Source organism: Anas platyrhynchos, chromosome Z (genome assembly GCF_047663525.1).
Source record: "Anas platyrhynchos isolate ZD024472 breed Pekin duck chromosome Z, IASCAAS_PekinDuck_T2T, whole genome shotgun sequence".
In the NCBI taxonomy this organism is placed as follows: domain Eukaryota; kingdom Metazoa; phylum Chordata; class Aves; order Anseriformes; family Anatidae; genus Anas; species Anas platyrhynchos.
Genome location: NC_092621.1, coordinates 40,834,418 through 41,060,829, shown reverse-complemented (window position 1 = coordinate 41,060,829; position 226,412 = coordinate 40,834,418). Strand labels below are relative to the sequence as shown.

Sequence of the window (226,412 nt, the reverse complement as noted above, 5' to 3'; positions counted from 1 at the left end):
TCAGCAGTTCAGTAATAGTTAAAATTGCAGAATATTCTAAGTGACCCCTTGAAAGTGCAACAGAGGGGAGTAGTTCAATGCTGAGAGGCATAGAAGGCTGATCTTGCATCACAAATCAAGCAAGTGGAACTGGTTTCCCTAGATGATCTGCAAAATAAGTATTACTCAATTACTTTCTGTCTTAGCATTAGAAAGCTGTGGTTGGAGTGTAGTAGAATATCTTCTTAATTCTTTGTTCAGTCATTCTAATGAAAATAGAGTGAGAGAGTTTGTTTTACTCTAGGCTGTAAAAATGGAATGCGAATTCCTTTCCCCAGCTTTCTAGCACATAATGTTTTGATTTGCTGTCATAGAGAGCCACAAGTATATCCTCTGTTTATTCTTCTATTGCACAGCAAGTAAAAATTTCTGGTCTCTGCCACCAGAAATTTAATACAATGGCTTACAAGGTTAGATGCTGCAGACTTCATTTTCTGCAATCTATTCATATTCAATTAGCTTTTGCTTTCAATAATTCTGTGCTCAACCCATTGCAATAATGAAAATGGATTCATTTATCTCCCTGACAATCTTGAGTAAAAATTTCACTTTACAGAGGTGATGAAAAGCAAAGCTACTTCTCAGAGGTTTTTGTTAGAGCAGATCACCTGAAAGTTCCCAGTATTTACTTGCTGGTTCTTTAAGTCAGAAAGGCTGAAGGATTGAATGGCCTGGCTCAAGACTATAAAGGCATTATTAAAAATGCTAGTAATTACTTGAAAATGTCTATGTGGTACAGTGCTATCCTTGTGACTTTTTGTGCCACCTGGGAACCCAGGGTCCCAAAGGCTGGAAATTTTAGCAGGAAGTCTTTGCTTGGGATGTTTCTTCATTCAGAGCCAGAGTAGCTCTGCTACTCTTCTGGTGGAGATACTTTCTTCCTCTTTTTTTTTTTTTCTTTTCTTTTTTTCTGTCTCTACCTCTCATTCTCATTTTCATTTAAAAATAAAAATAATAAAAAAATCCAGGGCAACCAAGAAGGCTACACATGCTACACTCACATTCCAAGCAATAGTTTTTGTTACTCTTGTCTGAGTCAACAGGAGACCAATAGGATTATGGATATATAATATATATATATCCATAATAATATATATATAATATATATATTATTATATTATATATAATATTATATATTATATATATAATATTATTATATTACATATATTATTATATATTATTATATATATATTATATATTATATATATTATAATATTATTAAATAATATATATTATATAATATAATAATATATATATAATCCTATTGGTCCAGTTGCTATCGATTTTGAGCCTGTGCTTACGACATCAAACCTGTACCATCTGGTGGAACAACATATGTAGGTACCCTTGCTTGGATGATGCCTTTACTAGTACTGTATGAACCCATTTGGACTTTAGGATATCTCAAGGGGCCAGAGAAGTAACTCATGATACAGTGCTATCAAAAGTGTATGTGCTGAGATCTATAGTAAGAATAACCAGGACTGTGAAGCATCTGTACACTGAACTAATACAGCAGGAAAATATTTTATTCTGTGGGGACATTCACTCAGTGACTCTTTATTTTTAGACCAAAAGTACACTGAGAAGAAAAAAAAAAAAAAAAAAAAAAAAAAATGGAAATCATCATACCACTTCATGAAAAGTCTGTTGAAAAATACAGAAAGATAAAATCCAAGGTAAAATCTGAGATGCTGAGGCTATCAGTAAAAGAAAAAAATTAAAGAAAACACAAGTTCAAATTGTATCTGTACAACAATACTCTACCTAGCCACAAAGGCAGGAGCTGTGGCGCGTAGGAAGTGGCACATAAAATAACAAACAATTTAAAGCTAGGCAACACTTTTTAACAAGATGTTAAACAAGATGTTTTCACATCTTTCACTTCAGAAAGGCACAACCACTTCCAAACATATTTGTATATATGTACATACACAGCATTTAAGCCATTTTATTATGTCACACAGACAATGCTTACCTATTTAAAGAATTTCTAGAAAGATTGTAATGTCATTCATTTTAATGAAAGCTAGAAGAACGTAATTCGCCAGTAGCTACAGATATTCAGGTATTCAGGATATGAAGAACATGCACGCATGTTCATCCCTTCCTGAGCCTGTGATGTGTGCCATCCTTTGTATAAACCAGATGGCAAACAAGGTGGGTGGGATACGTGCATGGCCTGTAGGTATTGCTTCAATCAACACTTCCCTAACCATGTATTAATGAGTATTTGGACAACACATCACAAACAATCAGTTCTTTGCCTCTTGAGGCTTTGGCCACTGAACTTGTTTTTTGCTTTTTACATAACTTAACGTAATAAAACTGCATATATTTCTGGTTTATGCAGTATCCAATTCTATTTGGATTCAGAGCCTTTAAATTAAAGTTTGGAAGCAGAAGGCATAACAAAAAGTAGGGTCAAAAGTTTTGTTCAAACATCACTATTTGTGTGAAATGTAAATGAATTGTGCTGATTAAATGGAGAAATTTTTCTCATCCATAATAGATCATTGAACCTGATTCTTTTTTCAGTGAAGCACCTGATGTGACAAATATGATTAGTTTATCTGCAGTACTTCAAGAAAAGTCACGCTCGCAAGGAAATGTGTCAGAAAATGGTAAGAGAAAGAAGTATGAGAATAAATGAGTTCCACAGGAAAGTTCATTATGTAAAATGCAGGTAGAATTCCAGTATTCTCATGGTTCTAGCACTGATATGCCAAACTGGCTTATATCCCAACCCTTTGCAGCTGTAATAAATACTGTGTTAAGATGCTTTACCACTTCAGATTTTTCACACACCTGTGTCTCATTCTGACCTCTCCCTTCACCACTGAGTCCTCTGTCAGAACTGGATGTGTCTTCTGATTTTCTATTTGTCCCACATTCTTCCAACCTCTTGAACAAATCTCAAGTTTCTGAATGCCACTTTGTCAACTAATTTGACTACTGAGACTAGGGAAAAACAGAGGTAGATTTACTATGAGTCAAGAGCACAGGCACAGACCCTGGGAGAATGCCATCAACTGCATTCACAATGGTGTGGTTTCTTGACTTCACAGATTTTAAGATTTCTGATGGACAGTGAGTTCTTAAGAGGTTTACTGGGATGAACAATGTACAGAAACAGAAGGCCTACAATCCTGTGCAGAAAAAGTGACAGACTTATAGTCCTACTTTCCAATGAACAGAAAATAATACTAATACTAATACTAATACTAATAATAAAAGGTTACAACTATTCTCTTTAGTTTACAGGACAAATAATTGAACAGTAGGAATAGTTATTGCTCTACAGCTGTAGAGCAATATTGCTTGTCAACACAAGAAGAGAGACCAGTAGCAGTAATTCTGACTGGGATTGTTCAAATATATTGCATATACTAGAAAGACAACTTTCCTCCATGCTGAAAGGAAAAATTTTATTTCTACATTAAAATTAGTCTTTGCTTTTCAATCCCTTTTAGTCAAACCCAGGACAGGACCAGAACTGCATTATTGATATTCATGAGAGCAGACCTGGACCTGCAAACTGGATTGTGGAGTTCATTAGCAGGAACTTGATAATGGAGTCAGTGAGCTTGAGCGCTTGGGTGGGGACACATGGCTACAGACTGTCTTTGATAAGTATGAATGTTGTGTTTTCTGTAATGAACAACCTTTATGTAATATTGAAAATATTTAATTTCTCTCTGGATGTGTAGTCTTGTTGATTGGCTCTAAGACATCAAGGGGACACTAACATGTTTTCCTACTTTTATTTTGACTACACGTCTTTTAAATGTTATTTTCCACAACACGTATACATATCTCATGATCAAAAATATCTGTCTATATTTGGCCTGAGATCCTCAGAGGAGTACTGTGGTAATTGCCAGATCTTCCTTAAGTATCTTCCCAGATAAGCTTGCAATTTATAACATGGGTTTTTTGTGTCAATCTATAGGCCAGTTACTTTGACCTCAGTGCCAGGGAAGCTCATGGAGCAGATTATCTTGAGTGTCATCACACGGCACTTGCAGGGCAAGCAGGCGATCAGGCCCAGTTAGCAAGTGTTTTTGAAAGGCAGGTCCTGCTTGACGAACCTGATTTCCTTCTATGACAAAGTGACACGCTTGGTGGATGACACCCACAGCATTCTCCTTGAGAAACTGTCTGCTCATGGCTTGGACTGGTGTACACTTCATTGGGTTAGAAACTGCCTGGGTAGCTGGGCCCAAAGAGTTGTGGTGGAGTTAAATCCAGCTGGAGGGCGGTCACTAGTGGATTCCCCTAGGGCTCAGTACTGGGGCCCGTTCTCTTTAGTGTCTTTATCAATGATCTGGATGAGGGTATCGAGTGCACCCTCAGTAAGTTTGCAGATGACACCAAGTTAGGTGCGTGTGTCGATCTGCTCGAGGGTAGGAAGGCTCTGCAGGAGGATCTGGATAGGCTGCACCGATGGGCTGAGGTCAACTGCATGAAGTTCAACAAGGCCAAGTGCCATGTCCTGCACCTGGGGCGCAATAACCCCAAGCAGAGCTACAGGCTGGGAGATGAGTGGTTGGAAAGCTGCCTGGAAAGGTTGGAAAGCTGGAGGACAAAGACCTGGGAGTGATGGTTGATAGTCGGCTGAATATGAGCCAGAAGTGTGCTCAGGTGGCCAAGAAGGCCAACAGCATCCTGGCTTGTATCAGAAACAGCGTGATCAGCAGGTCTAGGGAGGTGATTGTCCCCCTGTACTTGGCTCTGGTGAGGCTGCACCTCGAGTACTGTGTTCAGTTTTGGGCCCCTCACTACAAGAAGGACATCGAGGTGCTCGAGAGAGTCCAGAGAAGGGCAACAAAGTTGGTGAGAGGTCTGGAGAACAAGTCCTATGAGGAGCGGCTGAGGGAGCTGGGCTTGTTCAGCCTGGAGAAACGGAGGCTCAGGGGCAACCTTATCACTCTTTATAAGTACCTTAAAGGAGGCTGTAGCGAGGTGGGGGTTGGTCTATTCTCCCATGTGCCTGATGACAGGATGAGGGGGAAAGGGTTAAAGTTGCACCAGTGGAGGTTTAAGTTGGATACTAGGAAGAACTTTACTGAAAGGGTTGTTAGGCATTGGAATGGGCTGCCCAGGGAAGTGGTGGAGTCACCATCCCTGGAGGTCTTTAAAAGACGTTTAGATGTAGAGCTTAGGGATATGGTTTAGTGGAGGACTTGTAAGTGTTAGGTCAGAGGTTGGACTAGGTGATCTTGGAGGTCTCTTCCAACCTAAGTGATTCTGTGATTCTGTGAAATTAACATTGACAGGACATGGCATTGTTGCTGGGGCATTATATCAGCAACCCTAATGTTGTACAAAATAATGTGAACATTAATCACTTTTGTTGATGTAATACACTTACTAGTCAAACTTTCTTTTACATTACATGTCTAATGCTTTTTGAAACTTTACTTCAAATATTTTCAGAAATGTTGCTACTAATTTCCTATCTTACTTCTCTACTTGACTTCTTTCAACTGATTTAATCTAAAATTAATGTTTCTCAGTCTCATGATTGAGTTGGATAGGCAATCATCTGTTTTACTGCCAGTGGCTTGTTTGCAAAACTTCATGTATTGGAATTATAAAATGCTTGGTCTTCTATGTGCTTTCAGAAGCCAGTCTGTATCTTCATAAAAAGCAGCATTTGCTTTTGACACAAACTTAACAGTTGTTGTAATATATTGTATGTTCTAGGCCTTCTTCTTATGTTTTTGTACTTTCAACCACGTTAACTCATTCTTACTGCTTTCTGTATAACTCATTTACTAAAAATAGGATTTTTTCCCCAACATTTTATGTTGTTTTCATTCAATGGATAAATATAACTTTGTTTTATTCCTAACCTGCTCGTTCTGAGTGTGTGAAGATACTATTGGGATATAGTATTTAAAACTCATTTTGGTATAAAATGTCAGTATTTCATTTGAATCTTGTTACAACTTAGATTTTGCTTAAAATTCATTGATTCAACAATTCAGACCCTACTTCAGTTATCCCTATATGATTCATTTAAGTGTTCTCCTTTACCCTGATCCATAAGCATAGTATTATGCTTTAACAGTATTAAACTGTTAAAACTCTTCATTCAATGTCTCACACCATATCAATGCAAATTTTACATTAACATATCTGACCAATGCACTAAGAAGAGTGCGTAAAACTACCGGCTGGGCATTCTTAGCTAAACATGCCTTTTCTCAGTATTTAGTTCCTGGTAACTCAAAGCTTTGAGGGCATTGAATACATGTGAACCAATGCATTGATTAAAAACTAAAGCTGACAAGGTTAAAAAGGAAGAGGGGAAGAATACTATAAACCATGAATTCTTGAAACAAGAACACAACTCATTACTCCTAAAGCCCCTGCCTATACTGTGTTACAAGCTTGTGTTTTGGGAAACATGAACCTAGCCAGTAAAAAAAAAAAAAAAAAAAAAAAAAAAATCATCAACAACAACAAAAATAATTTATTTTTCTAATAATTATACACAAACTTTTTAAAGTTTTTTTTTTTTTTTTTTTTTTTTTTTTTTTAATAAATTTAAGTGGAAAAGATTAGTCATCTAACCAGAAGTCAGTTACTGCAAGGAAGCAGTAATAAAAATTCGATTACATTTATTGAGGGTTAAAAGAAGAAAGTTTCTGAAAGTAATCTATGTGCCAGATACTTCAAAAAGTGCCAATTTACCAAAGCTAGGGCAAATTATGAGTGAATTCTGGAAGAAAAATAGGCACGGTGTACTCTAGAGAAGAAAATAGAATTTTTAAGAAATTTATTAGGTCAAAAAAAAAAAAAAAAGATTCAGTACCAAAGCAATTTGGCTAAGAGTTCATCTTGATACAGTTGCTAGGAGAAGGGAAAAAAATGCGTCATACACACACAAAAAAAAAAAAAAAAAGACTAATCATAAGTCATAGGAATTTGAAGGTAGGGAGCATATACAATGGTAAAGGGAAGATTAAGTACAAGCTGCTCTTAGGAATAAGGTGACACTAGAAAGGCAGATATTTTAAAGTATTTTAAAGTATGTTAGGAACAAAAGTACATTAGCAATGTTGTAGGCCCAGCATGGTTTTACAGACACGGTAAAACATGAGGACAAAGAAATAAGGAAATAGGCATGCCAGACCTGCAGGGAAGGATAATTAAATACTTTCAAATCCATTAGTAACTGGGGACAACTCTGAATAATACTCAGTAGGAACTAAAACAGGCCCAGATATCTTGCAGCCAAAAGTTTGAAGGAGATCTCTTGTTCTGTTTGATGTGATATTTTAATGTATCATGAACTCCAAGAGAAATACCAGACAATTGGAACAGTGTGGCTGTTGTGCCACTATCAGCTATAGTTTAATTAATTAAACATTGCCATTGGTCAGCAAAAGTAAACAGCACGATAATTTTTAAAAAATATTTGCCTGAATGTTACTGAATGCTTTACGATAAACTGAAGAGCAGCACTAGAAGTGATATAATCAGGCTTCCTGTTCCAGCTCTGCCGTGGTCACTGTATGATCTAGCGCAAATGGATTCATTGCTCCTTTCCCTATCAGATAGGGGTGCTGGAGCAGGGAGACTAAAAACAGGCCGTTCAAGCAGGCTTTGGTGAGAGGTAATGCATCAATGCTAGTGAAGTTTAGACTACGTGATAGAAGATAAAATAAAAATGCAAACCTTTATTGTATTTGCCAGCAACAGAAACATGCAATTTTCCAAAACATCTTTTAAGCTGGTATGTTTCTATGTCCCACTTTTAACCTGGAGTTATTTGATGTGTTATTTATCACTACCTTAAAGTAAGTATGTGAACCTGACAGAATCTAAAGACTGCCATTTGGACCCATCACTAACAGGAGACTGTGGTTTTATTTCCTACATAGATACAGTTAAATAGTGGCTTTAATAGTAAAAATATGGGGTTTCTTTCATCAAAAAAACAGGATTGCCCTGACCACCATAAGCCATTACCATACAAGACATTAGTAACTCCAGTAAGGGCATGTAAAAGTGGAGTTACTTAGAAAAATATCCCTATGTAGTAAACCCTTAGGGTTTAAGAGAGGATTCTTTCTTTTATCCTTCCACTTATGAGAATGATTGTCTGACAATTGCTTTGCTTCCTCATTTGCTCATCTCCCTTTTTTATTCCTCTCATGACTTTAGCTACATGAGCAGTTTTATTTTGCTCTTACAATTTTTCCCTTGTTTGCAATTTTAAAATAACTTCATGTTGCAAAGATGAGATTAGTCTACCATGCAATTAACAAAGTTTGTCTATGATAATTCTCAGACACCAGTTAGAAGGAAACCTGAGCTGCTGCTGGTTGTTTTCAAAGTATTCCTACTGCAAGGTCCAGTTCTCCCTTTTGAGACTTACTTACATTGTTTTGTGATTTTATCCAATTAGTTGTTCACTTTTTAAGTGCTACTTTAATTGGTATCCTTTAATCCAGGCGTTTATATTGTAGAGTAAGAGTATATTAAACAGTGTGCCCTGGGAAGATGTTTGAACCTGGGATATTTTTCATTGCACCAGTATTTGGGGTCATTAAACCTGTCAAACTTGTTTGGACCAGCAAGAAGTTTTCTTTGAGTCTACTCCTTTTAAGGAGCGTAGCTACTGTGAGTTACTGAGCAATGAAATGCACAAAGTACACAGAGTGCCAAAGAAAATAAAGAAGTCAGCTGGACTGAAACTTTATCACTGTGTAAAATAACAAAACAAACAGAAATGAAACCACCCACCTAAAGAAAAAGCCACACATGATTGTTAGTGCAAAATTTAGTTTATTTTAATCTCCCAGTTTTGATATATGTATAACATTTGGAGTCTGTTTCTCGTTGGATCTCTGTATCTAACATAGTTGTTTACTCCCAAGAAAAGTAGATATAAAACACTACCAAATAAAAATCGCTTATCCATTTTTCACAGGTTAAAATGACCATGCTCTGTGAAGGTCCAGAACCACAGATTTCCCATTTCTCAGTATTTCTTGAATGAATGACAGCAGGATTTCCAAAGCCCTTTTAATTCTGTCCTCATTCTTAGTAGGTAGGAACACATTCTTAGCAGTAATAGTTAAGAAGAAATGTACACATAAAAAGGAGTAAAACTGAAATGTTGTTGGTATTCAGCCTTGAAGTTCTCTCTTGATATTATTACCCAAAATGCCACTTTCAGTCATGGAAAAAAACAATCTTTTAAAAATAGCATAACTGAAGTTGCCTCCCTCATCAAATCAATATCAGTACATTTCTGCTCATGGTTTTTCTAAAGCAAAATCTGCCTCCACTTCTATACTCATTACCGTTTTTTATTCAGCCAACTATTTTTACGTAGAGCACATAATAAAGCACAATGTTATGAAACATCTAGAAGTTCACTCTACAGCAGCTGCTCTCCAGGTTCATACCTCCACCCAAAACCACAATATCCAGTGTTCTCCTGGTTGTTTCAGAGCACTGTTTCTTGGTCTTTTTAGTTGGTACCCTCTTGATTTGAAACTGATTTTCACTCTAAGGAAGCATAACAAAAGTGAAAACTTTATCAGCAGAAATGAGCAGTATATAATTTTGTATGCCTTTGAAGAATACCAATGTGGAAGCAAAAGGAAGAGGGAAATGAAGATCCTTGAATTGTTTTATGATGTTTTTTACAAGATACTTGAAATAACTTATAACTGTCTTTCGTGAGATCAAACATAACTACAACCCTGCTTTAAGAAAAAGGAGTAATTTAAAGTACCTTTTCTCTGCACCCAACCTATCTTTTTCTGTAAAACATGCAAGCTGATAAGATGTTGGAGCTGATGTAGTTTTACATCATATGAGATTTTTTAAAAAAATCTCAGTTTACCGTTAGCAAAACATGCACTTTATTTAACTGAGGTCATAGTTTTCACCATTGATGGTTACTGTAACCAACTCAGAACTGAAGCCTGGTTCTGAAGGCTTGCCTGCTCACTTGAGCCTTTTCACAATTCTTAGGAGGTAAGATTGACACTCCTAGTCAACAGCAGATCCAAGAGCTAATGGGCAGTGTTGTTGGGTACTACTACCAGGTCTACAAAATATCACTGTTGTAACGTTCTGCACACCCTCTTTGAGTATAGCTCGTAATAAGGCCTTGTGGCTGCCATGGACATGACATATTTTTTGGGTGCTTGCATTTCTCTTCAACTGCATTGAGAGATGTAGCATCCTTTTGGGTAAACAAAGCCCTCAGGAGCTCAGCAGAAATGCTAGTTCTAGGAATAAATTGCCTAAAGGATTTCCTATAATATACTAATCTGTTCTTAGACAAAGCAAGTGAAATACAGTATAATATGTTGGAAAGAGTTCTTCAGCCTCTTAAAATAATTCACAAGGAAGTCGACCATCACTGAGAAATTGTCTAGAACTTGATGGTGATATGGCATAAAAAAAAAACAACAGCTAGGAGCCAAACCCTACTACCCATAAGCAACAGGAATCTGTGTAGCTTCCTTTTTCTTCCCTCCTCCTTTGGCTGTTGCATCTCTGTGCTTTTTTGTTGGTGTTAAAGAACCGCTGATGAGGGAATTGGGACCCTTGTTTTTTGAAAAAGGGATTTTTATTGGCGCTTCTTAAGAAGGGAGCTGAGTGTTCTTCAGTGGAACCAAGTAGAAAAACTCATCTGGTACAACCCTGAAAGCTCTTCTGTAGAACCTTATTTTTGTTTCAGAAATGGCAATAAGGGTAAGAGATAGATTAGGGCTAAATTTGGATTACACACACTTTGAACTTTTTCCTTGGTGAGCCAGCCGTAATGTGGGAACAGAGATATGATCTGAATTATCAAAGTTGTTAGGTAGGGCAGTGGGAATTGTACTGCTGTGTACACTTTTCTGTAGTTCACCAGAAAAACCCTAATTCTGACACTTATCTCAAACTGCATGTACTGGTCATCAAATACTATTAGACTAGGCAAATATTTACCTGCATTAGTAATGAATTTATTCAGAGAATGGCCATATTTGTATGAAACTCCACTATCAGCCGACTCAGAGGATCCTGACTCCCTCAAAACCTGCCCACATTCTCTCTTATGTCAGGAGGGTACCCTAAGGAGTTACTAGCAATAAAAAGCCATTAAAAATACATAACTTTCAAATTCTGAAGCAACTCCCTTATAATTGCTTGATCCCACATATCTAACTGGTGAAGGTGGAGACGAGTGTCTTCAGTGGACCTAGACATACTAAGCTTTGTTTTAAAAAGTATTTTACGTTCACAATATGCATATGCACAGCTGCCTATGATGAAGAAATCAACAAATCAGCCAGTTATGCTTATTTAAATAAATATTTGCTTATCTTTACATTTTTTTCCTAGTGGTTTCACCTATCGCTGTTGCATAAACTTTGAGTTAATAACAAGCCTTGTTGCTTGTTACAAGATGCATTTAAAACTCTGCAAGTTCAAAAGTTCAAGTATCTTTGCAGGGGTTGTGCTTGGAGTGAAACAGAAGAGAAGTGACAGGAGGACAAGAGAGTATCGAATGGGAATCTAAGGAAACTTTGAAGAAATACGTTGACTAAAAGTGGAGAAACTGGTATTTCCATCGTTTTATTTTTTAATGCATACACAATGTAGTTACGAACCGTAGTGTCCGTCTCTTGTGCAGTACTGTTTCTCGCCCACCAGCCCCTTCCCCCTGCAGCCACCACCACACCCGCCAAACAAACCAAAGCCCATTTCGACCCGCAAGACCCCCGAAAACAGATGTGACAGCTGCGAGCAGCTTCAGGCCGCCCTTCAGGGCAGCTGAAGGCTGCCAGCACCGCTCTCACGGCTCCTCGCCAACTCCAAGCCTTCAGCCCCCGGGGCGCCGACCCCTGACGAAGCCGCCCGCTGGCCGGGAGCAGGCCCCGTGCCCGGGGCAGGGCTGGGACAGGACACGGGATCCCTGCCCCCAGCCCCCGGTCCCCAGCCGCGGGTCTCCAGCCCCCGGGGCCGCCCCTGCCCGCGTCCCCCCGCCCCGTGGGCAGGAGGCGGCCCCCACCTGCCGGCCGGCGGGAGGCGAGGCCGGGCCGGGCCGGGCCGTGCCGGGCCGGGAGGGGACGCCCCCGGTGCAGGCCATGGCCGGCTGCTGCCTGTCGGCCGAGGAGAAGGAGTCGCAGCGCATCAGCGCCGAGATCGAGCGGCAGCTGCGGCGGGACAAGCGGGACGCCCGCCGGGAGCTGAAGCTGCTGCTGCTGGGTGAGTGCCGGGGGGCGCCGGGCTCCGGGCACGGAGCTGCTGGTGCTGCTGGTGGTACTGCTGGTGCTGCCGGTACTGCTGGTGCTGCTGGTGCTGCTGGTGGTACTGCTGGTGGTGCTGGTGATGCTGGTGGTGCTACTGGTGCTGCACGTCTGCCTTGGACTAGGTGCAAGGCTCTGAGTGAGGCGCTTGGGGCACGCGGGTGGATACTTTGGGTTTTGCGGCGGGTATTTATACGGAACGAGGGCTGCCCGTCCAGGCGTTGCGGCGGCGGAGTCAGCTCACCTGCCTGCAGGTGCCTCCGAGGTTCGCGCAGTGCCTTTTGTCCCGACGAACTTTTGAAAAACGTCGGGCTAACAAAAAATACCCCAACAAACAAACAAACAAAAAATTTGCATCAGCACTCTATTTGTATTTTTTTGCTGTTCAAATCATTGAAAACCACACTTTCTCCAGCTACATGCAGCAGTGCACAGCTATGAGTGTTACGTGTTGCACACAGCAATTTGAAAACATGTTTTATTGGTCAGGTTGTCCACTTGAAAGTAAAGCAAAATATACAGATAATACTTACTCGTGGTTTGGAGCCAACCATAATTTCTTAGGTCTTTGAACAAGAAATGTCAGATTCTTAGTGTGATTTTTGAAGTTAAGGGAAAGTATATAGAAAGACCAAACCTGGTAGGTGATGGAAAGACAGAATCTAGTAGGCAAATCACGAGGAGCCTGATGATGAAATTCCTGCTGCATCTAGGAATTGTGCGTGTATACCTTCACAGCAGAGATGGGATGGCATTTTTAACTGGGGGTGATGTCCTCGGGTATCTTCATGGTGGGGAGAGCCCATGGATGGACAGCCGTGAGGGGGCTTCATTCTGGAGCCTGGGCTTTTATACTGTCCCATGCCAATCTGCTTGTTCTTGTTGCACTGTAGTTATCTTCTCCTTCTTTTAGAAAGGCCTTGTTTGCGTGTTGTAATGCAAAGACATTGAGGAAAACCTTAGGTGGAGTTGTGCAGAAGAAATCTTTAAAAAAGGCTTTAAAATGCTGAAGAAGCAAGGTGCTTTCAGAGAACAAGCTTTTTGAAAGCACTCCTCTGTGACCGTATTCAGGGCTCTGGGGCCTTTTTTGAAATACCAAGCCTTTTTTGAAACTACCTGTTGCAATAAACAAACTAAAACTTCCTTCTGACATTACCAACATGTAACATTGGGACAAGGCTGATTTGTTTACGGTAGCATTTAAGGTATTTTCTAGAACATGGATGTAACCTTGCACGCCCAGTTATGTTAAATATATATTAGAAAGTATAATTTAAAGCATGTAGTTCCATTCAATAAGAAGAATATACATATATATATATATATATATATATATATATATATATATATATATATATCATCTGGTACATTAAAAAAATGTACTAAAAAAGTACCTTTTTTCTTTTACATGATGAGAAAAAAATGGGTTATTCTGGATTATTGTTCATCCAGCAATGTTTTGTCTTCTGAAAGCAGGTCTTCAAGTAATGATATGAGCGTGGCATAAACACAACTCCTCTCCTTCCAGTAGCCAGTACTCTTAGCTCCCAACCATTTCAGTCACAGAAGCTTCCTGAGACACATGGAGTTCCTGAGTTTTTAGCAGCTCTCCATGTTTTTTCCATCAATTTACCTAGCATCTTTCAGCCAGCCACAGCACTTTGTGGCAGGGCATGTTCAGCCTACCTGTATTTTGCATGAAAGAACTCTTTTAAAAAATATATATATATTTGTTTGTTTGTTTGTTTGGCCTCTTCCTTTTATTTAAAAACTCCTAGCAGTTTCAAAAAGAAGCAGAAGTCTGTCAGTACCTATTTACTCTTCCCCTATGTCTCTTCCAGTCCTGTTATATCCCTCCTCAGTCATCTGTTTTCCAAGCTGAAGCAAATAAGTGATTTCTTTTTTTCTTCTGTGTGCCCATGTACGTGCACGGCAGTTGTGTGCTAATAAAGAGGGATGTAAGACATTTTCAAATCTTGATTACTCTTGAGAAATATACTGGGGAATGGATTTTTTATTTTTAATTTTGTTTTGTGTAAAACACTGTTTTTCACTATTACCCTTGAATACCTGTTTCTGACTTCCTCCCACTCCTCTCCGCAGTCAAATACACCAAGATTCCCATTCTGAGTGACAGAGCAGACTTTGGAAGCAGCTCATGTTGTTCCATAGTGCTGAGACCTCTTAGACAACAGACACCCTTACAGGTGACATTTCAGGTTTCTAAAATAAGCCTTAATACCACAGTTATATGACAAAGCTTTGCTGGCTGTGTCAGGTCAGGGTGTGAAAAATTCATGCTCCCTTACATGACAGTAATAGGTGCACTTCTGTTAATAAAGAGGCCCCATTAAACACTACTGATTAAGAGGATTCGGTGCTGGAGGAAGTAGGCATGTCTTTTTTAAGAAAACAGCTTTAATGTCTGAGAGGACAAGTGTTGTATTCTTGACCAGGATTATTGTTAAAGTACGTAAAGGTTTATAAAAGAAACACTTGATCGTGCATTAAACTTCAGTGTAAAACCTCTAAGCATGGGGAGGATAATGCTGCTTGTGACTGTACGTAAGCATAATTACGACTTAAAACCAGTGGAGATTAGCACAGGTGGTCCTTCTGAAGGCTCAGTGGGGCCGCCTCAAGAGGATTTTCTTCCAGTGTGCATCATTATAATGGCCGGATGTGGAGAGGGTCATACTTGGCAGGCTGAGTCACTGCTCCTTGATACTTCAGTACTTGTTGAGCAGAGAGAGATGCTTTGGGAGCTGTAATCCACAGCAGTTTTAACAATTTGTGTACAGACAGTAGACTGGCAGTACTGACTTCTGACTGGAAGTAGGAAAACCTCAAAACAGACAACGCTGTGCCAGATCTCACTGGAAGAACACTGCACATTTGAGAGATGTGCTGTTGTGGACCTTCATGTTCTTTTAAGCATCTGGAAAGGTTTACGTTGATCCTATCACATGGGTGAACCACTTTTTAGTTTTTTGTTTGTTTGTTTTGTTTTGTTTTGTCTTATGTAAGGCATTCTTTGGCATATATAAGGTTTTTTTGTCCTATATAAGGCATTCTTTGGCAATGAGAGAGAATAGAAAATCAGGCTTTAATGAAAGCTCTAGCGGGATCTATCATTGCTATTGTGCGTGAGAAACTCTAGTCACTTAAGAATTTTCCCATTTAAAACATAAGGGTTAACAGAAGAAATCAGTAACCTGGAAGACAGAACCATTCATTTTGGAGCTTCAGAGGTAGTAAAGGACCAGCACTGATTTTTACATTTCTCAAAGTGTCCAAGACACGTACAGAGAGAACTGGTGTTGACTGGTTTCTAATTACTTTGTCACATTCACTGCAGTAGCAAGAAGTACCCTGTGGCCTTTTGTTTTCCTAAAAGAAGTCATTATATTTCTATGGGAAGCATAGTTTTATCCTTCTGAGAACAGGAAAATTCTAGATGTCAATGCAGTTAATTTTTTTCTTGACACTGGACAGGCTGACACTCATAGATGTGTTAAAATATAATTATTTTTGAACGGCAGTGTAGGAATAAGAAGCATCTCCATGATGAAACTGATTTGATTTTGTGTGAGACAGAAAGATATGCAGGGAGGAAGTATATACATATCAGTATACTGGAGGTAAAGGCCATCTTACCAAGTCCTTAGCAGATCTGTCCATGTTCTTGTTAATAAAAGTCATTAGATTGCATAGATTACTCTAATTTAAACAAATTCTCCTTTGGATAATATAAGAGGCAAGACTGAGCTTCTGGAATGAATAGGATTTTTTTGCAATGAACTAATGGCTTTGCCTGCTAGCTTATCAGTTTTCTACTATATCTCTCTCTGGTTGCAACTACCAGAAACTCTTTACTTTTCTGTTTGGAATATGTTTTTTATGCATTATTTTTATTTCTGTTGGTAGCCAGGCCTGTCTGTGGTGAATGAAAGGCCAGTGAAAACCTTAAGGGTTGAGACAGAATCTGAATAAATCAGCAGGAACATCTGTACCAGACCCTATGTGGGTGTTGAAGGGTGCAGTCAAGGCATCTTTGTGCAATTCAGTATTTCATTGCAAACATATGCATGAGAAAAACTGCTGCTGTGTCTCAGCTCCTCACTGACAATAATGGCGCTTGTTTTTCCTTCCTGGGATAAGTACGCTGGAGTACACGTACCCTGTGTCATGAGAGCATACCTAATAATGATTGCTTGCGCCTCTGCAACCCTCCTCCTCCAAGTTGTCTGTGCTTGCCCTTTTCAGACATATTTGCGGTACCTGTGACAGCTTTGGTGAACAGATACCTGGTTAATTTGTTCTTTTTATTCCCCAGTTCTTGAAAACTAATAATGAGAAAAAGTAGTGTGAAACTAGTCTATGTTATAAAGGTGTAATAGGAGGATGCTGTCTCAGTTTGAAGAACTATGATTTTACATGAATGTAGTCAATTCTTGTTCATTTTATTTTAGTGGTTTGCTAATAGGATTCTCACAACTTACTCTCTAGAGAAAACTGATGCCTTGCCTGTTATGCCTTGAAATTCTGATCATGTACTACAGTTTCTGAGAATCAACAAGACAATCCGTTTCTTCAGAAGCTAATCTATACAAATACTGAAAAATTCAATTTCAGTTCAATTAGTCTCATGCTTTGTCATTACGGGCAGTTGTAGAATATTTACAGACTGTTTGGATTGTGTATGGCTGATTTGCATTGTGAAGCATGAAGTCTGGTGAACATGTGAGGGTATCTAAGAACAGCTCTATCAATATACAAATGCATCTTCCTTCTTACCTATTGCTGAATTTCACTGGGTATTAGATGAGAATGTCTGTTTTTTTCCAACTCTAATATAGTCTATGCTTCATTTGGGAGGCATGTAATTGTCATTTCTAGTTGATACTAATACTATCAAAACATTTATTTATTTATTTATTTTAATGCTGAAAGGCACAACTGTTACTAGATAAATAGAAATGGTTGTTGCTTTAAGATAAAACAAGCATAGTATTTTTAGGGGGAAAAGGATCCTGGGATTTTGTTTCCCTTAAATTAATTAATCAATTTATTTCTTTATTTTTGAATTACCTGGTTTACAAAACCCTTCCAGTATTTTGGAAGGAGGTAGATGAGGAATGATGAGAAGACATGATCTGTTGAGAATGTTTGTTACTTGTATGATCCCACAGTGGTAATGAACACTGAAAGGAGTAAAGTGGCATGCCTGCAATTTTTCCATAAAGTAATGTCTTACTGTTAATCATTTTGGATTTTTGGTGCTCCATTGTTTTCTGAGGTATCTAATATTCATTCTTAATGTTGCTTGAAGAAAGCAACAAAAGAGAGTACAGGAGAAAATGCAATTTTTTTTTCTGTGTCTGCTATCAGAGAGGAAAATAATAAAAATTTTTTCTCACTTTGACCCACCTGGTCTTGTTTCTGAAGGATGCAGTAGTAATAGGCAAGGGAAAATTAGAATTTTCTAAACCTATATGGTTTTATTTAACAGGGAGTTTAGTAAGTAGTATAATGTGATCATACTTTTGTGAAAGAAAAAATGATGAAATGAATAACTAATTTTTATGACAATGCTAAGAATTCTCCTAACTGCTAAGTGCTTTTTGGTAGGATTGCCTTCTGATGCCTTTTTTTTTTTTTTTTTTTTTTTTTACAGTATTTGGTTATTTGTTCTTTGTATAATTTACTTTGTTTGCCTCATGTTAGTAATAGTAGAAACAGGTAAATAAAATAGTATATCTCTCTGCTTTGAAACTGAAATACAGTGGCTAGCTTAAAATAAATTCTCAAGAATCCACAGCTCCTCTCTTTTATAGGGGCATGGTGAGTGAAGGACTAGGTGCTGAGCGAAGGGAAATGAACATGTGAGCTGATATATTGCAGCAGTACCAAGGAATTTCAACCTCAAAAGGAAGCATGACACTTGGTTGAATTACTGTCTGAGCAGCAATGGCTGTGTAAACTAAGCAATAATAGTTTTGTCTGCACAAAGCAAACCCAATGCATGCTTCCATTTTATTACGTTCACTGTGATGCGTACAACTTTGCCATATTTTTAGCACCATTAATGCACAAAACCTTTCCAAGTGAATGGAAGATTCGTTCCATCATGATATCCTGTGATATCACAGTCCCATTTTTACCCATATAGTTTAACTAGGTCTGATAGATTGATGATCTGCTTTTTTTTTTTTTTTTTTTTTTAACGATTTTTCTTTGGTAACAATCTATGTAATATTTATAAATGTATCTAGCTGGCTAGTTAAGTTGACTAGTTAAGTTAGTGCTAATGAAAGCACCCAATGAAGGCAAGGACTGTTGTCCTTTACCTTATTTTCATGGTGTAAGAGTGGCTATACTACATCTTTATTCATCTATTGCTACTATTGAACACAGTTTTCTGTCAAAAAGTATTTAACAAAGTCAGCTGCATATCACCATGTCACTTTTTTTTTTCACTACACAAAGAGAAAAATCTCTCCAAGTATTTGATGTTGATTTTATGTTTAGGTAGTGCTGGTTTAGGTTAGCTTCCACTTGAGTATGAGAATCATACAAAGCCATTAATAATTTCATTCCTTTTTGATTTTTAAGAGCATACGATCAAACTGAACAAATAAATGCTTCATAAAGAGCATTCCAGTTTGAAAGAATATACATAAAAATGAAAATAGGGGAATAGTTTTGCTCTAGGTTATGCAATGAAGTATTAAATATAAACTTTGGTTATATTTTCCCTTTTACTCTTCAAGAGGGTGTTGTTGTTTTTTTCCTTGCTTTTTTTTTTTTCTTTTCTGTAGATCACTTCCAGGTCCAATGATTTCCTCTGCCAAGGAAAGCAAGTTTTCTGTTTGTTTGTTTGTTTGTTTGTTTTATGAGTAGCATTATACAAGTTGTTGGCTCACTAACTGCTTGTTTAAAATGCATCTTTAAAGTGCTTAAGATTGAATTTCCTAGTGTTGCAAATGTTTAAGCATTTAGTCTCTTTAATTTGGATAGTCATCTAAGCATATAGCTTCATTTGCAAACTTCAAAAGGGGATCAGAACTCATTGTGTTGTTTGTTTTATTTTGTTTTGTTTTGTTTTCTGAAGGATGATAAAACTTCTCTGAATGCAAGATAATCAGTTGTTTTTTTCCAGAATGTTGGAAGTTTACCTTGACTGTCTTACTTTTCTCTGGCTTCTATTTGCTTTATTTTTATTTAGCTACTGTGTTTTAGTTGTTGGTTTTAATCTGTTTCACTACTTTAGATAGTTTTAGAGCTGTTTCAGGTAACTGCCTTTGTAAAGTACCTTTTTGGGTCACTATCATTTCAGTGGAAAATCCTGATTTTGTTGTTGTTTTGTTATTGTTTTGGGTCAGTTACCAAATATTTCCAATTATTGTAACTTACAAAGTACTAGACCACCTCAGTGGGTACTAAGAGTTACTTACAGGTCTGTTTTGGAATTAATCAATTAAAAAAGATTAACTTGCTGATGAGTACTTAAGAATCCTGTTAGCACAATTGTTTATAAACACGAACACTGAAAAAGCGTACTTGAAACATGGTATTAGGTGGCTGCTTGGAATGGTTCATTTTTAGCTGATAAAATGTAATGTAAAGGTTGCTATTTTCAATCTGCTAAAAATAAAGTTAAAATTTGATTCAGGTAAATAAAATCTGATTATAAAATTAAAATCTGATTAAAATAAAATTCATAGGAAAACTGATGAAATAAATTACTGGTAAGTCACAAATACCTACAAATCTGTTCCACCCAAGTACTTTCCTATTTTTAGTCAGCTAATTGATATAGCCTGTGGTTTAAATGGCTGTGAAAAAAAAAAAAAAAAAAAAAAAAAGATTTTGATTTCCTTGCTTTGCAGATGGAAAGAAAAAAATCTTACCAATAACTTTTATCATTGAAATTTCCATTCACAACTTCTTAAGGTTGTTTATTTTAAATTTTGTGTTATGCGGCCTGTCTTGTATCCTAATGTATCCTTTCTTTACTACTGTGCTTGGCCTCAACTCTGTTGTATGTATAAAATGCTGTGTAAATGCAGGTGAAAATTTTGCAGACACAACTTCATTTGCAATATTTGTTGAATGAATAAGGTAACTTTTCAGTATGCCTAACTGAGTGTTGTTTTTTACCCTTGCCCTTTTCTGCTTCTCAGGTACATTGCTTGACTGTTGAGTAGATCTCTTTATCTTTCTTTTTAAAACTGGGATAGTAATTTTTTGTCTGATATACTATGTATTTTGAAGCTTTCCACTTCCACTGTAAAGCTGCCTGAAATGTCAGCGCTAACAGTACTGTAAGATATAGTTGAAAAATGAAAGTGATGACATATAGCAGCCTGTTACGAAAAAGCTGTGAAATTTGAGTTAATTTAGATTAGAATCATAGAAAGATATTACAATTTATTTGGTATCCAAATTTTCACAGTGGTGTAGTTAATCCAGAATGAAAATTACAGCCTACAAAATTTTGAAATAATTTCTTCATCACTTCTATTTGAAAATTTTTCACTGATTTATGGATTGAAAACATGACACAGATGGCAAGCATTTTCCACTGGAAACTTACAAACTTGAAGTAAGTATTACGGAAAGCAGTGTGAAAAACTATTAAATGGTAAAAAGATAATTTATGCAGTTTCATTTCAGTTTGTGTTTAGCAAAGCAATGTTCACATTTCAGATATGTTAAAGCTACATTATTTATTTATTTATTTACTTTGTCTAATAGAGGAAAAAGGAACAGGATTTGATACCATGTTTAGCATCTAGTTTCTCCAAAGTTTTGTTTTAGGAAAAGTAAATTTGAGGCCTCTCAAACTCAAGTACATATTAGGCATGTGTGCTCTTAAAAATCAAAACATAAAAAACAACTTCAGCAGCTGTAATTTTGCTGGTGTTTTTGCCAATGTGCTTTTAAAAAGGTGACCTTTTCCAATTGACTCAGTAGTCACTACTTTATATGTCTTCAAATGTTAATATTCTTCTAGTATACTTATCACATTAAGTAATTCTAGAATGACTTTCTCTGCATTTTGTACTGTAAATAGGAAAACAATTTATGCCTGGAAATAATTTGCAACATTTTTTTTCTTGGTGACTGGAGAGAATGGGCTTTACAGTCTGAATGTATTATCTTCTTCAGGTAGTAGTGGTGAGTGCAATCTATCTATCTACCTATCTATCTATCTACCTATCTATTGAGTTTAATGTGTATTACATTAAACTCAAAATGATGTTTAAAATATACTTACATTGTCACCATTTACCTTTGAATTTTATTGGCCCAAGCCTCTAGTTATAAAAAAAAAATGTGAAAGGAATGAAGTTCTGCAGCTTTAGTGGGAATGAGTTTCTATTACGTGGGAACACATTCTGTGTTTTTCATTTAATTAGAGACAAAAATTGTGTGAATGATGATGGGGACGATTATATGTCCATCATATTGCATATTCACTCACTTCCAGGCTTTCCAGCTCTTCCTGTGGACAGTGTATTCAGCATGCAATGCTGGGTTCTCCTGAAGTGTATCCTTACCATATAGTTAGGTTTACAAGATGTTTTCTATAAGGATAGATAAGTGTTCAGATAAGGATATCTTTCCAAAACCTCTGTGCTCAGTAACACTGCTGTTCTTTATGAATATCTCCTCTCTCCATTGTGGAATTTTAATGTGATGTTGTTAGGAAGTTGAACTGGGCTTAGAAAAGTCTTTTTCAAGACAGTATTCCAACTTTCTAAGAGAAAATTGAGTCTGTTTGTAATGACTATTAAATAGGAGTTAATTAAGCTAAATTAAACTTCAGGAATAGAATAATGTATTCAATCATTGAAGTTCTTTTGTATTCTTCAGTAATACTATTCCTCAATACTGAAACAGTCATTTCTGCTATGGAAGTATTAGGTTACTGGTGAGACCTTTTATAATTTCCGTGTTGAGCTAGAGCTGAACTAGCTTGTTGGATGTAAAGGTTACCTTCGTTTATTTCTACAAGCTGAAGGTAGTCCACAGAGGAAGCAACTCTTGGAAAATAAGATTTAAATAAAATGGACGAATGGCTTTCCGGTTGTATTACATACCTGTAATGTGTTGTGGTTCCACTATTAGTCAAATGTGAGTGTTTTCCCTACTGCTTGTGTTTATGCCCATCTTTTGCTGAAAAGCATTAGAACTTCGCACAGAGTATTTTGGAAATATCTGTCTTTAGCCACTGTTTTGGAATTGCACAAAATATTAACTGAAAAAATAAATACTTAAAGTAAGTGAAAATCTGTGACACAAAATAATGTGTTTTTTTTGTTGTTTTTGTTTTGTTTTGTTTTTCTAAGTTACAAGTAAATACTTTTTGGACTCAGATATTTCCAAGGTAATTGTGCCAAATATTTATCTACAATCATAAATACATTTTAAAAAGCAAATAAGTTCCCAGCCTGATGTGTTTTCTTTGACAGGAAAGGCCAAACAATTCATTTTAGCCCTTAGGACACATCCGTTTCACAATTCCTAGCTTTGTGTTTGAAATGAAAATGTGTTTCATATAAACATTTGGCGTTCATTACCCAAGCAGGAAGCTTTTATGCTTAACTGCTTGTTTTATTGTTGCTTCACAATCTTAAAGCCACGTGTCAGCCTGTGTTTTTTCCTTAGGTAGCACCTTTTGTGACACCAAGGCCTCTGCAGCAGGAGCTGTCTTTCCTTACTTGGCAGACACATACAGGTCCCAGCTGTGTAAGTGTTAAATGGTGACAATACAAACCTCAAAATAAGGAGCTTGCAAACCTGCATTTGGGAAGAGTTCCTGGCATTCCTGTAGTGCGGAGTTGCCAGACCTTAAGTCTGCATATGTGTTTGCGTACTGCAGTTTTGCCTTTTTTCAGTCACAGCTCAGAGTGAAACGTGTGTAGATGAATCCAAAGTTTATTTTGCTGGAAGTTTTCACTGGTTATTAAACTCAAAAGACCTGAGGCCCTGTAAAATATTTGGGCGGCAGTACATTTAGGGTAGAGACAGATACCATCCTGTCACAATAGGAGGCAGATGGATTTCAAGCCTCTGTGCTTGTTTTGAAGTCATTTGCTTGCCAGAAGTCCAAATAGAAGAGGTAAGCAGTTCTAACAGATACAGAAATATGTCTTCTAAATAAAGCCATCAGGCCCAGTGAAACTCAGGGGAATTTGAATATTCAAGTTATGAGAGCTTTTTGAAAATGCTATCTAAGCTCATCAGGTGCCCCCACGGGAACAATTTTTTTTTTTTTTTAAGAGGGAAAGAACAAAACCCAACAAAGTTATGAATCATTAAATGGATCTGTTTTTAAAGGCAGCAGTTTCTTACATATTTTTTTTTTCATTTTATTATAGAATATTGTTATTGGTGGAAAGTATGCTATTTAATTTCTTAAACTCCATGTGGCAGAACTTTCATTTTGTGAGACATACTTATCTCTGAAAAAATAGAAACTCTTATTTTTAAATTTAAAGGTTTTTTTTTTTAATGCATTATCATGTCTTGTTTTCTTCTTCTTTTCTTCTTCTTCTTTTTAATAATTACAGTCTTCAACAATGTTTAATTTAGTAATGCCTCACACTTTAAATTCTGAAGTCCTCATCAACTAATTGTTTTTAATACTAAAATATATGAAAATTTCAGTTGAAGCACTGGGAAAATAAACAATGTATCTTTTGGGGATTGCATGTTACTTGTTTTTTATTTGGCTATGTGGAGAAACAGCTGGTCCTCTGTGGGATGTAGCTTAAACAGAGGAACCTGTTTAGTATTTGCAGTCTTGTTATTGCAAATCCTATATGTAAAGTACCTCGGTTTGAGCTTGTATTTTAAATAGAGTTACACACATTAAATACAAAACAGTATTTCTGGTGTATTGAGGATTGATAGAAGTATGATAACAACGGGGAGGGAATGATAGCACTGTGTTACAATGGCATGTTTCAATTCTTAGTTCAAATGTTACTGAATTGTCAACTATGAAACCAGATGAGGTACAGAGATTGTATAGTGTTACAGTTTGCATTCAACATAAAGAATATATTATCTACTGTGGAACAAATTAGGATGCTGTTTATCTATTCCAACATTTTGGGGAAAATATTGTTCCATCCAGCTGTGCTCAGTTTAATACAACAGCCACAGGAAAGCAAATATTAACTGTTTGATGTAAGTTTATATTATCTGTGGGACAGGTCATAGAAGATAGTTCTTACTATAAGCACTTCTGGTCTTTTGGGGGTGAGAAGTGTTGGAACAGCTAATCCTGGAAAACATTTCCAGGCATGTGAAGGAGAAGAAAATCATGAGGAGTAGTCAGCATGGATTCACCAAGGGAAGTCATTCCCTTCTTTACCATGTGGGTGGCAGAGTATTGGTACAGGTTGCTCAGAGAGGTTGTGGAATCTCCCAGCTTGGAGATCATCAAAAGCCTGGTCTTCAAAAACATGGTCCTGGACAGCCTGCTCTAAGCGACCCTGCTTAAGCAGGAGGCTCGGACCAGGTGACCTCCAGAGGTCCCGTCCAACCTCAACCATTCTGTAATTCTTTGTAGTGGAATACATCTATTGCTTTGCCCTTTGAGTTCATGTTAATTAATAATAACTATTTTGTTTTCATTTTACAATAGTGTTTGTTTGTTTGCTTGACTTTTGATTAAGCTCATGACCACAAATCCTGTTCAGTTTTTCTCCAGTTTACATTGGTATATATTACTGTATTTCAAATGGAGGTATATTATAGTATTTGTGTGATACTGGTTACAGTAACCTTTTAAAGTTCTTTAAGAAATTCACCATAGTCTCTTTTTATATTTAAAATCTTTTGAGAAGTTCCTCTGACTCCTGAGTGCCCCTGAAAAACAGTTCCCTTTTATAATATAGCTGTATTTCTTGCCTAAGGTGTAAGTTTGCACACCACCATCTATCTCACTATCAATCTCACTATTCATATGATAAATACAGGTGTTCTACAAAAGCTTTCAGCTGTTGAAATTGAGTTTAAGTACCTCTTTTTTCACTCCTATGTTGATTCCTAGCACTGAAGAGTTTTACTGTTGCTTAGCTATGCCCTACTAGATCCTGATTTTTTTTTTTTTAAGACTTGCCAATTCTTATAGGTCAGTACTTGCAGTTACTTTTGACCTGTAGTAATTAAATAATAATAATAATAATCAAAAAATCTGACAACAACTGAAAGCTTTAATCCTTGTTTCAAAGCTCCACACTATGTTTAGGTGGTGTGCAGAACTGGATGTGCAAGCAGCTATGCTTTAGTCCCACCCAGCCTCATAAGAGGCCCTTTCCATGTAGTCACTGCTTTTTCCCTAGGTAGAATGCTATTCCTACCTCCTGGCTCCCAGAGCTATGCAGGACTCCTGGTGTTCAGGTTCTTCTCTTGTCCTCCTGGAGACAGAAATAGCCTTTTAAAATGTGTTATTTTGGCTCAACAGAGGTCTCATATGAGGTGCCCCTACTTCTAGGGAACGGATTTTAGTCACCTTGAAGGTTCTCCTTATTCTCTTTACCTCACTGTTACGTTATTTTGGGCTATGTTTTTATCCACCTGGTCACGAATCATAGAAGGACAGGCGGGACCTCTGGAGACTGTGTTGCCTGAGCTCCTGCCCAAATCAGGATTGCATAGACCTCAGAACAGTGTCCAGTTGGGTGTTGCATATCCTTCAAAGACAGAGACACCCACCATGGACAGCCTGTTTCAATCACCTTCGCTGTTAAAGTTTTTTCTTATGTTTAAGCAGAATTTCTTATATACCCATCTATGTCCTATGCATCTTGCATCCCTAGAAGTGTCTAGTTCCATCTCTGCTCTCACCATCAGGTATTTCTGCACATGGATAAGATCTTCATTAGCTTTCTCTTCTCCAGCCTGAAAAGTCTCAGCTCCCTCAGCCTTCCCTTGTATGAGAAATACCTCTGTCCCTTAATCATCTTCATGGCCCTGTGTTGGCCTCTCTCTCCAGTATTTCCACATCTATCGTACTGGAGAGCACAGAATGACACCCAGCACATCAGGTGCAATCTCAGCAGCGCTGACTAGAGGGGAAGCATTGCCTATCTTGACCTGTTGGCAATGCTCTTCCTAATGCAACTCAGGAGGCTGTTGGCTCACATTAAACTTGATGCTCACCAGGACCCCCAAGAGTCTTTTCTGTCGATCAGCTTTCCAGCCAGGCAGCCCACAGCATGTACTGGTGCATGTACTGGTTATTCCTCCCCTAGTGCAGAACTGTGCATCTCCCACTGTTGAGCTGCGTCAGGTCTTCTGTCAGCCAATTTCTCCAGCCTGCTGAGGTACCTCTGAATGTACATCCATCTTGTGTATCAGTTTTTCCACTATTTCTATAGATCCTTACTAGTCATGTTTAATAAACTAGTCATGTTTAGCAGGGAGAGCCTGTTTCAGGTGAATTGCAACAGGAATGAGATCTGTGTCATCCCATTCAATACTGGTGAAAGTAGCAACCTGGAGATGTTTTTTTCCTTTTCTTGTAGTTCTGCCCTTTCTTGCAGTCACCAGTGCCAAACATATTCACGAAAAGTAACCTCTAGTAATGCTATAGAAAACAATTTTTTAACAAATACATGGCAACATAGTGTTATTAAAAGATTACAAATGCCTTCATGGAGAAGAACAAGGAAGTTTGCCAATTGTTTAGTTTTAAAATAATGTAAGTGCCAAAAGAAGTGTCTCATACATAATAAAAACATGTTTTGTCCACTTTAGAAAACTGTTTGTCTGGTAGAAACGCATCCGCAGTTGTCATACTCACATGAGCCAGAATTAGCAGCTACCCCCCATATACAATGAGCTATGATTTTAAAATCTTTAAACATTTAAGTTTTTAACTAGGATACTGTGTCAAAGTTTTATGGTAATAAGCAAAGTGAATCCCTCACCTGGATGAAAACTCTGTGGGCTCAGGACAACTACCCAGGCTAAAATTTGGGCTGTAAACCCAAACATCATAGTGTAAGGAATGTCACTGTCCCATAGCATAAAAGTGACGAAGGAGCGAGAAACATGCACATGCTCTACTTAGGAAGTTTTTAAAGATCAAGTCAATTGACTGCTTCTTTAAGTTTATGTCCTGTTGGTACAAACAATGAATGGTAGCTTTCTGAATACTGGCTCTTCTTCCTTGAACTAGAGGGACAGAGAAAAATCAGCCACTGAAAATCTCCCTTGGTTAACTGTGTAGAAATACCAGCCAGCTTCCAAGAAGTTACCAGCAGGGCAGCACAGAGTTTACAGGATGTTTCTTCATTGATATACACCTTGCATTAAGTATATATAAAAATACAAATATATATTGACAATTTCTTACACAAATGGAAAATTTTCCATGAACACTAAAATGAAAGCTTCCAGTGGAGATGTGGGAAAAAAAATATAATCAAACAAAACCAAAAACAAGCAACCAAAAAAAACCCCACGCTGTTTGGCAGGTTTTAGTCCAAGGTACAACAAATTGTTTCCAATTGCATCATTCTAAGGAACCTTCAGAACAATTCTACATTTTGATGTTTTCAGTTTAAATAAATAACAAAAATGTTACTGTTTTGTCACTGACTATTGAAGTAAGGATATTATGCAGTACCATTTTTTATAGTTAGGCTACTCTTTACTAATCTGATTTCCTGTTCTGCTTGGATATTAAAATTCAAAACTTTGCAGGACCAGGAAACATTTTAGTTTATGTCACAGCTGCCTTTTTCATATCAAGCCACTCCTCTGAATTTAAGATGTTGCTGTAGTTCTTTATGTATTTCTTATGTCCTGAAACATGGAAGGTGGTCAGGTACATTTAACCTTTGATTATATGAGTGGAGTTACAGCATTTCTTATGGGATACTGTGATGTCTTGGATACTGTGGAGCATAGAACTTGAAAAACAGAGTAAAAATACCACATACAGGTCCACAAAATTAAAGCTCCCTCACTAGATGGATTTCTTAGCTCAGGATAACTTATTATGTTCTTCAATGACAGGAGGAAAACTGAACTGTCAAAAATTTTCTGTTTCAGCTGATTGTATTCTGGCACAGCATAGGCAAAAAAATGTATGTATTTCTATGAAATGTTAGTTTATAAAACATTCCATTTAAAATTCTAAAGCCTTTAGAAAAATCTCATTAGATAATCACCATCACATATGATTAATGATTTACTTAGCATGTCTGGTTATTGCAGATGAAATGTGAGTATAATTATCTTCTGTAAACTTTCCACGGTCTTTTGCAAAATTACAAAGTAAGGAATTTCCTACTTCTGTTAGTTTACTCTCTTGTAAGACATATGCTCGTGTCATATGTGTTTCACTTTACATGAAATACTGAATGCTAAGCTAGTTTATATATTAATCTAGTTTTTAATACGTTCTTTTTATGATTATAGGATTATCTTGCATAAGTGGACAAGCTGTTTCATATGAGATTTATATTTACATAAAATCATACTATGAGTTTGCCCCACCTAATCAAATACCCACCAGAAATGAAGTATTTTCAGCTGTTTACCACCTGCTCTTAGATTTCTCTTCTGTCAGCACACTTGCTTTGCATTTGTGGAGAATCTAAATTATTTGAATGATTTTTTATTTTAAAAAGTACTTTTAGTGTTAGTTGACGTATGAGATAATATTAGAAAATTAAGGCATATGCACAATTTTGGACTAAATAATTGACTAAGTGATTTTATAATCCTTTCTATTCATTAGTTTGTAATTCACCCTGCACAATTTCTCTCTATCAATCACAGCCCAGAAATATTTTTTCCTTAAGTGTTTGTACAATTAAACATTATCATAACACAAATGAAGAACAAAAAGTTATTTGGTACATATACTGTACATGCTCCAAAATACAAAATGTGTACGAGGGAGTGTAAATAATGTAGATATCATTATGATTTCCAGATTTTTCTGGCAAAGAGCTCTTTGACCTGTTTACTATTTAAACACCAACATATTTTAGAAATGATGCTAATATTTATGTTAGTGACTTTTCCCTCTTTCTCAGTGACATACCAAAAAAGTTCATAATAAGTTAGTGTGCTTCATGAAACTTGTAACTTCTAATGGGTTTAAGCATACAAATCTTGTTGCTTTTTGCAGCTAGTAGCTCTTTTACTTGCAAATGTCAAGCTATGTGCTTTTCTGTGGGCATATTATACTTCAACGTGGCTAAGAGTTGCTCGATGCTTTCTACTTCCTCAACAGCAGAGAGACCCCAAAGAATATGGAGGTGTTTTGAACTGAGGATGTGAAGGGAGGTTGGGATTTCGCTGTTGGTAATGCATAGAAAACAAAACTGGAAGTGAACACTAAAAGACTGAAATCAAACAGTTTCATTTGTAGTTTAAAGGTAGTTTTGTGTCAGATTAGCATTTGAGATGACAAATCTGGGTTTTACCAACAATTTGATAAGGAATCTTAGCAAGTTCTTTGGCTTTTGTAAATACTTCAGTGCTGACCTCCTGAAATGGGAACTTGTATCTTTTCTCAAGGTTCTATATACTACCCATAACAAATTCCTGTGTTCCTTGCATGGGGCCATGATGGGAGATGGATTCGCTCTTTTTCCTCTTCGGAAAAAAAGAAAAAAGAAAAGAGAACTATGGCAACAGCAAATTTATCTGCTTGTGTTCCGCAGCACAAAGTGGTAATATGACATCTGACTACTTAAGGATAATATCAGAAAATATTAAAAGAAAAGAAAAACAAACAAACAACAACAACAAAAAACACAACTATTGCTATTTATGTGTTTGAACAATATCACAAAATAAGATCATACTGGGTGCAGAGTACTTGTGACTTAGAGGTAGGTCACGGATAATTCATGGTACATTTTTTGGAAAGTGTCTTTGGGAAATTGCTTTATATGAGGTCAAGAGAACTCAGGGTTCTAAAATACTTAGATCTTTTCAAAGCTCTTTGCCTCTATCCTCTGGGATCCTGGTAGTTACAGATGTTATGCTTTAGTAGAAAACTTCTTTTATTTTAGTCAACTGCATATTCTGTCATCCTATATATAAGATGACCTGACAAAACATTTGTATAATTATAAGGAAGTGTTTATAAATAGTATTTAGAATATGCCTCAAACTTATCTTTGATTACTTTTAAAGTTCATGATTGCTGAGTGCTGATGATCTGCCACCTCTGCTTTCTGTCTCATGTTCACCTTGGGTTTCTGCTTTTCTCCTGTGCATCATGGGGTGCATGCAGATACTCCCATACCTTCTCTTGGTCTTGTGCCATGCATGTGTGCCAAAGGCTGATGTTCAGTTATATGGGCATCATTCTCAGGTTGCTGAAGTAGTTTGTGTTTCACTGGTGGTGTGTGCACCAGCCCTGAGATCCCCTGATGAAATGCTTTTAAAGTTGCAGCAGATCTAATTATTGTTCTAAGAGAACAAATGTGCCTGCGGGGCATGAATTTTCCCTTTCCTTTCTTGCCGACTTCACCACAGCTTCTGATTTCAGATCTCATTTCTAATTTCTCTCCTGTCTTCAGAGTTTTTTTAATAATTTAATAAATGCAGAGAACCTAAGCAGTGAACATGACATGTTAGCACTTGTGGCACTTCACCTTTTTTGGAAGACCCGCACTCAGCAGTGTTGTAAGGACACAGAGGAGCTCTTTTGACAGATCTATTCCTCCTTACGGATACAAAGTGCTTAGCTGTTGCCTACAAAAAGTTTATTTCAGATTCTAGACTTCATGAAGGCTTTTGTTTTGGTTTTATTTATTTATTTATTTATTTTTATTTTTTACAATAGCATAATTATCATCAGCTGTTGAAATTAAAAATGATTGTTATACATTGCCAGTCCTATTCTGCCTCTATACCAATGGTATCCATAGCCTTAGCTATATAAAGGACAACTTTCTCTTAAAATTATTGATGTATTCTTGCCATTTTTTTTCTTGTAACAAACGAGGACACATTATCTGTGCTCTTACAATTTTTCAGTGCTAGTTTGTGTTTCTTGATAATACTGGATTCCTTCTAGATTCTCTCTCTCTCTCTCTTTTTTTTTTTTTTTTTTTTTTTTAATTTAGGATGGCCTGGCAGAATAGAGAAAGCAAGAAACAAGGCTGTTCAAAATGGCTTTTCTGTGAGTGGAGGAGGAAGGGGATGCATGTTATACTTCAGTGGTGCTTCATCATAAGTATTGCCTGTCATTAATGAGTGTGAGCATATGTATTAGCATCACTGGGGCAGACCTCTCTATTCTTGTCCTTCCAGAGTCTGTGGCAGAGAGCCCTTAGGCACCAACACATTGTTTTGACATAGTCTGTTGTGACAATACAAGGAAATAAGAAAGGAGTTTGGTTTCCCTGAACAAAGCCATTCAAAAATTGTATTTTATTTTTTTTTTTTGGGGGGGGGGGGGGGGTAGTTTGAGATTTATTTACTTATTTATGTGTTTTGGCAGGGAGGTTCTACTTTTAGAAGTCTACTTCTAGAAGTTCATTTCTTGGCTGATTTCAGGAACTATACTAACAACTTTTTTTTTTTACCTTTCTTTTTTTTTTTCCCCTACTGTTACTGAGAGTGAAGGTATTCAGGATTACAGGAATTTTCTGACTAATTTACAATTATTTTGAAAGTGTTGGTTAGAGTGTGTATGAAGAAAAGGTTTGTCCTACCGTTGCATGAAAGTAATAGTTGCCTTCATAAGAGTTATCAAGCTTAATTCTGTACACAGTGTAGGAGATGTGAAATTCATAGGATGACTTTTGTTGGCGTTTACTTGTTTATGGTAACGGAGGGACCTCGCTGGTTTATTCTGGCAGTTGCACTTGCACTGGACCCATTCCTTCTGCTAATAACTAACAGAGAATAGTCTAGCAAAACACAAATACATATTTAGAGTTCTTGATGTCTGATGGATTTTGTCAGTTTTAAACAAGCTTTTTCTTGTGTTTAATATACTGCTCGTTACAATACTTCCTATTACACACACAACACCAGTAATATAAACCATTATTGGCATCATTTGGGACGTCCCGCAGCAGCAAAAGATTTTCCATTAGGAACTGCTTCATTGTTTTCTTTTATTTAGTATATTTTTTTCATTTTGTTTTGTTTTTAATCAATTAAAAACAAAATGAGGTTTAAATGAAAAGAATGCATCTGCACTGAATACTAGTGATTACCTAATGTGAGGATTGAGATATCCATGGTACAAGGTGGAGGAACATTGCTCTGCTTCTCTGTGCATTGCTTTGCTGAGACCTGCCTATTCTCTGCATATATGTGACACTCTTCCTGTGCAAAACTTTTTATTATTAACTATTGCAGTTAAAAAAAAAAAAAAAGTGAACATGCAAATTAAGATAAAACTGCAAAGAAATAAAAAACACTGATTAGTGTTCTTAATCTCCTTAGATTACTACTGTTTTAATCATGGCTATTTTTTCACTTTTTGACTAGCTTTTATGTACTGTGTAGGAAATTGTTCTACTGAAATGTAACTGCCAACTTTACAGGCAATATAGAGAGTTTTTTTTTTTTTTTCTTTCCCTTGTGATTCAAGCTAGCTGTAGGACATCCAAAAAAACAGTCAGAGAGTTTTTCCAGTTCTGTTCTGGGGCAAGGCAAAGGGTGTTTCCCTAGCCCCAACATACTTTTTGCCTCTAAGAAGTGTTTTTTGGTTGGGTACTTTTCTTGCTTCCACTTTCTCATTCAGAATGCAGATGGGGAGAAGCAAAAACATACAGAAAATAGAAATGCCCACTCATTTCCCTAGCCTATAATTGTGAACCTGCTGTTCACAAATGCGTTAGGGTTTTCAGCACAGAAATCAATTGGTGCCAAAAAAATAAAATAAATAAATAAATAAAGTGTTGTCTTGAGCTAGATGCATGTGCTTTTGTTTTGGTCCTCCATGATAAGTAAAGAAGAAACTATAGAGGCTTAATGACATTTGAAGTGAGTAGGAGACACCAAAAGCAGGATGTGTTGGCTATAGGTTGCTAAAAGGGAACATAAACATTTTCTGTGTGCTGGGGTTTGCTATGAAACAACACCTCATGCCTAAGAATGTTTTATGATTCATCATAGCTTAAAATGAGTATGTGTACTAGCTTCCAGTACAGTGTTTACCAGAAATCTTAATGCAATTCTAAATCTGATCACAGAACAGGTACGTCTTATGGACATAATAGCAATTTTTCTATCTTTCTTAATGAACAAAGACTCTTGAACACACCTTTTTTGTGTTTTTTTTTTTTTTTTTTGTTTGTTTGTTTGTTTTGTTTTGTTTTGTTGTTTTTTTTTTTTTTGGTTTTTTTTTTTTTTCAGGTATGTTGTTGTGGTGGTTTTACCATGCTAGGCAGCTGAACTCCACCACAACTGCTCTCTCACTCCCCCTCCTTAGAAGAGGAGGGGAAGAAATAAAGAAAACAACAACTCATGGTTGAGATAAGGATGAGTTAATTAAAGGGAAAAAATACTTATTAAGGAAAGATTATTATTAATTAAACAATTGAACTAAAGTGAAAAAAAATAAAAATGAAAGAGGAAAAGGGAGGGGGAAAGGAAACAAACAAACAAACAAAACAGAACAAGTGAAGGCTGTGTGGAAGTGCAGAGGAAAGTTACTCTCTACGTCCCACAAATGAGTGATGCTTGACCACATCCTTGAAGCAGGACCTCAATGCACTTAGCTGGTGTTCGGGAGGACAGATGTTTTGCAACGAGAGCCCACCCCTCCCCTCTTCTTTCTGTTTCTACCTTTTATTGCTGAGTGTGACATCATATGGTATGGAATACCCCTTTGGTTGGGTTAGGTTAGCTGCCCTGGTGATGTTCCTTTCTCACTTTTTTGCCCAGTCGCTAGAAGGTTTAGAGAGAGTCCTGATGCTGTGCCAGCACTGCTCGGCAGCAGACACAACACTGGTGTGATAACACTGCTGTTCCAGCTACAAGTGCAGAGCACAGCACTGTATGGGCTGCTGCAGGGAAAGTTAACATTCCAGCCAGATCCAATACAGTGATACCTGACATGACAAGGCTGGGTTACTGACAGTATTTAAGCTTTTTTATTTTTGTTTTCTACAACTCCTGTAATTAAGTAATTCATTTTCAGATACATCAGCCTTTCAGATACTTCAGCCTTTATACTTAGTAGCAGAAAAAAACAACATTAAAATAATGTTACATAGGTGTCAAATACATGATGCCAGTGCAGAAGCAAACATTCAATTATATGCATAGCACTGGTGCATATGGATGTAGAGATCTTTCAGAAAGTTTCCTCTAGAAAGGTTTTGAAGGTTATTATTGAATATGTTTTGAGCCTCTGCCTCTCTTACTTTTACTTTGGAAATTACAAAGCTCGTATTGTAAGTTTCCTATCGTCAGCAGGGGAAAAGTCACCAAAATGTGCTTTTAGTATTTAGGATTGCAGAATGAATTATATCCTTTCCCCTGGGAACAGATTTGGAAGGTGGTTTTGAATCCTAAAGAAAATGAATGACATATCTGAAATAGTTACTGCTTATTACTGTTACAATAATTTGCCAAGATTTATTTCTTTATACTTATATGAGGCATCTTTTGTATTGTTGGGTATTAAAAAGCAATAGAAAATACTTCAAAATAATGTCTGACATATGTACCAGGAATGTTGATAGGTAAATGAACAAGAAAAGTGAAAATACACTTCATTTTTGGGATACATTTCAATGGAAAGACAAAACCAAACCAAAACAATCAAAACAAAAACAAAACACAACTAACTGTGTATGAGTTGTAGAGTTGAAATCTGCTTTTGCTTTTTCCCAGGTCATTAAAAGCCCTGCCTTGTTGTAATAGAAATGATTGTGGCATTTCTTCCCTTCCCTTCCCTTCCCTTCCCTTCCCTTCCCTTCCCTTCCCTTCCCTTCCCTTCCCTTCCCTTCCCTTCCCTTCCCTTCCCTTCCCTTCCCTTCCCTTCCCTTCCCTTCCCTTCCCTTCCCTTCCCTTCCCTTCCCTTCCCTTCCCTTCCCTTCCCTTCCCTTCCCTTCCCTTCCCTTCCCTTCCCTTCCCTTCCCTTCCCTTCCCTTCCCTTCCCTTCCCTTCCCTTCCCTTCCCTTCCCTTCCCTTCCCTTCCCTTCCCATAACTGTGTGCTTTATATTGGGAAGCTAATTTCAACTGTTAATATGGTACCACTGTGAAAGAAGTTAACAGAATACGCAGAGTAATCCAAAAGATTGCTGAATGACTTTGAAGACTTTTTTTTCTCACAAATCTGGAAAAGGTTGTTTTTCCTGCTTTAGGTCTCCTTGAAATAAGCAGAATTTTGTTCTGTGTAATTCTTCTGCATCTGTTTTAAAATATAAACTTATGTTGCTCTGACCTTTAAATTTTCAGTGAGTCATGATTATGTGCTTGAAAGTCATTTTTTTTATGTCCAGTTTTGTGCACTAGTACCATTTAGTTCTGTATATGAAACTGTTAATCCTACAGTTGTAGAGAGTTGTTTCCGTTGGCTGAAAAGCCCTAATAACAGCCTCACAAAATATTACAGATCCTGCTTATATGTAATTTAGTTCTTAATGCAGGCAGCAAATCTCCTAATTGAATTATCAAGTGCTGATATCTTTATTCTTGTAATTATTTCTGCCCATGAAATAGCTGTTTTTGTTAGCATTGCTTATTCTTCTGCAGAAGGAGTCAGAAATGAGACACAGCAAGTAAGTAAGTGCTCCTAGAGGCTTTAAAGCTAGAGTGTTTTGCAGTGCTGATAATCAACTATATTTCAAAAAACTATTCTGTCTGGGACCCTCATCCATTGAAAATGCTTGTGACTAGTAATGTAACCATTCATATGGCTCCAGTATCTCAACCTATTTCACTAAATTATGTAAAAGGAAGGGTAGGATGAGGTCATGAGACTGTCCTTAAGATGTATACTAGCTATGCCTACATTTCCTTCCTTCCTTCCTTCCTTCCTTCCTTCCTTCCTTCCTTCCTTCCTTCCTTCCTTCCTTCCTTCCTTCCTTCCTTCCTTCCTTCCTTCCTTCCTTCCTTCCTTCCTTCCTTCCTTCCTTCCTTCCTTCCTTCCTTCCTTCCTTCCTTCCTTCCTCCTGTTTCTCTTCCTGTAGTATATTCAAATCTCTTTGGTCAAATGGACAGCTTATTGTTTTACTTGTGTCATTTTGACTTTGTCATGTTTATCATGCTTGACAGTGGGGACGAATAGGATGGTAATGTGGACTTCTCTTGCTTCTGCTGTGACCAATGGCATTGCTCATATTGGTATCCAGTGACATGGCCCTTACCAGCACTACAGCTGCCAGAACAAAAGTGAAACCTGTTTTTGTGCATCAACAGACACAACATACTGTCTGCCTGTGATAATTCATGTATGGCAAGTGGAAGTGAGTGCATAGTCAGGTCTATTCTGTAGATGAAATTATCATTGGAGTTTGAGATCTACTAGTGAAAAGAGAACAGCTCTTGTGTTGGTTTTGTTAGCAAAACTAGTTAGTCAGCTTTGCTCTGTCCTTAGCAGTTAAAACTTTCTTGTTTTGGCTGTATTGACTGTCCAGTCAGTGATGTTATTAAGTTGTAGAGATCAAGTCCTTAGGAGAATAAGAGGAATAAGAGGGCATAGAGTTTTTTTTTTTTTTTTTTTTGTTTGTTTGTTTGTTTTTTGTTTATTTTTCATAACTTCTTTTTTCCCCAATAAAAAATTGACACATTAGATTTGGAAAATTAAACTGGTAGGCCAAGGAAGAGCTAAGAATAAAAGAGAGAAAACCCAAAGTTGTAATGCTTTATTCCATGAATTAACCTACAAAATTCTAGTATTTCTTTTAAATGAGAAAGTAGATTTGAGTAGGTAACACATTTGCGGCAGTAAGTATCTGAAAGAATAAAAAAGGAGTGCTTGAAGTGAATGGAAGGAAGATAAATATATCACATTAACACACACATATATATATGTTAATATATATACATATACATATTAACATATACATATATGTTAATATATGTATATATATTAACATAATATATATAATTAATATATATATTATATAAAATATATATAATATAATGTATATATATTAACATATATATATATGTATATATATATATGTTAATGTGATATAGCACCTTTGGAGAAGATTCTGTCTCTTGAACTTGTCAATATGTATTCCATATTTTGGCAATAATGATTCAACAAATCATCTCTGATGATAAATACATTAAATGGATTGTGTACAGGTGCTAACCACAAATGTTACTGAGGAGTAAAATGCACTTTGCCTGTATTATTAACACATTTGAATAAGTATATAAGTGCCTTTTTTAACATGCCTGTAATAACAGAATTTTTGTACCTTTGGGGTATATAGTCAAGTTTTAAAGTTCTCCATTATCTAATGCTTCTTTAATGGATGGCATTAAAATGTGACTTTATACATCCAAAGTATATAATCACATCAATTTTTATTGTTCTATTACGTATACTTTCCAGACAACCTGCATTTTATCACCCTATTACCATTTTTATTATTCCTAACATAAAAAGTGTACTCCATTATCTTGACTTGCACCACCTGAAGTCTTAAAAACCAAGTTCCAATTTGTGGGTTTCCATTTGTTTTCCAACTAATTTAATTAGAAAGATACTCAATCCAAATCTGGTTGTTTATGCAGTTCCATCCTGAAATGCAATTACCTTTAGCTTAATATCTCACAAGTGTGTATATTGGCATGACTACTCCACATTCAAACTCTTTTTGAAAGCCCTGCCACTTTTTCACTGGCTTTAAAATGATGCTTTGTCAAGATGTGCTTGAAAAGCCTTGTTTCATTTTAAGCTAATGAACCCTGAAGATTTTTTTAGATAGCTTATGAGAAAAGAGAAACAAAAAGCATGTATTGTTGGATTTGCATAGAGACCCTGTATTCTAGATTTATGACAAGAGGCAGAGCTAGGCACAAAAGGAGATACTGGAAGGAAGAATAAAGGAAGACTGCTATCTACTTAAGTTTGGTGTTTGGAGCACAAAGCTTTAAATCAACTTGTGTTCCCAATTATGAAAGGTCAAAAGGTAAAATAGAATGGCTCTGTTTAATTCCCATGTACTTATGTCACTTTAATGGGCCATTTTCCATTTATGTAGGTTCATACACATTAGATCTAATAGGACAATAATAAAACATTAACCTTAGATTTCTTAAAAATAAAAAAATAAAAAAATAGATAATTGCAGGGAAGAACTCTAGCTTGAATTGCATATAATCCCTTCAAAACCAGCTGCAGCTGTACCAGGCTGATTTTGGTGTTGGTGGTGCTTAGAAAAAAAGCATTTTTGCTTAGAATCAGAAACTAGTAGATAGTGTTATAAATTCAATTTTTTTAAACTTAACTTCACTGCATAGATACATGTCCCTGATGGTGAAGTTAACAGTTTCACAATTGTTTTTCTTTAACTGAAACATTAGGAGAAGGCATTGCTATAATGTGACAGGACTGTTTATTCTGACATACAAAATTCAGGTCAGCTGCTCAACCTGGGTTTATCATTGCATTCTACCCCTCCCCCCCCTTCCCCCCTTTTCCCCCTTGGCCCAATAGGAGAAAAAAAAAAAAAGAAAAAAAAAAAAAAGAAAAAAAAAAACAGTAAAAAAAACAGTTTCTGCTGGCAGTGGAAAAGGCTATGTGTTTTGGTGGGTTTGTTTGTTTTTAACTGAGTTGCGTTTGAATTTTCAAATGCATATGGTGGCATGGCAGGACCACCTTTCTGAAGGCTGTAGTATGTAATGTAACATCGGCATTTTACTAAAACAAATTCCCTCAGGAATTTGTGTTTCACATTTATTCCAACATACCTCTATGTTCCATCTCTCTCAAGTAAGCCAATACTATGGCAAAATTTTAAAAATCCCAAACGTTACTTGAAAGAACAGCAATGTTAATCTTAGAATCACAGAATCACTTATGTTGGAAAAGCCCTCTAACATCATCTGGGCCAACCTTAAACCTAGCACTGCCAAGTCCACTATTAAACCACGTCCATAAGTATCACATCTACATGTGTTTTGAAGACTTCCAGAGATGGTGACCCAACCACCTCCCAGGGCAGCCCATTCCAATGCCTAACAGCCCTTTCAGTGCAGAACTCTTCCTAATATCCAACCTAAACTTCCCTGGTGCAACTTGAGGCCCATTCCTCTATGAAGGAATTCAGCAAGTGATAACTTGTTGCCTGGGAGACAAGACTGACCCCCACCCTGCTACAACCTCCTTTAAGGTAGTTGTAGAGACAAATAAGGTCTCCCCGACCTTCTTCTTTCAGACAGAAGTATTATACACTTCTTATTTATCAACTAAAAAGAGTAGAGCTATGTTTCATTCTTCTGATGAGCACTGTAGGTCCTGTTTCCTGTTGAGTAGAGCTGTTCTAGCACTGTCATGGAGAAGGACAGTTGAATAATGCTGGCTTGAATACAGGACAACTACAGCTTTGAAGGGATGTCCAGAACGGATGGTGCAAAATCAAAAAAAAAAAAAAAAAAAAAAAAAAAAAAAAGAACTGATGTGGCAAATGTTTCAGAAAAACGGCTATACAAGTAATAGATGATGACAGTTTACACTCTTTCAGGTTATCTGGGTTTTGCTTATTACTGTTAATGTTTGGAGCTCTATAAATGCGTACTATTTCACTAAAAAGATACCACTATCTGCTATGGTACTGAGATACTATATCTTAAGACATAATTTTCACAGAGAGACTCCTTTCTATTTGTCCTGCTGATGTATTTTCGACACCTAGTGGTATTAAGTGTAAATTACTGAAAACTTGTTATTGGGTGTGCTGTCTTACCATCAGTAGTCTGAGGGAAGGAGTGAAGCCAATCCTATGGCTCAGCCAGAATGCATTTATTGCTAAACTTCTGAAAATTTAGAAGAAAGTATAATGAGTATTTTTTGGCCCTGTATGATCTTCCAGCTGGGGAAGGACAGAAAGGGCTGCCCTTAGCACTCATAAGAGCTCTGAGATAGAAATGAATTTGTTGTTCAGGATTCAGGATTAGTGCAGGCTCAATTATTAAGGTACATGTATAAACAGTATATAAGCTTTGTATAGTTTTTCAATGTTGAGGATTTTCATCCAAACTTCTTTCTCATCTAGTCACTCATCGTGCTTCTTTTGTAATATGATGTCTACCTACAAGATACTTGTGTTAAACATTGTAAGATGTATCACAAAAATATACTTTGATGTGTCTAACCAACAGGCTCCCAAACACAGAAATACAAATTCTTATTAAAACTATAAAAGTTATGGAAAATGGAAAATTGAAAAATTGTTACTACAATTAATGGTGATCATTATGCTTACTTAGATAATGTGCACATGCTTGCACTTGTATTTACAAGTATTTTCAACTGCCAGGATTTTCAATTACTACAGTGTTTTTTTTCCTTTCTCTCCTCCCTACCTCTATCATAGGCACTGGAGAAAGTGGAAAGAGTACTTTCATTAAACAAATGAGGATTATTCATGGATCAGGCTACACAGAAGAAGACAGGAAAGGCTTCACAAAACTGGTTTACCAAAATATATTTACTGCCATGCAAGCTATGATCAGAGCCATGGACACGCTCAAAATACAATACACATCTGAAGAGAATGAGGTAAGCCTGTGCAAAGAAAATTCAAATTTTAAATTTATATGTGAATAAACTGAGTCTTAACTTACACCCAGAACCTTAAAAGTCTGTATACCTGGCAGTGAGTTCAGTGCCTCACAGTCTGATTCTGTGGAAACATGGGGAGTTTCTAGTAAAAATAGAGGCAGGGCAGGGTGGATATGGGATTGGAGGTGGGTAGAAAGAGAGAACTTTCAATGTTGAAAGTTGGTAGTAGGTACAAAAAAAATACTTTTTTTCGGGGGGGGGGGAAGAATCTAAAGTTCGATAAAGTTGGAAGAAAATGAAGTTGGATTGGACAGTAATATACACTTTTTTTGTCAGCAGAGCTCAAGAATGAGGAACTTTGGGTCTGTTTTGTAGGAAAACACCACATCTATTAAACTTTGGTATGCTTTGAAACATACCCCCTTCTATGGATTTGATGCACCCTTATGCACTAAAATATAGAATGTCTTCTCCAACCTTTCTTAGTTTCAATGTATGTTATACAGTTAATTTTGTTGTTATTTCGGTATTTCGGTGCTTGGGACTGTAGAACTATGCAAAAATAATGTTTCAGTTAAATCAGTTGCTTTTTTTTTGGGGGGTGGGGGGTGGGGGTGGGATGAGGATCATAGCTAGATTATTAAGAGTTGCCAGGTTCTAAAACATGGGGTTTTGTTTATTCACTTTGCTCAAGTATTATGAAGAATATATAAGCAAATTATTGGGTGATATTTTTTAAAATTAATACTGATTTCCAGTTAGCTAAGTTTTGGTTTTAAGATGGGGAAGACTGTGTATAAAGAGTATCAAGAATAAATAAGTTATAGATTTTATGTTTTTTTTTTTTTTTTTTTTATTATTATTATTATTTTAATTAAAATACTGTGAAGAAAACATAGCTGATAACTTACTTTTCCTTCATAAATATGATCATATATATGAAGAATACAAAGAAGAAAATTATGATTTTTTGTTTGTTTGTTTGTTTTAGTTGTTTTTTATTGTGTATTTGCTTTGGGTAATAGCAAAGAAGAATGGAAAATGTTTAAAGTAAACGTCTAGGACATTACTTTTTTTTAATTTTTTTTAATCACAAAAAAAAAACAGATGGTGTCAAGAAAGACAAATTTTGGAGTTGAGAGAACTGAGGTGTTAGGGTAATTCTTTCTTACAAAAAAAAAAAAAAAAAAAAAAAAAAAAAGCCTGAGAGGTAATCAGTTGTTTGTAAAATGCCTTTAGATTCTAAGGAAAAAAATAGTTACAGAAGCAGAAAATGTGTTTGTGTTTGTGAGTATACTTCATCCTAATTCAGATGTGTATATTTTCCTGAAATTATGATAACTGGAATCTCTTTGAAGAAATATATTTGTGCTGCCTCTTCCTGAATTTTTGGTTTTGTTTTTCTTTTCTTCTCTTCAAGAAAAAAGTATGAACGTTTAATAAACAGCAAACCTTTTCTCATTCTGGGCTCTGAGTGCTGAGCTGGACACCTTCCCATAACACAGTATTCAGGCTAAACTGTGTTGCTGCTGGTTGCTGTGCTGCCAGTGTCTCCAGATGCAAAAGATTTTAACTCTATTGCATATTTTTTAGAGAGAGGCAGAAGTTGATGTGGTGTTTTTTTATTAAAGGTTAAAAAAGTGCTAACAGCACAGTATGACAAGCTCAGCTTTGGTGGCATTTAGAAAGAAAAATCACTTTTGCTTACACGTGGAGAGACTTGAGAGGTGATAGGAAAATTGCAATGCTGTGTCTTGCCAGTTGCAAGACACGGCTACAGATTAGTCTTTCAGTTAGGTGGTGAATATACAATGCAATGCACTGTAAATCTTATTAAACTTCATTAAATGGTCTTAAGCCTGTTATGGACTACAGTTGACAACTGTGATTAAACAGAGAAGTTGTAGTTCTGGTGTCAGAGTTGTATTACAACAGTGTGCCCAGTGGCCATACCAAAACTGTCCAGTGTGCTCCTTGTTTCAATAAGTCCATCTTTTCCCTGAAAAAATAGTTTTCCTCTGGCCATTTTATTTATTTGATTATTTGATCGATTGATTGCTTTTCTTATATCCCTGTTGTTCTTTGACAGGACAGATTTCCTCCTGTGTGGGCCCTGGGATTCTCTCTCTGTTGAATATCTCCTCGTTTAATGGTTTTGTAGTGGAGTACAGATTGTTCTATGCCGAGTGTCTCTTCCCTCTAAATGTAATGTGTACAAATCTGTAACTTATAGATGGACAGAATGTCCAAATAGGCTTCTTAGTGTTTGCAAATAAAAGCAAGTTTTATAGAAGGCGTTAAAGAGATTCTTTACTGCTGTTGTCAACTACAAGTATTTAAATAAATGGTCTGACTTTCTACAGATGCTGAACAGATGCTAACTGAAATTGTCCTGCATCTAGACATGAAATGTTTTTTTGGTGTTGCTTTTTAAGTTGCTTAGACCTTTAATTTTAATTAAGCAAGCTTTTTTTTTTTTTTTTTTTTTTTTTAATCCTAATTTCAGGTGGTATGTACTTTGTCTCATCTTCAGTTTCCAGTTAGAGGTGTCATAGCATATTTTGGGTTCATGTTAAACATAAAACTTGTAAATGCTTAGGAACCTAATTCTTCAAGTCATAATTATAGTACTAATTGAAACACATAGAAGATATGAGTTGCTACTGTAGTGGAAATATCCAGGATTGGAAAGGTTTTCAGGGAATGATTTGCAAGGTTTTTTTTTGTTTTTGTTTTTTTTTTTTCATATAATTGATTAAGGTTTGGGGTCCTAATGACTTTTCAGGGTTTTCTATTATCAATAATAAATTTTGCTTTGAGTTTTATCTACATTGCAGCATAGAATGCAACTTTCAGTTATGAAAATTGAAATAGGTAGATTCCTCACATCTGTTAATAAATTAAAAAATCAAACATGCACAGTAATTGCCTATGTGAAACTACTGTAGTCTCACGCACTCTCCTGGGGCTGCATTTACAAATGTAGCTGCAGCTGCTTTTTGTCTCTCCCAAATTTGCCACAGAATAACTAACAGGAAAACGGCACTTCAACAGATAGAGCTTGAAAAGAATATTTATTGAGTTTGCAATTAAATTCTCTTCTGTTAATTTTATAGAAAAAAAAAAAGCCGGAATATTGTTTTTGTAACAATAATGCTGTAACAACTGAAGATTACTGAAATATCTCTTTTTGTCTTCATTCTCTTTAATAAATATTTTGCATGCTGTTTGCTGTACAACATGAAGAATTTGTTGCTTACTCATCTGAGTACACTATATCATGTTGCCAGGAAAAATGTACTATTAAGTGTATTTTTTGAATGTATTGCTTGGTATCTGATCAGTTAGCTAGTTCCTGTTTATGACCTGTTTATAAAACTTACTGCTGGAGGTGAACTGTCTGGGGGGTGAGGGGTAGGGAGAAATATTTATTATTTATAAGTCATTTTTTCAGAGTCATAGAATAGAAAATAATAAATTAAGTGTTGATTTGGTATCTGGTTGCAGTGTAACATTATTTACAATCTCTGAGGATAGTCTTTTAATGTGAGGGTTTGAGTCAGTTACTTTTAAAAACTTTTCTTCTTACCATATGATAATAGAGACTGTCAAACAAAACAAAAACAAACAAACAAACAAAAAGACAGAAGTTAATGGCAGACTGTCTCCTGGCTTATTTGGGAAATTGTGATTGAGTTGATGTGAACATTAAGATTTAAGTTAATGAAAGAATGAATGCTCATGTGAGGCAAAGGGAAATAAAAAATCAGCTGATAGCTGAGAGACAGTAAACATTTTTAGCATTTAATTTTATTTATTTTTTTATTAATCAATATAAGTTCAGGTGTAGGGAAAGAAAACACAACTTCAAACAAAAGGAGGATGAAATCAGGTGGTGTTGGAAGACGGGAAGACACAACATTTCACTTGTGAGTAGTACATCAGTCTTCAAAGGCCGCTTTTAAAATAGTTCTGGGTTGCTTCAATGCGCCAATGAGTCACTTTTTGCTGGATTATGTTAGTCTTTTCTGAATGACAAAATATGTGTCAGAAATAAATCGTTCAAGCCTATTTGCACTGGAAATTCACCGGAGATTTTAAACAATTAGTTCACCAAACCTTCTCCCTCATTTTTCAATCTAACATGTATCCTGTATCCCAGGAAAATCACTCTTTCCCTTCCACAATTAAGGCACAGTTAGAAGTTTCAATTTACTCGTATGAAGAAAAAAAAATAAAATAATAAAAAAAAAAAGGCACTTAACCCACTGTGAAGACTTTTTTTATATAGCTGCTCAGGATGAGGATCATAGAATAGGAATCCAGTCCTGTTGTTGTGGGTTGGTTTGTTTTTTAAAATACCCTGGTAAGATGACAGTGCATATGCTTGCAATTAGCAACAGATCTTTGTAGCTGTATGTACAGTTATTTTTTCCTAAGCATAAAAACAGAATACTGCATAAAAATGTATTTCAGAAAGAGACCATCTTGTTGCATATCCAAAACGCATCTTTTGTCTTTAAGAACTAGTATTCTAATGTCTTACTGTCTTACAAAGTTGCTCTGGCATGAGTGTGTGTTGGCAAAATTAACGTTAGTCTGAACAAGGGAAGTATAGGGAAGTATGACCCTGTCAAATAAGTTTTATGTGAAAAATAATGGACTTACCTTAAAAAAGGGAAATGCAAAAACACAAGTGGACTAAATCGAGATGAGGGAATTACTGAAGCAAGTCATGTAACTGTAACAAATGGAAAACATAGTAAAGAGTGATTTCTGGTTGATGTATCTAAATGATTGTATTTGAAAATGTGGAACATGACTCACCATAGTTCATTCTTCTTTGCATTTTTTAAAACTTTTGAAACTGTTTCTCATGGCAGGTGCTTTATAGACAGTCTGGATGTATTTTTTTAGTAGTTTATTTTATAGAGTTGCTGATGCAAAACATTCCAAAATATATTGCGTCCTTGTTCATAACAAACATGTTTAATCATGGGCCAATGCACAAAGTCTGGGTCTAGGCACTCCTACACAGAGGGTTCAATTTGATTTTCCAAGGAAATGAGACTAATTTTATCTGGTTTTGGACCTTCTGTATGACTTCAGTTGAATTCAGCAAAAATGTCAAAGTTAAAAACATAAAATTCCTGGCTTCAGAACATTTAGCTCTGCTAGATGGTTAAAAGTAAGAAACGGGAAAGGAGAAAAGGAAAGCTGCTCTAAAGTAACTTTAAGTAAAAAAAAGTAAAATTAAGTAAAATCAATCAATGGATGAAGGGTTCCTGTCAGAGTATCTATGAGAGGAACTGGGGTTCAGTCAGTCACAAAAATTAACTGTGGGAAACCAGGCAGTTATTTGCACATGGGGATGTAGCATCGTATGCTTAGACACTGAATACACAACATCGGACTTTTTGCTTCCTCCTTGGAAGGACACAGCTTTTTGTTAGATTTTATGTCTCATCTGCCAGCTTGTATCTGCCAGTATACAATCTAAAACTCTATGACATGGGCAGCAACATGAGATCACAGAATCACAGAATCACAGAATTTCTAGGTTGGAAGAGACCTCAAGATCATTGAGTCCAACCTCTGACCTAACACTAACAGTCCCCACTAAACCATATATAAAACACATTAATATTTAATTTACTGCTCTCCACATGTAAGTCAGGAAGGAACTTTTCAAGTTCTTCTTCCCTGCCCCACACATAGGATATGCACATTTTCAGTTGCGGTTGTGTGTGTGCTTGTTGACATAAAAATATATGGGAATGTTGAGGGTGTGGATTGTTTTTTGTTTTTTCTTTTTCAGTCATGTTAATCAGCATGCCTTACTGTGTTTAAAAATTGCCATAATCATAATGGATCTGTTTCCAAGTGATACCACTACCTTGAATGGTGCAAATCTCATTCTGGTATAAGTTATAGTACAAGTGTGTGTGTTTATAAATGATAATTGACTGTTCTTAAGAGACCTATAGGAATGCTTCACATGCCTGTAAATATTGGTACTATGGCTTCCTTCCTTCACTTTAAAATCTGAGTTTCTCTATCATGGCATCTTGTTGGTACATACTGGTGTTGACTTCTTTTGCTTCTCCCTGTCCAGAGAGGTTACTTGCATAATTTTTTGCATTGCTCTGTTGAATTTAAATACATGTGACTGACTAGGTTTAGTGTGGTTTTCTGTCTTCCTCTTCTTCTTCTAAATTCAGAATCATGGACTGCTGGCTTGATTTCCTTCCTAAATAATTTCTATAATTTCTAGATACACCCAGATGCAAAAGCAATAATGACATACTTTTGCTATTATTTTAACATCTAAGTTCCAAACACCCACTTCACTATTTTCTAGTGAAATTGCTATATTCATTTGTCCTTCAAAATAATTGTTGATTAGAAATCTTAGGACATTTCTTTACCTGTTAAAATCTCTGAGCAACCAGAAACCTGACAGAGTTTTGCTTTTAATTTATTTCACAAACTCATTCTAAGTTTTGTGTCTTCTTCTTGTTATTTAGCCATAGGGTTTGTTTGTTTATTTTGCTTTGTTTTGTGGTATTTGCATGTTTCTGTATTTTTATTTTTTTACTTTCTGTCAGTGAAATCTTTTGTTTAAGTTGTTTTTTGTTTGTTTGTTTGTTTGTTTTTGATGTTGCTTTTGGTTTTTGCACCATGGAAGATGGTTTATCCTACCAGAAATATAGGGCTAACCTTTCAAATTTTTTTCATCTACTTAAAAGTGTCTTTTGGATGTTTTAGGAAAAAAACATGTAAACATCTTTAACTGCAGCAATATCACATGTGGCATAGCAGAAAAAAAAGAGATGCGTATCTTAGAAAACATATCTTAGAAAACATATACACTTAAAGTTTGGGGCATAGAAATAAAGGATGGGAGAAAGTTTTTGCTTGTGTATTGCATTTTCAATGAAGTTTAGGCTGTTTGGATTTCCTTAGAGAGTGATTTTGAATTTCATAGAGGACTCCTGGGCTGTAGGGTAGTTGCATAATTCTTTCTTTATAAGGAACCTATTTTCTCTTAAAGTACTAGTAAGTGCATCTGTGCTCTGAATTCTACTGGCTTGAAGAGAAGTAAAGCTGGTGGATACTGACATCATCTTGAATTTAGAATTTAGAATAGTTCAGTTGGAAGGGCCCTTCAGCGATCATCAATTCCAACTACCTGATTGCTAACCAAAAGCTAAAGCATCTTATTGATGGTATTATCCAAGTACTTCTTGAACGCTGACAGGCGTGCGGTGTCAACTACCTCTCCAGGAAGCCTGTTTCAGTGTTTGACCATCTTCACAGAGAAGAATTTTGTCCTAACATCCAGTCTGAACCTGCCCTGGTGCAGCTTGGTGCTGTTGTGCTGGTGAGAAATAAGTGCTTACAAATGTTAAAAGTCTTCTGACCAATAATTGCGCCTATATTTTCATAAATTAGGAATAATAGGAAATAGGAAAATAGGAAATTTGGACAGAGATGTAACAGTAAGGCTGATGAACATTTCAAAATGTGCATGAATTCTTACAAAATATTGATCTAACACATAAAACTTAGCTGAGTCTGAACTGTAGAGTTCCAGAGACTATTACCAAAATCAGGTACTTCTCAGTGTTGATAGTTTGCTACATGTTTAACAAAAATTGCTATATCCATCTGTAGCTTCTGGAATTTGTTGCGGCTTTTTCTCTTGACATGAGCTTTCGTCTAAATTGCTGTAATTTATTAGGTATTGTTTCTATGCAGCATTTAGCACAACATAAAGAAGTATACAAGCACATTAACAATACATAAGTAACCCAGTGTTGCAGGAAGAACGGCCGAAAGCACGACAGACACCAGTATGGTCAGATCATGCTCCATTTTATTACCCGAATAGCCTGACTTTTCTAGTGAACTTAACAGGGGCAGATAGTGTCTCACACAAGATTATTGGTCAAAAGCACTCAGACAAGCAACTAGAAGAAAACAACCCCACCTGCAAGAAAACAACCCCCTTGTGATTAGCAGTCATGTAGACCTTGTCCTTGAAGCCAACTACTGGCAACAATATTTTTCTAAATTCCTCAATTGGGTGATGTGGGAACACTGTCATGGGAACTTCTCACAGTTGTCCTGGTAGCTTGGTTTGCTCAGCTGCAGCAAGCCATGAGATCTTTGCTGTTTCAAAAATCCCTCAACAACCCAGCAGAATTTTACTGCATTATGAATGATTAGGCAGAAACCCTTCTTCTGCCAGTAGTTAATTCGTTGCACCTAGATCTCCTCTCATTTTACAATGCTATGAATTGTACTGGCTAAACAATAAATATAGATGAAAAGTGATCTGATAATGAAAAGGTATTATAGTAATGACAGAAAAAATAATTAGTGATGTATAGCTAATAAATGATGACTCCAGACTTGTATTTAGTTTTGTATTTTAAAGTGAAGGATTTCTTATCCAGAAGAATGTGTACAAGTAGTTAACATTTTTTTTTTTTTTCAGAATAGAATAGAATTTAATGTTCTGCAGGCCTAATGTCCTTCCTGTTCCCTTCCTTTGTAACAACTGAATTATTCTATTGCCTTCGTTGTGGCTGTGAAGGCATTATTTATTGGCAACTGAAACAAAGTAAAGCTTGGTAAACTAATCTGCTAATGGTACAGAAGACAGAATAGAATCCAGTTCACTTATTGTATGCGCTGTGGGCTAGAAAGTTAAAAAGCAGTAAAACTTTATTATAGAGGCTGAAACAAAGTCACTGAACAAAGGCTGCTGTGGCTCAATATGTTATCTCACCCAGCTCCTCTGCCAGAATTTCTTGCTTCAGTGTCAGAGTCAGCATGGGAAACATGCCTCTGGCTCTGTTGTCTGCGTTCAGTCTGGCAAATTCACATCTGTAATTGTCACAATAAAATTAGCCAGAGTTCATCTCTGAGAGCCCTTGGTCAGAAGAGTAAGGAAAAAATGTCTCTGGATCAGAAAGCGACTACAAATCATCTTTTTTATGACTAATTTGTCGAAAGTTCTAAGAAATTATTGGTTAAAACAACAGACAATTCTGCATTTTCTGATTTGGCACTAGGATCCGGAGGTTGAATCAGTCGTGAAAGGAAGATACTTGAACATGTGTATCACAGCTGGAGGCTTTTGATATCTGCACACAACTGGCTGTAGAAAAGGCGGGTTCTCTGCGTGAAAGCCCAAGTGTTTTTGCTGACAACTTTTTCCAGTCTATTCTTGTGCGGCTTTTCTTGCATACTTCACTTTTTATTGAGATAGAAATGAGTGTGCTTATGCAGTTATGCAGTTGAAAAATCCTAATTCCTAGAAAAAAAAGACAGAAATTTACTGTAATATGGAACTATATGGAACTAACTCCTTGCATTGGAAAATTTAACTTTTTTTTTTTTTTTTTTATGGAAAGTTTAATGGGTATTTTTCTAAGGGAAAACTGGCAAATTTCTGTGCTGCTGCAATTAAATCTTTTAATGAACAAGAAGACAAATAAATTAATGGCAGATGAAAAGACCAAAATCACTTAAATCAACATATGCTGTCATGTTAAGAATGTAAAAGCCACTTCAAAAAGAGAAGCAGCTAGAAAACTCCTCTAGGCCTTCTCTTTCCTTAGTGCTAAAGCCTGTGACACATTTTGTGAATATATGATCTGCTGACAAAATTATTCTTTGGAATAATTCTGCTCTGATGAAGAAGTGGTTTTAGTGTTAGTCTGTTTCTTAGCAAACACCATGATGCCATTTTTTACTCTTTTGGTTGTTATTCTTTGCATACATAGAAATATGATACGTATTGTTCTTTTAATAATTTTAATTTATATATTCTTGCTCTGTATAAAATGATTCTAGAGACCGTTATATTGATGATGGTCCGTAAGCTCAGTTATCTGACCTCCCTTCCTGATAGTAGAGTGCTACTTTTGGACAGAATATGATGCTCTTCAACTGAATGCCTCTTTGCATGCAGTCTGATGTTTTTTCTTGTATGCTTTTTCCATTGTCTCTGTGTTTGACTGGGGAATGAATTTAGAGACATGGAGAAATACCTGCTACTATCTGGAGGCAGCATTACCAAAGCACAAAAAGGAGGTCCTCCTGCTGTAGTAGGGCTGATGTCTCTTGTTGCTTTTTCTGGATGAGCAGATATTGATGGTGTTATCTATTTGTGAGGGCTGGACAAATCTTGAAGAGATGTTGTGCTTGGTAGCAGTCATTTAGAGTCTGCAAAGGTCCTGTTTGCTTGTGCAAAATACAGATCTCAATGGCTTTGACACTCAAACCAGTATTTATTTACTCATCCATAGAGCAACAAGAGTACAGTAAATGAAGTCCAGATGGATTTTTCTGCCCTTATTCACTCTGCTTTATAAAACTGTAATGGTAGGGGTTATTGTGAGATTAGCTTTCCCAAGAAGGTAGGTGTGGTAACAGCAGCAAAGAAAGCTGGGGTGCACAGGTCAGCAGCTCATCACAGGAAAGGGAAACCTGGCAGGAATATTTGCACCTTTCAAACAAAACATCTTTCTTTCTGTCACTTGACGCTTACCACCTTAGTTGCCTATTGAAAATGTGCAATGGTGTAGAATAAATTATATTAGGATGCAAGATACTGGGGAGAAAACTTGAACTTTTTTTCTTTTAATTCTTCCTTCGGTGAACTTCTGTGTGCACTTGAAAATTCCTATTTCTTAGAATAAATACATAGCAAATATGTCTGAAAATATACTAAGCTTGTGTAACTTCAAGGAGTGTATATCTCATGTTTTTGGGGTATTTATAGATTGCTACACTGAGATGAAAAGTTGTCTTACTTGCCCTTAGGCTACAGTGCATAAAATATTTCAAAACAGCAACAGAATAAATAAACTATTAAAAGTTTACATGAAAGAGGAAAAAGATGATGATGTAAAATGTTATAATTACACATGCAACTATTTATGAGCTTTAAGGAACTGACTGAAAGTCAGACTTCTGTCTAATATACTCCTTTTAACATGCTTGGTAAAATTAAGTTTTATACTAGAAATTCTGAAGAAAATTCAGAATTCTGGTTCAAGAATTAGATTATTTTTTTTTTCCACATGGTTATTTGGCTTCTCAAATCTACAGGTCTCTCTATCTGAATTGGGCTGTGAGTTTATTCTCCCTTTTAGCATACTTATTTGTCTAAATGGGCACATACCTTTCTAAATGAGGTCTGTATTGATTTACCCAGGGGTCTCTGTTTGAAGTTGAGACTGCACCATAGGCAATATGATAAAAAATAAATGAATAAATAAATAAATAAAGATCACCTGCATCTTCCCTTCTTTCTCTCATAGCTGCATACATAGCTAAGTGCTTACAATATTAGTTGCATGCTTTAGTTGGTGTGTTTCTTTTTTGCTTCTGGTGTGGTTTTGTGTGTGTTTGTGCTACAGGTATTCATTTTCCTTCTCTCACTCATTAACAAAAATGAATCTTAGTTTTCTAGGTATATACTATAATTTTAAAATTTCTAATACTTCTTTAAAGATTTTTTGTAATTTGCGTTGGTTTCTGAACATGTTGTCCGAAACATATTGTGAAAATTCTTGGCAATTGGCAAGCACTCTTTTAAAACAGAAATCTTACTGTAAGTGTCCAAGGAAACTGAAAAGACTGTGTAAGTAATAGTATGGATTGTTTGATTGAATAGAATGCAACAATATGATTATACGAATGGGTAAACTAATGGCCAGCACTTTCAAAAGAATGCCTAAAAGCAGAGGGCATTGTCAAAACTCTCCTGAGAGAGGAATTCCAGTAACAAACAAAACTGATGATATTATTAATGACAGTGCTATTAATAGTACAGACCTGATACTGACTGTTAGGCACCCAACAGTATTTCTTTGCCCACATATTTAGAGTGAATAGACTGACCACCTTGCAAACCTTCTGCCATGTGTTCTAGACAGCAACTACCCTGGCAGAGTTTCATGTAAGCGCTTGTTACTAGTGACTGGGATATTTTAGCACTTCAGTTGTGTTTTCAAACCATATGCACTACCATAAACTTAACATAAAGTGAGTCTTTGGGAAGAAGTTAGGTGGGATGGGCAGCTTGTTAGCTAATAGAATAAGAGACAAAATTCAAGAAAAAAAATAAATTGTTTTAAACTCAGATGACATCCAGACGTCTCTTCCAACCTCAGCCATTCTCTGATTCTGTGATCTCTACAAGTATGATGATGTATGGGCTGTGGGAGAGGGCAGGGCCCTCAAGAGCAGTGTGCAAAGAGGTGGTCTAGAAGATAGATAGTGAAAAAGAGGTGCAGAGGAGATTTACACCTTAATGAGTTTTGTCAGCAGATACCCAAAAGGTCCTTTGTGTATTTGCAGACCTGACTGCTGTCTCATTTTACTTGTGACCGCATGGTTAGACAGTTCTGGGGAGTGAAAATGATTCCTAAGCTGAGGCAATACCTGCCTGCAGGTTGAAATGTGATCTCAATGTCCCTCTGAGAGCTCAAATGCAAGGGCTCATTTGCAACATAATGAGGAAAAAAATATTCCCACATCAACAGCAAGCAAACAGACTAAATGTAACCCGGTATTTAATATTTCCAAAACTTAGCTTCCTGATTAATAAACACGACATGATGATTGTACACTACATTAGCTGAGCAAATCATGGTTTCACGGATGAAACAGAACTGGAAGTCATACAGATGCACAGAGCCATGAAATGGCGTGGCCTGTGTTAGGCATGTGGCAAAGCCAGGAGTATCTAGCACTGAATATTTTAGTCTTACAAGTACATGCCAAGAGACTTACAGAAATACTAGGTGATTCTCTCTGCTTTTTGATTTGTTCCTTTTTTTCTGCTTAATGATACAAATGTTGTCTGATGATCAGAACCAAGGAGATAGTAATTATTTAGGACTACAGACAATGTGGGCATCTCAGAAGGAATGCTGTGAAAGGGAAAACATATTTCTGCTTTAGTAGTGGAAAACCTTAAGTGTTAGTAGAAAAATAGTCTTACAACACTTACAGTGATATTTCCTCTTTTCAATATAAGTAGAAAAAAAAGAAAGAATTTATCAAGGATAATGCTAATCACCACAAGGAAAGCTAAAGTCTTCTTATGCAAAAAGAAGTGTCTGGAACTGGGGATTAGAATGCAGCCATGCAAGCTTAAGACAGAGGTGTAGGAAACCAAAAGAGAGCAGGAGCTGAGTGAACTAGAAAAAGGAATGGGAGTGATAAAAGTAAATAAAGCTCAATATTGTATACAATTAATACTTTATTCCTAGTTGTCCATTGTTAAGTTCCTGAGTATCCCCTTTTCATTTTGATGCTAGAGATGTGTTTGTAATTCCCCTGCTCTGCTGGCTTCTGCTGTGTGTCCCTGCAAAGAACAAATTGAATTAAATACATGGAACATAACACATGTTATGCTGAATTCCAAGAGATAACATTTCTTGAAAGTATCTGAGAAGCTGATTGCTATTTTTCTGTTATGCCATGCAAATCTGCCTAAAAGTGTTTGGCACTAAAATGTGTTATAGAATAACATAACATTTAGACTAGTGGACTAGAGAGATGGTACTGTGATTATCTAGTCTGATTTGCTGTACAGCACAGACCATAGAACTTTCTTGCCTTAGTGCTTGTTTGTGTTTCTAAAAGTTATGCTCCAATTCAAAGTACAATAAAAATCACTGTAGTTGTGAATTTCTTAGTAAAAAGTATTCCAGTAATAAGTTACTTGTGAGAATGGATGGGAAAGGCACATTGTTCTGTTCTGTGCTGAGTTTACAGTTTTGGCGTTTGGTTATTGTTACATATTTGCTGGTTATCTTGAAAAGTCATCTGTAACTTTCTGTTCCTCAGTTTGAGCGACTGAGTTACTTCTGCTTATTCTCTTTGATGCTTTAATAGTTCAAATTGTCTCATGAAGGCACATATAAGGTAAGGCTCTAGTTATTTAATCAGGATCAGTTTCAAGCTTCTTCATGGGGCAGACCAATTCAAGAGACAGGGAGGCTATCTAGCATAAAGCTTCTCCTCAAGTTTTGGTGGGAGATGATGCCTGTCTTGGGGAGACATAAAGCAGCTGGGAAACTTTGCTCTCTCTTTGATTGGAAGTTCTTCATGAAAATAAATACAGCCACAGTGGAGTGCAGGACAACATTTTTTCTGCTTCTGTCAGCCTAATGTCCTAGGCAGCAGTCTCCCTTGCCTAGATGCAAGTTGTCTGGAATATTGAAAGAAGGCCTTTCACTATTGTTACAGATTTTCTATGAGCACTTTTTGAGTTGTTTGGGTAGTAAAGAAGAGTGCTAACAATAAACTCTATGAGATAAATAATAAATGGGGAAAAAATGTGGGGGTGGGGGGTGGAGGGTGGGGTGAGAGGGTTGAAGTCCAGTGTAAAGAGAAGTTCCGGGGAGGAGATTGTCCCCCTCTACTCTGCTCTGGTGAGACCCCACCTGGAGGCCACCTGGAGACCACCCAGAGCATTCAGCTCTGGGACTCCCAGCGCAAGAAGGACATGAACGTATTAGAATAAGTCCAGTGAAGAGCCATGAGGCTGATGAGAGGCTCTGGAGCACGGGTACAATGAAGACAGGCTGAGGGAGTCAAGGTTGTTGATCCTGGAGAGGAGAAGGCTGCAGGGAGACCTTATAGAAGCCTTCCAGTACCTAAAGAAGGCCTACAGGGAAGATGAGGAGGGACTCTTTGTCAGGGCATGGAGTGATAGGACAAGGGGTGATAGCTTTAAATGAAAAGAGAGTAGATTTAGATTAGATCTAAGGAAGAAATTCTTCACTGAGGATGGTGAGGCACTGGAAGAGGTTGCCCAGAGAAGCTGTGGATGCCCCATCCCTTGAGGTGTTCAAGGCCAGGCTGGATGGGGCTTTGAGCAACTTAGTCTAGTGGGAGGTTTTCCTGACCATGAAAGGGGGGTTATAACAAGGTGATCTTTAAGGTCCCTTCCAACCCAAATCATTCTGATTCTATGATTCTAAGTAGTGCATATGCGGAAATGAAATCCAATTTGCATACAAAATGATGAATTCCTGTGCTACTCGTGAGAGATATTTTGGGTCTTAATACGTCACTTCATGAAAAGGTCAGTTTAGTAGTTGCTAGTAATCAAATCAAATCAAAACAGAACAAACAAAAATAAGTGGTGGTGGTGTAAAAAGGAAATGGAGATCTCTGTATCACTGTATAATTCTCCACTTACCTAAGTCTTGGTTATTGCGTGCAGTTCTGGTACTCTGTTGTTAAAACTATATAGTAGGCCTGGAAGAAAATGAATGGTTATGAAACTGTCACCATGCAGAGAAGTCACTAAAGCCTGGAAAGTTTTCAAGAAAATTGAGGGAGTGGCTGGAGAGGCCTACAAAAGCATGAGTAGCATAATGAGCATTAGAAGAGGTTGAACTTATCTTCATGTCTTCTGCATCAAGAACTGTAGAGCATTAAATGAAACTGTAAAGATGAAGACTGACAGCAAAGCAAGGTGTTTTTTTCACAGAAAATCAGTCAACCTTTGGAATTTTTTACTGTAACATTGCAGGCAGCATGAGAACCTACTCATGTAGGTTCAACAGGTTTAACAGAGCAGTCAGGGTCAAGTTCATGGAAGGGATCTCTCTTAAGTTTATAAATACAAAAATCACACATGGGTCACAATGTTCCTGAAGAGGAAGTGGTTAGAGGCTGGAAGATACACATGAAGGGGAAATACTGAATATGTTTATTTTCCTCCCTGTGCATCTCTTTTGGCCAGAAAACTAGGATAAAAGGACATATGGTCTGATCCAGTATTGTCCATTGCACTGGGACACCAGAATGTGTTCGGAATTCCTGTAGCAGTGACACACACATAAAAAAAAAAAAAAAATAATAAAAATGAGATAAAGCTCTCTGCCTCTGCTATCCTGGTGTTGTTGGTTTTACTCTGAAGAGTCAAATTAGCCTTCATAACCTCAGTGGAGGACTGGAAACTCATGCTCAGCTGTCTGTATGTTCTGATTTCCATGTCTGAATTGATTTTCTCTGGGATATAATTCTCTCTTCTTTTTTTGCCCCTGTTGTTGGATTTTCATTTGCTTTTGTTGAAGCATACCATGTTTGCTGGCATGCTATAGACAAATTATTTAAATTGCTGTTGGTGAAATACCATCTTTTAGTTTTGTTGCTTTCTTAGGTTTTGTACCATGTGCAAACTTAATTAATCATAACAGAAGTTTCACAGAAGCAAAAGAGCAGAAATGGTGAAAAATAAATCATCTGTTTAAATGTGGTCATTTTTTGTGACAAAGAAAATTTTAAAAAGTAGTTTCAAGTAGAGATTTTTTGTTGTTGTTTTTAAAAGTAAAGTACTGCTTTGGAAGTCTTTAACTTACTAGATTTACTACACTGTAGGAGTTTATTTTTTCTGTCAAAGTTTTGTGTAGTATGAAATTTTATGTCTACTGCTATTAAACTAAGGAATGTGTGATACTTATCTAGTACATCTGTGATTGAAATATCCATGCAAACTCTACATGCTTGGGTATCCTCGTATGAATTACAGTGAAATGAAACATTTCATTAAAGCAACACATATTTTCCCATAAGAATTCCTGTCACGTTCAAGCTGTACGACTTACTAGTTTTGGAGTTGTGCTTTTTTTCACATTGTAGTTACAGGAATTTCTCTTTATTAGCTAAGAAAATATGCTGGAAAAATTGTCTATATCACAGCATTTGAGTAAAGATCTCAGGACTTTCTTTGCACTGTAGTCTAAACAAACAGCTTGGAGTAGCTCTGCTGTGCTAGAGCAAGTTTAGGTTGATAGTTTAGTTAATATGCTTAAGATGTGTTTTGTTATTTTTTTGTTTGTTTTCTTTCATGTGCTAAGATACCAGTGTAATCCTCATAAAGACCAAAGATTGCTGAAAACCCTGGATTTTTTTTTTTTTTTCTCATAAAAAATAGTTTTACCACATTTGTTTCTTAGAGCTTTCATGGAATGCTTAAAGCATATATTTTACACTGGTGTTTTAATTTGGATGAAGAGTGGTTTTTTTCTATTTTTATTTTTATTTTATTTTATTTTTTATTTTTTCAAGGGAATCTCTTTATCAACCCCAATTATTGTTCTTTGGTTTACATGTTTGCTTACACAATGTATTTTAGAACATCAGAAGAAAAGAGTTGATAAGTATCAAAGCAAAGAATGCTTCTGTCAATTAAGAGGAAGTAAAAATAGGTTGTTGAATGTGTTTAGTCTCACACTGTAGTCTAGCAAACAGGAACATCTGTGGGCTCCTTTTGGTCCTCTGTGTCACAGTAGTATATTGACTGATCATGTTTACATGGACAAATTCAGGAGTACTCTTAGAAGCTTGCAAGAGAAAAAGAAAAATTTGTCAAAGAATAAATTTACAGTTGGTACTGGGCACTGTTGGTTCCCAATGACCATAAGGCTAGATGCTGGACAGTCTGGCTAAAGGAAAATTAATATATCTCTATTTTTGATTCCTGAGGTTGTTAAGACTACTTATTTTGTAGCAGAGTAATTAGGATCTCACACCAATCTCTCAACTGATACGTAGTATTGCTCAATAATAGATATTTCCTTTTTACCCATGTAAATTGATTAAGCAGAGGGTAACGTGACAGCTTACTTACATCCTCATTTTTAAAACAAATACGCTACTTGGGTTCTGAGATTTATATAGTACTTATTGCATCTGAAAGCTTGAAGTATCACAAAGAGATTTCCCTTCCTGTAATTGAGTAGGGGCATATTTAGTAATTTTTTTTTTTTTTTTTTAATGTATTGGACAGTTCAACTGCTGATGGTGGTTGTTAACAATAACATGAACTGTGAAAGGTGCTGGAATTCAGTATTGCTGTTCATGAAACAGCACCCTGTTATATTTAACTCTATGTAAAAGATAATTGAGAAGAATGGGTGAAGTCCAGGATGTTTAAAATCAATGAGACGTAGCTGTAATAGGCAGGTGTAATCAGCATGTGAAACAGTGGCTGTAAATCTATACTGACAGCTTTGTGAAGATTTCTTGGATGTATATCATGGTAGAGAAAGTCTTTCTCAAGAAATTCCAAAGAAAATGGCTTTTGGTGGTTTATAACCAGCTGTTTCTTAGTGCACAAGGTACTTAAGGGAGAAAAATTTGAGAGATTGGAACAGGATGGTGTGTGAACACAGAAGAGAGTAAGAGAGCATGGAACTGAGTCACTGATAAAACCAGAAAGATTAGATCAGTATCAGTGTCTGTGGCATAGAAGATAAAGATAACTGTAGGAAAGCAGTAGTTTCTTGTCTGGAGGCAAGTTCTAACATCAGATGTGCTGGCATGTAATATTAAGCTCTTGGTTTTTGTATTCTGGATTCTCTTGCTGAAGCACTTCAAATGTTTGCAGACCCTTCACAAAACAGTTTTCTTTTCTGTGGGCAGAAATGCTGAAGTCCTCAACGTAATCTTTGTCGAGCAAGTTCTGCAAGCATTCTAATTCCACCTACAAAAGACATTGCTGAATCAGAAACAAATGAAAATGTCCTCTTGTCTGCAGAATTAGAAAGAGATATTTAACATATTTTCATAAAGCAAAAGAAATTATTTTGAAAAAATATGAAGGATGACATTGTATTTAGAGATGTCAGACGATTGTTGCCAATATTTAAGGGACGTTTTCAGGGGATTAAAACAGAAGCCAATTAGTGAGGGTAAAGATCTTTTCTTTAATTCAGGTGAAATCCAGTGATGAGACTTGGTGGGATAGTTCATGTTCATTTTGGTTGGAAAGCTACCAGGCAGAGAACGACCTGGGAGTATTGGTTGATAGCTGAATATGAGCCAGCAGTGTGCTCAGGTGGCCAAGAAGGCCAACAACATCCTGGCTTGTATCAGAAGCAGTGTGGCCAGCAGGTCTAGGGAAGTGATCGTCCCCCTGTACTCAGCTCGGGTGAAGCCGCACCTTGAGTACTGTGTTCAGTTTTGGGCCCCTTGCTACAAGAAGGACATCGAGGTGCTCGAGAGAGTCCAGAGAAGGGTGACGAAGCTGGTGAGGGGTCTGGAGAACAAGTCCTACAAGGAGCGGCTGAGGGAGCTGGGCTTGTTCAGCCTGGAGAAAAGGAGGCTCAGGGGCGACCTTATCGCTCTTTATAAGTACATTAAAGGAGACTGTAGTGAGGTGGAGGTTGGTCTGTTTTCCCACTTGCCTGGTGACAGGATGAGGGGGAATGGGCTAAAGTTGTACCAGGGGTGTTTTAGGTTGGATGTTAGGAAGAGCTTCTTTACTGAGAGGGTTGTGAGGCATTGAAATGGGCTGCCCAGGGAAGTGGTGGAGTCACCATCCCTGGAGGTCTTTAAAAGACGTTTAGAAGTAGAGCTTAGTGATATGGTTTAGTGGAGGACTTGTTAGTGTTAGGTCAGAGGTTGGACTCGATGATCTTGAGGTCTCTTCCAACCAAGACAGTTCTGTGATTCCGTGATTCTATGTATATTCTCTGATGTGGTTTGGGGCATGTCTCCATATTCTTGGGACAGAAATGTGAAATTTGTGCCAAAATTCAACAAGTAAACACGAAAATGTGTTTGGTATTTTCTAAGTGTTTCAACAGAAAAGTGAAACTTGTCCAAATTTTATAAAACAACAGTTTAATAACAGTACAAGAAGGTACCTGATGCTTTGTACCTGTAGCAGTCATTTGCCTCAGGAACAAACAGTTTTAAGGAACAGAAATGGGAATTTGTGAGCTAGGCACAGCCCAGTTTGCCTCTGTTATTTACTGTGGGATTCCCACATCTGTATCATTAATTTTCACTTGTCTTCAGTCTGTATAAGTCATGTCACTGAAGTGAAGGGAGAAAATTTTCCTTGTTTGGGACAACTTGTTGAAGGAAGGAGGAGAATGAAAAAGTTGAGAAGTGGAGTTCATTGGTTAGATATTGTTCACATCACAGTAAGATAATGACGAGTTAGATTTTTGATGTCTTCAGGAAATAGCTACTCTGGACTGCCTTGGCAGTAGTCACTCCAGCTTCTGCTGGTATACAAAGTTTCTAGGGAAGCCAGGCACAAAACCCCAAATCCACTTTGTAGTAAAGATTTTGACATGGGGTACTTAACTCCAGGGTACACTGCCAGAATTATGAACCTGAACACTGACTAAAGCATAGCAGGGCAGATACTTTCTGTCAGTTTCCGTACTGAGTCCCTGGAAAGTCAAAGTACTATTTACTACAAAGGAATGGTAGGGTGATTAATGCAGCACCCTGGCTGAAGTGTCAAAAATTTCACTGGTTCTAACGTGGCTAGTTGTATTTGATGTTCATATCACAAGTCTGTTCCTAGGCTGATGAAATTCAGAGGTTCAGAATTTGGTTCAGAGAAGAAAGATGGAAGCTTAGTAACAGAATTTTCTTTTATTTCAAGAATTGTAGGCCTATTATTTCCTATGTAATTGTGCATAGGCCATGAATTTGTTATTCTTAAAGGTCAAGAAATACTCTGCTAGGAAAAAACGGGTCTGCCTGTCTGTCTGTTTCTCTCCAGTGACTATATTTACTCTTGCAACCACTTTTTCAGTGATGTAAGGAGAAAGGATTTCTGTTGGCATAGTAAGTTTGTAGACTTGTAATGTAGGTATGTAACTTGGTACATTTGGTTTTAGGCTTTCAAACTAATGCAGAAAAGTTTATAATATGAGACTTTTTACTCTGTAGTTGCATACTTTCGGAAGCCACAGTGACAACTGCAATATTGTGGAGTTGCTAATGCTTACATCATAACTTCTTAAAAATTTGCAAAATCATAAACCTTCCTCATCTCTTGCATCTGTTCCTCTTTATCTGAAGATTTACTCATTTAGGAAACAAAAAGATTTGTTACATCTACAACAAACAATATTTTACTGCCCATCTTTCTGTTTCATACCAGAAATGTTTTGAGGAGTAGTAACTCTGTGCTGAAGATTCTTCTATGTTCATAACTGTTTAGAAACAGGGAGGGGCACAAGCAGCTGATGAAATAAATGATGAAATAAAGAACTCAATTATGTTTTATGTATTTTTAAGTTGATTAACAATACAATATCTAAAATTGATTGCATATACGTAGAACTAGAATGTCAGTCCTAAAATAATAGGACCAAGCTATGTTTTCTTAATCTTGGTGTGCCTTTTGTGTTGGTGTATTGTGTGGTGGATATTCCTATATCTATCAATCTTTAAGCATTTTTTTTAATTTTGCAACCCTCCATCACGCAGTATGTGATGAGTATGCATATATACATGTGTTTTGTCCTTCAGATATAAATTGCTTTCAAAACTCTCAGTAATTCTGAAGAAATTTCTTAGGGGTGGGAGACTGCTCCTTGTTTGTGCTTTACTAAAATCCAGGTAGGCAACACTCACAGCTTTTCCCTCATCTGCTAAACAGGTAATCTTGTCTTGAAGATAGAGTTAGTCAGGCAGAACAAGCCTAACCCAATCTGGCTGCATCCGATCATTTAGTTCTCCCATATGTGCTGTGTGATGGCATCCAAGATGACCAGCTCCATAACCTTCCACAGTACTGAGGTACCTGTAGTTCAGGCATGTAGTTCCCTTGTTCCTCCTTCCTGCCCTTCTTGTGGATTGGAGTCATGTTTGCTAACCTGGGACCTCCTCAGTTAGCCAGGGCAATGAAGGGCAACTAAAATGGTCAGAGAGCTGAAGCAGCTGTCAGAGAGAGGGAAGTTGAGGAAGTAAAGTTGTTTGAAAGCTAATGGCTCAACTCTTCATGTCTCAAAAATGATATGGGTGGTTATAGAGGGCATGGAAGCAGGTTCTTAGAGAGGTTAAAGGACAAGAGGCAAAAGGTACAAGCTGCAGTGAGGGAAATGTTCTTTGGAAATGTGGGACTACCTTTGCAGCAAGAGTGGGTAAGCATAGGACAAGTATACCCAGAAAAACATTTGATTCTTCTGTCTTAGAAGAAAACCTCAAAACTTGCCTGGAGAAGGCACTGAGAAACCTCCTCTAAAGTAAGTCCTGTTTTGAACAGGGATCAGAGCTGATGATGCACAACGATCCCTTCCAACCTGCTTTTATTTGATAACTATATGCACTGGCATCTCTTTCAGGCTCCTTGCTGAAGTGGGACACATTGTGATAGAGAGCATTTGGCTTTTTGGTGTAGATATTTGGTTTTCTTCACTGCGCTTTGTTTGTGTTCCAGAAAGTACAACAGAAGTGCTGTCATTTGCTTTCCATTAGGAAATGCAAATTAATGTTAACCACATACAAACATAATCAAGAATAAATGAATTATTTGCTTGTCTTTTGTTTTGTTTTGTTTTGCTCTTTTGTTTGTTTTCTTGCTAATTTACCAGTGCATTGTCCTGTTCATGACGTTGACCAAATAGATAGGCATTAGATTGCTACCGTGCTTCATAGATGGCTCAGAGTTGAACTTTGGACTTTTCTCTTCACTAAGAAAAAAAAAAAGTAAATTCACATTAAATGAAACATTTTTTAACAGAGAACTTAAAATGGGATAACTTCAATTTTCTCTGCATTTTCTTATGTGAAAAGGTTCCTTATTTAGGGATAAAAAAGAATAAGAAATGTATAGAGTGCCAAAGTGCCTTTGCATTTGAAGCACATACTTGAGACAGAGAGAGAGAGAGATTTGGTTTTGAAACCTATTTTTGCAAGCTAGAGTTCTTAGCTGAGAAAGACTGTGCAATAATTTGCAGTAATGTGACACCACTATTCTGTTGTACTTCTCAATTGGAATACAAACAAGTGAAGGGTGATTTAAAATTTGCAGGAGAGTTATACTTTAAAAGTAATTTCTTTTGGAACTGTATGCATCTAAAATTTGTTTAAACTTATTAATTTGCAAGGATTTGTCCTGAAAGGTTTCTGGCATTCTTCCTTGTGGATAAAATTCTGGGTGGTCTTGGGAAACAGATCAAAACCTTAACAGTGTAGTTTTGACTGGGGAAAGCATGCTTGTATAATGAAAGTCTACTTTGAACAGTCATGAATAAGTGATTGGACATTAGAAAATAAAAGTCATTGCTTATATGAATGCTTAAAAATAATTTTGTTCAGACCAAAGGCTTCAAAGAACACTGAAGATAGCTTATAGTTTCAATTATAGCTTTGTAGCTTTGGAGAAGATAATTTTTCTTTTTCCACAGAAACTAAGTGACCAAGCAAATGCAGACAGCTGAACTCTACTAAAGATCATAAATCCTGTTCTGCCAAATAAAACTGAAAGTCCATCTAGTCCTACCAGTGAGCCTTAGGGCCTACTAGTGAGCTTTTAGGGAAAGACAGGGTGTGATTATACTGATTAATTATAATGAGTCTTTCCAGTGTGTGTATGTTGTATGAAACAGGCCAGAATCAAGACATTCCTAGTTTCACTAATGAGCAATGCTCTTTTTAACTTCAGTAACAGTGTAAACCTTTCTGCATTATTTGTGGAATGTAGTAACAAATACCTGATTATATCTGCTGCTGAACCTCCCCCAGTGAGGACTGGTCATTTAACTTCCTGTTTATTTTTTTCTCTTTTAACTGCTTCTTAAACCAAAAGATTACTTTCCTATCCTGCAAGTGTGATATCTCACCATCTCTAACAGCATTTGTTTAAGGGTTTTTCTCAAAGTACATCCAAGTGTTCTACTATAGAAGCTGTGTCATTCTTCTTAATGCAGTTAATGATTTTTTTAGAGGTTTGGTAGATTTGTGAGCTAGGACACTTCTTACAAAAGCCACTTTCTCTTTGCTTTACATACATACAACAGCATACAACAGGAAAAAACACCTGCTGAAAACTCTCGTGGAAGCAGGGATTAGTAAAGAAATAACACTAAGGAATGAATCTTCCAATTCTATTATATGCAATAGGCCCTTTGTGCAGGATGGGTTGTGTCCTTTTTTGTAATGTCAATAATTGTCATTTGAACTGAAACCAATAACGCAGACTTAGGCATTGCTATATCAAGCATTTCAGCACTCATCTTTTTTGATGTTTGTCAGGTTTGTTACAGGGACAACTTAAACACAACATATTGAGCCAGATATCCTAAACATATCAAGCCCTCTTGTTGGAAGTGCCGCACTTTGCATTGCATAATATAAAACAGCAAGATTCAAAAGTGCTGAATACACAGCAGAGACTAAACTTTAGGTCTCTGTTTTTCAAGTGAGTACTATAATCTCCAAATAAGGAAGTGGAGGGAATATCTCTTTTCCTCTTTTTTTTTGTCATTTCTGCTAAAGTGATTTTGAGTGTGAAAGACTATTCGTATGCTGTTTAGACTATCATCCAGAAAGGGGAAATTCCTAGTCCCCACTGAATCCTTACTGTTGAGACGTGATTTTGAAGTACTGGTCCAGTAGAAGTTTTATGATTTCAGCAAATAGTATGGGAACTATCCATCTCTCAAACATCCCATCATCTGACTGTCAGTGTTTCTGCTCTGCTGGAAAGGTGGGATGTGGTTTCACATCATGAAAAGAGTTGTCAACGTTTATTGTTGGATGAAACTGCAGGAAGTCTATTCTGTGGCCTTATTTATTAAGAGTCTTGTGGATTTTTGTATTTTACTACTGCCACTGCACCCAGTTGGAAAATATTATGATGAAGTTTTCTCATTCTTAAAGCATAATTGAGTTACCAGTAAATAACGTGATCAGTCATGAAACCCAGCTATTTGTTCAGCAAATTATTTTTTAACAGTTTGCAAGGCATTCACTTTTAACATTTTTTACATCTGATCTATTAGATGCAAACAGGATGAGGAAGGTCTGAATTATAGATGTTAAAGCTTTCAAGTAGAGAGTATTCTTACATTAAAATATATATAGACACTGAAAATATTGATTGTCATGGAGAAAGCATAGAATTATTCTTCAGTTCTCATAAATGTAAAACATTTCTTGACTTAAAATTTCATGGCATTTATTTTGCAGATTTCTTTAACAAATTGTTTAGAAAGGAAGAGGTTCTTTCTGTCCCGCATTTGTAAATATAATTTTCTAAGTAATGATTTGTAAATAATGACACTATTCTTGTTGTAAGGAATGTTTAATTCATGTTAAAAAGATTCATCCCTTTAGTTTTACACATTATATGAACTCTAGGACTCAGAGCAGAACACAGAAATTATGGGAACTGGTCAGACATGCTCTCTGTGAAATGCTGTTGCAATGTTTTGCCCAGACACCAGAGCACCAGAGCATAGGCTTTCTACTACTTCCACGGAGCTAAATCTTAATATAATTAGAGCCCACACCTAGGATTTGTGAGACCCATGTGAAGGCTGATTTGGGTGAGAAATAACCTCTCTCCCTCTTATCCCCACACATCCACCCTCCAATTCCAAAGGATATAGAGCATTTGGAACAAATAACCAACAATAAGATACCAGAACATACGAGCTCTTTGCAGTGACAATCATATGCATGTTAGAGGAAAAAAGGTTTTCCTTTTTTTTTTTTTTTCATAGTAAATCAGAAACAGAATGGGCAGACATTTAAAAATGCATCTTCTGTCCTGTCATCTTGTTCCTAACACCCCAGATTTTTCAAGCAATTCAACTTTGATGCTTATTTGACAGTGTTCTGTAATGTCCAGTATTTTCCTCAGGAGATATAAAAAGTGTTACAAAAAAAGGTGTTACAAAAGAAAGTGGGTTGATATCTGCTGTAGTCAATAAACTTGGATTATTTTTTTATAAAAATAGAATTATGATAGGAATTGAAATGTGGGAATGGGCCTTCATCATCCAGTGGCACAGCTGATGAAGACAGCTGAGAGTAATTGGTAGTGCAGTTTGGAGTTGTGCTATTGCCTGAAGTCTCTTCAGTTAGAGGGTCTCATGGCTTAACAGTGAAATAAGAATAATCATATTCCTTTCCTTTTCTTCTTCAGAAGTCAAAACCAAAGTGTAGATTTCTCTCCTTTCCTATATTTGGGCAGATAAGAGGAAAGAAAAGACAGGGTGGACATTCATGTCTATGGATTTTAAAAGGGCCAGAGGAGGATAAGGAATAGGAAATGGCTTTCACGAAAATGTGGAATTAATCACTTAAATTGTGTCCATTCAATACTAAAACCAAGTATTTAATGAATGAAATGGAAGCTGAGAACGCAAAATATTCAGAACTTGGCTAGAGAAAGACTAGTAGATAATTATACTAACAGAAGCCTAACAAAAGATGTATACTCAAACGGATAACAGTGATTGATAGTCATATTTTTGTGGCCTTTCCTTTTCTTGTTTTTCTTCTAGGTACTGGAATGAACCAGCACTGTCTGGTGCTGTACATGAGCTGGAGGGGTTAAGGAGGAAGCATTTCAGACTGGTATAAGGCACACCATGTTCACGTGGGCTATTAGGTGTCTAAAACGTCTTTAGAGTGTGATCTGTTTGGGCAGGGACATGTTACACAGCAGGTAACTGCTGCCAAACATAACATGGTGTACCCATGCAATACTACATAAGATAATATACAAGGAATTCACTTAGCAAGGAAATTAGAGAACTGAGCAGCTTGGTGTGGTGGGAAAGCATGTCCTTCCAAGGACATTGTCCTTAAAAACAATCTGTAGTAATGGGTGAAGATCAAAAGACTTGGAGTTCATTTTAGTTCAGATAGCAACAGTATCTAAATTAATTATGTCTACAAATATGGACTGGAAATGTGGTAAAGCAGATTGTTAGATATTGTTAGATATCTGGTACTTCCTGTGTTTAATTTTTTTTAGAAATTACACTTCTGCATTACTTCACAATGAAGGAAACATTTGGAAGAACCAACCTAGTATGTACTGCAGTATAACTAAAATGTTAATGCTAACAAGTGAAATGTTACAGTTAGTCTCATAAAGTAAAATATGTTTTTATGAATCATCTTGCATATTGAGACCACTGTCATTATCAAGGACTGAGTGATTATGAGAATGCAGCATTGTGTCCTGAAAGGCTTCGGTGGAACTGTGCTATTTGCTTCCTTTGTTCTTTTAACATGTTGCAGAAAGTTCAGGTTGTCAGAAGTCCCATTTTCTCAAGATGCTCTTAACATGAAGTCTCCTAGGGCATGAGGTATTTCTTGTTAGTTTCAAGCTGGACATTCAGTACACATCTTAAGAATAAGACAATACGTGATTTCATGCAAGGAAGGTGCCTGCTGATGGCATGTGATTTCATGTACTTTCTTCATTCAGTTCAGAATTTATTGTGTCAGAAGTAATCCAGTGCTCACCAGGGATGGGAAACTGTATAGAGACCAAATGACACAATATCATTTCAGGAAATAATTTTTTTCCAATAATTTTTTTTATTAGTAGTTTTGTTATTTGACATACGCAGAGACCAAGCTGCTGCTACATGTATGTCTAGAGCTCTTGATGCACAGATAAGTAGTTCTTGTCTTTTCATGTATATGTCTTTTTATGAGACAGTCCTAGAAAGGAAATACTTTTTTTTTTTTTTTTTTTGAGATACTATTTATTCTGTCATAAACTTTAAATTATCTGTGTCTGTTTTCTGAGGTCAGAGAGGCAGAACCTCAACACAATGGAATATAAGAAGTTGCACACAGAGCGTAGAAACACGAAATTGTTAAATTTTGGCACACTGCAAATATCTATTTCATACTAACTCACTGCATAACTTCCTTTGCACAACATTCTAATTATCTACAATCACCCCCCAAAAGTTGATTATTTTCTGTTTGCAAGCAGATCAGATATTTTAGCAGACATACAAAATAACTGAGGTAATATTTGATCTTGAAATTCTTGTGTTTACTCCTGCAGAGCTTTAGTACATTAATAGGTGGAAAGGTGTATGTTTTCTAGGGGGAAAACCAGTGAACTTCAACCAAACTGTAGATATTAGACATCTACAACACCATATTTTTTCAGTCTTCAGTTGGTTGAAGAACCACTTTGTGACTTCAGTAGCTCTTATGTAAATATTAGTCATATCTTTAAATAACTATTTATGTCACTTTCCTCTCGTGCTTGCCAGATTACCCTGTAATAATTCCAGTGTTTTAAATCTACGCACCTCAGAAGTAAGAAACTTTATATAAAGAGCTGTTTTCTTGGACTGATAGTTGAATTTGTTGCTTTGCCAGAAGATAATTCTATTTCATCTTAATGCTTGAATTTTGATTTGTGTTGTTTCTCTGAATTCACTAATCAAGACTCCTTCCTCAGCCTAGGAAATCTCCAAGTAGTCTGTATCAACAGGAGTCCCAATTCTCTGACTGATTGAAAGGTTAGTGCTAAACACAGGGCTGTACAGAACAGAGATGAAGACCTTTTGATCTGAGAATCTCATTACTTCCAAGGAAGGAAATTAAAACATGGATCAATTTCCTAATCTTAGCCAGCTGCATTTTTGTGTTTTGTTTTGATTTAAGATTAACATTATCTAATCACAACTTTTTGCCCTGAATTTGCTTCCTTCCTCTCAGGAATCTACATATATTGTACCTCCAGAGAGCTTTATTCATGCTTTTCCTGACTTAGTGTTGCACTGACAGAACTCCATTGCAGTCAGTGGTGGAATACATGTACAAACCAACTTAATATCAGAATCCCCCACAACAACTTTCTCCCTAGTTTGAATACACATAGAACTGAATCATGGGATTTTGAAACATTTTTTTTCTCTTCCTTGGGAAATTTTTTTAAAACATATTGTGGCTAATTCATAAGGCTTTTCTATTGTTTTATTTTGCAGGAAGACATTTTTAAGTAATGAGTCCAGTCTCTTGAACAAGTGTTTTTTGATTGTACTGTGTGCTTGGCTACCTTTCTGCGTCCCTTGTAATGTTTAAACCCATTGATGTGTCAGCCAAATTTACAGATACAGATCTCAAAGGTAATTAGGTTCTGGCAGGTTTTGTGATAAAGGTGTTTGGATGAAGGAGAAAATTGTTACACGTATCTTGGTGTAGGAGAAGCTGGCAAGAAAATATTGGTCTGCAGAGGATGTGTAAGGATTTTGTTTTTGTGCCTCAGCGCTGAGGAAGCATTAGTGCTGTACTGCTGCAGAACCCAGGGATGGGTTTTGTTTGGTGTTGTGTGCTGGGAGGGAGTGCTCCTCCAATTTAACCTTTGAAGCAATGAGAGATATTCATTCACATCTTCACACAAAAATTAGCTGCCTTTTTCATAATATGCTGTAAGTAAATCAGAAGCTATGTGCAGGGTTTGCTGGATTAAATTCTGTAGCCCAAATTAGTCTGGGTTCCAGGGCTAGATAATCAGAATGATTTCTTCAGGAAAAGAAACACTTTCTGTTATGGATTCATTTATTATTTGAAGAGGATGAAAATTCAGTTTAGTTCATTTTATTAAGCACTGCTGGGAAACAGAAATGTAATCTCTTTAATTTATCATGCCAGTTGTCTTAACAGTGGTATGTTACTGCAATACTTACTATATATGGTTTTTCTAAGCTGTTCTCTTGTATTACTAATATTTGAAACAGCACGGATTGGAACTGGTGAATTTTAGTAGGTCCAGGGTAAGTTAAACAAATATAAAAATGAGAAACATCAGAATGTGTTTTTTTTGCTTGGTTTTTTTTTTTTTTTTTTTTTTTTTTTTTTCTGTTCTTGTAAAAGCTTCAGTGCTCTTGAAAAAGAATATGGCATTATCAAATGAATGAATTCTGTCTTTTGACTGCTTCTCAGTTTGATAATCTGGTAATTTATCACCAAGAGGGTGGTCAGGCACTGGGACAGGCTCCACAGATCAGTGGTCATGGTACCGAGTCTGATGGAGTTCAAGAAGCCTTTGGACAACGCCCTCAGACGTGAAGTCTGATTTTTGGGTGGTCCTGTGTGAAGCCGGATCATTGAACACAATGATCCTTCTGAGTCCTTTCCAACTGAGAATATTCTGTGATTCTATGGTTTTGTCTCTACTTGTGATCTTTTATTGGCAACCAGGGTACACCTATGTCAAAAATGAAATACTTTTGAAAGTTATTAGCAATTCACATAGGTTCAAATTGAATTAACCAAAGAGTAGTTAGATGTCAACTTGAAATTTTCACATTTCCACTATTTTAACAACATATGATCAGCAAGTTCACACACATCATCTCAAGGAGAATATATTGTAGGAATGCCAGTATTTTTCATTTCTGGATGAAAGAAAACAGTCTTTGTATGCAGCTTCAATCCTTGTGGGCTGTATCCCTGTAGGCAGCTTGTGGGGCTACCTAGACCTAGTAATGATGTAAAAACAACAGAACTGGAACTGAGGTTTATTCAAGTAAGCTCAGGAATTGCCTTGAGACAACTGTAATTTCAGAATCCTGTTAGCCACAAAGGAGTATGATAAGCAACCCCGTATGTCAATTTTGTTGGCATAGAATGACTAGCTGATTAAAAGAATAGAGAAATGGGGTGACAGTTAATCAGGTGTATCAAAATCTGAATGAATGGTGGTAGGCTGTAGAAACCTATTTCACCTCTTGATGCTCAGATTTCTGAGGTTATAGATGAGGAGGTACTGAATAATGATGTTTATACAATTTGATGAATAAAATTTAAGCAATTAAATAATTATGTTTTTACTTGGACAGTTAATGTAGGCTGTATTTAGGAACATGAATGTTGACCTGGCTGTATTTTAAAAATGAGTTGAGGCTAAGACTAGGTAACTGGTTGACCATGATTTTCTTATATATTGTTGTAACAGAGAGAGACACTTCATCTTTGGTTGTACAGTCAGGGGAAGCCTGAAGAGCAGAGAGAAGGTATTACCTTGCTAAACAGTCATCTGAAGATTCAGACTGCTGCTGACAACTTGGTTTTAGTTCTGCTGTTAACACAGAATTTCAAAAAAGATCTGAAAGATTTATCTGATGATATAAAACATATTAGTATACTGTATATTAGTATAGTGATTGAGGAAATGCAATCAGTTCATCCTCCTAGAATAAAAGAACAAAATTTAATTGCTTTGACCTCACTAATGGCTTCTCTGTCATTCTAGCTATTCACATTAAGAAAGAATAACTTACATGAAGAAGCTACATGATTATTACTGCTCATGAGCACGAGCAGTGAAATGATTACTGTTCTTATCTAGGAGAGGAAGTCAGGCTTATGTAAATAAGCATGCTTTCAGATGAAGAAACCTGAGATGTGAGCAAAGTGTGCTTTCAAGAAAAAAGCTGACCAAAACAAATTCCCCATCTATGTTTTTTTTTTGTTTTGTTTTGTTTTGTTTTGTTTTTTTGCCTGTGTGTGTGATTTTTTTATTTTTATTTTTTTATAATGAGTGATGATTTTTAGGTTGGCTACAATGTGCTGATATGTTACGAGCATAAACAGCCCATGAGTCTTATCTTACTTAATCTTTCTGAGAAATTCTCCCCCTACACACACACACACACCTCCCCCCCCAAAAAAAAAGGAATGAATTTTCTCAAGTGCATTTCTCACCCAATGTATCCCACACTGTGTAGGGATCTCCTAGGAACATCCTTCAACCATCTGCTTCAATATCATGTGGTCTAATCAGTTACTGGAGTTATTTTGTATATTTGCAACTTCAAAATACTACCAGGATTTTTATAAGAGATATTTGGTTTGAGAATGTTGTAGCTGAGCACTGATGCTGAACTTCTTTGAAAATATAGCTTCCAGTTACTCAGTGATGGTGCTAGTCCAGGCTCCTTTTCAAAGCAAATCTTTTATACCAACTTTGCTATTGCTAGCACATTGCCAATACTTATGCTAAATAAATATATGGGACAAAATATGAAAGACTTCAGAGTAGTTGGTCAGTCTTGTTCTTTGAAAGGCAAATGGAAAATTTACTTCCATGACTCTTTATGGCATCAGAAACATTACCCAAAATCATCAATATACGTGTGAGACAGTTCCATGCTAGGCAGCAGCTAAAAATACTGCGCGCAAAGTGACTAATCACACAAGTGATTATAAATCTGTCTGCATGAAAGTATTTCCTCCCTTCCTTCCCCAGATAATACTTCTAATTTTCATTCAGCTTGTGAGTCAACTCCAGATCATTACTAGCAAAATTTCTTTGTAATTTTAGAATTCAGAAGAAATTTCTGAGAAAACAGTTAACTTCAGGGAGACAGTAGCAGCAGCAGATGGTCCTTTTGGTCCTTTGGCACATGGAATCTAGGGCAAAGGGGGGTTAGAATGACAGAGGCTTCCAGAAGGCATTCACCAACCATCTTTGGTTCCTTCTTGGAGAGGTGGTTGTGAATCTCAAAATTTTCAGGCTATGTGGATGCTTTTTAGTGATCTTGAGGACTGTATTTCTATTTAAATGATACATATTGCAGAAAATTAGGGAAATTATTTTTTCAAAGGAACCTAGCAGCCCCTTCCCCCCCCCCCCCCCTTTTTTTTTTTAAGAAACAGAAACTTCAGAAACTTATCCCTCTATTTGTGAGGTGTAATCATGGAGAAAAATTACATGTGTGCTTAACATTGAACTTAGAACTTGATAGCACTGCTTTCATGTTGAAAGTGAAGCTTCTGCTCAATCTTTCAAACAAGGTTTCAGTGATCATTTACATTAGCAGGAAGCAATGTTCTACTTGCAAGTCTTCAGTCTTATTTTGTTTCTAGCAAGACCAAAGATTTTAACACTGCATACATTTTCTACGAAGATGAAAAAGAAATGTTAATGTGTATAAATCCCCACTTGCATAAATAGACCAGTAGAATTGGTTTATGGGAGGCATTATAGTTCGTAATTAGAGGGGTTCTGTGTCTCTTTCTGGTCTCTTCATCCTGCAAAAGAAATATTTATTTATTTATTATTTTTTTTTTAAAGTGTAGTACTTTTATTCCATTCCCATATAGGCCTGATATTGAATGCTTTAATAAAAGTGACAACTCTCTCTCCTCCCCTTATTTTTTTAAACCTACTCTGGGTATGTAAATGTGGGAAAGAATACAAATACACCTCACTCTTGCACTTGCACACAGTTCTCTAAAACTGTTACTGATGGCAATGGGTAGTAAAGAAAACAAACCAAAAAAAAGAAAAAAAAAAGAGGAAAACAAGAAACCATAAATGATAAAAAACACTATTTCAAATGGAGATCATTAATTCAAGCTGTAATCCAAACATTTTTGCAGTGTGCCAAATAATAGTTTCTGGTCAGAGTGCAAACCAACTAGGAGAGAAAGAAAGGCTGACAGTTGATTATATCTATGGATGTTACACTGACAGTTTTCACTTTTGTCTTCCCCCTGACAACTAGAAGTGCTGGAAATCTGAGTTTTGGAAGCTGCAAATATGTGTACTTGTATATTTATACAAGTATATGCTCACTTTCAGTTGGCTCCTGCAGGAATCAACCCTTTTGTGTTTGCCAAAGTTGTCTGATGTTTACATATAGATGGATGCTCAAACATAAAATTTAACAAAAGATAAGAAGATCAATCACAAATTGTTTCATTTTGTGAAGAAGAAAACAAAGCCCTTGTGATTCTCTTCTCTCTCTCTCTCTTTTTTTTTTTTTTAATTTATTATTATTTTTATTATTTTTTAAAATTATTTTTAAATTCGTAATCCATTAAGTTTTATAAAAGACCTGACTGTGAGGTCTTGTTTTCAATCAAACCTTTGCTAAAAGTTGTGTTGCCAATTACAGTCTGGATGGTGATTTTTCCTGATATTTTTACAGTTGTATTTCCCAGCCTTTCTTTGCTTACTGCTAGCTAGTATACTGTTTACTGTTGCTGCTATTATCATAGGTGAATTAATAATGATGGAAAAAAAATAAAAAGAAACAAAAAAACACCTTACTACAGACAACGGGTGCAGACCAAATAGGTTCAGGAAGCAATACTCAATAAAAGCTTATGGTAAGTGTTTTATGCACAACCAGGATGGTATTAATTCACTAGTTTAATGCTTTAATGTGCAAAAAATTATCTTCAACTCAATTTATTGTTCCTATCTAGATATCCAGACTATGACCAGGTACCCTTTCGTATCAATAGAACAATGCATTACTAAATCTGAATAATGAGAGACTGCAGAATAAGCAAAATTTGTTTATCTTTAGACTGCAGTGTCCAATTCTAAATATTTCAGTTATAAATTTTTCTTGCTCTTTTAATCTTTCTTAATTTTCTTCCAAAGTGTTCTTTCACTTGGAAATTGAAGCCAACCCAGCTTTAAAAATGCACTTAACTTTTGTCTCTTTCTTTGGTGGTTCTTACAATACTGCGACAACAGCAGTAGCGTATACATTTTATGTACCATTCAGCCAGTTGTTAGCTTCTCCTTAGTTTTAAGGGTAATTTGTTGATGTTCAGTTTCTCTTGTATCCAAATATGCAAACAAAGCTGTCATAGGTGATTGTGAGCTAATTTTAGAAACATCCCTGTGTTCATCAGTAATTATTTTTAATAATAGAGATATGAAATAACATACCTCAAACAGGGGAGCTGTGTTTTACACTACTTGTACAAAGCTACTTGTATTTCAGCAAAACTTAATAAACAGTAGCCTTTCTGGTACTGAGAGACTGACTGCTTTAAGTGTTTGGACTTGTCTTTGGTTTCATTTTAGAGAATGTTCAACACCAACGATCCAACAGAATTTGAAATTCAGATAACTTCTCAGTAAAACTTAATATGTTATTTGTTAATCAACAACTTCTACTAGAACTATATATAGCCTGGCAATAGAAGCTTCCTGTACCCATTGTGGTCAAATATAAAACCTCTTTTTTTTTTTTTTTTTCTTTTCTGTTTTATGATTTCTCATTTTGTTTCTTTAGAAATAAACACACCCTATTCATTAAGTCAAATTAGATGATGAATATGTTAAAAAAAAAAAAAGATGAAAATGAATACAAACATGGTTCTAGTAAAACACAGTGACTTCCAAAATACATTGTATTATTTTGCAAAAAAAATGCAAATTTATTCTGCAAAATTTACATTATGCTGCAAAATTGTCCATTCAATTTATGGGCTTACACATAGCATGGAAAAGAGGCAAGTACATAATTGCATATTCCTATGTATTCTGTAAGGAGGGAAATCCATATTTCAGGGGCACTGTACAAGTGATTAGAGATATAACATATGCTATTTTCAGTGATACTAACTTCCTATTCTTGTAATGTAACTTAAACACCTTAAAGTGCCTAAATAACTCTTGATAAAAACTGCCTTTGGATAGCACTATACACCCCTAAGTGGGTGTCCTTGTTACTTTCCAATACTGAATACTCGTTTTCTTTCCATTCCTGTGATCCTCTATTTTCTGTGAAGAAACAGCTATACGTCTTTCTTTGGAAACTTTTGTACCTTGTTTTGCCCACCAAATGAGGAAGGATCCAGGGTGTGAAAGTGAGGTCAGCATAAAACATAAAATCTTAGTAAAATAAGAGCTTCATTATTTCTCTCAGCACTTGTTAAATAAATAATTCCTGTCTTCACCACTGGAAAAGCATTTGGGAAATGCTTTCAGTATTTATTGCTCCAAACCAGACCACTTTTCTTAGAAAGCATTTAAAGGGAATAATAATCTAGGTTATGGGTGAAGAAGCAAGTATGTATCTAAATTTGGCCATTACAATCACAAAATATTTTGCTGTCTTCTCCCCCCCCCAAGTCTGGAGATTTAGAGCCTCCAAATAGAAGCTTTTCTGAAATAATCAGTTTTATGCGTTACATGTAACAGCTCAAAATAAAATTTATTTATGTATCTAAGAAATGGCAATTGCTATTTGTGGTATTACCTATTTCTTATCGGGCAAAGATTTGTTGCTTTATAATACTGTACCCACTCAGCTGGCATTTGTGCATGTTTCTTTGGCACTTCCACAAATGATGAGAAAACGACTTTTACCCAGTTAAATTACTGTGTGAAGTCAAAAAGAAACATGCAAGACCTCTCCAGATAATTTTGTTCCTCTCCAGTATACCTTTTTGAAGAACACAGATTAAAAATTTAATGTTGATACTGTGCTTGTTATGCATTTTCTATTGGCCTTTCAATGCAGGATTAAGTTGGATTTCCAGTCAAAAGTAATTTGATAGATTTTTAAAAGGCTAATAGATTTTTTGATATTCTAAACAGCTTAGACACAGGTTTTGAGTGGATTTGCCAGATAATTTTTCCACTTTTTTTATGCACAGTTTCTCTCCATGATCATAATAAGGCTTGTTTTTTTGTTTAATGAAACTAGTCACCTATTTCTGTTGTATCCAATACTCCTTATCTTTTTTTTTTTTTTTTCCACCTGTATTCTTTTTCTCTGTCCATGCCACACCATCTAAAAGCAGAGATCTGTTAAAAAAAAAAAAAAAAAAAAGAAAATCAGTCTGAAGTAAGGCAACTGCAGGATAGGGATTTTGAACATAAACAATACTTTTTCTGTCACTTTTGCTGTTCCTTCTTACACCATATTTAGAGAGCATAATGTGCTATTCGTATTTTAATTAAGGATGAATTCTGGAATGTATTTGTTGCTTGTATTTCATTAAAAAAAAATAAAAATCCATGCCAATAACTGATATTGTTAACATGTGTTTGTGCTGTTTTGCATTTCCCCTCTTTGTTCCTTGATTTAGTCTGTAATGACTGTGTATTTGTTTTGTTTTCTTTCCTTTTCTTCTCATGTTAGTAAGTCCTATCTTTCCTTTCTGAGAACCACCTACTGCTCATGCCATGCAGTTTATTTTCACAATGTTTCTTGGGTTAGCTTCTTACTGGTAAGTGAGAATTCTATAAATTTCCACTCTAGCTTTGGAAGAAAATAAAACTATACTTCTAGCATAAATCCAAGTTGCAGAGAAGGTTTTAAAATATGACCTTGTCTGCTTGTAACAATGAAGCTGACTTGCTGGCAAAATCCCATTATAAAGTTTCATATTTAAACTACTTCAGTGGTATGCTGTTGGCGATAACAGAAGATGCTTTTTAAAATGTAAACTTAGAAAGTGTGGACAACATTTAATAATTCTTTTTTGGAATTCCTGGTAGTGGAACTCAACAACAGAAAAATAAAAGTTTGGAGTCTGGTACATAAAATAGTTTGGTATGCAGTGTTACTATCTGTGGATTTCCCTAGCTTAAATAAGAGATAGGGAAGAAATTTTATTTCATTTTTAAAGAGAATGTACATTAAAGTCTTGATGACAGCTAGGAATGTATTGGAAAAAGTGTTAAAAAAATGAATTTGCAGTAACCAACCTGTTATGTTCAAAACACAAAATAATTTATTTCAATACTAAATGCATTTTAGAACAATACTTTTTAAGAGCTCTAAAGGTATTAGCAAACATCTGTATGTAACCCACTAAGTATTAATAGAGAAAGATAAATTCTTTGACATATTCTTCTATGTTCCTTAAAAGCAAGACATATGTTTTTCTTTGCAGTACCTCTAACAATTAACAGCAGAGAGCAATTAAAAATCATTTATTTCCACAGAGTAACACCTTGCCTGTATCTAAATGAGATAGGTGTGAAACAGAAGATGCCTTGCAGGAATTTGATGTCTGCTTGATGATTTTTTACACGTAGTTAGCCTCTGCTCTGTCCAGAAACAACAGTATCTATACTAAAAAAAAAATATCTAGACACTTAGAAAAGTTACAACTGTTACAAATTGGTATTAAAATTTACTGAATTTTAGAATGGTAAGTTTAGAGTTCCTCCTGGCCTCAGTAAAAGTCCCCTTTCAAAAAATAAATAAATAAATCACAACTGAGTGACGGTAAGTGAGATTAACTTGGTCAAGACATTCAGTAGCAGTCATTTGACTTCAAAAGTTCAATACATTCAAAGACTGAAACTGTTTTCTTTCTCCTAGATTCCTTGTTGATGCTCAGTCTCATCAATGGAAATGTTTATTATAAAGACAGGGGAGAGTGCATTCTGCATGCTGGCAGTTAGCAATACTCTTTCACAATAGTGTAATTGTTTAATTAATTAGGAGAGTGCTCAGATGATCAGAGAAGTGGAAGTGGATAAAGTGACAGTGTTGGAAATAAAGCAAGTTGAAGCAATCAAGAATCTCTGGAAGGACCCAGGAATTCAAGAGTGTTATGACCGACGGAGGGAGTACCAGCTCTCAGACTCTGCTAAATAGTAAGTACACTACCTAATGACAATTAGACTTAATGTAGTTAATAAAGAGAGAGATTTACTCTGATTTTATTATCTGTACCTGTGTCTCTGCTGGCCTGTGATAAACAGAAGATTTTAAGCAGAAGTGATGAAACAAACTAATCTGAGGTTTTCTGAGGATGCCAGAACTATTATCCCTCCCAATTCTGAGGTCAGTGCAGCTGGTACATAACTGAGTTTCCCATGGGAGAAATCACGCAAAACAGCTGTACTAAATACATTAACAACAAGCGGGCAGGTCAGAAAGCTCATAATTACACAAAAAATATTAGGGTATAAATAAGAATGAGAATTTTATAAAAAAAAACTTCTCCCCTATTTTTCCTGGAATTATGAAAAATTATTGCTTTAAGAAAACAGAAAAAATAAATGTATGTTTCTGCAAGGTTGAAAAGCAGCAAAGTTATATTTCAGCAAGGAACATTCATATGGGGCATTTATGGTAAACTTTGATTCAAAATGGTTACACTTGGGCAATCTGCTTTTGTGTGTTAAACCTTATTCCTAACAGATGTTTGTCTGCTTTGTTTTTAACTTATTAGAGAAGGGTGCTACTTAGCAGTCTGTCTATTCTAGCCTCATTTTCTAAGAAATTAACCAAAATGGAAAACTAGTTTTACTTTAAATTTCATTAAATCTTTATTTTACTGTTAATTGCAGTTAAGATCTCAATTAAGCATCTCAATAGCATTTTGTTACTTTGCTGGACACTTTTCTCATTCTAAAGAGAAAACTTAAAAAAGTGCTAACATTTTAGTGTGAGCATTTTTTATTTTGGTGCTCAAATGTGAGAGATGACTGGGCAGCAAGAAGAGAGTACACTGACATTCGTCTTCTGTCACCAAAAAGAAAGAGGGAGAATTAGTGCTCAAATAAAGGAAGGTTTGTGCTACAAACACATGGAATGATTTGGAATACAATTTACAGTTTTTATAGGCCATGGTAGCATTCAGGGTGATCTAATGTTGCTTTCTAGTGGTGGGAAGATAGATTGCAGACAGGGATACCAGGCATCAGTTCTTTGTGTCTGACTTGCTCACATGCCACTCATTTATTTAGGTACAGGAATGTCTTCCTAGAATTTAATTCCAGCTATGTGTGAAAAGCACAAGAGCCTTGTGAAACTAGGGAGGGCAATTATGACCCCAGCAGAAGAGAAACTAAATGCATCAACTTTTACATTAAAATTTGTAAGATGGAAGCATTCATGCTTGCAGTGCTTTCCATTAATTATTCTTCTGAATTTTGTCCAGCACACTTTCACATTCACATGAAATATTAGCATCACAGATAAAATGCTAGGGGATAGGAGGAATGTTGTTTAGCATTATAGCTAGGATTGATATATGTGTTCAAATCTTAATGATCATATTTACTTTGAGGTAGAAACAAAGATTATACAAATAAAGTTAATAATTTTGGGTATAGGCCAATTGTCCATAGAATATTCGAGCATTCTCTCTTTTAACTAGTATTATTCTGTCTGAAACATACATGTAAGTGTCAGGTAAGTAAAGGTTTTTGTTTTATGCCAGCAACAATTGCTCTTATGCCACACACCAGTGAATTTTTGTTCAGCTGCATTTGTGGGAACATTTCTCTGATCACTGATCAGTCTGGTTTTGCATCTCTGTATGATTAATTTATGGAAGTGCATTAATCTTGTTTATGTTGTATACCTAACTTTTCAGTTATTTTACTGACATCGATCGTATCGCTATGCCCTCATTTGTGCCAACTCAGCAAGACATTCTTAGAGTCAGAGTGCCAACTACAGGAATTATTGAGTATCCTTTTGATTTAGAAAATATTATATTTAGGTAAGACTGCCTGTCAAATGATTCAGTATACAATTACAAAAGTAGTTGCTGAAACTTTACTTCCAAGATCTTTTAAGCTTTTGTATTCAATTGGTATTTTATTTTCAGCACTTGATCCAAATCACTATGCATTTTGAACTATTACTTTAATCGAAAAGTCTGGAATGAGGGGGGTGGTACTTGTAATAAGATATGAGTGTAATTCATACCTGAATGTATTTAATTTTGATCATTGAATAGAGATGTGACTACACTGTTTTTGGGGGGGAGCAAGAGGGATTTTGGAGTGTATGTGGATACAAAATGGACCATGTTTTGGTATTTTTATTGAAATTTATTTAAACCTATTTAATTTTCTACCAACACAGAATAAAACAGCATTGTGTTTGTATTGTGCCTCACATGGCATGTATGCTTTATGTACTTACAGTGAAGTGCAGTGAAATTTGTGGCACTTCAGCTAGAATTTAAATATTAAACAGAACAAATAATATTAAGATAGACCTTCATGGTTCAAGCATAACTTAGGTAGGTGCGCTATTATAAGGTCTTTAGATATATTTAAAGTATGTTATGGAAACGACTAAAATGTCGACTGTATTTTTCTTTAACAGGATGGTGGATGTAGGTGGCCAAAGGTCAGAAAGAAGGAAGTGGATTCATTGTTTTGAAAGTGTTACTTCCATCATTTTCTTAGTTGCATTAAGTGAATACGATCAAGTCTTGGCAGAATGTGACAATGAGGTAAGGAGTGGGGATATCTAAATTATGTACAGAAAAAGGTGTGTGCCTTTGTAAGAAAGACGGCATTTACATGTCTTTCATAAAAGCATTTGAAAATATTAGGACTACATTTGTGACTGCTCGATCTGCTTCCTGGGTTGTATTAAATTAACAGCCTACCTGAAAAAAAGAAGAAACTAATTTAAAAACATGATTTAAACCATGCCTCAGGATGTATAAAAATTAATATTAACAATATCTCTAAGCAAGTAAAACTACCTCAATCATTTGTAATCAGCTGTGGGTTTTATTTATTTATTTAAGACCCTGACACTTCAGAATTAACCTGTACCCAAATTACAGAGAATAGAGACAATAATTTGAAATTTACCTCCTTGCTAGGGTTAAGTAATGTTAGTTGGGTTCTTCTGTCTGTTTTAGAATGCCATCATCATCATCATCAGTGGCCAGATGTGGCAGAAAAGGATGCAAAAAAAGAAAATACTAGACAGTTTGGGAGAAAAGCACATAGATGGAATTGCATTATTTTTGATAATAGTTGCTTTCCATCTTGAAAGTTAGAGCATTACTTAAAATGTTGTCCAGATACTCTTAATACCATTTGATCTCTAAGGTGCCAAAGCCCTTACCAGATAGTTTTCTCAAGATCTGTTTGAACTGTGAAAAGCAAACCTAACTTCACTTGCTGCAGTGTCACAACATGTATTGTAGTTTAGAATGAGTCTTCAAAGTTTTCTGTCATCTTTTGATGAACGAACATAGGTAACTGTAAGTAATATTTTTACTTCTACTGTCTCAGATATTCTGTTATGTTTATTTTGGACAGTAGTCTATGTGGTAAATATAGGTAAATGCTTATAGGTAAATATTTCCATCACAAATTTGTGTTCAGAAATGTCAACCAGCAATCTCCAATTGTGTTGTTCTTGATATCTTTCTTGAAATGAACAACATGACCAGACTTTATTACTAATATAGAGGAATACCTATGCTCTTGTTCTTTAACTATGTTACAATGCAGAATCAAATGATATCCTGAGTGGGAAGGTACCCACAAGGATCATCGAGTCCAACTCCTGGTTCCACACAAAACCACAATAAAATCAGACCATGTGTCTGAGAGCGTTGCCCAAACACTTCTTGAACTCTGGCAGGCTCAGTGCAATGACCTCTGCCCTGGGGAGCCTGTCCCAGTGCCCGACCACCCTCTGGGTGAAGAACCTTTTCCTGATACCCAGTCCGAACCTCCCCTGTCAGCTCCATGACAACCCCATGCCATTTCCTCCCTTCTGCGCCCTATCACTGTCCCTAGAGAGAAACCATCAAGATCACAGATCAGATACAGCCTGCTTCAATACTCACTTGTAAAGTCATGAAAGGCTTTCATTTAGCAGTTCATAACTGCTCACCAATTCACACAAAAACTCAAAAAAAAAAAAAAATTATCAAGGCTTACCTTGATTTCATGCTCTTCATAGGTGGGGATCCAAAACCCAGTAAACAAATAGTAATAATAAACCAGTGAATTGCAGTTGCACTTTATAAAGGTTGTATATACACAGACACACATATATACTATAAAATAGCTTTTAAAAAAACAAAAAAAAACAAAAAAACACCTTTATGATCTCTGTCTGATGTGATTTGTATATGCTACTCTTCAGAGAGTGTAACTTCAAATTCATTTTTGTTCCTACAGAATCGAATGGAAGAAAGCAAGGCCTTATTTAAAACTATCATTACATATCCCTGGTTTCTGAATTCTTCAGTGATTTTATTTTTAAATAAAAAAGATCTTCTAGAAGAGAAAATCATGTATTCTGATCTAATTAGTTACTTTCCAGAATACACGGGTAAGCATTTATTCCAGACTGTGTTCACAAACATAAAAGCATAAGCACAAACATAAAATTAAATCAGCTTTTCCTCATTAAATGTAGCAGGGAAAGTGGAATTATTCAGTATACTTCATATCTTTGCTTTTCTACCCTATCATTTCGAATACAATCTTAAGTTACTCAGTTTTACAGTTGCTTTTTAATTTTTTTTTGTGTTAACTGAACCATTGCCGATGGGTTCTTAAGACATTTCTTGCAGCTATTCCGTTACCATTTGTATGGCACTGTCATTATTAAGTTATCAGATGCACCTTTTCCACCTATATTTAATTTCAAGAGACAGGGGAAACCTGGGTAATATGGTTATTAATCCAACTCCACAGTATAATTTTACATTTATTATAACTAAAGTTCAAAGTTAAAAAACAGTCTGAATAACTTTCCTTAACAAACATTACTGATAATTAAAGTACCCAAAAGAATGAAGAAAATAACCACAGATATACTCCATAACTTAATACAGTATTATATTTTACAAGACATCCTTGAACTAATTTAGAAAGGAGTGGCAATGATTTCACAGCTACAGAGGAAGCACAGATACCCTTCTTGGCTAAAGAGAGACCTGTTTACTACATGTGTTTTATAAAATTTCTCTCATGGTTTTTAGGATAATACAACAGTGTAGCAAACTATTAAAAGGGGCTGGGTAATTTCAGTTGTGTAGGACATTACAATAAATTTCTTTGAACTGTAATATTTACTTACAAAAACAAAAAACAAAAACAAAACAAACAAACAAACAAACAAAAAAAAAGCACGTTATAGTAAACAGTGTTACAGCATCTTTTGCCCCACTAACATGTGAATAAGAAAATTCCAAAAAGGGGAGTATGCCTTTATAGCATTTACAGCATATTTAAACATGAAGTTAGGATGTTCATATACTGTCATATTTCTTTCCTGACCAACATAGTTTTCAACTGTTTAAAAGCACCAATTGTGTTTCTGACTAGGACCTAAACAAGATGTCAAAGCTGCCAGAGACTTCATTTTGAAGCTGTATCAGGATCAGAACCCCGACAAGGAGAAAGTAATTTACTCCCACTTCACTTGTGCCACAGACACAGAAAATATTCGTTTTGTCTTTGCTGCTGTCAAGGACACGATCCTGCAACTCAACCTGAGGGAGTTCAATCTGGTTTAAATTAAAAGCGTGCTTGTATGAGTGTGATTTACTCATAGCACAGCCTGTACTGATTAAAAAAAAAAAAAAAAAAAAAATGGTGTCTTTTAAATACCATTTACAGAAATGAGAAGAGGGTTTTATATTTACTGCAGTATGGATTAGGAGAACTTTAAGGACTGAGTTTCAACATTTACTTCGTAAACTATACATTTAAAAATCTCTTTTCATATTTTCCATACTAGCTCTGCCTGTGAGTTAATTTGTGACAGCTGTGGGAATTAAGAACATTTAAAAGAATGTTTGTAACTACATTGCTGCCCAAGTGGTATTTTCCTAAAATTTTTTCTTTAAACTTACCATTTTCAATCATATACAAAACTTCAAATCAGTGATGCCTTCAGTGATGCCTTAAAGATGACAAGTTGGTGTTGTTTTAAAGTGCTAGATATTTTTTAATTCTTGTTCTGAACGCAACATGGTCAAAATACTGGGTTAAATGTGTTACACTTTTTAGAAGCATGTTTTGGTAGCATTAATATGCCAAACCCATGGCATGTTCTAGGAAGCATTACAAAAGATTAATTATTGTGGATTTTTTCATATTGTGGATTTTTCCTTTTACTGCATTTCTGTTCAAATGCTCAACAATAATAGTATACCATTCACAGTTAAAGAATGACAGACTTGGATCTTGCAGGTAAGCCATGGAGTTTGCTCTTTTCTTATGAGAAAAAGTTTTTCTTAAGCAGCAAGACATTTAGTAAATGTTCTCAGGATTCACTGCCACAGGAACTGGAAGGTTATCCACACAGCTGCCTGTGGATAATCTAGTCCTTAAGTTCCTCCAAGTCAGTAAAGTAACTTGCATTATTAACTTGCTTTTTACACTTTTCATTTTCCCATTATTGAGTTTCACAGGTAGTTTTGCATGGATTAGAAACCAGTAAAACCTCTCCTCCAAAAGACTTCCAGCCATTACATGATCTCTGCACTGTCCATCTACAAACTTCTCCAGTAATGATGCCAGGATCACTAATACTCAATCAATTCTTATTCATCTGATTAAAAATTCTCAGACCAGCAGTGTCTGAAGACGTTAGGCAGACCAACCCCAGCAATTTTGAAAACCCTTTTTACCCATTGCAAAACCTCATGGTAGTAATTGGCATTTAATTAACTAGTAACACCAATAAAGGGATTGTTTTAGTTAAACTGCTGGTTACTAGCATTAATTCAGCTCCAAAGACATGCCAAGGTTCTCTTGTATATAAATGAATGACAATACCATTTTTCCAAGCAGTATTATAGCAACGGTTCTTAATATCAACATGAAATAGTGATTTCCATACATCACAGAAAGATTAAAAATTATTTGATTTGCAACATAACATATCTGTGTATTGAGCTGGATTAATAGCCCTCACAGATCACTCCTGTGAAAAGCACACCCTGACCTTTCACTGTCCATAAAAGATGTTTACTGATTCACAAATTCAACAGCACAGGTACCTTTTGCCTAACAGTACAGATAAAGTATGTCCAGAGCTCTTTTTGGTTCTTAATGAGAAAACAGCCTGTAACATTTAATTCATTTGTTCTTTATTTAGTGTTGGAACAAGCTGCAGAAGACTGTTCTTAACAATGTTTTACAGTTTTGCCCATACTGCTATATGGCAATAATCAGCACTGAGGGAACAGTGCAGAAATGAGGTGCTGCAGGATACAGTACTACTAGTCAAACTAGAAAAGACCAAGGAGGAGCAACAGAAAGTCCAGCATACAGCAGCAAGACTCTGCACTTATCTTCTGCATTCCCAACAGGTTATCCCTACCCTCTCCCAAAAATATTAACATTACAATTCTTCCAATGGTAATTTCCAATTTCAATTCTCTGCTAAACACTCTTGCTCAAAGAAAACAAAACAAAACAACAAAAAGTTACTTCAGAACTTCCAAATACATAGAAACAGAAATATGAACTTTTTCTAGGGAAGCAGAGTTGATGAAGGAAAGCATAAAGTACCCAAGTGCTTGAACTTCTTGATCCAATTTTGAGCTCTGTAGGAACTCCTGGGAAAACATCTACTTGAACTCTCAGCACTTTCATATCTGAGTAAAGATTTTCTGGCTATTTGAAGAGTACCTTCATGCCAGGAATCTGGGAGTCAGGCTTTTCTGGAGAACAAGCACTGCAGATGGTGAGACAGTTACCATTCTACAGGACCCATATAAGCTTTTCTGTAATACCTCACAATCAACACTTTAAAACATTTGTAAAGTCACTTTCCAAGACACGCTTCTGCACGTAATTCTCTACGTGTTTGATACGCAAAGTGAAAATCCATAAAGATTAAAAAAAAAAAAGAGATCCAACAAAATGAAAATTGAGTTGTTCTCACTTTTTGCCTATTAGTGTCCTAGTTTGCCATACTTATTCCAGTAGTCACATTTGCTTCAACTATTGATATATTGCTCAGGGGATGATGAGTTAACAAGAATGAATGACAATGGACATTCTTTTACTCCTTGTAGGAGAAGACTTAACAGGGAATTCACTGCTCCTTTAAAGTATTACAGGAATATTTTGAATTATTGTTCCAGATTTGCCCTGGAAAAAATAAAAACCTCTTTATAAAAATCCTGTGTCTGCTCTAAATGGAAATTTAGATACTCACATCCTACCCACTGTCACATAAGCAAAAATCGTGGCTCTAGATGATGAGCTCCTAGATGATGCATATATATACTGACCATAAAATTCTTAAGTAAGACACTGGTAATAACAGTCAAATCTTAAATGGGCAATAAATTTATAGGCAGGAAAACCTAAGCATAAGACATTCAAGAATAGCATCAACAAAATATGTTGATTTGCATTTCAAGATAAGATGATGATTAATGCAAGTTTTCTGAATGAAAAGTATTCTTTGAAAAATTTTGACATGCTTCACAAGACAAGCATAATACACATAAAAATCAAGTCAGAAACAGACTTTGCATTGCATCAGAAAAAATCGCAAATACATGGTGCATATTAGCAGTATTTTTCACCAACAGTTCCTACATGTAATAAACAGGTTTTTCTAAAATGCATGGACCCAATGCTTTAAGTAAAAGTAAAAAACAAAAACAAACAAACAAACAAAAAACCCACAAGCTTTTCCACTGTTTTGAACTAATTTCAGAAATAATACGCACACTACAGTAAGATGGACAGCTCCATCACCCTGGCTGTTTTTAGTAACTTTAAACTAAAAGCTTTTTAGTAAAATCAAACCTTAAACCCATCCTCTGTAGTTTTAGATTAACTGATCAACATTAAAAGGGTAATTAATTGTTAGAGACTTGACACACACATATCCTTAGCTCCTGAGAGGTGAATGTTTCATTGATACTGGACACAATGATACTCCTTCAGTTTTTGCTGCACTTTCAGTAAGGATTAGTCACTACAGAATCAACAGAGCAGGATCATAGAATGGTCTGGGTTGAAAAGGACCTTAAACATCACCTCATTCCAACTCACTGTCAGGTGGCAGGGACACCTCCCACCAGACCAGGTTGCCCAAAGCCCCATCCAGCCTGGCCTTGAACACTTCCGAGGATGGGGTATCCACAGCTTCTCTGGGCAACTGATGCCAGGGCCTCACCACTCTCTGAGTAAAGAATTTCCTCCTCATATCTAATCTAAATCTAACCTCTTTTAGTATAAAGCCATTCCCCCTTGTCCTGTCACTATACTCCCTGACAGAGTCCCTCACCTGCTTTCCCTTAGGCTTCCTTTACATATTGGAAGGATGCTGTAAGGTCTCCCCAGAGCCTTCTTTTCTCCAGGCTGAACAATCCCAGCTCCCTCAGCCTGTTTTTACAACAAAGATACTCCAGCCCTCTGATCATCCTCATGGATCTCCTCATGTCTTAACAGCTTCATGTCCTCACACAGTCTTAACAGGTTCATGTCCTCCTTGTGTTGGGGGCCCCATAGCTGAATGCAGTGCTCCAGGTGGGGTCTCATTAGAGCAGAGCAGAGGGAAATAATCACCTCCATTGACCTGCTGGCTACGCTTCCTTTGATGCAGCCTAGGATATGGCTGGCTTTCTGGGCTGCAAGTGCTCATTGTTGGATCATGTTGATCTTCTCATCAACCAACATCCCCAGTCTCCAGGGCTGCTCTCAATCAATTCTCTGCCCAGCCTGTATTTGTGCTGGGGATTGCCCCAGCCCAGATGCAGACCTTGCGCTTGGCCTTATTGAATCTCATGAGGTTCACATAGGCCCACCTCTTAAGCCTGTCCAGGTCTCTTCCCTCCAGCGCATCAACCGCACCACTCAGCTTGGTGTCATTGGCAAACTTGCTGAGGGTGCACTGGATCTCACTGTTCATGTCACCAACAAAGATGTTAAACAACTCTGGTCTCAATACCAACCCCTGAGGAACACCACTCATCCCTGGTCTCCACGTGGATATCAAGCTGTTGACCACAACTCTTTGAGTATAACCACCCAGCCACTTCCTTACCCACCAAGTGTTCCATCCATCAAATACTTGTGTCCCCAATTTAGAGACAAGGATGTCATGAGGGACAGTGCCAAATGCTTTGTACAAGTCCAGGTAGATGTCAGTTGCTCTTCCCCTCTGCACCAATGCTGTAACCCTATTGTAGAAGGAAGACTTTAATCTTAGGAAAAAAAAAAAAAAAAAAGTATGGTAGAATTGTATGACCTGCTGAAGAAATGCTGCAGACTCTTGCCTCGTACAATACTTACATGGCTCCAAGCAATGCAATCTTTAGATTGTTCTTTTCTGGAATTCAGATGTGAAAAGCTCAAGAAGGGTAAGAAAAATCTGAATAGCTTCCAGAATAATCTAATTCTTGAGGCTAATACAAGATCAGGAAATACATACAAATCAGACATAATATAAATTTAAACATAGTATGGAAATATTTACAAACAAGCCACAAGACTGAACAATCCTATTAAAGTATGGGACATTTATTGAAACTGTTTTACATCAGCAGAATAATTAGAAAACTGAGGGTTTGAACTTGATATTCAGGACTGTGCTGTGTTAAATTTTAACTACCATTACATAGCAGTAGTATTCTTGTGTTGACTAGTTTATGGTATTTAATGTTATTTGAGGATATATTTACTAAAATAACTCAAAAGGAACAAAATATTTTAGTGATTTTTGATATGTGAGTGTATTTTTTGAAATGGTACAGATAAGAAATAGTTAATGGCATGTGAACATAATTTTTTGGAAAAAAAAAAAAGATGATTTCATAAGAAGCTGGTGATTTGGCAATGCCACCTATGTTTTTTCAATGTATCAAGATAAAAAGATTACACCAGAGGGAAATGATATACATATAAATCTAGTAAATAAAACTGTCCTTACAAAGGTAAAGACTAATGTCTGTATTGCTGCAACAGAAGCTTGACCCCGTGTTCTCAGAGACGGGATTTGACTTCATTTGTCAATTTCTACTCACCAAATTTTGAATAAGTGTCGCTTGTAAATAAATGAAAAACAAAAACACACAACCATTAATGCAACATATATGGAAAAAAAACAATAATCAAATTCCAGTCAAATAAAGTTCAGTTTTACTTTATTGTCAGTGGGGAGGAGACTCTGCGGTGGGCTGGGGGGGAAGCAGGGCAGAGGGTGGAAATGAAAGAGCCATGCCATGCAAAGCCATGCAGAAAAGAAGGAAAAAAAAAAAAAAAAAAAAGGTGCAAACAGAGTTGTTTTAGCAATGTACCCTGCATATTTTAGAACACTGCATAATCCGGTCACCTGCACCCAGCAGTACTTCTCATCACCATCTTCAATTCTAATTTTGGTTATTCCTTTCAGAGAGGAAATTCTAACCAGTAATAAGCTACTACTGGGAATCTAAATGACATTTTTTAAAGGATTTATGTTTAGGTAACATTTGCCCAGAATAGAAATCATTTTCCAACACAGGCCCTAGTATATTTTAGGCACTACATTGCACAGATTTAGCTGTCTAGATTTTTACTTTTGTTGAAATTCCCTTGTATAATTGCATATAAATATTCAATAAAAAATAATATATCTGCTCTACTTTCTTGTTGAAAAAAATGAAATATGGAATGAGGCACACCAGAGCGGACATTTAAAATAATTTTCAGCAATCCATTAAGGTACACAACAGCATAATTCTGAATATCTTTCTCCTCTTTCCAAGTCGATTTACAGTTAAAACAGAGACAACTCATATCTACTGAGAAATGGCAAAATTGATTCATGACTGTATGGAGAAAGCATATGGAAAAAGCACAGGAAAAAGATACCATTTACTGACTAGAAAAAATGGAGCTACAGAAAATCATGTTGTCATTACAAGCTGAGACGAGGCGGGAGGTGGTGAAACGTCCCACATTGACTTTCAAACATTTTGGATGCAGATCAGACCAGCACACTTCCACTGTTCTAGTTTTCATGTTAACACTTCTAGTCAGCACAGGAGCTCAAAATAATTTATACTTCATAGCAAAATTGAAACTTTGGGGGAATTGTTTTGTTTTCCAAAAACATAAGCTTAACCACAGACACACATATTTAAAATTTAAAATAAATTAAACAACATTAATGATTAAATTGCTCAAATACAGAAGAGACGGTTGAGGTTTGACAATCAGGAGTTTGTTGGCAAAATAAATAAATTGAACTAAATAAATTGAACTATCATGCCTATGATTAAGTGTGATTGATTTAAAAAATATACAGATGTGGAATGTTATTCAGTGCACCTGATGACAGTACTACCTAAGGCAAAGTATTCTATTATTTTTGCATGGCTATAACCTGAGTTAATACTTTTGGTATCTGTGGTATAAACAAGCTGAGTTAACAGTCATTGTCATAGTTCAGATTTCACATATAACCTTTTGATTCACTTTATAATTTATGGGAAAAACTACAAAATCATCTGTATTTTGTAAACAACTAACTGGTTACTCAACACCTAAGACAAGACTTACAGTGAATTAAGGAACTGCAATTGCAGGTTAGCATGCTAGTCATTCTAGATTTTACAATAATGCAACAACTTAGATCTCAGAAGCACCACTGGCAGTGTCAGAATAATTAAATCCCACGGATATATGCATTCCAAACAATTGTTTGGAAAGAGTATTTTGGCAGTAGATACTGACTATATATACCAGAAATTCTGAAGACTTTGATTTGGGAATTTATGGAAACCTTTACCTAAGACTGCATTGTTTCCTGTACTTTTTACATCAACCGCAGTAATCAGCCACTCAACAATATTATGACTAACACATCTAAGAAGTAAGTAGTATCACACAGCTTCAGGCTCTCCCGATTAAAGTTCTAATGTCTGGATATGAAACAAAAATGTTCCATTAAGTAAAAAGAGTTGAAAAACACAACTGTGAAATACTGTATTTATTATTTAATATAAATCTGACTTTATTTGCCACTTGCTTAGCACACAATATCCAAGGCATATATTTGGTATGCAACAGTGCCCTTATAACCTCAAAACTTCCTTCTTCAGTTGGAAATCTGTTAATAACTTTTATTTAGAATAATAAGCTTTAATTCATATTTCTAGTGCAGACATATATTAATTATCCCCATTGTAAGTTTTTGTAAACTGTTATATTTTCTTTGAATAATGATAAAGGTGCTGCGACATTTCCTTGAGTAGGATATAAAAAAGTTTACACTAAAAGTGATATTGTAATGTAAATGCATCGTGACCTGGTCTATTCATTTACAAAAAGAAAATAATATTTGGTAACTATGCAGCCCCTCCTGTGATCATCTAAATTAGGCTTTTCTGGTGAACAGATGCCTTCTTAGAATTTGAGTTGTAAGACTAGTGATGATTAAGTTAACATTTCCTTCAAAAGAAACTTGAACTTCAACACAGCCTCAAGTTGTAAGAAAAAGAAGACAGAAACTAAATATTGATTTTCAGAATCAAAGCCAAAAGATTTGCTCTGAATAGTACCAAAATAATTATTTCAGAATTCAGCTTCAGTGCCAAATGTAATGGTAAAACAAATTCATTTAAAACTGTATTTTGAAAAAAAATAATAAAATATATGTTTAAGTAAAATGAAATCTATTAAGTAAAAAAAAAAAATATCCAAGAAGCTGAAACTTGGCAAATTTTTTGATCACTGGAGTTTTTTCTTTAAACTTAATAGCAGCTGCTTTTGTGATGTATCTGTAGACTGGTGTGACCACAAATAATTTCATCAATCCACCCCTGCACTACCCACCATCTTTTTTTTTTTTTTTTCAACTTTGTAGTTACTATGCATATAATTCTACTTGTAAAGGAAACTAGAAGGTAGATGTTCAGCATTCTTCATATCTTGGTGCTTCTAAATTCATTATGATTTTGGCTGATTCTCTCTTACTTCTTCCAGTTTAGAAAGGATCCACTGTGTGAAAGGAAAAGGAAATAATGAAAATGTATCCTTAAGTAAAAATCACGTAGAGCAGCTGCAAATATGATTGGGATGGCCACACAATTCACTACCTGCTCCCTCCCCAAGTTTTAACACAGTACTTAAAATTCTACTGTAGATTAAAAATGCCTGATTTTCTCACAGGAAAATGGAGGCATTGAAGTACCAATATCTGACATGACGACACTGAATACCACAACTAGTTAAGCTGCCTAGGTTGATAGTTCAGTTTCCTGGACTACATTTCAATGAATAATACTTTATAAAATTAAATGAAATCATTATTTCATGCACATTATTATTAACCCTCTGCATTAGTCTACAACTCTAGATGCATCTAGTCCCAGATGACACTATAAAACTAAGGATAACAGAAGACAATCGACAAGAATTTCTTGTAGCAATGTGATAATACAGTTATTTATAGGAAAAAAAAAAAAAAAGCTTTTTCTCAACTATATTCAGTTTCTTTTCATGAATTTTGAATTCTCGTATTTTCTGAACACAGAAGAGAAATGTGGCACTTCTCACAGATGCAGAACTCTAGGACACTAGACTAAGACTCTGAGAACTCTGGAAACTCTAGAACTCTAGGACTCCAGACTAGGGCGCTACAGTGTCCTCTAGACTGAAAAGGGGAGTGAAGTGACCTCATACTCCTTACTGTGAAGGGTCCAGTTTCATTTTTACTTTTCCTAAAATGCTTGCCTTCGTGTCTTCACTCTATACACAAGCACAAACGCAACATTTGTAGAAGTAAGCTGTAGGCTAGACAACCCAGAAGGAACTCTCAAAGACACCATACTTTCAGTAGGACAGTCCCTAAGAACCTGACAGCATTTTTGATGAAACTTTAAAGTATTCCTTCACTAAGATGTAAGTACAGTCTGTACCAAGTCTATCTGACAAGGACCTTTTACCCCCTCACATCTGCATTCCTGTTGGTTTTGTGTGTGAGGTGCTTGGACCTTTCTGAAAAATAAGCAAACCAACATTTAATGAAAAGTATACATTTTTTTCTTGCTTTCTTTTCCTTGCTTAAGCACTTATAGTATGCATAACATAATTCACGGTCCATGGTGCTGCTTAAAAAAATAAAATAAAAAATGGAGCTCAGCACCTCCATAGAGTACAAGAGAAGTAAAAGTCAGCAATGGGCTCTCAAACACCTTGATAGTATTTGTGATTCTTTTTGAGCTAAGAGCCAAAAGGTATCACTCAGCTGCAGTTGTAAACTATCCTTGCCAAAAAAAAAAAAAAGCATCTTAAACTGTTGAGTAGATGCAGGAGGTGTGCATATATACAAGATTAATTTATTCTTTGTGAAAATAATGATTCATGCCAATTAAAAATATGACAGAATTTAGCAACTTTGCTAACTCATAGTGCTGGTAGCAGACCTGAACCAGGTTGCAGTGAAAATAATGTCAAAATGAAGAGATCATATAGAACATATCTAATTATTATAACATCAAATAATCTATTTGATTCTCTATTAATACTTTCCTCATTCTTAAGCTCTGGGGGTAGTTTACAAATATTGTTCTATTAAATTTTACTATTTTAATTCATATTCTCGATTGCTTACTTTCATTAGTAGAACTATCACATCAGCTGTCTGACAATTATAAGTCCAAAGATAAAAGTAAGGATAAGTTTGGTGTTTAGATTGAGAATTTCTGAAATTCAGTATCAATAGATCATTGCTCTTTCCATCTGTTTAAGGGCTGAATCAACAACCATTATGCTTGTAGATGTAGTCAGATTTATAAACTAAGATTTATCAGAGACACTAGGGAGATGTTATGCATTATCTGGATGAGAACTTTAACAACCGTAAGAAAGTGGAAGGAGCCGGTATTTCACACTGTAAACACAAGCTCTGAAGAGCTGCTGGGTCTGAAACACAATCTCAGTTGATGTCTCAGTTAGGAGAGATCATGTCCAATGGGACAGAGTACTAAGTATGAGTATGAAATATTTTATTTTCCACACTCAAGGTTAAGATTTTTTTTTTCCACTTTTTAAGCCAAATGCAACACAGGATAATTGTAACAATATTTTGATTTTACCTTAGCATCCTCTGGAGTTTTAAAATTAATAATTTTTCCAAATTCTTTGGCATGGAACACAGACTTTACTCGTTCCTAAAAAAAATAAAATGTAATTAGGTAATTGTAGAGTTAATTTCTTCAAACTTCATGTGTAAGAATTTATTTACCATTACGGCAGCTATGGTTCAGAGAGCACCAAACATCATGTACCCATCAAACTAATCTGAGTATGTTCACATCACACACACCCTGAGAAACATCATTTTCTGCCTGAAAACACAGTGGACTTAACACTCCAACAGTAACAAACTTCCTTCTATACCATGGAGTTGCTGGAGACTGGCCTGTAAAAATAAGTAGGAATGGAATGCAAATAATGGAGTACGGCATAACAAAATTCAGTACCCTATGAAGGAGGATCTTTTTATCCTCCTTCAAGTTATTACCCAGGTTGGCATTCTACTGCTACTGATTTTGCAAGCAGTGGTCCTAGATACTGAAAATAACAATCTAGGCTTCAGAAATAAAACATGGACAGTGATATGCAAAATACACTTTTCAACCACAGATTTCAATGAAGAACATACTGCAGATATTTGAATGACCCTGAAATATTGGATAAAGATGTGTTATTCGGCGTTGTTTGAAATGGTAGAAACTAAGAATTACGGTAGGATTTCACCCTGCAAATGTTAATTTGCAGTCAGAAATCCAGTTTGGAGTATTCCAAAACAAAGTGGCTCTGCATTTCATGCTCTGCAATAGAAACAAATAATCTGAGTGAAATACTGAATCACTTGTTCTTTGCAGGTAAAACATCCGGACTATCCTGACACCCAAGATTCAACGATTACACATGCGAAACTTAATAAAACAGAAACAAACCAAATCCCTGACAGCTAAATTTGTTGATTCAAATTATTTTCAGTTACCATCTCAACAGGAATTCAAGATATATATATATATATATATATATATATATTTTAAGGAATATTGCCTCTGTTTCAGTCATCAGTGCTCATCTCTTCTCCTTATTCTCCTTTCACCATTTACCAGGGAAGGTTTTGTTTTGTTTGTTTTAATGAAATTCACAACTGAGAGCAACATTCTTCAACTTGAATTGGAAAGGATAAGCACTTGTCATCGTGGTTTTTAAGAAGACATTAACACCTTATTGTATTGTTGATTAACTTAATTAACAAATAATTAACAAATGGAGGAAAAAATCCTGTAAGCATAGCACATGAAGATGGATTGGTTTGACATATTTGAATCTTTGGGAAGGTAATAGGGAAGAATTCCACGTATTGGCATGAGTGCTAGAGTGTGCAATAATATTCTCCAACCTTCTGAGAAAGTTGTGCTCTATCACTGTAGTAGGTTTACGTGGCAAGGTCTTGGTAGTGGAGGGGTTGTGGGGGGCTACAGGGGTGGCCTTTGTGAGAGCAATCCAGAAGCTGACCCTTGTTACGTAAGGACCAGTTTCAGATGGCTCCAAAGGGACTCACTACTGCCCAGAGCTGAGCCAATAAGCAACGTTGTTTGTGCCTCTGGGAGATCAGATTTAAGAAAGGGAAAAAAAAAATGCTGGGCAACAGCAGCTGGGAGAGTGAGGAGTGAGAACCAGCCCTGCAGCCCCCCAGGTGAGTGCGGCAGGAGGGCAGGAGGTGCTCCAGGCGGGCAGCAGCAGTTCCCCTGCGGGCTGTGCAGGGAGAGGCCCCTGGTGGAGCAGGCTGTCCCCCTGCAGCCCATGGGTCCCACATGGAGCAGATCTCCACGCTGCAGCCTCCCCATGGGTGGAGGAGCCGCTGGTGGAGCAGGTGGATGTGGCCTGGAGGAGGCTGCGGCCCATGGAGAGCCCCCGCAGGAGCAGGCCCCAGGCCAGACCTGCAGCCAATGGAGAAGGGACCACACAAGAGCAGGGGATCTGGTGGGAGATTCTGCCCATGGGGGACCTGTGCAGGAGCAGTTTGCTCCTGAAGGATGGAGGAGGCACCCCATGGTATTAACCCCTATTTTGAGCAGTTCTTGAGGAGCTGCAGCCTGTGGGAAGCCCAAGCAGAATCAGCTTGGGAAGGACGGCATCAGCTGGGAGGGACCCCACGTGGAGAGACTGCCTCACATGGCAGAGAGTGACCATGAAGGAGTGGCAGCAGTGAAGTGCTACAGACTGACCAGAATCCCCATCCCCCTTTCCCCTGCACTGTTTGGGGTGAGGAAGTGAAAGAGGGCGGATGGGGGGGAAGGTGTTTTTAGTTTGTTTTCTTTGTTTCTCACTTCTCTAGCTTGTTAGTAATATGCAACAAATCTTACTCATCTCCCTATGCTGAGTCTGTTTTGCCCATGATGAGAATTACTGAGCGATCTCTCCATCCTTATCTCAACCCTTCAGACCTTTTCATTGTATTTTCTCCCCCCTTCCCTTTGAGGAGGGGAAGTAAGAGAGCAGTTGTGGTGGAGCTCAGCTGCCCACCTGAGTAAAACCACTGCGATCACCATTTTCCAAAGTATGAAATTTGGAAATTTCAGACAAACTGGTGCATACCAACATAAAATCCCTAGGACTCAAGGAATAATCAAACAACCAGTTTAGCATTCTGCTTAAAACAGTCAGAAGCTAGTAACATGAGGAGTTCCCAATGCCAAATTCAACTCCCTTCTATCTATAAGTACATCTCAACTAGAAGACAGATCAGGAGTTTGAAGTTCATTATAAAAGATCACAAAAAGAGAACAAAACACGATCAGGTTAATATACCTTTGCTTCAATGCGTAATCTTCTGCCATCAACAATGAATGGATCTTTAGTAAACTCATCATAAGTGTATTGCCATTCACATGTCAACTGTCCAAATGTCCCTTTTGTCACAAATAAGACACCACTAGACAAAAGAAAAAATTTATAATTTAAAAATCGATGTAAAAATACATAAGTTATCAATTTACACTAGATCTAGTGAAGCCATACATTGTTTCAATACAGTTCCCGTCTAATTATATATAACAACTGTACAGCATGCTTTCTGAAAGTCTGAATTTTGAATGTCCTCTTACTTAAAATATTGTTTCATAGCAAGAGCATAACAGTATTTATAGCTGTGTTTCTAAATAATGTTGTAAAGACTTTTTATTTATGAAGGATGACTGATACTCATTAGACGTTATTGATTCTCCACTCCTTTATCATCCATTTTCCTTTAAAGTGCTAACTGAAGTGAATCCCAGTTTTATTGACTTTAACCTAACCAAATTTAAAAATACATCTTAGTTACAGAAACCCAACATTCTTTTTTCTCCTTAAATAGCGAAATTAACCTATTAACCTACTTCTGTGATGAAAAATGCTGCTATTAAATAAGATAATTATAAGCACACTAGACATGACTTCATCATTATTGTATCTGCATATGTAAGGATAGACACATCAAAGCCTAGTTACTGATCAAGAATTAAGGAATACACATTTTTGATGATAGTCTTAAGCACTTATTCATAGCCAAAAGTTTACCTCTTTGTCACCATTAACAGATCTGTATTGTTGACCATAGCATGTGCAATATATCTGAGTTTTGCAAATCTTCCATTTTCAATTTTCTAAAAGAGATAAAAGTTTTACAGTTTTGAATATGCTAGTACAAAATTAACATATTAATTTTTGTTTAAAATGTATTTATCGCCCAAAAGTATAAATTATAAAAAAGTATATACAACATACTTTTAAAGAAATTACTTTCATAAGTCAAAATGTGACTAACAGATCCGTGACAGCTAATATTATAATTACATGTATATAGAATTATTTAGTCCCTGGAAATGCAGCTGTGCAAACAGAAATCAATCCTAACAAAAACTGGCAAGGAACGATTTAATTTCCCCCAAGATTTCAGGACTCAGTTTTCTACATAGTACTGCTACGTTCCAAACTTCTGCTAATACAGTTCAAAGACAACACAAGAAACCAGTATGGCCAAAATACACCTAAGGAGGATTTGTTTCCTAATTTTTACATAGAATCATCTCCAAAACATTGGAGTCATTAGCCCTAGGTTAAATCTATACTTAACAGTCTACAAATACCCATTTACCACATATACAGTTAGACTTAATGACACATTTATGGTAATGCTTAACATTTTTCTGTATTCTTTCATTTTCCCCTGAACTTGATCTTTTTTTTTTTTTTTTAATTTCTGTGAATATTGTAGCTGAATATTTTTACTAGTCATTAAATTTAAAATATAAATGACATCAGATTAAGGTTTTTTGTCTTTTTAAAAAAAAAAAATAGAGGGTCTATAATTTTAACATGACTAGGCAACCATGGGATTTCTGACTTTCCGAGCAACAAGTGATCAGATTAGTGACCAAATCAAGACTGGTGCATCTCAGTTAGGAGTAACAACAGTTCCAACTGCCTGCCTGCTTCCTAGCTGTTAGAAATTGGAAGTAAATATAGATTAGTATAAAGCAGTATGACTCAATAAATAGTTAACTATAAACCTATTGTTTCAGATATGTATGGGAATATTTTAAAACATGTATGTTAGATCTCACTACAGTCAAAATGACAAAACCATTTAATGAGTATTCATTAACACTGGAAAATGATAAGGACGTTTAACGAGGTCTACACCAAGACTGGAAATCTGACAGCGGAGATAACTTCACACAAACAATTTTCTACAACTGATGCCTTCCCTCAAAAATGCTGATTCTTTCATGATTGGAACGCAAGAACCTTTCTGTAAGAAGTTCCTGAAAGAAAGCATTCTAGAAAGCACATGAACAGCGTATCAGAAAATTCTGATTACTTTCCTATCCCCAAATTTGTTGGGCTGCAAAACCACAACTACTGATCATGTGCCTACCTATGTAAGTCATTGTTTGAGTTTATTAGTGCAAAATCTAGTGTCAAGAGCAGTGTGAATACAGCAAAAAGAAAGGCATAAGAAATGAGTGATTAAGGGCTTGGAAAACTCTTTTCTTTCTTTGTTTATTGCTCTTCTAGAAAGACTCTTTAAAACTTCTTATTCAGGCTTTGTCTAGGGGTTGTCATCAGACAATTTGAGTTTCTTCCTGCCTCTCCTATGAAGTACCAGCTTTGATCACAAAGTAACTAAAAAAACCTCTCACAAGGCAGTCTTCATAATGTTCCTGCATTAAGGTGCGCAGACGGAGGTAGGATAGCTAAATAGAGATAATCAATATACGGTTGCATTTAATCTGCAGGACTCTGTAATGATTTTGGCACAAGTTCTCCAATTTAGTCAGCAATTTTTCTTACTGACCAAACACATTCTAAATATTCTAAAGTATAACCAGTATCTCTCTTCCATTAACAGCAATTACTGGGGAGAAAAAGCAAATAGACTAAAGATCCTCCTCATCCAAATTAGACTAAACTTATTTCTTCTGCATCAAAGCAAGATAACTTTCTTAATTTTTGTGCAGCGTTAGGGTAAAGGGAAGAGTGGGACTTATGAGAGCTGATTACCTCTCTTTTTGTCTTTCCATTAGCTTGTTAGGTAATTTTTGACGAATCGCATCACCCCACTATAACTTGTTCAGTTTACTGATAACGTACAAGAATTATGTAACTGGAATCACAGAATATCCCGAGTTGGAAGGGACCCACAGGGATCATTGAGTCCAACTCCTGGTTTCACACAGGACCACCCAAAAATCAGACTGCATGTCTGAGAGCATTTTCCAAAGGCTTCTTGAACTCCAGCAGGCTCATTGCCATGACCACTGCCCTGGGGAGCCTGTTCCAGTGCCCGACCACCCTTCTTGGTGAAGAACCTTTCCCTAACATCCAGCCTGAAGCTCCTCTGATGCAGCTTCATGCCATCCCCTCACGTCCTATCACTCACTGGTCACCACAGAGAAGAGATGAGCCTCTCCCATTCTGCTCCCCCTTGTGAAGAAGTGAGAAAATTATTATGGAAGTGTAGAGTTTAACTGTCACAAAGGTTACAATTCTATACATCAGCTATTCAAACATCCCCAAAATTCCATTGAAACTTTTTATTTTTATTTTTACTTTTTATTTTTTTCTACTAAAACTCACAAAAAAAAAAAGACTCAGTCAGCACAGAAATATTGTTAGGATGTAGTGTGCAAAGCTTTCCTTCCTGAAAGTTGAACTGAGACGGAACTTCTACTCATTGCTAGCTGTAAGTCAAAGATCATAAACTCTGTCATCTGTGTTCTATAGTTTTGTAGTCAGTAGATATTAATTAGGAAATTAACACAGGACATGTGTTTCAGAGTCCATTTGCAAAGGTAATACACGTCTATATCAAATGTCACGCAGTAACTACATATAAAGACTAAGCTTATTTCACTTTTAGATTTTTCTACCCCCACTGGACTTGTTTTTTCCAATGCTCTATTCCTTGCACCTGTCCATTATGAAATACACCACAGAGGGATAAACCAATCTACTGCTGATAATTGCTACCGAAATAGCTTACAGAACTCAAACATAAAAAGATATATAAAATGTATCCCTTAACATAGATACATAAATATATTTTACATTGTTTAGTTATTAATCATTTTGAGAAAGATAGCAACTTAGACCACTTTGATGATGAAAACTATGAAGTTAACACCATTGTTTGTTTGATATCAGTTTCACTACTGTAAGAAAACAAGCGCGCATGTTTAAAACAAGTGCCATACTTCGATTTAAAAATGCTTAATAACTTTATTACATTAGTATATATTCTGATTCATTGATTGAACATAGAAATTGAATGAATCTGTTGAAAAAAAGTCTCCAGTAAAGTGCAAAGCAATCAAAGCACGAATCCTGTCCTTAGAAAATTATTCTTACCTGTAGTAAAAATACTTAGATATCACTGCGATAATTTAATCATAGATGTGATCATCTATGCACAGATGAATACGCAAATATGCTCAGTGTCCAAAAGTGGCATCTCTGTATTTGGAAAGACTCCAAATCACAGCACATGTCCCTAATTCATTGGAAAGCAAGGACAGAGGCCTTTAACAAAGTTAGAAATGAAAAACAACGTGCTGGTAGCAGAGAAAAAAAATTAAAATCTGTGGTAATTCTTGTTATAATTCTCCTAAAAAATACCTGAAAAACGAAAGTTGAAATGTTTGAACTCCTCTGAACTGAATCAATTTTGTAAAAAATAGCATAAACACCATTACTACTTGAAAAGTAGTAACAAATCTGTTACCCTTACCTCTTGTTGCTCAGATCAACTTGAAAATTTTAAAGGCTTTTGGATTGCCAGTCTATTTCTTCATTGTACTGGGTCTGGCAACCAATTCCAGAAGAGCTAATAGGAACCAGGGAGACGGAAGGCAGTTACCATAATATCCTTCTCCCTCATACCTCCTTCTCCTTCTTTCACACAGATTTTTTTATTGTTATTATTATTATTATTATTATTATTTAGTATTATTTATATTGTATGGGATACGTCCGGTTAGCTTGTGTCAGGTACACCAGCTGTGTCCCCTACCAACTTCTTGTGCACCCCAGCCAACCTGATGTTGGGACACCATAATAAATAGAAAAGGCTTTCATCCTGCATAAGTACTGCTCAACAAGAGCTAAAACATCACTGTTATCAACACTGTTTTGGTCACAAATCCAAAAGATAGCACAAAGACAGCTGCTATGAAAAAAAATTATCCCAGCCAAAATCAGTCAGGAACTGAATGATGTCCAAAAGTTTGAGTTGTGAAAGCAATCTGTTGCTGCTGCAAGGAACTACAATACTGAACGCATCTCTCAGCTCAAATCATCAGACAACTGCTTTAGAAGTTGTAGAATTACTATTTAAAAAGTTGTAGAATTACTATTTTCAGTAGATTAACCTGGTATTACTACATATCCAATCTTCCCCACAGAAATATGTTAATAATTCTAAAGAGAATTTAGGTAATTTGTTAGATTTAGCTTAAACGTGTAATAAAGCAGAAAACTTGTTAAAAAGAGACAAAATAGCATATATAAAACATTCATTTTTATGCTATGCAAAATTATCTTCTTATCCTTTATTAATGAGAACTAATATTAATCCTTTAATATTAATCTTCTCATTCCAATTATCCTAATGTGCAATGTTACTCTATAAAAAACAAAATTAAGGCTTCTGTCTATTAGTGGCCAAATTCAAGATTCCATTCAGCCATGCTGAACACCAAACCTGAGCTCTGCACATTTCTGTTCAAACAACAGACATTTTTGGTCAACGTTAAAATTTTGACCACAGTATGTAGGACAATGAAAATTAGGATACTATCTTTCTTTCAGAACTTTGTTTTCCTTCACAACACAATTGCAGTTTGCCTGTGTAAACTGGCAGAATATCTCAGCCAATTATTGGTCTGAATACCAGAAGAATTCTTTTGATGCCCTGAAAGGAGAAATCATACCAATCTACACTTTCATTTTGATGACCACATCTAGATGTTCTTAGTATTTCCTGCCAATACAACAAAGGTTCTTCAATAACTAGCATCTGAAGTGCTTACTGGATCTGCAGGAAGCCAGGGGAAAAGATTGCCATTTTCTACATTCTCTAACACATAACAAGTTGGTGTATACTTTGCCTAGGACACTTCCAGCCATTACTTGCTTTTCTATCATACATACGTATGAAGCACATATATATGTTTCAGTTGCAAGCTAAAATGAAACAGTCAAACAAGCTTACACATTCATCTTAAATAACTGGTGTTAGCTGCAGTCCCAAAGAGCCTGTAAATATCTTTCAAGTCTTCTATTTGGGGATGGGCAATGACAATGAAATACTACTCAAGTGTTGCACATGCCAGTGGTAAGGTTGCCATTCTTTTCTCTAACCGAGACACAAGCTTTCTAAGTGAGGAAGGATAATGACAACTCTTGACTCGACTAGGGGAGAAGAAAACTAGGTACTATGCACGAATAGAACCTGGTAAAGCTCAGAATGATATAGGAAGAAGAAAAGTTATTTTGAATTTTTGAAAGAACTTAAAACTATAAATTTAAGAAATAAAATCTCAATTTTAGAGGATATGGATGTTTAAATTTTGATGTGAACTTAAGCCTAAGAGACATGAAGGAAGGAGAGAAAGGAGTATCACACCTTCTTCTACTCCTCAGATGTTCTTTTTGGCAGATTGAAGTTTGAATACCAAGAAGCAAGCATATGATCAACCCACTCCAACATTCTGTTATTTGATCTGAAGCTCAACTCATGACCAAAAAAGGTACATTGAACTGAAAGCCAAACATTCCCTTCTCCTCCTCCCGCTACCCCCCCACAATGTTATAATAAGATACACAAATTGCTATAAAGGACTAACTTCTCTATAAGCTTAAATCCACAGCAGCATGATTAGGGGAGCAGCTCTTATACAGTACTTGAGAAAAGGAGAAAAGCCCTCATAAATTCTCACACTATGAAGGCAATTAAAAACAAATTTAAAATGATTTTGGATTTACTTTCTTTTTGTGTAGACACTGATCTATGGCACAAAGAACTACACTAATTTCATGGTGGAACTGTTAATAACTTAAGAATGTAAGCATGAGACTAGCCTTTCTTGCAGCCTTATTTACTAGCAGGACAAAAATCAGTGATTTCTGGCAGAAGTCTATAGATTCTGTAAGAAAAGTATTACTAGTCTTTCAAATGATCCCAGAAACTTTCTATAATATCTATCCTTATCAACTTCAGTCTATAGAGCTTCAGCTGGTAAAAAAAAAAAAAAAAAAAAAAAGACAAAAGATCAAAAATTATGTGCTGGACAAAACTGGACCCAGTAGTGACTCCTGGGGTAGTCCACTATAACCTGTGCTTCCAACTAGACTGTACCACTGACAACTATCCTCTGGACCCAGCCATTCACCCAGGTTTATACCCACCTGCTCATCCAGCCCATACTTCAAGAGCTTCTCTATGAGAATCTCCCTATGAGAAACTCTCTATGACACAGGGTCTGTGTCAAAGACTTTAATGAAGTCTAGGAAGGCAATATTCACTGTTCTCCGCTCATCCATCAGGGTGCTTTCATTAAAGAAACTATCAGTTTGGTGAAGCATGACTTCCCCTTGGTGAATCAATGCTGACTATTCTTGATGATTTCCTTCTCCCTCACGTGCCTAGAAATGGTTTCTATGATAGTTCCATCACCTCCACAGGAACTGAGAGGTGAGGCTGACTGGCATCATTACAGTTTGCCATGTAATTCTTACCCTTTCTGAAAACAGGAGAGATACTTGCTTTCCTCCAGTCTTCAGACTTCTCCCAGTTACCATGATCAACCGCAGATTGAATTGTTGCACTGCCACTCTCAGTCTGCTCACTTCCTCACCGCTTGTATGTGCATCCCACCAGGGCCCATAGCCTTATGCTTGCTTAAGTATTCCCAGACCTGATCCTCCTCCACCAAAGACATATCTTCCTTGCTCTAATACTTGCCCTGCTCTCTCTCTCTGGGACTTTGGATTCCTGAAGGCCAGTCTTGCTATTAAAGACTGAAGCAAAGAAGGTATTCAGTTCCTCAGTCTTTCCAGTTCTTATGTAAAATCAGGTCTCCTGCTTCATTCAGAAGTGTGTCCATATTTTCCCTAACCTTGCTTTTGCTGCTCATGTTCTTACAGAAGCCCTTCTTGTAGTCTTTGATATCCCTGGCCAGATTCAAGTCCATTTGGGCTTTAGCTTTCCTAATTTCACCCCTGGAAGCTTGGAAAATGTGTCTGCATTCCTCCCAGGCTAGCTGTTCATGCTTCCACCTTCTGTACCCTTTCTGCGTTCGAGTTTTGTCAGAAGCAACTTGTTCACCGATGAAGGCCTCCTGGTATTTCGTCTGACTTCCTGTTTGTTGGAATGGACTGCTCTTGTGCTTGATAGAGGTGATGCTTGATTTTAACCACCTTTCCTGGGCCTCTCTTCCCTCCAGGACCTTATCCCACAGGACACTTCCAAGCAGATCCTTAAAGACGGCAGTCTGCTCTCATGATGTCCAGGGTTGTGAGCTTGCTTTTCATCCTCCTTCCTGACCTTGGGATCCTAAGCTCCACCATCCCATCATCACTCCAGCCAAGTCTGCCTTAGACTTCCACATTCCCAACAAGTTCCTCATTGCTGGTAGGTGTGAGGTTCAGCAGAATACCTTACTGTTTCCTCTGTCACTTGGAGAAGGCCTATGATCTACTATGGTGTTCCTCCAACAGGTATTATGGTGTCACCCGTGACAACCAGGGCCTGTCAACATAAGGCTGCTCCTTCAATTTATCAGTGAAAAAGAATATAAAAAAAAAATTGTGCAGCCAAAAATTAAACTATTAAAATACATTTAGTTAAAAAAAAAATAGACTTCAAGAATTAGTCTTTTTGTTTTTTAAAATAACAACAACAACAGTCTATTACTTTAAATCCCTTAAAAAAAGATCTCTGAAGTTTTCATCTTTGGTGCATTAAAACGCATCAGTTATGACCAGTGAGCTATTATACATTTCACAGGTTTTTGTTCCATGATAGCAAAATGAAATTCTATTATCAAATTTTTGTTATCCTAAATCCAAATTATTTATTTTCCCAATATACATATTCACAGAAGGCTACTTGTGACATAAACAGATAAAAAACTTGCACAAAATGAATGACACATATTTGTAAACATTCCAAAACTACAACCATACACCATGAAAGAGACAAAATAATTAAAGGTATATGAACATATTTACCGAATAGTGTTTGTTTGTTTGTTTGTTTCTTTCTTTATTTTTCTCCTGTCTAACATTCTAGAACTTTTCAATTTGCTGAGTAAAGAAAACTCTTCTTTGTTCCAGGGGAATTTTATCCCAGTGGTACTTATCCAGAAGAACCTGAAGTAGCGATACCTAACCCAGAAATACTACCATTCATGCTAAATTTGAGTTCCATATTCTGTAATGATTTGTAAAATTGTAATTTTTAAACAGCTGAAAAGCTAGGTCAACTTGATAGGAAAAGTGTATCATTTCTAAAAATGAAATTCTTGCTTTTTCAAGGATGCTTCTTCAGTCAAAAAACAACTACATTTCTACCTAACAGTGTTTTAGAGTGAGGAAAAACATGTTTTGTTATAAAACTGATATGCACTGTTTTGTAAGACAGGTCACTATAGAAGGCATAATTTTAGAGAGTAAAGAAGTATGCTAAAAAGCAAAAATAAAACTTCATATAACATATTCAAGGTACTAGAAATGCAGTAGAGTTAGGCAAAAGAGAAAAGTAACCGTTCAGAAAATTGAACCTAAGATTTCCTCAACTTTTAGGCATGGCATGCCTCTTTTCACAATTGAAGATCATTTCCTACATTCTTCAAACGTATTTTGAATATCCACTTATATCTAAAATATTCCAAAGCCTTCCCAAAGTGCTTCAGCCATTAACATAATCTTTAATCTACCCCTGTATGACTTCCAATTGTGATGCCAGTATTACAAACTATCTAACAACACAAGGTAAGCAGTGAACTTCAGCATCAGTAGTTTCAGCTAAAGAAGCTCCGAAACTGAGATTTCCCTTCTTTTATTTAGGAGATTACATGTATATATATATTTCTTGGTTCATTGCCCAGAGATCAGCTTTTGAAGCCATACAGCCAGAATAATGAGACTTAGAGGTTTTAATACTTCTTTCTTCGGAATGCTGAGAACTGGAAGACAATAGATACTAAAAGACATGACATCATCTTTGATAAATATGAAATAATTTTAAAGCTCCTTTGCTTTAGAGTAGTTCTAATTAATCCAATTTAGCTGAAGAGTTAATACTAATACTGATACATAAATATCTGTTGCAAGGAACCTTGAAATGCAGTACAAAATGTAAACTTAGCAACAAAACACAAAAAAGAAAATTATGCAAGCCTTCCAGTGAATACAGAATAAATACTTAGCTCTACTTATTTCTCTAAGAATTATGTTGTAGAATTTAGTGGTATTATAGAATTTACAGTACAGAATCATCATGGTTCAATTGTTTTATTTAGTTTTCTTTCATGTCTACCTAAAGCAAAACCTTTTTGCATGTGGCATATATTTTACCACACAGACTTATAAAAGTACTGGCATTTTCTCAAGCTGTCAGTGATTGTACCTAAGTTTCAGATCTAGGGTGGGTTTTGAGTTTTTGTTGTATGAATGAAAAAAAATGTTAATGTAAGAACTAATCATTTATGGTCACAATTGAAAATACCTAAAGCAGCTATTATATTTCATACATCTAAGGATTCCAAATGCTATGTAAGCATTTAAAAATTGTGGTAAAACAAATGTCCCTTTCAAAATACATGTACATTTATTTTATCTTTAAATACTTTCATAAGCCATTTAGTGTTTTGACATAATCTAGTTTCAGGAAACAAGAACAACAATGTTGGAAGAGAACAGATGAATCCATTTTAGATATAATTTAAATGTGTTTATTTATAAGAAGAAAAGCAGACAAAATAGTTTTGAAATATGAAATAAATAGAATATTAAACAGCCAAACAGCATTTTAATACCAATCATGACTGTACAATTCAGTAAAGTACTACTGAACACATTTAAAAGCATTCCATCTAGCAAATTATAACTAAAAACTGGAAAAGGCAATTTGCAAATGCAAAAACATTAAATACACTTCATAGAAACATATCTATAAATAAACTCTAAGTCATGGTATTATTTCTTTATATTACTCAGTACGATTTTCACTTAATATCCAGTTGTGTATATATATGACTTTTTATTGTTGTATGTATTTGTTATATATATTTGCTGCTTTGTCTAGCACTTACACATTTTACTTGTCTCCCTCTCTCCTCCCCCTCCCCCCTGCTTTCTTTTCCCCAATTTTAAAAATATTAGTACCAGACATCCCCAATTTCTCAGCAGGAAATAAAGTGACAACGTTTAATACTGAACAGTCAAAAGAATGTGACAAAGGCCATGTACATCTTACAGTCCATATTATCCTAACTGTCATCATCATCACTACTATTGTGAGTCTTAGTCCATTCCCTGTAGGCCTGTCTTTTCTGAAAGCATGACAAGGGAAGAAGAAAGCAGAAGTATTAGTTTAGAAGGATTTGTTTGGCTGACACTTTTTTTTTTTTTGTAATTAAAGGAAAATAAAAGAATACAGTAATTCTGCAGTGACATCCTAGTTTAGGATCCATAGTACAAGCACACTAAATCTATTTTACTGTCTATTCATTTTGGTTAGCAGACACAATCTCTAAGTCACTAAAAGAAATTTTATTTAAATCTAATCTGGTAATCTTCTGGAAGTACTACAACACAATAAATGCAATGGGGCCAGTCACTAGACTTGTATGCAAAGAAGTATCATAAAAGGGGGGGGGATTACTCTTTTTCCCCATAACAAAACTTGCTATGCAAACTGCTTCACATAGGGGATATGTAACACTGAGCATAATGTGAGACAAAGAAATATCTTTAGAATCAGAAATATTAAGAACCAAAAAACTCGTTACACTTGAGGAATAGGATTAAGACGTCAAATATGCCTTAACAGATGTTAAGACATCAGATACGTCTTACCAGAATAAAAGTGACACAATTTATTATTTTCTGATTTGACTGTCTACAGGGAGAACTGTTTGGAGTTTTCAAAACTTTTCTTAAAGAGTAGTTCTGCCATAGAATCCTCAGTAGTGAAAACTAACATGAAACAGTTTTTCAACTTTAGTTACTTTCAAATGGTGGCTACCATCACAAAATACGACAGTCATTGCTTAATTGGAATGCGTTATCTCATTTATAAATGAGACGTGGTACTGCACTCAACCATACAACAGAGAAAAACTGGAATCACATATGTCATTGCAGAATTTTCTAAAGGTTTCTCAGAAAAAAGAATCCCCAAATGCAAACATGTACAAAATTAAGAAAAAGAAAAAGCAATGCAGTTTAACGATTAAGTTTATGCTTTAGTTAAGGTAATACTTCTATATGAAACTGGATTTCAAGAGCAGAGGTTGAAGCCAACTCATTAACAGAAAGGCAGAAGCATACTATTATCAAAAAATTTTCAAAATTTACTGATACATAATCACTGAATGTTATGAAAAACAAAACTGAGATGACCCAAACAGGACAATCCTCTTCTACCAGAGGAGAAGAAGATACAGTAACGAGATGCAGAAGAAACAGAAACAACCAGACAAGAACTGGACATGTAAAAAGCTGTGTTAATTCGCAAAGCAGTCTAAAAATCCTCTCCACAGGCTACTTAATTCTTATCTAAATCTCCCAAAGGTTATTTCCATATGACCTTTCTAACACTCGCAAGCTGCAAATCCTTCAATTATTTAAAAATAAATTTATGAACTTGTTTACATCCCCAGGGGCCATTCATGCAGTTTCTAAATGCTTTTTTATTTCTTAGCTTTAAGTATTTCTAAAGTGCACTTTTATATATTACATAGAAAAAATGTGAACTTTGTAAGCAGCGCAACAGTGGAAATTATTTCCACTTTGACATCTGAGTCAAATTTGCTTCAGTGGAACCTAAACTAAAGAAAAGCTGTCCACATTGCTTCTTTGCATGTTCCTCATGCAAAGCGAATTCTACTTCAAAATTGTTAACATTGTTTTGGTGGGTATGACATGAATATTTTATATGTTTGATGTGCTATTTTACACAAAACTGTGATTCAAAATGTGTATTATAAAATTAATGAAAACAGTATTTTGGGTTTACCATCACTACAAAAACAAAAAAATTAAGACATAAACCTTTTTAATTACACATATAAACCCTTTTCTTCTTTTAAATTGTTCTGTATCTTGCACAAATCTCTACAGATACACTGCCATAAATTACGGTTCCCTTCTCAAAAGTTCTATCACAGAAACTAAGCCACCAAAGTGGTTATAAACCTATGGATCCTTTAAATGGATCTTTCTTGACTACAGAGTTACTAGGTAATGAAATTTAAAAAAAAATAAAAATAGGGAATTAAAAAAATTGGTAATACTACAAATAGTTATTTCAACATATGATGAGTTAAAATTTATGCCATTTCTTCACCTGTAACATTTGACTTCCGGTTCCATCTCTTAATCTGTAAGGTCTAATAACTCCATCTTCACCAAAGAAGCGAGGTGGGCGCAGGCTTACCACATCTTCTGATGAATCTGCAACTCTGAGAAAAAAGCAAAAAAATTAAGCTATATATTAATATTTTTACTAAGCTTTAACATTTAGCAAAGGCTCTACAGTATTTTAAATATAAACTTACGTACTAGTACAGCAACTGTTATCTATATACACTTTGACATAGACACTTTGAATAGACACTAAATATTTTATAAGTTAATTATAAACTTTACTCAGAAATGCAATATATTTCAGAGAATGGCTATTAGAAGATTAGATGGCACAAGGCAGCACACAACTGCAATAATTCATGAAAGCACATAATGGTTGAAGTTGGAGAGGACCTCTAAATGTCATCTGGTCCAACTCTCCTGCTCAAGCAAGTAGCCCAGGCCTCTGCCCAGGCAGCTTTTGAAGATCTCTAAGGAGGGAGACTTCACAACATCTCTGGGCAACCTGTGCCGCTGCTCCATCTCTACACAGTAAAGAAATGTTTCCTGATGCTCAGACAGAACCTCTCATGTTCGTTTGTGCCCACTGCCTTAGCTCTTGCCCTGTCACTGGGCACCAATGAAAAGAGCCTGGCTCTGTCCTCTTTGTACCCTCCCTTCAGGAATTTACAGACATCGGTAAGACTCCTCCTGAGCCTTCTCTCTTCTTCAGGCTGAAGCTCTCTCGGCCTTTCCTCATAGAAGAGATGCTCCAGTGTCTTCATCACCTTTGTGGCCCTTCCTTGGACTCTCCAGCGTGTCCATGTCTCACTTCCACTGAGGAGACAAGAACTGGACACAATCCTCCAGGTTTGGTCTTACCAGTGCTGAATAGAGGGGCAGGATCACCTCCCTCAGCCTGCTGGCAATACTCTGCATGATGCAGCCCAAGAGACCATTAGCCTTCTTTGCAGCGAGGGCACACTTAGTTACTTAATTAATGTCTGAAAAAACATGTCTACTAAAAAAATGTCTACTAAAAAACTTGAAGGTTAAAGTCATCTGTGCCCTACACAACTTCGGCTCTGATGTATTCCTTGCATTTCCCTTGTGAAGAGCTCAAAGGGTAAAACTCATGAGACACAAGGCAACCTTATGCTAGCAAAAGTTGGACAGCTCACTGAGAACAGGGCCGTTAACAAGTGTAATCAGCAGGAGATACTAAACGATCTCTCAAAAACTCTTCCTTCAATTTCTTTACACATTTCAGTCTGTGAAAATCTGCAACAATGGATTTATTAAAGTTAGATATAAGGGAGTGAGACTACTACAGTATTCAATATGCAGTTCTGTCAGAGCTCTTAGTCTGAACAACAATGAAAGTATATCCTGGCACAATCTGGTAGTCTTGGAACTTGTTTTCCCCTTTTGTTATACAAATAATACAAAACCTAACTTTTGGTGCAGCGGAAAAGTCTTTTGTTCCCTGCATATTTGAGATAAAGGGAAAAAAATCAGGAACTGAAGGAAGTCTGATTAATTAGTTTAATCAGACTTTTGCCAGTTTCACTGGCAATGGTCAAAACACGTAAGATATAATTCTGTGGCTTTAAACAATATCAACAGTGGGTAGTGAAACAAGCTGCCTATTTATTATATGAATAACAATACAGACAAGACTTTCTTCTATCTCACTTGCATTAATGATAAAGTTGAAAGATCTAGGAAGATTTATAGAGAAGTGATACAAAGACACAAGGTACTCTCACTATTGTTTCATTCCATCTGTCATTCTTCATACTGATTTTACTTACTTTTTGATACCTTGAAATGTGCTGCTTGCCATGTCTATGATTCCTCCAGTAGGTCTAGCTACTGCTCCCACTAAGCCTTTTCCAACACCTTTGAAAAAACCAGCTGCTCCTTCTTTCTGAGCTCCTAAAAGGATTAAGCGCAGCAAATTTTTAGAAAAGAAAAAAAAAAACAACACAAAAAACACAAAACTTTTTCTTACTTAGGAGTTGCATTTGTTTTTATTTGATATGCAACTACATAGTCTCCTCCACAAAAAGTTCATGTGAACATTTAAATTAGATATCAATTAAAACATAAAATCTTGGTAAACTTACAATGTTTCATCACATATCAATAATTTGAAACCATATGAACATTTAATCTACCAGAAGACCTACACTTACCTCTTATTGGTTTTGTAACTATTCCTGTTATGCCACTGACGAAACCCTACCAAAAGAAATGGAAGAATGAAAACAAATACATTTTCATGTTATATTTTTCATTCTTACATATTTCTTATTACTTTATTAGTGAATAGCCTCAATGTACTTGCAGTGGAGTATTCTAAAACCCACACCAAGTTAACAGAATACGTATATTTCACCTGCTTCGCAATTCCTACTTTCTCCAATGCTCATGTATTTTTCTTTAAAGCTACCACTCAAATATGGCCACTTATTGGCAAAAATAGTATTGAAATTAGAGGAACAACTCTCCAGTTACTACAGCAGACTTTACATTTGTTACTTTTGCCTGCGCAAAATCCATTAATCTTTTTATCATTTTTACTCTCCTTACAGAAACTAATCCTTTTCCTCCACGAGTGATACCCTCTCTCAGACCAGTGGGCTGTTTATTCATGGCTTCTCTCCTTTTCTGCTGATAATCCTCATCCATAGTTATTGCAGCTACTCCTTTTGCCATAGCACCAGTGATTCTTGAAGCAGCACCAGCTAATCCACCTATTAGAAAACAAAACAATCTAAGTAAAATGCCAATGCAATTTACAAATACTCACCTATATTACTTACTAATAAGTATACTACTATGATTATTCTGAAACCTACCAACAGCTCCCCCTACTAGAGCTTTAAGTCCTAGTGCCATTCCTTCTACAAATTCTTCAGGACCCTGGATGGCTCCCTGGGGCAGGGGAAGAAAAAAGATGCATTTAGATTAAGTTTCAAATAGCATATATTACATATTTTTTAAATATTATGTTTTTGTTGGAACTTATATATACTTAAAGAGAGCAGGAGAGCAAGTCTGAAAGTGTGAGATCACCCACTAGAGCTCCCACATGAGAAAGAAAGCCTACTTTAATATACTAATTCATTCATGGAAGTCTGATTATTTTAAGGCAAAATCATTCAAGCAGACTTATTCTAGCGTAAGATTTGTAAGGACTACTCAATCATGAATTAAGTGAAATTTTATGTCACTCCAGTAACTTTTCCTGTCACTTTCACTTTGAATTTTCAATTCTAAATATAGATTTAAAATGAAACAAGTTATTAATATATCCAAATTTACAATATAATTCATATCTAATCATTTTTGCAACATTTCACAATAACCCAACAGAGATTTTTACCTGATAAGGTTCATAGAAGAATGCTTCTACTCCTTCAGACAAGTCTCTTATAAATCCAAATGGATTACCCAATACATCAAGGCCAAGAATAAGCACATACATCTGCTTAATAGCCTAAAATAAAAATAGGCATTCAGTAAAAATGTTTCAAATCACACTAATGCCATTAAGGCAGTATAGTTCACTCAAAATAAAACAGTAATAAAGATGAGTTTAATATGAAAAATTCAACACTTGTAAAAAGTACATATAGTTTTATTAAAAATGATTATACAGAAATAAAATAGTATTTAAGCAAACTCTAGTGCTTCCAAGTAAATAACTGAGATTAAGTCTCTTGAGATTTTACAAAGCATGCACATCACCCAGATTTCTCTCTCTTTACACAGCTATTGAACAAAATTTGGTCTGTTTCTGGGTATTGAGAGAACTTTGTTGATTATGACTATAAAAAATTAAAAGTACGTCAGAGCTGCATTGTGTTTGCTTCCACTATCCATCCCTCTACGTTGTTTTGTTACTCACACCACTCTTCCTGTAGTTACTTGACCCCAGAATAAAGGCAGCAGAATTGCATGAATGAGTAACAAGTTTTTATGTTTCATATGTATTTAACCTGTGTACAAACATGGAAGGCTGAAAGTAATTTTATTGATTTTCATAAAACCAAAGCACACAGTAGCGCTTTGAAAATGTAAGTTTACTGAAATACTGAAATTTATTTATTCCAACCTGTTTTGAATAATGCCTTAATACCGCTGATTGGAGCTGTTGTGTAGTACAGAAGTGATAATTGAGTTCAAAGAATGCCAACCTAAAAAAATAATCAAACAAAATATCCATATTATTTAGAGTGAAATAAAATCTATTATTGGCAAAACTGAATTGTTTTTTGGAAGCAGTCATTAGAATTATATTTTTAACCTACTTGAAGACGACATCTTGTACATCTGTGAGGGTCGCACCTATACTCTTCAGAAGGAGATTCAAGGATTGAAGTGGTATCAATTCATTCTTTCTTTCTTCTTTGTTACTATCTTCACCACCAGTACTGAGTGAAAAGCTTAAGTGTAACTAAACAATAAAAAACAAGATTGGGAAATAACATGACTGTTTTTATTAGAAGTATCATATATTTAGCTTTATAATCTTTTTAATGATCTATATGAGATACAGCATATCTTTTATATGATCTACATTGAGATATGGCATTTCTAATCTTGACTGAAATCATATTGACTTCATAAAAGAGAATATATACACACTACGTAGGGTTTAAAAAAAAACACTGAAATTTAAAGGCCATTTGAATAACTTAAATACCTTTATGAAAATAGGAACTCTAAATTGCTTACTCATATTTTCAGAATCTTCCAGAATTCTTCCAGAATCTTTTAGCTATAGTTTATTAGCCTGTTTCCAAAGCATTTTGTTTCTCTAACTAATACACAGTATCAAAGCAGACTAAAAATGATAACATAGCATTGTGCCCAAGCAGGAATAAGAAACAAAACCCTAAAGACGAATAATTATGCAAATTTTGCAGGTAATAAACAAGAACTGAAAAGTATATACAACAAAAAATAGTGCAGACCTGAAGTAATCAAAGTATTTATTTCACAGAAATTAAGGTGACACTCTTAAAAACAGAAAAAATGTTCAGAAAATTTGCTGTTAGGGCTCTATAATGCCAACTGTAGCTTTCCAAATCAGATGAAAAGAGGTTATGCCTGTTCCTGATTCTGAGTACAATGCCACATGCCATCCATTAAATTTATGGCATAACAGAGCTTAACTATAGCTCGCTTCTATTATAGGTAGCTCTTGTCTTGCAGAATCATTGTCACAATTCACAACTTTATTGTGACTTCATAACTGTTAAAAACTAGCTTTTATTAAAACCTGAAACCTGTTCTATCCTATATCCTCTTCCACGTATTTTTTCTTGCAAAATTCAGAAGTAAGGTTTTTTCATTTTGTTATCTCAAAACATAAAGGATATTTTATTTTGTCAAGTCCTAATTTTTTTTTTGTGCTTTATCAATTGGAGACATAGCCCCTAAATGAAGATGCACTGAAGCAGCTACTAAATATACGTAGAATGAGTTAGGCTATGTTATTTTCATGGCTAGCCCAGTATTACCTAGAATTATCTGTTTTAATAGCAGAACATTTCTAACATCCCATCCAATACTGTAAAAAGACAAAACTCAAACCTTTCTTTGATCTATTTCCCATGGGATGGAGGGGAAAATGTCTTAATAGGAATTCTTACAAGGCCTGCAAAGTGCTTAAAATTTTAACAAAGTCAGCTAAGCAATAAGCAAAAAACAAGACCCATAAGCAAAAAATGTTTAAGAGATACAGGCAAACAGGCTGCTGTTTCCATGTTAAGTACGTATACACTGTTCAGTGGCTTTGCCTGTATATTTATGGGAACAGGGAAATGGCCAAAAGACAACTTTACTGCAGTCAAAATACAAAACTGCTCTTCACAGGTTAGTAATGATAAAGAAAATAGTGCACAGTAATGGTGATTGTACATTGTCGTGTTTTGTTAGTTTCTCTTTTTCAGAAATGATATTGTTCCCCAATCCACTATGCGCTATCTGGACTTAAGAGCTGCAGCATTTTGAAAGGATAAATAACAAAAAAGAATTACTGTTTGAGAGGAAGGTTGTGGATAGGAAGGAAATAATGAAGTCTTTAATATTTAAGAAGTGTTTCCATAAGGTAAACCCCAGATAAATTAGCAATGACAGTAAAACTATTTTTCCATTTTATTTTATTTTTAATTATCTCTACATTTTCTAACTTTCTAGTATCTACAGGAGATAAAAATCCTTCAGTTAGAGAGCAAGCATAGACAATACTATGAAAAAGTTATACCTTAATTGAAGAGATATGGAAGTACTCGTACAAGCTGATTTGTGATGTATCCATTGATGACACACTCATCAGTTCTTCTTGAAGAGACTCCACATCCTTTTTGAAAAGTTCTAGCTGTGAATGCATTTTGAAAAAACATATTACTTTCAAATTCAGAGCATGTTAAACTTGCTAATCTAACGTGTGCCATTGAGATGCAATATATTGACTGATAGCACTTTCACTCTCCCGATTCTAGTTTTCTAACTAGAGTTGACATTTCAGAGGAATTTTAATTAGTTTTTGCTGTCTTTATTTGTATGAAGAAAAGGAAATATATGTATAAAAAGAATCCAAAACCCACCTATTTTCTAGAAGAAAAAAAAAGGAAGTTCAAATACCAAATATTTTGAAGTGGAGTTTTAGACAAATTTTGTCTACTCTGTGACAAAGGCACACATATATACCCTTTTGATCATAGAGCAAGTAGGTTTTAAACTACAAAAATCTAGACTAGAGATAATTTTCTGTTACACAGAAACTAGACACGTACATATTCTCAGATTACCTCCATCTAGCCTTTCTGCTTTTCTCCTTCAAAAGACAGGTTTCTTTAACAATATTTTTTGCAGAACTGGCCAAATAAATTTAAAAAAAAAAGGTTTTAAAATACAAAATTCTCAAGTAATATTCAGAAAAGACTTAACCAGCAAAATAAATAAAGTTTTAACTAAAAATATTGTGGTATGTCCCTCCTGAACAGTAAACCAGCTAAGACTTTGCTACTTTAACAAGCTAAACAGTGAAAGAGCTGAATACTAACGCATGTTTAGGTCTTGATTTAAAGTTAAAATGCCTCTTGCTAGAGAGGCTCCTATTCAGAGTTAACATTTCACTTAAAAATTTCAGTCACAACCAAGATATAAACAAAAGATTTTCTAGGTAAATAAGCAAATAATATATTTTGTAAGTCTTCCCAAAACTGTGGTGTCACTAGATCTCTGCAAGGAACCCCACAGGTTTCAAAGGAAGGCCACAGGAAAGACAGCATGAGTGGGAAGAATTAACCAGTACCTGATAACCCCAAACTCAAGGGAACCACGCAAGTGTTGTGTCAACTGGACAATACATTTAGTTTTCCTTTAAATACAAACATCCCACCAAAATTAGGATTTTCATTTAAAGATCAAAATAGAGAAATCCACACACTTGAAGTTAGGAAGGTTAGGACATATTTAGCACATTATACCATATAAGAGTGGCAACTTTACTTAGATGAAAATATCTACTGAACCACAACCAATAGCAGGTAAGTCTTACAAGATTTTTTCCTTGACATTAGCTTTTTAAATTCTAACAAGTTTGCTATCTTGTTGAAATGCAATTCCAGAAACTAATTTCTCACCTCCTTATAATTTATCAGCATATATGTATTTTAAAAATACAGAGAATAACCATCACACTTTTTACTAAATCATTTATTATTACATACTGACATGAAAATTTCAATATTCTTAACAGGAAATGCTTGCTCAACACATATCATACCTGCTTTGTATACAGCTAATCACTTTTTTTTGTTTGGTTGGTTGGTTTCTTTGGCAAGTCTGTAACATTCTGCCTCCTCTGTTGCTTATTGCTTGTACCTTAGGTTTTCCTTATTAGAATCATAGAATCATAGAATATCCTGAGTTGGAAGGGACCCTTAAGGATCATCAAGTCCAACTCTTGACACCGCACAGGTCTACCCAAAAGTTCAGACCATCTGACTAAGTGCACAGTCCAATCTCTTCTTAAATTCAGACAGGCTCGGTGCAGTGACCACTTCCCTGGGGAGCCTGTACCAGTGTGCAACCACCCTCTCTGTGAAGAACCCCCTCCTGATGTCAAGCCTAAACTTCCCCTGCCTCAGCTTAACCCCATTCCCGCGGGTCCTGTCACTGGTGTTAATGGAGAAAAGGTCTCCTGCCTCTCGACACCCCCTTACGAGGAAGGTGTAGACTGCGATGAGGTCTCCCCTCAGCCTCCTCTTCTCCAGGCTGAACAGGCCCAGTGCCCTCAGCTGTTCCTCGTACGTCTTCCCCTCCAGGCCTTTCACCATCTTCGTAGCCCTCCTCTGGACACTCTCCAACAGTTTCATGTCCTTTTTATACTGTGGTGCCCAGAACTGCCCACAGTACTCGAGGTGAGGCCGCACCAGCGCAGAGTAGAGCGGGACAATCACCTCCCTTGACCTACTAGCGATGCCGTGCTTGATGCACCCCAGGACACGGTTGGCCCTCCTGGCTGCCAGGGCACACTGCCGGCTCATGTTCAACTTGCTGTCTACCACGACCCCCAGATCCCTCTCTTCTAGGCTGCTCTCCAGCGTCTCATCGCCCAGTCTGTACGTGCAGCCAGGGTTTCCCCGTCCCAGGTGCAGGACCCGGCACTTGCTCTTATTGAACTTCATGCGGTTGGTGATTGCCCAGCTCTCCAACCTATCCAGATCCCTCTGCAAGGCCTTTCCACCCTCAACAGAGTCCACAACTCCTCCAAGTTTGGTGTCATCAGCAAACTTGCTCAAAATACCTTCTATTCCTACATCCAGATCGTTTATAAAAATATTGAAAAGTACCGGCCCTAAAATGGAGCCTTGAGGGACCCCACTGGTGACCGCCCGCCAGCCTGACGCAGCCCCATTTACCATAACCCTTTGGGCCCTGCCCGTTAGCCAATTGCTCACCCATCGTATGATGTTTTTATTTAGCTGTATGGTGGACATTTTGTCCAGTAGGATCCTATGGGAAACCGTGTCAAAAGCCTTGCTGAAGTCCAAAAAAATCACATCAGCTGGTTTCCCTTGGTCCACCATACGGGTGATCTTATCATAAAAGGAAATCAGGTTAGTTAGGCAGGACCTACCCTTCACAAACCCATGCTGGCTGGGACCAATGACTGCTTTGTCCCCCAGGTGCGCCTCAATAAGTTCGAGAACCATCTTCTCCATGATTTTACCATGCACTGACGTGAGACTGACAGGCCTGTAATTGCTAGGGTCTTCCTTCTGACCCTTCTTGAAAATCGGCACAACATTTGCCAGCTTCCAGTCTACCGGGACCTCTCCAAATTCCCAGGATCGTTGAAAAATAATTGAGAGAGGTTCTGCGATGATGTCCGCCAGCTCTTTCAGCACCCGGGGATGAATCCCATCCGGACCCATGGACTTGTAGGGATCCAGGTGGAGTAGCAAATCCCACACACGTTCAGGGTCGGTTGGGAGTTTGTCATCCCCACCGTCCCAGTCCTCCAGCTCAGGGCACCCTGGGTCCCGAAGCCCATCATCGGCATTGAAGACAGAGGCAAAGAACGCGTTAAGCGTCTCTGCTTTGCCTATGTCATTGTCTGTGAGGAGACCTTCCCTATCAAGGAGCGGCCCTATGTATTCTTTAGTTCTCCTTTTTCCATTCACATATTTAAAAAAACCCTTTTTATTTTCTCTCACAGACACAGCCAGCTTCAGCTCTAGGTGTGCTTTAGCCACACGAATTTTCTTCCTACAAACACGAACAGCATCCCTGTATTCTTTCCATGACACCTGGCCCTCCTTCCAGTAGCGAAACACTCTCTGTTTCCGCCTAATCTCCATTAGAATGTTCCTGGTCAGCCATGCCGGCCTCCTGCCCCGCCTGCCTGACTTGCGGTATTTAGGAATTGCCTGATCTTGTGCTTCTAGGAGGCATCGCTTAAAGAATGACCAGCACTGGTGGACATCGAGGCCTTCAAGAGCAGCTTCCCAGGGGACCTTGCTGACTAGTTCCCTGAGCAGCCTGAAGTCCACTTTCCCCATATCTAGGGATGAGGTTTTGGTGGCACTTTTCCTTCTGTCACCGTAAATTTTGAACTCAACCACTTCATGGTCGCTATGACCGAGGCGGCCACCAATCACCACATCTCCCACCAGACCCTCTCTGTTTTCTAGCAACAGGTCTAGGAGGGCACCTTTCCTAGTTGGCTCCGTTAGCACCTGCACCAAGAAGTTATCATCTAGGTGCTTCATGAACCTCCTGGACTTGCTCGTGTCAGCTGTGTGGCACTCCCAGTTAACGTCTGGCAAGTTGAAGTCCCCCATAAGGACAAGGGGAGTTAATCTCAAGGCCTCTCTTAGTTCTGTGAAGAATAATTTATCGGCGCTATCGTCCTGGCCAGGCGGTCTGTAATAGACTCCCACAACGACATCCCCTTTATTCGTTCATCCCTTGATCCTTACCCAGAGGCTCTCAACTTTGCCATCGCCGACCTGAAGTTCCACACAGTCCAGCCCCTGCTTCACATACATCGCCACCCCACCACCTCGCCTACCCTGCCTGTCCCTCCTGAAGAGCCTGTAACCATCTGTCGCAACACCCCAGTCACAGGACTCATCCCACCAGGTTTCGCTTATGCTGATGATGTCTTAGTTGCGGGACTGGGCCAGGACTTCTATCTCATCCATTTTATTCCTCATACTGCGTGCGTTCGTGTAGAAGCATCTCAGGTGCGTCTCCTTACACTCAACACCTTGTGGATCTAACCGAAGGACCTCAATGGCACACAGCCCCTCTGATTCTAGCGTACCATCCCTTAGGTCTTCACCGGTGTGCCTGGTTTTAGCCCCTTCCCCCTTCAACTCTAGTTTAAAGCCCTATCTATCAGCCCTGCCAACTCCTGACCAAAGATCCTTACCCCTCTCCGAGAGAGGCGCATCCCATCCGGTGCCATCAGGCCCGGTGTAGCATAGACCTTCCCGTGGTCAAAGAACCCTAAGTTGGTTATTATATATATATATTATTCCTTGGTTAATCCCCAAGGAAACCACCTTATGTCTCATACTTTTTCTACTCTTCTTCAGTATGAACTCCTTGTGTTCCCCCTCTGTTCTCTCCCACTGCCCTCTCCTTTCAACTTAGTGGAAACATGTCAACTGCATCATCTAACAACAATTTTGCATAGAATTGCTGAAGACACTTTCACTTTTTTGAATAACCTGTCTCTCTATTCCTCTTACATTCTCTTGCTCTGATGAGCAGATAAGTTTTACTGATATCCTGGCCAATATTTTCATATATTGTTTTTTAAAATAAAATGGGTTAATGAAAAGAGTATTGTTATTTTAACTTCTCTCCTGACCTGGGTCCTTAATGAGCTGATCTTCCAGGCATTAGTAAGACCCAATACTCTACATACATCATTACTACTTTTATTCTTTTCAGAAGAGGTTAAAGCCTTCTTTGCATAGCATGCAACATAAAGATAAAGAAAAGACTTTATTATTTGCCTCAGGAAACAGTAACTCTTGAAAACATCTTATCTTCATATTAGTCCCAGGCACAACACTTAACCAGTACCAAGGACACAGAACATCAAGTTTTTGTGCTTTGTATACTTGTTCCTGTTGATTCTGTTTTAAAATACAAGTTGAATAATTACATATTAAAAATCTATTCATCTTCAAACAGAAGGTTTCTACCTGTTGGCCATTTGGTACATCAGTCTGTGTAAAGAATTCAACCAGTGCATAGAGGAAACCAAGATCTAATCTGAGATCCATCTCTTGAATCAGGACCTTGAAGTACCTACACAAAAATCAAAAAAGTATTATTGAATTGTTTTTAAAAAAAGATGTAATACTTTAGATTATGAAATGAGTTGAACTACAAAACGTAATCATACAGGGTATTTATATCACTTACTTATGAACTTAAGATTTTTTTAAGGAATTTGTCATTATTGGTCAAAAGGTTTCCTACAGTGCTCTAAGGCAAAGGTATTTCCTGTATCCAGAATAATTTCAATAAATTAGCAGCATGTAACACTGCCGTGTAGAGTTTATTATTATTATGATTATTACTATTATTATTATTATTATTATTATGTTTGCTGGTTTTTACCAAATGAGGAAAAGACTAAAAATCTTCATTAGAAGAATTGAAAATTCTTCATTACTCTGTAGTTCTGTGGTTAATAGAGGGCTGCGTTTTCACATCTCTTTCTGAAGAGCTCTTATTTTTACCAGTATGATTTGGTGTAAAATTATCTTGCATTATGTTTGCCCCTAATTGATTTTAATTTTTAAGCTTGATTAAACATAATCAATGGCAAAAAGATGGAATATGTCAAAATACTTACTTAATATGAGATATTTGTGAATGTCCTGCAGTTCTCATAACAATACTGACATCGGTAAATGGTTTTGGTGCTATGAAGTTGTAAAATAAAAACAGATCAGCACAGATCTTTCCATGATCGACATACCTTTATGTTTTTAATATGAAAATGTCATATGTGTTCAGGATTTTTTCAATCCTATGGAGTAGGATTATATAATGGATGTGACTGGCAAACAAATAAATCACTGAAAAGAGCAGGAACAGGAAGGAATAGGAAGACAAGGGTGAAATGGAGTATCAAAATCCTATTTCAGTTATCTCTGAAAATGTACCATCTAAATGCAAATTAATCATGATATAATCTTAGACATATAATTTCCCTAGTCTTGTAAAAAAAATTCTTCAAAGACCAATACAAAAATAAAAAAATTTTTTAAAAAATCTTCAGCTTTATGAACTCTAGCTTAAAATTGATCATATTCAGGATAAAAACCTGCCATTTTAATAGCTTCTGAAAAGAAGCTATATAGTATTCTTTATATTTCAAATTCTTGTATTTCAACTCAGAATCTCTCTTGACATTATGCTGATCTTCCAAGTGACTTTGCCCTAAGTAAGTTAATGTAAGACTGCAGTTCCCCACATTGTACACTGACTTTGAGGTCTATACTCTGTTCCATGGAGAACCGGGTAGGTTACAAACAAGACACACAAAATATACTTTGCCATCTAAGGAGATGGTGCATCGCATAGCAATTTTGAGTTCAGACTGGTATTATCACGTTTCTTTTCTTATTCACGTAAGTCATGTATTGTATGCAAGCAAATAAAAAAACATGCTTTTTAAACAACATGATTACTATGAACAACTTATTTTAGGCAGTAGGGAAAGTTTTGGCCACTGAAGATGAAAAGTGATTATTAAAAATCCTCACTGTTTCTGAACTTCAAACACAAGTAATACAGAAACCATGAAACAGATTCACAATCATCAAGTCTAGCAAAGTTTTGAACATTTCTTATTTTCATCAGGGAACTCCCCTCCTAAGATGGTCAGCTCTCAGCTTTAGTTGTGGTCTGAATCCAACTGCTAAAAGCCCATTTTAAGCTCAAAATAAATTTAACTTACACCTTAAAATCTCCAAGAGCAATGAATTGGTTTGTCAGAAAGATGTGCTTAAAAGGTATGATATCAATGGATAAAATGTTTTGTTGCTGTTTTTGTCTGTTTATTCTAATTGCTGTTTAGATGGTAATTTTCTCTACAAAGAAGATACAGAGAAAACCAAATTACCTCCCTGTCTCTAGAATTAGTATGTGTGTTCTGTGTAGTCAGTAAGCACGAATGGTCTTCATCTGATAAAAGTGGCAAGGTTCACTTCATTAAAAGCAAGCTATCTTGTAATTTTATTAGTAAAGATTACGTTAAGCTAGAACAACAAACCTGAATCCAAGGTGATGGACTTTGGAGGTTTAATAGGATAGAACACAAAGGGAAATATGGCTCCAGGAATCTGGTTTTGTATCTAATAGGGGTAAGGACAGGACAAGGTGTAGCATGTTAGCTTTTCAGTAGTTAAATATTTCACAAGTAGGAAAAACACAAGAATTATGAGCATTACCTGTAGCATTCCACCAATTCAAAAGCAGGAAAAAAGCAACTACTATGGTTCACAATATCTCAGTTTTCAAAATGAAACTATCCAATCCAAATAGTCTAGAAAAGTTTCTCCCAGCTGGTGGTTACAAGTGGTTCACAAAATTGTTACAAAGGATTTGTTTTAAAAACTTGAACATGTAATTCGCAGAAAATAGCAAATTATACCTGATTTTTAGTTGGTCATAAATAAGAGCAGGAAAAAGCATGGAATATGAACAGTAACATTTTCCTCAACAGTCATAGGTGACTATGGTGTTTTTTTTTCAGAAGCATTTAAGCAGTATTTCTTTTCAAAGATTGAGAAGCACTGATGCCGAAGCCACTGAGCAAAATTAAATTCAAGAAATGAAAAATGCAAACAAATCTGAAAATAAATCCAAGTTTCCTTAAAAGGCACTTTTTCTTAATAAATAATTCTCTGTTCTCTGACAAGACTCACCTGTATCCTGTAAACTTGAATTCTGAAAGACTTCTGATGTGCTGATGAACTGTACTCTACTTTCAAAGCCGGTAGGTAATTCCTTCTAATAGGAATCTCATTGGGTTGTTGAATTTTCATGTTACATCCATTAGGAGTTAAACACACCTATTGTTAAAATAAAAGTTATTTGTATTAAAGAAAAGTTGTTATGCTACATGATTGTTATAATGTACTTTAAAATTTACACTTCTCGTTAACATTGTAATAAAAGCTTAACAGTAAAAGTCTTGCAGCTTATTTACCTATGCTATGTTAATTTACCAACAACACGTTTCTAATGAGTATCTTGAATTTATCTACAGACAAGGATAGCAGCATTCAGAGCATAACATCCTTTTACTTTCTAGAATTATTTCTGGATTTTTTTTTTTGTATTTATGTGACAGAATGACACAGCTGAATTATGTCTCACTGTGGTATACCACAACGAGGGAAAATACAAGATTTTGTGTTAAGACAAACACTCCCTCAAACTAACATCCTGCCCTCCTTCCAGGTATAACAGATGAAAAAAATGCAGAATTTCTTTATTGTATCTTTGTGAATATTTAGTCCCGTGACCAGTAAAAATGTTACAGTTCCATTTCAAAGTTAGAGGCTAACAAAAACAGGTCTACAGCAAACTGTCAAATATTTTTGGATTTCTCTTTCTAGACAAAGATTTTTTTCCCAGGCAAAGAAAAAAATGGGATTTCAAATGAACAGGGTAAATCAATCATCTCAATTATCACTGTAAGTTTTTCATAGATGGCAAAAACTGATACATGATCTTTTTCCTGTACACAACTATTAACAACAGATTTAGAGAATGATCAGTATTACCAAGACATTGGATTCCAACTCAATAATCTTATTTTCTGAAGGAGTTAGCTCACTGTAATCTTTGAATTCTTGTTCTAATTTATCAGTTTGCTTAACACTCATTGGTCTCCATCTTGATTTCTTCTCAGGTTTTGTCTCCCAAACCACATCAGAACTTTGAAAACAAAAGAAAAGATTTAGCAAGTACAAAACAAGTTTTACATGCCTCAGTATAGCTTTTAATACGTAGTAACTATGGAATGAGAAAACACATAATAAAACACTCATGTTGTAAATAAAAATGACCCAAATCACCCACTTCCTTCTCTGTACCAAAGAAATAAGGAAAGATAAATAGCAAGTTTTTGTTTTTTCTTTTTATCTCCCCAGTTTAACAAAGGTAGGCAGGTAAGGACACTTTGTCAAGGAACTCAGTTTCAACAGTACTACATCTGTTATTCTACAGACTCATTGTGGGCTTCTGCGCATATTCCTGCATATATTTTGGCATGGTTGATTCAGTAGAAATTGAGTTTCTCAAGTCAACAGAAAACATTGCCTGAACTGCTTCTTATATTTGATAGTTTCTTCACTTGATCTGCCTAAATTACTAGACAGTGTTTCAGTTTATGTGTTTCCTCTACTGATTTCATAGTGTTGTAGGATTTGTTTGTTTTGTTTTTTTGTTGTTGTTGCTGTTTCTTTGTTTACAGTATCCCAGAATCATTCTTTTCTATTCTTTCCTTCTTTTATTATTAATGAAAGACTAAAGTTATCCATTATCTTTAAAGGGCTCTGGCATCTTTTCTGCTTAGTTCTACTGCTTCTGTGAGAAGCTCTTACGTCTGATTTCACCTTGCAATCAAACAGAATGTACATGTATGATATAGGGCACAAACCAACAACTGTCAGACAAGTGGAGAATATTCATTCTTTCCACAAGTTACTATACAAAATAAATGTACATAGCTCCCTAATCCAATTCCTTCTAGCTACATCCGTGTCTGTATTCAGATACATCAATGGCAGAACGAGTTAAAACATAAAAAATAAATGTGAGCTAGAGGACAAAATAACAGCTACAAAATAGAGTACCGATTTGAAACAGCTGTAGGTTTTTTGTTTGCTTTTGTTATCATTTTCTTTTTCTAAATGCACTGGGATCCCATTTCTTGCACAGTAAAACTTGTTTCTGCATCATGTTAGATACAAATTGCCTCTTGCTTCTATTTTTGTAGAAGATAGACAAAAACATCAGCATTCTGAATGACAATTTTTGTTGTTTGTTTTTTTTCACTGTAACCAAGGATTCACTTGTCATCTTCAGAAACTGGCTTCAGGAGCTTGACACCTCCTTTGATTAATAACAGATAAGTACCACCTATAACCATGGCTAGACTCCTGACTATGGATGACCACTTCCCAAAAGAAATCCGTATTTTGAATCTGGGCATTTAGCTGCCACTTTTAAAAATCTAGATTTCCACTGTTTAGATAATTATTACAGCACTGTTTCTCAAGTGAGGGCAAGGATTTGAATTTTCTTAGCGAATGGCAGAGCTGAATCAGTGAAGTATACACATACATTAAGTTTCTGCTTGTTTTGCAGTGAAGTACAAAGAATTTAGAGGAAAAAGAAAATCCTCTGTCTAGCAACCTCACAGATATGAACATACAAAAGCAGGTGGAGTATGGCAGTGACATATACAAGTACCCCTTTAGCAATCTAAAGAGCCCCTGCATAAACACATCATAGCCAATGCTTTAGTATTGTAAAGTTTCTTTTCTGCTCCCCTCTGAAAACGATACAGTAACAAAGCAAAGGTATTACAGTCTTCAAGTCTCCACAATCACAGAATCACCTAGGTTGGAAGAGACCTCCAAGATCACCTCGTCCAACCTCTGACCTAACACTAACAAGTCCTCCACTAAACCATATCCCTAAGCTCTACATCTAAACGTCTTTTAAAGACCTCCAGGGATGGTGACTCCACCATTTCCCTGGGCAGCCCATTCCAATGACTAACAACCTTTTCAGTAAAGAAGTTCTTCCTAACATCCAATCTAAACCTCCCCTGGAGTAAGTTTAGCCCATCTTCCCTCCCAGAAAGGAAGCACTCACACAACCCCTGAGAATCAGCAAGAGCTGTTTATTGCCAGGACATCTTGCAGGTAAGCCTGCGGGATGTCCGTGGTGTTTGGTGGCTCCAAGCTAATGCTTGCGATGGAGCCTGAGCAACGAGTAGGGAGCTCGCCAGGCACTCCTGCGATGATGTTGGTGCTCTCGGATGGCAGAGCACGAAGACATGCTGCAGTAGTCCCAGGTCTGTCCTGGCAGAGGTGGATCCACTTCCATCTGTTCCTCCACATCTGGTGGATCCAGCTCCATGGGCTCCACGGTGCTGGGCAGAAGGCTAAGCCAGTCCTTGCCCAGGACTGCCCAAATGGGATGCCTTCCATCAGGAATGTTCTCAGGCCAGGGTGCTGAACCAGGGGATTGTGCAGTGCCACACCTCAGTCCCATGCCACTGTTGGCTTGATTTTCATGCATGGGTCCGATGGTGCCATCTGGCTTACAGCCATGGCTGGGTCCTGCACTGTGCTCCAGACTATGGGCACACCTCTGCTCCCTGCGGCTGCCTGCCTGATGTTTCTGACTTCGCCCCACATCACCATTGCACCTATGGGAAGGCCCAGGCCCCCTGTCGCTGGGTATTTGAGGGGCCAGCCTGTTCCCTGCATCATTGCGGTGCCAATGATACCGCCTCTATCTGTCTGTGGGAACCAGAGGTCCCTCAGGCAGTGGTGTCTCTTGTGCCACTGGCGCCATCCCTCCGCCCACGACACCTCCTTCTGCTCAGGTGCATTCCTTCTTGAGCTTCAGCAGACTGCATGGCTGTCCTCGCACACCAAGGAGGCCTGCTGCTCGCCTTGCTCTCCTAGTCTCCTTCCTGCTGCACAAGCTGGCAATCAGAGGGCCGAGATGCTCAGCGAGTGGTGGGCCAGCTGCAGGGGGCCTGCTTTATAGGGCCCAGGGCACTGGTGGCCACTGTAACCTCAGCCAGCCTCTGTGATGGAGTGGCCCACTCATGGCCAACAGCGGCTGTGTTGGGAGCGGCCTGGAAGATGCCTCACGTGGACAAGAAGGAGGGTTGAGGGGCTGAGGGTCCCTTTTCTGGGGCTGACTCCCCCGGGCCATTTGGCTTGCCAGAGAGAAAGGCTGCCCCTTGGCCACAGGGACTGCCCTGCACCTCCCATCCTGTGCCCTGGGTTTATTGTTAACACTGTTTTTTAGGTAATTTCTATTCTTTACAGAAAAGAACAGAAGCAAGGTGCATCTTCAGCACTAATGCCCAGGTGCGCTTTGTGCTCCAAGTGAAGAATTCCTTCCTCATGTCACATCTGATCTAAATCTCTCCTCCATTTGCTCAAAGCCATTATTCCTGGTTCCATGGCTACACTCCCTGAGAGAGTCCCTCTCCAGATTTCTTCTAGGCCACTTTTATGGGTAAGGTTAGGTGGCAAAAAAGCAGGAAGAAGGCAGAAATATTGGAGGGATCAGTTTTAGAGAATTGAGTGTTCCCCTGCTGACTAACATGAATAAGGAGTGCCAGCTGCATGGAAAAGAAGTGGGAAAGTACCTAAGGGCTAAAGGATAATTTCTCAGTCAAAGCTAGCAAGAACTACAAGCTGCTACTGCTGCACCAGGATTTTCAAAATAGAAAACAGAAACGTTGCTGATTCTATCTGAAGATAGAAAAATTCACTGACAAATTATCCTCACATACTACTCCTTAAAACTCTATTATCACTTCCCAAACCATACAGACAGGAAACAACTCTGTTCAATGTATTGGGAAGCTTGGTATACAGTTATGCTTATGTTGCAAAAATATATACATCCACCCACATATACAGAAAGCATTTGCATTAATATAAAACACAGTGAAACCACTTCCCATTACAACAGCAAAATATAAAAATCCAGTTCTAAATACTCTTATGCAGCTCTCTGTTCTCTCTTTGATTCTACCCAAAAATGAAATTCAGTTAGTGAAAATACCTTAAGTTAAACATTTTATATCACTGCACACTACATAACTTACCTTGTAATTCCAATGTAGGACACCTCCTGCTTTGTATAATTATTAACCAATGAAATTCCGACATCTTGTAAAGACAGAATGATTTCTTGTTCTGCTAGTTCTGCCTTTATACTTTCATATGCCAGTTTAAAAACATTCTTATCTTCAGTGATCAGGACAATACGCTGCAAACCTTCAAAAAATGATGCTAAATAGACCACTTTTCTACAGTCCAGGCTGAGTACTTCCATTTTGTCCTACAAAACAAGAGAGGAAAAGTTTTTACAACAATATTCACCGCTCTACCCGCTACAAGAAAATGTAAAAGTCATAATAACATGAACTGAAATAGGAGACCACTTTACAAAGGTATAGGAAAATAACAAAATTTTTAATTATGAAGTTTTACAGCAGTCTTTCATTCTCTCTCTCTCACACACACTTTTGAACCGAAAACACCGCTTACTGGCATAAGCTCTAGCAAACACAGTGCTGTTACTGTTCAGTGCCCAAACCTCACTTATGTGATTCCTTATTGTACTTACTGTATATGGAATTTCATATGTATGCTAATCTCAATTACAGACAAAAAAAAATGCTGTTTTGTTGTTGTTAGGTGTTGTTTTATTTTCTCCCCACCATAAGTTAGCTAAATCGCAAAAATCCATAGCACTCTCCCATCCATTGAAATCCACTAATGTTTTAAAAGCAGCACCTGAAAAACACCTCTATTTTTATTTGATGTACTTTCAGAAAAATCACAGTGTTTGCCTAGACACTGCATGTTACCTTCTTTGTTATGGAAATAATGACATGAAAATACACCATTCTAAAATACTTCCCTATTTTTGAAACTAAATGAAGATGTTTTGGTAGGTTACACACAGGTTTAGTACAAGACACCTTTTAACATATACTATCTCATTTTTTTTACTGAGACAAAGTACCACAAGGGGAAGTTCTCCACTATGCCATTCACCAGACACCTCTGGGTGTTCACTGGATCCTTCACTGAACATGTTCAGGAACAAAGTAAATCACAGCACCATATTTTATCTGTCATTTTTGTGTGTAATGTATTAACTCACAGAAAGTTCTGACAGGCATTATAGTCTGCATGGATTGGACAAAAACTCATAACCAGAAGAATACTATCACTTTCCTTCTGTCAAATGATCCTGTGCTGCTTTGTGAGCAAAACCACACCATAAACATCTCAACAACTTAACTTAGCTTTTTATCATAGATAAAACTTACAGAACTTGCAGGAAAAAACACCTTAGTGAATAGAACATTTAATATACATTTAGTTCAGTTGAAGAAGAAAGTGACTAATTAAGAAAGTGACTAACACCAAACAAAATATTTAGGAGTTTCCTTTTAAAGTAAAACAAGAGCAAGTAATGTAAAATTATGTAGCAGTTATGGCAGAGGCATATTAGCTTCCATGGTTAGTGATCTGAAAATCATTAAGTCATGGCTGCACAAGTCAGCACATTCTGCAAACAATTCTCCTCAATTTTTACTGTTGAACTATTTCCCTGAGAATAGACAAAAATGCCATAGGACATGCAACTTGAAAGGCAAACCAACAGTCTTGATTCAATCACATGAAGTTCCTCCTGGATCAGTTATCCCAGAATTGAATTAGGCCTACAGCAAGACAAAGTTCTAAAGGTGAAAATCTTTCCTGTACTGCCAATAGTGGCTAAACATAATGCTATTATGCAAACTTAGCTATTCATCTAATCATGCGTATAAATTGTCAAGAATATTACAGTTCTTCCTTTTCCAACTAATTCTATGTGAGGATAATAAAAACCACGCATAAAAGTATAGCCAGCATACACACCACTATTCAAGCTAACATCCCCAGCTTTTGCATATGAAGCTACAGAACAGCCATCTTTATTGTGATTTGAGTGAATCTGCTCTGCACAGTGCTTGTATCAAAATAATGCCTAGATTTATTAACAAAATAGTGAAAAACAAACAAACAAACAAGTAAACAACCTGCAACAGTGGATACAGAATAGGATAATAAATAAAATTTAAAGTAGAGCTACATAACAGACGTACTTCCTTTGGGGTGATTTCCTCAGTTATTTTTCCACATTTCCATGTCAATTTTCTAGATCCTGCTGGATCTGCCCAAGTGTACAACACTGCCTTATTTGGCTGAAGACAGCCTTCCAATTGACTGAGGGAGCTAGAATGAAGTAATATTAAATTAAAATGTAAATAAACATTTTGCATCAATGACATTTGCATTCTAACATATCCATTAAACAACCAAGAACACCTTTATTATTTTTTAAGTAATGAAAATGAAAACTGAAAACAGCATTAAGGGTATAAAAACATGCAATAAAACGTCCTCAGCACAATTAATAAAAGTATTATTTAAACTTAAAAACAAATATTTATACTTCATAAATAAATTATACCCAGTAGATTTCAAAAAATCATTTTCTTCGCCACTTGTGATTAATATGGAAACATTAAGTACAGAAAAATTAGAAAGCAGAGCTTACACACATGAAGAAGAAAATTCGAGGTTTGTGCTGTCTAACATTAATACTCCAAGATATATAAAAAATAAAGCATTTAAAGTCCACTGTTTAGGAAAGCTTTCCTCTACACAATCTGCTGAAGGTAAAAATGTCTAGTATTTAGTATCTAGATATAGTGGGTATTTTCTGGCAAACAGATTTTAAACACTATTACTCTTCTACTATCTACTTTATCACAGTAGATAAACAGGCAGACTTTTCTACTACAGCTCTGCAAGGAGCTTGCCCATTGTCATATAGTTCATTACAATATTTATGTATTAAATTTACATTGGGGATGAACAAAATCCCGACAAAATAAAAATGACTAATCCTTACAGATTAAAAAAAATGAAGAAAACGCTTGACTTTATTCCTCATATAAAATGGAGCAGCATACAGCTGCAATCTTTGTATTTGAGTAGCAGCTCTTCCACTTCTGGAAAAAAGTATATTTTGTCCACACTGGTCTGACTGTCTGAAAGAGTACATTTGGCTTTTAAAAGGATACTGTCCAAGAGCACTGTAATAATGCTTACACTTTGCACTGCAGAATAATAATGCTAATAGTATGCACTGCAATTATAAGCATACAGTAGCATACAGCAGCAAAGCATTATGAAGACATTCCATCTTGAGAACAGAAGCAGTACAGCTGCACTCCGGTTGTGCAGCACAGTGCTGATCAACATAATTTGCTGTGAGCATTAAGTCACTCCACACAAGTAGAATGCTTGGCACCATTCTGTACTACACCTTGAAAAATGTTTTATGCAGAAAAATGTGAACAGAAGAATTCACGTTTTAAAGACTTGCACCCTCAACTCCAAACACTTACCCCAGTTCCATCAGGTGTTTGAGAAAACCAAGACGGAAATAAATTTTCAGTGACTGCAGATAGTTCATATATGTTAAAATAACCTAAGTTTCAGTCCAGCTTAACAAAACTTACATAACTACCCATCTGTTTTCCAGTCCATTCCCTCATCTCTCCTATAAAATTTTAGTTTATAAATTTTTATTATTTCTGCTAAATCTAAACTAAACTTGGTCGCACAGGAAAACTTTCAAATCTAACTACTTTTCCAGCTCATCTATTATTTATTTTACCCAGTCAGCACATGAATAGTTCCAGAATATCCAAGCAGATCCTTTGCCCCAAAAGGGATGCAAGGACACAAAATTCTTGTAAGATGAGACTCAAGTTTTTTTAGCTCACAAAATATTTTCTTTGTTTCTATAAACAGGTGACTGGCTTTACCACTCTGTTAACTACTAATCCTATTCAGTTTATAAAACAAAAGATTTTTGGGTGTTCTGACAAAACTAAGACATTCAATTCAATAACAAATAGGCTTTTCTTCTCCATTATTTCAGCTCACGTAGTTGAAAATAAAAAGAAAGTTTTGGATACTGAACTACTTTGCTCTACAATTTCATAGACCGCTGATACAATTAAAAAAATATGTTCCTGTGTAGGAGATGAGAGTATTCTACAGAGTATCATTTCAATACTGTTTTACACAGCACTCTAATTTCTTCCCATTATTAAATAAACCTAAAATGCTGATGTGTGTATTTTGTTAATTCCGTATGTAATTTAGGCATTTTGTAAATGTACACAGTTTTCCCTCTCACTGGAAACAACTGAAAAAAGACTGGCTCCATCCTCTTGACACCCTCCGCTCAGCTATTTATGAGCACTGGTGAGGTGTCCCCTCAGTCTTCTCTTTTCCAGGCTAAACAGGCCCAGCTCTCTCAGCCTGTCCTCATGTAAGAGGTGCTGCAGTGCTCTAATCATCTTCATAGCCCTCCTCTGAACTTGCTCCAGTAGCTCCATGTCCCTCTTGTAATGGGAAGCCCTGAACTGGACACGATACTCCAGCTGTGGCCTCACCAGGGTTGAGTAGAGGGGGAAGATCACCTCCCTGTTGCTTACCTGCTGCTAAGCAGACATGGTTACAATACATGAAATAAGTGACGTGTCTCATTGCAGATATCCACACAAAAACCCTTCTTGCATACCTTTGTCCATACTCAATAATTTCTTCTTCAGTGTGGTTTATCAACAGAAATGGTGCTGCGCCATCATGGTAATTAGAAAAGGTGATCACCGTAGAATGTTCAGTCAGGTTAACATCCACTATAATTCCCCCAAGCTATCAGATGCAAAAAAATATAAAATAAATAACAGTAGAATTAATTTCTAATAAAGCAAATGTAATTCAAATATTCCTGAAACTTTTACTGTAATAGGATGAAACCACCAAACAGTGAAATGAACAACCCGTTCTAACATGATTGTAAAAAAAATTCCAAATCATACCGTTATTAGGAGACAAACACTGCATTCAGTAACAAAAATTTTGCAAAATTACAAAAAAAAAAAAAAAAAAAAAAAAAGAGGGGTTCTATACTCTCAAAATCTAGGCTGTTAGTAGAGGAATCTTCCTTGAACCACTCAAACTCAGTAATGCCTCTCAAAATATTCTACTATGAAAAATATCAAAGTATTTCAGAACTGCTGCTAGATGAGGCTATTTGCAATGTAATGGCAAATTTAGTGGCAACAAAATTACTTTTCAAAGTAGCAGTGTCACTTCACAGTTAAAGTAAATACTTTTCAGCCTTAGCTGGAAAACACGGGGAAAAAAAAGAATCTTTCTTACAGTCTGTTTCTCCAAAAAGTGTTTAAAATGAAACATGTACATATCCTTATATAAACAAGACAGCGTGTGAATGAGAATAATATACTTGCATATATATAGCCTTTTCCTCACCTAAGGTTCTGAAATATTTGATCGAGTCTAAAGGCAAAAAAAAAAAAAAAAAAAAAAAAAAAAAAAAAAGGGAGAATGAAAACAGAGAACTTATTTATGCTGTTTTATCCAATTTCCAAAGGTCATTTACCTTGTTGTCCAAATGCAGTAAGAGACAATTTTCTTGCTTATCAAAATTTATCTTCTTTGGAGGCAGATCTGAATTTTCAACTCTAACAAGCAGTTTGTTGGCATCATTTTCAGGCCAAAAGGGAATACACTGTTAAAAAAAAGCAGGCATTTTAAGTGAGAAGACAATGACATTCCACTTCAGCCCAAAGTTAATTTCTAAAATTTTACTCACAAGTGTAGTGCAGTCTGACCAGGAATTCTATTAAAACACCTGAGTAATTACTTACCTCAACACAATAAACTGAAAGGAAGTCAAAAGAAAATCAGGCTACAGTGAAGAAACAGAGGCAGTAAGGAGCTAAAAGCACAAATGTAAGACTTCGTATTCATAAGAACAAGTAGTCTTAAAATGGATAGTGTATGCAAAATACAGAGTATAAAGCCAGGCAGAGGTACAACACCAAAATGGACGTGCTTGCTAAAAGAAATAAAGAAAAAATCCATTGTCAAACCTGTATTTTTTTCTGTTAATAGATCTCTTGCAAAACAAGTCTAAACTACAGATCAGTCTTATAGTGACCATCAATGACAAAAAAAAAGATATTAGCATAAATACACTCCTGAGTAACTTGAGAAAGCAGGGTATTGGCACATTAGCTGTTCTTTTGTGATAATATATATATGTATACACACACACAACCCCACATATTTATGTATATATATGCGTGCATATGAAACACGAAAATTAAGTATGAAGCCTTAGTCAGAGTGCACAGTCTGCTATTTTCACCCACAGTTGAATTCACAGCCCTTCTAGGTTTAAAAATAACACAATCTCTCTTCAATAGTTTACATTCTGAATGATAAGACAGGGAGGCACAAAAGAAAAGTTTTAATCGCAACCATGGAAAAGTTTGGAGCAAATGAAAACAGTCCTGCCAAGGAACAAACTATGATTAGCCAAAACTCTCAACTGCATTCACACTCAACAGCATTCTTATAAAGTTCATGGTGGTTCTACACTCAGAATGAAAATACCAGCATAAACCAAAGACTATCTAAACACATAATTTTTCCTGTATTTCAAACTGTTCACTCACAACATTCAAAGCTGCAGAAGCATCTCTTTTCAATACAGATTAAGAAAACAGATGCTTAGATTCAATTCCATTTTGAATCCTAGAATTAGATCTTCAGTGGTGAAATACTAGTTCACCAACTTACCATGCCACTAAGTTCCCTTTCCCATTGTTTCTCACACCACAGGAAGCAGAAAGACAAAGGAAAAAAATATAGTTAAACCGCAAGACTGAAGATGTTACCTACACCAACACATATTGTGCAGACAAAAGAAATTCAAATTATGTTGTAATACAGCATCAAGTACAGCAAGCAAGTCTTAACATGGAACATAAGAGAGCTCAGAGGAAATTTGAAGAGAATGTCAACAATAAATTAAAGTTTTAAATCAAAACTAAAATAAGTAAGGAGGATTGGCATAAGAAGTTACAGAAGCAACTATAGAGAAATGAAAAAATATTTTTTGCAACGGTCTTTACTGCAATAGTCATAAAATGATGCTGTTTTCAAATGTTTTGCCACATACTTGCTAGCTAACTGCTTCACCAGACATTATATTTATATTTCTACCTCCACTCCATAGTCAGAGTTCTAATCTGTATTTAGCAGCAATCTTATCTACAGCCTTCGTCAATATTTTCTTTCTTTCTTCTTCTACAGATGCATGCTGGTCAGGTGTCTTCCACTATACCTAACTTAAATCATGGTCCTTGACAAGCTATTTCATACTAGTCGATATCCAGCAACTCCTTCCTATTGCAACCTTTTGGGAAATTTTAAAAGTAGAAATTAAAGTTTCTGACAGATCAACTGCTTTCCAGACAGGAAACAGGTCCAAGAATAGATGGGCTGTACACAACGATTGTTTTTTCCCTGAGAAGACAGGCTATTGGTTGCCAAGAAAGAAGAGTGGAAAAAAAGAGAAAAGCAGCAGAAAGGATTCTGCTTAAATGAAAACAACAAAGTAGAATGAAGGAGTTGGGGGGTGCTGGGCAGGGAAGTGAATGAAGCTGAGATATTATGAACTAACATTCTAACAGGCTTGTCTCTATTCTGGGTATGCTCTCTTCCAAGACCCATTGGAGGAGAGGCAGAGGGAGATTTCACTCTTCCCAGAAGGCAGTATTCTTTCAGCTCTCATAGACCTAAATAACTCCCACAGATTGGCTATGTTTCTCCTACACGTCCTGAAGGAAGCTCACAATGTATTAACTTAGAGGCACTGAACTCAAAACACACACACAAAACAATTGTATTGGTACTGCAGTGCAAAAAGTGAAGCTGCATACCCAGTCTCCAACTGAGTAGGCTTTGTTAACACAGACAAAAGCTGCCATTTCTGCACCACTTGGCCTGAGTGTCAGTGATCCATCTCCAGAAACAGTGTATTAGGAAGTTAAAACAAAACAAAAAGTGAAACAGAAGAACAGTTTGGACCTATCTGAACTGACCCATACAAAGAACCTTCTTCCTATAAGCAAGTGGCATAGCATGTACCAGGTCAGCCAAACCACTCTACCAGGTATCACTCCAAAAACAGCACACAAATTTCAGTGCCACTGCAGAGAGAGAACACAGTAACAGCAAAGCTCTTTTTCCGCATACCACTACTTATAATGCTGGTAACACCAAAAACATTCCAATTATAAATGTGAAGCAAGTTTACAATAAGTCCTAAAACAACACCGAGAAAAGGTAAGAGAACACAGGTGACTTAACTAAAAAAGCAATACAATTTATTCAGACATTGTCATTGAACACTGCATGGCTCTTATCTCCTGTCACTGAGTGTTAAAACTAATTTTTTTTTTTCTTAAACAATTGGAATAGCTTCCTTGGTAAGTTTACCTGCTGCAAAACAATCGGTATCCACTTTTCTTTGCCTTCTTCAGCTACTTCCAAAGTGTATGTGCTTCTATTTGAGATCATAAAAAATGGAGTGAAAGTCACAATTCTAGTAATATTAAAACTGCTGTTGTTTATGGTGACACCAACCTGTGAGTAGAAAAATATTGTTAGACAGATGCTGCTCTGTTCTTACTTCATTTATATTTGCAGAAAGTAATGAATTTGCATGGTAAGTTTCACTCACTTGATACTCCTTTTTATGACTCTTGCATTTCACAGAACCATGACTTCCAACAGTGTCCAGTGAAAACTGATCCGACAGTTCACTATCAGTTACCATAAGCTGCACCTATAAAGAAGCAGCCTGTATTAATTTTCAATTTACCAACACTGACATCTGGAATCACATATATAGACATGTATACACATAAATGTAAGCGCATATTGGAAACACTGGTATCTGCATGTAGAAGTCAAGACAAGACAACTGCCAGTAGTGACTCATTCCTCAGTCAGTAGTAATCAGCATTAAAAATCTCATGTAGGAAAGTCAAATGGTAAGTTGCAATTTAACCTTAGCTTACTACCAACTCAGACTGTATCTAACAACCACGACTGCAAGTATTCACTTCTCAAGCACTGGAGCTTTACATTTTTAAACAAATTCTAAGTCTTTTAAAATCACATCTAGAGTATACAAATGTAAACACAAGTGCATACTAGTGTTTCTATTAAAAAGACAAGACATTGCAATTGTCAGTATTGACTCACATAAAGATATTTTTTGCCACCATTAACTACAGGCTATGTGGAATACGCATTTTAAGTGTAAGATACTCCGGAAGAAGTAAATATGAAGATCTTGTCCTCAACTTGTCACAAGTAAAACAACAACAACAACAATGTCCTCAAAAAAAGTCAAAGAAAAAAGTCCTCAACTTATCATAAGTAAAATTTCCTAGACAAATCAACACACTGTATTATTTAAAATATTCTGCCTTTATAAAGAAATACAGTAAGATTCATGCTGTTTATGGAACATAACAGTGTAGATAGCTTTCAAAGTGTAAAAACACTCCTGTACAGCAAGAGCAAACTACAGAGCTTCAAATTTTACTAGCTGTAATACCTTGTTATTTTGGAAGAAGTTTTTGGGCTGGAAAGAAAAAAGTAGTGGCTTTTTGTAATCCGGAGGATGCTTGCGGTGGATACCATCAGCTTTGTACTGCAACATTCGACCAGTTTTATTTACCATCCAGTATGGACTGTGAATTGCTATAACCATCTGCCCAGTTGTGTAGGTCACGTGGACAGCAATGTCCAGTTCAGTCTTATCCAGCTCCGTGATGCAGTAGAATGTTGTGAAGCTGATTTCTGGTAGATTACTTTTTACATGGTACTCACTTTTCCAGTTTTGATCTAGATAGTTTAGCAACTGTAAATCTAATTTTGTTTGATCCAAGACTGCATTATGAATCTGGGCTGAACATCCATCTTCCAGAGTGTTATATTTGTTCCCATTTCCCTTATTAAAAAAAAAAGTGTACATTTTCTTATCTTTGACAATTACGATACAAGTTATTTAGGCAAAACTGTAAAGTGATTATCATATTATTTAACTGTTACATTCTTAAACATCTAAATACATTTTACTGAAAAAAAATCAATGCATTGTCATCATGGCATCATTGTCATCAAATCAATGCATTAGTATTTAACAAAATACTGTCACAAAATTCAAATGCGTGTAACGTCTAAATGACAGATTTCTTCAACGCGGTATTTCTTTCATTGAATTCGTAAAAGAGATACAGAAAGATTCTGTTACTTCCAAACACATGGCAGAGGCCATGGTCTCTAGCTCTAGTAATTGTACATTTGTAATAAAAAATTATTATTAAACTATTTTACCTGCATCCAAATACTAATCATTAAGACCGTTTGAAAAAAACATTTCAGTGCCTACCCTATTATTCTAAACCTACATCAGTAAGAAGTGGAGCACAATCAGGACATATCCTCAAAATGAAACATTTAGTACTGAGGAACCAGTGTCAACACTACATGATTTAGGTGTTTTACTTGACAGTGGCTCATATCTAGACTTGGAATGATGGCCCACTAACAGTTAAAGGGCACCTAATGATTTGATTTCTTCTAAAAAGAGTGCACCGTCTTGCACTTCGGCTGCAATTCAAGCCAAAACCTGGCAAAAATGCACCACTGGGAGAACGCACGCCATTACTAAAAGTTAGTGACAGCTAGTGACAGCACATACAATGCTAATGTAGGCTGACATATTTATGTTGCTTGAGGTGATCATAATCCACAGGAAAAACTTCACTGCTTAGGTTAGGCTCAAGCTGCACAGAAAGCGACTCTCCCATAGGATTAAGCTTACACAGTGTAAACTTCTCTTTACCTATGTATCTAAAATATGTGTAATTAGTGAGGATTAAACCCACCATTTTTCCCATTCTGGTGCTGCTTCATTTCTGTAGATACAGACTTACCCTTCCAAGATCTGTAAACCCTGCTACAGAAAAACTCTAACAGAAGCCATTTCTTTAATATCGATTTTCAAATATAGTTCAACCAGCTAATCAACTTTTATGACACAGGTGGGCAACGCCACAAAAATGGAAGAATTGAAGAATTACCTCTACAGAGTAAGTAATGTGATATGGAAGAAGATTGCGGAGAAGAACAGAAGGCCATAAATGAACGACATATGGAAAATCCCATTGATCATCTGCACATAAAGTAGATGTCAACGTGTCTTTTACTATAACAATATTGATGATAAAGGAGTGGTTAGTTGACCTCACAGACTGGCATTTCCTTTGTAATAAGCTGTTAACATTTTTCATAATTTCGTCAAATGTAATTCCTTCACACATATCATATTCTCCATCCACTCCACTTTCATTGGCTATGGGTTGCAAACTCAGTACAGATCTGTAAATGAAATCATTTAAAATAAACTCAGTATGAGATTGAATATTTTAATTACAATAAAGTAGAATGCAATCACAGAATCACAGGACAGCTGAGGTTAGAAGGAACCTCTGAAGATCACCTAGCCCAAGCCCCCTGCCGAGCAGGATCACCTAGAGCACATTGTGCAGGATGGCAGCCAGGTGGGTTTTGAATATCTCCAGAGAAGGTGAAACCACCAGCTCTCTGGGCAACCTGTACCAGTGTCACCCTCACAGTAAAGAAGTGCCCCCTCATATTCAGCTGGAACCTCCTGTGCTTCCGTTTGTGCCCACTGCCTCTTGTCCTCTCACTAGGCACAACTGAAAAAAGACTGGCTCCATCCTCTTGACACCCTCCGCTCAGCTATTTATGAGCACTGGTGAGGTGTCCCCTCAGTCTTCTCTTTTCCAGGCTAAACAGGCCCAGCTCTCTCAGCCTGTCCTCATGTAAGAGGTGCTGCAGTGCTCTAATCATCTTCATAGCCCTCCTCTGAACTTGCTCCAGTAGCTCCATGTCCCTCTTGTAATGGGAAGCCCTGAACTGGACACAATACTCCAGCTGTGGCCTCACCAGGGCTGAGTAGAGGGGGAGAACTACCTCCCTTGACCTGCTGGCAACACTCTTCCGAATGCAGCCCAGGGTATCATTAGCCTTGTTAGACACAAGAATTTAGTAAAATAAGTTAGTAGTACTAACAACTCTAGTATTACTTAAAATATTGATGATTTCTGACAGTAATTCATTGGCTGCCTTTTCTTGCTCAAGTCAGGAAGCTAAAAGTATTTTAGATCCCAAAGAATCCTAGATTTGTACCAGCTGTGGGTTTTTGCTCCATACATGCTTTACTCAGGCAGAAGGGGCTGTTGGGGATTCTTACAAAAGGCTGCTGAAATTCCTTACAAGAGCTGTTATACTCCATTTTCCATGAAAAAGGTATGGATAAACAATTCACTCTTTAGACAGATCAGCAAAATGTGCCCTTCTTTCTGGTCAAGTTATGCATTAAATTAATGGATTATTTTTATAGAAATGGGTTTTGTAAGGCATCTGCTTTAACCCAATCGGCTGCTCCCTGAGTGAAGATTTTTGTCAATGAACATTTTGTGACTGTCTAGGGAGACTCACCAATATATCAGTGTAGTTAATCAGAAGGTTGCTAAACCTCATTAATAAATAATCTTATTAAATAAAATATGTATAGTTAGAAATATTGGTGAACTTAATAGCATGTTCAGTACATTGTAGCTTATTTAACAAAAAAAGAAAATTGAAAAAGAAGGATTGCTTTCAATGACTTGTGCAGAACATGGAAGCATTCTATAACTTTTATGATTGCTTTGCAAACTTCAGCATAAAGAAACCTGCAAACTGTAATACTTGCCAGAAAAGAAAAAAAAATGGGGGGGGGAAGGGGACATGTTTAGGTGAAAACAGATGGAAAAAGCCTCTACATTTATAAAAACAGGCAAAGTAAACATCTGCCTAAAAGTTAGTGACAGTTCAGCTAAATGGTACTTAGCAACTCACTGAAGTTTCAATTGGGTGTAATCTTGAAGGTGCTAATAGCATAGCTATGCTGGAACCCAAGGTTGACAAGTTTTCTTCTGTATCAGTGATGTGATGTGTAATGAGGTGCCTAAATGTATTAGTTTCAACTTTAGGTTTAAGTACCGCTAAAAACAAAAAGATGACTTTTTTTTTTTTTAAAAAAAAAAGCAGCTGTACTATATCACTAGACATCATTCCATTAAGAAAAATGTCTGTACTGTATCATCGCTTCATGCATCATTGTGTCCCAGAAGCACCTGGACTTGAATTGTTAGAGACAGTCAAATGCTCAGCTAATTTGTTTGGTAAAATGGATTTCAGAAGTCCCTAAAAAAATCCATTTCAACTAAATGGTATCCTAATTTAACTGAGAACAGATGCTCTGAGAAGACCCTAGCCAACAATGATAGTATAATCCACTGTATAATATCATACTATAACTATACTATACTACAGTATTATATACAGTATAAACAGTATTATAATTATACTATATTACGGTATTAGGTAGCAATGGGAAACAGTTTTGTATTTTTTTTTTAGTACAGTTATATGGATACAACAACTGGCAATGTAGAAACATATTACATGACAAAAACAAAACAAAAAAAAACAATAATGTACCTGTATGCAGACAATGGTATGTTGAATTCATTTTCTGGTGATGCAGTCCCTAAACATCTTCCTTCCTCAAAAATATTGAATGGGATTGAAAAATGATTCCTTATCTACGTAAAATAAAAATCCAGCAAGATACATTAGGAAAAAATGGTAAGATAAACTTTTCTGAGCCTAACAGAATACAGAATGAGGACTCTCTCACTGTTTGTCTTACCCATTTGCCATTCAAGGTCAGGTATTTCAAAAGAACTGTCTCTAATACCAGCAAATCTCCTTAAACGATTTTGTTGTGCAGTTTAATGTTATATTTTAATTATGAAATTACTATATTAGCTGTAAAATTCTTTTCAAGGAGAAACATACCCTGCAAAATCAAAGACAAGTAAATCTGAACTAACAACTTTCCAAAGAACTTTCTTTTAAAAATACAACAGATACAAAGCTCCGTGGGTCAAAATTCACATGGAAGAAAACAGAAGGGAAGCAAAACTTTACTCACAGTTAAATGATTTACATACGGTGAATTTGGGTGAGCATTTAGCTCTTTTGTTCTTTGCAAAAATTAGTTTCCTATTTCAGTGTTCATTTAATTGTATTATCAATTCTGGGAAATTAGTCATAATCAGTTGCTCCCTTTTTAAATTTTTCAATTATTTAATGTTCTTTTCAGGTCTCTCTGAAGGAAATGTCTAAAATTGCCTAAATAATCTACAAATTTTACATAGACATATATAATTAACCCAACATAAAAGCATGCATTATATATACATAGAATATCATTCTTTCATGTCATTAATGTTAAAATTGTATTAGGTTTCCAAGCAGAGCAGTTTCTTCAGTATAGTAACTTTTTATAAATGCTGCGCAGTTACCCAGTTCTGATATTTCAGCACACAACCCTATATAGAAGAGTGACAGTTTGGTTTTAATTACCAATGTTGTTGTTTTATGTGGGGAAAATATAGAACCACATGCATCAAAAAAATACTTGTTATTCTTTCCTGTCCCCTCTGAAGCGGTATACCTCCTGGATGTCCTAAGACATCCAAGCTCTCATTTTGTAATAAGGACACAAATACTAGAAAAACGCTTTTTTATTTTTGACCCATTTGCAGTTACATCAGGATCTTGTGCAACCACAAGAAAACCTAGACAGTGACCAAAATCCAGTTACCATGTTGATATCAAAGCTGAAGTGTTAACATAAGGAAAAAAACAGTAAATCTGATCATTAACCATGTAATAATGGACACTATCATAGAATACTACTATTTGGACCATCCATAAAATTCTGTTTGCCTTGGCCTAAGAAATTATATGTCTATCAAAGAGACTATTAAAGGTATGCTGAAAGGGCTCACTCTTCAGTTACTTTGTTATTAAATTTGAAACGCAACTGTCAATGGCATAGGATGAAGAAAAAGAAACTACCCAACAGAAGGATAACCTTGAGGAACCAAGGTAAATTTAAGAGGTTTGAAAATTTCATACAGAGCAAGTATTTCACAAGACTAAGATTAGAGCAAGTATTAGAAAACATTAGTGATGAATTATGCTGATCTAACATCTGGTCCATTTCTAATACTACTCCATCCAGTCCCTTCATCATTTTGAAAAAGCTTTTTGTTCTTGAAAATATCTTCTAAATCTCTTTATAATAAATACACAGCAGCAGATTTATATTAATTGTTCAGATCAGTTTGTAAAATACAGTTGTAAAAATATTTATTTATAGACTACGTATTTATGATCATTTACATTCATTAAAAATTTAACCAAAAAATAATTATAACGTAGGGGATACCAGATATGTACTGGATATGAACATATATGGATATGTACATACTGGAAATGTACTGGATATATACCTGGATAGGAGAACGTATAGTTATTATCTTGCTTCCTTCAATAGTATCAATTTGGCAGACAATGGACCTTTCAACACCTGATTCCTCATGCCTTACTCTGTAAATACATCGACCCACTTTTGTTAATGGAATCTTCTCCACAGTGGAATGATTATGTGGACCTAGAACATACAAGGTCAGAAATGAAAGTCTCAAAAGGGGGATAAAGATACATTTGAAATACAAAAATGTACATTCAAGAGTATTTTACGTACCACTTTACCTCCACAAAAATTCAAAGCAAACAAGGACAACCACCACTTTCAGTCTGACAAACATGTCGTGTCACCAAATAAATAGAATCATAGAATTATTAAGGTTGGAAGAGACCTTCAAGGTCATCAGGTCCAGCCATCCCCATACTAACAATGTCATCCATTAGACTGTGTCCCTAAGTGCCAGGTCTAACCTAGGAAAGATTCTCCCGCTCCCTCCCCCACCCCGCCATAGGATACAAGCATAAATGAATAAATTATTAATGTATAATAAATTATAATAATTTCATAATAAGTTATGAATTTATTCATAATTTATGAATAATAACCTAAGTACATTCCATCTTTTGCCTCTGCAAATAAAACTGGTGCCTAGAGAGAAATATTTACAAAATATTATGGCTTACTAGAAAAGTACAGCACATAAATATTAGAAAATAATTCAACTATTAATAAATAATGTGGTCAAGATTTGTTTGCCAAATCAGTTTTGAAAAACTGTCAATTGCTATGACAAACTAACTTTTTTAACACCATTAAAAATCACTAAATTTTATTTCAGCTTTAACTGTGGTCTTTAAATAAAACAATACTTTCTTAAAAGTAACTTCCTGGAGGGGAAGACGTACGAGGAACGGCTGAGGGCACTGGGCCTGTTCAGCCTGGAGAAGAGGAGGCTGAGGGGAGACCTCATCGCAGTCTACAACTTCCTCGTAAGGGGGTGTCGAGAGGCAGGAGACCTTTTCTCCATTAACACCAGTGACAGGACCTGCGGGAACGGGGTTAAGCTGAGGCAGGGGAAATTTAGGCTTGACATCAGGAGGGGGTTCTTCACAGAGAGAGTGGTTGCACACTGGAACAGGCTCCCCAGGGAAGTGGTCACTGCACTGAGCCTGTCTGAATTTAAGAAGAGATTGGACTGTGCACTTAGTCACATGGTCTGAACTTTTGGGTAGACCTGTGCGGTGTCAAGAGTTGGACTTGATGATCCTTAAGGGTCCCTTCCAACTCAGGATATTCTATGATTCTACGATTCTATGTATATATGCAGCCCTCAGTATTGTTAAAAAAAAAAAAAAATCGGCAGCTTAATTCTGCAGTAACTTGTGAATACAAACAAAAAGCATTTGATTGCAACGAAACTAGGAAATAAATATTAGTTATCTAAAAGTTACCATAGTAGGAAATTTATTTAACAAGCAATATACGTGCAACTTTTAGCTAAAAAGGCCAAAGCGGGATTTCAAACACTGAGATGCATCTATAATACGAAGAATCATTCCTTTCATGTTGTGCAGTCCTCCAGTATTTACTGACAAGTAGAAGATGCATCATGCCTCATGCTACAAAAACATAAGGTTTATGAACTTTGGAACTTACAGATTTGAATGTAAAACCTTTTGCTACTCAGAGTGGTCATTGCGGTGAACTGGTCACTCTCATTTTTAGTTCTGACATATTCCATATTTAAATTCTCTCCATCTACTAAATGAAATATTTTTGCTCCAAATTCGACATTGAGGACACTAAAGGAATCACTGGGTGAGACAGTGATGGGAAGTCCTAAAGAATTTATTAGTACAAATGGTGCTCGGTCTTTTTTGAAGATGTCTGAAGTTTGACTTGCTGCTTCAGCAAATGCCTAGAAAGCAAAGATACAAAACACAAATATACTGAGTAAGGCTTCAACAAAAGAATCTGTGCAAACATACATTTAACACAAATCTGACACTGTCGTTTATCTTTCTTACCGTGCCCAAGTTACTCAACATTTGTAGACCACATTTGGATAGTGTAATATTCAGCTGGTCTTTTGAGGAAACATTTATTACTGTTTTATGTTCTGGAACTTTGTAGTTCTCTTCTGCATCTGATTCAACCACTGCTTTTTTAGGCTTCTTCTTCATCTGAAAGGAGATTTATATTTTTTTTTAATTCTTATCTGATCATTCTTTCTGTAAAGCAAGTCTCATGACTTTTTTTTTCTACTCTTCTCTTCCTACTTCTATGCCCTGTATTATTTTCCTATTTTATTCATGGTTTTATTCTCAATTTAAAACAGAAAGAGGGAAAGAAGATGGCAACAAGCAAAAGATAGATTTCAGAAGTCAATTAAATTCCAATTATAGCAGCTAAATTTAAATTTATTCAAAAATAAACATACCCATATACTTACATACCTAGTTAATGCTGTGTGAAAACATTTATCTTAACACATCTAATATGACTATATAAAAACTATATACATAGTTTATTTCTCATTCTTAAAATACTAACTCTAAATATAGTCTACATGTTTCCAAACCATGTACTCACTTTGTATGTGTTTTTTTTTAGTATTTGACAGGAAAAAAAGAAAACAAAAACAAAAACAAAAACAAAAACAACTATATGAAGTATTTTCCAGTACTTCAGTGTTTCTGGAAATGATGTATTTCCAAATGTTACATTTCAAATCCTAGGCAATGAAGTACGAGCTTTGACTCACTACCTTATACCTTCCTCCTGCATTAGGTCTCTTTTCTTTTTAGGAACAGTCATAAAAGCAAGTTCTTAATTTCTGAGGCCACTGCTGTAGAAAGCTGTTTGATACTAACTTTTGTAGGAGAAGGACAGTTATCCCATTCTGAACAAGCTCTCAGGCAAAAAAAAATACTGAAAAATTACACAAATCAGCTAACAATGCAATAAAAGAGAGTTAAGAGAGAGCAGGGAAAATACAAATAAAAATCCATCTCCTTTCCTTAAAAAAAATCCTTATCTACTTTGAAAGCAGAATCAAGACTGTTTTCAAGAGGGAGATGAAGTAAGAAAAACAGTATTCCCATGAGTGTCAGTGCTTCCAGTATGGTACAGATACTACCATGGAACAATATGAGTGTTCTATCTTTCCAAAGCCACTGAATGTATCAGTAACATATGACCTGACTTTAGAGACTTAACATAAAACCATCATGATTACCTAGTGCAATAGGAATCAAACCTTCCTGTCACCTAAAAGACGGTATTATTTAAAAGATATGAGAGTCTGGATGTTTACTGGTGCAAGACCTGGTTTCATTCACCAACAGGGAAAAAAAAAGTATCAGTAACTAAGAAGAAAGAACAAAATCATTACATATTTTTTTTAATATCAGTAATGAAAGGTGCAGAGTACATACAACATAATTTTATTCCCCTCCCCCCCCCAAAGGAATTAAAAGATTTGAGTTTAGCTTTGGGAAATATACCTTGATTTCTAGAATCCAGGGTTTGAATAAATCAGTCTTCTCAATTTCTAGTGGTTCAAGTAATGGTTCCCACACCCCGAACATCTCATTAAAATAATGTACCTATGGGAAATGGAAATGTTAGTTAGGAAATTGCATACAACTTAAATCAACAAAAGCTCTACAGATTTTAAGACTTAAAATTCTGATTTTCAAATATATTAATTATTTTGGACTATAAGACAGTCAGATTGGACTTTTAGTCAACTCCTACCATAAGATGAAGGAAATAAATTAAGTAAATAAATGAGGCATGTAAGTCTCTATTGGAAAGACCCATTTCCAAATTAAGTTGCATAAGATCTGTCACTTAAACTATAATTTTTGCTTATGCTGTAGGCACTAGAAGTCTGAAACACTATGAAACAAGGATGAATCTACCTACAATGACCAATTAATTTTATTTCCAAATATTGGAAATTTTGGAAGATTTTTGTATGAAACTGATATCACATAATACTTTACATGTATAGAAATGACATATTATATTGCAATCTTAATTTGACATTGTCACAGAGTTTAAGCCAGCTGCTACTCCAAAACTTACTATTGTCACAACAGTCCTCTGGGAAGCTGTATTAAGTTTAAATGTGGATGAATGTCACATTGTATAAACTCAATTACTATCATTAATACCTTATATTTAATGCATTAGATTTTCACTTTAGCTAACGTAAGACCTTATTCCTGTCCTGCTGCTACAATACATGTAGAGCTTAATCATCAAATATACAGGTGATTTTTCTTTTATTTTCTAAATAAGATAATGAGCTTAATATCTTAACAGAATTTTTCTTCCTCATCTAGGATTCCTCACCTCTAGCTCAAGCTGAGAATGTAGGTTGATAAGTGTACTCCAATTTTTGACTTCTCCAAGAAATGAGGATTTGGCTAAGAGCATTGGTACAGTTCGGTGGCCAACTCCAGCTTCAAGTGTTAGAATGAGAGATTCTATACTCATTTTCAATGACTCTCCTGTGGGAACCAGTTCAGAAGTTGGATTTGAGTCTTCATTTTCATTTGACTCTTCAAGAAACCACATTTTTAGACTTTTTACATCTTTCATATTCCACAAGTCTGGAGGAATTTGACTAATCTCTTCTTCTGTTGTTTCTGCAGTTCGATAAAGGGCGGAGGTAATAGTGATTACTGTATTTATGATAATTGGTGAAACCTACAAAAAAGAAGTTGGAATAATTGGAAATGAGAAGCTAGCACAGGAAAAGGTATGCTACTTTCAGACACAAAATCTTAACAAATCATGTTACATCGACAAAGAAGTTCTCTACAATAGTTCTGTTCTCTACAGGACTCTTTCCTCACATATGAATACGGATTTCTTTCCATAAGCTACATTTTAACCTGTTCATATTTTCAACCCCTGCCTTTCTTCCAGATAGGAACTTTCAAACCTATATAGTCCAACACCGTATGTGAATGCTTCAAAACTTTATTCTGTACATCAGGCTATTTTATAGTACTCAGCATCCAAAAACACTGTGACATAATAGTTGTTATTAAATTTTCTTTGTTTTTACATCCTAAACAGCAAAGTTACCTGATGAAGAACAGAAACAATTCACCACTTCAGTCATTCCTGATTTTTTTAATTTTTTTAAGAAACAAGCACAAGCAACTTTAAAGCCTTCTGAGCAGGAAGGAGTAGAGAACTAAAAGCCATGAAAATATCGACCTACTTTTACTGTCAGAGATTTAATCATTAGATCAGCTGACTGTGGATTAGTACCAGATTGCTTCATCTCAAAGAAGAAGTCACAAGGCTGCAGTACCTACACAAAAGAGTACAAAACACATTGAGAAAAAAAAAGTATTCTAAAAAGCATATAATTTTAAATACCATACGTTAAAAATACTGAAAAGTAATCATTATTCGTTCTTCAAAATTAAGAGCAACCTTAACAGTAATATGTTCTCCAATGTAAAGAAAGAAAGGCATCAGAAGCATCACCTCAGTTATTCTCAATCATTAAAAAGCATCAAATGTCAAATACAGGTAAATGTACTACACTATGCTTGTGACTTTTGAGGGGAATCAGACTTTTCAGATAGTGAAAAAAAAAGCAAACATACTGAATAAATACATCACAAAATCAAAGTGACTCAGTTAAAGCTTTGTTTTACAGACATTGCATACTCCCATTTACCAAGGTTAACCAAAACCTATGCATTTAACAAAGCAGGCTGATGTAGTTAGTATCTGTACTCCTGAAACTATATTGACAGCAAAACTTACTCTTGAGTTCCTTATCTGAGAAAATAAGTGTTTGTGTTTTTTTTTAAATAAAAAAATTTCCAGCAATGTTAATTTTGTAATCTTTCCCAGCATCTCTGTCCACATCTAAATTAGATACTGGAGGCATAGATATATGATATTTTAGATAGATATTTTCCCCAGTGAGTTTGATCTAACAATTTTTGGTCTGTTATTATTTCAACCACTGCTGCTCAAATTCACCATTTTATTTATTTATATATTTTTGGTGGTACAGTTAAGAAAGAAAAATAATGCATTCTTCCTTAGACCAATGTACATGTGAGAAATGTATGGAAAGAACTTCATTATCTGCACCACTCTAAACTGAGGAGCTAGCCTGCTGAAATCTGGGGAATCTATTCATCTGGAGGACAAGTTCATCTACCACTAGTGTCCTCAAGGTTTAGGCATTATAAAATCTTCATGTGAATATGAGTCTTCAGAAATCTTACAATCTTCATAAAACATCATAGCATACATTTTCTTGCTTGACTAAATTCAGTGGAATGTCATCTGAATCTCTAGATCTCTTATTAATTTACCTGACTGAAATTATATTGTTTATGGTAAAGCTGGGTACAGAGATTTCTTATTTTTCAAAAGGGGCTAATTACAATGCTACCTGAAGAGAACGTTTTATTTTATTCTATATAATTTTATTTATCTATATTATTTTATTTATTTATTATTCTCCCCTTGAGAATTTTAAATCTTGAGAACTTTCTGAATCATTCCAAGAGGGCAGGTACTATTTTGAGCACCAAAACTAACATCCTAAAATGCTTCTTCTTTCATCATAAAGATTCTGTCAGACAGATCTTCTGTTTCTGCAGTCTGAGATGTGAGAATCTGGCAGGCGTTGTTTTTGTAAGAATGAAAGCAGGGCCTGAATGCTTTTACTTTCATTCTATAAAGATGGCCACATTTGTGCCACATTTACCACATACAGAAATGGAAATTAAGAGATTCTGCACTGTATTGTGTCTATATGTGCAAAAATTACTTTCTCAACTACAGATTTTTAACAGATTAATGCAATCAAAGATTGTCTAGTCAAGGAGTAAGATCATAGAATCATAGAATGGCCTACGTTGAAAAGTACCTTAAAGATCATACAGGTTCAACCCCCTGGCTCTGGGCAAGGTTGCCAACCACTACAGCAGGCTGCCCAGAGTCACATCCAGCCTGGCCTTGAATGCCTGCAGGAATGGATTTCCATGAATGTATCAAATAAAGAGATGGAGTGGAAGTCCCTATTCTTTGCAATTACTGCTTTGTTTTGGCCTACATAGCTCCATAAAGTAGGCGGGCATTAATAAGAGCTGAAAGGACTAGTTCTTCAAAATTTATCTGTACTTTGAGGACACAGATATGCGGCTGGATATACTGTTTTAGTCTGATAAAATATAATTTTAGAGTTAACTGACATTCAGTCTGCTGTAGATGCAGAAAAGCTTTAAGAAGCTTCAGGAGTCAGCCAGCCAGTGACGAACAAGTCTGATTCTGCTGCCAAAATATACGGTGTCAAAGCACTAATACAATGGTATATGGACCTTAACACAAAGAAATTTATGAATAACTTACTGTACACAATTCATAATATATACTTTCTATTGTGTCTGTAATCCTTTGTTATTCACTAACATAGCTATTTAACAGTTTCAGACTGAAATTCCAAAAGGAGTATACTTCATCTGAAATAGTGTATTCTCACAAAATACTCTTTATTTGGCTTACACTGGACATCAGAGATCGTTACATTTTTACTCCTCCAGGCTCTTAATTTTTCCATTGTCATTGAAAGCAAACCTCAACGCCACAGATTAAGATGAAACTTTTTAGCTTAACACACAAAAGAGAATAAAAGCAACAATATAATCCAAACAGAAAATTTATTAATATATCCATAATAGACATTCTAATGATAAAAACTTCTCAAGTAACTTACATTCTAGTAGCACAAGTAATATAGTATCTTTTCAAAACAAACTGGATGTCATTAAACTCACCGTAGTAACGTTCCCTTTCCTTTTTTCTGGAAGAAATGGGCATGCTTTTACTTGTATCTCTTTAACAGCAGCTGTCATGCTATACCTTTCAGGGCTATTTTTAATGAAGACTTCACACTGTGTTGTAACCACCAACGCAGGAGCATCACTTCTTGTTAAATCAGCCACAAACACAATCTCTGGATTTTTAACAATAATGTTCATTTCCATTGTAGATACAGGCTGCACAGGTGCTTCAAAAACATAAATTCAATTTGATTAATTGCTCAAAGCTTAAACTGTCAGTATTTACATCTATTGTTTTTATTGTTTATAACATTTAGAGGTATTCTAAAGATTTAGTGCTAAGATCTAGCAAAACTGGCATCAGAAAACATGTAGATCCCTGCCACTGACCTATTTCTAGACTCTTTACTGCAGATAAAAAACTTTTAAAGCCTTACCTACTTAACTACTTTCAGGCATAACAAAAAATCATGACTGTGGTAGACAAACAAATTTAGGGATTGCCAGATGTAACTCTCCTTTTCCAACTTATTTAATTTTAGAAATCAATTTTTAGGCATTTCTGAGAAGACTGAACATCATTTGGAAATGAAGACTGAGGGTCATAAACCAAATTTGGTGATGCAAAGAAACATCAATGGTTAAAAGAAGCTGTTCTATACACACAAAACAACATAAAAAGAGTATTATAATTTTTTAGAGTATTATTATGCTGAGTATAACTAGATATTTATTTAAATATATTTATTTATTTTCTTTTTTTTTAAAAAAAAAAAAGTATTTCCAGCATGTACCTTGCTCTTTTAAAGGTAATGACTGCTTGAGATTTCTCTGTGCAGCAGCACTTTCTGCATTAGCCTTTAGGAATATATCTGCAACAGTAAGTAGAAATTCCATGCTTGCACAAAGGTATATCTCTTGAACAATCATGTCAAAAACAGTGCCATCTCTCCCCTGCTTATAGCTTATATCCACCATAACTTTCTTTTCAAATCCATGCTTCATTTCCACCATCCTGAAAGACCATTAAAGCAGCATTTAAGGAAACAATAAGAAAAGAGCCACAAATACTGAAAAATACTCGATTCTCTCCATATGCAATACATTAACAAAACTGTACTGAAAAAGTGATACTGAAAACCTTGAAGCTTAACCAATGCTTTAAAGCATAAGAAATCAGTATCAACATAAATTCTATAAAACTTCAAAACTGAAAAGACTCCTGCATATTGGCAACTGAAGGTGTTCATAATTTTAACAACATAGACTATTACAATTATTTGTTTACATTTCAAAGTGTTATACCTAAGTTTGTTATTCTTTGGAAAGAAAATCTGAGTCTTACTGCTCACTGGTTTATTAAAACAGTAAATTAAAAAAAAGTAAAATGATAGTAAAAGAAGTTTCCTTCAGCACTTAGCTACTTCAAGTTTGTCAATAGCACCTGTATTGGTCTGTCACAAAAAATCATATGGAACAAATGGCAAAAAGAAAATACAAGTCTTATTCACAAACACTGAAATTGTAACATGTACAATAAGAACTACCTACATCAAAAACAGTTGTTTTTAAAAGAACAGTAAAACAGAAATATTTGTAACTCTATGGCAAACTCCAATAAAACAGTAATTTATGTCAAAACACAGACCTTGGTGTAGCCTTCTGGATTGACTGTCTTTTATCATCTAATGTACAGTTTGCTAGCTTGACTGAAGCATTCATTGAACCATCTGATAACATTTTGACTGCAGCTGACATTAAAACTAACTTAAACTCTGCAAGCTTCAACAAGTCATCTCTCTGATCCAAATTTGTAACCTGTTTAAATGGAATGAAAATATATTTGTAGGATTGCTTACAGGAAATGGAGATTACACACCAGTGTGCTATACAGCTTTATTGTAACTGCTAAGCGTTCTAATAACAATATACTAAATGATAATTCAAAAGACAACAAAAATCAGTAACACACAGAGAAAGTTCTGTTAAAAGAAAGCTTTACCTTTCTATAAGATTGTTAGAGCAAGTCTACATTAGTGAAAGGGTAACTGTGCTTAAAAGAAAGTAGAACTGTCATATGTAGGTTTTGATTTTTTTTTCTGTTTTTAAGTTTAACAATATGCAGATTAAGCAAAAAATGTCAAATGTGAGAAATTATTTTTTTTTCCTTTATGGCTATATGGAACACTACGTAGTGTCCAGCCAGTCTTCAAAATCTAAACTAACACCCTTTTTTACAACAAAATACTAACATACCTTTTGTCAGAAATTTGCTGACAAGTTTTAGCAGTTTAAACCAAGAAAACTAAAAATGCATTTGTACTGTGATACGTATTCTAAATTTCTCTCTGCAACTTTACTTAGGTGTCCACACAAGTATGTATAACTAAAAAAAGGCCTGCATTCCTCTGTATTTTCCCCCCCCAAAGAGTCTTTTAATCAAGATTAAAAGATTTTAATCAAGATTTTAATCAAGTCAGCAAATTTGAAGTCAAATCACATCACAGAAGCTGCCACGTATGATGTGTTACCATTGGCCACTGTCTTTCCTGACAGCTGGTTTAGTTAAAATAATTGTTTATCATTTATATTGGTTTTGTTATTAGTACTAGAAATCATTCTCTCTGCTCATAAACCAAAATATTCCTGTGCATAATTTCCAGGACTCTAGGCAACCTCAAAATTATTTCTTTCTCCCTGAAACCAAAATTATACCTACCTGTTTTGAATTTGGACTATACAGCACCAATGTCAGGGAGTCGAATCTGAAATCCAGTTTTAGTGTTGTTTTTATTTTTACAGGTGAGTGCAATTCTACTACAGCTGATGTCACAACTGTTACACCTTTCAGAAATTAGAAACACATTAAATAAAATAACTTGACAGCAAATATGGAAAATAATATGTATCCTCAAAATCACTATAATAAACTACAGCTTACCTATTCCTCCACATGTAAACCCATTACAGTTAAATCCAATCTGGTTGAGAAAAATCACATACATATGAGAACGTAAAATGCTGTGTATGTATCTTTTATATGCAGTTCTGACCACTTAAGATATAGGTATACAGCTTCCTTTAATGGTATACAGTACTTCATGCTGGAATCTTACACAGAATGCAAGTTCCTACTTTGATTTTGAGTGTGTGCTGAACAGTTAATGACTAATGATGCCTACTCAGCAGGGATAACTTTTAGTAATGCCAGAAGTAGTCAACATGAGCCAGCAGTGTGCCCCAGCAGCCAAGAGGGCAAAACCGCATTTTGGGGTGCAGAGCCAGCTGGTTAAAAGAGGTGATTCTCCTGTTATATTCAGCATTGGTGAGGCCTGCACCTTGAATATTGTGTGCAGTTCTCATCCCCACAACGTAAAAAGTGTGTTAAGGTCCTTGAAAGCTTCCAGAAGAGGACAGCAAAGCTGGTAAGTGCTGAGGACACATAGCTTGTTTAGTCTGGAGAAAAGGAGGCTGAGAGCTGACCTTACTGCTCTCTGAAACCTTTTGAGAAGCACAGAGGGAGGTACTGGTCTCTTGGTCTCTGCTCCCTGGTAACTGATGACAAGACATGCAGGAATGGCACTAAGCCACCCCATGGTAGGTTCAGACTGGACACCAGGAAAAATTTCTTTACTGTGAGGGTGGTCAAACACTGAAACAGGCTTCCTGGAGAGGTGGCTGCTGCTTGTCAGTGTTCAGAAGGCAATTGGACAGTACTCTCATTACAACCCTAATTTTTGATTAGTCCTGAAGATGTCAGGCAGCTTGACTAGAAGTTCTCTGATGGTCCATTCCAACTACACTACTTTGATCTATTCTATACTTACGACAAGACAAACTTTTAAAATACTAATAGCAACAGAACGAGCATACAGAGGCAAAAGACTAAAAAAGCAACTTTCTAAAGTTAATATGTTACCAAATCCAGCTGACAGACTTTTATGTGCTTCATTACTGCCAGAAGAGCAGTAAAACACATCATTCTGTAAGACCCACTATAGCAGCCTAGTTGGTCCTAGTCATTACCATTAATGCTGGGTATGCTTGAACAAATGATGTCAAGATAACAGAGGAATACTGTTAAAAACAAACGAATCTGGCACCTTTTCATAAATGTTATTACAACAAAAAGAATAAGTTGAAAGGAATACCTAAAAAGCTAGACAACATTTGATTATAGAATACGTTACCTGCAGATTGCTGTGAAGTACTCTGGATATCACTACAATGGCTAGTTGTATCTTTTGGTTCTGGTAAAGGTGGTGATGCATCCGAGCTTCCACATATATTTTCATTTAGTGTCCTCAATATTGTTGTAATATCTTCCTGACTGAGAATTAGCTTAAAAAAAACGATTGTTCATAAACGTAGAACGTACCTATTCATTAAACTTTTGGTAACTGAAATCTAAATTTTTAGATAAGTAAATAAAGTTCATCTAATTTGAATCACTAGTTAGGAGACTAAAGAAACAAGAAAAAAAGTTTTCTAAAATCTGCACAATTCCTTAAAGTAAATTCTAGAAATCAAAACTTGTTCACACATTTTGTTTTTTTTCCACAAACTTTCTTTGTAAAGCTACAATTTAGAAATTGACTTAGAAAATACAAAACAGTTTAACCTACAGTTGCTTAAAATTGTTAAGCGTGTTTAGTCAAAAGGTACTTCACAACAAGGGTTACTAGTTTTATTTCAAAATTTAACAAAAAGGTTTCCTCATACATCTAACATGCTTTAAATTTTATGACATTTAATTTAAATGAGAATGTGCACTAACTGAAGCTTGCTGTAGGTATGAATTCTGCAGTTGACCATGTCACTAACAAACTGAAGAATAAAACCCAAGTTTTTCTACTCTATCCTTCAAAGATACCAAAAGACGCATAAAACAAGGCTATAAAAGCACACTCATTTCTAAATGGCAACAGTAATATATAGCACAAAGTCTATCTGCTGTATTGCAGATGAAACCCAGATCAGAGCAAAAATGTATTCACTTCCCTTTTCCTGTATGAAACAACAAAATCCATTCTACCTTTGTGTCTTTAGATAAAATAATAAGCTAGGGAGCTTGGGATTTTATGGACAGGAAAAATAAATCTATTAATAATTAAATATATATTATTTTTATAATTTGATATTAATCTATTAAATTAAATCTATTAATAAATCTAAGGTTTTTAACAGTTGCTTTCAGAAAAGACTGCTTACATTCATAGGTTTGAGTCGTCCAGATATTTTAATATCAGGAACTTCAGTATACCATGCAGCAGCTAAATTTCGTTCAACAACTACTTCCAGATTGAGTGGCTGCAGCAGCTGTACTTCACTTTGCAATGTATCCTGCTCATAGTATGATCTGTGAAGAGAAACAAAGTACTATCAGCACAACATACTACTTACATGTTCTAACAAACATGAATATGTTTCAGTCTTTTCTTGATCTTTTTGAAAAGTACTGTAAAACAGTCTTCATAGCTGAGTGTACTACTCCTAAAATATCTAGTTAAAGCTTTGCTCCAGCAACTAAACATAATTTCTCGGCAGGGAGGAGATATATAGACCATATGTCCTGTATACTAGCTTTTTGCAAGTTATGACCTCTTATCAGCTGGAGCTTCCTTCTCTCTTCAGTATTCAACTGTTTGAAAATCCCCTTCCTCTTCCGCTTCTGCTCTTAATCTCCAGCACCAAAGCCCACGTAAAAATGTTTCTTTACATCTATCTGTCTTTATTTATTTCCTGATAAAAATAGCTTAAAAAAAAGGTTAAAATACCCATTTACAAGTGGGTTTAACTTGTCCCAAAGCAGTGAATAATTCCTAAATTTATTAATCTACATGACAGTCTGTAAACAGACATTTGCTTCTATTAAAAGACGTGTAGATTGCTGTTTGTCCTAAGCCATATATTTTAAATGTTAGTTATTAACTTGCTGTTATATTTCAAGATAATAGTGTATCTGACAATAACCAACCAGTAATTATTTTGGTAACAACTTCTCAAAGCTCTTCAACTGATGTATTCCACTATGACTATAGAAATTTGAAAAATCTTGACACAACATTACCTGTATAACTTCAGTTCGCTCAAATTCACTGTCATAGAGTCAACAACAGGTGGGAGATTGTACCAAGATTTTGATTTAGCAATAAAAAATTGGTTCTTTACAGTAATTAGACCAAGATCAGCCACCAGGACATTCGCAGACACTGCTGATTGTGGAACTATCACAACAGGTGCTTTGATATTGATATCTAGCGCCAAACGAGAACTACGCTCTGCTAGCTCTTTTACACCTGTAGCTGCTTTCTCTGCTGCTTGAACGGTTGCCTCAGTAAGAGCTTCTTTGGCAGCTTGAAAGTTATTTATAAAAGCCTAGGAAAAAATACAGAATTTGGGAGTTTTATTAAGAATTATATTACTTCAAGAACTCTAAGAATCATAGTATTTTAAATAGCAAACCATCTAAAGACACTACTTTTTCTAAACACTTTAATTCCTTAGTAGGATAATCTCTCTCAGAATATGACAAAATATGCCTATATAAAAATTAAATTCCACACTAAATATTTGATAAGTCAGATGGCAACAATAATGATCTTGTAACATGACTTGTATGAATTATTTACTCATTTGATGTGTAAAAGATTGATTTATTTAGCACAATGTACAGAAAAGGCATTCATTTTCATGGCTTAATACTCATATTTCATCACCACAAAACAGTGTATGTATCTATAATTTGCGACAGATCATTAAAAAAAAAAAGGGATAATATTAGCAAACATTACTGCTTAACCATCCACTCCACAACAATGAAAATATAGAGAAGAAAAGTAAATAGTTCAATCATATATCCAGCAAAGGTTTTGCAAGATTACAAGAATTCTAACACAAACAGGCACCATCTTACATGGGATGCTTTATCCTTTTCTAGATTTGGCAATGGTGTCTGCATGCTAAGGAACATCAACTCGAAAATTTAACTTACCAAAATAGAAGAAACAAACTTGTTGACAAAAACTACTTGAATACACCCAACTGTTAGGCTCATACTACTGTCAACAACATCCATGTTTGCATATGCAATTCCATCTGTAGCATTCACATAAGATATCATTTTGAAGTTGAAGACTTCTTTTCCTGTGATGTAAAGAGCCTAAGGAAGAAAAACAGAGCATCTCCAATGTAAAAACTTATGCTAGAGAAAACAAATTCCAAAATATTATCTCACGCTTCTAAAACATTTTTAGTTTAAATACCTTAACAGTAAATGAAACAAACAAACAACATCATCATCTTTGAAACAGCTGAAAATACTCAGTTAGAATTTCATCTTGAACAATTCTTTTGATTGAGCCTAATGAGCAACCAGGAATCACAGTTGCACAAAATCAACAAAATTTTGGTGTAACAATACTGGCTACAGAAACAAGTCTGCCTGTAGAAAATAGTACTCCTAGCAAACAGGAAAAAAAAAAACAAAAAACAACAGATTTCACAGTTCAGGTCAATTTAGCATCTATAATCCATTCATAAATCAATGACACATGCAAATACATACCTTTTTATACAATGCCATCTCGTCAGAATCCATGATAATGATGTTCTTTAATTTTGCAGTTACTTCCGTTTCTGCTTTTTTCATGATCACTTCGCTATCCAGACCTTAAAAAAATTGACATACAAAATCTAGAGACTCTTCTGGTTACAAAGTTTCGTGCTTCTGTTATTAAAATTTTATTCTTACCTTCAATGTGAATTTCAGCTATTCTATGTTTTTTCTCTCTAATAAAGACACGTAAACAAGATAAATCCGCACAGATATTGAGGTCGATAACATCTTCATACTTTGATTTTTTTGATGCTGTAGGAAATACAAAAAAAAAAAACAGCAGTTCTTCAAGGAGGAGACATAAATAATTTTTCTTCAAGAAGAGACAGAAAATTTAGTACCCCTTCTCTGAAGTCTATAAAGTCTACAGTGTGGGTGAGATGCACAGCACTCATTCTAGCGGGTAGGACAGGAAGGAACTGCTTGCATATACAGTAGTCTTTATGTGTTTCACAAACTTTGGTATACACCATCAGTACTTTATTAATTGAAATTCATTTTATATATATCCACATGGCACAAAACAAAATCAGAAATACTGTATTCAGGAATAAGCAGTTTAATTCTAATAGTGTTAACATGATAGCTGCATTAATATACTCTTCTACCTGTTCTATCGATGAGTCATTTGCAACTAAAGGTCTTGTTTACATAATGAAGGAGATCTGCACTCGATTTCCTAAATCCAAGTTTTAAACAGCTTTTCAGATGAGATATTTCATCAAAGTATTGCATGCATGCTAACATCTTCTCAATCCTTAGACTCAAACTACAGTTCCGTAAATATATTAGGTTCAGTCATACCATTTTATTGTACCTTGCTAGCAAAAGAAAACTCCTCAGCCAAGAATAAACTGACAACTATCCCCAGTAAAAGTTTAGTTTGCAAAGTTATAGAGGAGTAGGAGAGGAGGGAAGAGAATCACCTAAGAAAGTGTATCTTGTTGTTGCTCATTACAAGGCTTTTCAGCTGTGCAATGCCTACTAACTGCAAACTTCTTTACCATGAGGGTGGTCAAATACTGGAAGAGGCTTTCTAGAGATAGTTGACACCCCCTGCCTGTCACTGTTCAAGAGACATTTGGACAATGCCTTCATTAACATACTTTAACTTTTGGTTAGCCTGGAAGAGGCCACGTATTTGGACTAGATGGTCTTTTAAGTCACTTCCAACTATACTACAACATACTAAATAATAAATAGCAGAGAAATTGTCATATGTTAATAAATAAGAAATTGATTTAATCTTTTGCCTCTGAGAATTCTATAAGCTACAAACAAGCACTTCAGTGTTTGCTTTTATCGCAAAATGGCTCAAAAATACAGAAGCACTGAATCATCTGTTCACAGCTCAGTAAGCCACAGACCAGAATCTGTAAGTTCACAGAACATCATATGGACACAAATGTACCTTGTGTCCAAGCATGTCCCAGTACAACTGAAATTAAAACCCACCATGAATTAAAATTATCTTACAGCAAAAATAATGAAAAATATCGTTAAATGGAAGAATTTTTTTCAACAGAGCATTTTTTCCATCCTTTATTTATTTGTTCTATTGTTCAGTAGAGTCCTACAAAACACTTTCAGAAAAAGAGCTGAGAATCTAAACTTCTTACTAATTTGACAGAACATTCAGAAATCATCAACTGAAAGACACTGTGTAACATTATTACCGCTTTTTCCACATCCCATCCCAATTGAACTCTCATCAATCCTAAGGCAAATACCTTTCATCTTCCACTGTAGATACTGAAAAACAAAGGCTACAAACCTTATGTTCCCCTGTTTTATTTATAACCTGTTGTGCCACAGAGATCATAATTACCTTTCCTTTCATTATGTTTAAACAATTAACATAACTGATTTCATTTAAGTGGATATGGAAAACAATTACACAAATCCCCCAAAATGCTGTGCACCCAAAAGCTTGCTTATTTTTCCCCTAATACAGGTAGTATTTCAGTCTCAAATTCTTCTTCAAAAACACAATCAGGTAGTATTTCACCTGTCTCCCATGACAAAAACATGAATACTTTTAACACTGAACTAGTCACTATGAGTCACTCAGTATGAGTATTAGCCACTGAGTTACAAACACAGAATCATACAATGGTTAAGGTTGGAAAAGATCTCCATGATCATCTGGTACAACTGTCCCCTACCACCAATACTGCCCACTAAACCATGTTGCTATGCCAAATATTTCTTTGTAGAGGCAGCAACCTTCTCGACAATCTTGTCAAATGTTGCAAATGTGATATTGGGGTTTAAGGATATAGAACTAGTACAGATGTTTAACTCAAAATGCTTGTCAGAATTCATGTCAGTGAAGGACGGCAGCCTCAGAAAGATCTCACCAGTTTACCAGGTCAGTCAGATGACAGAGCTCCTTGAAATCACTTACACAAAAGCAAGTATTAAAATACTTCAACAAGAATCATCTTGAGAATTATCCTATGCCCTACTTTTTGTGTATAGGGTGTGATTTTGTTTATTTTGTTTTGGGGTATTTCGATGATAATTTTTACAATAAATACCAGGAATCTAATTGTTTTAAAATTAATAGAAAGAAACAATTGCAAAGATCTCAGAGAAGTCCTTCTCACAGCAGAAAGGAGTATTATTGACATACTGCTACTAATTTCAAAGCAGCTCCCAGACACAACAGCAAGCAAGGGAGGTATCTATTCGTTTGCTGCTGCTTCACATTATCAACAAATCAGACACATCAAATTCCTGGTGAGAGAATGGTAGGACTGCATGACAAGCAAGTTATTCACAAGAGACTGATGTTCCTCAAATAACGAGGATAAATTAACTGTAAGGAAATCAAAAGTCTCAATTCATACCAGAAAAAAAATATATATATATATTTATTTATTTATTTATTTATTTATTATGTGGTATGTGCCTTGAATAGACAAAAATAAATCAATCATAATTATTACTGAATAGACAGGTACCTATCTTGTGCCTTGTGCTCAGCGTGAGTGACAGAAAACACTTAGAACATGGAAGGAGATGAGATGAACCTTATTGCAGTAGCACAATTCCTTCAGACCAATATTATTGAATAATTGACTGGTCTGCATCCCTTTCAGGATGCAACATTTCTTCTGAATACCAAAGAAGGCAAGTAGCCCTAAATTTATACGTACAAATCAGGCACCTACAATAGTACCAGGTACCTTTGATAAAGAGACTCACCAGATCTCTTGTAAATTGCAGGAATTTACGTGCTACCTATGTGTCCCTGAAAACATGGTAATTTATATTAATGAAATACATGTGGTGTATTACCTGCATCTCATAGCAAAAGATTTTAAATGCTCAAACCCAGCTTCCACTAAGCAAGGACCATCTATTTATTACATTACAAACTAAATCCAAACTCATGTGCAAGTTCATAAATCTAAAGCAACAATTCCAGCAAATTATGTCAACAAAATTGGTGCCAAACAGAATTTATTCATTCAGCAACTGAGTGGCTCACTAATAAACAAACCTGTCCTGGAGCTTATGAAATGCAGCAGTGTCTATTTTGTATTCACATCTACAGTCAGTGCCTACATATTAATAAATTGCTAAATGAGTGGGTTACAATCCTAAACTAATAAAAATATATTTGTGATAGGAAGAAGGATGGTGAACAAAGTCATCTCACTGAATAGTTAAATTCACATTATGCTATAACTGTGAAAGCACGAAGTTGTCTAGAATGCATTCAATACACTTATTAGCAAAAGTTTTCATCTTCATGCTAAATTTTCTAACCCATCAAGATCTTTATTTCTTTAATTTTTATTTAATTTTATTTAATTTATTTCTTTAATTTTTATTTTTATATATAATTTTTATATTTTTTTTATAAATATTGTAATGCAAAAATACTTTTCTTATTATATTGCAGAACACCATTAGGAATATAATCATTTCCAATAAGCTACCATTCAACACAGTTTATCATAACTAAGAAAATTTGTAGACACGTACTCAAACAGCATGCTTACTCTTTCTACCTCAGGAAATGTCAACAGCTGCAGCAACTACCTTAGCTCATTTAATTATACAGTTATTTCTCCGCTACACACTTCCAGCAAAGGACTAACACCATACCCTGGCTACTCAATAATAATTTGCTAGCTAACATTTTTATCACCATCAAAATTAGAAAAACTGTGAACTTATAAAAAAAATAGCAAATATTTCTGTTTTCTGTCTTACTTTGATGAGGGAAGAGAAAGGAAAGATAAAAAGAATAAAGAAACTTACTTAATTTCTTAAGAACATCCTTCTTCTCCTCAATTTTTTCCTGAACTGGTTCATCTGCAACTTTAGTTTCTTGTTTGGGTAGAAGATTGTTTACATAGTTCATGGCATTCAGGAGAGTTTCAGTATGCAGATGAACATCAAGAGAAGAGAAGTTCACCTGAAAGAATAATCAGATTGTTAATTAATCAGATTATAAATGAATCAGTCCCCCAAATGTAGAAAAAATATGTTTAAATATATATGTATCATACCTTTATCTTCTGTAGAACATTCTTATACACAGTCTTCAGTTCTGGTCCATTAATATCAGCCTATTCCACCAAACATGCACATAAACAAGACAAATAGGAGATGTTTGCAAATTTCAAGTTACAGCTTATGATATATAAGTTAGTCTGTTTAGGGATCAGACAGATTTTGCACACGACATTCAATATATGAAGAAATGGTTAAGTAAGGAAAAAGCATTTCTCAGTGATACTGTAGTCTGTAATTAACTTATGATTCAAAAGAAAAGTCTGCTGTTTTCCCACCTTTATATACTCCAAAGTGAGAAGATCATCTTCTACATTATCCAAAGTAGTAATTATGTAAACTGGTTTGCCATTATCATCTTAAAAAAAAAAAAAAAAAAAGTTTTATAGCCTATAAACTAGACTATTAGCAGTCATTACTATTTAATTTAAAAAGCTCTTTTGCACACCTAAAATAGATGCCTCATCTAAAATCATCAGCACTGGAACAAATTTGCAAAAGCATTACTAACAGAATAAGCTCTAGAATTACCTTCCCTTTTTTACACCTTATATTTAATTCTAGAAGTGGATCTTCCTCGTCTTACAAAAGAAACCCCTGCAGGCTTTTTGAAGACACATTCAAAGTGTTATTAGCTATTAATGAATCATTTTTTTGACCAGCATACAGACACTTACCCATATACTCTGGGCACAGCAGACAAACTTCATGCAGGAAAGCATTTGCAGTCATGTCAAACGTTCTTAATTTAAGTTCAGTGCCTAACCCTACAACCTCAAGCTGCAGCACAGGTGTCTCCATATTACCAGTAAGGCGGCATAATTTTATTAAGACCTATGGAAAAAAAAAAAAAAAGGGGTAGGGAATTATCTTCTTAGCTTTTATATAGGATCATATATTTACATATACTTTACTAGTTAAGGCATATTGATCATTAAACTTTATACAGCAAAAGACATGGAAAAAATAAAGAGTTCAATAAGCAAAATTACTAGAATACTATTTGATGCTATTTTAACAAATATTGTATTACATGTATGTATGTTTGAGGAAAGTTATACTTATAGGAACTCATTAATTTTTAAAACGGTTCTGTAAAGCATTTAGTAATGTTCAACTCAGTCAAAACTAGATTTCCAGTGGGCATTGTTTACTTGCTTTCATGTTCATGAACAGAGAAGAACTGGTGGGAGATGGGGTGGTAGAGAGCTGTCTTGGGCAGAGTGACCATGACATGGAGAGCTCTGTTCTTGGTGAAGTCAGGAAGGGGGGTCAGTAAAACTGCTGTCTTGGAATTCTGGAGGGCTGACTTCAAATTGTTCAGAACACTGGTAGGAAGGGCCCCTTGGGAGCCAGTCCTGGAGGCCAGAGGAGTCCAGGAAGGCTGGGCACTCAACAGGAAGGAAGTCTTAAAGGTGCAGCAGGAGCAGGCTGTACCTGTGCACCATAAGATGAGCTGGCAGGGAAGAAGACCAGCATGGCTAAACAGAGAAATTTTGCTGTGTGTTCAGGAAAAAAAAAAAGTTTATGTCCAGCGGAAGAAGGGGCAGGGAAACTCAGGGAAACTACAAGGAAGTTGCCAGCGTATGCAGAGAAAAAAAACAGGAAGGCCAAAGACCAGCACAAACTCAACCTGGCCACTATAGTCAAGGATAACAAAAAAATGTTTTTATAAATATACTAATAGGAAGAGGAAGGCCGAAGAGGATCTCCATTTCTTTACTGGATGCAGAGGGGAACATGACTACTGAGGATAAGGAAAAGGCTGAGGTTTTAAATGTCTCCTTTGTGTCTGTCTTTACTAGCTAGACCACTTATACTCAGGGTACTCATCCTCCTAACCTGTCATTCTGGTACGGGGAACAGAAGAACCTCCCCACAGTTCAGGTGGAAAGAAAGTCAAGTTTTCAGATGACACTAAGCTGGGGGTAAGTATCGATTTGCCGGAGGGCATGAAGGCCCTGCAGAGGCACCTGGACGGGATGGGTCGATGGGCAGAAGCCAAGGGGATGAGGTTTAATATGGCTAAGTGCCAGGTGCTGCACTTCGGTTACAACAACCCCATGCAGCGCTACAGGCTTGGGGCAGAGAGCTTGGAAAGCTGTGCAGAGGAAAAGGATATGGAGGTGCTGATCGATGCTCACGCAAACATGAGCCAGCAGTGGGCCCAGGTGGCCAAGAAGGCCAATGGCATCCTGGCTTGTGTCAGGAATAGTGTAGTCAGCAGGATTGGGGAGGTGGTTTAGTGGGTGACATTGGTAGTAGGGTGATGGTTGGACCAGATGATCTTGAAAGTCTTTTCCAACCTTAATGATTCTGTGATTGGAATTTTTTTTGAGCCCTGCCATTAAGGAATTTGCAAGCTGAATATCAATCAAGATAAGTTCCAGATTTTTCATTCATACGCAACAAAGATGTTGTTAAATAAATATCTGCCTGAGCGGTCCATTGTCATCGTCTTTCATAAACTAAGTAAAATAAATATATGCAGTCTTCCTTTCAATTTTTTAACTATACAGGCAACAAATGGAGAGGTAGGTGATTCTTTACGGATGTATATCATTTTCTTAGAGACTGTGAAATGGTAGAGTTACCAGTAAAGAAGGATATAAAATACAACATCTTAGTCATTCTTAAGGAAAAAAATAGTAATGATTTTTCATTATTTATATTTAGAAGTCTAGAGCATAACAAGATGCTGCAAGCTAGTTACTATGTGTTGAAGCCTTCCTGTAAATCTTACTCTAAAACATTATCTGTAAAGTTAACTGACTTTGTATGGTTTATTTGTAAAGCTATACACTGAGTCACAGCAATAACACTGTCATCGCCACTATCTGTTAACAGACCAACTGATGTAGTCAGATAGCACTTAGGTAAAATACTCTTTTTCAAGTCTGAAGCAGCAAGAATAACCATTAAATGCCTCACAGTGAACCTGTTATGTTTGAGTTCAACAGAATTTAAGAAAAAACAGAGGGTAAAAACAGGGCGATTGTATGACATGAAACATTAATGAAGTTTTCCCAGTGGTCACGGAAGTGTTTGGAAAAGAGACGTCAAAGGCTACATCTTAAGCAAAATAAATAAATAAAAGTAAAGCACAGAGAATAAAACTGCTTCTGAGCTCCACCAGTGATGGTTAGGTAAAGGAAACTCAATGATAAAATGAACTGGGAAAGTAGACAAAACAAGGTATTTCAGTGCAGATGAAGATGCAGAAGCACAACTGCGACCTGAAAACAAAAACAACCTCTTGAACACTCCGGAACAGTTTGAGTAAGAAATGGGAAATCAATAATTCTACAAGCATGAATTTGTGAACACAATGAACAGAAAAGAGTCACAGATAGATCAGGTGTGCTTTGGAGAGACAAAAAAAAATTTAACTTTACCTCAGCTACTTCAAACCTCAGCTGAAATTCAGTCATATTTTTCAAAGATTCTTGTTTACGTAGTTTTTTTCGCTTTATACTGCTAGCTCGTGTGAGGGAACCAGATGGGGCTTCAAAAAATGGCATGTCTTCCACAGGACTGCTTAGAGCATCATAAAATTCTTCTTCTGATTCTAAAGATTAATTCACAACAATGTTACATACACATTTTAGACAACCAGTATTTTGCAGTAATATGACCTAGAATTTTTATGTACATGTAAATATTTAGAGATGTAGACAACTTTGGGAAGATCACCTAGCTAAATCTGTTTCTACACTTGCCTCAGTTCCTGCCTCCACAACACCTACAGCTGCACTATCACATCATCAACTCTCATTAACTCCTTTGCCAGCATTCTCTCACTACCAGCTATGCAAAAATGAGCGCAGTGTCTCATTAAGCTATTAGTGCAGACTAAAGGCAAGACATCTCTTCTGCTGAACCAACTGCTTCTGACTTCATCAGGTTTGTGAGAAAAAGCAAAGCGTTATTCCACCTGACGTTATTAGAAAGTATTACAATGACCAATAGATAGAACAGTCTAATAATAACTTTTTCCTTTCACCAAGAAACCAGCAGCTGAGAAGTTAAAGGAACAATTATCTTTCTTCAGACAAAACCAAACAGATGACATGAGGAGGTATATTCTATGGTTTAAAAGCACCCTGGAATCTGGAGGGAAGGTAGGCATGCATATGAGTCAATAAAAACCTTTGCACAGCTGCCGTATATAATATAATTTAAAAACAAACCTGATTCAATCGAAATCTAGTAATTACTTTCTCAAATTAACTGCTACATGCTTTCATTCTCACCTCACCCTAATTTTACGAAGGGAAAGATATTTTACCTTTGGGCATCTAAAAGAACTCATAAAAATAGATGAAGATGCATAGATACATATCTGTATACACACTGCACACACACTGAATTAGAAGTGATTACATCAATGCAAAAATAACTAGCTTTCCTTATAATTTTGCTAGTGTCACATCGTCAACTTGGGAGAGCAGAGAAAGTATTCTTCCCTGTTTCCCCAGCTGAATGTTTTGGCAAAGCTAGAGCAACTGATTTGAAACAACGCTGATATATTGTATTATTCGTCAACTATAACTATTAGACAGAATGTTACAATCAAGCTATACTGCTTGAACAGAAAGTTGGTATTAAACATGATCAGTTCCTCTGGAGTGTATCTTCTGCTTGATCCTGTGAAAGTCAAAATGCTGTGTGTTTATAACACAGTAGTTTCTAACAGTCACTTAGTATTTTTTAGTTCTACTACAACCAACAAAGATAAAAACTTTCAAAGAAAATAATTAAAATCATCATGAGAGGACTAAGTACATACTGAAGTAAAAAATGACACACGTTACTACAGATGTTCTGAATCAACACCCTGAATATCCAACTTAAGACTTTTAACTTTACATTTAATTACTTAGTGGATCTTTGCTTTTCTCTCAATTTATTTTTGGTTTTCAAAATCCACCAGGAATGCTCACCAGAATGTCCAAGGTTTGATTCAAAAAACTAAAATTCTGAGCACTGCTGCACACTTCATCAGGTTAACAGGTTATTGAAAAAGCTAATTTTATTCTCTATGTCTTACACAAGTTCTTTACAGAATTCATTTCACAATGAAAATAGACTTAGAATTCTTTACACTTAATGAAAATGACTTAAAACCTAAAGCTTTGTGAAATATGAAGAACTTGAAATTCTCCTAAAAATACACTCAGTAGGGAACAATGGCAGATTAAAGACCCATATAAATAGAGGCCATCACAAGTCTCACCATTTTCCAAGACAGTATGAGTTATAAAGAGCATTTGACATGTCTTTTCTGATAGGTACCTATTGTAACACATCCAAAAGACAAAAAATAAACATCCTACCCTGTGAAAGAAATGTTCTACTTCAAGAAAAGTAACAGAAAGAACAAGCACTGAAAATTGTGCTGCTTTGAGAAAATGCATCAATGTTTTGTACAGAGTGAATATGAAACTACACAGAATATATTGCTTTTTAACCTCAAGAATTTGAAACAAAGCCTCAGAATGGTCACTTGCTCCAGGAGAAACGAATGAACCCAATGTACTTAAAAAAAAAATCACTTGAACTGTTCAATAAATCAGACTTTAAAATAGATTGTATTACCTGACTCCGCAAATGAATGAAGATCTAAAACAGGAAGCACACCTTGTGACAAATGTGGCACTGAGAGTACAGGCGATATCGCAGCCTGAAATAGAAGACACCATATAAATTTTTGCTTGAATTCTTTGTTCATGCTATCGCATGCACAAATACTATGGCATAGAAGCTTTAGAACTTAAGGATATTAGTATTATTTTAAGCACAAAACATTCTAAATGAACATGTTATTAATAAGTAAAAGTATGGGAAGAAAAGAGGCTTAAACAGAACAGAAACAGCAGGTGTTACACAGCTGAATAGCTGCAGAGATAATCCATCTGGAAACAGAGTGAAGGGATTCAAATACCCAACTTCACAGATCAAAATATGGACACAGACTGGACATCATACAAAACATCAGGGAAGACAAAACCTAGTCCCCTCTAAGGATTACAGAATGGCAGCTTCAGAGAACAGTAAAAGATTAGCTTTCTTTATAAAATTACACAACACCAGAGGCTGTAGAGGAAGAAGGAAAAAGAACAGAAAAAGAACGGGAAAAAAATAATAAAAAGGGATATAGAGAATATGATAGTAGACAGAATTGTGTCCAAATTTCATCATGCATGACAAAATTGTGTCCAAGATTGTACACACAGTTTTCAAATTTCTTCATGACAAATCTGGTAGCTTTCTACAACACAGTTACAGCTTTGGTGGACGGGGGTAGAGCAACTGACATCATCTACCTGGACTTATGCAAAGCATTTGCACTGTCCCCCATGATACTCTTGTCTCTAAATTGGAGGCAAATGGATTTGATGGATGGACCTCTCAGCGGGTAAGGAATTGGCTGGATGGTTGGATTCAAAGAGTTGTGGTCAACAGCTCAACATCAAAGTGGAAGATCAGTAACAAGTGGTGTATCCTGGAGGTCTGTATAGGGACTGGCGCTGTTAAACATCTTTGTTGGAGACATGGATAATGGAATCCAGTGCAGCCTCAGCAAGTTTGCCAATGATACCAAGCTCTGTGGTGCAGTCAACAAGCTGGAGGGAAGGGATGCCATCCAGAGGGACCTGGACAGGCTGGAGAGGTGGTGTTGAACTCATGAGGTTCAACACAGCCAAGTGCAAAGTCCTTTGCTGGACATTTTTTTGGGCTGGGGCAATCCTAAACACAAATACAGGCTGGGTGGAGAATGAATTGAGAGCAGCCCTAAGGAGAAGGACTGGTGGGTGGTGGTTGATGAGAAGCTCAGCATAAGCTGGCAATGCACACATGAATCACAGAAAGCCATCTGTGTTCTGGGCAGCATCAAAGGAAGTATGGCCAGCAGGGAGATGGAGATGATTTTCCCCTTCTCTGCTCTCTCATGAGACCCCACCTGAGCACTATGTTCAGTTCTGGTGCCCCCAGCACAAGAAAGACGTGGACATATTAGAACAAGTCCAGAGGAGGGCCATAGAGGGGCTGAAGCACTTACTCTATGAAGACAGCCTGAGGGAGTTAGGGTTGTTCAGCCTGGAGAAGATTAAAGGCTCCAGGGAGACCTTATAGCATCCTTCCAATACCTTTTTTTTTTTTTTTTCCAATTTCCAATGGGAAAGCTGAGGAACGGCTCTTTTGTCAGGGAGTGGAATGATCAGACAAGGGGGAATGGCTTTCAACTAAAAAAGGGTAGATTTAGATTAAATATTACAAAAAAGTTCTTCATTCTGAGGGTGGTGAGACACAGGAATAGGTTGCCCAGGGAAATGGTGGATGCCCCATCCCTGAAGTGTTTAAGGCCAGGTTCAAGGGGACTTTGAGGCACCTGATCTAGTAGAAGGGGATCATTATTCTGTGATGTATCTGGGGAAACGGGTGTTAACAGAGTGTGTAATATTAAGATGCAGTTGCCTACAACCCAGAGCACTAACTGAAAATGTGCGAATTGTCACTGTCACTACATGTAGAAAGGGAAACAAGAATCTTCACTCCATGTTGCACTGTATTTGGCAAAGATAGGTTCTGTTAGTGGAGTCCCCCAGGGCTCCGTACTAGGTCCAGTCCTCTTCAAAATCTTTATTGATGATCCGGACAAGAGGTTCAAGTGCACCCTCAGTAAATTTGCAGATGACAACAAGTTAGGTGCGTGTATTGATCTGCTTGAGGGTAGGAAGGCTCTGCAGGAGGATCTGGATAGGCTGCACCGATGGGCTGAGGCCAACTGCATGAAGTTCAACAAGGCCAAGTGCCGGGTCCTGCAACTGGGGCGCAATAACCCCAAGCAGAGCTACAGGCTGGGAGATGAGTGGTTGGAGAGCTGCCTGGCCGAGAAGGACATGGGAGTATTGGCAGATAGTCGGCTGAATATGAGCCAGCAGTGTGCTCAGGTGGCCAAGAAGGCCAACAGCATCCTGGCTGGTATCAGAAACAGTGTGGCCAGCAGGGCTAGGGAGGTGATCGTCCCCCTGTACTCTGGTGAGGCCGCACCTCGAGTACTGTGTTCAGTTTTGGGCCCCTCGCTACAAGAAGGACATCGAAGTGCTCAAGAGAGTCCAGAGAAGGGCGACGAAGCTGGTGCAGGGCCTGGAGAACAAGTCCTACGAGGAGCGGCTGAGGGAGCTGGGCTTGTTCAGCCTGGAGAAGAGGAGGCTCAGGGGTAACCTTATCACTCTTTATAAGTACATTAAAGGAGGCTGTAGTGAGGTGGGGGTTGGTCTATTCTCCCATGTGCCTGATGTCAGGACGAGGGGGAATGGGCTGAAGTCGCACCAGGGGAGTTTTAGGTTGGATCTTAGGAAGAACTTCTTTACCAAAAGGGTTGTGAGGCATTGGAATGGGCTGCCCAGGGAAGTGGTGGAGTCACCATCCCTGGAGGTCTTTATAAGACATTTAGATGTAGAGCTTAGGGATATGGTTTAGTGGAGGACTGGTTAGTGTTAGGTCATAGGTTGGACTAGATGATCTTGGAGGTCTCACCCAACCCAGGTGATTCTGTGATTCTGTAATTAAATGTTTTTTTCAGCAAAGACAAATTTCACATCAAGCCTCAGAAAGCAAAATCACTCGTTAAGCAAAATCACTCGTTTCATTTTGTAAAGAATGCTCCTCTGCATGTTCCACGTGTGTTTAGCATACATGGACCTTGCACTGAGTCCCAAAATAAAGTAGAGAGGTGGTTATTGTCTGTACACCCATTTTCTTGAATACTTTTGGCTCTGGATTGTGCAAATGACAACGGTTCTCTTTTTTTTTTTTTTTTTTTCCCCAGTTACGGCTACATTTAAAACCTTATCTTATTTAGTAGCTCTTGTTACCTTCAGAAAACTAAGAATTGTACCAACAACAAAACACTCATCTTTGAATGAACGTTGTTTCCAGCAGTCTACCAAGATTCCCTATTTCATCTCACTCTTCACTTTTTAATCATCTCCCACTCTCCAGCCTACATAAGTTGACCTTACTCAATATAACCGTGTCTGAGTGATAGATATACTAAGTGTTGCAATTATGAAAGTGTCTCAATGTCTCATCCGCAAGACTTTCACATTCTAAGACTACTTCAGAAGTGCAGAAACCTAGAAGGATCTGTTCAGAAGCATCTTCTTGTTTTCACAGTCCACGAACAACTCCTCCACTAATTCAAAATGTAAACTGCAAGTTTCACATTCAGAGTACCAAATAAAGGTTTCTCATTCCTTTCTTTACAGAAGTGATGGCAACAAAGCTCAGACCCAGTACACAGCTACAGGGATGAAGGCATGACAATACCTCAGCCACAACAAACCTTCAAACCTGCACAAGTTAACTGAATTAATACCAGCAATTAAGAGTCTGTCAAGCCCTGCAACAAATGGAGACTTAATCAGACAAGTTTAACCACAGGTTTTAATACGGATGCTGCATAATCAGTCACATTCACATTGACTTTCCTAACCTGAACTTGTATGTAACAAGTAATGTACAGGGAATACTAAGCACAAAGGTAAAGGTTTTTAAATGTAGCAGATAAATTTTCTGATTAAATTCAAGTATATCCAGTCATTCAAGTATATGACAGTCATTCCATATGTGCATATTTTACTTATGTGAAATTAAAATCCCAACTTTTACCCTTGAAGAAAGTTTGTCTATGACTACTTGCACAAAACAGCAGAGAATACTATTAGTACATGAAAAGTAAAAGAGCAGGTCAGAACTAGCTAGAATTTTCATGTTAGTACTTAAAAGATGGAACTACATGTTATATTTCACTCAACATACACTTTCAAAAGGTGTGTGTCTAGTCATGTGCATGTACGATTATCGAATATTATGCTAATAACACACAGAAAGCAACACCAAAAGCTGCATTGATATCCACAAGGAAAACAGCAGAATAATTTTTGTAACAAATAAAGATGGAAAGATAATTTTTAAGTAATCTCAAAACACACATATACAAAGATGACCATTATTCTTTTAGAACCAAGTACACAAAGGAATAAATAATGGATAATTAGCAGTATTCACAAATGAGATAAACATGGATAGCCCAATTTTGTCTTTAACATGGAGATTTTGCTTGTGTTACAATGAAAAGACTGCTTTAAAAACATATGTATAAAACATGGCCAGATTGTACAGATTAGAGCGATGTTAAAAATAAGCAATTAGGAGTTCACTTTCTAATTTTCTTAAAAACAGGTGATTATCAGAAGTTAAAACATGCTTTTCAGGAATACTAACAAGAAAGTACCAATCTTTTAAGGAAGCATAAAACATTGACAAGCAAAATTTCTATAGCTTTACAGAATTAGCTACAAGTATTGAGAGGTTCTAAGTAAATGCTTGTTCTCCATTTTCCTCTGCTCATTTAATAACTGCAGTGTTAACAGCAAGGAATTTATTTTTGTGATTAGTATTGATGAAATAATTTTTAAAAACCTTACCTCAGTTACTTTTGGAGGAGAAGTGGTAGAAGCACTTTCTGGCTTAGGAATGCTATCAATTAGCTCCAAGATACTTTTCAGCTTTTGGTCTGATATTTGGACCGAAAGTAAAGGCAGTTGTCCATACAGTTTGAACCTGTTACATAAATAGTCGATGTTATCTTATAACTATTTCATTCAGACATCACATTCATTTTCCTCTGAAAAATACACTACTCCTCCTGGTCAGAAGGAAGGTCATCTAACCATTATATTTAATACAGACAAGTAACTTCTGTTGCACACAGAAGAGATCATTAACTAACAAATATCTAGATATTAATTTATATTTCCATTTGGTACAATGTCTTCCAAATGAAGGTTGCAAATAACTCCTGATTTGCTTACATAAAGTATATTATCCTTATAATCAGAAATTGTTCGTTCTTGTTCATATTTTTCATTTAATTACTTGCAGTAAATCACATAGCTAAGCCCTCTCACAGTATTTTACAAAAAAAAAAAAAAAAAAAAAAACGTTTTGCATAAGAATGTTTGCAACCTAAAATTTCAAGCAAAGTACACAAATAACTTTCTTAAAGTTATGTATATTTAACCTGGCTCTAATATTAGTTTATATAGCAAACATGGAAATAAATGTCATAGATGTAAAAGACATAGGGGGAATAAAATAACCCTTTAAAATGTCATCAATAAAATGTATTTTAACCCTGTTTGAACAGACTTTTGCCAATATGAAGTAGAACTGAATACAGTCACTGACTTTTTAAAGACATAAAACGTATCCCAGTTCCTCACAGAACTGAGCAGCATAGTAAACTGTCTCCAAGCACAAAAAGCTGCCTCCAAGAACATTATGATGCATTTATTCCAACAGCTAGTTAGAACATAAAAAGAATTCTTCCAACGGTGCGCAGCAGCAGATGCTTAACACAGAAAATCTAAGAAACAGGACCTGCTGTTTCCTCTCAACTTTGTTGCGCTTAACTCAAGGCCCAGGGAGGGCAGGGTAGGGGGTTGTGGGACAGGGAGGGGTAGAAGAAGGGGTACAACCAGACAAACACGTAGCTGTACAATAAAGATGGATTTCTTTTTTTTTCCCCATAGATTTATATATAGAGAGAGAAAGTGAGAGAGAGAAAGTTTTCACTCTCATCTTTACTAGCTTTAAGCAAGACTACAGCAACTAGGATATAGATTTCGTACTGTAATCAACTGCACCTATCCTTTACTCTATGCCCTACTATTGCGCTTCTCTTTGTGTTGCATGCCATGAGAAGCAGTAATATTATACAGCAATAGGTGCTTTCCTTAGGGACAGACACTCCTTAACCCAGGTTATACTAGCATAACCCAATTACAAACCTATGTTAAAACAAGAGTGTGTTACATGACCGTAGAAATGAAATCTCACTTTCTCTCCCTGGGCTTCCTGACATATAACTCTCAGGAATCTGTCTTTTTAGTTCTCTTATCTAACCTCTTCCACCAAATAGAAAAGGTAAGGAGGAAAAGAGTATGATGTTTTACCATGTCAGACATTGAAATTCCGAAGCTAGCTTCCCAGCTTTCCGGAAGGTGGCACCATTGTACCACAAAATCAATGCTGTGTATTCACAATACACAGCACCAGTGGTATGCATTATTTTACTTCTGAGTAAACAAATCCTACATTCATAGCACAGAATACAATCACTTAGGTTGTAAAAGCCCTCTACGATCATATAGCCCAACCTTTAACCCAGCACTGCCATTAAACCATATCATTAAGCTCTACAACTAGACATATTCTGTGATTCTGTGTTTTGAAGACCTCCAGGGATAGCGACTCGACAACTTCCCTGGGCAGCCTGTTCCAATACTTCACAACCCCTACAGTGAAAAATTTTTTCCTAAAATCCAACCATGGTGCAACTTAAGGCCATTTCCACTCTTGTCTTATCACTCGGCGCTTGGGAGAACAGACCAATCCCCACCTTGCTATAGCCTCCCTTAAGGTAACTATAGAGCATGGTAAGGTCTCACAAAGCCTTTTTTCTAGGCTAAACAACCCCAACTCCCTCAGCTGCTCCTCCTAAGACTTCTTTCTTGACCCCTCACCAGCTTTGTTGCCCTTCTTTGGGCACACTCCAGCACCTCAATGTCCTTCTTGTAGCAAGGGACCCCAAATCAAACACAGTATTTGAGGTGCAGACTCACCAGAGCCAAGTACAGAGGGACAATCACTTCCCTGGTCCTGCTGGCCACAGTATTTCTTCTACAAGCCAGGATGTTGTTGGCCTTCTTGTCCTCCTCCTAAGAACACTGCTGGCTCATGTTCAGCTGGCTGTTGACCAATAACCCCAGGTCCCCTTCCACCAGGCAGCTTTCCAGCCGCTCTTCCCCCAGCCTGCAGGGCTGCGTGGGGTTGTTATGCCTCAAGTGCAGAAGCCAGCACTCAGCCTTACTGAAGCCTATCCAGATCCCTCTGCAGAACCATCCTACCCTTGAGCAGATCAACACTTGTGCCCAACTTAGTGTTGTTCGCAAACTTACTGAGGGTGCACTTAAACCCCTCATACAGATCACTGATAAAGATAATGAAGAGAACTGGCCCCAGTAATGAGCCCTGAGGGACTCCACTAGTGAGCAGACCAGACTGCAGCTGGATTTAACTCCATTCACCATGATTCTTTGGGTCCAGATGCCCAGCCAGCTTTTAACCCAATGAAGTGTACACCCATCCAAGACACGAGCAGCCAGTCTCTCCATGAGAATGCTGTGGGAAACCGTGTCAAAAGCCTTACTGAAGTCTAAGTAGACCACATCCACAGCTGTTCCCTCATCCACTGAGCACATCACCTTATCATAGAAGGAGATCATTTTTGTCAAGCAGGACCTGCCTTTCATAAACCCATGCTGACTAGGCCTGATCACCTGTTTGCCCTGTAGATGCAGCATGATGGCACTCAAGATAATCTGCTCCATGATCTTCCCTGGCACCAAGGTTAGACTAACAGGCCTGGAGTTTCCCAGACACTCCTTCCAGACCTTCTTGCAGATGGGCATCATGTTTGCTAGCTGACAGTTGACTGGGACTTCCCCTGATAGCCAGGACTGCTCATAAATGATGGAAAGTGTCTTGGTGAGCACTTTTGACAACTCTCTCAGTACCTTTGGGTGTATCCCATCCACCCCCAAAGACCTGCATATGTTTAAGTAGTTCAGCAGGTGGCTAACCATTTCCTCACCAGTTATGAGGGCTTCACTCTGCTCCCCATCCATATCTACCAGCTCAGACGACAGGTCACCTGGAGAACAACTGGTCTTCATGACCTTCACATTCTTTGCAATCCTTTCATTTCATAAATTGTCTCCTGATTGTGCTAAACATTTTTCTGCCAGGGTCTATGCCAATCTTTATCTGAATTTCTGTTAGCTTTAAGAATGAAGTCTAAGCTAGTTTGTTGTATCATGATTGTCCTAAAAACTGTATTATGTTGTAATGCATTAATGGTACTTCAAAAACAATGGAATTTTTAGCAAGTAGTGTCCTTGTCAGACATTAGTGAGGATGCTTTTTCCAAAATGTATGTAGAATTATCTCTGCCCTTTTTGTCTCAGTGGTCTTGGAGATCAGATTTGCTTCAACAGTAGTAACATGAAAATGCCTTCTGAGTACAACTTCCATAAGCAATAATTTTTCTGCTAAATAAACCTAAGTGTACACTCTACACATTAAGAGCACTTTCCTTGACAAGGCTGGTTAGATAAACAACACAGACAAACAACCTAAACAAAAGTAAGGGAGTAAGACAGCAAATTGCTTTTCAAAGTATTTTGTGATATTTGTAAGAGAGGCATTGTAAGTTAACATTTTCTGTCCCTACGTATTTTCAATGAGGACTAAAATGTGTATCGGAAAGACCTAATCTGGACTATGATTAGTATATTTAACAAAATATTTAGAACCAAATGTGAATCTTAGAAGCGAGATACATGTGGCTGATGTAAAAAAGCATAAGAATTATAAATAGATACTTGATTATCTTTTCTTCTCTCCCTTAAAAAAAAAAACATAATTTACTGTAAAATTCAAAAACGGAAACTAGACTTACTTGGGCATTCTTGTATCTGTGACGACCATAGCTCTGCTAAATTCAACGTTCACATCCAAAGGCTGCAAGATATGTTGAGATGAGTATTTCAGCTTACGAGCCTCTTGCCAGTTTTCACCTAGAGGAGCAAAAAAAATCCCTAAGCTTTGAAACTGAATTATATTTCTTTTCATTACACATACTATGGAATTAAGGCATCTGATATTACTTAATATACATTTTTAAAAAATTCAGGTGACAGAGCCTCTTTAATAGCTCTTCAATACATACATATTGTACAGGATCAGGACTTCAGACATACTGCAGTACTTAATACTGTGCACTGTTTCACTGTTCACATCTAAACATCTACCCAAACAATGATGCAGATTTCAAGGACCTAGTTCTTAACATGCATTGTACTAGGAGTTCAGGCTTTGGATTCTCCTCCAGAACCACAAGAATTAGATGTCCTAGACTTCTTTGATTCTGACTTTTTCTGTATTGTTAGTTCACAAACTACTATTAGAAGTTTCCCTCAATAAGGGATTCTGATCCTTTCTTTACCTTCACAAAATAATCATACCTAAAACTACTCATGGATTCTGCTTTTCATTGGGAGGAAAGTCAGAAAAAGGAACCGAATGAAAATACATCATAAATTAATTACACTGTTGGAATAAGTATTTATTATATTTATTATGCTCTAAATCAAATGAGACATTTTGGAGTCTTCAAAAATAGGGATTTTGGTTCATTTATTTAGCAAAATATAAGGTTGGAGTCTAAGACCTAAATGTATGTTTTGGAAGTTCTTAATATGTTCACATGATGGAGTTTGAAATCTGAGTTTAGAGAAACATGTCCCAAAGATTCTCCACCGTTTCAGTTAAAAATATGAAGGTACATCAACTACTGAAATATTTTTAATCCGTTAAAGACAGATTTACTTTTATGAATACTCACCATGTTTGCTGTAGAGTAACTGTATACTGCTGAGCTGGATATCAAAACTATCATAAGCTCTTGACATTATATCTTCAATAGTGCTTTGTCCTACTTTAAGTTCCGATAAATCAGAACGACTTTTGCTTTTCATCTTAAAACACAGTCACAAAAAAGCAGTAATTAATTTCAAAATAGTCAAAGTAGTAATTCTACGAATACTTGATCCTGCTACGACAAGAAGATTTAAATTTAATCTTATTATAATAGCACAGTCTTAGAAACATCACAGCAAAGGAGATACCTAATACAAGCAGCTATATCAGAACAAAAAATGGGAAGTACTAAACATCATTTCTTCAAGGAAAGAAAGAAATTGACATCTATCAAGTTTCATACAACATTTCGTACAGAAGGAATTTATTTTAATTTCCTTTAATAAGCGACTCATAATCTGGAGTATGAAGTCTCAAACTCTTTTATTATCAGTAACTTCATACTGTTCACTTTTCTATATATAAAAATACAGCATTAATCACCACAGTACCACAATCTATTTTAAAATGTAGCTATTTATTAAATTTAGGTGTGGCATTACCCTGCAACTTATTAGACAACCTCTGAGTAAAACAGAAAAGGTGCTTTGGACCATTCATTATCAATGTTCAGTGCCTTAGCTTTAATATCAGTCACATCTTTGATTCAGCTTTGGGTTGCCCATACTTCTTTGGTATCTTACATTTGTACGTGCCCTCTCTGCTCATATCTCCAATGAAATGTGTCTGTCATCATCCTTAAAATGTCTAATAATTTTTGCACTTACATTCATTTTTGTCAGAGCCAGACAGCAGTCAGTGTAAGGTTTGCAACAATGAAAACAGTTTCAATATTGGTTTTTAAGACACTTCTCTTTTGAGTGCTACTGAATTATGACTACTTTCACATTAAAAATAATTAAAGAGATTGAACATTCAGAATTATCAAATTAACATTGCCTGGGCAGCCTTAATTAAGTCTAGGTACATATATGCACTGAGATATGATTTTATGTGCTACAACGCCGCACGGGACTTGACTTCATACAGTACATAACTGAGGGAAGGAGACTATTAGTTTTGCATTAAACAAATTCAGTGAATATTCTACATCTTTCTTAAGCATACAGTACTCAAAGTGAATACAGGATTACTCATCATATCCTGACAGGCATCCGAATAACTTTCTCTTCTGGTGTTGCCTGCTTACTTCATCTTACATTCTAATTCCTTTCAAAAGACAGGAAACCAACCTCAGAGTCATGTTCACTACACAAACTATTCAGCCTTTTTTTTTTTAATTTATAATCTAAGATTAAAAAAAAAAAAAAAAAAAAAAAAAAAGGGAGAGACTTTTTCTACATAACAGTTTGAAAGCATTACCAGTGGTTTAATTCGGGAGAAGAGTATTCTGACAAGAGTCACAGAATGATTAAGGTTGGGAGCAACTCCTGAAGGCCATCTGGTCTAGCCCTTGGGCTCAAGTAGGGCCACCTAAGGCAGGTGGCTCAGCAATTTTCTAGCAACAATTTTGGATCGAAAGAATCTATTCAGAAAACTTCAATATTTTTGGTCTTGCATGGAAAGCAGTTTAAAATCAATACCTTAGATATAGAATACCTATTCCTGAAACAGGAATATTTATACAAAAATTTATTTAACCAGTACAATACATACAAATTCAATAAAGTGCAAGTCACATAAAAGCCAAACCTTTTTGCTAAGTTACTTCATCAGGTAAACACATACCTTAAGACTACCAAGATCCAAAAGGAGCAGATTTGATGTACTGTCATAGAATCCCTTTTGTGGAACAATTACGTATGAAGCCATGAGGTTAATTTTGAGGTCAAGAACTTTCTGAGTTTCGATAACATACAACAAACCTGAAAAACAGGTTAGTAAATATAAATAAATTATATTTATTAGTTAATATTAAATAAATTAATTAATCCACACAAAAAATATGGAATTAAAAGAAGCTATAAGAGAAATTCCTGCCTAACTAATGGAGCTGTGAATACTAGTTCTTTTTCAGCAAGACCCATAGCATCTGGAATTGAAACTATTGAACATGAAGAACAGATCCACACTTCTGTAAGCAGAGAGTACGTACCTATCTGTATTCTCTGCACAGTTACTCATCCCCTTCAACAACACTCTTTCTGCATGAATAGAGTTTTCAAGCATGAAAGTTTTCTGCAAGAAGGAAGTTACTCCTTCATCTCCCATACTGCCACTGCCATCTAATTATCATGTTTAATTATAGGTACAGATGCTCTCTAAATTTCTTCTGAGCCAAAAATTACAGGATATCTTTAAAAGACCCACCAAACACAGGACATGGCGACGGCAAAAAATGCTAATGCAGAAGTAGAAACAGTAATACAACATACAAACATGCAGTTCTAAAAAAAACTTCATACTGAGCGGAGGTGAAGTAACCGGAAAGTGTAATGCAACTTGACAGTTGCAGAGATAACCCATTGTGCTCTGTAGATTCAGAAATTAACTTGCTCCAGCAGGTCTTACTAGAAGTGTCCAACTGTGGTTGTCAAACTGCCTGTATTTTCACTACTAAGACACTGACGTTTACACTGATTTTGCTGACTAGCATCTCTATCCTGATGATCAGCAAGTGCAAGTCTTGCAAAAAGATCTTCAAAAATTATTCAACTGGTTGGGCACTTCAGATTGTCAGAACATGTGAGATCAAATTCTCTCTTTTTTTTCCCCCCTCATCTGAAGAGGAATGAGTAGTCTTGCTTCATGTTAGCACTGAAAACTGCCTTATGATGCAGCCACAACCCACTAAATATTTATCAGATGCAACAAGTTAATCACAGAACTAGATGTAACATGTGATCAAGATGACATCACACTGCAGAACACCTACATCGGTAAGGAGCAGAAATAAAGTGTAAACAGGTTAGATTTCAAAACATAAGTGATTATACAAAACACATGGGAAACTTTGTTGCTCAACTCAGATATTAAGGAAGAAAGAAGTTAAAACTATTCCAACGTTATCAGTGGTTGTCATGCCATAGGACAAGTAGACTAGTCAATGAAGAATTGGATGACATAGTACAGAATTTCCAAGGTAAAGTAACTTAAACCAATAAAAAGTTGTTTGTTTGTTTTTTTCAGTTTTCAACACCTAACCGTACTTGAGTGACTTTGATGGCTCCAGAAAAGCCTTTATTTCATTTGAAAAAATAACTCAATTAAGTGAGTCCATAAACTGCACTATGGGAAACCAGACTTCTATAATGTCTTTCAGTGGTACTGAAACTTATTACTATTTTGGGGTAGAGAGTTCCTTCAGCTCTCTAGTTCACAGGTCCCCAGTATTTTCCAGCTATCTTTTACTGCTTGAAAGACATGTGTAAAATATTCTTTATTGAGAAGGACAGCAAGTCTGAACATATCAATGATGTGATTTTTTAAATTTTTTTTTAATTCTACCTCTGATCTGCAGAATGCTGTGCTGCAAGGGACTATGCTAATCTGTCTTCTTTCCCTGAATCTCAGCCTAGATTTTACAAGCAACACACCACTTATTTTTAGAAATTTCAGTTGGGTTTTTCATTCATGAAAGAAACAAGCTTTTGGATTACTACTGGCAATTCAATGCTCTTGAGGAAATAAGAGTTATTGGTAGGGATATACCTCTCAAGTTATGCTATATCAGTTATAACTGAAGCATAGCACTTCTTATTTCCACAAATAAATGAATCATGCTCAGAATCAGTATTCAATTATAATTAGTAGAGAGCCAAGCATATTGCAGTCAAGCTTTTTTTTTTTTTAAATAATCTCAGGAGTGACCTGGGATATCAATATATTCAATACTGCTGGAGAAGTTTCTGACAAGAAAGATGAGCAAGATGATCCATGTAACCATATACTTGTTATTTTGACTTCAGTCCTTAATTAAACAGTATAAAGGCTTGCACACAGTTCAGCCAAAGAAGAACTAAGTAGTAGAAATATAATTGATGTCCAATTTCATTCCTGATACTAGATCAATAAAAGAAATACACCATATTTGAGTTTCCTATCATTTATTGAAATTATTATCATGGAACGTTCATAGGTTAATTTAAATACTAACATTTTACAGATTTAAATGAGGTGAAACTCACTGACTTTTTTTTCTTTTAGAAAGAAATTATACATGAAAACTCCACTTCACATTCTCTTCCACGCTCTCCCAAAGACAGGACACTGAGCTGGACACACCTCTGACCTAGAGTGCCTCAGACGCCCTTACTCATACAAGGTAATTCCACTCATCTCAGTATTTGTCTCAAAAGGTATTTACCATTTTCATCTGTATGCTGAAATACAAGACCTCCAGAGATAAAAATTCAAGATTTTTTAAGATAATTTAAGATTAAGAAATTAAAATGAGGGGAATGGCTTCAATGCTGAGTAACTGAAAGACAGATACAGTTTCATAGAATCATAGAATATCCTGAGTTGGAAGGGACCCTTAAGGATCATCAAGTCCAACTCTTGACACCGCACAGGTCTACCCAAAAGTTCAGACCATGTGACTAAGTGCACAGTCCAATCTCTTCTTAAATTCAGACAGGCTCAGTGCAGTGACCACTTCCCTGGGGAGCCTGTACCAGTGTGCAACCACTCTCTCTGTGAAGAACCCCCTCCTGATGTCAAGCCTAAATTTCCCCTGCCTCAGCTTAACCCTGTTCCCGCGGGTCCTGTCACTGGTGTTAATGGAGAAAAGGTCTCCTGCCTCTCGACACCCCCTTACGAGGAAGTTGTAGACTGCGATGAGGTCTCCCCTCAGCCTCCTCTTCTCCAGGCTGAACAGGCCCAGTGCCCTCAGCTGTTCTTCGTACGTCTTCCCCTCCAGGCCTTTCACCATCTTCGTAGCCCTCCTCTGGACACTCTCCAACAGTTTCATGTCCTTTTTATACTGTGGTGCCCAGAACTGCACACAGTACTCGAGGTGAGGCCGCACCAGCGCAGAGTAGAGCGGGACAATCACCTCCCTTGACCTACTAGCGATGCCGTGCTTGATGCACCCCAGGACACGGTTGGCCCTCCTGGCTGCCAGGGCACACTGTTGGCTCATGTTCAACTTGCTGTCTACCACGACCCCCAGATCCCTCTCTTCTAGGCTGCTCTCCAGCGTCTCATCGCCCAGTCTGTACGTGCAGCCAGGGTTTCCCCGTCCCAGGTGCAGGACCCGGCACTTGCTCTTATTGAACTTCATGCGGTTGGTGATTGCCCAGCTCTCCAACCTATCCAGATCCCTCTGCAAGGCCTTTCCACCCTCAACAGAGTCCACAACTCCTCCAAGTTTGGTGTCATCAGCAAACTTGCTCAAAATACCTTCTATTCCTACATCCAGATCGTTTATAAAAATATTGAAAAGTACCGGCCCTAAAATGGAGCCTTGAGGGACCCCACTGGTGACCGCCCGCCAGCCTGACGCAGCCCCATTTACCATAACCCTTTGGGCCCTGCCCGTTAGCCAATTGCTCACCCATCGTATGATGTTTTTATTTAGCTGTATGGTGGACATTTTGTCCAGTAGGATCCTATGGGAAACCGTGTCAAAAGCCTTGCTGAAGTCCAAAAAAATCACATCAGCTGGTTTCCCTTGGTCCACCATACGGGTGATCTTATCATAAAAGGAAATCAGGTTAGTTAGGCAGGACCTACCCTTCACAAACCCATCCTGGTTGGGACCAATGACTGCTTTGTCCCCCAGGTGCGCCTCAATAAGTTCGAGAACCATCTTCTCCATGATTTTACCAGGCACTGACGTGAGACTGACAGGCCTGTAATTGCTAGGGTCTTCCTTCTGACCCTTCTTGAAAATCGGCACAACATTTGCCAGCTTCCAGTCTACCGGGACCTCTCCAAATTCCCAGGATCGTTGAAAAATAATTGAGAGAGGTTCCGCGATGATGTCCGCCAGCTCTTTCAGCACCCGGGGATGAATCCCATCTGGACCCATGGACTTGTAGGGATCCAGGTGGAGTAGCAAACCCCGCACACGTTCAGGGTCAGTTGGGAGTTTGTCATCCCCACCGTCCCAGTCCTCCAGCTCAGGGCACCCTGGGTCCCGAAGCCCATCATCGGCATTGAAGACAGAGGCAAAGAACGCGTTAAGCGTCTCTGCTTTGCCTATGTCATTGTCTGTGAGGAGACCTTCCCTATCAAGGAGCGGCCCTATGTATTCTTTAGTTCTCCTTTTTCCATTCACATATTTAAAAAAACCCTTTTTATTTTCTCTCACAGACACAGCCAGCTTCAACTCTAGGTGTGCTTTGGCCACATGAATTTTCTCCCTACAAACACGAACAGCATCCCTGTATTCTTTCCATGACACCTGGCCCTCCTTCCAGTAGCGAAACACTCTGTTTCTGCCTAATCTCCATTAGAATGTTCCTGGTCAGCCACGCCGGCCTCCTGCCCCGCCTGCCTGACTTGCGATATTTAGGAATTGCCTGATCTTGTGCTTCTAGGAGGCATCGCTTAAAGAATGACCAGCACTGGTGGACATCGAGGCCTTCAAGAGCAGCTTCCCAGGGGACCTTGCTGACTAGTTCCCTGAGCAGCCTGAAGTCCGCTTTCCCCATATCTAGGGATGAGGTTTTGGTGGCACTTTTCCTTCTGTCACCGTAAATTTTGAACTCAACCACTTCATGGTCGCTATGACCGAGGCGGCCACCAATCACCACATCTCCCACCAGACCCTCTCTGTTTTCTAGCAACAGGTCTAGGAGGGCACCTTTCCTAGTTGGCTCCGTTAGCACCTGCACCAAGAAGTTATCATCTAGGTGCTTCATGAACCTCCTGGACTTGCTCGTGTCAGCCGTGTGGCACTCCCAGTTAACGTCAGGCAGGTTGAAGTCCCCCATAAGGACAAGGGGAGTTAATCTCAAGGCCTCTCTCAGTTCTGTAAAGAATAATTTATCGGCGCTATCGTCCTGGCCAGGCGGTCTGTAATAGACTCCCACAACGACATCCCCTTTATTCGTTCGTCCCTTGATCCTTACCCAGAGGCTCTCAACTTTGCCATCGCCGACCTGAAGTTCCACACAGTCCAGCCCCTGCTTCACATACATCGCCACCCCACCACCTCGCCTACCCTGCCTGTCCCTCCTGAAGAGCCTGTAACCATCTATCGCAACACCCCAGTCACAGGACTCATCCCACCAGGTTTCGCTTATGCCGATGATGTCGTAGTTGCGGGACTGGGCCAGGACTTCTATCTCATCCATTTTATTCCTCATACTGCGTGCGTTCGTGTAGAAGCACTTCAGGTGCGTCTCCTTACACTCAGCACCTTGTGGATCTGACCGAAGGACCTCAATGGCACACAGCCCCTCTGATTCTAGCGTACCATCCCTTAGGTCTTCACCGGTGTGCCTGGTTTTAGCCCCTTCCCCCTTCGACTCTAGTTTAAAGCCCTATCTATCAGCCCTGCCAACTCCTGACCAAAGATCCTTACCCCTCTCCGAGAGAGGCGCATCCCATCCGGTGCCATCAGGCCCGGTGTAGCATAGACCTTCCCGTGATCAAAGAACCCAAAGTTCTGCCGGTCACACCAGTCTCGAAGCCACGAGTTTATGTGAACAGCAGGCCTTTCAGGTTTGATCCCCCGTATCGGAAGGACAGAGGCAAACACAACCTGCGCCCCTGATCCTCTAAGTAGTCACCCCAAATCCCTAAAGTCTCTTTTGATCGCCTTCGGACTCCTCATTGCTACTTCATCGCTACCAGCCTGAAAGACCAGTAGCGGGTAGTAGTCAGTGGGCCGTACCAGGCGCTTGACTTTCTTGGCAAAGTCTCTCACCCGAGCCCCAGGGAGGCAACAGACTTCTCTGCGGGTTGGGTCCGGTCAGCATATCGGTCCCTCTGTCCCTTTCAGAAGGGAGCCCCCCACAACAATAGCCCTTCTTTCTTTTTTGAAGGATGATGTGGCAATGCGATGTGTAGGTCGCCTTGTCTTAGGTGCCCCCTCCAACTGGGACGGGTTTTTATCTACTTTGTCATTCAGACTGTCTTGTTCTAGTCCTTCATATCGATTATTTAAGGGTAGATGAGAAGGTGAGGTGGGCAGAGAGAGGGCTCGCCTACCACCTGCCTCCATTCCCCCCCTTCATCTAGGTCTCCTCCCGCTGCCTGGCAGGAGGAGGGAACCTCCGTCTTCTGCATGACAGGAGATGCCTGTGCTGTGGCAGGCTCGTGAGCCTGCCTCAGAGAGGGTAGAGTGCACCTCCACCAGTCAATTTCCATCTCTGATTCCCTGATGCTCCTGAGCCTGTTCACCTCCTCCCGGAGCACCGCTACCTGTCTGAGCAGTTCTTCAACCTGGGCACACCTCCCACAGGCATACCCACCACTGCTGTCAGAGACCGACAGAAGGCTGGGGCACACTCTGCAGCCCAGGACCTGGACAGCTGTGTGTTTCCCCGAGCCCTCCGTCTGAGTAGCCACACTGGTGACCGTGGCTGGAGATGCCGCACAAGATGCGGAGGCCACAATTTTCTGCCTGGTTGATACCATGGTCAGGTTCTACGCAAGCAGGTTACAAGCACCGAAGGGAGAGGCAGCTGCAACAGAGCGATGATGGGCCCCCCGCTCGCCCTGCCCGCGCGAACTGCCGCGCAAACTGCCGCGCCACACCCTTCGACGTGCCACGCCCTGTTTGCCCGTCCTGGTCGCCGCGCTCCCTAGGGGCAACTTTTAAACAGCCTGGGAGGGGGCGCTGCTGGCTCCGCCCACGCCTCGTCAGCCTCCCTCGCGAGGACTGCCGGGTCCTGGCGGCTCCCCCGAGTGGCCTTGATGCCGGACAAAAAGCCCTGCCCGCCTCGGTCCCCTGCTCCGCTGCAGAACACGTCTGCCCCGGAGCCGATCGCCTCAGCAAATGGTTTATATGGCTTCAGTCAGTCAAGATCAGAAACAACATTCACCAATAAATTAAGAATGTGTGCTGGAAAGTAACAACTCTGAAAAGGATTTAAGAGTTTTATGAGACAAACAGTATCTCAGTATCATCAAGAATAAGACACAATTCGGGTCATTTAGATACTCAGATGAACAAAACCAGAAAAGCTGGAATTAACAAACTTTTAACTCTGTATGGAATCCAACTGTATAAATATTGAAACGCTACCACAGAGCATGGAGCATATTTACAAAGGAATTTGAAAAGATACAGACACAGAATTGTCCATTTCCTAGAACAAATGCTTTGTAACAAGATCAAAACATTCAACTGACTTGTTTTATTAGAAACCTATGACTTGGGTCAATGCATCCCCATTTAGAAAGATATTAAATATTCTCATACTTGTAGATTCTAAAATTTGTCAGAAGAGCATGCAGCACTTGCCTGTTGATGTTTTCTCACGAAACTCTTCAAGCTTCATCAAAGTTGCAGATGTCAATTGCTCTAAATGTACATTTTTTGGAGGTCTGAAGAAATCTACTAAGCTATTTATTGTTCTCTGTTAAAATAAAACAACAATTAAACATGGCAAATTTAATAGAATCATAGATCAGTTTGGGTTGGAAGGGACCTTACAGATCATTGAATTCCAACTCTCCTGCCATGGGCAGTGACAACTCCCACTAGATGAGGTTGCTTGAAGTCTCATCTAACCTGGCCTTGAACACTTCCAGAGATGGGAATCCACAGCTTCTCTGGGAAACCAGGTCCAGTGCCTCACCACCCTCAGAGTACAGCTTTTCCTCCTTATATCTAATCTAAATCTCTCCTCTTTTAGATTAAAGAGATTCACTCTTGTCTGATCACTACACTCCCTGACAAAAGACTCCCTCCCCAGCTTTCCTGTAGGTCCCCTTTAGGTATTGGAAGGATGCTACAAGGTCTACATGGAGCCTTCTCTTCTCCAGGCTGAACAACCCCAACTCCTTCAGGCTGTCTTCAGAGAAGTGCTCCAGCTCCTTGACCATGTCTGTGGCCCTCATCTGGACTTGTTCTAATATGTCCATGTCCTTCTTGTGCTGGGGGCCCCAGAACTGAACACAGTACTCCAGGTAGGGTCTCACGAGAGCAGAGTAGAAGGAGAGAATCACTACGCTCACCCTGCTGGCCCTGCTTCCACCGAAGCAGCCCAGGATACAGCTTGCTTTCTGGGCTGCAAGCACTCATTGCTGGCTCATGTTCAGCTTCTCAGCAACCAATACTGCCAGATCCTTCTCAGGGCTGCTCTCAATTCATTCTCTGCCCAACCTGTATCTGTGCTTCGGATTGCCTGAACCAGATGCACACCCTCACACCTGTCCTTGTTGAACCTTAAGAGGTTTACACAGTCCCATCTCTCCAGCTTGTACAGGTCCCTCTGGATACAGTCCCATCCCTCCAACATGTCAACCACACCACACTGCTTGATGTCATTGACAAACTTGCTGAGAGTGTACTCAATCCCACTGTCACTGAGGAAGATGCTAAACAGTGTTGGTCCCAGTACTAATCCCTGAGGAACATCACTTGTTACTGATCTCCACTTGGACATTGAGCTGTTGACCACAACTCTTTGAGTGTGACCACCCAGCCAATACCTTACCCACCAAGTGGTCCATCCATCAAATTCATGAGTCTCCAATTTAGACACAAGGATGTCATTCCTTTTATGAATGATATACCTACTAGAAGCTTTTCTTGTTGCCTTTGACATTCCTGGCCAAATTTAATTGCAACAGGGCTTTGGCTTTCCAAACTTGATTCCTGGCTGCCCAGACATTTTCTCTGTATTCCCATCAGGCTTCTTGCCCTTGCTTCCACTCTCTGCAGGCCTCCTTTTTCTGTTTGAGTTTGCCCAGGAGTTCCATGTTCACTCATGCCCGTCTCCTGGTGTTTCTGCCCAACTTCCTCTTTGTTGGGAAGCATCGCTCCTAAGTCTGGAGGAGCTGATCCTTGAATATTAGCCAGCTTTCTTGGGCCCCTCTTCCCTCCAGGGCTTTGGCCCATGGCACTCTTCTACCACACAGATCCCTCAAGAGGCCAAAGTCTGCTCTCCAGAAGTCGAGGTCAGCAAGCTTGCTGTGTCCCCTCCTCACTGCCCTCTGAATGCAAAACTGCACCATTTCATGATCACTGCAGCCAAGGCTGCCCTTCAGCTTCTCATTCCCCACCACACCCTCCTTATTGGCAAGAATGAGGTCTGGCATAGCACCTCTCCTTGTGGGCTCCTCTATCACTTGCAGAAGGAATTTGCCATCAGTGCATTCCAGGGCCCTCCTGGACTGCCTGTGCCCTGCTGTGCTGTCCCTCCAACAGCTATCAGGGTGCCTGAAGTCCCCTCTGAGGACCAAGGCTTGCAAACATGAGGCTGCTGCTGTCTGTCTATAGAGGGCCTCGTCTGCTTGGTCTTCCTGATCAGGTGGCCTGTAGCACACTCCCCTCATTCTAAGGTCCCCTGTCCCTGCCCTCCCTCGAATCCTGACCCACAAGCTCTCTCTCAGCTCCTCACCCATCCCCAGGCAGAGCTCCGTGCACCCCAGCTGCTCACTCACACACGGGGTGATGCCCCCCTCCTTGCTTCCCTCGCCTGGCCTCCCTAAACAGCCTGCATCCTTCCAACACTCCAGTCGTGGGAGCCATCTGTCCCACCACGTCTCTGTAATGCCAATGAGAACAAAGCCCTGCAGGCATACGCACATCTCTAACTCCTCTTCTTTATTCCCCGTGCTACTTGTGTCAGCATAGAGACATTTAAGTTGGGCCCCTGAGGAAGCTGACTCACTGGCTGCACTGGCTGGAATTCCCTTGTGCTGCCCTTCAGGTGCTCTCCTGCTGACCCATGGCCCTTCCCCAGGCTCTGGGCATCTATCCCTGGCACTCGCATCAAACTGGGAGGAGTGGGATGGACTGAGGTTCTCCTCCCCTGGCAACTCTAGTTTAAAGCCCTCTTCACCAGCTTGGCAAGCCCATGACCGAAGATGTTCTTCCCCTTCTCTGACAGGTGGACCCCATCAGTCCCCAGTCGACCAGGTTTGTCAGAGCAAGTCCCATTGTCCAAGTAGCTATTTTACTATTATGTAAACTTTTTTCAAGATATATAGTTCATTCAAATATTTACTTACTGCATCATATACTATTTCCAGTGGCTGTGATTCAATTCTAAGCCTCTGATCTGCCTTCTCATCCAAAGGATTAGTCTCAAACGCTATGCTTAAGAGTGAGGTACTATTGTCCGAATAGACTGTTCGAGAAGATAGCAGACAGGGTGTACAGTTTTCTCGGGATGTGCCCATAACTTCAAGTGAGGCTACTTTCGTTTCAAATCTGGAGACAGAAAGAAAGAAGATGAGTGGCATGCTCAGATGTAATACCCATATGTGCAATTAGATTGTAAGAGTATCAAAGTATAAAAAGAAAACCAACACACCCGCACGTCACCTCCCTCTAACCATCCTCAAATATAAATAGCTTAGTCTAAGGATATCTGGATATCTGTGTGTTACCTGTTCTTCATTTCATTAGCTTTTGTGTCTATTAACCACACTTAAGTAAATAAGAAAGGGAATCCAAATTATTCACCTCACATTTTTCATGAGAAGAGGTGTCAGGGTAGGGAAGAAAGATGCAAATGGAAGTTCTGTAGAATGAGTTCAAAAATTAAATGGCAGTGTTTATACTGGGGAACACTGATCCAGCAAAGAGAAGTGGGTTCCAGTGCAGAGAATAAAAGACTATCCACAACAGGTGTCCAAGATTAATAGCCTCATTACTGCTGGATAATCTGGAGTATTCTTTTTAGGTTTGGGATTTATTTTTCCTATCACCCAGACTACCTCTTTAACAGTTCTCAGTTGAAGATCTTAATGTCTCAACACTCAAAAATGTTTCCCTGTACAACAGTAATATTTTCGCCCTTTTTTTCAAGATGACAGTCTCTTGAATCTTTTCAAGATTCAGTCTCTTGAGCATGGCCATTTAGATGCTCAAGAGACTGAACAGAAATGATGCAAACCAAAAAAATTTTTAACACTATGCAAAATCAATAGTATCTTAGTATAACCTAATACGCTCCAAAGCAAAGAGGACAAAGCTTAAAACATGAAGTCTATCCTTCCCCAGAATTTAAGTCATGTTTGAAATGTAAATCAAATATTTCACGTATCATTGCTTTTTGTCCTCTAGTGTGAGAGCATGAAAACAAGTCAAAATCATCAGTTACAGTTTTCTTCTGCAAATCTAGAAATTGAACTAAAAATGTAAGAACTTTTTAGCCACATTAGAATAGAACAGTTAGCTGGAAGGGACCGTCTGCCAGCCAGATGTAGCTCCATTCACTACAACCATCTACCATAAAGCCAGTTCATCACGTAGAGTAGCATGAACCCATTCATCTCACAGTTGGATTCTTTGTCCAGAATGCTGTGAGGGACAGTATCAAAGGCCTTACAGAAATACAGAAACACTACACCCTTCATCCACCAAGCATGTGACCTTATCATAGCAGGAGATCAAATTACTAAGGCAGGATGCCTTCACACAAGCAGTTATGAGATGACTTTGGTCAGATTAAGTTTCAAAAGGAGTAACAGATATTTTTCAAGGCAAAAAAAAAAAGTTAGTAATGGTGACTGCTTGTGTATAACAATTATAAACTGGTTAAACAGAAGTTGTGTATTGGCACAAAAAAATCTAAAGATAGAGAATTTAATTCTGGAAACAGTATCCATTCACTTTGTCCACTGGTTGCATGAAGATTCAACTCCCTAACTACACAAGCAATCAAAGTGAAAAACAGAACTTAAACATCATTACAGAGTCTTATAATGTCTGTTAGCCATCATCAACATTGCACAAGAAGCAAAAACAGTTTGACAGAGAAAGCTCACCTTATTGCTTGTGCACCTGGCCGTTGTGTGAATACTGTACTCAAGCCATCTAAGGTAAATTTTACCAGCTCAGGGGTTTGCTTGTTTTCTCTTATTGATATGGACATGCTTAATAGATTCAAAGACAACTTCATGGCTTCATACTAGATAAACAAGAAAAATGACAGTGAATTGCAAAATACATTTGAACAAAGCTTATGAAGTGGTGAAAATTTTTCTAGTACTACAAGTAGCCTTCACCCTAGATAGTACACAAGTAATTCCCAAATAGTTACTATGAAGAGGCAGGGTTAGAGTAAGGGTAGACTATGCTTGCAAAGATATGTCTTTGATATAGAGGTCTCTGTACAACATTTTGAAAAAAAGGGTGTTTGACAGAGCTGAAAGGCAGTCTGTTGTACTGAGCATGGTATCTTACCTACAGATGACTTATCAGGCTATTTCTGAACGTTTCAAAGATGTTCTTCTTTCCTATTATAGTCCTTCAATCATCTCTTTTCCTTACCTAGTCAACTAGTCCAATCATCTCTTCCTTCATCTACTGACCCACACCACCTATTATCATTTATGTTTAAGAGTCTAGCAAAACAGTTAATGTACTTTCCTTAAGAGTTTCTGACTATTGTAAGAGGATATATGAAATATTTCATACTTTAAACAACAATATACTACTTATATGATTTTATTCTAACTTAATTGGGCAAGATTTCTTTCTAAGCTTTTCCAGAATATTTAAAGAAAGCTCTATAACCACTCTCATGAAACTACACCTAAGTATGCTCCGTTCAAAGGCAGCTGGCAGTAACTTAAAAGTGTCACGACATTACTCAAATACAGAGACAGAGTTTCAAGTAATCTTAAAAATGCTACCCTATCATGCTTAGATTTTGGCTTCTAGTATAAAAATAGTAGTTGTTTAACATTATATTTATATCTTACTGATTTTGGAAGCGTTGGATCCACAGCTGTTTCACTATATCCAATTGCTGCATAAAGTTTAGCTTTCTCTTCAAGTGTCATCAGCTCCTCAAGACCTGTGACACACAATAGGTTAAACACAATCTAGGTATCTAAAAAACACAAATACTGTTACATATTTTCAAGTATTTGGTAGCTAGCTCTGTAGATTATGGTGGATACTGCCAACAATGCCCTGAATCAGAAAAAGAAAAAAAAAAAAAAAAAAAAAGGTGTTTAAAGCAAAGTCTTAAGTCTCCTAAATTGTGCTTTAAAACACAGTTACACATTGCATTTTGAACTATTTAATTTCCTATCTTCCTAAAAATGCAGACACCTTTCTTGGCTTGACTTGTGTGTTCCGGAACATTTATTAGGTGCTCTGTACTTAAGTGAATCATACTCTAATACACTGCATGAAATAGCCAAATTAAAAAATAATGGAAATAAAATTGCCTACATTCCATTAACTGTTACTGTTTTTTAGCACTTTAGCCCTTCCCTCCCTCCCCCCGTACTCTATGCGGACAATTGCTAAAACTGGGAAAGGAGAAAGCATGAATCAAAGACAGTTCAGAAACAGCTATGGAAGGAAGTACAAGGTATCACTGTAAAAAGTAACTAACAACTTCATCAACAACAACAAAAAAGGATAAGAGAAAATGCAAATGCCAAACAACTAGTAGCCCAAGTGTTAAAAAAACCTCTGAAGTTGTTGTTAAGGACCTATTATTCTAATAAGTAACTTTCAATAACAGAAAAAAAATAGCAATAAGTGAACATACTTGAACCCTTTACTTCTTGTTTCTGTTCCTCCTTTTTTTCACCTGACCAGCCCCATATCCAACTAAACCAGCCACCAGAATTTTCATCATCTTGTTTTACTCCTGGTCTGTATATTTTTAATCCAGCTTTAGTTGCCTGAAATTATCAAACACATGCAAGTAATTTTCTTCACACTTCTGTCTTCTCACTTGGATAAAATCAATCACCTTTCTCAACAAAAAGAGTCAACAAAAGTTAATTTATTTTAAGACAATAAATGTTTCTTACACAGATTTTCTCTCTAGCTCTCCCCCACACACAAACAAACACAAAACCCAAACTCTCCAACTTTATATGGTTCTCTGCATTAAAACAATGCCCTTAACAAGAATAATTAAAAACACATGTGAGCTACTGAACATTTAGCACAGGACAAATTTTAAATGATCCCTATATTTTTCATTTCAGGGTGGATGTCCATAACAGCATTGAAAAACAAAAACAGAAAATTATTACTTCAGTAATAAGATATTTACTCTTGACGAATATGAGAACACATTTCTGAGTCTGATACATATAACTACAACAGTACAAATGCCCTCCCATCTTGCCTGATGCCAGTGATGACTTCAGTACAGGGTCCTCAGAGAAAGTACCACCTACATTACAAATTGACCACAGGCTGGCATAAGGGATGGCAAATGCACATCAAGCAATGTAAGAGACAGATTAGCTTTCAAACCATAGCAGACCATACAATCTAAGTATTTTTGTGACTAATATAATCACAAAAGACAAACTCTTACAGATAAGCCTTGACTTTAGAGGTGTTCTACTGAACGTGGTGCCTAAAGTCAGTGAGATAAGGATTCCTTCTCAGTGTTTAAGAACATGTCTCTGACACATATGCCAACTATGGAAAACAGCTAGCAATAAACCAGCTTCCTTTTAGGGATTTGCTACTGAAGGGCACTTGAAGGCAGGCCTCACTATAAAAACACAAAAGGTTCAGAACTGGTACTATTGCTTTACCTAAGACAAATGATGCAGAACATCAGCTAATGAACACAAGACCTCAAAAACTTTGCACAAAATCATCCAGTGTTGTTTTCAAAAAGGATACCCAGTTATCACACAGTTGTCAGAGAACAAATGACGCAAGGAAAGAATCATAGAATCATAGACAAAATGTTTAAAAAAAATGCTGTTAAACCTCTAAAATTAGAGATTTCTAGGACACCAAGGAGTAGGTGGTCAAGGACAACTTCCATCAACTTGAAATGACACATAAAGGCATGTCTGAGGCTACACCTGGCACCAGAGCCCAAGGTAAGAAAGCATATAGAAAGAAGGGAGGAAAACTGTACAACAAAATTGTATAACAAGGATATAGAAAATAACTTTGCATGATGTGAAGTTCACCCTTTCTGAAGAAATCCTGTTGAGCTTTTCCCCTGCCTCATCTACAGTGGCCTTGAAATGAATATAAGCCCAGTCTATAGAAGTATTATTGGCAAGGTAAACTTTTCTGCTTCAGAGAAAGAGAGAACCAAGAGTAACATCATCTATTCTGATTTAAGTGAATCATCTATAAAGTTTTCTCCAGACTGAAAGCACAAGAATTTCTCATGCTCATACAGGGACTGGACCACTGAAGCTGGGTTTTGATGCAGAGGGTGCTAGTGACAAAGGTTAAAACGTAGCAAGAATTTTCTGCTGTAAACTCTAGGCCAGGAAGTTCCCAGAAGATCAGACGGCACTGGCTTCACAGATGTGAGCCCTGGGTAACTTGATTTCACAGTCTGGAGAAAATCAAACCCTTGAAATTCAACTCTAGGTGTGATTTTTAAAAAAAAAAAAAAAAAAAAAAGCTGAAGAAACAATAGGGTCTTTCATCTGGTCTTACTCAGCCCTCACTTATACAGTGTTCCTTTAAACTCCTAGTTGACTTAAAGCTAACAGTCAGGATACCAAGCTACTAATAGGATTGCTTCTTACAATATCCTTTTGAGACCTTCTAGAGAGGTATCACCTGATACCAATAAGGCAGATGGCTTCTGACCCATCAATAGAGGTAGAACAGCTCAGGATCACCATAACCTGCTATTCAATATCTGGAAATTATTTCAGAGAGTTAGCTAGCAGTTGGACTAGGTTGATCTTTGAAGGTCCTTTCCAGCTGAATTACCCTACCCTTCAAGGTGCTTCCCTAACACTATTCACATACAGGGCTTAAGGCCCAAAAAAATAAAACTCATTTGCTTGTGACCAACTTGCAAGCATGACAGAATCTTAAAACTCATGACTGGAATACGATCATCACCAGAATGCAGTTTGACATAACCTTTTGTAAGCAGCAAGGTCACGTTGGAGAAAATGATAAAATTAGGTCATCAGGAAAAAAAAAAAAAACAGGGAAAAAGACTAGAAATTCTTGGAGACCTCCCTCACCTCACCGGAAGTAGGAGGGAAGAGATAACACCAAAAGAAACTACATGGTACAAGATAAAAACCAAGCCAAAATTAAATGAGAACTAATCCAAACCAACAAAAAAAAACACTCCTAATGAAAAGCACTCCAGTTCACCCAAACAACTGAAGAGGAGGAACATGAACGTGTCTTCCTGTTCTAAGGAAGGCTAAAAAGTGATTATACAAGCACCTACATCTGGATTTAGTTACAGACAACTAGAAGGAAAAATCACTTTTATAGACCTCTGATTAGAGTTTTTAGAAATACTGTATCTATCACTGTGAAACTGCATTCATATGTTAATTAATATACTCCACAAAACAACAATTTTAAGTGTCTTATTAAGGCATTTTGATAATAATTGATTTCAATTCATGAAGTTTTACTATCAACACTTCATCTCAAATTCTAAATTTCATATTCTCCTAGGACAATGCTCAGACATTATGTTGAAAACTAAGGAGCATACATACTATCATAGGAAAAGCAATGCTAACAAATTAGGTGTTAACTACTTCTACAACCACATCGTCTTGCTTTATCGTGATTATCTATTTAAATTTATTCTGTATTACCTATATTTGGAATAACATCTGTAAATAGTAACAAAGTGTGAACATACTAGATAAATAGGTATTCAGAACACTTTAACAGGGCATGAGGAAGGAGAGGAATAAACTAGTGAATTCTAGGCTGTTTGGGAAAAAAACGGAAGCCTGAAAACTGTCAAGCTATGGAAATAATTGCTTCCAACTTGACTTACTCTATCATCCTTTGACTGCATTTTTGCAGTAGATCTTTCTTGCCAAAAAGGGGAAGAAATTCACCCCCAAATCCATTAGTCTAAATATGTAGTATATGAAGCTATTTAACTTTTGCTTAATTGTAGGCTGACACTAACTATGCATTATAATAACAAATATGAAACACAAGGAAAATTAGAAGACTGCATAATTGAAACACCAAAACTAAAACGCATTTGCTCAGAATGTCCACAAGCTGATGCTGTGGATGTTCTTGGACTCACTTAAGTAATTAAATTTTACCTCAACTTCTGCTTGTTGCCTTGCTAGAGTGATGTTAAAAATATCCAAGGTCTTTTCAAATTCCTAGAAAAGAAGCGAAAAATTATTTTTTGATGATTGCATTTGGTTAGAATTCATGGCTTACTGTCTTATAGGAAATAACAGTAATGACTCTTTCAACACAACCCAAGTAATGTGCTCAAGTTCAAAACTTTAAACAAATCTAGAAAAGAAAAGCACATCCATGTATGTTTTTATTCACCGTAATTATTAATTTTAAAAAATAACTAATGTTTACTAATATTGTTCACAAAGAAAGGTATTGTTGAAGTTGCAAATCAAGCCACTGAAAATTTTTATTGTAAATTAGTACTAACTAATGAACATGTAAACATTAATGTTTAAGAAAATACATTGATGAAAGATGAAAAACATTTAAGCCTTTAATGTAAAATGGCTCACCTCCAAAAATTTTAAGATTTCTTCATTAGGCTTTTTTGATGTTATCTTCGTTTTATACATCTCCTTATAGTTCTTCACTTGTTTTCTGTGATGCCGAATATGTTCCCATGACCACATTTGGAGTTTAGGTTGAACATTTACTTCAAGGATGCCGTAAATAACATACTTCCACCTTAAAGCACAGTCAAATGAAGTACAGTTTACATTTCTGTTGGCATACCGAAAAGACACCTAGAGCTATGCAGACTCTATCTTAATATAACTTAAGTTGTGAAATAGTCAAATCCCTTGTTTAATACCACACTTGTGTTCAACAAAAGAATTTAAGAAATTTATTTTTTTTTCCACCCAAAGTTGACAGGATATGATTCCCAAAACTCTGTGAGTAATCTTGTAGAAAAAATGCCCAACAATATATATACATACACGCACGCAGAAAGTATCTAAACAATTTCATTAAGACTACTTCTAAAAAGAAATGAAAACTCTCTGTGATCTGCATAGCCATATTCTTGTAATAGTAATTATTGCACAATGACCTCTCCTTCATCAGAACAGAATTCGGATATAAAAATACTATTTGATTTAATTTTCTGGTAACAGTCTCTTAAGACAGTAGATACACAATTTCAAATATTGTTTCCTTATCTTTGGTTTGAGGACCTCAGCAGCAATGTCTTTTTGATTTGTTTTTTTAAGTACTGCCAGCTTAAGAAAATTTTAAACAAAACAGGATTTATTTAAGGAGTTTAGAAGTCAATTCTTCTTGAAACTACAAAATGACCCTTTGATAGCTGTTTCAAATGAACAGCTGACAAATTGTTTTCAAAGTTGGAGGATGCCTACCACATCTTGGCATTGTTGTGCAATGGAACATCAGGTCTGTATTTCCTATACGGCAGATTTCGAGTCATCATATCAACAGACTCAAGAAGCTCCATGACACTGAAATACTAGGAAAAAAAAAATCAAACCTGAGTGTTATTGTTTTTCTGAGAACAATGTAAACCATTTCTTTCTTTACTTTAAAGACAAAGTAATTTACAAAGAAAAGTAACACTATGAGAATCAATTCTGTGCACTTATCATAACATTTCAGACTTTTTCCTATTATGTTTGCTAACAAGCCTCCTTACCACTACATGTAATTTCAAAAAATAATTTATACCTGTGGTTTATTGAATTCAACAGCTATGTCCTCTAACTTTACATTTAAATCCATTTTTGGAGATGAGAAATCAACATCAGATCGAGGATTCATAAGCAGTTTGGCTTTAGCTGAAATCGGACGAAATACTGAAAAACAGAAGTTGACTTTAAAAAAAGGCAAATAAATCATTCAGGACTGCCATAAGTAACACTTAACAGCTTAAAATAATCTTTACTCAGATTTCCAATTTTATCCTGGTGATATGGCTAGTGGAACATTTCCACAAAATTTACTGCATGCAGTAAAACATGGCAGATGTTTCAATTAACAATTCGTATCTGAAAAAAAAAAAAAATCCTATTATATATGCTATTTATAGCACAAAATGGTCTTAGAAATAGCATTTATTTCACTACAAATCTTATTCCATAATGATTGTGCCTTACATTTCACTTGATTTCCAAAAACTAAAAGGTTATTCATTGCTCAAGCAATCTAAGTTTGTATTAATTTTCCAACCTGTAATTCCTTTGTATAAGGAAATATTGATTCCATGTTTCAAGACTATACATTAATGCAGATTTGCCTAAAATGTAACACATCAAAAGAGAAAATGAAAAACAACCTTATTATTAATTATTATTATTATTAATGGTATTGATGTGTTAGGCTTTTTCGTAAGTTATGCTCACACTAGTGAGTAGCTAACATTCTACCTTTCCAAAATAAAAGCCTAGGTAATCATGGAAAAAAAATATCAGTATGGATAATAAGTAAAGTGAAGCAGGTCTCACGTGAAAAAAAAGATTCAGAACAGAAATGCTGTTCTTCAATTTGGCAATAGCAAGCATTCAATATAACCTTCAGACACCATATCAGATTAAATTCTTACATCCATTTCAGGAAAGCAATCAAACAATAATAATTAGTATATTGGTTGAATTCCTGTAAACCATATTTTTATCAAATAGAATTCATTTTACTTTAACAGAAATACTGATACATCACCTACATAACAAATATTCTAAATTCACTGTCAGTTTCATACATGTGGAAAACAGGCATCCTTCCAAGATGAAGCAATGTGTACATCTACCTAACTTCATTTTACATTAAGCTTGTTATTCTTTCTGAAGTTTATGTGGTAGCATTTCTACTCATTTTCTCCCTGTATTTAGCTTCTTACATTTCATTTTTCATCCTTCCTGCATTATACTTGTGTTTAGAGTCCAAGAAAGAAAAACAGACTTTATACATTCCTATCACTGTCTCACTCGAGAGACATTAGAACAGCTCTGCAACAGACATAATTTTTATTTACCAGAGAATACTGGCATGACATAATTCTTAAAATACCTGTGTGTCTGATGGTGCCACTAAATTTTAAGAGCTTAAATTCTGAATCCTGGAATTTTGCATTCAATCATTTTGAACTTCTATGTAAGGACTTGGACAACAGATAATGTTTACAATTATTTTCTGGTAAAGAAAGTCAAAGCTAGCAACTGAAAGAGATAGATTTGAAATTGGAACATACGTGTATTACTAAATAGTACTCTGGCAGTTGAATAGTGACAAACATAAATGTCTTCCTTCTTCAGGCAAAGGCAGTAAGAAAATCTGATAAAAATAATGCTTTTCATTAACCTTGCGTGTGGTGAACTACAAACTTGCTTTAGAGCAGACTCTTCTCAAAAGCCATTCTGCCTTGTAAACGCTTACTAAATAAGCATATGAAAAATAAAACCCATATATTCTTCTGTGCAATGATAAGTAAACAATTGCCATCATTGAGTGTAGCCAATTAGATTTTCTGACTAATGTAAGCAACACTCAAAGCACTAGAACTTGCAATAGGGTAGTGCTATGTTATATAAAAAAAGAATTGATGCATCAGAGGTTTTTTGGCTACTGTTTCCACCCCTAACAAAAATTGATACACAGCCCTTAAGGTGGGTGACCTGAAGGCTATCAATCTATTTTTCAAACCACCCTGGTTCACATAACTTCTACGAAACACAGATTATTAGTAAATTTCTTAGAATAAAGAAATTACAATGGATGTGAACAGTTAGTATTTATGATGCTACATTTGAAAGATACATGATTAAAGACTTCAACCAAAGGCTTTTTAAGGATACGTATACAGTACTGTATTCAGTGTTAGAGAGACAGTTAATCCTATGAAATAATGCGTTCCACAATATACTCCTTACTAAGATTTTTGAATAATAGACGAAGTACCAGTCTCTAAGAGGTATTAAAAATTAAAACTAAAATGTACATGTGTATTACAGCTCCAAATAAAATAATAACACTTACCAAAATCATAACCCTCTGGAATCACATTGTGGCTGGCAACTCCCTGTTTCAAGTTAACCTAAACATACAGTGGAGTTTAAGAACAGTTTAATTTCTATTTCATGATAAACTTTTAAAATACAAAAGGTTAATGGTTTAGTATGGGTTTCAGATAATCCCTCTCAAACACAGGACAATTCAAAACAGTCATCTATTTTTAAACATAATAAAATTTGTTAGAGGTCTATTATTTTATCTACTAAAATAACTGAATTGTAAAAATGACCATCTATTATATATAGTTTTGTAATTGCAAAGGACTTTTCTTTCTTCTTTTTCTTCAACATTTACTGTTTTTCCTAATAAATCATTACTAACAAAGCATTTCCCCAGGACATCAACATAAATGGAAGCAGAACTGAATGTGAAGCACAGTCAGCGCTTCAGTCTGAACTAGAATAGTAGACACCTTTACTTACCAATGATTCATCATAACCACCATGATAGAACATCTCCGATTTCACATTCCAGTAAGCAAAAAGGTTATCCAGTCGTACAAGCTGAAAAACAACAGATCGTATGTATTAATACGTCTAAAAATTGTATATGAAATTTGAATTTCACAGTCTAGATGAATAAAAACATTCAGAATGTTCCTTGCAGACTGCACATTTTTATTTTAAAGCCTAGAATTACACCATCTTATTATAAAAGGAATTGAAACTCATTGCTAGCTTGTATTGCAATAGTTGTTTCTTTAGCACACAGTTTATACTGTACCTTGTAGAACAACTTGGCAGTTTCATCATGTAAACATGGATTCCAATTCTTATCTGAGGTCTAAAATGAGAATTAATGAAAGTTATTCTGCTATCTATAATACACCAACATTTTATCATCTCTGAAACAAACAAGTAGAACAGGCAGAACTACTAGCACAATTAAAACCCACTGAAATTAATGGGGAACCATCTTCCGAATTCAGAAGATTAAACCATTATTTTCATAAGTGTAAACTTTATCAGGCTACTTCACCTCAAAAAAACGTATATATACATGCAGTGACTGGCAGGCTGCACACAAGAACCAAAAGATTCCAGTATTGCAAAATATTTTTATTTATATTTATTATATTATTTATAGGTAAGCTCTTTCAAAAGAGATAAAAAGAGACTTGAATTCTTTTGCAATTCTGGAAGTAGCTGCTTAGTTCAAGCTCAACAGCAACCTGTACAACCTACAGTACGTTTTCAAGACAAGTGTGACAAGTACTTCAATAGCAATGTATTAAGAACACCCAAGTTTTTGTTCATCATGCAAAATTGTTTTGGCGAAAAGGCTGGAAAAAAGCTTTCACTGTGTCTTAAACAGGCTACAAACTAGAATTCATAAGACACTTATTGCACTTAAGAAAGTAATACTTAAATACAATTTCTTTAGAATTACTAGTTATACAGAAAAGCTACTGATTCAGAGCAAACTAGAAGGCTGCTTCTACTAGGTATTCTTCCAAAATAAATGTATACAGTCTAAAATAACTAATGTTTGCTCCATATACTGAAGCTTGCAGATCAAAGAACAGAACTCCAGTTTGAAGCAACGTGCCACCCACATCACCCACATTTTTTTTAGTTTTTTTTTTTATCTTCCTAAGATAGAGTAGTGGCTTCCTTCTTGGGCCTCATAGCACTTTCAATAAAATATTCACAGATTTAAAGAGCACAAATCCAGCAAAGTCTGATGCTTGGCAACCATAAAGTGTAGCAGGCAGAAGAATAAAAATTTCTTCCCAAAGGTTTGTTTTATCACCAAGCTTTTTATCTTTAATGGCAACCATATCAATATTTATTCTGGATTTAATAAACCAAGTAGTTACCATTATGCATAGAGCAGGATTGTGGATATTCTTTCATTAGACAGAAAAAATCAAACTTCACCATTTGTCTACATCAGCATGCTTTTTAGATGGAAAATAAAATTACCTGCAAGCTTAGATTCTGAAGTGAAATCCCAAATGACAAGGGATTATTCCGATTTGTGATCTAATAAAGCGAAGAAAATACAGAAGTGTTATCATGTGCTCTAAATTTACATAGGAAAATAAACAGCCCACAGTACATATATATGAAAGATCTGGCAACTATATTACCTACATTCCAACAATGTTTGTAATACCTTCTTATTAGTTTTCATTTTTAGTGGAAGACTATGAAATTTCAAAACTTTACTAGGATTCTCTCACCACAAAAAGTAAAGGGGGGGGGGGGGGTGGAAGACAAGTTCCTAATTTAATGTTACAGTGCACATGCCTTATCTTAAGATAAACAAAATTACTTACATCATCCTCATAGCGAACATGAATGTTGGAAATTTTCACCTGCAGATTTTTGATGACCTGAGTGACTAGTTTTTCTACAAAAGTGTCTTGTTTCTCTTCTTTTACTTTATCTAAGTTTAAGAAAAATAATTAAATATTCCATTTGCATTAAAGTATTTTGAACTAAACTAGAGGAAAAAAATATCATAAAGTTCATTTGACAGATACATAAGTTTTCTAATACATTGTACTCTAACTTCATAAAAATATTCTCTTTCAGTAAAATCTATACCAATTACATTCTCAGACTGTAAGGTTTTAGCCTATTGTCTGACACAAGTTATTCAAAAGTACGAGATGACCACTTTGAGTATCACTGGCCAAGACATATTTTTTAGAAGTACTAAAAGTTCAATTTAAGACGACAAGACTTAACATCCATCAAAACGCAAATTACAAAATCTTTAAAAAGAGTTAATAGAATTCTACAGCTAACGGGGAAAAGTGTTTGTGTTTTTTTTTTCAAAAGAAAAGGAAAGAAAGAAGCAACATATGCTACAAGTAGAAAAATAATATTTCAGAAGCTTTATTTACATCAGATCACATCTATTTTTGAAACTTTCATTTTCAGGATGCACATGCTACAATATTAATGACACATAAGAGAATCAAAATTCTATGCAAGTCAGCATCTGATTTCCAAAGATGAACACTATTTCACACAAAATGTTCAATAGCTAAAAGTTAACTCAAATAACAGTTAGGACACTTTGCAAACTTTCTACATGTAAATACAATTCTGTAACTAATAGGTAATTTTAAATATCAGGAGGAAAACATGAATCTAGAACGCTAAATGATAAATACAACATCTTTCTGGATTTAAAAAAATAGCATCACTTTCATTATCTTTTCCTACTCTTACCTTGGTCAGCTATTTTCTGCTTTGCTTCCTCTATCCTTTGCAATTCCCTTTGCCTTGCTTCCAAGAGCTGCCTGGCTTCTTTTTCAGCATCGTATTTTATGCCTAGATACACAATGTAAAAAACGTAAGAAATACGGAAAACTTTGCACATTTTGGAAAGATGCTGTTTCAAAAACAATTTGTTACACATTTTGTTAACACTTATATAACAAGGAAAAATTAACTGACTAAATCTGAATTGGTGAAGGATACCCCAGTGCCATTACTAAGTGAATTTCATAACAGTGTCTACTAAAAATAAAGTTCAATACCAACCAATTACAGAGACTTCTGAAATCCCATCCAATCACATTCACTTTTGTCACTATATTAACTTACTGGCTGTGGGCACGATAAGCAAATAAACTCCATCAAGAACTGCCTCAACAGGTTGAGTATAAAGGCTTTGCCATGGAATCTGTAAATTAAGTTGACCTAGAAACACAAAGAAACAGCTCAGCTATACAGTTACATACATGACTAGGAGAAAGATTTTTAAAAAGATAATTGACACTAACCACAAAAGCTCTAACCAATTATTATATCAAAAAGGGAAAAAAACGTGTATCTGAGGTAGGTGTCTTTTGGGTTTTCTGTTTTACACTTCATGCAAATGAAAATTCAGCAAGTTTTCTCCATCAACAGAACTAGTAAGTCTGCAGTTCCTCTCCTCACCCCTTTAAATTATAGTCAGTCTTCCTAATAATGCATCCTTCTTCCAAAACCACTGCAGCACTCACATAACACAAAAAGCATCAGTAGCACATACATAATCAGTCAGCTTAACACTACCAAAAGCAGAATTTTAAAAACATTTTTCTTTCTTTCTTTACTGCGAAAGAGAGTCTTAAAATAGAGTGTACATGTTTGTGAGCATGGGGATCCTGACAATATAGTGTCTCGAATTCTTCGTACAAGTGCCAATTTTAGTAAACTATAATGTCGGTCACAAGAAAAATTTACTTCCCTGGCAGATTTGAAGGAAATATATTGGCTTTAGATTTAGTTCACTTTAAGAAACCATTAACTTTTACATGACTCAACTTGGAATGAGAAAACCTTCCATAAAAGCTAAAAGAAAAAGTGAAGAGGGTAGCAAAATCAGTTGTGGAATCTTGCTTAAAAATAAATAAATAAATAAATAAAAATAAATAATAAAAAAATGATGTTCAGTACTACTCAGTTGCTCATCTTTGCTATTTTGGGTTCTTTTTTCATTAATATTGATATGACTAGACAATAATCCAATGTCTTAACTATAACATACCTGCTCAAGGAATAAACTTCTTCAAAGTTTTTTCAGAAAAAAAAATAAATCAGGATGTACAAAGCATGCAAATCAAGCAAATTAAGAAAATTACTTGCTTAGGATGTCCAGAGCTACTTGCAAGGATGAGCAGTATGTTTGGTAACTCCTGCATGGGTATATTACAAAATGTAACTTACCAATATGTCCTGCTTTAACTTTAAATGGCACATCCAGCTGACTCTAAAAGAAAGTATTTTAGAATACAAACTCATTTCAGCAACTTGTGAAATGTTCACTAGTAAGAGAAGACAGAAATAACCTTAACAACAAACATACTCCTCAATCACTGAAAGAAAAAGACTTAATATAATAGAATATGCAAGTCATTACTGATTTAGGCTGTTCAGCCATGCTACGCTAAATACATTCTTAAGAGCAAGCTCCTACCTCTGTAAGCTATAGGGAACAAAAAGCTCTTCCAGTATTCTTTTTGACCTCAACACAATACTTTATGAAACTGTTGAGTTTAATTTTGGCAAAACATATTATATGATGTATATAATGTTTGTCTTCATCTTTAAATTTAATCTCAAATTTATTAGACAACCCACACCCTAGTGCAAAGCAAACAGAACAGTAAGTTTTCATTTAAAGTCTGCATATTCTAAAATAAGAACCAAAAAAAAACCTCAAAGATGTCCTAGAATATTTTTTGTAGCAGTTTTATTTTTGCTTTCACTGATGACTTACCAGTGCGTTTTCTTTTATTTCAAGGTTCTTCAGTGCTACAGCTCCTAAAAGCAAAGAAGCCAACAGGTAAAATTTCAAAAAGCAAAGTAGTAGTGGTACACACTTAACAAGCCTTAACAAGTGTGGAAGGTTCCCCCAGTCCACACCTCAAGTACTCATGGAAGACTATTAAGAATATGCTGTTCCTACCGGCTACAAAACAGTCTTTGGGATTTTCTCATGGAGCTCGCATGTCCATGGAAAAGAACCTGCGATTCCTCAAAATAAAAATGTAGGAAATAACTGTCGCATTTCATAAGGACCCCTTCAAAATTAAAAATTTGCTTCTGTTTCCTCAACCATCTGCTTCCTACACTTGTGAAGGAAATAAGCCACACTGCAGCTTTAGTTTTACATGTCTTTTTTTTTCCCCCCTGAAAGATCTTAGTTTTGCAAATCGCATTTACAGGCTTATGAAAGTTCACAGGAAGTACTTCAGTACACCCAATTTCTAGATGTAAGACAACAGTAACTTCAGTATCCTATAAACACAGAACATTCTAATTGCAAGATCTGTTTTTACAAAATACTTGACATCAGATGCTTGCCATCACAAACAAACATTTTAAGTGTCCAGGAAATTCATGCAATGGCTACCTTTGAATTAGTTGTATAGTGTTAACATATGCACATGGAACAGACACCTGATACAGATGAACAGAAGCATAAATGAGTTTCAGGAAACCAGAAGTGGATTACAAGCCTGCAAAGGAGTATGACTTAAGATTGCAAATACTATTTCATTGACTCAATAGTGTTTTCCTTTTGGAGATGCAAGCTAGAAATGGCCAAACCTACCAGGGGACACGACTTCCAACTACAAGAAGTATTCTTGCAGTTACACAGTGATGACTGCTTTGGACTGCTGTTCAAAGTAGCATCAATTTTGGGTAAGGGGACTCTAATCTTAAAAGGGCATTTATTGCAAGAGTTGGTTTTAGTTGCTGAATGTCTGTTGTAGACCTGTCTAGGTGAATTAACCTACCCACCTTGCAGTACTCACAAAATATGAAGTTTTAAATGATCTAATGTATTCATCAGAACAATCTATAGATAGCCATTTCCAGTACAATTCTATACATTTGCTATGTGCTGCTACCAGGTTATCAAAAGAAATACTCTACACAAAAGGTCGGTTTTGAGCTGGGTGCTCCACTTTTAAACTTTACAATACAAACAAATTGGTGGGAGCACTAGGAAAGGGAAAAAAGAAAAAAAAAAATGAAGCATGCCATGTGGTAGTCCGTAACTACTCTAGTAACTGTACCTGGTCTATGGGAAACCACAAGGCAGTGCCTTTTATTTACTGCTGGGGTTATTTCTATACTAAATTTATCCCCCGACAAAGATTACCCTAAACAGAACATTGTAACACTCACCAGAGAAAGTTCTATTATATGAGAGGGGAATAATAATAATAATAATAATAATAATAGTAATAATAATAATAAGCATTCACCTTCTCCAAGAAGACAACACTAGTTGTATCCATGGTAAGTAATTCAAGAGATATACAGCATAAAAAGGTTCAGACTTCTAATCAAGCTACCACAGCTTGTATTTTTACATGTCAGATGAGATGTTCATCAGAAAACTCTAAGACTACATGACATATGAAGAAATTTAACTAGGTTTAGTTTCTTTCACTTTCACTGTGGGCTAAGTAAACATTACGTTGCATTTATCAAGGGTTTCGCAAATGATGCATTTCAGCTGAAGCACAGTTCCTTAGGCTGTAATGTGGCAGCTCTAACACTTCCAAAAACAAATCATTGCAAAGTGAGCAAGGACTATTACCCCATGCACTTACAAATAATATTTTGTTGTGGACACCTATGGCTTACTTCACCTGAGCACATCATACTGACAGAGAGAAAACATGATGTTTTTTCCGTACTGTTTCAAAAGAGAAGCTTTTGACAATTCTATATAGAGTTCAGATAGGGAAGCAGGGTAAAAAAAATTACCATTTTTCCTACATTTATGATTTTAAAGTTTATAAGTTTAAGTTTATAAGTTTCAGTTGAAATCATTAGAAGATACATAAATTAGTAAAGCTGCAATCATCTCAATTTTAATACCAATTTACTGACATATCATGAACATTTACTAACATATCACAACCTACTTGCAAAAACCTTGATTGAGAGTCTAACCACTCTGAATCAAGGCACACTGAAGGCTACTGAAGTACTGTGTTTTGTGCCATTATGCAACATTTATTTTTTCTATACTCAGCAGTCAGTGCAAGGAAGAGACTGAGTAAATAATCTTGCAAGTAAACCTGAACTACTTCCAAAGGTAGGAGACCTCAGCTGGCACCCAATTTTAACACTTGTGATTACAGACACTGTAACTGACCATGTCTGTATTTTTATTTTTTTTTTGCCAAAATTTAGTCTCTATCACATGCAAATGTTTCAGTTGCAATGGTATAGATTTGTAAGTGCAACTGCATCATATAGGGACTGTTCTACTACAAAAAATTAAGCCACACTCAAAAATATAAGCACTGAAATAAGGAACTAAAGGCCTGGTGGTGGACATAAAAGAGGTACTTGATTTTATTGTTTTGGATTTTAGTTGGATGTTTCTTTGTATTGAAGACTGTAGTGCATGCAGGTAAGAAGACGTGTTTAAATTGCCCAACTAAACAATCTTTAAAACCGTATGTACAAGTAGTTGGATTTGTATAAATATCTATGGCTAAACATGCAGACTTACAGTCAAAACAATAACAAAAGACAAAACCTTTGTAATTACATATAGCACAGTCTAGGATTTACTAGGCATATAAAGGAATCAAATTCTTACCTCCACTAATCTCTGGACATTGCAAGTAATTCAATGAAATCTAACATTCATCATCATTCTTGAATACATAGGTTTATAGCTCTAATTTTAGACACTCATATTTATATTTTGAGTGTATGAGCCAATATCCACTACCAAGGACTTAGGTGTCTCACAAAGAAACACAAAGAAAATAAGATAACATTTAGTAAACTGTCCAACTAAAGAGGCCTAACTGAAATCTTGTTATGGATGTCCACAAAAAGCTACAGGCAGAGAACGAAATTAATCCTCATAAAAACCCTGCTCATTTAACCTACAGATGTACACCTTTTGTGGATGTTTTTATGGATGTACACCTGTGCTGTCCTTGTACATAAAAAGGGGGGGGGGGATGAGAACTTCTTATGATGGGAAAAATGAGGGAAAGAGATACTAAAGATGATAGACAACAGAAACTTTAAGTACTTCTGCTGGTCTCTGATCAGCATCAAACACTCCTGCTCATATTTTAACAGAATTTCTGATTTTAAGCAACAGCATCACACTACTGAGAACAAGCTGAGCTTGTGAAATCCCTTGATCACTTTCTACAAATGGCTGCCTTGCCAATCATTTCCCACTGGTATTTGTGTTGTTTATTAGTAGTATTTAATCATACCTTCTGGAGACATGCTGGAAGTCTTCAAGGGTTTGAGTGTCTGCCATAACACATTCGCTATTGACATCTATTGACAAATCACAAAAGGCAGCAGAAACTACTAGATATTCTACATCCCTCAGCCAGTTTAAATGACTTCACTGGTATGTGAGGGCAAGGACTGCATCTGCTATACTTAAACAAGGCACAGCATGTAAAAGAACTAGTCTTTTATTATACTAATAGGTGTACCCAGAAGAAGTAGGTAAGAAGGGCTTGTGTACTCATAAAACTTGTGTCAAGTATCTCTGCCTGTACCAGCCTACTGATACAGCTGCCACAATAAGAGACACCAGCTATTCAAATAGCAAGTTATGTAAGATATACTTGAGACATTAGCTAATTAGTAGGTGTGCCCAAGTCCACAGAGAATTTTAAAGTGCAGTTCAAAGGGTCTAATCAAGACACTGAATGAAGTTACTTAGACCCAGCCTAAAGAAATAATAGTCTCATGGACTTTGGTGAAACAATCGCTTGGTCTGCCCTGGTGTCTAGAAGTCTCACCTGTGCTTCACTGTTTCCCAAAGATAACCAGCAACATCTCAGACTGCTTCAATCACTTCTTTAGGTATTAACTATAACTTTACAGGTTATAAAATGTCTTAAAATTTCTAACTATTCATCTAACCTGTTCTTCTAAGGCAAGTTCTTAAACATTAATACAGCATTCTCAGTGACACTATCTTTGTAAGTGAAGACCATAACAAAATCACCGGCCTTCCCATCTGATCAATAAACTTTCCTTGATGGCTGCCAAGCACACTAAATAACATTTTATTCTGCTTCATACAAATTGAGGTCTTAAGAAAAACAATTTATTTTCCCATTATATTTGTTTCTAAGCCTTTGTCTTTCCAGTGTTGGCCTTGCATGTTCAAATTGATATTATTTTATTATTATTATTTTTTTTTATAGTTTGTCTTGCACCCTCCTTTTTGAATTACCTTTTATATTTCAGGTCACCAAGTTCCTGCAACTCTCCCAGCCAAGAGCCTGTTTGCAGGCGTCCCATCTGTAGTATTGAGACAGCTGGGATTTTTATCCTTCCATCTGACTTTTCCAGTGAGCAGAAGAAGACACTTGAAAACATGTCTAGTTACTGTGTCCATGTATGTTAGCAGAAGCATGCAACTTCATTCCACAGATTGAAATTCAATGGTTTTCATATGACATCCTGACTTCTCTCTTTATACAAAATTGAAATTAATGTTGTGTGTGTTTATTATAGTTATTAATAAAGCTGCCAAACTCACAGGAGAAGGAACTGTATATACACATATTCAGAGTCTACCAAGAGAAGATAAGTCAACATGAGCAGGCTAGCTGTAAAATACACCATGACAGAACTTCTTCACTACAGCATCCAAATAAACGCCCTCAGGTATTTAATCTATCAGAGGTGGACAAAATACACACTTTTAAAAATGTAATACATTAATGCACAGCACGCAAGCAGTGCCATAGCATCCAAAAGGCACACAGCACAGAACCATGACAAACAGCTAGCTGTAACTGAAACACTTTTAGAGCAAACAAATAAACTTGCAAATGCGTTAATTTTACACAAAATATGAAGAAAAAAGTGCTTTTTTTCTGGATGGGGAAAGGGGGAATTGGAGAGAAAGAATTTAGGTCCACAATTACAGTAATACAGAAGGCAACAAAATTATCAGTAGACTTGATCAGTAGATCAGGATCTATGTACATAAGGATCTATTATCAGCAACAGCATCCATATAACAAAAAGTCTACTACCGCTACTAACAGCTACTGCCTTTTAGTCAGAGGAATGAAGATCTCCAAGACCTTTGGAATGAAAAAAATATTACAGATGAACACACCATTAAACATAGATGAAGATGTACGTACATGAAACATCACCATGCAGTGGACCACGCAAAAATAACCTTCTACGGATGATTTCTCAACAACGTTACATAGCAGTTATGGGCATCTCAGAGCAAAGCACAGCATTATGTATCAATTTTCAAAAAACACAAGTGTACAAACTATATAGAGAAGAAATAATTTGAATCTAGTGCAAAGGCACCATAATAACAAAAATAATAATTTAGTTTAAAGAAAAATATATTCAGAAACCTCTAAACATTAAAACTACTTCAAGAGGAAATCATAGAAAAATCCCGAAATTGAGCTCTACATATACATAAAATGTAACAGCTGAATACCAAAACTTGACATATATTTAGGTTTTGGCTTTGCTTTAGATGAGAAAGCTAAGTCACATACAACCTGGTGAGAGTTGCCTCATAGAAGCCATAAGCTGCCAAGAGCAATCAGCAGTAATCTGCAGAGCTGAAAAGTAAGTTTTTACCTATTTGTAATGTATAAACGCAGCCAAATAGAACATTCTCTATTTTACATTGCATATTTTCCTTGCTTTCCCTGAATGGAAAGAAAGAACTAAGACAACCGAACAACTTAAGTTCACAACAAACCAGTTTGACACATTTTTCAAATACGACACGATCTGGAATAAATATGCTATATTTGGCCTTAACACTGCAGACTGAGAGCTACTACTTTCTCCCCAGCAGTTACATCTGCTGTTGCAGTGTTAAGACTGCATACAGTACCTGAACTTTGCAGACACCCTACAAATAAATGCCTTGAAAAGCTGACAAAATAGTGCCACAGAGATGCAATCAAATAACGGCACCGTTTCCAAAAACGGCAAGAGAGAAACAGAAACATCCAAGATGCAAAAAAACATCCAGGAGGAGCATCCAAATCTGATTCACGTATGTGAGTAGCTCAGAACAGAATTCTAGGCATGGAATACCTTGAGGATGCTTCATACCTGCAGGTGTATGAACACACACACACACACAAAAAAAAAAACAACTTCACCTCCGTTTGCTTGTGCTGATGCTGCAGACGCCTGGCACGCACATTGAAAACAGAGTCGGGGCGGTCACCGCAGACGCACCCGTTAATTGCACGCCTCTTCCTCTCCTTGTGCCTCCTCTCCCCAGGCACACAGGAAAGCGAGCCGGGGCGCTGCGGCTCCCCTGTGCCTGTGTTACCAAGGGGGCACGGCGGGGCGCCACGCCGTGCTGCCCACCGAGCAGGACAGGCGGCCACCGCCCCGCCAGCACCCGCTGTCGCGACTCTGTCGCGTCGGAAAAGGGAACGCGACGGCCACGGCGGGCTGCGCCGCGGCACCAGCCGGCTACCGCTGCCTTCCTTCCGCCTCACGGCACCGGGGGGGCACCGCGGCTGCTGCTGCTGCTGCCGCCGCCTGCGCCGAGCGCCTCAGCAACACCGAGCACACTGCCACAACCCCTGTATTTTTAGCTTCTTTTGGGGAGAATAATAATAATAATTTTAAAATAAATAAAAAAAAAACAGCGCAGGCGAGCAGCCCGGCCGCGCACGGAGGCGGCCTGCGGCAAACTTTCCGCCAGCGCCCCGGGCAGGGCCACGGACGGCGGCGCCATGGGGGGCAGCGCGTGCACCTGGCGGCCGTTAGCACCCCCCCCCGCCTCACGCCTCACGCCTCACACCGCCCCCAACCGCCGCAACCGCCCCCAACCGCCGCGCCGGCCCGCACCTCCCCAGATGCCCAGCTTCAGCTGGGAGCTGTCCAGGTTCACCACGTAGTCGCCGAGGAAGCGGTTCAGGACGTCCACGACCAGCGACTCGAACACCATCGTGCCGCCGGAACCGGCCCCGGCCCCGGCCCCAGCCCCGGCTCCGGCCCCGGCCCCGGCCCCGGCTCCGCCCCGCCCGCACCAGCCGCGCCCCGGCCCCGCCCACTCGCGCCTCGCCCCGCCCCCCCGGCAGCCGCCACGGCGCCTGCTCCCGGCGCATGCGCGGGAGCGGCCGTTTGCGGCGGGGCGGGGCGGGGCGGTTGGTGGCCGTGAGGTGATTCCTGTCAGGCGCTGGGCGGCGGGGTCGCGGCGCTTCTGCCTTTATTTTATCGTTGTTATTTTGATTTTTTTTTGTTGTTGTTCTGTTTTCTCTTATTTATTTGTTAAGAGCTCTGTTCGTTCCCAGGCTAGGCGGGTGTAGAAGCCGCCAGCCGCTGGGACGTCGCCGGGCTATTCTTAGCGGCGTGACTCAGCCCGGCTGAATTCCAGACGCGGCTCCCCAGAAGCCGGCTCCCCTGCGCTGCACAGGGCGGGGGATCTGGGCAATAACAGTTGGGAATCTGGGTCATGTTTGCCCTGAGTGAATGCCTTCCGCACCCGCCAGGCTGTTGTTTCGCCAGGCAGCCACCGAGCGTTTCTCTGATGGCAGCAAGAGGCGTGTAATTACTCCTCAGCCGGTTCCTGGAACTGCAAAAATTAGGTTTAACTCAGCTTACAATGTTACGCTGATAAGCAGAGCCCTGTGGTTTTTATAGCTTCTTGTATTAGGTTTATATGGCGAGGGCTCAATGGCAGGAGGCTGCAGGGGTGGCCTCTGTGAGCAGAGCCCAGCAGCTGCCCCATGTCAGGTCAGGGCTGGCTCCAGCTGGCTCCAAAAGGGACCCGCTGCTGGCCAGAGCCAGGCTAGGGAGCAGTGCTGGTTGAGCCTCTGGAAGAGCAAATTGAAGGAAGGGGAGAAAAAAAAATGCTGCATGATAGCAGCCAGGAGAGAGGAGTGAGCACCATCCCTGCAGCCCCCAGGTGAGTGCAGCAGGAGGGCAGGAGGTGCTCCAGGCAGGCAGCAGCAGTTCCCCTGCGGGCTGTGCAGGGAGAGGCCCCTGGTGGAGCAGGCTGTCCCCCTGCAGCCCATGGGTCCCACATGGAGCAGACCTCCACGCTGCAGTTCCCCCGTGGGTGGAGGAGACCACAGTGGAGACATGATCATGGCAGGAACCGCAGCCCATAGAGGCACGTAGCAGGAGGTCTTGGAAGGAACTGTGGTTCATGGGGGGTCAGTGTTCGAGCAGTTTGTTCGTGATGGATAGTAGCCCGTGGAGAGGACTCATGCTGGACAATTCTAGGATCGAACCCCACGCAGAGATGAAGTGTTTTGAGCAGACTGAAATCCCCAGTACTCATTCCCCCTGTAATGTTTAGGCAGGGTGATGGAGGAAGTTGAAGATTAAGGCATGAAGTAGTGGACTTGAGGCTCAGAACAAGGGAGGAGCAGGGAAAAGTGGTTTTAGTTTTGCCTGTTTTTTTTTACCATCCTGCACTGTTTTCAGTTGGCAATAACTTCATTTAATCTTCCCCAGGATGACTGTGTTTTGCCCATGAGTCTTATTGATCCCTGTCTTTATTTCGATCCAGGAGCTTTTCCTCCTCATTTTCTCCTATTTTGTTGAAGAGCAAGAGTGGGAGAGCAGCTGGGTGGCCATCTGTCAGCCAGCCAAGGTCAGCCCACCACACATGTCAAGTACACAAGGAAAATTCAGGAATATTTTTGTCCATGACCCCCGTCACTAATGATACCTGTCAACAATCAATTAAACTGAAATGCATCTGTAAGCAAGCATGAATCATGCTTACTAATATTTTTGAAAGATAAAACCTGCTAAAACAACGTCAGCTGTGGCACGTTGGTTCAATGTGAAACGTTCTGCTGATACCAGTTAGCAGGACTTACTGGTTTCTGCTGCTCATGTGACTTATAAAGTGGAGAGAGGACATGGCTATTCTCTTTTTACCGAAAGTAAATTAAATATAGCTATGATTTTTTCAAAGCTTTGAAAATGTATGTGTTTTCAGAAGTTTTGTTATGTACAAAATAAAAGCTCTGTTTCATTTTGACCTCCAGATGCCCCTTCCAACCTCAGCCCTTCTGTGACTGCTCTTCTCAGAGCAAAGAGTAAGCATTAAGTTTAGGATTCATTTTTCCATGTGCATATAGAAACCTGATTGATAAGAAAGAAGCCCAAAATATTTAGAAGTGAAAAATAAAAAGCAAAACAGACGTTTTAATTTGGTGTAAATTGCAAGTAAATTTGTGAAATAAAGACTTGTAGAATACTGATCCCTTCCTTTAGTACTTATGGATCATGCCAAAACAACTGGTAAAAAAAGTGTAAATCCCAGGTTTAAAGAAAGAGATGCAATAGGAGCTCAATGATAGGAATTTGGTGGCGTTACTGCTTTTAAACTCGGCCCAAATATTTAAAGGGAAGATTAATTCATATCCGGATTTAGTTGCACTCTGTTATTCTTGAAAGATCAGTTATCAGACAGCTGTTTTAGACTGTACTTGCACTAGAAAAATACTTTTTGTCTCAGAATACAAATTCTGAATATCTTTTAGCAGATACTCTATATTAAATTTAGAATGTCTTAATTATGGAGGGGAGTAGGAATGGAAAGGCTGCCAGAAATGATACACTGTTTCGTTCCTTATACTAATAAATTAATGCTACCTGTCTCATTTCCTGACCACTCCTTTTTACTGTGTGGCACGTACCTGGGTATTTACCTGAAGCCTGCTGCTTCAGCGATGCACAATAGTTCCTCTCCCCCCCTTCCATGTGCAGAATTGTTTAAAGAGAAGTTGACTGCTTTAAGGAAGCACACTTTTATCAGGGACATCATTGCTGTTTTTCTTCATTTATCAATACAATGCGTGAGGGGGAGAGTAAGACTGAAGAAGGATAGCAGACAATGAAAAATCATACCATCATCAAATGTAACTGTCCGTGCACTCATTCACATACACATCTATGCAGCAGTCTTTCTTTGTATGTCTTACATAAAGACATACATGCAGTCTTTTACATCTCTTACAAGAGGTCTTCGAAGTGTGAACGCAGGGCATTTCTTACTTTGTGACTAAATCACAGTTTTCTACATTTAGCTGTGAGAGAGCTAATTTAAAAACGTTTACGCTTTATTCCTGTTCACTTACTTTAGAAGTTGGATTTTGGCAGCATGCAACCTCAGAATTCCCTTCCAGCAGACAATTTTCAAAATTAACTTCTTTTTGTCAATCTGCAGCTTCTAAGAGTATAGATAAAGCTTCTCTGCTTTCAAATTTTATTTCTGGGGCTACAAAAAAATTGTTCAGTATGGTGGATCTTTCCACTGCACAAAATGTTGGTGAGTCTGCCACAGCAGACAGCTAGCCTTGAAGCTCCATTGAAAAAACTGCTTAGAGCTGATGAACTGGTAAGTCTAGCATAGAAGGCCAAACATAAATATATGATCCCTACTAGTGACTATAATATAATTCCATATCTGTAACAAGCTTTGCCAAGGTAAGGAGGGACAGTCCTTGTTTTCTCTTCCGTCCCTCTTTATGGCCCCACAGCTGACTAACACCAGCAGCGTGATTTCGAGCCCCCTTGAGCAGTAGCTGAGAAGTATGGGTTCAAACGAACCAAAATTTCTTCCTGGGATTTCTCTGAAATTTGAGAACTGTGTCTGCGTACAGGCCACAGCCAGTTGGACAGCAATTTTTGCACTTGACCTGGTGTTCTGTGTGATCCTGAAGTCCCTGTATAAATCCACCAATAATCTGTGTTTTTCCTGAAACAACATGGTCAACATTGCTGATACCTTGGTAAAATTTCAAACCCATACCAAAAACGTTTAGTAATGACCTCAGTATTAACAACCAAGTTTCCAGGCTTCCCACTCACACCATTTCTTCAAGCTGAGCCTGGAGGCCACAGTCTTCTTTGTGCTGAAGGAGACATCACAGGAAGATAGCCTTCTGCTTCATGCTTGAGCACGAATGCTGCTCAGATTTCTACAGAAGTGAGTCAACATCTCGCAGGTTCTCTGGGATGGCAGGCCATCTGCAGTGCTGTCCTCTGTTACAGGGCAACCACTGACAGCCTTCTCAGACTCATTTTGGAGATCAGACAACTGAATCTGTTCATAGTAGAAAAGTAAAATATGTTTCTGATTGATTTTGTCTTCCTCACAAACATCTAGTTTCCAGGATCTAATGAAGTTACATAATTTTAGGCATACTGCCATGATTCCATTTATTTTCATCTCCATAGATGTGAAACTGCTTAACACTGCCTCTTCCACGTTGCAGGTAGTGCTTTCAAATAGGCTTATGCTTAAAGAAAGCAGAAGGGTGGTGAATAAAGCAGGATGGACTATGAACTTCAGTCGGTGTGTCCCCCAAACCAGGATTGCATCAATCCTGCAGGGATGTCAAAGCCCATGAACTATTTTAGAATGTACTCAGAACTGCAGTAAAACCACTCACCACGGGGATTCATTGCTTCTAAATCTCTCAGAGCTCCATGGTTTTAAATCTCCTTCAGAATCAGCTGAATCATGGTGCAACAACAATCTGTTTGCTCTACTCACACACCCCTCTCCCTCAGGACAAGGTGAAGTATATGTACATCCTCAATTACTTCAATTATGCAAGTAGCAATCTGGTAACTGCTGAAAAATGTAGTAATCTTGCTCAAGTAAGTCCGCAGTACTGAGCCAGGTGCCTAAACTCCTTAAATCCTTCGGAACTCTGAGACAAAACCTCTCCTGAATTTCCCTTCCAATCACAGCATGCTATAAAAAGTCTGAGGGCTGCTTATCAGTAAGACATTTTAGCTTAATTTTAAACTCAGTTCTTGCATTTCTAGAACAAAATAGAGAATGATTATATTTTTCCTGCTGGCATTAAAGAGATCTGGTGGTTTGGCGAATCAGAAACCTTCAGCCTAAAATGCTTCTGAATACATTCTCTTAGTGTGAGTGACTCTGATCTTCAAGCTTGGTTTCTCTTTTTTTTCTTTTCTTTTTTTTTTTTTTTTTCAGCTTATCCCTAATAGTGTAAGCTGTGGCTTTTTTCCTGTTAGATGGGAACTGGTTTCTCTTGTTGATGTCTGCTGGCAGGAATTAACAGTTGCAATCACTCACAGCACTAACAACCAGTGTCTATTTTTTGGTGCCTAAACAACTATAAAAATCTGGCCCTACATGGGAATGGCTAACAGAGAAGAAACCACCAAGTGGGAGTTTCCTACCTTAACTGAAGAGCTGACAAATGGCAAAAGCAGGGAAACGCATAACTTTGCTTCTGATAACAATGATGCTAAAGAAGCCCAAATACATTCCATCCACACATTGTCTCTATTATTATATTGTAAACACATACAAATAGAAGAGTACATGTGGAGAGTTTTTTAGTGGAGGGTCATCCTGGCTGGAAGAGTAAGAATGATACCTGTTTGCACTGACAGATCTCCTGTACTTGTATCAGAAAGCAAGAACCTCACTCATGCTTTCTGCAGCACTTTCTTATACTGGATGAAATCAAGGGGTAATGCTGGAGCAGAAAACAACATAAGAAATGAGCCCCTGCTTTTTATCAGATACTCAGAGTTACTGCCTAGAGATCAGCATTTTTCTGGAGAAGACACAGATTTGCTTTGCTGAGTCTTCTTAGATGTCATTTTGGAGATACAGTTACTAATAAATTCAGTCAGTGAGGATCTCGGAGCTGACTGCCTCATAAACAGAGAAATGTGATATTTTTCTCTCCTAATGTGCAGTACTTTCTTGTAAGAATGTGTTGTAGTTTTGACCTAATTCATGTGAACTTTGTAGTACTGTCTGCAGAAAGTTTCATGTATTATTTGCTTTGAAATTTCTTTTTGTGTTGTTACGGTAGTTGCAAAATCTATTTGTAATACAGATTCCTTTCCTGCATGCAAATGTCCCAGGAATTCAAAAATGCCATGTTTTGACAATTGCCATGCACTTAATCCATGTGATTCAACACATATGCCATTTAGGCTGATGTTTTCCATAGTCCTCATTTTATTTTGGTAGCTTGGTAATTGAATGATGTTGTTGTCATTATTGTTGCTGTTATAGTTTGCTTTATTGATTACTATTATTGATTATAATTTTTGTTTCATAATCAATCAAAAGTGAGACTTTTGAAAAATATTTATGGGACATTCCTGTAGAAGTTAGATATATTGGACTGGTTCTTACAATCTTCATTGGTTTTGATTAGGAGGAATAAAGAATTTGGGAATCTTTTCAGGACTCGAGACATTTCTTGGCTTTCCTGTCATGTGAAATACCATCTTTACTGGAATTCTTTGATTTTCACTAGATGGGCTTGTGACAGGGTTTTCATGATTTTCTTTCACCCTCTACATAATTATTTGAAGGATTATCCATGTTGGTAGGAACCTGTTTTGTAATGTTTTAAGGAAAACAAGAAAAATCAGGAGAAACATTGACAAGTTAGAAGTTCTATTTTTATTTCCACTAAAAGTATTTGAAACAGACAGCACAAATAGCAAAAACCATCACATACTCTGTAAGTAAGCAGAAAATACAGTAAAGGGAATTGCAGTCTAAAAAACCAGTAGGCAAAAGAGTTTCTTCTAATATGTTTGACATATTTACAGATTTAGTCGATTAAAAGAACTGATGAAGTACTACACTTAAAATTATATGTACTCTCTTGATATAAATAAATGTAATTTACACCAGATTTCAAATGTTTGCATTTCATTTAAGATTCAGTAAATCACTCATAAACAATGAAAAGCAACATGACTAAGAAAGAAAAATAGAACTGGAAGTACTATATTTGCATGTACAAAATAATACACATTTGTCTTACCAGCTGGAAATACTGATGTGGCACTGTTGGCAGGATAAATTTAAATCAGAGCACACTGAGCATATTTTGTTTTACTTTCTCGTGTTTCTCTTGACTCATGGAAATGCCTGTCAGACAACACAAGGCATCACAAATAAAGCTGGAATTTCAATCATTTCCATCAAAAACAATAGACTAGCCTATGAAATTACTGTTGATGTTTATTTTTAGTAAGAGGACACCAACTTTCCTTTGAGAATGAGAAGCAAAGTAGTAGATCAATGATGTTTCTAGTAGGCCAGGATCTGCTTTATTTCAGACAGTGTTTTAGGATTAAACCCAGTTATCTTTCCTGTTGATTGTTGTTGTTGTGCATGTGTGTTAAGTTATACACACATAGTTTGTCACTTGAGTGGATGAATTGATAGTTGCATGAAGAGTAGATAAACTCTAAACATAGTTTAAAATACAGAATTATGCTATACACTTAGCCACATGGTGAATATTTGCTATGCCCTGCGTTATGGGATCTTGTGTTGTTTTAAAAATCAGTATAGATTTGTTGAAATTAAAATGTCTTTCATTTCTCTGATTCTTGATGCCTACTATGTTGAAAAAAGTTTTAAACCCGTCTTCACTTGAGAAGAGCTTCATTTTATCCTGAAAATGCTTGAATATAATCTTCAAATATTGTCAGTTAAATGTAGCACCTACCTTACAATTTAAAGAAATAAATTAATTCAAGCCGTATCCACTACTTTCTTAGTACATCCACACTTCTAACAACAGACACATGGCCAGGTTTTATAAGTGATACAAGGAGAGATTTTCTTCACCTAAGGAATTTAGGAAAAAAAAAAAAAAAAAAAGCCTCCAGATCTGTGGATTGCAGTTTCACACAGACAAAAATCTTTCACGACTTTTTAATAATAGCAATAGCTCTTTCCAACAAATAGACTTAAGAGGTTTGCATTTTTAAAATATATATAATGAAAAGTTTGTGAGATAAATAATTCCTTCTGTGTTTTGAACTGTTTGAGGGGGAATTTCTCCACATTTAATTTTTGGCTTTTCTAAGTCTTTCATTATCGGGACTGATCAGAAAGACAAAAACAAACAAACAAAAAAACCTCATAAATATAGTGTTTTACTGCAAGCAAATATTCTGTAGAACTGAATGGTTAATAGTAAAGTTTTGTTAGGAAAAAAAAAAAAGTCAACAGAGAAAAGTCAACAGGACAAGGACAAATGTAATATGCATCTTGAACACACATACTCTGAACATGGCTCTGCTATAAAATGACTTTAAACATTGAGACCTTTCGTCCTTTGAGCTCTTAGACCATTTCAAACCTATTTATAACCTGTATTTCTATTATAACTCACAGTATTTTGGAGCTCTATACTGGACCCTAATTTTTCTATGTAGGTAAAACATGGAGCTACTCTCTGAGGAGTTCAAATTGAAAAAATAAACACACAAAAAGGCAGCAACATTAGCAGCTAACCTCAAAAGCGGCACTTCCTGGACCACGCTCTGAGCCAGGTTCCCAAACAGCAGAGTTTTGCAGTAGCATTTGTTTTTGCTGTCTGTTTTCAGAAGAGCAGTGTTAGTGTTGTCACTGGTCCTTCTAGCAGTCAAGTGTATAGGGGGTTATTCCAGCAGAAGCAGCATCAGGACCTAGCATCAGTAGGGCAATTCTGAATACAGGAAATACAAATTATATCTGTTTGATGTGAGAAATTTACATGAAAGCATTAATAAAATTAGTCACATGATACTGGTGCTATTGACAGAACTGCCTACACTCTACCAGGTATTTTGTTTAGAATGAATCACAGACAGTCTGCTATAACCCAGACCTGTTTTGGACTCAGATGGCACCTAGATACTCCTTTGTTTAATTTCAAGAAATCACTTCATTTGTAAGCCATTCTCGTCTTTTTATTTACTCCCAACTTCTGTAGGAGAAGCACAGCTCCATTTGTTCAGCAACTATGTGCATTCCTGCTCTGCTGCAAAGGCAAATACTCAGAGTATGCTGCACATCCTGCACAACGTGTGGCATTTTACTTCTGTTTATACATGCTAGATAATTACTGAATATATTATTTGTGTTTTAATTAACCCTAAGAACTAGTCGTCAATGAAGCCTGCACTTCCTATGTTGTATTCATACTTCTGTTGTTGCACTACAGAACGTTGGAAAGAAAAAATAAAAATAAAATAAAAATAAAAATAAAAATAAAAATAAAAATAAAAATAAAAATAAAAATAAAAATAAAAGTAAAAAAATGTGCTATTGCAGCTATACTGATACAATGCTGAAGTTTAGTAGTAGCAATCACATGGTACTTTGTAGGCTGG

At 36.8% G+C, this 226,412-nt stretch overlaps 2 protein-coding genes across 6 annotated transcripts; one reads left to right on the top strand and one right to left on the bottom strand.

The window, feature by feature from the left end:
• Positions 1-11,828: 11,828 nt before the first annotated feature.
• LOC101793706 (guanine nucleotide-binding protein subunit alpha-14) lies at positions 11,829-84,972 on the top strand. Of its 2 annotated transcripts, XM_027446489.3 has the most exons (8): positions 11,829-12,273; positions 22,992-23,072; positions 40,839-41,023; positions 79,030-79,184; positions 80,915-81,043; positions 81,658-81,787; positions 83,487-83,640; positions 84,642-84,972. In XM_027446489.3, exons 1-8 carry the CDS (start codon positions 12,153-12,155, stop codon positions 84,830-84,832), a joined length of 1,146 nt encoding a protein of 381 aa, XP_027302290.3. In that variant the 5' UTR covers positions 11,829-12,152; the 3' UTR covers positions 84,833-84,972. The 2 variants fall into 2 exon arrangements, with proteins under 2 accessions (XP_027302290.3, XP_038026048.2); XM_038170120.2 differs by lacking the exon at positions 22,992-23,072 and having other exon boundaries at positions 11,855-12,273.
• Positions 84,973-92,245: 7,273 nt separating this feature from the next.
• Positions 92,246-217,299, bottom strand: VPS13A (vacuolar protein sorting 13 homolog A). Of its 4 annotated transcripts, XM_072031723.1 has the most exons (73): positions 217,113-217,299; positions 210,007-210,050; positions 209,454-209,496; positions 208,347-208,442; positions 207,969-208,070; positions 207,065-207,174; positions 206,709-206,768; positions 205,507-205,566; positions 205,206-205,286; positions 204,748-204,805; positions 202,444-202,571; positions 202,122-202,228; positions 201,276-201,447; positions 200,835-200,897; positions 197,336-197,471; positions 196,533-196,627; positions 195,594-195,736; positions 193,830-194,031; positions 191,113-191,227; positions 183,480-183,616; positions 181,717-181,849; positions 180,772-180,889; positions 176,675-176,810; positions 171,777-171,861; positions 169,574-169,746; positions 166,856-167,012; positions 166,457-166,536; positions 166,175-166,234; positions 165,924-166,080; positions 161,784-161,900; positions 161,598-161,701; positions 161,025-161,192; positions 160,101-160,408; positions 159,242-159,389; positions 158,221-158,371; positions 156,750-156,874; positions 155,679-155,848; positions 154,825-155,045; positions 154,025-154,257; positions 151,438-151,530; positions 150,558-150,914; positions 149,702-149,803; positions 148,223-148,378; positions 147,852-148,113; positions 146,218-146,378; positions 144,353-144,456; positions 141,862-142,159; positions 140,331-140,726; positions 139,446-139,550; positions 139,203-139,348; positions 137,498-137,537; positions 136,293-136,421; positions 135,408-135,541; positions 132,910-133,039; positions 130,852-131,087; positions 126,767-126,920; positions 125,903-126,049; positions 125,248-125,329; positions 123,823-123,892; positions 123,164-123,269; positions 117,697-117,810; positions 115,736-115,881; positions 115,540-115,621; positions 114,808-114,921; positions 114,281-114,356; positions 114,012-114,175; positions 113,615-113,660; positions 113,231-113,354; positions 111,418-111,532; positions 98,862-98,947; positions 98,112-98,235; positions 95,372-95,446; positions 93,093-93,272 (listed from the first exon to the last, which is right to left on the bottom strand). In XM_072031723.1, the coding sequence occupies exons 1-73, from the start codon at positions 217,210-217,212 to the stop codon at positions 93,222-93,224; spliced, it is 9,621 nt and encodes a 3,206-aa protein (XP_071887824.1). In that variant the 5' UTR covers positions 217,213-217,299; the 3' UTR covers positions 93,093-93,221. The 4 variants fall into 4 exon arrangements, with proteins under 4 accessions (XP_038026045.1, XP_071887824.1, XP_071887823.1 ...); XM_038170117.2 differs by lacking the exon at positions 137,498-137,537 and having other exon boundaries at positions 92,246-93,272; positions 139,202-139,348; positions 217,113-217,298; XM_072031722.1 differs by lacking the exons at positions 93,093-93,272; positions 95,372-95,446; positions 98,112-98,235; positions 98,862-98,947 and adding an exon at positions 109,200-109,399.
• Between the last annotated feature and the right edge of the window lie 9,113 nt (positions 217,300-226,412).

What these genes read in the sequence shown, in the direction of transcription:
- VPS13A (XM_072031723.1), bottom strand. Translation starts at nt 217,212, where the DNA reads ATGGTGTTCGAGTCGCTGGTCGTGGACGTCCTGAACCGCTTCCTCGGC. An exon ending in GCTTATCGTGCCCACAGCCA is followed by an intron (nt 208,071 to 208,346) that starts GTAAGTTAATAT and finishes TTGTGTATCTAG; the next exon opens with GCATAAAATACGATGCTGAA. An exon ending in GACGACTCAAACCTATGAAT is followed by an intron (nt 158,372 to 159,241) that starts GTAAGCAGTCTT and finishes GTTTTTTTTAAG; the next exon opens with CTAATTCTCAGTCAGGAAGA.
- LOC101793706 (XM_027446489.3), top strand. Translation starts at nt 12,153, where the DNA reads ATGGCCGGCTGCTGCCTGTCGGCCGAGGAGAAGGAGTCGCAGCGCATC. An exon ending in CACATACAGGTCCCAGCTGT is followed by an intron (nt 23,073 to 40,838) that starts GTAAGTGTTAAA and finishes CCTCTATCATAG; the next exon opens with GCACTGGAGAAAGTGGAAAG. An exon ending in TTACTTTCCAGAATACACGG is followed by an intron (nt 83,641 to 84,641) that starts GTAAGCATTTAT and finishes GTTTCTGACTAG; the next exon opens with GACCTAAACAAGATGTCAAA.